We start from the raw sequence: 243,134 nt of genomic DNA, 5'->3' as shown, positions 1-243,134 counted from the left end.
TTTACTGAATTAATTAGAACTGAAGTAAAAAACAAAAAAAAAAAATGAAATTTAGTTGGAAATTTTTATCATTGGTCATTTGTATCCCCCAGGAGCCAGAAAGGAAGAGGAAACACATTTTAAGACAAATTGTCAGAAAGGACAGTTAGAATTCTAGAAAGTATGGCTTGCCTGCAGGAAGACCAAGTGCAAATGAGTTTATACTGTGTTGTGGTGTCTGTTGTCCAGACAGATATATGTGCTAACCATCATCCAGTTGTCAACATTTTTAAAAACGAGTACAATGATCTGAAATTGCATCTTTAACATGTTGAGATGAATTAGGGGTTTCCAAATGCTGTATTCGACCCTATAAGTGCAGGGCACTTATGAAAATAAGGGACGCTTGATAGAAACAAATTTGGACAAGCCTTTCATAAACTATTCTACAAAGATAGAAAGTAAGCCATAAATCAATTTGGAAAAAAAAAATCTGAAAGGAAACCAACACAGATTACATATTTTCAATATTTTTAGTCTGCATTTAATTGGAAGTAAGTGAAAAAGGAATGAAAGCGAATGGCTTATCCACACCATCACCCGATTGGATGATCAGGTGGTGTAGTGGTTAAGCCACTCGCCTTTCACCTAGCCAACTGGGATTTGATCCCTGGCACGAACGTGAAAAGATCAGGGTTCAGTTGGCAGATCACGTGGGTTTTCTTCCGGCACTTTGTTTTTCTCCCACACTAAGACTCCTCACGTTTTCACCCTGGCCATCAAAAATGATTTGTATAAGTTGTATAACTTGTTTCGCAATCAATTTAAAATAAATAAAGTTTAAATTTTAAGTTTAAATTTTAAGTAAGTAAAATTGAAGGGGGAGAGGCACTTATAGAGATGGGGCAGTTATTGGGTCGATACAGTATGTTCAAATGAATGACATTTACCTTCATTCAGGATCTCAGGTCAAAAGAGCTAAAATCCTTGAATGACTGGCATGCTAGAATGAAGTGCTACAAAGTTTGTTGAATGGTTGCTACCATGGTTGTTCAAATGAAATACTTTGATGTACTTCTCACCAAGTTTCAGATCCATTGGGCCCATGTTTTCAGAGATATCAGTGAGAAAATAGAAATATATATTGTGTAAATGTATTTTTGATTGACACTTGTGTATTAGAAAACTGTCAGGGTTTGGTTATTCAAAGGTGATTAGCACACTTTATAAGTGAAATTTTCATTTCTCATTTGCTACAAAACCTGAAATTATATATTCACTAAAATGAGTACATAGGTAAATATTGGAGTTTTTAAAAAGCATCTAAACTTGTGATGATTTTATTAGCTCACCTGGTCTGAAGGACCGAGGTGAGCTTATGGCATGGGATACCGCAGCGTCCGGCGTCCGTCAACAATCGACTTCTTCTCAATAACCGCTGGTCGGATTTCAACAAAATTTGACTGGTAGCATCCTTATGAACTACTAACTAAAAATTGTACAAATGATGGGGCTGATCCCCCGGGGGCCTGAGGGGCGGGGCCAAAAGGGGTCAATTTGGCTATTTCCATATAAACGACTTCTTCTCTGAAACCAAGCATGGGATAACACCCATAATGCAATGGTAGCATCCTTTTAGGGTGGGGATTCAAAATTGTACAAATGATGGGGCTGACCCCCCGGGGGCCTGAGGGGCGGGGTCAATTTGGCTATTTCCATAAAAACGACTTCTTCTCTGAAACTAAGCAAGAGATAGCACTCATAATGCAATGGTAGTATCGTTATAGGGTGGGGATTCAAAATTGTAAAAATGATGGGGCTGACCCCCGGGGGGCCTGAGGGGCGGGGTCAAAAGGGGCCAATTTGGCTATTTCCATATAAACGTCTTCTTCTCTGAAACCAAGCATGGGATAGCACCCATAATGCAACGGTAGCATCCTGATAGGTAGGGGATTCAAAATTGTACAAATGATGGGGCTGACCTCCCGGGAGCCTGAGGGGCGGGCTCAAAAGGGGCCAATTTGGCTATTTCCATATAAACGACTTCTTCTCTGAAACTAAGCATGGTATAGCACCCATAATGCAATGGTAGCATCCTTATAGGGTGGGGATTCAAAATTGTACAAATGATAGGGCTGACCCCCAGGGGGCTTGAGGGACGGGGTCAATTTGGCTATTTCCATATAAATGACTTCTCTGCAACTAAGCATGGTATAGCACCCATAATGCAATGGTAGCATCCTTATAGGGTGGGGATTCCAAATTGTGCAAATGATAGGGCTGACCCCCGGGGGCCTGAGGGGCGGGGTCAAAAGTGGTCAATTTCCATATAAATGACTTTTTCTCTGCAACTTAACATGGGATTACGCTCATAATGCAAAGGTTACATCCTTATAGGGTTTGGATTCAAAATTTTGCAAATGATGGGGCTGACCCCCCGGGGGCCTGAAGGGTGGGGTCAAAAGGGGTTAATTTAGCTATTTCCATATTAACGACTTCTTCTCTGCAACTAAGAACGGAAGAGCACTGATAATGCGATGGTAGCATCCTTATAGTGTTGGGATTTGAAATTGTACAAATGATAGGGCTGACCTCCGGGGCCTTAGACGGCAATAGATGCGAGGTCAAAAAAGGTCAATTAGGTTACTACTTTCATATAAATTACTTTGTGTCTGAACCTATGTATTGGATAGCATATTTGTATGGTATCAATAGCATCATTGTATGGTTGTGATTCAAAATTAAACTTTAGGAGTCAATTTTGCTTATTTTTCTAATTGTCAGAGTCTTGTGATAATTACTAACAAAAAACCAGGTGAGCGATACAGGCCCTCTGGGCCTCTTGTCTTGATTTGAAAATTGTTATTAAACTGTGATTAATTAAGCTATTCACCCCTTTAAACATCCGGAACCAGATTGCTTTGATTGTTAGATGCACTGCCAAGTCGGGCAGGTTGCTAATTTGTATTTGTTGTCAGAATAGATGGTTCTTGACCTGCCAAAACACGCTGCTAGCATTGGTTGACACCAGTGTGCCCTGCTGGTCATGATAGGCTTTCTAGGCAGGCAGACTACAAATGTGATTTGCTGATCAGAGCAGACATTCTGCTTAGGCTACTGCAAAACCAGACAAACGGCCAATGTGTCTTGTGGTCAATATAGCCCAGTTACGGCAGGCGAGTCCAGCGAAACAAACTTAAGTCAAAATGTTTTACATAAGTTTTACATAAGGAGAAAACCTTAAGTTCTGACTTAAGTCTGTACTTTTGTTTCGAGAAATCGGGGCCAGTATGCCTTGCTGTCTGGAGTAGACTTTCTACCAGCGCACTGTTATGCCAGAAGGGGTGCGAATATGCTTTGTTGATCATGGTAGTTCTGCTAAGCAACGTAGACTACAAGTGTGTCTTGGTGGTGAAAGTAGCCCTTCTAGGCCAGGCGCGTGGCCAGTTGCCTTGCTGGTGAGAGTAACCCTTGCAGTCCAGGCGGATGGCTAGTTGTCCTGCTGGCTAATGTATTCCAGTTGGACCAGATGGGCTACCACTACCAGTGTGTCTAGTTGATCGGAGTAATACTGTTAGGCCAAGCAGGTCATCTCACTGCAGCTCAGTGTTGTTTAGCTGCGCCAGGCGGGCTGAAAATAATATCTTGATGGTCGGAGTAGATGATGAGCAATCTGACGGTTACACAAAGCGAGCTTCTAGTGTGTTTTGCTGGGAAGAGTAGCTGCCAATAAGACCTGTTGGACAGAATACGTTTGCTACACTAGACATGGTTCAGTATTAAAGTGTTCCTCGCTGGTCTAGGTAGCCCTACTACGCCGGGCGCGGTGCTTGTGTATCATTGGCATAAATCAACATAGGTTTCATACTGCTTTATCAGTGAAGTCATTTATATACTAAACATTAACTGAACGAGATAAAGGCTTAGCCCAAGAATATACCCTACAATATGAACTATTCTATCTGTGATAATCATGCGATATCAGATGACTAATCATGCATCTCGGGCTAGGTCAGATGCGTGGATAAGTATGTGTCATTCATCACAAAGCTTAAAGCGATCGTACTAGTTTTATATCTCACCGATAATTGAAAAGGATAACCAAAGCATGCACGTACAATGGCGAATTTGACACCTTCGGAACAATGTATAGAGGATATACGGAAGGCTGCAGACAGGGTTTGTTCCGAAACGAACCAACTTCGAGACAGCATGATCGCCCGCGTGCAGCTCGAAGGAGCAAACGGTATATGCATTGGCGATGGCAAGATGGGAATCAAAGAAAGCGATGGTGGTGACCGCTTGGTTTTCCAGCCTGGAGACATTAACAGACAGAAAATCCGGGCCTTACTGGGTCGTCTGGAGGCTAATGGAGATATGGTCAAAAACGCACAGTTATGGAAAATATCCTCCTTCCAATTCGCTACCAGAGCAGTGGAAGTTCTCGAGGCCACATACAACGAACGGGCCTGGTTATGTAGCTCTCAAACTGGGCTCTGCTTAGTGGGCAGGAACGGTAATACTGTGACAAAGAGGAACATCAACCGCGTGCCAGAAGCAATCGCGATGTCCGACGGTGGGGAAATATACTTCACATCTTACAGGGATATGTCTGTTAAAAAGATAGACACATCTGGTAGAATAGGTCACGTGGTGAACACCTCACCACTACATCCTTTGGGGCTGTGTTTCACTAATGCAGAGGACCTTCTGATATGTGTCGTAGACAAGTTTGATTTTGTGACCGGCAAGGATAAACCCAAGGACATACTCAAGGTCAAGTTGGACAATGGAGTTGCAACGTCTGTTAAGTTTTTAGGTGGGGACGAAAAGTTGACCGGCCCTTACCGTGTCCTTGAGAATATAAACGGAGACATTGTCCTGATAGATGGATTATCGGAAACGTCTGGGCGGATCGTGGTGTTGTACGGTACAGGAGGAGTGAAATTCACCTACACTGGCGAGGATGCGGGTGATGTCTTCTGCCCGACACACGTCAGTATTGATTACAACGGAAACATTTTCGTTCTGGATGGTGAATCAAACTCCATCCACGTATTGAACAGCGCCGGGACATTACAAAGAAAGATCGTACTGGATGTGATGGGAAGAAGTGTACCAAACATTCTGAGTATCGGACGGGACGGGTATATGTGGGTAGGATACAGTTATGGAGAGGTAGTCGTGTACAGATATGGACGAACGAATAGAGTTATGTCGCGTAAAATCAATGAAAAAGAAACTTATTTCTGATTTGAGCTTACCTTCATTGAAGTTGATTTTGTACCATAGCTGTGCTAGTTCGCGTTGGGACCGATCGAAGAAACCATAAGTGTATGGCAGTTGCATTTTTGTATACTGATGGTTCTTTTAGTTCCGTCTCTGTGCCTGTTTGATTCAAACCGATAGAAAACCAAGCATAGCGACATCTAACAATTCTCGAGTGCTCCTATTTTCTAGGAAGTATTAAAGGAATCTCTCTGCGATGTACCAATTTCAGCATCATGTGCGTCACTGACCACCGACTGTCTTGGATTTAATATTTTGGTGTTCGTCACTCACAATTCCTACTTATTAATTATCTAGTAATTTAATGTAATTTGTGGTATCAAAGTAGGAATTCTCATCAATTATTGAAAAGAAATTCCTTACATTTCACGTGTAATGTTTTTTATTGAATTAAAGCAAAATTTAATTTATAGGTCGAACTTGGCAATTTTTAGAAATGTTTTCGGTACATTAATTTGTATATGTTTCTACTGTTTTGAAGAAGAAGCTATAAAGGTTAATAGAGACCGTCCGACGGCGGTTCGCTATCAGCTAGGGATCGCTTGAGTACACACGTGCTTACCTCGGCCTTTTTCGGTCATCTGGCCCGAAGGGTCCAGAAGACTTATAGTCATCATGTTTCGTCCGTCCATCCGTCGTCGTTCGCCGTGCTTCAAATTTTGAACTTCTCCAGTTCTACCAGTGCGATTAGGCTGACATTTGGCTAAAATAATCCTGTAATGGTCCACAGTCGCCATCATGAAAACACATTTTGAACGTCTTCGCAAGTCCACCAGTGCAGTTTGGCGGAGTCTTGCTTGAAATGATTCTGATATGGTCGACTAACTGTTTTGGGTTGATCCCAAATCAAAGATGGCTACCATGACACCATTTCTAATTCATTTCATATACGACTTTTACCAAAGTAGTCGGGTGACTTTTAAAGTCTTTGTGCCTACTGATACTAATGCTACAGCTGTAACACCCTCAATCGTAATACTTTAAATAATTGAAATATTTAGTTATTGCCGGAATAGGTTTCCATATATGATGTGTCTGCTGCGTCAAGTAGATATCAACCAACCCCAGTACTTTGTTTGTCAATAATAAATAGATGTCTACATGTCCACTTTTATCAATGATATACCATATCTAGGTCCATTACACATATTGTAATTTACGCTACGAGTCAGGGGATTATCACTGGGCAAAATAGAGGGTAAGCTTAAGTGGTTACTTTTGGTTTGAAGAAGTAAAACTACATCAAAGGGACATGACAATTACAGGATACAAAAACAAAAAATGTCACAATTTAATTTAATTTTATTCAAATATAAACAACAAAAAGCGCTAAAACATTTACAATGAAGAACAAAATGAAAGAAGGGATTAACAGATTATAATTGACTTATTTCATGGATTCACTACAATGTATGTTCGCAAACACACAATTTCTATCATGCCACGATGAAATTAGAAATAATGACATCAATGCTTAAATGAAATCCTACATGAATTACTATGACAATATTATGGAAGACAAACTCTAAAATACATATATTTTGTTGTTTAACACGAGAGTAAATCGTCTAGCCTGTCGATAACGGACACCGTGTTAATCAAGGCAAGTTGTGTTACATAACTTCTTGAATCCATGTTATCTAAAGAGTCGAATGTATCCACTATCAGCCCGAGACGTGGCTGCAGATCATCTGTACAGGTTTACTACACGTAACGATTACAACTTATTCCGGATTGTTTTGTTTACTATCCTTCTTCTTTGGGTATACGCCATCCGACAATACTGACGATTAAAGGCGAGGCGATTCGGCTCAGTGGCGTGGGGGAGGGGGTTATACACAGTGCAATTTTTCTGTTGCTGGAAAAGATAATAATGGATGGGTTGGGGCTTCAAGGGCTACGTATACACATGTATATACGTTGTTTATGTTTGCCCTGAAGCCCTCCAGTGTAGCGTTTTGTACTGTTGCCACAGGGAGGAGATTCCAGTGTGTGATGATATCTAATTTGGAATACTACATTTTCCTTACTTTAATACATGTATATGGAATTCCCCCCCACCCCCATACCTTTTGTCATATGTGCAGTGAAGTATTTAGGTGATTTTCATTTTGACTGCGTGTGAACGAAGTTGATAACTGTAACGAGAGCGCTCCATGAATTCAGATATATCATGTCTTTCTTCTTTTGTTCATTAGTGCTGAATCTGTCGATGGATCTGCCTTAAAGAAAGTCTACATATGTTCTATCTTCGATGATTCGATCTGAAAAAATCTACTACCATTTCATTCCCTTTATGAAGAAAACACAGATTTTTTTCTCCTCTGAATATCAAGATAATCATGTTGCGATGAATACATCATGTCTTATACATCTGTAGGCTTATCCTGGTGTTTCATGGTCACTGAAGCATCGCGATCCAGTACGCATGCTCACGAGGAAAAAGTTAAGAGATGAACTTAATAAGACAGAAATATTTTGAAATCACAATACCTAGAAATGAGGCGCATTACACCGGCGTCCGAGTAACTTCTTGTCTTCGTGAACTCAGTAGAGCCATGTTGGTGTGGTGATTACTACGTGGTAATATCTAGGTTAGGGAGTTTTTCTTCTGTTTCAATGGTATGGTGGAACTCTTTTATATGATTGCAGAATCCCAGACTTTTCCTATGTTATCAATCTTATGTAACATTTTCTACAGGGAAACTAACAAAAATGGTGGGCCGTTGTTTTGATATTCTGAAAAACAACTGTCCATTAAATTCTGTTGGAAAATAGGGACTATATGTAACAACGACCATTTTATTGAGACTCTGATGTTTGCATTATGACGAGAAATTGTGTTCGATGGTCATTAAAACTAACTGCCTTCGGTATCTTGTGAGATGACAGAGGCTTAATATGTTCTATTATCTCTAAATAGCCGGTGCTATCTTTTGTGAGGACGAGTGTTTTGTCTTGATGATCTTGAACATGCTTAACATGTTTTGGAATATCTGCGATCAAGAGACAAGCTGCCATGGTTACGAGAACGATTCCCGCTACATACCCGATCGCCGTAGAGGATGTTCTTAGGTCTGTAGCGCATGACGTCATCAAGATGGTCAAATGAGGTATCAAAATGACCACAATAGAACAACAAATACATGTCGTGACCCAAATAAGACAATATATGTAGTGATTTGAACGCAGGAAATGAAAAAAATAATATTATTTTAAGCTCAAAAATGCAACAAATTGTTATTTCACAATTCTGTTAAAAACAAACAACAACAAAAATCAAAAGGTCACCTGATGCGGCATATGTATTGTTTGTTTTTTCCAAACCGCTAACACTACAGTTTCCAATATAACATTGGCTATTGACGATTTATATCTTAACAAATTTGAAATTAAAAGTTGGCTGAATATCAAATTTTGTAGACTAGTAGCCTCTCAAACTGAATTATTACTTAATAGTTATAGGGTATCAAAATTAAAGTTCCGTAAATACCATGACATGAGCACATCCATTGTTTATTTCCCGTGTATAACGCAAGATATAAGGATTTACGTGGTTCTAACTTGTCAACTGTCCATGGTCTTCACCATCATAGTGATTTCTTGTGAACTATAGGTCAGTGAGGCGAGAAGAGCACGATCACAATGATAATGGATATCATTGAGAACCAGTGAAAACCAGAAGACATATTAGTGACATTGTAGTAACCATATGACATTTTTGCTTATGCTATGGATAAGAAATAAACAATGAATGTGCTCATTTTCAAAGACACAAACGCTTTGGGAACTGTTAATGATATTAACGGAAACACAGCCTTAGCTTAGGTTACATTTGTTTCGCTATCAGTAGGTGTTGTGTTATTTTTGAGACGCTGCTAATCTACAAAAATTGAGGGTATAACAATAATTCTTTTTTTGCATTTCTATATATTTTTGTTGTTGTTGTTTTAACAGACTGATAAGAGGTCAAATAACTGATTGTGAATAACAATTTGTTGTTGGGAAACAATTTTGCTGCGTCAAGCCAAATATGAAAAAAACGCTGAAAAATTACCATTTTTGAGCTTAAAATATTATTTTTTTTCATTTCCTGCGTTCAAATCACTACATATATTGTCTTATTTGGTCACGACATGTATTTGTTGTTCTATTGTGGTCATTTTGATACCTCATTTGTCTACTTCAGTTGAAAAATGTCAATGTTATGACTATTTTCATTTTTCAGTGAAATTCGAGATGGTGGCCATCTTGATGACGTCATAACCGGAACTTATACGATGTTAACATTGGTTTTGGTTGTTTTTGTTGCTTAAACTGATTGACAAGTGGTCAAAAAACTTATTAGAAATAATAGATTGCTGTTGGGAAACATTTTTGCTGCGTCAAACAAAATATGAAAAATTTGCTAAAAAATCACCATTTTTGAGCTTTAAATCCGATTTTTTCATTTCCCTGCGTAGAAATCACTACATATATTGGATTTTTTGGTCCTGATATGTATTTGTTGTTCTATTGTGGTCATTTTGATACCTCATTTGTCTACTTCGGTTGAAAAATGTTAATGTTATGACTATTTTTCAATTTTTAGTGAAATTCGAGATGGCGGCCATCTTGATGACGTCATAACCGGAAGTTCATCCCAACTTATGCAATGTTAACATTTGGATTTGTGATCAGTGGGTCATAAGGGTTCAGAAAAATATTGGTTCGGAGGTTTGGGGGGGGGGGTGCATGTGGGACCCTCCTAGCCCATGGCCTAATGAGTCGTTACTGAAGATGAAGAAGAACAGCTGAACATAATCAAGAAAGATAAAATAATAAAAACATTTCATGTTTTGAAGTATGGTGACTCGTAGTCTGTTAATAACGTTTGATGTTCGGTGCAGGATTTAATTGAGGATTCCAAAAAATGCGTCATTGAAGACTTACCTGATACAGCTTTAATTTCTGCTTGTTCGGCTGTAGCTGTTGATTCTACTTGTTCGGCTGTAGCTGTTGATTCTACTTGTTCGGCTGTAGCTGTTCTTTCTGCTTGCTCGACTGAAGTTGTTGTTTCTGCTTGCTGTAGTAGTTGCTCGGCTGCTTGCTTTGTAGTTGTTGCTGTTTCTGCTTGCTCTGTAGTTGTTGTTTTTGCTTGCTCGGCTGTAGTTGCTGTTTCTGCTTGCTCGGCTGTAGTTGCTGTTTCTGCTTGCTTGGCTGTAGTTGCTGTTTCTGCTTGCTCGGCTGTAGTTGCTGTTTCTGCTTGCTCGGCTGTAGTTGTTGTTTCTGCTTGCTCGGCTGTAGTTGCTGTTTCTGCTTGCTCGACTGTAGTTGCTGTTTCTGCTTGCTTGGCTGTAGTTGCTGTTTCTGCTTGCTTGGCTGTAGTTGCTGTTTCTGCTTGCTCGTCTGTAGTTGCTGTTTCTGCTTGCTCGGCTGTAGTTGTTGTTTCTGCTTGCTCGGCTGTAGTTGCTGTTTCTGCTTGCTCGACTGTAGTTGCTGTTGCTTTTGTTTGCATTGATATATTTTCTGTTGTTTCTCTTTGGTCGTCAGTATAAACTGTTGTGCGAGAACGTCTTGGAGGTTCTTTTGAAAAAGACATGGTAGGCGGTGTGGGTTTGTCAGTAACAGCCAATGACTTTGTTTGAGCTTTTGTGGTTGTCTTACCCGCATGCCCGTCAGACTTCTGAAAAAAAAAATACAAATTTGAATTTCACTATAGATTTAGGTAACTGAAACCGCATTGCTATAGTTCCGAAATTAAAACAAAAACCGTGAAGACAATCGAAGAACATCAAAGCCAAATATGAAAAACGTTCCAATCTGGTCAGAGTGTAATAAAGAAAGTACTTACAGTTTGTTTGGGAATTATAGGGTATCCCAATACTTCTGTAAGCCCAAAACCATATATGTAGGCTGACAGTTGGCACGTGGAGTCACAGCTGATGACGTGGTAGCCAGAAGACACGGGTAATCGAATGAATGAGAAAGAAGAACCATGAAGAGGTGATAAGAACTCAAAGCTGTTGTCCATGTTGATTCCGTTGGCGTTGCTAACAAGTATCAATTCCGTAGAAGGTATTTCGTTAGTAGCGAAGAACTCTACCTCGTTCACTGGCTGAAGAGGCTGTATTCTGACAGGGTCAATATGTCTATACGCAACATTAGGATTGTTATTTATCACGATCATCGTCACCGAGACCGGGTGGTTCGATTCCCATAGACATGTCTCTACTCCCATGTCTGAGTACACTGAAGAACCCGCGAAAGCCAAGTCGAAGGTCTGACCACATGATGATCTCACAACGGTATCTGTGAAAGCGGCTACAATGATAATGTTATATTGGGTGTGGTAAGGTGGTACCGTGATGTGCGCGATCCCCCAAACTTCCAACGGAGCTAGCTGCTGTTCAAGATGGTTTAAATACGGTGATATCTTATCGTAAATTCTATTTCCACTGTATACACTAATCACCTTGTCCGACCTGATCAGAGTTCCACTCAACTGGCCGAGAGCTTGTACTTGAATCGTTTCATACATGTTCATGGTCGTTGTTAAAACGCCCGTGGTTGTATGGTTGTTGTATGAGAATGGATTGCTACTGCTAATCTTAACCTGAGTGAAATCGTGTATCCCGATAATCAAAATCTGCGATGTCCGATCTTCTGTTGCTGCCAGGTATGACATTCCAAGCCCTGAAACAGGAATTGCCAAAAAGCTATCGGTGTAATAGCGATACGTATCATCGCTGGGTGCCAATCTGTTGATCCCGACAACAAATATATCGTTGTCTGACTCAATGGATAGTCCTTGGACGCTCTTGTCTGTTCCTTTGACTTCAAAACTCCCGGGAATCGCGACAGACACCGTCTTTTTTGGTTGTATGTATTGTTGCGAGACAAGACCGACGACTGACTTCACTTTGACAGTGGCCCCACTTCCCGCGGCACCGATGTAAATGACTGATGCCTTAGGATAGTCTCCGCTCTCCATAAATCCTACCATATAGTAGTTACTGCAGTTGCAACCTGAAAAATAAATAAAATTTTACACGCGTATTCTTCATTTACAAAATAAACTCTTACACTGATAAAAAAAACATTGATATATAATGAACGGTAACCATTAAATATATATCATGTAAACTTGTCAATTTGAGTACAGTCGTTTTCACATCAAAAGGCATATGTAATGAGCCTGGTATTTTTCTTCATCAACCAAATCATGCCAATTGCTTTGTAAATATAGCATCAAAGGTTTAGTATGCAGTTCATGTTCTTTGTAATGGCGAATGGAAGCTGAATTGCTTGGAACATCCGGCAAAAATCAAGTGGGAGCCGAACTCGCCATCCAGTGGTAGGATAAAGAAAAAGGTTCCACAAGAAAGAATTATCAACCCGAAATCAAGATAAGTTATTCACTAAGGGACAACCGCATCTACAACGAGCCATGACAATCAAGAGGCATCTATATCAGCCAATACAGGCTTCCTTTTGATGAAGATTTCAGCCAAAGTTCTGAGATTGTCTAAGTCAATTCACATTCCTTCGCCGAAAACGTGATCATAATTCGGAGAGCAGTACGAAGGTAAAGGAAAGTCTGAATTCTGGTTATGGAACGTACCACCTTCCTTAACTTACGTAGCATCATGCTTGTCTATGAAGAAATTTAAGTTAAGATTCATCAAATGCCAAATTTTCAAATTCATAAAATCATGAAGTCTTACTTTTGGATTCAATCATCCTCGATACTCCAGGGGTTCCGATCACTTTCGATCTCTACACCCCTGGACTATCTCATAGTAAAACTGGAGGCAACAGAATAGAACAGGTAATTTAGTCATTTGATGTACATCAAAAGAGCCGTATAACGGTACACTGTGGTTGACTGTGTGGCTTAGATGTTAGGCGTCGCTCTCTCTGTATGTAGTCTTCAAAGGAAATCTTTGCTAGCCTGTGATTTGTCAAATGTTTTCCGTTGAGCTGCCTTCAATTTCACTATGAGATAGTCCAGGGGTGTAGAGATCGTAAGTGATCGGAAGCCCTGGAGTATCGAGGATGGGATTCAATAAAATTAAGTATTGTCTTTCATACCCCTATGAAGTTAAAAATAGTAACATCATTGCTTAAATGAATTTGAAAAATCATAATTGGATGCGAATTTTGGCATTTATGTGTGTGATTTATGGAAGTTTTTATATGCATGAGCATGAATTAAAGCACAAAGGGTATTTATGAATCGTTTGAATACTGCATGTACATATAGTGATTGTCTACGATGAAATAAGATGCTCGTCTGTGTATTAGTAAAGTGTACCACTGTTTAACAACAACTAAGGAGGGTTACCAATTCAATAAATATTACTTCTATTGTATGCACAATTAATATAAAGATTCTTAAATACATACCGTAAACTAGGAAGGAAAATAGCATATGTCGCACAGCCCATCTGGCGATGCTGGCTGCTGTTACGGGTTCCACTGGCGATCTGCGTTACTATAGATACACAAGCGTCCAATGAAAATGATCCGTAGCGGCACACACACTTCATTATTCAATGATGAACATTAACCCGGGTAATGATCATATATAGCATGTCGTATCCATAATGGATTATAACCAGTGAATATATATCATGTCAACCTGTCAATTTGAGCACAGTCGCTTCCACATCAAAATACATATGTAATTAGTCTCTGTGTGGGATCTTCATCACCTAAATCACGCAGATACTTTAAGTCATTGTCACTGTAACTGTATGAAAAAAAGTTGATAGTTTTCAACACCGTAGTCCAAAGTTCTCTTCTTCTGTCTTCATAAAATTATTTTCCTCTTTGAAATGTAATTTTAATTTATCTTGGTAACACCAAAGCTAATGGAACGCTACACAAAATGGAACGTTAAAAAATTGGAGCAATGTTACACTAGAAATGAACGCTACCCAGAATGGAACGTTGTGCAAAATGGAACGCTTCACAAAATGGAACGCTACACAAAATGAAACGCTGCAAAAAAAGAGCGCTACACAAAATGAAACGCTACACAAAATGGAACGCTTCACAAAATGGAACGCGACACGGAATGGAATTCTACAGAAAATGGAATGCTACACAAAATGAGACGCTACACTACAGAAAATGGAATGCTTCACAAATGGAATGCTACACAAAATGGAACGCTAAAATAAAGGCTTGTTCAGATATTCGATAAAAAAAGGTTTTTATTTATTTTGCCAATAAATTTAATAGTAATTGTCCTGAACAAAAATAAAGGTGTTGGATTGTTTTTGTGACAATGATGCCCTTTTGTTCCTTATTGTTTAATTTCTCCATTTACAATAAAAATGATAAAGTCCAGGAACTGACTTCGTGCCACAACCCTAAAACACAGTAAAATAAGAACAAATATCAGTATTTAAGGATTAACTTGAATAGATTTTTTAACACAGCGCTAGCGCTTGTGTTTATACCGTCTGGTTTGGCCTAATTTGTAAAATATAGTAGGACTTGCCCCACAACGACATCTAGTGGTGATTTCGTGAACCATTTCATTCATAAACTTCCATTCATAAATTTCCATTCATTGCCATTCAACCAATCAAAATGCTGCCTTCCTATTACTGCTTTACTAATCATTTTATTGAATGTGTTAATTAAGTAAGTAAAATTACTTTAACAACAAAAAGTGTTTGCTGTATTTTATTGCACGCAGATTCACATCGTAATGTGAAAAATGCGTATTTAATATAATATTCAACAGAAACGTAACATTAGTTCGACCGTATTACAGTCATATCGTTACTTGAAATATAGTTCTGTGCTCTGCACATGCAACATTATTATTGTGCACGTAGAAGAATTGTGGAGAAGTCAGATTACATAATTAAGAGCAAAATTGTTAATCGGGTAGTCTAATGTGTATAATAATAATTCGTACATGACAGTAACTAATTTGCCATCGCGTATTAATTTTAATCGGTCTTCGCTGCAAGATTCGTCCACCTTCGACCCGGAAGAGATATCCACTGACATCACATTTTATTTGCATCATCGACTGCTAAAAATGTAAGTAATGTATTAGAAAACATTTTGCGTGTCATAATTTACATGCCAGGATATTGTATTTCATTAATTATACTTTTGCGAGATCCATTTTTATCGCACATTTTTGCCATCCAAAGTTATCGCCATGACAGTTGACTGATGCTGTTTATCAACATTCAGCTCATAGCTATGCGCCTATTTCACATTATATGTAAATTAATGACGATATTTTTTGTTATTGGCCCAGTTATGATAGGATTCGGCTGGAAAATGAATGATAATTAATAGGCCTATGAATTTTCCAATTTAGTTTGTGCAGGTGCTCGCTTTGACGACATTTGTTATCTAAACGCTGATTGGTCTACATTGAAAACTGTCGACTAATCAACGTGCATGTTACAATATCAATCAATATTTACACTGATGCTGAATCCAAGAGAACGATAGTTTTTCTCCCTTATTGGTGACAGACTGACAGTAACTTCCGTAGACGTAAGCTGTACTTTTCGTATATCTCATTTCCTATCTTAGCATTGGTCTGTAGATCGTTGTCAAGTCACAAAAGCAGAGTATTGTCAGTCGTAGTCGTAACGGTACAGTATATATACGTAGACTGGCCTACTCTATTTTTTAGCTAGAAGTAGAATTTAAATCGTGTTTCGGTTGTTAGGATGTCGAGCGTTACACATGCATGTATTCGACAATGTAAATATGCGTCCATGCAGATGCTCAATTTCTACGTTTTCAGTGCCATTTTACTCCATCTCGTTTCTAGAGACAAATTAATTGTTGATTTTAACCACCTCACTGGCATATTATTGTTTTATTTATGCGTAATTTTCAGTCCTATACTAGAATTTACAAACGTTAAACCGTATTTATTTTTTGAGAAATGTAAACTGCATTTTATGAATGTGAAATTGAATACATCATTCATTCATTGTAGATTATTGCACATGACATGAGATTTTTTTTTGTCTGAATAATAATCTGGCTTGGAGCAGAACTCAGAATTATAGTTTATAATAGTAGACCGTCAAATTTTCAATTGACATTTAATTTGTGGTTTACTTTCATGTTTAAAACGTCTTCAGGCTACTACCGCATGTCTTTATGTTTTTCAGATTCAATTTTCTTCAAATTTTAATTGATGATTATACCTGAGCAAGAAGGCATGTCATTTGGCTAACAAAATACAAAACGGATTAAAAACACAAAAAAAACAGTCAAATCTTATACAATTAATTCTTATGATTATCACTATCTTGTCAAATTTGAATTATGATTCTAAACACTGATCAGTGATACTGATTGGCACTAAAATGATAGTTGAAAGCTGTTTATTCTAAGATTGATCTAATGTTCCGTACATCTGAATTGACTGATCATGATATATATTAGGGCTGAAACGATTCATCGCAATACACATTGAATCATGATATTTGTATGTCAATACGATTTTAACGATACAGCCTTCACGTTTCGGTTCGATACGATGCAGTCTTTAGACTACTTGCTTGGTGTCTTCGGCGGCATGTTTCAGTGATATAGCACTATGAAAAGGGCAACAGTTCCACTATACAAGAAGACACAACATGAATATACCAGTCTCCCAAAACACGCACCTCACACAACATATACGCAACACACCGCATACATGGGAGGCTGTATTTACATGACCATAGCTGTTAATAGGACGTTAATTAATCAAACAAACAAACTACCACTTGTAGCAATAAATCTTAACCATATCAAGATAATCAGACACTGGGATCACACTCAAAAGAGGTGTCAACACTCTCTGATCATCTCCCAACCTGTTTTGATTAACATTCTGAGCCTGTAGCTATTAAGTCTTGTAGTGAGCTTGTGTCACTATTCAAATGTGTCGCAGAAGTCGGCCAGCCTTGGAAACAATCTACCAACTTTTAAAGCCTTTATAATAAATCTTATGACTACAGCTAGTAAGAACCACATAAAAAGCAAACACTTTTAACAATTGTTGATGATTTACTCACAGTTTCAGTGTAAAATAGGCCTACACTGTCTGAAGGTAGTCATAAATTTTGCAGTCGTAATGGCCGCCATTTTGGCATTGGTAATTATGATAAAGGAGTCGGATAGGTATAACAAATCCGGATTTAATTAGATTTAATTTTATTAATCATATACTAATGATAGCAAATGTCAATAAATTGTACAAGTATGAAAAAATTGTATAGAAATTTTATGAACACAGAGATTTTTTTTTCTCTAAACATATAACAAAATGTAATAATTTAATGAGTAGGTCAAAAAATATTGTATGGCTACTTCAGGCCAAAAGCTAGTTGTTATGAGAACAAGTCCATAATAGAATTATAATTATGTACAATTTTGAACCATGTTCAATCAATTTAAGTAAGTACAATAATTGGTATACAAATATATGAACCTAGTTTTATTTTATTTTTTGTTTTTTGTTTAATACAGTTACATTCGCTACAGATACTTATACTCAAGTCATTAATTGTTATTCATCTCTCTTTTATTAATTGATTATTTATGTTATGTTTTTTTTTCACCTTTTTGTAATTTGAGTTAACATTATTGATGTTTGTTTATATTACATCAAACATAAAAATGCTCTTCTTTTATTTTTTCTCTTTTAGGTATGATATATTAATGCATTAGTTGTACATTTTAAAATCCAGATGTAAAAAAACAACTGTAAAAACACAAGATTGCACAAAACAGAAGTATCGTATCGAAAATAATCGAATCGAGAGGCATGTGTCATGATACATATCGTAACCGAGTACTGGTGTATCGTTGCAGCCCTAATATATATGTCATGAACAATATTGACCAACAGCTAGAAAGCTGATCACCATATATAATAATACATTCTTTATGCTTATATATATATATGGATAAAGAGTAATAAGCCCTCCACCTCTGAATACCATTTGGGGCAGTTGCCATGTACTGACTGCTGGTCAGTGGTTTTAAAAATTTTCTACGGGTACTCCAGTTTAAGCCTTTCATCCACAAACAAACCTGGCACATCCTTATAATTACATGACCCTGCAGACTGTTAATAGGACGTTAAACTAATAAAACCCACATGGATTCATGCATGAATTGTTATAATATATGAAATAGGTTGTGGTTGTTAATGTTACTCTAATGTTAATTAGACGATCATGATCATAACCTTGATTTAATTAAAGTGCTTTCTTTTCCATTTCAGAATTGTTCACAATTGCACTTTACCTTCTTTTAGGAGCTCTAACTGATTTACAGCAGCCTACAAAGTAGTATAAGTAACCCGTATGTATATTTATTGTTGTAATTAGTAATAAGATAAATTAATGGATCATACATATACTCACTCTGAAGAGTAATAATAACCAAAAGGAAAAAACACTTACGTATGTGCTTTATTATAAGAAAAAGTTTAATGATAATTGTCAATTAATTCATTTTCCTTCTTTTAATTGGGTATTGTGAACAGGATCATCTTGTATACATGGTATATATTTGTACTTTAGCCTTTAATTTATTTCACATGGAATGAAATTGTAAGTTATTACAATTTCTTCTTATAAATAACATATTTATGACTTTATTATAAAGAGTTTATTTTTGCCTTGTTTACTACGTATTGTAACACATTTATTTAATATTTTTTTTTTCTCATTTTCAGCATTATTCCTGGCAATGCTTGGCAAAGATACAAGAATGGTACAGTGAGAATATCATTGCGTCATTAAAGGTATATATTACACATGCTTTGGAGACTATATACACTAGTACTGATTTCATTGAGAAAACTTGTATTTAACTTTATTTGAGGTCAACGTATTTCTGAAAGTTGAAAATTTTCACATATATTCTTATTGTGTTGATTTCAAAATTATCCCTCTTGAATATTACATATTTCTAGAAAAATACTTTTTGGACGATGACAAATTCAGATATATATACATTCTGTAAGCAAGAACATACATAGAGTTTCCATGAAATACAACTATAAGTATTGTTACATTGCACATTATGGGACCTGAGAACATATTGCTTGAGAATATGATAATACAATGAGACCAATGAGATAATGAGAACATTGCTTGAGAATATTATAGACTATGAGAACATTGCTTGAGAATATTATGAGACTATGAGAAAATTGCTTGAGAAAATTATGAGACTATGAGAACATTGCTTGAGAATATTATGAGATGATTAGAACATTGTTTAATTGAGAATATTATGATCACAAGAACACTGCTTGAGAATATTATGAGAACACTGCTTGAGAATATTATGAGAACATTGCTTGAGAATATTATGAGACTGAGAAAAATTCTTGAGAAAATCATTAGACTATGAGATTATTTGCTTGAGAATATTATGATACTATCTATGAGAACATTGCTTGAGAACATTATGAGATAATGAGAACATTGCTTCAGAAAATTATGAGACTATGAGAATATTATGAGACTATATATATATGAGAACATTGCTTGAGAATATCATGAGAGTATGATCATGAGAACATTTGAGAATATCATGAGACTATGAGAATATGTGCACTGCCTTACAAGATCATAATATCCCAGCATTAATTGGAAAAATTGAGAATTTTAGAACATTTATTATTAGAGTATTATGGTGAAGTCATGAGAGCATCAAAATGAAATATCAGAATTTTGTGTACTTGTGATAAGAATATATATTTAGAATAATTTAGCTAGAAAAAAACATGGTCTGCTTGAGAATATGAGAATTGGAGACAATACTTTGGAATACCATGTACCTGTCAAAAGAACTGAATATAACACCAACAATATGATATATGCATACACATAACAGAGAACATTTTCTGCAGTCAGTGTTTTTGAACAATTTCAATGATGTGCATAATTCCTTATTGATTACAACTTTTAATTCTGGGACTATCAAACAAAAATATGTAGAACATTGAAAAAATTATAAGAGACCATAAAAATCGGTAAGAGAAAATATTTTGAATGATACTACTTTATGAATTTCAAGAGTGGATCTTGTCACTTTCTGGAAATGTCTGAACTTTTTAAATGTTTTTATAATTTTTAAACGGTTATCAATTTCTTATCATTGTCTCCTTCTACAACAATCTTAATCTTATATTATGGAACAATGAAATGTCCATATCTTGAACACATGTTACTGTTCTGTTTTGCAACAATTATGAACAAAAGAATCAAAACATTGGTATTGATTGAACACATATAGATAAAGCAATGGTCATATACTGTTTGTATATACCTGATAAATCACATTTTCAATATTTTCTGGGTACACATCCAACACATTGAAAAACTTTCACCCAGGGTGTACTGCCAATGAACTACGATGTATGTATTACCACAATATGGCATCTATTACATCATATACTAGTTGTCCAAGTTCTGTAATAAGGGCAGATTATTGTCAAGGGTCTGGCAAATACTCTGACACAACACGCGGTAAACAATGCATGGCAAACGGGCTGATGTTTTTAGTACACACATTCACAAAGCAGGTGAAATCTTTAGAAAAGAATGATTTACATACTATTTTGGATTCAGGAGACCATCTTTACAGCTCTATACATGATAAGTGTGATCATGATTTATTGTTGATCTCTGATCTACCAAAATGTGTATACTTCAACAACCAATATTTCTCTGTGGGTATAAAAAAATCACACATAGGATGTATGATTCCAGGGTATACTTCACCCGTTGGTGTTTCACTGGAAAATGCTTTGAATATAACATTTGTAACATCTAAATCTGCTTTGTTAGTTTTTCATGCATCTGCTGTTGCCATTCGGTATGAAAATGGAGTTTACTATGTGTTTGATCCCCATAGTAGAGGTTTGAATTCTTTATGTGAACCTGATGGCAAATGTGTTCTTTCAATTATCCCTTCATTTTATGCCCTTGTTGGATTTTTGAGATCTCTTTGTTGCTCACTGTCAAGTTCTTTGTTACAAAATGTGCAGTTTGAACTTCATCCTTTGCAACTTAATCTTCTTAAAGATAGACCAAAGAGATGTTGTATACATGTGCCTGATCTTGCTGCAAATGTGTTTAAAATAAACTCTGTCAAAAATCATTTGCAAATAGCAACAAAAAAGAAAAACAGAATTGTATGCTCGCAGGTAAAAGACATCCCGATTCCGTTCTTTGCACAATCTAATCAAAGGGAGACAATTGTGAATGCCACATCAACTTCGACATTTGTTGCAACATCTCGCAAAAGGCCTGGAGATACTAGTTCTGCAGATGTTGAAATGACAACTGGTAGCAAAAGACGTAAATTAGCACGTGCACAGTACAAGCAAGATTTAGGTACAGATAACAAAAAGAGACATGCAAAAAGTTGTAAATCAACAATGGTAGCTACAGGAAAGAAACCAACATCTGCTAGTACATGTACTGATAAATCAGCATTACGAAGCTCAAATGTTCGCACAAAACATTCTGCAAAAACACAGAATAAGATAGCTTCATGTTCTTCAAATATGCCTACAGACATTGCAGCAGTTTCTAACAGAAAATCTAAGAAAAATAAATCAATTGCAACTGATCTATCATTACCCTTAAGCTTGCACCGGCAGAAAAACAACCACACTCAAAAAGTGCCGGTTCCAATGTTAAAATGCAATCATGATAAAACCAGCATTAGGAAGTTGGTGATTGACCGATTCAAAAGGGATGTATCTGAAGGTCCAATATTTACTTGTTCATGTTGTACACAAACATGGTTTAGAAATTCTGTTACGAAAGTAGAAAGCTGCCAAGAACTTCAGTCAAGTTTTGCTAAATCATGTTTAATTGGTATCAAAAGTGCAAGAAGTTGTGAATGGATATGTAACACATGTTTAAATAATATAAAGAAGGGCAAGGTCCCTGCATGTGCTATTGTTAATGGAATGGGATTTCCAGAAAAGCCAGAAGAACTGAACTTAACAGAAATGGAGGAGAGGCTTATTAGCCCAAGAATACCATTCATGCAACTCTATGAAAAGCCCCGTGGGGGTCAAAGAAGTTTGCGTGGCAATGTTGTTAATGTACCAACAGATGTAACAAATACTGCAAAGTCATTACCAAGAACTCTGGCAAATACTGAAACAATACAGGTGAAGCTGAAGAGAAAACTTAGCAATAAGCATTCAGTATTGTATGAAAGCATACGTCCTAATAGATGTATAAGAGGACTGGAATGGCTTCTTGCAAATAGTGTTTTATTTCAAAACGAAGGTATCACTTTAAATGAAAGTTGGAATCTCCATGATATAGATAAGTGGTATGGATTTGGAGATGAATATATTACTAACAAGAGTAGTTCTGGAAATCTCGATATACAGATGGATAAGCAAACAAACAGCACAACTCATGTGAATTGTGATCATGACAGCCAAAGCATAAATGATCATGACAAAGCAAAGGAATCAAAAGAACAAACAAACGTTTGTAGTGAAAGTCCAGATTCAGGTGTCAGTAGTATGGAACGTGAAAAGGGTAGAATTGAAACAGCAGAATCAAATGAGCAAGTTGATTCAGGTGTCAGTAGTATGGAATGTGGAAAGGGTAGAATTGAAACAGCAGAATCAAATGAGCAAGTTGATTCAGGTGTCAGTAGTATGGAATGTGAAAAGGGTAGAATTGAAACAGCAGAATCAAATGAGCAAGTTGATTCAGGTGTCAGTAGTATGGAATGTGGAAAGGGTAGAATTGAAACAGCAGAATCAAATGAGCAAGTTGATTCAGGTGTCAGTAGTATGGAATGTGGAAAGGGTAGAATTGAAACAGCAGAATCAAATGAGCAAGTTGATTCAGGTGTCAGTAGTATGGAACGTGAAAAGGGTAGAATTGAAACAGCAGAATCAAATGAGCAAGTTGATTCAGGTGTCAGTAGTATGGAATGTGGAAAGGGTAGAATTGAAACAGCAGAATCAAATGAGCAAGTTGATTCAGGTGTCAGTAGTATGGAATGTGGAAAAGGGTAGAATTGAAACAGCAGAATCAAATGAGCAAGTTGATTCAGGTGTCAGTAGTATGGAATGTGGAAAGGGTAGAATTGAAACAGCAGAATCAAATGAGCAAGTTGATTCAGGTGTCAGTAGTATGGAATGTGGAAAGGGTAGAATTGAAACAGCAGAATCAAATGAGCAAGTTGATTCAGGTGTCAGTAGTATGGAATGTGGAAAGGGTAGAATTGAAACAGCGGAATCAAATGAGCAAGTTGATTCAGATGTACATAACAGAAGTATGCATTGTAAAAGAGATAGCAGTGATGTTACGTCTGAAGAACAACATTTTTTACACCAGAAACCACACTGTAAAGAACTTGTTGATAAAAGTGACTTGCAAAAGAATGCTCCTGAAAGCTACTCTAATAGTGATGAGGACTCTGATGGCTGGACTGAAGTTGCACATTTTGAAGATCGACTAACAGGTAACACAGATACTCTTCTTCATCCAATTGATGTTCGTGGCTTAAGTAAAACATTGTCATTTGCTCCTGGTGAAGGTCAAACACCCCTAGGATTGTATCAAGACAAAGATGCTGAATATCTCTCATTTCCTACCATTTATTGTGGACAAAAGCGACCTGATAACAAAGAACGTAAAACACCTGTATACTATAGTACAATTAGTAAATGGGAACTACGTTGTCATGATAGAAGAGCTGCATGCTCTATTCCAAATATCTTCTTTAAGTTAAAGAAGTTACAAATTAAGCAAATACAAGACAAAGTTTCATTGGCTATGAGGAAATGTAAAGAAGGCAAGAAAAAACTCACTGTTGGAGAAATACTAGCACCATCATCTTTTGATAAGATTGTGAGACTAGACGAAGGTTATCGTGTATTGAAGACATTAAGAGGGTCACCTGCATATTGGGAACAAGCTAAAAAAGACATATTTGCCTTAATTCGTCAGTTAGGTATCCCAACATGGTTTTGTTCCTTCTCGGCTGCAGAAACCAGATGGCTTAACCTTTTGAGAGACTTGGCAAAACTGAATAAAAACAGGACTTGCACAAATGAAGAAATAGAAGCAATGACTTGGATCGAAAAATGTGAACTCATCAAATCTGACCCTGTCACATGTGCCAGATATTTCAATAACAGAGTACAGGTGTTCATCAACACTGTTCTGAAAGGAGATCTGGAGCCCTTGGGTAAAGTTAAAGACTTCTTTTACCGGGTAGAGTTTCAGCAAAGAGGGTCACCACACATACACATGTTACTATGGATTATGAACGCTCCTGTTTATGGGAAGTCTTCCATTGATGAAGTAACAGAATTCATCGATATGCATTCTACATGTTCCAAAAGTAGTGACAGACCTGATCTGATCAATTATCAAACCCACAGACATGCTCGTACGTGTAGGAAAAAAGGCAAAGCCATATGCCGGTTCGGCTTCCCACTACCACCAATGCATCAGACAATTATTCTGGAACCGTTAAGTGAGGAGGATCAGATAAATGACCCAAATGCTCCTGCAAATTTCATCAATATTTGTCAGATGCTGAACTCTATGACTAAAGGTGAATCTATTTCCTTTGAGGAATTTCTCAACAAGCTTGAAATGACACAATCACAGTACATAAATGCTCTAAGGTCTTCTTTGACTGCACCAAAGATTTTTCTCAAAAGAAATCCAGCAGAAATAAGAATAAATTCCTACAACATAGACCTTCTTGAAGCTTGGGAAGCAAATATCGATGTTCAATTCATCCTTGATGCATATGCATGTGCTTCATATATCGTCTCCTACATTTCTAAAGGACAAAGAGGCATGTCTAATCTGCTATATCAAGCCTGTAAAGATGTCCATAAAGGGAATTTTGATCTGAAACAACAAGTGAGACATATTGGAAACAAGTTCCTTACTCATGTAGAGGTTTCTGCCCAAGAAGCTGCATACCTGATCCTTCAAATGCCTCTGAGAATGTGTAGCAGGAATGTTGTTTTCATCAACACCGGTGAGACAAAAGACAGAACTTTCTTGTTGAAACCTTTGCGAGTACTTGAAGACATGCCCAAGCACTCTTCTAATATAGAAAGCGACAACTGTCTGAAGCGCTACATAAGACGACCTAAGGAGCTTGAAAGCTGTTGCCTTGCAGACTTTGTTTCAAAGTTTGACACTGTACTGCCAAAAAAGAAAAAACAGACTAACAAATATTTGCAGCTTCCTGAATTACCAGAAGATGAACAAGAGGTTGATGAAGAAATAATCATGCCAGAAAATGATTCTTTACAAAATAGTACAGATGTTATCAACACGGAATCATCAAATGAACTGTCATGCACCATGGATAGAAAAGAGTATTGCCTGAAGGATGGATCAGTATTGAAGAGGAGAAAAATCATGAAAGTAATTCGCTATGTACGGTTCAACAAAGTTCATGATTCAGACAACTACTTCAGGGAGCAGTTGATGTTATTTAAACCATGGCGTGATGAAGCTACAGACTTGCTTGATGGTTGTGATTCATATGAAGCAAGCCATTCGCTACATATTAGCATAATCAACACAAACAAGCAGGATTATGAGGCAGATGGTTCTGAAGTTGTAGAACAAGTAGAAAACAACATAGAATTGCTTGCAAATTCTCAGGTAGTTGCTCCAGAAACGCAACATAACGATGAAATAGATGCAGAAAAAGAATCTGTTCCAAGTGTGCTTCATGGGTGTTTCAACCCTGGAGAAAATAATAGTCAGGTTTATGACTTAGCTCTTGATCTTGGCATTACTCGAAAGCAAATAGACCATGAGGAAATCTTGGTGAATGACATGAACAATGAAGATTACATGCAGTTAGCAAGGTCTCTTAATCCAAAGCAAGCATTGTTCTTTTATCATGTCTTACACTGGTTTAAAACCAACGAGGATCCATTATACTGCTTTTTGACAGGAGGGGCTGGTGTTGGCAAGAGCATTGTGACCACTGCATTGTATCAGGCTGTTACCAGATATTTTCAGAAAGGTGTTGGAAAACGTCCAGATGACATCAAAGCAGTTCTTTGTGCACCTACAGGCAAAGCTGCTCATAACATTGGTGGGTCAACTATACATTCACTCTTTTGTATACCAGCAAATCAGAGCTTCAAATACAAACCTCTTGATTCACAGCAACTAGACTCCTTCAGAGTTAAATTCCATGCCTTAGAGGTAGTTTTCATTGATGAAATATCCATGGTTGGTAACAGAATGTTTAACTACATCAATTTCAGACTCCAAGAAATCTTTGCTAATGGTCAACCTTTTGGTGGCATCAGTATCATTGCAATAGGTGACCTCTTTCAGTTAAAACCAGTTATGGATGGTTGGATATTTGATGATTTGAAAGAAGGTTATGGGCCACTTGCCACAAATCTCTGGATGGAACACTTTAGAATGTTTGAGTTAACACAGATTATGAGACAGAAGGATGACAAGTTTTTCTCAGAGTTACTCAACAGGTTACGGGAGGGTCAACACAGTGAGTCAGATTTGAAGACACTCAATGATCGTATTGTTCCAAAAGAATTGCTTTCCAGCGTTAGTCAGATGCCACATTTGTTCACAACAAATGCCGAGGTGAATACTCACAACAGAACTGCATATGAAAATGAAAAAACCGGAAACAAATGTGTCATTCAAGCAATAGACACCGTAAGTGGTGACCTGTCAGAAGATGTCAAAGCCAAAGTCATGAACCAAATACCAGATGATCCATCAAGAACAATGGGTCTGCTTAGAGATCTACATGTAGCAGAAAATTTACCAACAGAAGTGTGTGTAAACATTGATGTTGAGGATGGATTAACTAATGGCACTCCCGGAGTTATCAAAAAATTAGACTTGCGAGTACCAGATTCCTCTAGATGTAGCATTGTTTGGGTTCAATTTGATGACATTTGCATAGGAGCTAATACAAGAAAGAAGTACAGCCATTTATATGCACCCAACATTTGCAAGTCATGGACTCCAATCTTGGAAATAACCCGAAAATTTTCAGTTGGAAGAAGTTGTTCAAACTTTGTAACACGACGCCAGTTTCCAATAAGATTAGCAGCTGCAAAAACTGTGCACAAATCGCAAGGATCTACAATGTCATCTGCTGTGTTACATTTTGGCAATCGGAAACTGGAACACATGCACTATGTTGGGTTGAGCCGCATTCGCAAATTACAAGATGTTCATATTCTCAAATTGAATGAACAAAAGATTTCAATCTCTCAAGATGTTGTGCAGGAAATGAACAGATTGAGAGAGTATGCATATTTGCAGTCATGTGTTCCTATTCTAGCAGACATTGATACAGACATGAAACTTGTTTATCATAACAGTAGGTCTCTGCATTTGCATATGCCAGACTTATCTGCTCAGAATGACTTGTACACTGCTGATATCATAGTTATCACAGAAACAAGGTTGCAACAAACAGATCTTGATGATCATTACCAACTAGATGGTTTCAGGATGTATCGTGCTGACGATAAATGTGTTGGCAATGTGCGACCATATGGAGGTATTGTTATTTATTCAAAGAAACCCTTGCAGGTATTCCAACCTTGTAATATATTGGGGATTGAAACCGCTTTTATCACATTTTACCAGGGCGAGGTACTCATTCAGGCTCTTTTCTTATATTGTTCTCCTAAGTTGGCAACTCTTTCCAATTTTAATTCCTTCATGGAATGTATTGCACAAAGGTATGACAGTTCCAACCCCATGCTAGTAATGGGAGACACCAACCTTGATTTCATGACTCATTCAACTGCCATTGGAACAATTTCGCAAAGATATGGTATGACTCAAATCATGCACAGCATTACGACTGATCATGGTAGCTGCTTGGACCATATCTACATTCGCAATTTTTCTTCTGGCCAAATTTCTTGTGCAGCTTTGGAATCATATTACTCTGACCACAAGCCCATAGTTGCATATTTGCCATACTAGGTAACAAGCTTATAATCAGAAGTACTAGTTCTATAGTGCTTGTACATGTTGACTTGTTTAGGTCAACATTTTATACTAGATACTGTAAATATAATACAAATAGTTCCTGTAAATAAGAATGTGTATTAGTGTTAATATATGGTCTTGACTCGTGTTTAATCTAGAATTTTATAATTACTCCACCTGTGTGTGGTAAGCTTTCAACAATACTAATAGCATATAACTTAACCTGAAAGCTTGCAGATATCTGTAGCCAATATACTGACAGTATGAGTAATAAAATGCATCAGGATACTTTACATATGTAAAATATATGCTTAATATGCATGTTAGGATGTCTGGTATTGAAGATACTGATATAATGTAAATAGAAATATGTTCATTTGTCTCATGTATGTTCTAAGCTTTGTATCATGATTTCATGGGTTTGTATTGTGTTGAAATATATCCATCCAGAGTGTTTTTCAAATGGTATTACAAAAAGAATTTTTAAGCTTTAATATAGATTCCTTTGGATTCTAATTCAATAATTTGCAAAAAGTCTAGGTTATTATAGTTTAGTGTGAAATACAAACATATCGTACATGTCAAATGTAATTTACAAAACAGCAGAAGTAATTTTACCATCGAAAACAAAATAACTAGTTGAAAATAATAAAAAAAAATATGTTATAACTTCATCTAGTATTCATTTATATGTAGTCTGTTTCAAAATATTGTTCTGCCTATAGATAAGCTATCTGTAGTTATTTATTCACTTTAAGATTTTGCTCAGATTAGAAGTGTATATTTTAAATGTACCAAAGTGAACATGTGTTTCTCTTGCATTCTGTCAACCCTCTGTCTTAGTGTTTCATTATAACTGAAGTGCTAGCTACCTTTGGAAATATTTATTATCCTATCAGTGCAGTTTTTTCATATTTTAACAGATCCAGAAACCTGAGAGCATGATGCATGAACTGTTCGACAGATCAATATACAAAGGTGGCAAACAACCACCTTCACAGGATCAGATAACCTGGTCCATAATTCAACTACTGGTGATGCCACCCGGCATTACTGAAGGAAAGGACCATGGAACTATGGAGTCCTTTCACCATTGAGAAAATTATCCTTGGAAAGATTACAGCTCAAGAGGTGTCTAGATATTTTAGCCGCCAGATGCCGCCAGATATCATCATATCTTGCCATATCAACAAGTGATATATTGCTAGACAGAAACAAGTTCTCAAGGTAGGTATAGTCCATGTAAGCTAATATTAATTTGCATGCGAGGGAAACATCTGTTTTACAATGTCATTTAGGATACTTTTTATCATGGATAGTAGTTGATAATGAAAGATATGTTTAAGTGTACTACAAATTGATAATTATTTTAGCACTGCATATCACTTGTGTTAAGGTATGTTAACAATTCATTAAAGATATCATAATAAATGATACTAACAGTCATTTCATTCTAACAATTCATCTTCTTTCATTTCAGCACGAATACTTGGTTTGGAGAATGGTACATGACTATACAACAACATGAATAGATAAAAACCCTTTTGAATTCATAAGGAAAATGCTATATCGGTAAGTATTACAAAACTTTTTTTTCTGAACTTACATGTTAATTTTGTTGTATAAATAAAGTGTTGCTAAAAGTATTATATCTGAGCAATTGTTTTATGCATTTGCAAGACATTCCCAGACTTTCACAAAGTGATAGCAACAATAGGAAACAAATGTGTTTAATAATGATGCATTTTTGACTCATTGAAAACTATTTCTTTTCTTCCAGATTAGAAAGATTAATGAGCTGGAACAACAAACTTGACAAGTCAACAATTCTACCCTTGTGATGCTGAAACAATGACCTAAACATAAATAATAGAAAATTCTACGAGATAATTTAACCAGCAGTAAAAGGAGTTCAATTTATCATGGATAAAATTGATTCTTGGTCTGAGTGAAAATCATTGTTAATTGCTTGAAGAGAATCTACGTGATTATTGATTTCCAATTAATGATATTGCAGCTATAATTCTGTAATACATTATGTAATTATTAAATATTACATACTGTGAATTGAACATTCTATTGAAAAGAAATGTGTACCAATATGCATGTATCTCTTTTTCTTAATTTCTGAATTGTATGTATTTAGGCCAATTTCCACAATTTCAATCGCAAATATCAAAATATGAATGGCATGTTAAGATCATGCTACAGGAATGATGTATCAATTTACCTTTTTATGTGTATAACTAAATAATGTTGTAGACCTTGACTTTTGTAACCAAAACAGGTACCGGCATATATATATGATTCAAGAAAAAAAGAAACAAAATCATGTCATGGTTATCATCAATTAATTTAGAAAATATTCCAACACAACACCAAAACCACTGAATCTTGTGAATTTAAGAGATTTATATATATTGAATGAAGATATTATTGCATTGTGTATGAATGTTTTCTACACAGTGATAAAATATTTGAATTATGTAGTTGTATACAGTTCAATATTCAATTAATACAACGCATGTAGTGTTTTGTATTATTGCTATCTGGTTTACTATTCATGTGTAGGACTTGCCCTACAATGACATCTAGTGGTGACCTCTTTAACCATTTCATTCATGTATAGAATACACAGAGTGGTTTATATAATACACAGGGCCATCTAGGTCAACTGTACCTTAAACCACCTTGCCTGTGTATAATACACACAATCTATGCACACTGGTAACTTCTCTGTCCAACTTGCATAATCTCTGGTTTTTTTTTAATGATTAGGTATTCAAATTGGACTTGCTATCTAAGGCTTAAAGACCTGAGAGTTATAACGTAAACTTATCAGATGTTCTTAAAATAATGTTTTTAATGATTGTTAAAAACAGATCTGAGGTAAAGGCAATATAACTTATAAGACTGCCCTCGTGTGTGCATGGTTTTACCAAAATAAGTGTATGTGCAAAAAAGAAACAAGAGAGCAACATAAGAAACAAGAGTATAGGTAAAAACTCATTTGTAATGAAGACTTCTGTTTTCTTTGTAATTTTAGAATCTTTTATTTCATGTAGGAACTATAATTAAGAAAAATGTCAAACAAAACATATGTATTTTTTGTGATCAGTTGAATGTTCTTGAAACAATTGATATCAAAGTCGTTTATATATTTTGATTTTGGAAATTCAATTGATTTCATTCTTTTCTTTCTGTTTCTGCTGCGTTGTATTTGCAGTACTTTGAGGACTTTGATTTTTATTGGTCATACATTTGCCTACTATAAGATGATGGTTTTGGTCAGTTTTACAGTTTGTATTAGATGGATGCTCAAGACTTGTAGGATTGATAATAAACACAGTTAGGTAAACAATATTTAACATGCTTGCAAACAAATTGACATGCCAAACAATACTCTGTGTTGTTTGTGTAAATGGGTATATGAAGCATAATCATCTCTGTAATATTTCCGGAGTGATATGCACATGGACTATAATACTAGCATCAATCGTACGTGATTATGTTTTAAATGTGTACTTAATGTTTCATTATTGCAACATATGTCATTGTTTATACTTAATGTGGAAATTATGGGTTGTAAGCAAGTAACATGTTATCATATTGTAAATGCAATATTTCTGACTGACTATTGTCTGTCTATTGTGTTGTATTACCTAACAAAAACAATGTATTTATGCCCCATGTATATATTGTTGCAAAGATTGTTGGATAATAGTTACTGTGCATTTCATTTTAAGGTTATGCTATGATTGCATCAACAACAGCTGATCAAAAACATAATGCTTAACAATAGCTAAAAATGTGAGAAAGCATAATTTTATTGTAGTACGTAAACTGTCTGAAACCTTTTTTTTACCAAAACTCATTTTGTGCAAAATCCAATGAGTTTTCATTTTATGATTTATATACACTGTACTTGTACACAAGTCGATGCCTCACAGGGCCCTATATTATTTGTCAACTTGGAGATATAGGGAACAAATTACTAAATACTGTAAAATATCTTGAGCTAAACAAAATATCCTATTCCTAACAGCAATATTATATAAGCAGAACAGCTCAAAATGCAAAATTTATACAGTTCAACAAAAAGAGAAATATTACATGGTAATACAATAATCCTTTAACTGCAAAACTGTGCATAACTTGTTATTTAACCGTTTTTGGTACAATTGTGAAGTTACCCTTGTCTCTGATTTCTATTTGTTCCAAATATTATGCAGGATAGCTACAGTAATGCTTATCATTAATAATTCATATTAATTAATCCATATTGATGATGTTTACAATTAACAAGTATTTAAAGACTGTCTTGATGGCAAGTTAATTTAAGCACTCGTAAAGGTATTGCTTAAAAATAGGTCTTATGTAAATGCATTATCATTGCATACATATAATTTGATGAGGTTTACATAATTTGATGAGGTTTTACATTGCCTGATATTTTCAAGCATTATTTGCAAGAATTTGAAAATTGGTTGCAAAGTCTGCAGCATTTTCTGTATCCTAAAACGGGAAATATATTCATGTGTTGCTTTAATATCAGTGTAAAAATAAATATGCAATATATGAACAGATTAAATTTCTTTGTTTTTTACTATTATCATTTCAAATTTTCTTCACACACATCACATCACATATTAACCAAATAGGATACTTGCAGGAAGGTTACAGTGATTTCAACTTCCATTCAAGCAACAAATACATGTACTTCAGATTTCATTGTTGAAAATAGAAGTCAACAATGAAATGTAATGTATTAGTAGCTTTAAAAACTGTTTATTACCTCCATTTATATAAATCAATATTTCAAAGATTTCTTTGAACAAAATGTATTTTAAATTAACTACATTAGACTACAGGGGCAAGTAAATTGTTCATTATATATAATAGTCAAAGTGCATCATATCCTAATATTAGGATATGTCATAAGGTTCTGATACAACTTACAGGATCAACAATATTACAACTGTATTTACGTGCCCCTGTGATTTCAAAATGGAAGTCAGTTTCTTTCTGGCTGATCATAACTATGTTCTTAATTTTTACTAATAAGTCCAGTATAACAAACTCATATCAAAGTAATTTCTCCTTTGTAGTTCTACAATAAAAAAAAATGTGTTTCATATATTTATAGCACTACAATATAATGCATAGTTGTAGATATCAAAATGGAAAATGTTGACTGCTTTTCCTGTTGTTTCCTATCACTTTCAAAATTGAGTCCAATTTCACTGTCCTGACCTATAACTACAAGGACATCGCATAATTCTCGTTCCCCTTGTAATCAGTTTAACAGGCATATTAATTTCTATAATGGCTGCCTCCACATAATTGAATTTTAAACCTTAAAAAGTGCTCCACCGGGGACAGAGAAAATTGGTGTTTAATAATTATGAATATGTCTAATTAACACAAAAATTAATATAAGATAATTATTTTTGCTTCTGGAGCATGTGCAATAATGACTATTTTAAATCAGTATAGGACATAGTGGATCTTTTACGGGATGCAATTCAATTGATTGTTTTTAACATTTTTATCTTTAGTAGAATTAGAAGCTCAAACTTTCCTATTGTGATTTATCTTTAGTATAATTAGAAGCTCAAACTTTCCAGTGGCGGTAATATTTATGTAAAAAGTAAGTAATTGATGAAGAATACTCATTTGTTGTCTCCTGATTTTGATAGAGAACACATACCATTTTCAGCGACAGAGCATCTTTAAACCATAATGATAATCTCTATGCTTGGATCAGTTCTACTACTAAGTATATGATACAGGTTGTATGTCATACACAGCTGTCAAGGATCCATTGAAACATTTAAATTTGAAAGGAAGTTAAAAGGGACAATCCAGTCTTAAGAGTACATTAAAATTTGCTGGTCCTTGCCAACGTAGTAAAAATATTTTTGTCTAGAATTTCTTAAATCGCTCTTACAGTAGCGTGTTTAGATGCATGTTCTTACCTAAATATAATTTTACCAAATCATCAGTGGTTATGTATTACATTTGTTTAAAGATGCTCCACCACTGACAAATGGTATTTTTTCACTATCAAAAACAGGAGCAGACGATTTAGTATTTTTCTTGAGTTACAAAAGTTACGTACTTTACACCATTACCACCATTGAAAAGTTTGAGCTTCTAATTTTACTTCAAAGTTAAAAATATTAAAAATAATTAATTGCATCCTGAAAAAATTCCGTGTCACAATATCCTGTATGGAAGGAAGTACTGATTGCGCATGCACCAAAGGCAAAATAAATTATTTTATATTATTTTTTTGTGTTAATTAGACATATATATACATGATCAAACACATATTATTGTTCAACTGATGAATATCATTCATGCTTTGTCGGCGGTGGAACATCTTTAACGTACGTGACTTTGGCTCGGGTATGGGTACAGCATACATGTTATACTTGCTTACTTCATCGGTATCAATCGAAATACTTAACAATGTCATGGAATTTGTCAATATTTTTTGTTATATGTTTCATAAGGAATGTAGAACAATATATTTATGTCATATTTTGCTTCGTGGTTATGTAACAGAATTACCCTCATTGTATTGTCCTTGTAGTCACTCCTATAAAACATTATTATATAGATATGGTTAAACAAGTGTATACATATATGAATGTATATACAGAACATCTAATAAAACAATTGAAATTTATATGGGTAAAATTGTTTAAAAATTTGCTAAAATTAAAATATAGATATACATATTTCATTACTTCAAAACAAATTTCAGGCGTTGTCACTTCAGTAAATAATACATGTACTCATCTATGACAGTTCACTATTCAGGAAAATAGGAAGATGATGAATGATAATCGCTCATGTATTCAAATTATGAACATACATTTTATTTCATTAAAATGTTTCTGTTTCTGTTGCGCTGTGTTTTCAGTACTTTCAGTACTTTGATTATGTTATGGAGATATAACACAAAAATCTGAGTGTAAAAGCGGTTTATGATGAAAGTACACTCAGATTTTTGTGTTATATCTCCATAACATAAAAAATCTATTCGAATTAATCCTTATAATTCAATTTACTAAAGAGAATCTCTTCAATATTCGTAACAAGCAAAATTGAATTATACGTGTATAACTTGGTACATTATTTGTTAATTTATGACTAATATCATTTTTAGCTCACCTGGCCCGAAGGGCCGGAGAGCTTATGTCATGGCGCGGCGTCCGTCGTCCGTCGTCTGTCGTCCGTCGTCCGTCCGTCCGTCAACATTTCCTATAAATCGCTACTTGTCCTAGAGTTCTGCATGGATTGTAACCAAATTTGGCCACAAACATCCTTGGGGGAGGGGGAACAGAACTTGTATAAATTTTGGCTCTGACCCCCCGGGGGCATGAGGGGCGGGGCCCAATAGGGGAAATAGAGGTAAATCCTTTAAATCGCTACTTGTCCTAGAGTTTGGCATGGATTGTAACCAAAATCAGCCACAAACATCCTTGGGTGAAGGGGAACAGAACTTGTATAAATTTTGGCTCTGATCCCCCAGGGGCAGGAGGGGCGGGGCCCAATTGGGGAAATAGAGGTAAATCCTTTAAATCGCTACTAGTCATAGAGTTCTGCATGGATTGGAACCAAATTTGGCCACAAACATCTTTGGGGGAAGGGGAACAGAACTTGTATAAATTTTGGCTCTGACCCCCGGGGGCAGGAGGGGCGGGGCCCAATAGGGGAAATAGAGGTAAATCCTTTAAATCGCTACTAGTCATAGAGTTCTGCATGAAATGTAACCAAATTTGGCCACAAACATCCTTGGGGGAAGGGAAACAGAACTTGTATAAATTTTGGCTCTGACCCCCCGGGGGCAGGAGGGGCGGGGCCCAATAGGGGAAATAGAGGTAAATCCTATAAATCGCTACTAGTCATAGAGTTCTGCATGGATTGGAACCAAATTTGGCCACAAACATCCTTGGGGGAAGGGGAACAGAACTTGTATAAATTGTGGCTCTGACCCCCCCGGGGGCAGGAGGGGCGGGGCCCAATAGGGGAAATAGAGGTAAATCCTTTAAATCGCTACTTGTCACAGAGTTCCGCATGGAATGTAACCAAATTTGGCCAGAAATATCCTTGGGAGAATAAGAACTGAGTTTGTATAAATTTTGGCTCTGGTCCCGGGGGGCAGGAGGGGCGGGGCCCAATAGGGGAAATAGAGGTAAATCCTATAAATTGCTACTAGTCATAGAGTTCTGTATGGATTGTAACCAAATTTGGCCACAAACATCCTTGGGGGAAGGGGAACAGAACTTGTATAAGTTTTGGCTCTGGCCCCCCAGGGGCAGGACGGGTGGGGCCCAATAGGGGAAATAGAGGTAAATCCTATAAATCGCTACTTGTCCTAGAGTTTTGCTTTGATTGTGACCAAATTTGGCCACAAACATCCATGGGGGAAGGGGAACAGAACTTGTATAAATTTTGGCTCTGACCCCCTGGGGGCAGGAGGGGTGGGGCCTAATAGGGGATTTAGAGGTTAATATTAAAATTCCTTCAGAAAAGAAACAATGAACCTGTATTCAGAACATTTCTTGGCATTACAAACCAGGTGAGCGATACAGGCCCTCTGGGCCTCTTGTTTTTTTAAATGTGTCTGGATATTTTTGAAAACAAATTCATTTAGGAGGTGTTCCATGTTTGGTGCTCGGACCTGCTGATTTTCTTTAGTTCGTAACGTGCCCCTACTTCTCTAGTAGTCAAATTATGACGCTAGTACAGAATATCGTCAAATTTCGTTTTTTTTTTCATAATAATTCTAGTATTTTCCACCTAAAATATTTTATGTTTTTTTTCGTCAAAGGTTGCTTATCACGAACCTTGTTTGTTTGTTTGTTTGTTTGTTTGTTTGATTAATTAACGTCCTATTAACAGCTATGGTCATGTAAGGACGGCCTCCCATGTATGCGGTGTGTTGCGTGTATGTTGTGCGAGGTGCCTGTTTTGGGAGACTGCGGTATATTCGTGTTGTGTCTTCTTGTATAGTGGAACTGTTGCCCTTTTTATAGTGCTATATCACTGAAGCATGCCACCGAAGACACCAAGCAACACACCCCACCCGGTCACATTATACTGACAACGGGCAAACCAGTCGTCCCACTCCCGTTATGCTGAGCGCTAAGCAGGAGCAGAAACTACCACTTTTACAGACTTTGGTGTGTCTCGGCCAGGGGACAGAACCCAGAACCTTCCTCACAGGGGCGAGCGCTCAACCAAAGGCCAAAAGTGAGGCGGTGTCAAGGGAGACTCTAGGAAGAACAAAGTAATTTAGGGAGAAAGAAAAGATAAGATCCTAAATTTAGTCGCCTTTTACGATCATGCAATAGGGGCAGCTGGTACAATTCTTACGCCCTACCTGCAGGGCATCACGAACCTAACTTGTCGTTGTCGTGTAATATTTAATCTATTTCCATTAATTCTGTACTGTTTGTTTTAGTTTCACTATTACATTTTGTCAAAGATGTTTCCTGTGTCGCATAAGATTAGCTTTCTCGTAATAGTACCATGCAGAGTATTATTATTATCGTTTTTTATCTAGACCTCTAAAACGTCTAAAAATGGTCTTAGGGCACTGGTGGGTCCATCATTATTTAATCTGTAACTAATTCTCAGATACCTGTGTTATACACCCACAATACATGTAGGTTATTCTAATACAGCCAGGTGCACATGTATTTCTTGGTAATAACCTAACTATTAGAATATTTCTAAGACACCTAACATCATGACTATCTTTATTAAAACAAAATGTGCGCACCTGTGTACATTAAAAGATTTATACATACAAATAAATTCCAATATACTTTGTACGAAAAACAAATATGATAGACTATTTTATCGATATATCTCAGAATGAATTCATTTCGTTAACATACAGTAAATACATGATACACTCGTTGTGGAATGCAAAGTGGGTGATGTCATTTGGGCGCTTACCTTGGCGCATGCGCAGTTAGCATTTACCTGGAAGGTAATCAAGCCGTAGCGGAAGTTGGAGTAGTGTTGTGACTGTTTTTGAATTCGTTTGATATGTAAACTGGTACGTATACTATATTTGTCTCAAGGTTAAAGTTGTTAATTTTCAGATCTAGTTAACAATATACCAAAAAACACCTGTACTAGCTAATACAAGCTTATACCGTGGGAGACATTTTTACTTTAGCAGGTGTTTGAATACCGGAAGTGATTGGTGTTTGTATCGTTCGATGTATTTACCTATATTTTTTGGTTTACTCGACGTCGTGTCTTTAAAATGAACAATGTGATATTTATCAAATTGTACGGTGTCTCCAGGACTACATTGTACTTCAGATTGAAGTCTATCACAAGTAAACCAGCTTGAGCAGACTCTGCCATTAGCTGTATATCGTAGGACTTACCATTGTTCTAACTATAAACACCTATGGCAATAGATCAGGCTTGGTAGTCTACCTGAACATGATTCGAATCACCTATCTGTATCTACCTCACATACCCCTCCCCTACTCACTACATGATGGGCAAGTCCAACCCTACAATTGCCCCTCCCCTGATCACGATTTCAACCACCCCAATCCTACCCATATCCTCGGTTATACTATATGGACCAACCCTACCTCCCCTCCCTATGATTTCTACATCAAGTTGACCTAATTACCAACCCTACCTCCCCTCACTATGATTTCTATATCAAGTTGACCTAATTACCAACCCTACCTCCCCTACCTATGATTTCTATATCAAGTTGACCTAATTACCAACCCTACTTGTCCCCATAATTTCTATATCATATGGACTACCCCAATCGTACATCTCCCCCTGATTTCTATACCAGATTGACAGGGCCATATACCAACCGCACCTGTACCCCACGATTTCTGTACAAGATGGACCAGTCCACCCCAACCCTACCTGTCCCCCTGATTTCTATACCAGATGGACCAAACCTACCTGTCCCCCTTGATTTTATCAGGGATATTATCACTGTCATTATATCAACCTCTGGACTATGTCATCGTAAAACTGAAGGCATTTCAGGAGAAACAAACTGACCAATCACAGCCCTACAAAGTCTAGTATATGATATCAGTGATAGTAATCCCTGGGATATTGACGATGCAGGTACTCGGGTTTTCCTCCAGCTACCTGGCACATCCTTAAATGTCCCTGACCCTAACCAACCAAAACAACTCATGGTAGTTGTAATACTTCAATAATTAATTATTCACATTAATTATTTCTATGTTAATTTTTTAAAGCCTTTGAGGAGTCACTATGGCGAATGTACCACCCCCTCAGGCCTACACTGGCTCGACACCTAACGACAGTCATTACTACTACAGCGACAGTTCCTCATGGACAAAGGACTTCCTCGTCACACGAGATCCGGTGTTTGTAAATAAAGCCGTTGTGAATGGCGAGTACATCGGAAGGCAGCCACACACCTATATCTACCTCGCGATAGCTGTCACTGTCCTCAACCCTCTCCTTGGACCCTTCGCAATCATGTTTTCAGGTCTGTATTGATGTCCTTTTCTCTCTCTCTCTTTTTTAGAAGAAAAAAGTTGTAATCCAAATTACCTTCAACACCTCATTACCTTTTAGTTAAAGAGTATTAAATTACGGCTAATACAGTATAGTAAATATTCACACTCCGATGTTGATTTCATGTGTACAGTTAATGTACAGTAAAGCCTGCCTTAGCAACCACCTCTGTATAAAGACACCTCTGTATAAAGACCACTTAATTAAGACCACTGTCTTAGGGTCACCTGAATGGCTATTTATTACATCATTTGACCTGTGTATAAAGATCACCTGACTTTAGTGACCACTTTTCCCTTCTCCTTTGGGTGGTCTTTTTAGACAGGTTTGACTGTATATCATGGATGAAGAATTTCAATGTAACGATGTCTCAACAAATTGTTAGTTATAGCTATAAAAAGTGTGTTGTCAGAGAACATTCATACACAAGTTTCTAAATGAATCATTTATTTTCTTTCCAGTGATGTCTTCACGGTCGTATGACGATGGCGATATCAAGTCAGCAAACAAGTGGGCGAATTATGCATTCATGATGGCCATGATGACGATAGGGATTTCTGTCATTGTGTATATTGCTATAGGATTCTCATTAAGTGGTTTAGGGACAAAGGGAGGTCACACCCCTTGAACCCTGCGACCCCTCGACCTTGTATATATGTATATAGATCATACAACTACAACGCATTGATTTGTCAACACTTAACACCATCAGGAGTTCAATGGTAAATTGACTGTAAATATTTTATCATTATTGCCTAATAAATGTTTTCGGTTCTCGGTAATGACTGTTAATGGTCGTTATGTAAATTGGGAGAATGTGCTATCATAGAGATTGGTAGTGATTTGTTAATAGTTAATTGTGAGAAAAGTAACTAATTAACCTAAAATATTGCTAAACTAATTGGTTTTTACATTAAAGAAAACAGATTTTACTCAGATTTAGAATAAGGAAGAAATAATGTACCTTTGATTTAAGTATTGAAAACTTTAAACATTTATTGTAATTATCTCAAGAATATTAGTGTCAATATTTGTTGTGGAATTATTCAGTCATTATAATTTGACCTTTAATACATATTGGTACTTATCTAGAAATGTATCCAGAGTATAACACATAAAAAGAAAATACACCTGTGTCACTTTTCATCTGACTTGTACGAGTCACTTCATCATCCCTGTCAGCTCCATGACTTAACACCATACAGATTTTCATTTCTTTGTATCAAGTCCAATATAAATATCAGAATCTCGAATATGTTTTAAGGAAAATTTGAATTAGGGTTTATATAAAAGTATTGGTTACAGCTTATTGATTTAAAGAGGTACTTATTACCGTTTTACTTTTAAGACTCCATTGTAAATGTTCCATACATGAACATTGTCCTTCCATCAACTGTATCACAAATCTTCTCTTTAAGGGACATATTTGGATCTTCATGTGTTGGTGTTAGAACAAAAAATTGATGCACATTTCAAATTAATTCCATTCAATAACTTTCATATAATTTTTCATAGTCATCTTTTGCTGTATTCTATAATTAAATTGATTTTCCAATCAAAGAACCTTGGGTTGTGAATGGCCGTCAATGAATCATCATTTTTGTATATAATTAAATATCATCTTTACATAAACAACACATTCCTGCCATAATGGTTAATTTCTGGTGCGTTTTAAGTATGTCGTGTAACAAAAAGTAGCTTTTAATATACCATAGTTCAATCTTTATATATAGCCATCAAATATATTATTTGCTAATGGTTGTGTGTAATTTATTTTTTATTTCCTATTTTTTTTATCAGTTTTCTGCAAAGAAGAAAATATTTTGACAGAATTTCTTTATTATGTAATTAGTTATAAGTAATTATGTATATGTAATGCTTATCTGGGTCCAGTTTCATGAACATTCCTTAATTGAAAACTTCCCATGGTAAAACATTACAGATTTAGATAAAAGTTTCTTTAGATATTTTTCCATAACTTCTGTCACGATGCTGTCTTCTGGAGGATTTAAAGTTAAGGAATGTACCAATACATAGAAAATGGATTGTATGATAAAAAATGTGAAGGTCAATATTGTATACAGGCTTTGGAAATCTCCATATTATTTTACTATTACCGCTACTCCTTGCCTTGCTAACTATGCATAGATGAGCAGAAATGTTAATTGGGTGTTGGTACATATATCAACCATCACAGTTAATCCTACTTTAGGAGTTGAACTAGTTTTTGTTTTACAAATTACATGTACTACCATTCTCACAAAATCACAAAACTTATCACTATAGTAAACAGTTTTTAGTTTGAAGAATAATTTAATCGCTCTAACAGGAATTAAACTATTAGTTTGGTTTTCTTTCTTGTGCTTCGTTTTATTGGTAGAAAATGACAACATGTTGATTTTAACATTGGTTTAAATTGAAATTATTTCAAAAGCAATGTACAGTGACAAATTTAGCATTTGACCTATACATATATCTGTGCTAGTATCATAGTACAGTATACTGTTTTGGGTTTGATTAAAACAAAAAAGTTAATTTTATTTCCTAAGTATGTTTTTAGACATTTCATTGAAAATTATTAACATGTAAAGTTTCATTTTAATAATCAAATGTATTACAGTAATTGTTTGAAACATTTTTTAAATCAAGTTTATATGACATATACTAGCGAGATCAGATTTGAAAATAAATTTTTAAGATACTATCTAAATTGTGTTTGTTTTTTGTCTACAGGTTTTACGGGTAAACTGATATATAGTTACTGGTAATGAGTCAATTACGAAAAAAACAAATATCAAATGGTGTCGCGGTGTGTGATTCTGTATGTTTGGGAGGTTTAACGTCAAGGCAGATATGTTTTGATATTTGTTTTTTTTTCATTTTTTTTTTGTGTGTTAACGTTTCACGGGGGATCTTAAATTGGGCTCCACCGTCCGAGATTCTTTTCGGGGCTATAACTCCAAACTGTTCAACGCAGCTCCTTGAAACTTTCTGTATACATCAGACAAGTGCCCTAGTTTTGCCTTGCTGCTGTGGACCTCCAATTTTAGGAATTTTTAGCCCATCATCATCAGATGGTGGGCTATTCAAATCGCCTTTCGTCCGTACACCATGATCCGTCGTCAGTCCGTAAATAATGTTTTTACCGCTATTTCTGAGTAAACACTGAAGGGATCCGTCTCAAATTTCATATGCAGGTTCCCCTAGGGCCCTAGGAGTGTCATGCAGATTTTGAGACTGATCGCAAAAACAATATGGCCACCAGGCAGCCATCTTTGATTTTGGCAGTTGATGTTTGTTACCGTTATTTCTCAGAAAGTGCTGAAGGGATCTGTCTCAAATTTCATATTTAGGTTCTCCTAAGGCACGCCAAGTGTCATGCTGATTTCACGACTGATCAAAAAACAATATGGCCACATGACAGCCATCTTGCATTTTGGCAGTTGATGTTTGTTACCCATATTTCTCAGAAGGTACTGAAGGGATCTGTCTCAAATTTCACATGTAGGTTTCCCTAGGGCCCTAGGAGTGTCATACAGATTTTGAGACTGATCGCAAAAAAAAATATGGCCACCAGGCAGCCATCTTGAATTTTGGCAGTTGATGTTTGTTACCGCTATTTTTCAGAAAGTACTGAAGGGATCCGTCTCAAATTTCACATGTAGGTTTCCCTAGGCCCCTAGGAGTGTCATGATGATATTGAGTCTTATCTGTAAAAAAATATGGCCACCAGGCAGCCATCTTGGATGTAGACAATTGATGCTTGTTACCGCTATATTTCAGAAAGTACTGAAGGGATCTGTCTTAAATTTCAAGTTTTTAAAGCAGAGAAAAGATCCCTCTTTCATTTGTCAGACATTTATCAATCTTTGGTGGGCGCCAAGTTTACATAATTCTATCACTAGTTGTTTTATTATTCGGGTACCTATGGTCAAGTTTACATAATTCTATCACTTATTGTTGTATTATTAGGATACCTATGGTAAAGTTTACATAATTCTATCACTAATTGTTGTATTATTAGGATACCTATGGTAAAGTTTACATAATTCTATCACTAATTGTTGTATTATTAGGATACCTATGGTCAAGTTTACATAATTCTATCACTAATTGTTGCATTATTAGGGTACCTATGGTAAAGTTTACATAATTCTATCACTAGTTGTTTTATTATTCGGGTACCTATGATCAAGTTTACATAATTTTATCACTAATTGTTTTATTATTAGGGTACCTATGGTAAAGTTTACATAATTCTATCACTTATTCTTGTATTATTAGGATACCTATGGTAAAGTTTACATAATTCTATCACTTATTGTTGTATTATTAGGGTACCTATGGTAAAGTTTACATAATTCTATCACTAATTGTTGTATTATTAGGATAACTATGGTAAAGTTTACATAATTCTATCACTAATTGTTGTATTATTAGGATAACTATGGTAAAGTTTACATAATTCTATCACTAGTTGTTTTATTATTAGGATACCTATGGTAAAGTTAATACATAATTCTATCACTAATTGTTGTATTATTAGGTTACCTATGGTAAAGTTTACATAGTTCCATCACTAATTGTTGTATTATTCGGATAACTATGGTAAAGTTTACATAATTCTATCACTAATTGTTGTATTATTAGAATACCTATGGTAAAGTTTACATAATTCTATCACTAATTGTTGTATTATTAGGGTACCTATGGTAAAGTTTACATAATTCTATCACTAATTGTTGTATTATTAGAATACCTATGGTAAAGTTTACATAATTCTATCACTAATTGTTGTATTATTAGGGTACCTATGGTAAAGTTAATACATAATTCTATCACTAATTGTTGTATTATTAGGTTACCTATGGTCAAAATCAGTTTGTAGTCAAACTAATTAGCAAATATATTTTTAATTGATATAAATAGAGAATGAATCCTTTTTTATTACCAAAAAATAATTTAAAAAATCAAAAATTTGTTCAAAAGTTGGATACATGGGGTCCCCATAACACATAATCAAGCTATTGTTAGAAATTCATTTTAGACACTTTCTTCCTTTTTTAATAAGGCAAAAAAGAGGAAAATTGCACATTAAGTAGAAATATACCTAGACCTTTAACACTGCAAAATTTGAAAGAAAGTAAATACATAGTCGGGCAAAGAAAACCAGTCTAAATGCATTCATTGGTTTTCCAAAAGTCCTTGTACACGTATATCAAAACAATAATCAAGTTCTGTTTATGATGTCTAGTGTTCCAGACCATATGAATTATTGTAAAAGCCCCGCGTAAATAAAGCACAGTTATAAAAACAAATTTGGCTAATTCTTAAAGTGAGGCTACATGGATATGTTAACACGGACATGGGAATGATGTTTTAGGACTCCTATTATGTAAATTTACGTGCAGATCAATTTTGACGGAAGATTTTATTTTTATTTTTCATTTAAGCATTGATGTCACTGTTTTTTAATTTTATCGGGGTATGAAAAAAAAAATTGTTTGCAAACTGTGTGAATCCGCGTAGCGGATTCTCACAAAAGTTTGCAAACAATTTTTTTTTCATAACCCGATGAAATTAAAAAACAGTGACATCAATACTTATAATTAATTTTACTCTGTTTGATAAAAAGAAGTATGTTTTAATGTAACATTATAGTGGTTTTTCAAGGGATTCTTTTTTCCGAATCAATACGCAACGTCAATGTCTCTATTGTGAAGTCACGATAACGTCGGGGTTTCGCGCCATTCCCGGATTTTTTTTCCATAGTGGTATGCAAAAAAATATTGGCCAATCAGAAAGCCAGATTTGGTATGAAAACAAAGAAAAATTAATTATAAGAAATTGTACTAGATATATTAACACTATTTCTACCGACTTTAGTTTTCTTTTGCCAGACAATTCACTTTAAAATTGACGTGGCAAATTTTGTCTCGAAGTCAAAATAAATGTTGATTTTTGTAACCTGAGTCATCAAATAATGTTTGTCGCCGCCGTCATAATTATAGCGTGTTAGTTTACTCTCAATTCACCAGACGGCAAAACAGGGAGATGAACTGTTAACATGGATTACACACGGCATTCGTTTATAAGGATCAAGATTACACTGGATACTTAAAAACAAATGTCTTTAAGATCTAAATTAACTTTGGCCACAGAAGTTACTCCAACAGTATAGACAAGATATACGGTATGTATGCATGTTCTGCTTCGTATCTTATCCAAACATAATTATTTCACTTCTAAATATTTCAATTAAAATAAAAACACAAGACTGACATTCTGTTGAACGCTGTATTAGGCAGCTGGATTGGTATTAGTGGACGTGTATAATGTACATATCTGAGTCCCAATTCCTTTTGTGAAACCAAGCGAGCCACCCAACCTGAAAAATCCTGCAGTGCAGGTTAGCAGGAGGTGCACCAGCACTCAATGCTTAAGATTTCAATTACTGGATTTAAGATGGCCGCGAAAACAAAAATATGACCGAATAATCATCTTTATTAAACAGTCTTTACACAAGAAACATCCAGTGGACATTTAAGAAACATCTGTAGATGCTGTATAAACACTGTAACCTCCAAAATGGGACATCTCCGTAAAGTTAGGTCAAATGTATGCTGGTCCTCTAGGATCCTACACCAAGTCTAGAATATTGCAACTTATATATACACAGAAATCATTCCGAATTCTACAACAGAGAAAACATCATTAGTTCCTGCACAAATATAGGCAATGCCTGCATGCTGTCTAATCACTTTGATATTTAAATCTCTGATATTTGTCAATAAAATTGTTTGAAATTGGACCCGAACACATACATCTGGAATTTATAGAAATCAAGAATTTTGCCATTTGTCCGAAAGTCAATAAACAAGCCATATTTCTCAAAGACTTCAGTCAACTGTCATTCTAATCTTACCATGATCTGATAATTAGGTACATTGTATTGAAATATTTTAAAGCTTCAAAGGATGCTCTGGTGAAAAGTTTTTTTCTGATGACCTAACTGTTTCCTAATATAGATTTCTGGAAAAAGGAGTTCATATCAAAGTCGACAATGGAATAAAAAGAATATGTTAGTGTACTTGATTTTTTTAGCTTTTACATTGTATGAATCGGATACTTATTTGATGCGAATTGTGGCGGTGGCATAAAGTTCATTCTATACAAAATATTATTATAAGAGACTAAGCATGTTAAATTTTTGCAGAAATTATACAATCCGAAAACAGGAAAAGAATATAGAATTTGAACTTGTGTATATATTGCCTCTATATCTGCTAAATTTTAAAGATGAAAATGCTTTTTTTTTTCTTTTTCTTTTTCCCCCCACAGATTCAGCGCTTTACAGAAAAAAGCTCAGTTCAAAAGAAAAGAAGTTGCAGTTTCTAAAATAATCATGAAAATAGAGGGTCAGTGTGCTTGATTGTTTTATACTGATACAAAAGTTGTTATTTTTTTCAGCTATTTTTGCTAAAAATTAAAATTATTTTTAGCTTCATTAAAATGTAAAAATGAAAACCCAATAGTTTTGAAACAAAATAATAAGCTTTATAGATTGTGGGACAGTACTTTGACAAAAAAATCTAATTTAGAACGTTTAGAATTTGTATAATAATATTGTGGAGACAGTACCAATTGTACAAAATAGTTAAAGTGTCAAGAGACCCGGTGAATATGTACCACTGAAATTCGTATTTCAGACACTGTTCTAGTACTGTATGGAACCTACCTCAAAATGAACACTCATTGCACATTATAACTACCATGATATGGTCTCGATCTAAAGAATATTGAATACAAATAAAGTTGATTCCTGAAGATGGCAGGTTCATGATAAGGGAGACAACTTATGGTTTGTTTTGTGTAGACAGTTGATTATTGACAGATGCCTCAATGCAAGCTCTGCAAACTCTTAAACGACATATACATGTAATTATGCTGAACAGGATGCATCTTTTGAAATTATTCATAAATTAAATATACTTATTTCAAAATAACAGTTATAACCTCCATAATCTAATTTTGCGATTTTTTAGTTCACTATATATTGATTAAAGGCCCACTACCTTTCCGAAACGGCTTTTAATTTTTAACATGGGAACGTAAAACAAGATCGATAATTTTGTAGAGTCCTAAAAATTATTAACTTACTGTTAATACTACATTTATCATCACCTTCTGAACGATTTGATTAAAATAAATAAAATGTTTATTTTCATAACACGGGTCGTATTATGTTTCCAGCCGTCGTCCTAAATACCGTGCGGTAGTTGACTATCACTGCGCCAGACGGCAAAACAGCGAATTGACTCTCCACTGTTTTCATATATTACGCAGGCAATCTTGCATATGTTTGGTGTCGTAACCTTATTTTAGATCATCAGTATGCATTTTCTGGTGTTATTAATGTTTTTTAAGAAACCTTTATATTTTGCTCCGGAAGGGTAATGGGCCTTTAAATGCTGATTGAAAATATTGACATCTAGGTGATATTTAACAGGAAGATAACTACAGTGGAACTCGGTTAATACGAACTCGAAGGGACCGAGATAAAACTTTGAGTTATCCGAGTGTTCGAATTAAGCGAGTTCTCATGTCTACTGACGATCTCTTTACTTGGTATATATAGACCAGTTCCATGGCTTAAAATGATGTGAACAAGAGAGATGTCAAAATCGCCGATTGTAGTTGCAAAATTATAACAATAAAACGATATATATATTTTGAAATGCTGTTCTACAGCAGATTTATGGAGAAAAAAATCGGCATTTTCGGCGAACATGTTGTCCAAAAAATCTCATTTCGAGTTACAAGAACATTTTATGTATGATTTTTGTCATTCGGACCCAAAATTTACTTCGTATTATCCGAGTTCTTCGAGTTTTCCGAATTCGAATTATCCGAGTTCTTTAAACAGAGATAAAGAGGGAATTCGGCCGGGACCGGCAAAGTACTTCGTATTAAGCCGGGTTGTCGAATTATCCGAGTTCGTATCAACCAAGTTCCACTGTACTTAATTGAAAATTGTTACCAATGACATAATGTTATAACTCTTGCTACATCTTGGTCTGATAATGATAATTCAATGATTATTGTATTAACACGATTTTCTTGGAAAAAAAATATTTTAGCATAAAAAAGCTATATTCTGGTCTACAAGACAGATGGTCATAATAGCTCAAACCAGTATTTGTAGGAAAATAAAATTTGAAATTAACACTTCTTTCCAATTAGATATTTTCAATTTATTTGTTTTCAATTAACTTACTTTATTTCATTAAACTAACAAATTAATCACTAAACAATAATATATACAATTTTGAAATCTATGGTTATATTATTAACTATAGAATATAGGAAAGAAGTCCTTTGTAGTGAGAATGTGAATTAGTAGTTTTAATGATAGGGTCAGTTTGTACGCGCCTCCCATGTCGGTCCAGTCTAGTCGTTTGTGTCCAGTCAGTTGGGAGGTTTTTCGTCAATGTCTTGTAGAGTTAGTATAAGGATTAAAGAACTTCACTTTTCTATATTCTTTAATTGAGTACTATAAAACAAAATTTGGAAAACAAGTTACGGGTACTCAAAAAACAAGACATGATATCAGATAGTATGTTTACTAGCTACAATGGCTATCTTCAAACTTTACATAAGATAGATTATGCAGGACATTTGGAAGATTATTCATTATAAGAATGTTTTTCAAAAATATACTGGTTCATGCAAGAGCTAAAGATGATCCTACTGGCTCTTATAGACTTAAACATCACATTTACAAACATATCTTTATTGTTAAAATCCAAAATTCTCATTATTTGGAAAATACTACTACATGTAATTGTATAATTGGAAAATAAAAGCAGAGAAAAGAATTTAGAATTTTATCTTCTGCAATATAAATATTATTATATTATAAAACTAAACATTATTTTTAAATTATAGAGGTTTCTGTTTTGATGAAAAAGTAGGTTTTCTTCTTTTGTATAAATAAATGTACTACATTTATGCTTCTTCTGAGTCTCCCTTGACACAAGCCCTTTTTTGACCCCTGGCCAAGACATCATATAGTCTATAAAGTGGTAAATAGAGTGGGAGGACTGGTTTGACGTTGTCAGTATAATATATAATGTAAATGGTTGGGTGTTCTTGTTTGTTATCTTTATTGAGATGCTCCAGTGAAATAGCACTATAAAAAGTTACTAAATGGCACAACGCTTAACATACTGCAGCCTCCCAAAATTTTGTCTGTGTAATCAATATTTACAACATGTTCTTTGTCTACAACAGCTAATCTATTAACTTGTGATTGTATATTATTAACAAAGCTATCTATTCACCATTTACTTGAATGTTCATTTGTCAATACCTTTATAATCTGACTGAATATAACATAAAACAGATGTACTTACTACTACATGTTTAATAACAAATTGTTTCGCAAAACATTTTTCTCATAATTTTAATATAGTATATTATGCCTTTCTTTACATAAACATTATCATAATGTGATGTTGCTATCTTCAGTTTTGGAAAATAAAGTCTATTATTATTACCTGAATGGAGCTCTGTTCATCACTAATGGTCACTATCAAGGAACATCTGCCATCGGATATCACTATCCTGCTGGTTGTCACTAGCCTAGTGGTGGTCTCAATCCTGGTTGTTGTCTCTATCCTGCTTATTACGATGAAAAAAATATGGTATGATAAATAAAACAAATTAATGAAAAAATAAAAAAGCTCACCTCTGGAGGCTTGTTAATTTGATTCAGGCTCCATTTATACAATTATAATTCAAAATCATTGTAGAAATCATTATAGAAGTGTACAAGACTTGCACCAAAGCCTTAGCCTTGCTATTTCAGCCCATTGGGCCTCTTGAAATTCTCAAAATCCAGCAGTTTGCTCCTTTAAATGATTGTCCATAGCCATCACAGTGATTATAATTCAAAATCAATAAAACCAGTCAATCCATTCTTATTATGTAGTTAACCTCGTCAAAGTTGTGTTTTTCCAAATACTTCACTGAAACCAATTCTTCCTCTTTATAAATATTCTATTTATTTGATAATGGATATTTATCTTATAAAAAGACATTTTCGATTCTACAACATCTCTTCTGTCGTCCTGGATTAAGATGTCACTGGTTGGGATTGGGAATGGGGGTAGGGGTGTTGGAAGGGCAAATGAAAAATATTTAAAATTATTTAACATGATACTTTATTTGGTCAGGATAACCTATATCGATCGTGTTTTCCCCGATAGAACTTAACAATTCATATACAACAAATGGTCCCTATCGAGGAATGCTTACCATCGGTTGTTGCTATCCAGATGATGTCATTGACTCACTATGCTGATGGTTGTCATTATTCTGATGGTTGTCATTATTCTCAAAGTTGTCACTAATCTGATGGAGACATCCTTTTGAGTTATTTACCATTTTGGATTGCCAGCAAAACTCACCAAACTAAATCTTAGTAAAGAACCTCACAGGTCACCAAAAGAGGTCCATGTGCTGGAGCTGCCATTGGGGAGAAATAGTGAAAACAATCAGCATGGTGGAAAACATATATATGCTTTAGAAAGAAAGCAGAGACTGAAGACAGTAACAGATTTTGTTCACCAAATCTTACTGTATATAAACAGAAAATGATAATTCAGTTTATTTACCTGTCAGAAGTAAAGTACACTACATGGAAATGGATATATCCTACCTGTAATTATGGACTTGATCTGTTAACCAAATTCTTCAGGACTCGATATCAAACTATGAAAAAAGAAAATAGTGAATCAGTAATGTAATGGACTTACTGCAATTATCATATATAAATTATTGAAATGGTATTGATCAGTTGTTTTTTATTAATATTGAGTATATATTTGATAATCTCTGTGACAAGAAACAGGGAATATTGATATTAATCAAGGGGGAGGCAATCCCAGACAATTTAACATGAAGCCTTATTTTCAAAGTTGTCACTAATCTGATGGAGTCATCCTTTTGAGTTATTTACCATTTTGGATTGCCAGCAAAACTCACCAAACTAAATCTTAGTCAAGATCCTCACAGGTCACCAAAAGAGGTCCATGTGCTGGAGCTGCCATTGGGGAGAAATAGTGAAAACAATCAGCATGGTCGAAAACATATATATGCTGATTTAAACCAGCCAATACATTGTTTTATGTTATAGTTTCTATCAAATTTCACAGTTACCATTAAATTCATTGTCTTCTTTTTGAGAAATAACATGAACAATAATGGACAAAAAGATGGATGAACCTAGACCACAGATAAAAAGTATAAAGCATGTAATTATAGCAACATTCTACATAAGAAATAGAATCATGTTTTAAATGACCACATTACAAGTGATGATTAGAAAGAAAGCAGAGACTGAAGAAAACAACAGATTTTACCAGAAGGGATGTGTTCACCAAATCTTACTGTAATTAGCAGAAAACGATAATTCAGTTTTTACCTCAGAAACTCAAATATCAGCCTCAAACATCAAGCCGCGGACAAACTGGAAAAAAGGATAAACTGTGAATTGAAAACGAAATTGATTTTTAGCAATTATCATATATTAATTACTGAAATGGTATTGATCAGTTTTTGTTTTATATTGAGTATATATTAATAATCTCTCTGATCAGAAAGAAACAGAGGATATTAATATTAATCAAGGGGAGACAACTCCAGACAGAAACAGATTCAACCTTGAAGACATATTTAGTGATGTATGGAGGGAACATAGACGAAGTCTAAAGAAAAAGTGCATCATGTGACCATAACATCAAAACACAATATTTGTCACACCTACCTATCACACCTATCATAGAAGATATATAGGACGATGACAACCTGAACACTGGTTTCTGGCCTGGTTTGTCTCGTGGTTCTGGATAGCTATATGTTGAGTGTTAAAACATAATTATAATTCTTGTGGCTGTGATGACTGACCTCTCAAATGTTGCTGTCAATGACCTTTTGCGTGAAATTGTCTTTAAACCATCTGTACGTGACCATCATGAGCCACACGATGCACTTGCTTGGTCATCCTATGTCCATTTGTAACCACTTTGGTCCAAAGCTCCTCTCCACAGTCTACACCGGTGTCTGTTTCCCATACCTAATACCTCCATGAAATGCTTTCTTGTAGTTAAGATCCACACTGATCCAATAATGAAATTGTCATATCCGGTTGTCATCCTAAAGAGACTGCAGAACCAAATGATTTCCTACCGTCTACCATGTTAACGTTTGCCACTTCCCAGGTTCAATGAAGTTTTCAAGTCTGGTCAACCATCACTGATTTTTAAGAAGGTCATCTCACATACCTGTGAATAAATTTTTTTAAGATGTATCATCTTGCTAAACTTTTAAGTAGGGGGTTCCAACTTGTGGTGTAGAATTCCCCACCAAAAATTGACCAAAATTATCATAAACTTCCAACCTTGATTACCTCCCCATGACAGAAACAAATTTTCAAATTTCTTTACATAATTTACATCATCGTGTATTGCCCAACATACACAATAAACATATGAAATGGATAGACCTTGAATATCCAATCAGCAGGCTCTGAAACAGGTTTAACCTGAAACAGGTTTTACAGAGCCTGTCTGTTACAATAAACTAATTAAAGATGAAACAGTAAGTACACATGCACTAAGAAACATTAAGTGCACAGGTACTGAGGAAAGGGAATGCTGATAAAGATTATGGCCAATGGTCAGCTTGGAGAGAAACACATGTCCTATGTTAAAATCTTGAAATTATAGTAACATATTCTATATAATGAGAAATAGATTAATATCTTAAATGACCACATTACAAGTGATGATTAGAAAGAAAGCAGAGACTGAAGACAGTAACAGATTTTGTTCACCAAATCTTACTGTATATAAACAGAAAATGATAATTCAGTTTATTTACCTGTCAGAAGTAAAGTACACTACATGGAAATGGATATATCCTACCTGTAATTATGGACTTGATCTGTTAACCAAATTCTTCAGGACTCGATATCAAACTATGAAAAAAGAAAATAGTGAATCAGTAATGTAATGGATTTACTGCAATTATCATATATTAATTATTGAAATGGTATTGATCAGTTGTTTTTTATTAATATTGAGTATATATTTGATAATCACTGTGACCAGAAACAGGGGAATATTGATATTAATTAAGGGGAGGCAATCCCAGACAATTTAACATGAAGCCTTATTCAAGTAATAATGCTCTTCACGGAATTTGATTCTGTCCTGAAATTTAGTCGGCATTCGTACTTGCTATGAATGCCAACAATAACTTAAAGATCTTCAATACTTTTATTCAGATATTCATTATAATGATTCCAACATCAATGACTTCTGTCACATTATTTTTAACCGATAATTGAACCAAACCTTTATTTCAAACATGTTCATTTTAACAAGTTTCATTTTCCCACCATTTTCACCTGTGCTTTGTTCATTGACATTTCTTCGTTAATGTAATTTTCACATTTCCTAACCCATTTCTCCTCATTGACAAGATCTGACCTACCTCATCGTTATTTTTCCTTCCCTCAAGTTTTCATGTGTTCTCCATTGTTACAGACTACAGGCTTGTCTATTTTGCAATCCGATAACCATCTTCTTGTTCAGTAGATACTTAATGAGTAAATATTGTGTTGCAATTTTTGTATCTGAATTTTCCGCTTGTTTTGGCACTGGAAGCCAACTTTCAAGCCTTGACTTGTGGATTTTGGTCACAGGTGCCCAAATGGTAATTCAGGCGGGCTTTCTGTGATGACAGATCCATTTTCTGATTGAAGGACAAAGGTTCTACAGCAATCGCACAGTCAATTTAATGCAGTTGTCCCCAACAGCACAGCACTACCCTTTAAAGTGTCTACGATAACTATAAGTCGGAAAGGTTGCCGATAATTACGGGGACAAATTACCTATTTTCTGTCTTTCCGTCTAGAAAAGTAATCCCGCCCTATATCAGAACACTCTAGTTTTGTTCGTTTATCCTTTTGGAGCGAGCGCCGCTTTTAAAGACAAAAACAATGAAATTGATTGTGATTGTCATAGAACCATTCTTCAATCAAATCCTAATGGTTGTCACTATCCTGATGGATCAAAGGGTCCAGATGCTGGAGCTGTTATTTGGGTCAAAATAGTGATATCATTAGTATGGTTGTAAACATAGGATATAATAAATAAGACCAGACAATGCATTGTGAAAATGTGAAGTTTTTGTTTTATTTTTCTTCTTAAATACTTCACTTTAACCTATCTTTCCTCTTCCGAATGTTCTAGACTAAAATGCCAATTTAAATATTTGATGTATTTTGAAGATGAATATTTTTTTCTTGTAAAAGGAATTAGATTTCACCACTTCTCTTCCAATCATCATAGTATAGAGTGGAATCCAGGATTTGGTTGGGATTAAAGAGGGTAAGGGAGGGGGACAATTAGACATTGCAATAACACTGAAGTTTAATTTCACTATTCAAATACAACTTTTCATTTGAATTTTAATAGTAAATTTACCTGAATGGAGCTCTGTTCGTCACTAATGGTCATAAGGAACATCTGCCATAATTTGTCATAATCCTGATGGTTGTTACTATCCTGTTTATTATGATGAAAAAAATAAAGTATGATAAATAAAACAAATTGATTAAAAAAAAAAAATTATTTTAATAATTATCATAACAATATCATAAAAAGCTCGCCTCTGGAGCCTTAGCCTTGCTATTTCAGCCCATTGCGCCTCTTGAAATTCTCAAAATCCAGCAGTTTGCTCCTTTAAATGATTGTCCATAGCCATCACAGTAATTATAATTCAAAATCAATAAAACCAGTCAATCCATTCTTATTATGTAGTTAACTTCGTCAAAGTTGTTTTTTTCCAAATACTTCACTGAAACCAATTCTTCCTCTTTATAAATATTCTATTTATTTGATAATGGATATTTATCTTATAAAAAGACATTTTCGATTCAAAAACATCTCTTCCTGTCGTCCTGGATTAAGATGTCACTGGGTGGGATTGGGAATGGGGGTAGGGGTGTTGGAAGGGCAAATGAAAAATATTTAAAATTATTTAACATGATACTTTATTTGGTCAGGATAACCTATATCGATCGTGTTTTCCCCGATAGAACTTTACAATTCATATACAACAAATGGTCCCTATCGAGGAATGCTTACCATCGGTTGTTGCTATCCAGATGATGTCATTGACTCACTATGCTGATGGTTGTCATTATTCTCAAAGTTGTCACTAATCTGATGGAGACATCCTTTTGAGTTATTTACCATTTTGGATTGCCAGCAAAACTCACCAAACTAAATCTTAGTCAAGATCATCACAGGTCACCAAAAGAGGTCCATGTGCTGGAGCTGCCATTGGGGAGAAATAGTGAAAACAATTAGTACGGTGGAAAACATATATATGCTGATTTAAACCAGCCAATACATTGTTTTATGTTATAGTTTCTATCAAATTTCACAGTTACTATTAAATTCATTGTCTTCTTTTTGAGAAATAACATGAACAATAATGGACAAAAGGACAGATGAACCTGAACCACAGATAAAAAGAATAAAGCTTGTAATTATAGCAACATTCTACATAATAAGAAATAGAATCATGTTTTAAATGACCACATTACAAGTGATGATTAGAAAGAAAGCAGAGACTGAAGAAAACAACAAATTTTACCAGAAAGGATATGTTCACCAAATCTTACTGTAATTAGCAGAAAATGATAATTCAGTTTTTACCTCAGAAGTAAAGTACACTAGATAGATATATCCTTCCTGTAATTATGAACTTTATCTGTTTACCAAATTCTTCTGAACTCAAATATCAGCCTCAAACATCAAGCCGCAGTCAAACTGAAAAAAAAGATAAACAGTGAATTGAAAACGAAATTGATTTTTAGCAATTATCGTATATTAATTACTGAAATGGTATTGATCAGTTTTTGTTTTATATTGAGTATATATTTGATCTCTCTGATCAGAAAGAAACAGAGGATATTGATATTAATCAAGGGGAGACAACTCCAGACAGAAACAGATTCAACCTTGAAGACATATTTAGTGTTGCATGGAGGGAACCTCCACAGCCTTTTTTGTTTATAAATAAACAAAGGTGTTTGCATCTCAAGAAAAACATAGATAAAGTCTAAAGAAAAGTGCATCATGTGACCATAACATCAAAACACAATATTTGTCACACCTACCTATCACACCTATCATAGAAGATATATAGGACGATGACAACCTGAACACTAGTTTCTGGCCTGGTTTGCAGTTAATTACTATTAAAATCCTTGTCTTCTTCTTTTTGAGATTAATCTGATGATGGTTTGCACATTTGCAATAGAGCTGAAATTAATTTTACAATTTTGGTAAAGGTAGTTTTATAGGGAATATACCTTAATGAAGCTCTGCTAATTACTAATGGTCGCTATCATGGAACGTCTGCTATCGGGTGTCACTGTCACTATCTTCATGGTATCGCTATCCTGAAAATATGAAAATATTTGAAACAATTATTATATAATAACATGCTATTTTTTTATTTACATTATTTTTTTTGTATTTTTTTTTTTTTTTTTTTTTGGTTTTTTTTTCTTTTTTTCATAAAATTTTTTTAATACCCCAGAACATTTGAAGACTGCCAAGGTTGGGGCCTTGGGGTCAGCCTTTTAAATATAAACAGATGTCCCCTCGCAGGGGGGCTTTCATTCATCACACTAGAGACTTTCTTTCTCTTTCTTTCTTTCTTTCTTTCCTACTTTCTTTCTTGTTTCTTTCTTCTTTCTTTCTTGTTTCTTTCTATCTTTCTTTCTATCTTTCTTTCTATCTTTCTTTCCTACTTTCTTTCCGTTTTCTTTCTTTCTTGTTTCTTTCTTCTTTCTTTCTCTTTCTCTCTTTCTTACTGTCTTTCTTTCATCATGTATTTAAATACATGCTACACTTTTATACTTCCTTTTACTCCTATTTTACATAGAATTTAATTCTACAAATTCTGTCTCTACCTGCCGTCCTGGATTTAGATGGCACGTGGTGGAATTGCGGGGCGGGGCGGGGGGGCGGGGCGGGGGGGGCGGGGCGGGGCGGGGCGGGGCGGGGCGGGGCGGGGCGGGGCGGGGCGGGGGCGGGGCGGGGGGGGGCGGGGGGCGGGGGGCGGGCGGGGCGGGGCGGGCGGGGCGGGGGGGCGGGGCGGGGCGGGGCGGGGGGGGTGGGGTTAGGTGGGGTAATTATTTAAGGATATCACATTTCCTTAAGTGGGGTGGGGCGGGTCAGGTAATTATTTAAGGATATCACATTTCCTTAAGTGGGGCGGGGCGAGTAATTATTAAGGATATCACATTTCCTTAAGTGGGGCGGGGCGGGTAATTATTTAAGGATATCACATTTCCTTAAGTGGGGTGGGCGGGGCGGATAATTAAGGATATCACATTTCCTTAAGTGGGGTGGGTCGGGTAATTATTTAAGGATATCACATTTCCTTAAGTGGGGCAGGGCGGGGCGGAGCAGGGCAGGGAATTATCTAAGGATATCACATTTCCTTAAGTGGGGTGGGGCGGGGCGGGGCGAGGCGAGGCGAGGCAGGGGGTTGGAAGGGCAAATGGAACATATTTTAAATGACCACCATTTTATAAGCAATCTCTGAACTTCTTCTCAAGTTCTATCAATACAATTAAGCTAAAATATGTCTGAAATAATCCTGATATGTTCCCAACCAAGTGTTCTTAAAAACACATTTTGAATTTCAAGGATGGGCGCAAAAGTCACCAATTTGAAAAACTTTTTATTTATGTCTTTCCCATTTCACTGGTGCCAAGATTGTCCAATGACCATTAATTAGGTTCCAATCAATTTTGGGGCAGATGCCAGGTTCTGACCTCTGGTCAGCGATTTCTTTCCACCTTTGATCCTGGCATGTACATAAATGACCTTGGCTGTTAATAAGACATAAAACTAAACAAATCAATTCTTTACAATGTTTTTGAACACGTCAACTGTGAATGTACATGTAGAAAGTAGTGGTTAGAATGTTAACGATAAGTGCATGCTGTGTTTGTGCTAGGGTATATGGGCAGGGTAATGTGAGTATTGTTAGGGACAGGGACAAAAAAAAAAAAAAAACCTATTGACTACTTTCTGTACACTTCAGTTGAGTCAAACTTATAGCATTGAACACAAGTTGTAATGGGAACCATTGCATACACAATGTATGTACCTCAAATAACACCACAGTTGTATTACTGCATGTGTTCATTGTCCCTCAAAACCTTAAGTACCAATTTTCGTCTTTTTTCAGCAATGTACACGTATAAATTTCAACCAATCAGAGGCCTCCGTATATCACCGTGGTGACCAATCTATCCGAAAATATGGGCATGCTGATCGGCATCCCTTTAAACCCCATTTACCAATTTATAAAAGTGGACCTTGGCAGCCATCTTGAAATTTCTATCTCGAAAACCCTTTATGCACACTCCAACGAGTATGCCTGTCAAGTTTCAAGTTTCTGGATAATCGCTCAAAACCTTACAGATATAATGTATACCTTAAACAACCTCATAGTTGTATCACTGCATGTGTTTCAGTCAAAGAGAGTACATTTTTGGGTGAGGGATCGGGGTTGGGACGATTATTGAAGGGTTACCACATCCTCAAGCAACAACAGTCCATGGACTTTACAAGGATATTACAGTACATTTGATATTGACATCACATGACGTAATCCTTGTGCCAGGCTGGTGCCCTCCTCACACGGCCAGATCTTCGGACAGACACAGGGGCGGGAGCGGGTGGTACAGCTGGCTCATCGTCTGCAAGGCTAGGGCTATCCTCTCCTCTGCAGTCAAACGAAGCGGTGAAGTACACAACCTGCAAGAACACAAGCTGCATTTCAGTAAACAAATAAAGGTGCATAATACACAATATTCGATAGATATTCAAGTGAGAATCTGGCCTAAGGAATGATCAGATATGTTTATGTACACATGGTTACTGAAATCACTATTTGATTATGTAGACATGAAGGATAGGGAAGGCAAAAAATGTAATTTTTATTTATTTGCATATCCCATTGTATAACAATACAGATATTTTGTGTCATGTATCCATACAGTAGTGGTAGTGTATATGAAAGGGTATCATTTCTATCGTATCTCGATTGGCGTTATTTTTACAGTACATATATATTATGACAATTTCTGAGAAAACCTGACTCCAAATAAATTCACCAAACATGAAAATTGCGTTATATTTTAAACATGAATCCAACTGATTGCTTACTTTACAACAATATCAGATTGGTGTCAAATAAATCTAATTAAAATACAGATCCTTATAATCACTCCATTACATAGCAAGAGAAAATTCACTTCCCAGATTCTTGAAGCAGCAATTTGACTAGACAATTCGAATGGTTACCAGAACGTGACCCCTAATGAAATGTTGCCAGATCCTTATAAAATGGAGTGATACATGTAATAAAGACATGCATGTATTTTAATTGTATTGGTCTTCCAATTGCACTACTGGAAAACTGTATATGGTAATGTACATGTATGTATACCAAGCCTGACCACATATATGCTTTAAGATGACACCATTATCTGTCTAGAAGTCTTTCGAGCTACAATATTACAGCTCAGAGAGAACTTTTTTCACAGTAGAGAATAACGTATTCTACACTTGAAGCGTTAAAATGTAACATCTTACCACGGCCTCCGACAGAGACAGACGTTGGCTAACCGCAACAGCAAGCGATGTTGCTGCTCGGCTCACCAGGCTAAAGCCATGGAAGGACACAGCCTACAAGAACAAGAGCAACAGAAGTTCAGTAAACAAATAAACAACACACAATATTCTGCAATTATTTAAGCAAGAATCTGATCGAACAAATTGATCAGGTATGTTCATGTGGATAAGATTGATTGATATCAGTTAAAGAAGACTAAGTGAATGGAGAAGTTGGGGATAATCTACCCTAGGGTCATATTTTACATGTTTACATTATAATGCATTATATTTTGTGATCCAGAGGGTAGAATATCACTATCAATCATATACATAGTAGCCCGAGATACTCTTGCCCTGACACCTGAGACTTAGACATTATGACAGATAGATGTCTGGTGTAGCCCGAGATACTCTGGCCCTGAACCAGACTTAGACATTATGACAGATAGATGTCTGGTTTAGGGCCAGAGCGCACTGCTATATCACAACGTGGAATAAGCCGAAACTGTTTGGCAATTAATTAAAAAAAACCAATGAATTCTTTTTTTCAAAAATTACTTCTGAGACATTCCCCCAGTTATGACAGTGTCGTATCCAAGGAAGTGGATAGTTGTTGACATGTTTCGACTCTAGGCGAGTCGTCTTCAGAACAACAATCAATCAGTTGTGACGTCATGGATACGCGCGTAAACAACAGAAATTGTTGACGTCATAGAGAGTACACAAAATCTAGGCAATGATCTAGATGTACTGGTAAACAGTTATATATAATAGAATAGTACAATTAGATAAATTCTAAATATTAGTCCATAATCATTTTATAAAAATACCCCTAAGTACTGAAAAAGACCAGAAGGTTTATCTAAGAGATATAAGCTAACTAATGTGATTAATTTTGTGTAGAAACATAGAAAAAAATAATACAATAGTGAAGAGATAAACAAAGTGGCTATGCGAAGGAGCCACTAAAGATGACATTCTAATAAAATTGTCAGTTCATATCAATATGAAATAAAGGACGAATCCTGTTGTGCGTGTAGGCACGGATATTATGTCCTATCGATAAAACCTTGTACATGGAAGACAAGTTACATATTAGCGTATATTGTTAATTTCAAATGTTTAGACCAGAAGGTTCTGTGGTGTCTAAAAAAGCAATGTAAAATTCCTCGGTACGGAGCCTGATGTTGATGTTGGTTTCCGTTTGTGTTAGACCCTTAATGGTGATGTCATTTGGGCTGTGATCTCCAGTGGTAAAGTGACGTGATACTGGTTTGAATTTGTTTCCCTGTCTGATATCTGCAAAATGTGCGTTGAAACGTTCCCTGATGCTGTTGGAAGTTTGGCCCACGTATTGCATTCTGCATCTACGGCACTGTATTAAATAGATGGCACATTTAGTGTTGCAATTGATGCTGCCGCGTATTTTAATTTTCTTCCCGTTGGTGTTACTGGTAGCTTCCTTACACGTTAGCATATGGGGACATAGTCGGCATGGTTTATGACAAGGTTGACTGCCTAGGACCGGTTTAGTAGTCGCCACATCTGCTCTAACAAGGATGTCCTAGAGACTTTGCGGTCTTTTGTACGTGACCAGTTGTGAGATGTTTGTTTGGGTTTGGCGATCCGCTTCTGTTTTTCTGGAGAATCCCTTCATGGTCTCGTAGTACTTGTTTCAAATGTACGAGGCCTGGTTCATATTTGGTTATGAATGGAACAAACTTCTGTGTCAAGGTTGTGGATTAGGCTAAAAGTTGGTCTCGTTCTGTTTCTCTGGCTTTTTGAAAGGCTGTGTCCAATAGTGCACGAGGGTAACCTCGGTCACGGAAAAATGCAAAAATTGACTTTCCATGTTTTTCAAAGTCCTCTTTAAGAGTGCAGATACGACGTACTCTTTGAAATTGTCCGAAAGGTATGTTCTTAATCTGGTGTTTCGGGTGGGCTGATGTGAAGTGTAAATACAGATGTACATCTGTGGGTTTGGTGTAGAGAGTTGTGCGTAGGGTGCCATCCTCCTCCTTAATAACGGTCGTGTCCAAAAAGTGGATTTGGTGTGTATCCATCTCGTATGTGAACTTAATTGTTGGATGGAAATGGTTTAGACTTTCCATGAAATCGGCAAGCGCCTCGCGAGAGAAAGTCCATATCAGAAAAACATCGTCGATGTACCGCCACCATAGGAGATGTTTGAAGATTTTTTGTTGCAAGAATCTCTTTTCAAGATGATCCATGAAGAGGATGGCATAATTAGGAGCACATATGGTTCCCATGCTGGTGCCTTGTTTTTGTAGGTAAAATTTTTCGTTAAATTTGAAGCAATTCTTGCTGAGAATGAAGTGTAGAAAGCGTAAAAGAATCCAGGTTGGGGGATTCCTTTGATTGTTGTTGTTAAGTGCTTCTTTGACCGCTAGTATGCCATCGCAGTGTGGGATGGAAGTGTATAGTGATGAAACGTCAGCCGTGACTAGGTAACTGTTTGGTGGTATCTTGCCCAGTTCGCGAATCCTGTTGAGAAAATCCTTGGTATCCTTGATAGGAGGAGCAATTGTAGTACAAAACCGGGATGACTACATCTTGGAAGCCAATCGCCAATTGAACAACTTAGACCAAAGTACAAAACCGGTCATAAGTCCTAAAAAAGTTTCAAATTATTGAAAGAAAAAAATAAAATCTTAAAAAAATTGTTTAAGAATCATTTTATACAATAAGTACCTGTATGCTATAAAAGTACAGTATGTTGACTGGTGAGATATATTATTGGTCAACTGATTAGAGAGTATGCATATTAAAGGAATATGATTAAACATGAACTATTACTTTGACTTAGTTTAAAATGTAATGATTTTAAAACAGGATATTATGGTATTTAAGTATGGTAACACCATGGACATTTGACCTTGACATGTGATCTAAATATATGTTTCTGTCTTAGTAACTAATTAGGAGCTTATCAATAATTACCAATATTCTTTTAAAGATGCTCCATCGCCGACAGAGCATAAATTATATTCATCATTTGAACAATAATTGGTGTTTAATCATGTATATATTTGTCTAATTAACATGAAAAATAATATAAAATAATTTATTTTGCCTTTGGTGCATGGGCAATCAGTACTTCATTCAGTAGAGGATATAGTGCCACGGATTTTTTTCGGGATGCAATCAATTATTTTTTTATACAATTGTATTTTTAATTTAAAATAAAATTAGAAACTCAAACATTTCAATGGTGGTGATGGTGTAAAGTTAGTAACTTTTGTAACTGAAGAAAAATACTAAATTGTCTTCTCCTGTTTTTGATAGTGAAAAAATACCATATGTCAGCGGTGGAGCATATCTTTAAATATTTTTGATATCTACAATGATCATTCCCTAAGTTTCTGAATTAAAGTTATCCATTTATGGAGGTGAGTTTTTCAGTTTTCTTTATATTGGATTTGGAACATTTCTGATAATGACTCATTTTCACATGCTCTGTGCGAAGATTAATATTGAAACACAATTCAACAAGATCTAATTGTGACGGGTGATATGTCACAAAAAGTTCCTCCTATCTCCACAGAGCCTAATTTGACAAGGAGTGACCTCCCCTGAATGATGACATAAAATTGTTTTACCGATAAATACATTTTATTTTGCAGAACAATATCATTTATATCAGAAAAAAAAACACAACAAAAAAAGTGGACCTAAAATGGTTCCCTGCTGAACTCAAAGAACAAGGTAGTATTTTTTTTTTTTTATATTCATAATTTGTGGCCTTTTTCACTTTAAAAATTGAGAATCTGATTAAACTACATGTTGAAACTGATTCCAGGCAAATCGGACCAGTGGTCAAATATCTATAAGCAGTTCAAATCTGAACAATGATAGGCTGTGGCGGCCACCTTGGATTCTAGTCGGAAAAAATGAAACTAGTCGACAGATCTGCAGGTCACCAGATATAACCTCGTAAAATGTCATGGTAATCCGACTTATAGTTTTCGATAAAATGGTCGGACAAATTTGCGAAGGAAAAAGAAGAACCAGAAGAAGAAGAAGAATTTAAAAGAATAATAATAACAAGATCTAATTGTGACGGGTGCTGTCACATAAAGTTCACCCAATCTCCACAGAGCCTCATTTGACAAGAGTAACCTCCCCTGAATAATGATGTGACATTGTATTTTATTTCTCAGAAGAAAAATGCTTTTTGAAAAGTCGCATCATTTAAAGTTAATATATTAGGCACAATAATGTCTATTATTGTATTAGGTTTGTGTTCTCAGGCAAGTTCCTTTTTGTTCAATTTTGACCAACTGCATGCCTTGGCAGCCATCTTGACTCTTGTTCTGCAAAAGTTGCCTAAAAATTGACCTCAAATTAGTTTTATGTCACTAGTAACAGTATGATCTACAACTTAAAAAATACAACAAAAATGAACTTGGACCAATAACGGATCCCTGCTGACCAGTGAATAAAGGGAGATAACTCTTAATGATTTTTAGAAAATTTGAAAGTCACAAAATTTGGTTTTTACTCATCATTATGGTATTTTTCACTTTAAAAATTTGGAATCTGATTTGAACTACATATTGAAACCGATTCCAGGCAAATCGGACTTAAGTGCAAACATTAGAGATATGATGACAAAATGATTGAGTTTCTAAAAATGCAACATATAATTATTGTCCTAACTTAAACAAAAATCTATTGAAGAAATCACGCTAAAAATCATAACTTAAATGCAAGTGAACATTTGAATTCCCCGCTTAGCCATTTAACCTCAACAGCCAAGTCCAATGTGATAAAAAATAGTCCCTATAAAAAATTGAAAAGATAACAAAATTTCAGTGTTTTTCAATAGCTATTCAGTTTACTTTCAATTATCCAGACATTTTAAAGATTTTTTATAAGTTTTTTAACCAAATTGGTTCATTCAACTACAATGTCAATTTTCCCGCTAACGAATCTACATACCCGGCCTACTATATCAGTTAAAGACGACACAATTTTCCTGCTCCACCTCGGACATTTCTATTTTCACACTGAACGGATGTACAGGTCTAAGTGCGCATATTTAAATAATAATGATAAAAAAAAAAAAAGTTTTTTTTTAATTGAAATATTTAATTCAGTTTCGGTGATGATGTGAACGGAAAATCATAATTTATGGTGTTGCAGTTGGCAAAGAACATATCTGTTTTTTTGTTTTGTTTGTTTGTTTGAGTTGGGTTTTTGGGGTTTTGTTTTTTGCGTTTCGAGCAATTTTACCTTTTATTATGGATTTTTCTTGAGAATACCCGACAAAAAGGGCTCACTAATAAATTTGATATTTAGCCCATTATAGAATTTTTGTCACAAAAACATTGTTGCACACTCTAAAATATCTACATCACATATATATATATATTATATCACATATGGAATTTAATTTAAGCAGATTATCTGGGTGCTACCTATCCTATACCACTTTCCAAATATATTTTTTCCACACTTGTTCAACATTTGGTGATGTGCCATACGCATGCAACTTCGACTGGGACACGCAAGGTTTCTTCATTTGCAAGACATTTGTTCAATCCAATGATTGCGTACACCGAAATAAAACGCTCGTACTGTGAATTCAGTCATTTCTCACAGTGGAAACAGGGTAAACATTGTTTGATAGGTTATTTTACATGATTCTGTCTATCATACGGCTGTTCTAACTAACTAAAATTTCACATTCAGCCAAACAAAGTCCTGTGCCATGTCCAGGCACTGTTTGCTTTGAATTAGAAAATAAAATGTAAATATCAAAATTAAAGGATGGTTATATTGCATTTATTGGAGATATGAATGCAATCTGGGTGGCAGATAAATATCCATAATGAGCGCTATTCTATTTTTATGCCACCCAGATTGCATTTATATCTCCAATAAATGCAATCTATATAACAATCCTTTAATTGTGTAAATAACCCCAATCAAACAAAGGAGCTATGCTGTAAGTTCAAGTTATCGGGACCCTTGTGTAAGTGAAACCAACAAAAAACTATTCAATCTCGGTCGAGACACAGGGCCTCGTAACATTTTATATGTAATGTTATGTAAATAGACGCCACCTATCTCATATATATGTCCTCAATAAGGAACGAGGCCCTGTGGTCGGGGGTATGCACTCAAGCATGACACAGGTATATAAGTCAGCCTTCACGTGCACAGAGACGGGATAGTGCTGTAGCAGACAATTCCAAACAGCTAGGTTCATTGTTTATTGGACAAAAACTAGTTTATCTTACCCATTTGCATCTGTTATAATAACAGAATTAGTTCTTGGTAAATAACATGTGAGTAAAATAATAGGAAATACGAGTTTAGTAGTCAAACACTAAAATTCATCATACCAAAACTGGTGGTGTCCACGACTAGGCATACCAATGATAACGTACACCGAAATAAAATGATCAGTACTGTAAATTCAGCCATTTTTCACAGTGGAAACAGGGTAAACGTTGTTTGATATGTTAATTTACAGGATTCTGTCTATCATACGGCTGTTCTAACGGACTACAATTTCACATTCAGCCAAAGTCCTGTGCCATGCCCAGGTGCTGTTTCTTCGATAGATTTTTGTTAAAGTGATGACAGTAATTATACATTTTGTATGTTACATTTTTAGAAACTGCAATCATTTTGTCACCGAAACGCAACATACAACGTATATATATATAAGAGTGTTGCATGAAGCATAAAAGAGGCACGAGTGATTTCCCAGTCACTGTTGACACTCGAAGCGGAGATTTCGACGCCATATTTGCTTCGCATATGTACCAAATTACACTTTCACGGGCGGAGCTGGGAAATGTCCATAGGTTTGGCAAATTCATCAGAGGGAAACATCGACACATAGAGGTCTAGTGGCCAGGTTTTGTATGTACTGGGAAACTCGTGGAAACTTAGTGGTACCACCTTCTATATTAACGAGCAATTCCCAACAGAAATCGAGGAAAAGCTGAGGGTGTTGTATCCCAAACTCAAAGAACTACGGCGCGGAGGCCACCGAGTGAAACTAGTTCGAGATAAACTTATTGTAGACGGTCATTTATACACGGAGGATGTTGTAACGGAAGATAAACCTAGAGAAGCACCGAATGGACATATAACTGTCAACGAAGTTAACTCTACTGGTGCTAGACCAAAGGACGACACTAGCAGAAGATATAGTAGTGCCGTTAGATCCTTTGATAGGCCTCATGATAACGGGACTCCAGAACGTGCGGATTCACGATCAGTGGGACAGGGATTTGGTAAATCCAGAGTCACTCCCCCTGCTAAGTGCGGTAGATTTTCCTCGGGTAGTAACAGATTTAACACTCGGACGTCATGCAATCCTCGAAGAGGAGGGAGCTCCTCTACAGTCCCGACTGACGAGGAAACTTAGTTAAAACCGTCTAGGATCCCGCGGAGGAAGAACCGTCCTTAAATGTCTCGTTTAAAATTATTTGTGTAAATGTAAATGGTCTTGTAGGTAAACTTAAATGTCCAGAGTTTATTGATTACATACTGAAGTACGATATGATTTGTATCACTGAGTCAAAAACTGATGAGGCAGACTCTATAGATATTGATGGGTACACGGTATATTGTAAGCACAGAAAGTCATTATCTACTAAAAAATCTGGTGGAATAATTATTTATGTAAAAAATGAATATGCTAAACACATTACTTACCTGAAAACAGATTCTAAACATACTTTATGGATTAAAATGAATAGTTCTGTACTTAATTGCCAAGGCAGCGTATTATTTGCTTTCCCCCAGCTAATTCTAATTATTCTTCAATCGATTGTTTTGAGGAAATTGAGAATGAATTTTTGAATCTAAGTTGAGATTTTAAGTATATATGTCTGCTTGGTGATTTTAATAGTAGAACTGCAGAACAACCTGATTTTGTTGAAGTATCGGATGTACTTTTTAACCACTCTGATATTCACAAATTTGAAGAAATTCAAGTATCTCAGATGAGAAGCTCTGAGGATAAAGTGTGTAATAATTATGGTAAACATTTGCTAACATGTGTAATAATTGCAATGTTTTTATTTTGAACGGTCGAATGGGAGACGATGGTGGAGTCGGTAAGTTAACTTGTAAAAACAAAAGTGTTGTGGAATATTGTATAAGTAATTTTGACTTTTTAAAGTTAGTAAATGAGTTCTTGATTAACGAATTCTCTACATTGTTGTCAGATGTACACTGTCCGATTTACTTATGTTTATTAAAAAATGTAATATTTCTGATACAAGCGAGATCGGGGAGAGACACCATTCTTCATTGTTGAAACCTAAAAAGTGGAATGATGCTGGTAAAGGATTATTTGTTGATTATGTTTCCGAAAGGTTTCCCTATACCGATAATATCGTAGACGCTATGTGTAATAGCGAAACTGATAATTTAAATTCACGTGATGAAACTGTAAATATAATGTGTGAAATCTTCGTCGATGCTGCCAAACATGCATTTGGTATAAACCAACCTGTTAAGAAGTATCAGAAGTTTCAAAAACCTTGGTTTACAACTGAATGTAAATCTGTTAGACAGAACTACAGAAAAGCCAAGAGATTAAACAAAAGATATGGTGATATTGCGCTCAAAGAAAATTTATATGATAAGGAACGAAGTTATCGTAATACACTGAAATCTGCTGTGACTTCACATAAGAAGAATATAAAAACCAAGTTAAATAATCTAAGATCTAGAAACCCAAAAGAATATTGGAAAATATTAAATCAAGGTAATTCCACAAATAAATCGTGTAAGGCAAGCATCAATGAATTATTCAACTTTTTTGGTACATATTTTAATAATAATGTTGAAGGTGATATTGACCATGTACTATCAATTGTTGTCGAACCTAGGTGCTCATGATATCTTGAATCAACAAATATCAGCATCTGAAATACTTAATTGTGTCAGCAAATTAAGAAGCAATAAAGCTGTTGGTGAGGACTTAGTTTGTAATGAATATATTAAATGTACAATTGATATTATGATTCCCGTATATGTAAAAGTTTTTAACTACATATTTGACACTGGTATCATTCCAAAGTCGTGGCTTATGGGAAATATTATACCTGTATATAAAAATAAAGGGGATAGGTTTGACACAATTTACTACTATCATTAATGAAAGACTAAATAACTATGCCAATAGCATTGAATTTATACTTGAAAACCAAGCAGATTTCGAAAGCAATACTCTACCTTAGATCACATATTTTCCTTATATTCTTTAATTGAGCTGTCAAAGCAATTTAAACAACGTATGTATTGTGCTTTTATAGATTTCGAAAAAGCTTTTGACAGTGTCTGGAGATTAGGATTATGGAACAAATTAATATCAATTGGTATAAATGGAAAGTGTTTTAATGTAATATTAAATATGTATAATGACATTAAAGCTAATGTCGTTAAAGGTGAATCAGTTTCTAACATATTTAATTGTAACTCTGGAGTGAGACAAGGAGAAAACTTATCCCAATTTTGATTTTCAATATTTTTAAACGATTTAGAAGACTTTTGAAAATCACATGATTGTAAAGGCTTGTCAGCTTTTATCTGGGAAACTTGAGAATGAATTACAAGTTTACCTTAAATTGTATATCTTACTGTATGCTGACGATACTATATTACTAGCAGACTCTGCTGAAGATTTACAAAAGCAACTTAAATGTATTTTATAATTATTCCAAGCTATGGCACCTTAAAGTTAACATCGATAAGACGAAAGTTATGGTTTTTGGTAGCGGGAATCTATCTCGGGATATAAGGTTCACTTTTAATGGTAACAACGTGGAAATTGTGAAAGATTCCAAATATCTTGGTGTTTATTTCACCAAAAATGGCTTCACGCAGTTTAATGTTAAGAAATTATATGAAAAGGGTATAAAAGCGATGTATGGTGCCATTGCTAAATGTAGGAGTCATAATCTATCTATTGATTGTAATTTAGATATTTTTGATAAAGCTATAAAACCTGTTATATTATACGGTTGTGAGGTTTGGGGATTTTGTGATTATAAACTTTTAGAACGTCTCCACCTTAAATTTTGTAAACATATTATTAAGTTGAAAACATCAACACCCAACTTCATGGTATACGGGGAACTTGGTAGATTCCCATTATCTATCAGTATTAAAGTTCGCATGATTGGCTATTGGGCAAGGATGATAGAATCATCACATAACAAGCTTAATGATAAACTGTTCCAGATTACTAATAATTATAATACACAGTGGTTAAAGTGTATTAAAAGTATTTTTGAAGAATGTAATCTTGTTAATGTTTTCGAGAGAAGGGAATTCACTAGTTCACATTGTTTGAAAAAAGTTATTTTCCATGCCCTCAAAAGTAATTTTATATATTGTTGAAAAAAAGTTGAATGTGGCAGATGGATTAATATACCAAGACAACAACGATTTTGTAGCATGTGTAACTTAAACGAAATTGGAGATGAGTTCCATTATTTATTCAACTGTACTGACGATCACTTAAAATCCAATAGAAAGAAATTTATGTCTAGATACTATTATGAAAGACCAAATACTTTTAAATTTGATACTCTATTTAATTAATTAGTTAACAATGAACTTATTTCACTTACAAAATTTATAATTATTATACAAGACAGACTTAATTCAGTTCATTAATATAACCAGTATATTCTATATGTATATTCTAGTAGATGTGTAATATGTACTGCACTATTTCATTGTTAATGCTGTTTACATGTATATGTCCTGTTTATATATTCTCTACACTACTGTTTGTATGTTTACGAGAATAAAATCTTTGTCATTGTCACCTTCCCATACCAAGACACGTTCGAAACCCCGATTTACGGTATTTAACCAAGACACGTTCGAAACCCTGATTTACGGTATTTAACCAAGACACGTTCGAAACCCTGATTTACGGTATTTAACCAAGACACGTTCGAAACCCTGATTTACGGTATTTAACCAAGACACCTTCGAAACCCTGATTTACGGTATTTAACCAATGTGGAATGATATACAGTACCAAACATTTGCTGAATAAATGTATCAAAGCTAAATTAATGAAATCATACTGATAAGAAAACTTTATTAAAGAAATGAAAAGTTTAAAAATACGACTTAATTGTTCATTTATTTATTTCATTAATTGAATTTATTTTTGAGAACTTTCCCTAGATATAATTATTCATTTCACAGATAGAGTCTTCAGTATATGATAACAGTAGGTAGCTTCTTAATAGAGGTAATTATCAACACTCTCTCTGGTTTTGTCCTGAGCAATTAACCAAATACAATCTAGACTCTAGACTTCATGTAACTACCAGAAATTCAAAGGTGAGAATCACAGGTAGCCGACCATTACCTGTATGTTTTTTGTGTCCACTAGTAAGTTTACCTGTAGTTTAAATATTGTGCACTACTAGTGCACTAAGGGATAATTATGTAGATATAAAGGTTAGCTTACATTCATATACACTGTAGTTTATTGTCTTCAGATAGTAAAAATGGATTCGGCACAAGTCATTTTAACTCATGAAGCCTTCTTCAGTCAACATTACACAAGTGATGGCATACAAAATGTACATGTATACACTGTAAGTACATTGTACAAGTTGAATTTAACATATTAGGAAATTAAAGAGATATCGTTAAAAAGAAGAAACCGGTAGTGATTTAACATTAAGTCGAGGAAAGGAGGAATTTGGAATTCAAAAGTTGTCCTTATTTTAATAGTGTAAGGATTATCAGCTGGTCGACTAAATTACCATATATGGAAGAGAAAAATCCTGTGCGAGTTACCCCCCCCCCCCTTAATTGTAGTCAGATCTAAGAAAAGTGTGATTTATGAATGGGATTCGTTTACTACCCATATAGTAAGTTACTAACGTGTAGTAATTTCAGGAGGTTCCCCTGCGAACCACAATTTTGAAAAACAGTTTGTAGATCTAATTGAAATCCACCGTGTGTTTTATTTTTTACATAAAAGTACCGAAACGACTTTTCTATGTGTCCCAAAACGACCGTACAACGTACCGAAACAACTTCAGGCTATGTGACCGAAACGACTTAAGCTTGTTACCGAAACGAACTGATACCATTTTCACCGCACGTCGTTTTCAGAAATGTGGCGTCTATAGAGGTACTATTGCTGACAGGGAAATTACTAAAAGATGATTTGTCTGTTTTACTGTTGTGACCTTCGATGAAGGTGAAGGTTAGTCCGCTAAACCTGTCTATATATTATTAAGCCTTTTTAATTTGTTTTGCCTAATTAATAAATAAGGCAAAAAAAAATTAAGAAAAAAAGGCCTAATAACATAGGCAGGTTTAAGCCCTTCATCCAAACATGCTACCAATTAATCTGATTAAATCGTCTGTCCATGTTTACTAAGTATTGTTTCGACTGGAGCAAAGAGTTACCTCAAATTCAACTTATTTAGACCCCAAAATGGCCCCGTATCCCTAATGAACGTCTTAATATAGTTTAAGGACACTCGTTTTTACTTTAAAATATAACTATGTCATGTTATTGGAGAAAGCTATATCAGTAGTAAGAACTGGCTAATTCCATGATTTTCTTGTTCAGAAAATAAAAACTTAGGTTACATACCTTACCACGGACAATAGCATTGCGTAAGCAATGGAAAATCAATTCCATGGCGATGAAAACAGCGGTGAAAGACTCCATATCTCGGATCGATGCAAAATGCGTGCGTATGGGCAAGAGTATCTCTGAGAAATGGGCAGAGATTTGAATTGAAATTGGAAATATGAACCAATGATCTTCTTCCTTTCTGTCATGTGACCAGCATAATCGTGCAAGTGCACATATCGACTACTGAACAGTGATCATCCCACTACTTTACGCTCGTAGTTTGTAAGTCTACTTACATATATTTCACAGGGATCTGAGAATTAGTTACAGATTATAAAATCATGGCCCCACCAGAGTGCCCTAAGACCATTTTTAGACATTTTAGAGGTCGTATATAGTACCATGTAGAATATGAATTGTATCGTTTTTTTATCTAGACCCCTAAAACGATTATGTAGCCACCATAGACTCTGGTACTCCCGTGTATCCACATAATGTTCATGCTCATTTTAGAATTAATACTTAGGTAACTCCATGTCATACAGCATATCTGTATATCTATCCATATAACCCAGAATGAAGTATACCCTCGCCCCCTATAAATCTTACTGACCCTCTATGCCTTTATAGGGGGTCGGTAACTGAAGAAACTGGTTTGAATTATATATGGGACTTCCAGAATGTATGTACATATAATAGAGAATATTTGAAATCTATCGTAAAACAAAGATTACAAGATCAATTTGTACAAAAATGGTTTAATGATATAGAGAATTCACCAAGAGGTCGTACTTATTCTATTTTTAAAAGCAATTTTGAATTTGAAAAGTATCTTGTGAAACTAAAGCCAATAGATAGACAAATCATCATAAAATTCAGAACCTCGAACATGCACTTACCTATAGAAACTGGAAGATGGACTGGGACCCCTGAAGTAAATAGAACTTGTAATCTATGTTTTACTGATATTGGAAACGAATATCATTATTTGTTTCAATGCAGTAATGAAATGGTGAAACGTTTACGAGAAATGTATATACCAAGTTACTATTATAGAAACCATAGTGTTATCAAAATGAAAGGCCTGTTTACTATATGTAACATTACTGTTCTGACAAATATATGTAAGTTTTTGAAGAAAATTGAAAAACTATTGATTGAGCATGTACATCACTAATACATATTGTAATGCACTGTTGCGCTATGGGCCCAATATAGTTGTATGTTTATATTATGTATAGTGACCTCCTGTTACATACTTGTATGTCTGAGAGTGAAATAAAATCTGAAATCTGAAATCTGACTATATAACGAATTTATCGCATCGAGGACCTTTACATGAAAATATAAAATTAAATATATAGTCAAACAAAGTACTAAAGAATACCCGAGATTGTTCCAACAACTTTATTGCATAACACTAAGTGAAATGACATATAACTTGTTTGGTACCTTGACCTTAACACAAATATGTCTACATGTTTATTTGTATATCATCATTTCAGACTCACTTCGTCCATTTGAAATCTATTATTAATGATATGCAGTTAAATCCAGTTTAGGCTGCACTACAGAGTGGTTTTTTTTTTCGATTTCTGTGTCTACTTTTACTTGTTAATTGTAAGATGCTGAATAATTGTGACTTGGCAATTATTAAACATTTGAGGACGGTCGGTGCGTTGCAGCTGCAGAGAGTTGTTTGTCATAGGTCCAAAGTCTTTAAAGAGGTCTTGAATATCGATGCCTTCTAGATAGGGTACCGAAGCCTCATTTTGCCGAGGGGTATCAACTTCCATACCTACAGGTGGTATATAGGCGGTAGCGCAGCTGTAGATGGCAGTACCCACTGTAGTGCAACTAGTACGGCAACGATGTTTTGATCAGTTTCCGGTATCGCTTCGATATACGAGTACCGAGCAGGTAGGTTCCAACTTGTAGAGTTTAAATACATTGCACACGGTGTTACAGACCGATATTCAGCTCAAGTGTTAATTAAATATCCTACCTTGTATTAAGATCGTGATTTCACGCAAAGTACTCCTATTTATCATACAATTGTGACACTAACATACAGCTTGATGCGAGTTTCTAGCAAAAAATTCAAGTTTTCATCTGAATCTTGCTTATTATCCAAGATATTCACAAAATATGACTGAGAAACAAATTATTAGATTCATATGTATCAATCTGATATGCGCTTTGCTATATTTGATGAAGAATAAAGAGTGTTTGACCCATTGTTTACATCGTTGTGTCAGTCTTTGCGCAACGGTTTTGATCGATGATATTGCGAAAAAGTGTACGGTTTGGAGTTTGAGATTGCAACGGTTTGGTATTATTTATATGATGGCATTTCCATGCGTAATAGGATCCAACCGTAACGTATTAAGCACATGGATCTGAGAATTAGTTACAGTTTATATAAATATGGACCCGCCAGAGTGCCCATAGACTTTTTTAGACGTTTTAGGGACGTAGATAAAAAAATCAGTAAAAATCCTATTCTACATTAAACACACATAGTACAATGTAGAATAGGATGTTTACCGATTTTTTTTATTTAGACCCCTAAAACGTCTAAAATAGTCTTTGGGTACTCTTGTGGGTCCACGATTACATTATAATTAATGTACATAAATATATAAACAGTAAATAATTTTCAGATCCCTAGCTGTGGCATTAATTACATTTGTCCAGTTCACCTTTAAAATAATAGTTTGCCGCTGTCCACTCGGTCACACTGACCAATGCATATATACTATTAGTAATTTACCGTGTTTATGCCCATCATTACAATGCCTATAGGTCTCTCAAATCCTTTGATGTGGGATTAAAGAGTTTTTACTTTTGAACACTTTTGAATTATGAAACTTGTTATCAGATTGAATTTCGTGCCCGTTAATAGCCGATATTCATATTGTCACTGTACACATGTACAGTACCTATGTATGGCTATGAAACCCAATGTATGATAATTCTCAATATTAACATTGGCAATTACATTGACTTAAACTCAGTGTTTTTGTGACCTCTTGAACTCTGAAGAAATAATTAGCACACCAAAATCTACATGTGAGAATTCATTGAATAATATCAATGTACAAAAATGTATTCTTAAAATTGAAGAAGTATATATATCTTTGTATATTTGGTTTATCGGTAGTCAGATACTGTCATTGTTTAATCGGTTGTTCATGACAACACACAAGAAGAAATCGAACCAAGTATTTCCCCCAAAATCATTAACTGTTTATCAAATAGTATTCTTACTCTATACAGACATATACGAACGCGTTTTATTATAACTGGAACGAGCTAGTGATTTTGCCCGTGTAGTGTTTTTGCATGTATCACTAGTGTAATAAAGCATTCGTTGTCATATTTTGACATGCATTGGTGTGTGACATAAATTGGTTGTTCTCGCATATCTATCATGGTGCGGATATAAGTTGAAACACAGTCATATGCTGTATATATTTCTATTATGCTGTGCTAATTCGCACCAAGTATTTAAAAGTATATTTAAGTCCTTGTGCGTGCTATTTGATATGCTTTTTTTTTTTAAAGCCACACTATACGTAACTATCAACAAAATTTCAAGTTAAATTCGACTCCGATATTGTTAGTATTTGTAGATGTAGTTGAAATTAAGATATATTAAAGAATATTTGTAATGATTTTTTAATAACTTTAGTACAGCAGTTGCTGAAAGTCGATACATGTAAACATGCCTTCATTTTAAACTGGTCGCTATAGAAGTTACGATTATTACCGAACGGAAGTCGGAAAGTTCATGACCCGTTTTCGGAAGAGTTCGGACAGACGTTACGTAGTAACGGTAGTCACATGACGTTCTCGGCAACGACGTTACAATGTCGGCTAACTTCGGCTTGTTTGACTAAGTGGGACCCACCTAGCGATGTTTAAGATTTTTATCAAAGTATTCCGAATCATAATCGCTCATCTTGACTTTGATTTAGTCCTCTCTCTGCATGATTTACAACAGGATTTTTTTTCAACATTCTCCTAAATCATGAAAAAAATAAGAAAGATGCGGATATTGGGCCTTTAAATTACAATAACCGATGTATGCAAAAATATGACATGAACAAGGTTACTGTATGAATACCCATTTCTAGTCTACTACAAAATTAAGATAGCATTACTTACTTTACTTGAAGCTTTCCTAAGTCGTCTAACCGCGTACACGTTAAATATTATGTTTAATGAATTTAGTTCTAATTATAGTACACAAATTGGTCCATTTTCATGTCATTATCTGAAAGAAAGAAATCCAAACCGTACACTCACTTTTGATTTTAACTTGTGTCTCAACCGTACACTATTGAAATTCGAAACCGTAACTTGCGACATTAGTTTGATATCGAACACAAATTGTTGAATTTCATAAGTATTTTTAACATTATTGTAGACAAATTATATACCAATGGAAACGGGAAAGTCTAAAGATTTCCCATATTGAATCACAGTAAATCTATACCTCAAAATAAGACTGCAAATCGAAACTGAACGAAAAATCTAGCTGTGTTTTCTGTCATGTGTGATATTCAAATGCATTTTTTGAAATATAAAAAAAACAGAAAATAACATATTTTTTGGTTTGGTTGAAACTTATCATACTCTTCAGCAATCACTACATACCACGAATCATCCGTAACGCCAGCAAATTAGTGATACAAAGCACAGTACCGTGGTCTTCATGTCGCCGAAGCGATACCGGAAACGGATCAAAACATCGTGCCGTACTAGTTGTACTACAGTGGTACCGGTTGCATTGGGACAGATCTACGTAGTTGGGAGCACACTCTGTCTAGGGACAGGGGGCAGAGCAAGTTGTCCGGCTGGTTGAACAGAAGCAGATATTGACTGACCCATTTGAACTTTTTCTTCTTTATCAACCCTTTGATACACAGACAAGGAATGCACTGATTTGTGTCCGGTAACTGACATTATCTGTGCTGCCCCAAACTTGGATTTGGATAAAATCGTTGCTCCCGTGGCACGGATCGAGTGATTTGTATATACTTGACTAAGTCTGCAGGAAACACTCAGATCGCTCATGAACGATTTCAGCTTTTTCTCTCCTACACCTTTGTTGTAAAACCAAGTGGTGTCATTGTCTGAGAATGATTCTCTTGGACGCTGCCATAATCTATAACATATAAAAATCATAATGTCTTATTTTTTGTAATGTTTAAATGTTTTTTTTTTTTTTTTTTTCATTTTGAGCAAAATAACGAAAACAGATATCAAAATAATATTTTTTTGGAGTTGGAGGGGGTGTAAGTTAACAGATTTCCCATGAACTTACCTGTCACAATCTGGATGAAGTTTAGTGATATACTTCTCAAAGGATGCAACTGGACAGTAGAGGGATCCTTGAAAAATAAAATCAAAATGAATCAGTACAGTAGATCTGCGGACATCCTCGATACTCCAGGGGTTCCGATCACTTTCGATCTCTACACCCCTGGACTATCTCATAGTAAAACTGGAGGCAACAGAATAGAACAGGTAATTTAGTCATTTGATGTACATCAAAAGAGCCGTATAACGGTACACTGTGATTGACTGTGTGGCTTAGATGTTAGGCGTCGCTCTCTCTGTAGTCTTCAAAGGAAATCTTTGCTAGCCTGTGATTGGTCAAATGTTTTCCACTGAGCTGCCTCCAATTTCACTATGAGGATGATCTGCGGATAAAGTGTTCCTAAATTATATCTGTAATTGAGACTTTACGTGCAACAATGCTATTTAGTTGAGTTAGTATTGTGTAGGTAGTACAATTATAGATATTTCTAATCATAAAAAGCTGCCAGTAATTAACAAATCAGACATTTACAAAAATATGCAAACGTACCTGGAGATTCTGGCATTAGTCCCGAAGTTATTTCTTTATCATTTTCCCGATGGTTTTTTGATAATTCGTCTATAGACTTCTCTACGTATTTAAGTCCACTTTCAGAGTCACATTTCACAGTGAATGTGTCTTTAGTCATCCCGTGCATATTCTCTGCACCTCTTCGACAAAAATACAGTCTGATGTCAAATTGAACTTCATCGTATAATCCTGAGGGGGTAGATGGATTCATTTGCATAGACTGTACGTACAATGCACGTCGATCGTCAGCCGAAATGGCGTTGTAATGCTGAATACTTCCCTTCCCCATTTGTTTGATCTCGGACTTGGCTGCCTTTAAACAGGACATAGACATTCTGAAATTTGCATCCTTTGTTATGTCGAAGGATTTGTTGAATGGCGGCGATTTTAAATACCTATTGATTCCATGTCGCTTCCAAAGTTGTTCCTTTGTAATGTGTACCGTCCGCTTTTCGAGCATCGACATAAAAATGCGAAAGACATTCATCCAGTCTTTGTTCACTAAATTCCTCGAAATTGATGTCTTGTTTTTTTCCCTGAAGATAATCTTTTAGAATTTTGGCTGAAGCCTTGTTTGCACACAGCGTTTTTGTTGCCTGAGACTCTAGTCTTTTCTTGTTTAAGTCGTCATTAGACGTCCGTCCAAATCGCTCCATGCTTCCTTAGACAGTCAGCGTCAAAAACACTTCGCACTTTCATTACAAATACGCATACATGACGTCATCGCGTGTCAACACAACGTCATTTTTTTTACATTTACGTAAGACTGACGTCATCGCCGGCTACTACAGTTCGTTGAATATATTGACGATTTACTGGGGTAAGGGAGACAACTGTTACACAAAAATTAAAACCCCGTCTACCATTGGGCGATCGCGGCAGTCAGAGAGTATTAGAATTGCATAATTATACTGAGGAGACGGGTTATGTTTTTGAAGCGGCAAGCATTGGCCGCCATATTGCACAATAACAAAATATACTGACCCCCTATAAAGTGTTAGGGGGTCACCACGTGACGGCTCTCCGCCAATCATTTGGGCACATTTCTGTCCGAGGTGCGATAATGTACATTTATGGATATCGAACCAAAACAGGCATGCCTATTTAAGGGCGCCATGAATATTTATCTTTCGGACGGATGGGCTTCATATCAACTGTATGTCCAATCTGGTAACAGTTTATTACTTATATTTCCACTACAATTATTAAAATTCAACACTATACATGTATATCCTTTGAATTTTCCCGCTTTCGCTAGTGTTGACGTCACCAAGTTTAATAAACAGAACAGCCATATCATCAGCTTCTGAATATAGTTCAACAAAAAACGGTTTGAAACAAGCGAACAAATGAAAATTATGCGATGATATTTTTTAATACATGCTATTTTGTAAACATGATAACACTATTAGATTTCATAGACCACACAACTTTAAAACCACTTTTTAAATTATTTGACCGTTATGTTTAGGCGTAAGTATATATTGTCAATCGGAACTCCTCGGGCATTCTATAATTTTCTCCTTTACGGAAAGTGCCCGATTGTATATATTGTATACACTGTCCGTGACGCGGCGGAAACGTTAAATATTCATACGCTTGACCAGATTGGAGTTCATAGCGTGATATTGCCCATCTGGTTTAACATAGATCAAACGGGAACTAAAAGTAGAATGGAAATATATACATGCAAACAATCCCATACATATACCCCTCTCTCTCTCTCTCTCTCACACATACACACACTCTCACGCATACACACACTTACACACATAGTGTAACTTTACTCAGATTCATGGATTAATGATATAAGATTAAAATTATATCAAGAAGATTAGCATACTATATTCATAAATAAGTATATTTATAGTAAGTATATAACTAAATAACAAGTTTAACAGGATAGCTAGGATTAATTGAATCTGTTAGTGGCAGAGATGTAATTATTCACATTAGAAAGGATGAATTGATTTTCGTCAACAGTTAATTGGATATCACCAGATGTCAATAGTTTAGAAGAGATACAGTGTATGATAGTTTAGATTGCTCGCATTATTACGTAATTGACATAGTATCATATTAAGTTTCCTTGGATTACAGGAGGTGAAGATAACAGTATTACTATTAGAGTGTGTTTAGTTTTATCTAAATTCTTTTTAAAAGTACTAAGAGAAGGGGAAGAGGTAATAGAGTGGTCAAGATTATTCCATAGGCGCTTTGTATCGGGAAAGAAACTACGGTCACAGGTGCATGTTCTGGATGGAGGAATATTAATGAATCTATTAGCGCGAAGTCGGTGATTAACATTAATATTAATGTAGGGTTCAATAATGTGATATAGATACATTGTAGTCACCTGTTAGGTGATTAATTATTTTGTACATTAAAATGAGTTTATGTCTGTTACGTCTATCTTTTAATTTTTCAAACCCAGATTCATAATATAAAATTTGATGAGACGTTCCACTTCTGAGGCCAGTAATAATTTTTATTGCTTCAATTTGGACAGATTCAAGAAGTTTTTCGTCACCAATATTACAGTTATCCCATACGGAAGAGGCATATTCTAAGATGGGACGGATGAAAGAGAGATACAAAGATTCCAACGATTTCCTGTCAATTTTGTGTTTAAGCATGCGCAGGATATTTAGTCTTTTACAAGAAGTATCATATATATATTTAATGTGATCACCCCAGCTTCCATTTGAATTAAAAATAACACAAGATGTTTGTGGAAAACATGTTCATTAATTATTTGGTTATTAAAAATAAGTGGTGGATGTATCTCTTTTTCCTTGAAACAGATAAAGCAACAGTTTTTTTGTGGATTAAAATGAATTTTCCAGAGTTTTGCCGAATTATAAATGGATTCTAAGTCATCGTTGAGATCATTAGCTGGGATAATAACATCTTCATTAACTATAACATAAAGTGATGTATCGTCAGCAAAAAGTTTTACATTAGTATTAATTTCATGAGTGATGTCATTAATAAAAAGAAGAAAAAGGAAAGGACCAAGAACAGAGCCTTGGGGAACATCAGCAGAAATGGATTTAAAATTGGACACATAACCTTCAAAGATAACTCGTTGTTTCCTGTCAGATAAATAGCTCTCAAACCATTTATAAAGATTGCCAGAAATATCATATTTTTTCAAGTTTATAAAGAAGTCCTTTGTGCCATACCCTATCAAAAGCCTTACTAATATCGCAAAAGACTAATCTAATAAAATTACATCATTAATAGAAATAAGTTGATTGACAGTAGAGTCCCTACGTTGAAACCCATACTGATTCTCACTTATGATATGATGTTTCGTTACAAAGTTAAATACATATTAAAAAACTTTTTTTTCTAATAGTTTACTTAGACAGGAAGTAATAGCAATAGGTCTGTAGTTACTGGGATCATCAACAGAACCTTTACCTTTATAAATATCGAACCAATGATCAATACGACTTACGGTTTGACTCTATCAACAAATTAAATGTACATAAACATGTAAAGAATAATATCTCCAAATCCACATACCTGTGTGCATGTACATCAACACTTGATCCCAGCCACCACTTTAGTACCAAATGAAGCTACATGTAACAATCTATTATCGTATGTATACAGCGTAGCTCCTTTGTTTGATTGGAATTGTTACTGAAGATATTACCATTTTAATACAACACTCGACGAGCACGACTTCTACCTGTTTGGAGCACGTGCGCGAGTCCGTGCATAGCTAATGATATAGTACGTGACCGAGACCACAGGGGCTTGTTATATCCAAAGACTGTGTCACAACTGACACGTCAATAGAAGCGAAAATAATGCATCTATGAAAATGAAGAAAAAAAAAACCTAGAAGCGATATCTTGCGTTTTTATCTATACAAAAACAAATCTTTGAATCTAAGATAATGATCTCGGGCAAAAGCTGTACCACTGGGCTTAGCACAAATAAGAATTTAAAGTTATACATTGTATTTCCTGTAATTTTCACTCTACCCACCATCAGTTATCCACGTTAATCAGCCTATGAGCGGATCTTATATAATTAATTATAAACTTATATAATACCTCTTTGCATCTTTCTCTTACTTATTTTTTATACATTCTTTTCTCATATGTGGAATGACTACGACATCAGCAACCTTTAAAAAATGTATACACGACGTAATTCTGAGGAAAAATATCCAGCCTATTACAATTTTGGCGACGGAAATACAAACATTGTACATACAAAGTTAAGACATCGATGTAGAAATGTCATTTTTTCATTAATATTGTCTAGGTCTATTGTGTCTTATTTCGTCACTACGTGTTAGGAGAAGGCTTTCATAAGTTGTGATAACCTTTGCCTGATCTCTTTTCTTTTTGAATTGATCATAAAATATGTTAAAAGTAAAAGTGGGATTTAAAATCATACAAATGGTGGGGCTGACGCCCAGAGGTCTGAAGGGTGGGACCAAAAGGATTCAGTCTGGCTATTTCAATATGAAAGGCTTCATCTCAGAAACTGAGCATTATATATTATGTAGCATTCACATTGCACCCACAACATTCTTATGGGACGGATATTCAAAATTGTTGAAATGGAGGAGCAGACCTTCCTTTGCCATTTCCAAGAGATTTGTGATATTTATTGAAGAAACAATGTGAGTGATACAGGCCCTCTGAACCTCTTGTTAATTAATTCGATTGTGGTAATCATAAGAAAGCCAACAAACATTTCGTTAATGGTGATATCGTATGTGACTAATCAGTTGAAAATCGGGATATTCAAAGTTAATAATATATATATATGTTATCCTGTTGAGGTAATAGAGCATGGTATTAGAAAGGCAATTGAAAAGGGACCTTTTACATCCCGCATACACGAACATAAAGTTAATACGGCTTTGATTCCTTTTGTTTCTACTTTCAATCCAAGAAATTTCAATATTTTTCCTGTGATTAAAAATAAATGTAATGAGTTAATGCAAAGTAGTGATCGTATGAGAAAGATTTTTGAAAACCATACAATTTTGCAAAGTAGAAGACAACCTAAAAATTTAAAACAAATGTTGACAAGTTCCAGGTTCAATAAATCTATTGCTGACCCCGTGGTGTCGAAATGTAAGATACCTAGATGTGGTACATGTCCAATTATTATTGAATGTAGTACATATGTTTTTAAAAATGGCTTGCATTTTACTGTAAAAGCAAACATGAACTGCAAATCGAAGTGTGTGATATATGCTATAATTTGTTCTCGTTGTGGTGATTTTTACATCGGCCAAACTAGTAATGAACTTAGAACACGTATGACTGTTCATAGGCAACAAACAAGAACGGATTCTCTACGTAATTTGAATGTCAATAAGCATGTTCATGATTGTGCAGGTGATCAATTCAATGTTATACCTTTATATCAATTGCATTCTTCAGACTCTGTTTTGTTGGAAAACAAAGAAAATCAACTTATAAAAATATTAAAACCAACTCTCAATAGGCCATAATAGAAAATGGCGCAACTTCATATTATTGTTATGTAAACGTGTGTACCTTGTGACGTCACGCTATTTGTGACGTCATTAATTTGTTCTTTGAAAAATAAACATTTCTACTCCTGAAGAGCCATCATGAAATGGTGAATGTACAAGAGGAAAGTCGTTGACTTTTATTATATATATATATATATATATATATATATATATATATCGTATCTATCCAATTATTTTGTGGGGCTATGTCCTGTAAAAATCTACTGCTCTATTGCGAGTTCCCTCCCCTTCAACTTGCAGTTAATGGAGTTGATGTAGCCAGTGAATGGTGGATTGATGGATCTCCCTATCCTACCGATATCATAAGGCTATTTTTGTTTTATGTAAGCTTTGCCTGTTATTCGATCCTTTTGACTTAACATCTTGCCAATAGTTGAAATGAACACAACAAGTACATCAGTTGTTATAGACCTTACCCAGAATGCAATTATCGAATGTATAAGTTTTTATCATATTTATTGAACACCTATATATATGTTTTATCGCATATACATGCTTACATACACCAATATCACAAATATTCTGTTGAGCGCTCGCCCCAGTGAGGAAAGCTTTGGGATCTGTCCCCTTGCCGAGACATAGGTATTAAACTAGTCTGACAATATATATGTCAATATATAATCATATATTTACAAATATTGTCAGACGAGTTTAACCCTATGGGCCGAGACACACCACAGTCAATCAAAGTGGTAGTTTCTATATCCCTGCTTAGCGCTCAGGATAAAGGAGTTGGACGACTGGTTCGCACGTTGTCAGTATAATTGTCAGTTGCCCGTTGTCAGTTGTCAGTATAGTGTGTTACTTGGTGACTTCGGCGGCATGCTTCAGTGAAATAGCATTATAAAAAGGGCAAGGGTTCCACTATACAAGAAGACATTAGCACATAAGACAAGAACACAATTATACCAAAGTCTCCCAAAACACACACCTGCACTTCATTCACCCAACACGCCGCATATATGGGAGGACGTCCACATACAAAGTTTTTAGTTTTTAATTTTGAAATTTAAAAAATACATATACATGTATGTATTAGGATTAATGGCAATGTTTTACTTTACTGTAGTTAAACGAAAAAAAAATGCAACCTTTGCAAAACTACTCTTCAATGGGTTATAAATATCTGCGGATTAATATCTACCTAAGCGTTGTACACTAATTACGTCATCACTCATGATAAAAGCATCATTAAAGTGTTACAGTCGATATATTCGCGTCACATAGAAATAATTCGGTGACACATGCCAGAAAACGATAAATAAAAACCTGGCAAGGGGAATTTTCTATTACGCGACGGCAGATCAATAGAGGTTACACAACGAGTGGTTGGATATGGAATTTACTCCACACGATAGTTATTTTTAAAGTTACAAAAGATACGAGCTTTAGCGAGTGTCTTTTGTAACTTTTACAAAATAACTTACGAATGTGGAATACATTCCATATCCAACAACCACGACTCGCGTGACCTGTTTCTACCACAATTATATCCGCTGTTAGCTGACAGAAATCCGACGAAGATAAAGTAACGTGTATTTGCCGAGATATGCAAATAAGATGTAGTTATATTTTCATCAGCAAAAAGGCACTAATTCCAACATTCAAAAGTAATTTTTTGATACAAAATGCGTTCATATATATTTTTTTTCTATTTGGAAACAACTTTAGGTTGAAATACTTTTCATTTGATGTATTATTAAATACAATTAATTTTCAATTTTTCAAAGTTCCTCCACCATATAACACTCATTGGCGGACTATATTTTATTTTTAATTTTTCGTAACATAGGCTTATTTGCTTAATATGATAAATTTTAAGAAAAAGTTAAATATTTGATATGTTATTTTTTACAAGTTTTTTGTCTAGGTTAGCGTTTTTGAAAGCCAAATATCAATTTCTCATAGGGAGTGAACGAAAGGATTAATAAAGACAGTTTATTTTTATAAAAACTTATATATCCTGTTTAAGTATTGGAAATTGATAAAAGGTGATGAGAATAAACGAAAATTTGTACACAATGGTATTTTGTTTCAATTTTTATTGTCATTCATTTTAACATGCATTTTTCATGTGATACAGTTTTGAAAGAGTGATGCACTACATGTCATTTTCAAAGAGCTGTAGTGGAAACAAACGAGCACAGCGACATACTGTTTTCTTTACAGAAATAAATTCGGCATTATTTCTTCTTTTAAAATGATCATGTTTGAACAAATGTTCTGAAAAATTGACCTCTGACTTTCATACATCCTTAATACCACGTGAGGTTTACACAAATTGTTAATCAACAGCTGCATTGTTTTTTGATACCTTGAGAGTTGAATAACACCGCCTTTTGTGGTAGAATATTTGATACACTGAGAGTTGAATAACAACGCCTATTGTGATAGAATATTTGATAACCTGAGAGTTGAATAACACCGCCTATTGTGGTAGAATATTTGATACACTGAGAGTTGAATAACACCGCCTATTGTGGTAGAATATTTGATACACTGAGAGTTGAATAACACCGCCTTTTATGATAGAACATTTGATACCCTGAGAGTTGAATAACACCGCCTATTGTGGTAGAATATTTGATACCCTGAGAGTTGAATAACACCGCCTATTGTGGTAGAATATTTGATACCCTGAGAGTTGAATAACACCGCCTATTGTGGTAGAATATTTGATACCCTGAGAGTTGAGTAACACCGCCTATGTGGTATGATATTTTATACACTGAGAGTTGAATAACACCAACTATTGTGGTAAAATATTTGATACCCTGAGAGTTAAATGATACCCTGAGAGTTGAATAACACCGCCTATTGTGGTAGAATATTTGATACCCTGAGAGTTGAACAACACCGCCTTTTGTGGTAGAACATTTGATACCCTGAGAGTTGAATAACACCGCCTATTGTGGTAGAATATTTGATACACTGAGAGTTGAATAACACCGCCTATTGTGGTAGAATATTTGATACCCTGAGAGTTGAATAACACCGCCTATTGTGGTAGAATATTTGATACCCTGAGAGTTGAATAACACCGCCTATTATGGTTGAATATTTGATACACTGAGAATTGAATAACACCGCCTTTTATGGTAGAACATTTGATACCCTGAGAGTTGAATAACACCGCCTATTGTGGTAAAATATTTGATACCCTGAGAGTTGAGTAACACCGCCTATTGTGGTAAAATATTTGATACCCTGAGAGTTGAATGATACCCTGAGAGTTGAATAACACCGCCTATTGTGGTAGAATATTTGATACCCTGAGAGTTGAACAACATCGCCTTTTGTGGTAGAATATTTGATACCCTGAGAGTTGAATAACACCGCCTATTGTGGTAAAATATTTGATACCCTGAGAGTTGAACAACATCGCCTTTTGTGGTAGAATATTTGATACCCTGAGAGTTGAATAACACCGCCTATTGTGGTAAAATATTTGATACCCTGAGAGTTGAATGATACCCTGAGAGTTGAATAACACCGCCTATTGTGGTAGAATATTTGTTACCCTGAGAGTTGAATAACACCGCCTATTGTGGTTGAACATTTGATACACTGAGAATTGAATAACACCGCCTTTTGTGGTAGAATATTTGATACCCTGAGAGTTGAATGATACCCTGAGAGTTGAATAACACCGCCTGAGAGTTGAATGATACCCTGAGAGTTGAATAACACCGCCTATTGTGGTAGAATATTTGATACCCTGAGAGTTGAATAACACCGCCTATTGTGGTTGAACATTTGATACACTGAGAGTTGAATAACACCGCCTTTTGTGGTAGAATATTTGATACCCTGAGAGTTGAATAACACCGCCTATTGTGGTAGAATATTTGATACCCTGAGAGTTGAATAACACCGCCTATTGTGGTTGAACATTTGATACACCGAGAGTTGAATAACACCGCCTTTTGTGGTAGAACATTTGATACCCTGAGAGTTGAATAACACCGCCTATTGTGGTAGAATATTTGATACCCTGAAGTTGAATAACACCGCCTATTGTGGTAGAATATTTGATACCCTGAGAGTTGAATAACACCGCCTATTGTGGTAGAATATATGATACCCTGAGAGTTGAGTAACACCGCCTATGTGGTAGAATATTTGATACCCTGAGAGTTGAATAACACCAACTATTGTGGTAGAATATTTGATACCCTGAGAGTTGAATAACACCGCCTATTGTGGTAGAATATTTGATACCCTGAGAGTTGAACAACACCGCCTTTTGTGGTAGAACATTTGATACCCTGAGAGTTGAATAACACCGCCTATTGTGGTAGAACATTTGATACACTGAGAGTTGAATAACACCACCTATTGTGGTTGAACATTTGATACACTGAAAGTTGAATAACACCGCCTTTTGTGGTAGAATATTTGATACACTGAGAGTTGAATAACACCGCCTATTGTGGTAAAATATTTGATACCCTGAGAGTTGAGTAACACCGCCTATGTGGTAGAATATTTGATACCCTGAGAGTTGAATAACACCAACTATTGTGGTAGAATATTGGATACCCTGAGAGTTGAATAACACCGCCTATTGTGGTAAAATATTTGATACCCTGAGAGTTGAATGATACCCTGAGAGTTGAATAACACCGCCTATTGTGGTAGAATATTTGATACCCTGAGAGTTGAACAACATCGCCTTTTGTGGTAGAATATTTGATACCCTGAGAGTTGAATAACACCGCCTATTGTGGTAAAATATTTGATACCCTGAGAGTTGAATGATACCCTGAGAGTTGAATAACACCGCCTATTGTGGTAGAATATTTGATACCTTGAGAGTTGAACAACACCGCCTATTGTGGTAAAATATTTGATACCCTGAGAGTTGAATGATACCCTGAGAGTTAAATAACACCGCCTATTGTGGTAAAATATTTGATACCCTGAGAGTTGAATAACACCGCCTATTGTGGTAGAATATTTGATACACTGAGAGTTGAATAACACCGCCTATTGTGGTAGAATATTTGATACCCTGAGAGTTGAATAACACCGCCTATTGTGGTAGAATATTTGATACCCTGAGAGTTGAATAACACCGCCTTTTGTGGTAAAATAACGTTTAATATAGACCAGGCGCGTATAGCTAAACCATCATCAAAGCTCATTCTAAAATTAATACCTTTTACGATAATACACTTAATTCATACTACAATTGGGAAATCGTAAATAAACAAATTTATTACATCCTCTAAAAGCATATGACATACCCAGAGTTCAATTGAATTTTTCATTAAGAATGATCCAATTGTAGTACATTTTTTAAAATATCTGAGAGCACCAGAACATTTCTACAGCTACATATTCATTATTTGGCATGGAATACCATATTTGTGTCATTACATCCACATTATTTTTACCCTAGTTATGCCCCTGCAGTCAGTTAATACAGAAATAAACCTTTTGCCACCACAAATAAACACCCAAGTGGGATGATCTTGACGTGTGCTTCACAAAATACAAGACTAGAATTTATTACTGTATTGGAGAGTAATCATTTTATTGATTTATAACTATTGGTTGTGGTCAGAAACAAACATATATCATGTGTTTTATAATAGTTCCTTAGAAATGTTGACAGATATTAATTGCGCGACATTTCGTCGTTTCTGGGTCAGCTCCGTAAGAACATGTGTACTGTAGTATAGTCATCAGTCATTCATTTTTTATGATCCTAGTGTCAGTGGCATAGACTTACACCATTGAGAATCCCATTCCCTTGTAGGTTACCTTATTTTACGTGTCGCGTACGTAAATCTACATGCACATTTTATGTTATACATATTGGTTAAAAATCTTAAGGATATTTTAGGGGTTTTACAAAATTTTGTTAGTACATTCTCTGTTTGGACATTTTGAAAGAGTACTGGCAAAATGGCCTAAATTTAGCCCCAATCACTGTTAATTTGTATTTCAAAACATGATAAATTTAGAATAAAGTCGGTTAAACTTTCTTGTACAATATCCAACAGAAGCCATGTGTACCTCAGCTGTCGTTGTCCGATGTGTTACCTTTAGAAGTCAATTATTTACCTGTAGCTGTGCACTAAGTTCGAAATTATTGGACAACTACAGATATATATTGGACAGCACTAGGTGAGGGTTTCAGTAGACAAGTAATTTAAATAAACAATGAATACAGAAATTCAAATCCATGTTTTTTCTCGAAAATATTGCTACAAATGGACATTAACTTGTAAATTCCAATGACAGTACGCTGTTGTGCTAGGTTTCATACTGTCTACTTCATTAAAAAAAAGTCATTTGTCAACTCCATTTTAACGGTTTCTTAAAGCTCTGGAAATAAGATACCTGCTTATAAAACAAACACCCTGCGCGCATTAATCCGACCTAAGTTGTGTGGGTATCAGAGCTGTTGTTTAAATTGATTACGTATGTTCCAATGTTGGAACAGCAACAAAACAATAGCCAGTGATTTCATTATGTTTTGTTCAGGGAGGAAAATTCATCTGCCATTTCTTATCTTAAACAGCACGGATATTTGGCATATTTTTGACAGATACAAGTAAATAAAAAGTGAACCTTTTGCTTTATCTTCAATATTCATGAACTTTCCACAACGTTAGATAGCATTGAGTGTAATAAATAACTTTGAAATCACTAAAGAGACGGAGACTATCTCCAGCAGCGCCCTGATTTCGTTAAAGGATTTCGTTGAAGGTAGCGAAAGTCATTTTTCCTCAAACGATCGCTATGCCGATATTCAAACATTGCCTAAAGGCATTCCTGACTGAAAATGACTGTTAAAGTATTAGTATATTTTTAGCTTAAAATTGGTGGCGGAAAAACATTAAAATATGATCTCGGTAACCTTATATGTCCCTAAAATATGTACAATTCAATTCCTTAGAATTCTATGCTTTGTACAGATAGTTTAGATGAGAATGCTAATGAAGCAATGAATTGTGTTTGACAATGGCTATTTCCATGTAAACAGCTTTGCTGAAACTCAGCATTGGGTATATTTAAGGATTAACTTGAATAGATTTTTTATGTTATGGAGATATAACACAAAAATCTGAGTGTACTCTAAATAATTATGACGAGAGTACACTCAGATTTTTGTGTTATATCTCCATAACATAAAAAATCTATTCAAATTAATCCTTATAATTCAATTTACTAAAGATAATCTCTTCAACATTTAAAATTCATTTTGGGACTCTTTTGTCTATGAAATTATTACGCCGTCATCTCAGCCAATCAGAAGCGACGTTACAAACGGCGACGCCATTTTTCCCTTTATCGGCTGATAAAGTAAATTTTTAAGCCAATGAAAATGCTCGTAACAAGCAAAATTGAATTATAACACTCATATTGCATTGATACCATTCTCACAGGACGGAGATTCATTTTTTTTTCATAATGTTTTCAATTGAGTTTTTGTGATAATTACTAAATAAACCAAGTGAGTGATACGGGACATCTGGGCATCTTGTTTATTAATTCGTTCGTGCTAATAAGAAAAAAAAAAAACCAAACATTTTGTCAATGGTGATATCATATTAGACTGATCAGTTGATCTTGATATTCAAAGTTAATGTATCCACTTATTTTGGGGCCGTGTCCTGCAAAGCTACAAAAACCTCCTGTTGTACTGCGAGTTACCTCCCCTTTAGTTTGCAATTATCACCGGTGAGTGTTGGTTTGTGGATCTCCCAACCAAAACTCCGTTGTTGAAGTCCCAAACTTTAACACCTTAAAATGCTCACCGGAAAAATTTAAAATCTTGCCCTTTTTATTATGCTATTTCACTGAAGCATGCCGCCGAAGTCACCAAGTAACACACTATACTGACAACTGACAACGGGCAACTGGTCTGTTCATCGAATGTACGGATAATTAGCACATTAAATTATTCACAAATAGATACCCAAGTTCGTTCGAGTTTACGATATATTCCATTTACATCTCTAGGTTAGTATGACCTCTAAAAGTCACACTGCGGACTTTCTCTTGTTTCGATAGCCGTCCCTTTCTTTGAAGAAATACCTATTTCCTATATTCCATAGTGATCCTGCAAGTGTACCATTTGTAGTGAACATACATATGTTTTTAATTCTCTCTACGTTTACAATTCCATACTCCAGATAAATCGTGCATCGATGTATGTAGATTTTTTTTATAAACATGAGGTGAACATTTATAGTCTATAAAGGACTCATATCCGATGTTGGTTAGAGTAGCATGCCTGCTTCCCTTGTATATACTTATACTGTTCGCTCTAGTTTCCACATACAAAAGACTGTTCTTCATCTGCAGAGTTCGAATATATACCTTTCCTAAAATCTTATTTCACATTTACTCTTATTTTATAACTAGTATTTGATATTGAATCACTTAGTTTGGTGTTCCGATATAAAGTGAACTCATTTGTATTATTATCATGTTGTTTTTGTATGCATGTCATTGTGATTGTCCCAATGAACCCTCACAAAGAAAAAATAAGAAATAATTTATAGGCTTTGCCTGTTCTTCTGTCCTTTTGACAATACAATTTGTTGAAATGAACCTTTAAACATCTTCTAATGTGAAATCATCCATCGACAATTGTCGTGTTATACATGCTTGTATTATGTTATTTATATGTATTTTTGCTTTATTTGTAGCAACAATAGCTCTACAGTGCTAATGTTTGTTACTCAATATGCAACATTAACTAAAAACGATTGTATTTTGTACAAAAACAATACCGTTTCAAAAACATAAAACATAAAATAGGTTTTAACATCACGAATAGTTTTTTGGCCAGGTGCCAATACCTCAGTAAAGCGTGTATTCAATGTTCTAACTGTTTTGTGTTTATAACTGGTATGAGGTGTACCCCGATCGGTTTGCTGACAAGGAAGTGATACACATTCACGGGTAGAGCTCTGTTTACAATTACAACGATCCTTCGTCTATCACTTCTAAAAGAAACTGTAAGTATCTTCACAAAAACAGAACATTTCACTTTTTCTAATATGTGTAAGTGCTTTTGGTTTTGTAATAGGGTTTAGTGCAACCGGAAACCTGAACGAATACTGGTTTTCTTGTTTGTAATACATGTAATGTGAAACATGCTCTAACCCTGTGTAATGTTGCTGTGTCGTACGGCAGAAAGTGTGGGCAACTTTCCAATGGTTATTTCCCTTTTACTGATCATGACGATTGCCAATCAAAAAGCAAAATGAGCCGATTTGAATTTGCGTACCCTAATATGCTCACTTCATATATACATAACGGATTTCTTTATAAATTCAGTAAAGTAAAATATTTGCCTGTGTCCAAGAAAATTATTTAGAATTAAGCGAAAGAAAGGTCCCAACCAGGATAATTAAGTTTTTTGCTTCTGCTATTTATAAAGCAGGTCCAATCTGTCTCTAAAATGAATATGTCCGAAGGGTCAGGATGATTTGTTGTCATCGTATATCGTCCGTTGTCGTGCGACGTCCGCCGAATAACCGAAAAAATCCAAGCTACTGATATTTGGTCTGTGCTGGGATGAAGAGCTACCAAGTTTGTTTAAAAGAATGACATTGAACTTCATTCAAGGCCGCACCGGTCGAGTAGGCTAAAATCTTTAAACGGTGTCTTGTGAATAACTATGAGGCCTGGAGACCTGATATTAGGCCTGCAGCATGCTGGTATGACAGACTACCGTTTTTGTTAAAATGAATGACATTAATTTTCATTCTAGGTCACAAGGATCAAATACGCTAGAATCTTTATGCAAAAAACTTAGAGGTCTAGATACCTGATATTGGGCCTATGTCATGCTTTGATTAAGGACTACCAAGTTTTGTGCAAATGACCTTCATTCAAGATCACTGGGATCAAATAGGTTAAAATCTTTAAACGACTTCTTGTCATTAAATTTAAATCTGGTCGTACTTACTGCCGCCAGAGGCCCAGCCGTCAATATTTGCGCTTCATGATCCACTCATGAGGGGAAAATGCGAGGAACCCCCTCGACCTCCCCACCCTCAACCCACTAACAACAGAAAATAAATATTAAGTATTAAAACTTCTTATTGTTTCCTGAAATTTCTGTTTATCAAAATTGTAATCGTACAGTTTTGACGAGTCTTGTCTCCTTCATCATTACTCTCTCTCTTATAATATAATTGATTGACAGTGTCAATTAACTCTCATTACATCATGCTATTGTTTTGCGATTAAACAATCAATATCTGACAGGGTTTCTATGTTGCACTTTCAAACATGTACACGGAATTACATTAACGTATTAATATTCATTTTATTCTAATTATAGGGCCAATGCTTTTTGTTGTTCTATACATTGTAGCCCTTCATCGCGTGAGCCAGCTGACAAAATGGGCGGTCGCCATAGTACCACACAGGATACAACACTGCCTAAAACGTTTATGGCAAGTCTTCTTTCCCTCTTCTTCTCTTGGGCTATTTATAGGAGATTGTTTACATGAGTGGCTATGTCATATGAAATTTATCAAACGAGGTCAATTAATTTGATATGTCGCGAGCCTATATTTAACGAGTTTGATAAATTTCATATTACATAGTCACGAGTGTAAGATTCTGTTAATCACAGATTTTTTTTTTTTTTGATTTTTTGATACATTGTACATAAAAAATCGTATCTATATATAAAACAGTAGAAATCCGCCTCGGATGTGACGTTTCCGTCTACTGAGATAATCAAGGGACGTCATATATAGATTATGACGTCAGAACGAATTGTGACGTCATAATACAATGTACATGTAAACTTTGTGTTATTACACCTTTGCTTTACGATATATTTATGACATACATGTAGATGGACGGGCCTTTTCATAATAGGGAAATCCAAACAAACAGGATTCGAAAAAATTAAGACGTAAAAACATGTCATTGACGTTTTATCGAATTTATTAATTTATCAAAAATTGTTTTTAGTGTTTAATGTTAAAAGGAGTAGATATGGTAGGACCAGTATTTGGCCTTAATTTTTCAGGCCGAAAAATATTAACTCTGATCCACATCAATTTCACATCAATAAATACTTTCATACTTGCCATTCATCAAAACATAACTTTTTATAACCATGCACACGATGTGCTCCACCTATGACGTCATCAAATTGATGATTTTCCTCTTCTCGGCAAATTGTGCTAGAAATTCATCATCTTTAGGTTAGAAAAGGCTTGAAATGGATTTGGCCGCCACCTTGGAGCAACTTTATAATTTGCATGGATATGCGTAAATACACGATACACAACATGTGAAAATTTCTTTCTGCTCCACGAAGGCGGCCACATACATTTTTAGAGTACACCACTCAAAAAGTATGATTTTTCAAGGGTTTTTGTGAAAAATGGCGGGAAACTGCATGTTGATGACGTCATAGTGAACATAATTGGCACATGCGGGATATTTTCGGGATGTAACGTGTTAGGAAATGTGTTCAACTGTTATATGGCAAAATATGTTGTTCTTTACTGGAGATTTAATTTTGCGGCAATATTCGAGTCTTAACGTACCTTCTGCTTTGAAAAAAATACATGTCATTTAATTTAAACATTTTACTTTGCAGGAGCAAAAGGAAATAAACTATAACTAATAATAATTAAAAGCGTTATATATGCAGATTTATATGAAAAGAAATACATGTAATATGAATCCGTAAGCTATTTATATACATGAAAAAGCGCATGCTTGAACGGCGCGTTGAATCGTATAGTAAGCATGGTACGCTACTTACGTAACTGTACAGTTGATATGGAGACCGATACATGCATATAGGTCACTTATAAATAACCCGTGACACGTGTCAACACACAATAAATCACATTTGCGAAAAAGGTCAACAAGAAATCGAAATGCCCGACGGCTGAACAGCGTTATCTTTTATACGGACATTTAATGCTGAGAGAAACACAAACGTGGACGACTGATCATGCATGACGCGTGCGTCATTCTCAGTGCTTCACAAAATACAAGAATGCACATAAATTATAAATAGAATGTATTACTATATTGGAGACATCGTGTGATTGATAATGTTTTCTTTAAAAGTAAATATATTCTGGAATTGACAGATGTGCGAACTTTGGTCGTTTCTCGGTCAGACCAGTAAAGGACAGACTTACTGTCTAACCACCACCAATCATTTACCAATGGGGACAACCTACGTCATCGGAAGGGATATCGGGCACACAAAAACAATGACAAAACGCCCGCTTCAAGATGAAAAGCGGCTGAAATTATCACATAAAAGCAATGCATCTTCTAAATCTATCGTGCGTCAAAGACAGTGTGTTGTTAGAGACTCTGTGAAACTATTAGAAATCGTCAAACTAGCTCAAATAATGCAAACACCTCGACACAATATTTTTCGACAGCAGGGATATCGGTCACATTTTTTCACAGACACGTTATAAGTAGTAAATAAACAAATTTTGCTGTCACAAAACTGTCCCGTTTACTAAAGTGTAATATATGAATGTTGAAAGAAAATATTTCAATCGTTATATCTGCTAGTGGAGAAACATAGACGGTGCTTAATTATAAATTATGAAAGTGATATTGGTCACACTTAGAACTTTAGGGGTAACGGTCACATCCAAAGTAACTAAAACTGAATATAACAGCACAGCATTGTACATGTAGTCTTTATTTAAGCAGCATGCGACTCCAGTGGATACGCCGCAAAAAATACCTTTATTGAATTTATCTGATCTTGAAAGACGACTTTTAACCCACTATCAGCAAATAGTTGGCGAGCTATTGAAATCGCCTTTCGTCCATTGCTCGTCATCCGTCCGTTTTTTGTTTTGACAGCGTGGCTATCGGTCACAATTTATTCACTGAAAATATGTCAAGTGTAAATTTCGTAACTTTATTGTTATTTACTGATATAAATTACCTTATATTTCAAGTAGTAACTATAGTTCATTTTTATCCGCTTCAAAAGTGACGTACCTGTATAATTGGCGTTTTGTTGTTTTTGAAAAGAATGTCGTTCACATGGTAACGGTCAAATCCAAAGTTTTTGAAATGGTTTGTCGCTTCGTAAAGATTGCTGAAATATTGCAGCTTGGTTTTCCTTATCTAATCATTCAAGGTGAAATACTACCGAGATACATGAAACATCATTAACTATTATCGTAACTATTTTTTTGCTGAATACTTTGGTTATTCGTACACTGTATATTGTTTTGTTTTTGTCTATACATGTATTTGTACATACCCATTTGTTCTTGCATTGTCTTTTTGTGGAATGCTTTCTGAAGCAAAGTGGAACTGGGACAACCCTTACCAAGACAAATTACATCTCCATGTAGTACCATTGTACTATTTTGAAGTACGTTTCTGTGTTAAAGTAATTATAATTTAAAAACTTCGCAGTGACAATATATAAGAAACTACATAAAACTTAAAGATGTAAAGGCATCCGATGTAAACAAAAGGAAAATCACACTGATCTATAAGCAACGGAAATACGTGAATACATGATAGACAGGATCACTGAGGGTTTTTAGCTGATAGCGTTTGTACAGTTCTTCATGACAGTTCACTGAGAGTTTCTCCAAAGATTTTCAACTCAATAATTTGCTTTATACAAATAAACACACTATAACGGTTGAAATGTAAATAGAATATATCTTAACAACAATATCACAAATGATCATACGCAAACAAATTATAAAAGCAAATCAGTCGATAACAAGAGGCCCAGGAAACATCGTGACGTCTACCATTGGATTTGCAAATTAGTCAATTTGATATGTGGGTCCAATATCTTTAGCGCTTCATGTTGAATTAGCCGATGTCCAGTTGGCATTCATGCTCCCCTAATTGTCAACTGGACGCATTTTCATTTGATAACAATTGTATGATAACATTTAAAGATATCTAAGGAAAAAAAGCAATATCATCAAGGACGAAACAACTATAGTTTATGTGATCGATGGCACAAAAATTATGACGTTACATGAAAATAGGCGGATAGCAGATCATGCACCCCTGAATGTCAAATGCACTTGGTAAGTATAAATAGTGGGGTTGCAGTGAAAAAGTAAATATATCTACATGTATATGAATGCTATTAAGCACCGTGGTAGTCAAAAATTTCCAAGATAGCCAAATATTCATTATTTTGTAATATTATCTGTCCCAAAAATGAGCATTAATAAATACAACCCTATGACATAAATGAATATCAAAATATCTATATCAAACAAGATATTTGATAATTGTATGTCTACATGGCAACGAACTTCAAGTTGTCGACTACCGTGCTTTAATTTGTGCATTATGCACAACAATGGTAAAGAGAAAGATAGTACTTATAAAATTCCAGAAAGGTCCATTAAGTACATAAATATGGGTAATAACTCCTATATGAAAACCAAAGATGACTACCAGTTGGCCATTGTGTCAATGGATCGGTCCCCAATATGAAATATGCATAACTATGCTCACATGTGGAATTTGAACCATAGCAGCAAGTTCAACTATTAGAATCAAGAAAGATGACTTTCTAAACATGGAATTTAAAATAGATCCTTAATACTCTCTGGCAAATACATGTATTTGTATCGAAACAAATGATGTTTTCTTGTTTCCCATCTCGATTTCTGATTGATCCCGAAATATTTTATACATAACTGGATCTACATATGAAACCCCTCCAGTACTTTCAGAGAAATAACAGAAACAAAAGACGGATGGATGACAATGGGGGAAAGGTTTTTTATAGCTCGCCAACCATTTGCTGATAATCGGTTAAAAAGTCATCTTTCAAGATCAGATAAATTCAATAAAAGTGTATTGGCGCTTTTCCACTGGAGTTGCATGAATGCGTAAATAACGACTACATGTACAATGCTGTAATATTCAGTTTTCGTAATTTTGGATGTGACCGTTACCCCTAAAGTTCTAAGTGTGACCGATATCACTTTCATAATTTATAATTAAGCACCGTCTATGTTTCTCCACTAGAAGATATAATGAATGAAATATTTTCTTTCAATAGTCATATATTACATATTAGTAAATGGGACGGTTTTGTGGCAGCAAAATTTATTTTTTTACAACTTGTTACGTTTTATTGAATAAAATGTGACCGATATCCCTGCTGTCGAAAAATATTGTGTCGAGGTGTTTGCATTATCTGAGCTAGTTTGACGATATCTTATAGTTTCACAGAGTCTCTAACAATACACTGTCTTTGACGCGCGATAGGTTTAGAAAATGCATTGCTTTTATGTCATAATTTCAGCCGATTTTCATCTTGAAGCGGGCGTTTTTTCATTGTTTTTGTGTGCCCGATATCCCTTCCGATGACGTAGGTTGTCCCCATTGTTTACGTGACGTGTTATTTATGGCTATCATAAACCGTATTCTGTCACATAGACCTACAATACTATTAGTGACACAGTTTGTTAGTGACCTAATACGGAAAAATATTGGTTCTAAAATAAAATTGTATTACAATGAAGTAACTGCAAAATGCATTATGTATGGAAACCAAAACGACTCAAACTTAAACAATATCCACCTCATTGAAGACTCGAATGCGTTGTCATGTACATTTCAGTTAAATAATCCTAAATAATGTTGCCGATTTCAGTTTGCTTTGAAATTGGTCATCAGCGCCATCATTCAAACATTTTGTACCATATCATTTTTTGATTGCCGTCGTCGCGAAGCTTTACTTGACCGCCATCTTGTTGCTAATGACGTTAGGGGCAAAGAACGATAACTCTATCGTCCAAACCTAATACGATGTCTACTAACCTAATACGACTATATATTATATCCACCCCTGAATTATTTCATAGTTAAACTGGAGGCAAGATGCACATCAAAAGTATCGTATAACGGTACAATGTCGTTGACAGTGTGGCTTTGACCTCCACAGGAAGTCTTTGCAGCCTGTGATTGGTCAGATTTTTTCTTTAACTGCCTTCAAGTTCACTGTGAATTAGTTCAGGGATGAATATAAGGACAGTAACAGTAACCCCTGGAGTATCGAAGATTTATTTGAAATAAAGTAAGATATTGGGTTTTCAGATTTCTGTGTTAGTTAAATACAACCCTTTTAGTGATGGTGAAAGCCATGCTGCATGGATGTGCCTTTGACGAAAAAATTCATGAACTCAAAATTAGTGCATTTTACTGTTGATTTTTTATTAGATCCCATGGACAGATGGATCATATGAGAATATTTTAGCTGAAGGTTTGTGGCGAAAAAAACCCCAATAACGATGCTCCACCGCCGACAGACTATAAATGATACTCATCATTTGAACAACAATTGGTGTTTAAACGTGTAAATATATGTCTAGTTAACACAGAAAATAATATAAGATAATTTATTTTGCTTTTGATGCATGCTCAGTCAGAACTTCATTCGATTTAGAACATAGTGGCACAGAATTTTTTCGGGATGCATTAATTATTTCTAATATTTTTATCTTGAATTAAAATTAGAAGCTCAAACTTTCTAATTGTAGCAATGGTGTAAAGTAAGTAACTTTTGCAACTGAAGAAAAAAACAAAATCATCTGATCCTGTTTTTGATAGTGAAAAAATACCATTTGTCAGCGGTGGAGCATCTTTAAATATGATCTCGGTAACCTTACGATATGTCCCTAAAATGTGTACACCATAATTTCTTAGAAAGCCTATGATTTGCACAAATCAATTTAGGTAAGAAATGAAGCAATGAATTGGTATTATAATTTTATAATATTATAATTGCTATTACAATGTCATAATATTTTAATTGGTATTATAATTTTATAATATTATAATTGGTATTATAATTTTATGATATTTTAATTGGTATTATAATTTTATAATATTATAATTGGTATTATAATTTTATAATATTTTAATTGGTATTATAATTTTATATATATTATAATTGGTATTATAATTTTATAATATTTTAATTGGTATTATAATTTTATAATATTTTAATTGGTATTATAATTTTATAATATTATAATTGGTATTATAATTTTATAATATTATAATTGGTATTATAATTTTAGAATATTATAATTAGTATTATAATTTCATTTCAAAATATTTTATTGTCGATAAACATGATAAATGCATTCGGTTATGTAAAATAATGTAGTTATCAGCAACTGGATCAGACAATAGTTTAGACCCATCCCACCATTATAATCAATATACGAAATTGCTTCAATAAACTACATTATTTGTTCGTCTCTCCAGAACTTCGGTATTAACACATGCGAAAAGAAAACCATAGCGAATTGAGCTATTTTAAAGCATTAAAAAATTGTCGGGTTTGATATTCCAATAAAGAGTGGAGCGAGATTTATTATCCATTTTGATTTATTATTTCCCATTCAGGCAGCATGGAAGGATATTGGCTATATAGCAGTGTTACCGGCTGTCGGAGGTAAGGTATTACATGATAAAATGTGGTCTTGAAGTATTACACATAAATACAAATAACTGTTTTAGCTTACGACTATTTCTGAAGTGAGTGATGTTGGCGAGGGTTTCATAAATAATAGGGTGTGCTCTAGGAAGTGTTGTGTCTATCAATTATGCTTTTCAGATAATAGGTTACATGTTTTTCACCTTCAAGATATATTTCTACATGTACAAAATTAACAATGTTATTTATATGGTAAACTAAAAAAAAGAAAAATCACATAAACTCATGTAAACTTAATTTTCTTCTTATAATAATAAACTTACAAACTTAGTCAAAAGAAAATCGATTTGAAAACGAAAGTATGTACACAGAACAAAAATATCATGGAAAGATATCCAATGGACCCTAGTAAGTAGACTGGCCACCAGGCCCTAAGTTGTTGATAGGACTTTCACTGCAGAGTTCTATACTAGATTATCTTCCCCTAGTTTGAAACTTAGAATCAGACAAAATAATCAAGCCAGATTCTAGATATGTTTTCATTATTCTAGATATTGGTGGCTAGTCTGCCTCAAAAGTTTAAGTTTTCTTTTCATCAAATAACAATGATAATCTTTTAATGATTTCTGGTTAAACGTCCTGATTTAAAATAGCCATAGTCATTTAATGACGTGCCATATGTTTATATATAGAGGTAGTGAAAAGCCGCAGTACCTGAAAAAAAATCCGTCTATGTAGCAATTGTACCGAACAAATATAATTTTACAGTTTATCTCTTTTTATATGTTAATTGTTAATACTGTTGAAGATGCTCCACTGCTGACGAATGGTATTTTCTCTCTACTAAAATATTTTAATAAATCAGTCAGCAATTAATTAGTTTTAATAGTTTTGTCTTGAATTAAAATACGAAGCTCAAACTTTTCAATGGTTGTAATGCTGTAGAGTAAGTAATTTTTGTAACTGCAGAAAAATACTAATTCATCTGCTCCTGTTTTATAGAGAAAAATACCATTACCTATATTGATTGATCTATTTTAAGACCTTGTAACCAATGTGCATGCATTGAGGGAAGCCATAGCATCCATACGTGGTGACAAGATAACAAAGTTCCCAATCCAAGTGGACAGACCGGAGTTGTTTAAAACCGCAATGGGGCACTACAAGAAGAAATTCGCCAAGCCAGAACAACTCCATGAAACGCCAATGGTCATTTTTAAAGGGGAGGATGATCTGGATGCCAATGCACCAAGAAGAGAATTCTACTCCATGTTTTTTCAGTGTTGCCTGACGGAGGAGACGATGTGGATTGGTCAGGGGAGGAGACTGGTGCCAACGAACGACATTACCAAAACAAAGGATAAACAGTTCTCAGCTCTCGGGGTCGCCATAGTGGAAGCCATTGTAAATGGAGACTGCGGTTTCCCATACCTGCACGAAGCTCTTTATCACTTCATCATTGGAGACGACAATTTTGAAGACTACCTGAGGGTTGATGACATTCCAGACCCAGACATTCTTAACTTTACTCAGAAGGTGAGAGATAAAGATATGACTCGAGACATGATCATGACTGTTGTGATATGTGTTTAAAACGGATTTAAAAAGCCACAGTCTATGAAAGGCATGTATGGCAAGCCAATTTAACATTTATTGAAGGAGCAAGGTATACCCCGTATTTAATCGAATTATGTATGATTTGTTGTATAATTATACAATATCTAATAAAATATATGAGATATCTTATATATGTATATGAGATATATCATATCGTATATAAGATATCTCACATCGTATATAAAATATCTCATATCGTATATAAGATATCTTAATTAATATGTAAGATATCTTATATAATTGAAATCTCGTTGCTATATAAGATATCTTATATAGAATGAGATTTCATGGCATTAAAAACCAAAAACTAATTTCTCCCTCGAGCATCATTCGGAGCACTTCGGAACACATCTTAAAATCGTCCGCAATGACAGAGATGTCACTCAAAGGTAGAATCAACCGCTGTTTGGTTGCATTCAACGAAGTATTGAAAATACCGAAGCAGTTAATTCCCATCACTCTAGTTATCAATTGTAAAAATATATTGGCTGTAATAGTAACCTATCTATACATGCATACTTTTGTCTCGTTCAACCAAACGCTTGATACTGGCGTATAGCATGCGAAGCCAACAAGAGTCTGACTGAACGAGTAGTAGTTTACTGTACAGCTCTGTATGATTTCCGGGTAGGGAGACTTCATTTCTGGGCCTTTGTTGAAATCTCGTTCCTTTATAAGATATCTAATATATATCAACAAGATTTCAATTATATAAGATATCATATATATTATATAAGATATCTTATATATTATATAAGATATCTTATATAGATAACTTAAATGAGATATCTTATATATCTTATATAGAATTAATTAAAAAATATAAGAGATATATCATATACTATAGAAGATATCTTATATAATATATAATTTATCTATATAGTATAGACGATATCTTATATAATAAATAAGATATCTTATAGATTATATGATATATCTTATATCTCAATCAAGATATCTTATAAATATGCAGTGAAATTAAGGATCGACATTGCTTTTTGAATAAACATCATGTTTGAATAAATGTCAAGAGTTCCATTATTACAAAGAGGCACAACGCGCACATACTGCAGTCTCCCAAAACACTCACCTCGCACTTCACACACGCAACACACAGCATACATGGGAGGCCGTTCATAAATGATACTGGTTGTTAATAGGATATCTATTTATTCAAACAAAATACCATTATATGAATATGTAACATTCTATTTTGTAGCTAATGAACGCAAAAACTGACGATGAGATCACAAAGGTCGTGACCTCGGACGAAGGAAGTTGTATTGATGGCACAGGATGGCCTTCAGGTCCAATGATCAAGGTACCCTGCATAGCATTTTGTCAAAGCTGTGGTCTTATAACAGACGTTACTATGACCGTCTAGGTTTCACGTAAGCTTGAGAATTATAAAATACGTGTTATTGGATTTTACACCTTATGCTGATATTCCATAAATGTTAAAATGAACAGTCGGGGAAGGATGGCTAAAGTCGGTAAAAATGGTGTGAATGTATCCAGTATAATTTCTTATGAAATGGAAAAATAAAATCTCTCGTCAAAATCTGTCTGCGTACAAAGAAATTAATTTAAAGTATGGAAATTCTAAAACGTCCTCCCGGCTCACTATGTGCGTGGTTACATTTCCACGCAGACTCGCTTTCAATGCTTTCAACTTTTCTTTACTTTAATGGTCAGAACTGGGAAACTAAGCAGAACTTGACCGTCGTATTAATATGTGAGAACTTTTGGAAGGCCAATGAACGCATTTAGACTGTTTTTTTTGCCCGACTATTCACTTTAATATTTTTAATATATTTTGATAGATTTTGCAAAGACTTTGTACAAACGTTATTTCGTAATTTCAAATCCATTTATCTAGTTGTTGTGCTACTGACATTGATGACATAAGATTTTAGTTTATCAAGACGGTACAATGTGACCGGATGATGTGTTCTCTTCAGGTCTTTGGCGTTGTAAGATAACACTATACAATAGGGAAATGATCTCATTTCCTATAGGAGCACAAATCACATATATACCGCAGGCTCCTTAATCACACATAAACTTAAATACCACACGCAACACATCATTTAAAGAGGTCATCTTTTAATAGTATCAGCTATTGAGTAGACGTTTAGCACTTTAAAAATGAGATCTAAATTAGTGCTTGTATCCCTTTAACTTATAGAATATTACAATAAGCCGTTAACATTTCAGTTCTCCCAAAGAGATGCATTGGTTCGACACTTGGCCAAATGGAGCGTGATCGAAAGACGAAGGACCGCCATTGACCAGTTAAAAGAAGGCCTCAATTACAAAAAGTTTCTGAATTCTCTCAAGACCAATAAGCTGCTGAAATGTCTGTTAGTATACTCGGGAGAGTACTGTGTGACGGCAAACTACCTCCGTAGGATGCTGTCCCCCGCTCTGACCACTCTGAAAGTCAACGACAAACAGGAGAGCGATACAAAGAAACACTTTAACACACTCTTGGAGAACATCACAGGTAAGTAGATCTACCGATATTACCATGGCAACAAATATACTGTAACAGGTACACAGGCAATATGTCTTCAGGTAAATTCAGGTCAATTTCAGGTCAATTTCAGGTGAAATTTTTCAGGTCAAATTGACCTGAAAAGAGCAAAAAAGTCATTTCAGGTCAAAATCTTGACCTGAAATTGACCTGAAATTCATATGAAATTGACCTGAAATTGACCTGAATTTCACATGAAGAAATTTTCAGGTCAAATTCAGGTCAATTTCACCTGAAATTTAACCTAAATTTGACCTGAATTCAGGTGAAGAATTTAACCTGAATTCACATGAAGATTTTTTCAGGTCAATTTCACATGAAATTGACTTGAATTTTACATGGAGAATTTTTCAGGTGAAATTGACCTGAAATTGACCTGAAATTCATATGGAGAATTTTTCAGGTGAAATTGACCTGAAGCATTTTTCAGGTGAAATTGACCTGAAATTGACCTGAATTTCACATGGAAAAAATTTCAGGTGAAATTGACCTGAAATTGACCTGAATTCACATGAAGATTTTGACCTGAATTCACATGAAGATTTTTTCAGGTCAATTTCAGGTGAAATTGACCTGAAATTGACCTGAAAAAATCTTCATGTGAAATTGACCTTAATTTCAGGTGAATTTCATGTGAATTTCAGGTCAATTTCAGGTCAAGATTTTTTCAGGTCAAATTTACCTGAAGACATATTGCCTGTGTATATACAGGTAACAAATGTCGTGACATAAAATGAAATGGGAAAACACTATCCGTAAAAAGTTTAAGTGACGTTTTTCTGTCCGCTGTCCGCTGTCCATCAAAAAGGTACCCAATGGTAACAAACAGTTTTTTGCATTTAGAGTGAAAATCCCGCGGGAAGATACGTGATAAGTATTTTTTGAGTTTTATTGGAAACAAATAGTTTCAATGGTATCAATTAGTTTCAATTTTCAATTTTTCTATACATTGATATGAGAAAGAGTTTCACGGGGAGGTAATTGTCTGATGGCGAAACGGATGGAATTCCCCTTAATGCTTTATTTGCATTATATTAAGCTCTGTTGGGATATATTGATGATATCCATAGAAAACTAAATGCAATAGAATCTTAAAAAAATACCCCAGACATGTTATAAATCTGAAGGCTGCCACGGTTGAGGCCTTGAGGTCAGCCTTCAAAAACATAAACAAATATCCCAACACAGGAGGGCTCTCATTCACCACACCACTTACATACATGTATTATATGACTCATCACATCCGCCCCATAACTTAGACATTTATAAAAAAAAAAAAAAAAAAACATCACTTTCACTCAATCTTTTATAGTCTATTTTTGTGATATAGTCTATGTAAGAAACTTTGATGTATTTTATTGCATTTCAAATTGGTATGTTTCCAATGCGGTTATGTTTAAGTTTGTCTTCTTTCTTGACATCCAAATTACATAGTATTTGTTAGTAGAGTACAATAAAATTGATTGGAATTAACTTTCATTTCAACACCTGCAATACCATATTATACGCTCTTTATGTCTAAATTCAAAGTTGTATGTGATATATCAATGGCACATTGTGTAATATTATCCCATATTGGTTTAACTTTTAGGCAATTCCAAAACATATGTTAAATTGTCTCTATCTCTTTATTACAAAGGTTGCGTGTGTCATTTGGTAGTTTGTTTATCATCATAAGTATGACTTTGTTGAAAGTATTCTTTTTTTTGTAATCTGTATTTGAATATTTGTGTTTTTGTAACTTGAAACGGAATCTTGTCTTGGTGTTGCCAAACTTTCTGTGTCTATAATCTGTAGAATTAATGATGGTATCTTGTACACTTAATTCGACATAAAATGTAAATATTACAGTTTCCAGATCACTTCTTTGTATAACAACCACTTAACGTTTTATATCATGTTGAAAGATATGTCACACTTTTTGAGCAGTTGAATACGGAAAAATTGTTTTTATGAAATTAAAAAATAGTGACACTAATGCTTAGTGAAATTTGATTTAAAAATTCAATGAGAGAGGAAGCAATTTTAAGGTCGATAATTGCATTCATGCAGCGACGGAATCAGTTGGAGCCATGTGAATATTGACGCGGTTTTGCTCAAATTTTTTCAAAGTCTTTATCCTTATGCTGATAAAATCTGTCCATCGAATACACTATTTGTTGTCTGCATTTCATGCTTAAATGTTACCAACATTCGCTATATATCCTAATATTCGTAAAAAAACAAGAGTTTGCGTGAAAACAATATTGGATACGTTTGGATTAAACGTTTTTCCTTGCGATGGTGTAATGAAAAACCAATTAAAACCAGTATTAATTGATATTGTTGATACTGACAACGGCTAGCTACAAAAACTGTCCTACTTGACGCAGACAAATGATGAAACTATCAGAATGGACACATACACATCGGTCCAGTGTCTTGCAGACGAACCTATCTGTATCTGTAGTACTGACCACCATACAGTTACCCCTAACCACTGACTCTAACAGTAAAACCTGCCATAAATCATTTTCCTTCCCCGACATCTGAACCCTGTGACACTGGCAACTGATGTAACTGACTTCTAGATGTGTCGAAATTCTGACAAATTGATGAAGACATACATTATAAATGTTCGTCTAGACTGTCCAACTGTCATTGGTATGTAGACATTAATAACAATAATAATGTTTTTCAGGTAAAGTAACAAATGGACATACATGTGGCGATTGTGTTGGGCATAAAGATATCAATACATGGATACATCACATATATAATTAGTTCACCGTAAAGTTACAAATAGACACACATGTGGCGATTGTGTTGGGCATAAAGATACCAATACATAGATACATCACATATATAATTAGTTCACCGTAAAGTTACAAATAGACATACATGTGGCGATTGTGTTGGGCATAAAGATATCAATACATAGATACATCACATATATAATTAGTTCACCGTAAAGTTACAAATAAACAAACATTATACATGTAAATCTTTTCCTAAGATAACCCATCAAAGCCACGAAGGCTTTTTTCCAATGGAGTCCCCATATAATAAGTTTATGAACAACTATAAAATTAACTTGTCTCTTACTTATAACATAGTAAATAATATGTTTTATATGACAATGAACAATATTAAAAAAACATGCTTAGCCTTTACACTTGTCTATAGGACATTGGATAAATTAAAAATACACATATTCACTCCTATACTGATCTTTAGAAACGTCATGAAAATGATTTGACAAGATCTTAAAAACGATGTTTGTTATTTACTCGTTTTATGTTGCCAGGGAGATTATTCCAGTCTTTTGCAGCACTGCACAAAGAAAGTGAGGGACTCTGGTCCCATAGAACTTGATCTTGTGTTATATTCTTTGTCTATGGGTGTAAAGGATTTTTTTAGATAAAAAGGACATTTATTTTGTTCAATATTGAAATTTTACCCATGGTGAAGGGATAATTTATTGTCCACGTGCCAATCCTGACATGATTCTTATGCTTTAGATAATATTTGAGATATAACTAGAGGATCTCTGTGTGAAAATAATATTGCACTCTCATCGGCATACAAAAATCTATACTAACTGGCATATCATAAACATAGATAAGGAATAATAGAGGTCCCAGTAAACCCCCTTGGGGTATCCCACAAGTAACATGGTTAGCCTCAGAGTTTGTTCCATTTAAGTTGACTATTTGCTTTCTGTTTTTTTTAAAATAAGAACTCAACCACCCAACCGAATCAGTCCCTATTATTTTGAGTTTTTCACATAAGATATCATGGTCAACAGTGTCAAATGTCTTCTGAAGATCCAGTAGTACCATTCAAGTGAACTTACCATTAGCTGTTTGCTACCTTATGTGGTCGACTAGGTGAATGAGACACGAATCGGTAGAGAACGAGTTTCGGAAGCCTGATTGAAGCTCATATAAAATATTATTTGATTTCAAATATGTTTCCAGTTGCTTATATACAGATTTCTCTAAAATTTTGGAAACTATATGTAGACTGCTAACTGGTCGGTAGTTCTCTGCCTTCAACCTATCTCTCTTGTTGGAAAGTTGTTTAACTTTCGCAAGTTTCATATCATTTATTTTTTGCTATTTTAACTTTTTTTGAATACTGTTTCGGAGTTTACAAAACTTTTTATAATATGAAGAATCTCCACTTTTTCGAAATCGATTCAAAAGATGGTCTCTTAGGTATATATTTTCAAGAAGTTTAGGAGTTACCCAAGGCTCTGTTCTTTGCTTAACTATAATATTAACTGGCTATATTTAACTGGCGGCTCACTATCTAAGACACCAATAAAGATTTCCTGAAACACCGACTTGTTTATATCTTTAGCGAAGAAGCATTTTTCCCATGGTGCTTCAGTTAGCTTTGAAATACAATTCTCCTTATTGTAATGTTTAGTTGATCTTATCCTGACGTTATTGTGTTAATTATAAGATATACGAGTTATCATTCTTGTACAAAAGGTTAAAAAATGGTCACTCAGACCAACCGGTATAACTCCCGATTGACTTAGGTTTTCTATAGTGTTACATAGAATATGATCAATAAGGGACCTAGATGTATCTGTGACACGTGTGGGTGAGGAAATAATTTGTTCAAAGATAAATAGTTTTAAAATGTTCTTATATGATTTACCCATAAGAGTATTTCTGTCTAGGTAACAGATAATAAAGTCACCTAATAAGATTATCTCATATTCTTTTTTTAAGTTATGTAAGAAACTCTCGAAAATTGTTATTAAATTTGATTGCTTTGTTGGCCTTAAGCAAGTCCCGACAATAATGAGTTTTGACTTTGGTAGATAAAGTTCAATGACGAGGCATTCGTCATTTTCTCCAGTACTATGTAAATGCTAGATCCTCCCTAATGTAGGTGCAGACCTCACAGCCAAAACGGTTCCTATCTCTTCTGACAACAGAATACTCTTCTAAACTTATTTCTGAGTTGGTGACAGAGTCGTCCAACCAAGTTTCCGTGATAGAAATTACACAGCGAAAAGTGAACGCATTTTTTACATACGTTTAAAAAACATGCGTTTTACGTTTGGGCCACCAAGCGTAAAACGCATGTTTGAACAAAACATGCGTTAAACGTATGTTTAACATATGTTTTACGTACGTTTGTTTTCCATCACATGTAAAACGGACATCTGTTAAAATAACAATACTAATTACATGTAAAACATTAGTTTTATTTTTATTGAAGACCTGAAGTATTTTTTTTTTCAAAAATGTTATTCCTTTCACAAGGAAAAAGTGCTTATTAGAACATCTTATGTGGATTTGATCTATTATATCATTCGAGACTTTTGAATTCAACTATTAATAAGGTTAAAATTCATTTTTGTATATATTTACTTAAAATAAAACAACAGTGTTTTTTACACTGTGACACTTCCTCCTGTCACAAGGAAAAAGTGCTTATTAGAACATCTTATGTGGATTTGATCTATTATATCATTCGAGACTTTTGAATTACAAACCCTCGCCAAATCATTTGAATATTGTGTAATAAGTTGTACTGAAATACTATGATCAATTCATTTTACTTTTAATATTGTTATTGGTAATTCTTTGATTTATTGTTGTCGGCCTAACTCTGTAGTAATTATATCTTTTTACCGTATAGTGTCAATTGAGTAGTATTAGGGAGACCGGTCCGACCAGGCTGACACGTATCCCTAGGACATTGGACAATTAATTCATCACTGACACTTGAATTCTAAATGCCATCTGTTTATCTTCCGTGTTTTTGTTATTGTCATATAATCCTATGTGTTATGCTTTGTGATGAGTTACATGTAGTTAGGGTCTAGAGCTCGGACGGCACGGGTCGATTTTCGGATACTCCGGGAATCGCCTACCGACGTCTAGGAAGTTATATTAAATAAATTCATATTTGGGAAATTATTTTGCATCTTTGGATTTCGTCCTTTTAATCGAAATATATCACAAAGACGTCATCTCCGTTGTGAAATTCCCATATGCAAATACATGTTTAATAGCCTCTAAGTTTTGGTTTCATGTTATCTATATATGTCTTCTACCGACTTAAAGTGAACCTTTTACTAGACTCATGATAGAATAAAGCAGCTTCAATATCATATGATGATACATGTAGGTCTACAATTGTATGTACATCTACTGATTGTGAACAGAAGCAAAATCGCTAATGTTGATTCCGTCTTTTTAGATTTTATTTTAAACAGTTTTGAAGACTAATGCTCTGAATACATATGATCAATATCAGCTGAGCTGACCAGTGCTTCATGATGTGCAATGTAGTAGGTCTACAACTGCTGTTTGATCATTTTCGATACTCCAGGGGTTCCGATATCTTACGATCTCTACACGTGTAGAGATAGTAAATGATTGGAACCCCTGGAGTATCGAGGATGCTGTTTGATCTACGAGATCATGAGTATACATCCTAAAATTGTCATTATACATGTAGCTAAGGATTATACGTGTAGCTACATTATGCATATGTAAAGGAAAAATGCATTAAGATGTATTTAGTTTGTAAACTAGAAAATAGATTACTGACTTTTACTTCGGATCTTCATTAGAATTCCACTTGAAATGTTCAAGTCATTTGAGGCATTTGGGGACTTGTGCAAGGCTACATTGATGACATCGCTATTACCATTGGCGTTACTCCAACAATGTTAGAGGTATAGCACGACGAGACACTTTTTGAACATTACGTCGTGTAGCGAAATAACGTCCGATAAAAAAACAACACGGCTGACCATGGCCAGTCGACTCTCATGTTATGGGAGTACATAGGCGTCTGCTTCTGGTTTAAAAAATAGCCTTTCCTACTATATAGTAGGGGTAGGTTATATTTTTTTCAAAACCAGAAGCAGACGCCTGTGCTATTACATGTCAGATTCTAACATTAACAGTTAACTAATTCTCAGATCCCTGTGGTTTTGCTGACCGCTCCGCTTGACAGATCTTTCCTTTTTCCAATCGTTGGATATTCAACAAGGTCATTTTCGTTCATATGTTTGAAAACAAATTTAACATTATTAACATCGAGCCAGAATTTGAAAACAATTGAACATTGGGCACGACTTTTGTAAAGATTTTAGCCTATAGGAGATTTCAGAAAAGATGGCGATGACGTCACACAAAGGTACATCCGGGCGCTCAAAGGTACAACTCCGTATATCTGTACACATTAACATGGTGGGAACACAGCCGCTTCGATGTTTGTTTACATTTTGTTGTAATAAATAGTACAGCAATCCGAGAATTGTTGCTTTATCTTAATTTCAAAAGGTGTAAATACAAATATGTAACAACAATATATAGAAATAAACATATGGTATTCATATATTTTACGATGTTTATACTCTATTTTCGACCGACACGAGAAAAAACACGGTCGCCATTATGTATAACATTGACAGAATATTGCAAATATCAGCTTGAAATTACAAAGTATATTCCATGTTCCGCAAATATCGTACTGAAATTTTAATAAGTGATTACTGTTTTCTTAGTCTTACTTGGTAAAACACCTTACAATGTGTGATTATCACCAAATTAAAGTTTGCTTTCGTAGATTACCCCAAGCGCACGGCAGCCATTACGTACAGTGCTGCTGAGATCTCGAATTTCGTCCTTTTTCAGAGTCACAAAATTACGTATTCTGGATAACGTTTTCGTCAGACATTTTGGAATTTAGTTTATGACATACAAATGAGTCAGTCTATAGTTACTTTTTATCATATTTTCAAACAAAACTTTTAGTATTTCAGGATTTTCGAAGCCGTGCGCAATGTGTCGTGGTCGGCATTTACATTATTACGATCTGTATTCATAAATCTAAATGTAGTCTATCTAACATGTATTCGAATTATTTTAAAGTAATATCACTTCAATTTGAGACTTCACTTAACAGCCCCTGGAATAAAAGCGACTGAAATTAAAAAATAAACTCTACAGCATTAAAACTGAACAATTTCACCATTTTATTTTTCGAGATATCGCGATCGGCAGCCATACGTATACGTAAACAAGTACATTGCGTAGATCTGCATATAAGTGTAACACAGTGGTTTATAGCATTCCTTTAAAACAAGATATACATGGTAAAGAACGAAACATATATCTTTTACAAGTACTTATTGAGATATGTGTTGGTAATTACGTATTTATATTATTAAATTCCCAACTATGGGCTGTTGCCTGAGGTGATCCGCCAGCGAAGCCATGCACGAGCGGCCGTGGTCTGGCAAGGTGGTTCACATTTCGTTATATTTAATAGTGCATTGTGAACAGCTTTTTCATGTATAACAGAAACATTACACAATAAAATCAATTATCTATTCATAACTTTTTCACAACATGGATTTCTACCTGTGAAGAAAAAACAGGTACTGTGACGGCCCGACATCGCTTCGTAAGCTGGCTTCAACACTATCACAAATATATTTAGCAATAAACAATTGTAAATATAAAAATATAAATGTCTGTAACCTCTGAAACAATAAGAAACAATTTTAAAATCTGAATTTGCATGTATGAATGTGTATACTTTTGTCAAAGTATCGATTGTGTAGCAGGGATGTACGTATCTTTTGTTGTTTTTATTAGTCGCCATACTGTGTTTGTACCTTTGAGGACCCGGATGTAAACTTTCTGTGACGTCACGCCATCTTTTCTGAAATCTCCTATATTAAAAATGTAAGTGATGAAGTGACGTTAAGGACAAATCGATGTAGGAAAAATAAAATCATCCCAAGAGTATGAAAGTCATCCAAATGTAGTCACTCGTTTGTAAATACAACATACTTAGTGTATGAAAAAATATCAGTCATTGGACAGGAACCGAAAGTACAAATAAAATGGAATTAAACTTTAATTTTCAAAATGACAAATATATGGTGCAACTTCAAAGACCATGTAAACGTACATAAAAATAAAAAAGGTGGATTTTGTAATAGGATGAAACGTATGTATAACACATGTTTTGAAACGTCCGTCTTACATTCGTTTACGTTTTACGTCTGTTTACCATGCGTATTACGCATGTTTAACACACGTATTACATACGTTTCGTACGTACGTTTTACATGCGTGGTCCTCAACACGCGTTTTACATGTGTTTTATAACGTACGTAAAACGTGTATGCACTTTTTCCTGTGTATACCTGCATTTGATTAGTTCGCTATTACTTTTGGTTCATGAATTTTAGGAAGCAAAGTTCGGACGTTCAAATTTAGAAAATGGAGACCTTTTTGTTTGAAACATTTAAAGTTGTCCTGGCTAGTTTGGATAAAAGTATTGTTGTCGACATTAGATGAATCAAGATGTTGACTTAAACTTGTGTTGAACAATCCTACTGTTTCTGTGCTTTTTCTCAACCCGAGTTTTTGCTCCGGGCTTTCGCCTCTGTTTGTTTTTCTTTAAGGGATTTTCTTTCTTCTTTTGTCATGTCGTGCGCGACATCTGTTTCTTTCGCCAGATTCTTCAAATTACCCATGCAATGAGTTTTAGCTTCCAAATTGTTAAATGATATTTTCATTGGCTTTTTCTTGGTGCTTCCTTGCTCATTGTTTGACTTTCTGCCGACTCATAAAACCTTCACGACACTTTCTTTACTTGTTTCCATTATATTACACAGACGTTGCGTTAATTCACTGTCTTCCCTTTTCCTTGTATCTTCGTTATCGGATTCGGCCTCATTTACGTTGAAAATAATTATATAATTTTCCCACGATTTGCGCTGATTGATTCCGGTCAAAACTTCTGTGGGTTTTGACTCCGAAGACGGCTGCGCAATTTTCATATCATTACTGGACCCCTGAATGAAATGTCTTACCTGAGTTTCATCGTATTCCTTCTCGATATTTTTCTCCAACATCTGTATTATCTTTTTAAACAAAGCCATAAATTCCCTACATCTGGTCTCGATTTCCATGTCAGTTTGAAATACCTTTCCACGGTCCCTCTACATTCGAAACGGAACCAGAGACAGTCAGAGTTCTTTAACATATCGAATTCAACCGTTGAAATGGGAATTACTACACTTTGTGTGGAGTCTTCATTTTCAGTCGAAGTGAAATTCCCATTCATATACTCGAATAAGGTATGACCCTATCATACATAAGGTTGTATATCATATTTGTATACCAAAGATTGGGTTATGTTAAAAAAATTGTGTGCATCTTTGTTTTTGATCAAATTAGATATAAAATAAGATCACCAGACCACATAGATTCCACAAAATTCAATTCATTAAGCGACTAATATTGCCTTTGTTTATTCTCATTTGGAGTTTTCTGCCATATCAATAAAACGATCAGTTGAGATTCGGACCGTATCACTATAAAATATAAGTCTGTAAAGTACGAATGCGCCGTAATAAATAGTCATTTTATATTCAAGGTATTTATCATGTGCTTCATTATCAACCCTTTACATGTAAATTACATATAAAAGAAGCAACTAATTCAATGCATCGAAAAATGTTAAAATCTATCAATTTTGTAGAGCATAATCGACGACACAAGCGACATTTTTATATTGTGGGGTTTTAGTGACGTCGCAGATTGACATTTGGTGCGAAAACACATTCCCCAACAATCATATACGGATGTCGTCATACATGGTGTTTTCACAGCTTTGAATTTCTGCTGTTTGATTTAGGAGATTTTAAAGATGTTTTCAACTATTATGTTCAAATCGATACGAGACGACGAGAATTCATATTGATTTTACGCACCGATAAAAATCTACAGATTAGTGTAGTGCCGTCATTCAATTCATCGTTTCTTAGTAAAAAAAGAAGGCCGTTTCCCACTCGCAGAAATACGTACCATTCATCGGAATCAACCAATGCAAATAAGTAATATAACACGCGTGTAAGTTATATAACACTAGTGAAATAAATTCAATTTTTGAAATGGCTTTATCAAATGAAAAACACGGAAGTTATATGATAAATCAAGTTATGACGAGTTTTGTTTACTTTTTAGATGAGGAAGCAGGGTATTTGTTTTTCTTCATCACTGGTGTCCTTGACCCTCCAATCAACGAAATGGTGTTGACGGTGACCTTTAACCCGAACCGAAAAAGGACATTACCTGAAGCCGCAGCATGTTGTAATAGCATCAGTTTACCACAAGGAAACCGCTCATTTGAAGAATTCAAGAAAAGCTTTGTCACTGCAATCCAGTATGCTCATGTAGGATTTGGTAAAAGATCATCTGAGTAGTAAACTGGTTTAATTCAGGTACCACTTTGAATTATCTTAGTGCTAAATATATTGTCACCTAACGGACTTGATGGTTTGCCAGGAACTATTGCGAAAATAACTCTTATGTAAGGACAAACTGGCCAATTGAGCATTGAATCAACTACCTTTTCTCCAAATGTAAATTATTCCGCTCTTTTGATAATACGCATAATACATTGGGGTTAAAACCTAAAAGTCATTCTATATTTTGTTTTGTTTTGTTTTTTTCTTGCAGAATATGATTTAAAACAAATAATAATAATAAATCTTGTATTTGTAGGTATGACGAAAAAAACTTGTTGTTGTACATAATTTTATTATCACTAGTACATATGAATAGCAAACAATGTGGAAGTATTCTTCATAATTAATTCAAATGGTTAATTTATTCATAAGTATTGAAATTAAGAGTAAACATTAAAAACGAATTATTGTTAAATAAATTTGAATTATGACATAAAATATACCGCTTTAATATTACAGGTGTCAGATAGGATATTACATTCAATATATCAAATAATAAAAGCGATATAAGTACAATGTATATTTGCAACTACATGTTTGTATCGATTTCAAAATTGTGATTTCAAATGCATGTTATCATCGCGTAGAACGGAATACATATTGAGATGGCATCTGCTGGTAAAGCGGCCAAATTGTATCGATTTACGGCCCCATACTAGGAGGTTGTAGCTTAAAATCAAATTAAATTTTGATGACAAAACACATTTAAACTGTGTATAAGATATACACACATCTTCAGATCTTAGACAACGCAATTCTAACACAACATAACATATTCCCAGTCACCTATGAGCTTAATGTGTGTCATTTATCGATGATATATTGATCACCATTATGATGATCGATAGCCCCCATACCAGGTTTTAAATACCGTGTAGGACCATTAATGGTACAGATACATGAGAAAGTGCAACTGATCCTTATTAAAGACCCCCCCCCCCACAAATGTGAAAAACGGGCCACCTTTCATTTCGTAACATAACGGAACTATTAATCACTGTACATAACTATTAGGGGCTGTCTTGGTCATTAAATCTGACAATAATAACGTACTTTAGTAGCAAGTGATTTGCTTCATTAGGAGATATAGTTATTTTTCATGTTTTAGCTGTGCATGGCACGTGCAAACCTTTTATCTAATGCGGTAATATTGTTTTACAAGACCGCCAACACGATAAGCCGTAGGATTATGACTACTGTAGTTAAAATGTTGTAATGCGAAACCTATATTAGAAGTTCGTAAAAAGACATGTAGCATCTGTCAATTGTATCATATATCAGAACCATGTATATGTTATAGATAACTGTCCATCCCGGCATGAATGACTGTAGGCTATACAATTGTCAGGTTACCAGTACAAACACGAACGAGGACACGTGTTATACAATGATAATAAACAAATTACCTGAACAAATTGTATATAATGGCGTTATCCTTTCCAGGAAGATGACAGCAGGCCTTGTTTAATTGTTTTTGGACAAATCGTCCTTGCTGTCAAGAAATGCTTTCTTGAAGTGTTTACAACTAATATCCTTTCTTTGAGAACTTCGCTTATGTCTTTTATTAAGTTTTCAACTGCACGTTTTATTAGTACTAAGAAACGCGTCTTATTCATGGAAAGCATGCACACATGTCACGAGAATTTTTTTATATCAGTCGTAATGTGTTTCACAAATAATCACTTTATAAAACCATTAATTTAGTAAATTAAGAACGAATAAATAATATAGAGGTACAAAGATACACTATTTTCCTTTGTTTCTTGGAATGATGACACCAAATCTGTAAGAGCTTATCAATAATTAATTGATTACTTAATCTTTTGTAGTTAGGTTTTGGTTGTAATCATTTGCAAATAAAGATATTTTTAAGGAGTCTATAGGAATTTGCCAATTTTTACAAATATATTATCAATTCAATGACCTTTAATGGTTTTTAAAATCGTAATATACATTATGTAATTTTCTTAATACTCATAAGAATGTTAACGTTGTACACCCTATATAACCCATATGATGAACAAATAGCGTTAATTTATATAAATACTTATTAAACTTATATGAGAAAATGCATGTTTTTATTATATTATTCTTACGGTTCTTGAGAAATGCTATGTTCAAATATTATGTTATTTATTCTTGTATCAATTAATGCGATCTCCCATGCTACCGAGAGAAACTACTATAATATTAGTCTAAGATATTTCCAACGACCCATTTCTTTTGGTCTGTAGCAAGGACAACATGGAGTACTTATATGATGTTTATTCTGATTTGGTTTTTATTGAAATAAAGGGTCTTTTCAGAACGTTCTAGACTTAAAAAGTGGAAGGAGGTGGAGCACCAAGAACACAAAAAGCGCTCTATGGAATTTTAGCAACATTTACACGAACTAGCAGCTCGTAGATTAATGGTAATATGCCAAGGCGCTGATGAATCACGCGTTTACTATACGTGTTTGATAGGATAGATTATTCATGATTCTTATCATAATATGTGGGCGTGAAATGTTCCATCCCTTGGGGACAGGGCTTTGATGACAGAGTACACCTGGGCCTTGTTTCACTAACGTTCCTTAATTCAACAGGCATCGTTACGGCGGTTAAGGAGCCCACCTTCAAATATGTCTATGGAGAATTTTAAGTAAAGGAATCCCCTTTAATTTAAACAACAATTGTGAAACTGGGCCGGACACCCATTTTTTTCCATTAGTAATAACATTGCTATTAAGCTATTAATAGATAACAGATTTAGCTCGATGTACTATTGGTATTAATTGTAATACAAGTACATTTTCTATATGGTGCCAGTTTATTCATTGAGATAGTTATGAATACAATAATGTATCTCAACTTCAACAAAATTTGGTCTTAAGAAATTGAAAAAAGGACGAACAATAGGCAATGTCGATGTAAGTTCTTTCCCACAATGTATCTCATAATATACTAATATAGTATGAGGTTAAGTCATAAATTCGTATGTTTTACACAATACTCTACGGTTGCTTAGAAGGGTAATCATGAACGTGCATATATGTTGGATTTTATTACACCTATGTATTTCTCATCGGAAAAAATATCGACATATAATAACTATACATTCACAACAAAGTTAAGGGTGAATACTGAAATTGGGTTGTCCGTCTGTCTGTCAGCGGACATAACTTTATCCTGCGAACTTCTGCTTAACTACTTGACAAATTTTGATAAAATTTTGTTCACAGAACATGAGTTGAGTAAACGGAATAAGTTTCTACAATGTCCTGTATTAATGGTGATGTTACAAACTTTGGACAGCAGGGGGTACTGCCCTTTTCTAATAATCTGGGTCAATTACAAAAGTGTACGACTCACAAATGATTATCCTGTTCTATAACCATGCACTCTAAGCTAAATGACCTATTGACCCAATAATGACTGTGTATAGGTGTTTAGCGTTACCTTTTATAGATGTTGGGATACCAGAAATAGCCTTTTATTTTTTGTGTTTTATTACTAACAAGCTTTTCTCTATGATGTATGACCTTTTGAGCACCACATGTACTTTTGTGTGACGTCATTGTCCTCATTTCTGCATTTTCCTTAACAGACATGCTATACAAAATATCAGCCTTAATGTATACACATATGTACAGTGGGTGAAAGGAATGTAGGTGAATCCACAACAGCTAAATAAACAACGCCAATATACAATTGTGTGTCATTATGAGCAAACGATAAGAGATACATGGAAATAGCAATCACGAATATGATATAAGCATGTCACAGTTGTTATTTAAGGACTGATCTACATTTTCACTGCGTATACGCCTTAGCGCTCCATAAGTAATATGCTCGTTTCAGACTGAGTTTATAATACCTTTTACGCAGTGAAGATGAAGATCAATCCTTATATTAACATCTCTTTTAGATTTAGTCAGAATAAAGCTGGTAACCAAGGCCAATGTAGTTGCTATTCCTAATCTGACTTAACAAAGCCGACTGAGAAGAAGATACTCAGTAAATTCAAATAGGATGTGTAATGAACACTATCCCATCGACTTGGAGAAATAATGGAATACAGAATCAAATCAAACAATTTAAATTGTCAAGAATGACATTAAATGAAACTGACAAAAACTAAATTGGTTACGAGCATTCTTTTTGCTTAAAATTACAATTTACACTGTATATTGTTATGTGGCTAATGTTCGAAGTTAATATTTTGGCCATTTTATTGATACCAGTTAGATCAGTCACCAGGAAAAAACTTTTGGATGTGGTTCAATGATCGGGGAACTTTGTATTTATTTGACTGGTCATCATTCCACCCACAGCAACGAATGCGGAACAACTCACGATCAATTTCTGCATACATAAAGGTTTCCAAATATTTTCAAACTGTTATTGTAAACCACCTTTTTCAAGCCTATTAAAATTTCGCGGTTTCCATTTCAAAACAAGTTCGGGAAATTAATATTCGAGGTTTTAACAATTGAATGATAATTCCTATCAATATAGAGGATGTAGATATTAATTCGCGGAGATGAACTTTCGCGAATTTTCTTGGATCGCGAAATTTGCGAAATTAAATAGCACGCGAATGAAAGGTGGTTTATAGTAATGAGAATATTCCTAAATGACAAACTTTTATCCAAAGAAAGTTAATCTGGCACACGAGAGACGTTCTCAGCAGAGTCAAATACAAATGTTTCTCAGAGAAATTCTTCAAGCCGAGACAAACCTTATTCAGGAATAACCACTGTTTTTGGTGGCAAATACAGTATTTTCGGTTTAGGAAAATTGTTATTCAGAAAAGCCTATTTTCCCGAGCGTAAGTGCCTTGTTGAAAGAAGAATACAGTTCCATTTTGCTTTTGTTGCCGAGGGGCAGGTGTAGGTATTGTAGACAAGTGGTGGCCTGGGGGAGCTGTGCTGTGGGGTCGGACCTGTTGAATCCTACACCCATGGAAAAGTCATGCACAGGGAGGTCATCCAGACCAGTAATGAACTGAAACAGTTTGGCTGCCTCGTCGTCTGCAACAAATGGGAGAGGCGTAATGAAGCTACATGTACAAAAGGACGAAAACCATGTATCACTAGTAGTTCTTCTATAGAAAGGCTATAACGACCAATAAAACGTTTTTGTGACGTTTGTTTCTAGTTAGTGAAAATGGCTGTTTCACATTGTATCATTTGGAATCGCTAGCAATTGGTAATCTAGATGAAATCAAATTGCTTTATTTACTGTTTTAATCATTGAGTAAATATTGCGTAAGAATTATATTCATGGTATATAAGCCAATAAACGTACCATTTAAATCCCGTAACAACTCCTCTGTTGAAGATTTGGTCTTTTTCTCTGCGTCATTTCTGGTCATCAGTTGTTCAACTTGCGGAAGCAATTTTTCTTTTATGTATTGAGCTGTGGTCAATCTTTTATCCCGTGCCAAAAAGAATCGATCAAATTCCTCGCATTCTTTTGTCTTATCGAGGAACGCCAAGGTTCTTAGTCCATGTTTAATTTCGTCTAATGATTCCTTTCTCCTGTCGATTAGGTGCCATTGTAGCAGCGTTTGTATGTATCCCATTCTGTTAGACATCTAGAAAGACATTAAAGAAGCCAAATGAAACAGTTTATACAGGAAACTACATCTGATCTAAGTATACACACCAACTACCCTGTTCCTGAATTTCCATGGCAATACTAATAGGTCATAAAGCTTAATTAATCAGCCAAACAACAACCACTAGTCTTTTGTGAATATTTTTGATGCATTGTATTTGTAATTGAATGATTTTTTTAAATAAATGCATGAGCTTTACAGACGAAACATTAACCTTAGTATTTATTAAAACAATAATGCGACATTTTAGGGATTTACATAATATTTCCAATTTCGTTTAAACATTTTTATTGCCATAACTGCATCTTCTCCATTATTATTTACCACACATTTAAACATACACATAGAGTTTAACATGTTATTTCTAATGTCACTGTATTAACTGGTTTACAATATCTTTGCTGTATGACGTCAGGTAATGCACCACACCTTGTTCATATAGAAATTCATCTTTACGTCACATCCTTTTCCAGGTCACACAGCCCTGCAGGTAGGGCGTTAGAATTGTACCTGCTGTCCCTATTGCATGATCGTAATATGCGACTAAATTTAGGATTCTATCTTTTCTCTTCTTCCTAACTGACTTTATCATTCCTAATGCCTCCCTTGGCACCGCCTCACTTTTGGCCTTGAGTTGAGCGTTCGCCTCTGTGAGGAAGGCTCTGTGTTCTGTCCCCTGGCCGAGACACACCAAAGTCTATAAAAGTAGTAGTTTCTGCTCCTGCTTAGCGCTCAGCATACAGGGAGTGGGACGACTGGTTCGCCCGTTGTCAGTATAATGACACCGGGTGGGGTGTGTTGCTTGGTGTCTTTTGGCGGTATGCTACAGTGATATAGCACTATAAAAAGGGCAACAGTTCCACTATACAAGAAGACACAACATGAATATACCGCAGTCTCCAAAACACGCATCTCGCACAGCATACACGCAACACTCCGCATACATGGGAGGCAGTCCTTACATGACCATAGCTGTTAATAGGACGTTAATTAATCAAATTAATCAAACAAACAAACTTCCGGGTCACACACAGGCCATCACTACTACTACATCACGCGGTTTATTTAGTAACATATTGTGCTCGGAACATGGTTATAGAAATAGGAGGAGTATTGTTCTGTTCAAGTTCCGGGAGTGCATTGTACATAAGCCTAACGTAGTATAGTATGTTATATCGCCATTGGTGTTATGTCTAGACGCTTTTACAGTGTAAATTCATTTTTCATGTAATACGTTCTACATTAGACCAACCAGAGTTATAGAATAAATTTAAATACTTACTGTAATGTGTTCTACATTAGACCAGTCACAGTTACAGAATAAATGTAAATACTTACTGTAATACATTCTACATTAGACCAGCCAGAGTTATAGAATAAATGTGAATACCTATTATAATACATTCTACATTAGACCAGTCACAGTTATAGAATAAATATGAATACTTACTTCAATACGTTCTACATTAGACTAGTCGCAGTTATAGAATAAATGTAAATACTTACTGTAATACGTTCTACATTAGACCAGCCAGAGTTATAGAATTAATGTGAATACTTACTGTAATACGTTCTACATTAGACCAGCCAGAGTTATAGAATAAATGTGAATACCTATTATAATACATTCTACATTAGACCAGCCACAGTTATAGAATAAATGTAAATACTAACTGTAATACGTTCTACATTAGACCAGCCACAGTTATAGAATAAATGTAAATACTTACTGTATTTACGTTCTACATTAGACCAGCCAGAGTTATAGAATAAATGTGAATACTTACTGTAATACGTTCTACATTAGACCAGTCACAGTTACAGAATAAATGTGAATACTTACTGTAATACATTCTACATTAGACCAGCCAGAGTTATAGAATAAATGTAAATACTAACTGTAATACGTTCTACATTAGACCAGTCACAGTTATAGAATAAATGTAAATACTTACTTTAATACATTCTACATTAGACCAGCCACAGTTATAGAATAAATGTGAATACTTACTTTAATACATTCTACATTAGACCAGCCACAGTTATAGAATAAATGTAAATACTTACTTTAATACATTCTACATTAGACCAGTCACAGTTATAGAATAAATGTGAATACTTACTGTAATACGTTCTACATTAGACCAGCCAGAGTTATAGAATAAATGTGAATACCTATTATAATACATTCTACATTAGACCAGTCACAGTTATAGAATAAATATGAATACTTACTTCAATACGTTCTACATTAGACTAGTCGCAGTTATAGAATAAATGTAAATACTTACTGTAATACGTTCTACATTAGACCAGCCAGAGTTATAGAATTAATGTGAATACTTACTGTAATACGTTCTACATTAGACCAGCCAGAGTTATAGAATAAATGTGAATACCTATTATAATACATTCTACATTAGACCAGCCACAGTTATAGAATAAATGTAAATACTAACTGTAATACGTTCTACATTAGACCAGCCACAGTTATAGAATAAATGTAAATACTTACTGTATTTACGTTCTACATTAGACCAGCCAGAGTTATAGAATAAATGTGAATACTTACTGTAATACGTTCTACATTAGACCAGTCACAGTTACAGAATAAATGTGAATACTTACTGTAATACATTCTACATTAGACCAGCCAGAGTTATAGAATAAATGTAAATACTAACTGTAATACGTTCTACATTAGACCAGTCACAGTTATAGAATAAATGTAAATACTTACTTTAATACATTCTACATTAGACCAGCCACAGTTATAGAATAAATGTGAATACTTACTTTAATACATTCTACATTAGACCAGCCACAGTTATAGAATAAATGTAAATACTTACTTTAATACATTCTACATTAGACCAGTCACAGTTATAGAATAAATGTGAATACTTACTGTAATACGTTCTACATTAGACCAGTCACAGTTATAGAATAAATGTAAATACTTACTTTAATACGTTCTACATTAGACCAGCCACAGTTATAGAATTAATGTAAATACTTACTTTAATACATTCTACATTAGACCAGCCACAGTTATAGAATAAATGTGAATACTTACTGTAATACGTTCTACATTAGACCAGTCACAGTTATAGAATAAATGTGAATACTTACTGTAATACGTTCTACATTAGACCAACCAGAGTTATAGAATAAATGTAAATACTTACTGTAATACATTCTACATTAGACCAGTCACAGTTATAGAATAAATGTGAATACTTACTGTAATACGTTCTACATTAGACCAACCAGAGTTATAGAATAAATGTGAATACTTACTGTAATACATTCTACATTAGACCAGCCAGAGTTATAGAATAAATGTGAATACTTACTGTAATACGTTCTACATTAGACCAACCAGAGTTATAGAATAAATGTGAATACTTACTGTAATACATTCTACATTAGACCAGTCACAGTTATAGAATAAATGTAAATACTTACTGTAATACGTTCTACATTAGACCAGCCACAGTTATAGAATAAATGTGAATACTTACTGTAATACATTCTACATTAGACCAGCCAGAGTTATAGAATAAATGTAAATACTTACTGTAATACGTTCTACATTAGACCAGCCACAGTTATAGAATAAATGTGAATACTTACTGTAATACGTTCTACATTAGACCAGCCAGAGTTATAGAATAAATGTAAATACTTACTGTAATACGTTCTACATTAGACCAGCCACAGTTATAGAATAAATGTGAATACTTACTGTAATACGTTCTACATTAGACCAACCAGAGTTATAGAATAAATGTAAATACTTACTGTAATACGTTCTACATTAGATCAGCCAGAGTTATAGAATAAATGTGAATACTTACTGTAATACGTTCTACATTAGACTAGCCAGAGTTATAGAATAAATGTGAATACTTACTGTAATACATTCTACATTAGACCAACCAGAGTTATAGAATAAATGTGAATACTTACTGTAATACATTCTACATTAGACCAGCCACAGTTATAGAATAAATGTGAATACTTACTGTAATACATTCTACATTAGACCAGCCACAGTTATAGAATAAATGTAAATACTTACTGTAATACGTTCTACATTAGACCAGCCACAGTTATAGAATAAATGTAAATACTTACTGTAATACGTTCTACATTAGACCAGTCACAGTTATAGAATAAATGTAAATACTTACTGTAATACGTTCTACATTAGACCAGCCACAGTTATAGAATAAATGTGAATACTTACTGTAATACGTTCTACATTAGACCAGTCACAGTTATAGAATAAATGTAAATACTTACTGTAATACATTCTACATTAGACCAGCCACAGTTATAGAATAAATGTAAATACTTACTGTAATACGTTCTACATTAGACCAGCCACAGTTATAGAATAAATGTGAATACTTACTGTAATGTGTTCTACACTAGACCAGTCACAGTTATAGAATAAATGTAAATACTTACTGTAATACGTTCTACATTAGACCAGTCACAGTTACAGAATTAATGTGAATACTTACTGTAATACGTTCTACATTAGACCAGTCACAGTTACAGAATTAATGTGAATACTTACTGTAATACGTTCTACATTAGACCAGTCACAGTTACAGAATTAATGTGAATACTTACTGTAATACGTTCTACATTAGACCAGTCACAGTTATAGAATAAATGTAAATACTTACTGTAATACATTCTACATTAGACCAGCCACAGTTATAGAATAAATGTAAATACTTACTTTAATACGTTCTACATTAGACCAATCACAGTTATAGAATAAATATGAATACTTACTGTAATACGTTCTACATTAGACCAGCCACAGTTATAGAATAAATGTGAATACTTACTGTAATACGTTCTACATTAGACCAGCCAGAGTTATAGAATAAATGTGAATACTTACTGTAATACGTTCTACATTAGACCAGCCAGAGTTATAGAATAAATGTGAATACTTACTGTAATACGTTCTACATTAGACCAGCCAGAGTTATAGAATAAATGTAAATACTTACTGTAATACGTTCTACATTAGACCAGCCAGAGTTATAGAATAAATGTAAATACTTACTGTAATACGTTCTACATTAGACCAGCCAGAGTTATAGAATAAATGTAAATACTTACTGTAATACGTTCTACATTAGACCAGCCAGAGTTATAGAATTAATGTAAATACTTACTGTAATACGTTCTACATTAGACCAGCCAGAGTTATAGAATAAATGTAAATACTTACTGTAATACGTTCTACATTAGACCAGCCAGAGTTATAGAATAAATGTGAATACTTACTGTAATACGTTCTACATTAGACCAGCCAGAGTTATAGAATAAATGTGAATACTTACTGTAATACGTTCTACATTAGACCAGCCAGAGTTATAGAATAAATGTGAATACTTACTGTAATACGTTCTACATTAGACCAGCCAGAGTTATAGAATACATGTAAATACTTACTGTAATACGTTCTACATTAGACCAGCCAGAGTTATAGAATTAATGTAAATACTTACTGTAATACGTTCTACATTAGACCAGCCAGAGTTATAGAATAAATGTAAATACTTACTGTAATACGTTCTACATTAGACCAGCCACAGTTATAGAATAAATGTAAATACTTACTGTAATACATTCTACAATAGACCAGTCACAGTTACAGAATAAATGTGAATACTTACTGTAATACGTTCTACATTAGACCAGCCAGAGTTATAGAATAAATGTGAATACTTACTGTAATACGTTCTACATTAGACCAGCCAGAGTTATAGAATACATGTAAATACTTACTGTAATACGTTCTACATTAGACCAGCCAGAGTTATAGAATTAATGTAAATACTTACTGTAATACGTTCTACATTAGACCAGCCAGAGTTATAGAATAAATGTAAATACTAACTGTAATACGTTCTACATTAGACCAGCCAGAGTTATAGAATAAATGTGAATACTTACTGTAATACGTTCTACATTAGACCAGCCAGAGTTATAGAATAATGTGAATACTTACTGTAATACGTTCTACATTAGACCAGTCACAGTTACAGAATAAATGTGAATACTTACTGTAATACGTTCTACATTAGACCAGCCACAGTTATAGAATAAATGTAAATACTTACTTTAATACATTCTACATTAGACCAGCCACAGTTATAGAATAAATGTAAATACTTACTTTAATACGTTCTACATTAGACCAGCCACATTTATAGAATAAATGTAAATACTTACTGTAATACGTTCTACATTAGACCAGCCAGAGTTATAGAATAAATGTGAATACTTACTTTAATACGTTCTTCATTACACTAGTCGCAGTTATAGAATAAATGTAAATACTTACTGTAATACGTTCTACATTAGACCAACCAGAGTTATCGAATTAATGTGAATACTTACTGTAATACGTTCTACATTAGACCAACCAGAGTTATAGAATAAATGTAAATACTTACTGTAATACGTTCTACATTAGACCAGCCAGAGTTATAGAATAAATGTAAATACTTACTGTAATACGTTCTACATTAGACCAGCCAGAGTTATAGAATACATGTAAATACTTACTGTAATACATTCTACATTAGACCAGCCAGAGTTATAGAATAAATGTGAATACCTATTATAATACGTTCTACATTAAACCAGTCACGGTTATAGAATAAATGTAAATACTTACTGTATTTACGTTCTAGATTAGACCAACCAGAGTTATCGAATTAATGTGAATACTTACTGTAATACGTTCTATATTAAACCAGCCAGAGTTATAGAATTAATGTAATTACTTACTGTAATACGTTCTATATTAGACCAGCCAGAGTTATAGAATTAATGTGAATACTTACTGTAATACGTTCTACATTAGACCAGCCACAGTTATAGAATTAATGTAAATACTTACTGTAATACGTTCTACATTAGACCAGCCAGAGTTATAGAATTAATGTAAATACTTACTGTAATACGTTCTACATACCAGTCACAGTTATAGAATAAATGTTAATACTTTCTGTAATACGTTCTACATTAGACCAGCCAGAGTTATAGAATAAATGTAAATACTTACTGTAATACGTTCTACATTAGACCAGTCGCAGTTATAGAATAAATGTGAATACTTACTGTAATACGTTCATTGGGCCAGCCACAGTAGTCAGTAAAACGTTCCGTGTCCTCTCCTATCACCTTGTCAATCTCCTCCTGACTCCCGGCAGTGTTCACCTACATGTATCGGAAAGGATTTTTAATGCCAAAAACAAAACTATATCCTTATTCGTGTATGTATCCTTTAGCATACTTTAGAACAAATTACACGTTTTGAACCAAATATCACGAACATGTAATTGTTTGATGTTTGACACAAAAAAATCCAAAGAAAAAACAACTGAAACTTTAACAAACTAATTACATGCGTATTTAAACATGGCTGAAGGGCCGTTATATTTTGTTCGTTGATATTGTATCATTAGTTGTACGTGAACTCAGCTTCTTATATTTTTAATGAGAAAGTTACATGAATCATACATACACTTAGGTATACCTACTTATATCAAATAAAAGAAATGTATCAACAGAATATATTACGGATATAGATGTCAAATTGAAATTTAAAAAAACCCGATTACACAATGAAATATATCAACAGATTATAGTACGGAAATATATGTCGTATTGAAATAAGAAATTCAATCACAAGAAGATCGATATCAACAGATTTTAGTATGGCAATAGTTTATTATCAGTTTAACGTCCTATTAACAGCAGACGTGCCAGGTTTGATGGTGGTCAGGAAAACCAGAGTACCCGGAAAAAACCACCGACCAAGGTCAGTACCTGGCAACTGCCCCATATGGGATTGGAGCTCACATGGCAATAGATGTCAAGAAATGAAAATCATACTTTTGTCTATAATGAACATGTTGTACATGTGAATGCCTGGATTGGTATGAGGTTATGACGTCATAATTTAGTATCAGACTGGGTTAAAGTCATGTCATTCGAGTCTTAGTGTTGACGTAGCTATTCAATTTTCGGTGCAGACGATAATCTGTCCTAAGTTCTTAGGGAATACACTTTTCAATTTCAAAGTAGCTCGTACAACCCAAAGATATAAAAATAATGTAAAATGGATAACAAAAATAAGAAATAGTCGATTGTTGATGTTGATTTGACGGGGGGATTCTCTCTCAAAGGTAGTATTTGCTCAAATCGCCGAAAACGAAGCATCGCTATTAATGTCAGCACGAAAAGAAATCAACAAACCAGTTTAGTGTAAATTAAAAAGAGACAGAGGAACAAAATGATTAACATACCAGTTTCCTCGTAAAATGTAATTTTTGTCCGTATTATACTGACTATTTTTAAAACGAATCCGTTTTGCAAGAAAATATTGATATCTATTTTTCAAAAAAATAACATGAATACTACTGTAGGACCTAATGTTTTTTAAATAAACATTTAATGTTTCCCTATTAACTATTTCAACATTATATTTAGAGGAATCACATTTTGTTGCGAAATACAGTCTGCTCAATATTAGGTTTTAAATTGGTAATTTAGTGCTTTTCTTTTCTCCAAAGTGTGTGATAAAAAAGTCATGATATGGCAATTTTTATACCACACCTTTATCAACCCTTGACCTGACCAGTCTCGGACCGATAAAGGGATATCAAAATTGTCCTATAATAACCTCCAAACACCAAACCATATATTTAAGATTTATCGAGGATACACAGTCATGTTGATCATGGTCACATACGGATCAGGACAGCCTCCGTAACTCGAACGTCAGCACAGAACAAGTGGCCATATTACGTAATCATCACTTGCCATTTATATTTAGGCATTGATAATATACTAGACACTTACCATCTCGATATGTTTGACGAGCAACGTGTTGACAACATAAAGTGTGCTTAGCTCGTGCATAAACTCCGCACCTCGTAGGTAGCTGACAAGGAATGTTGGGAAATAAGGAAAGCCTGGTCCTCCACACAGTAATGAGAGTACGATTGCCTTTCCCAGATAGTAAAACCAATCAGCTCGAGCTTTGTTGTGAGTCGGTAAAAGAAATCCTCCTTTTCCTTAACAAAGAAATAGGAAAAAAAACATGTTTGTATTTCTAGATCATACATGAAGAGTTTTAGAACATGGCATGTGAAACGCCGAAAAAATTATAAGATGTATTGCAAAAATGTACATTGTATATATATATTTCACTATTTGATAGTTGATCATTGATGTATTTACATAAATGTTACATTCAAAACCGCGCAGTGTTTATTTTAAGAAATAAATTTGTGGTGAGTATTTGTGAAATAATGTGAAACACTTGTTCAAAACTAAAAGTATTTTGTTTGTTGTTTGAAATATTTATTCAATTCTATAAAATATTTTTTAAGGGAATATGTTTCCCTTATGCGAGATACACTTCCAGGCACAGATTGCACAGATTGATGAGAGGCAAATTCTGGACAATGATGTATTATTAATTGTTAAGTTAAATTATGTTTATCAAATATATTGAACAGATACATATACGCACTATGTATCTACATTGAAAATGTAAAAGACTATATTCGATATTGTTTCAGCCTTTTACAAAAACAGATTTATTTGCTTCAGTCATTGACATCATTCTCCAGAAAAAGTTGGTGTTTGTATGAAAAATAAAATAAAATTACAAACATATCCGTACCTTCAAACATATCCAATTTCTGATTGCGGAATTCATTGAGAAATAGCGTAAAAAATTCCTTATTTGGTCCCCCTAGGTTAATGTTTTTTTCTTCATGGTCGTCGGTTAGGAATGTCACCTCTATCGGGTGAAACTCTGAATCTTTCAGTTTCATTTGTGATGTTCCCATGACAAATAAACAATCACGATTCACATTCAGACACACGACTTTTCCAGTCTGTTCTTTTCTGATAAGACTCATAATCTCCTCAAACTTTCCATGACTTACTGTAAAATGATCAAAATGAAAAACAAGATTTGGCACAATGTTAAAGGATGCATGTATAGATGCAGCACAAAAACTGACATATTACGGCTATTAAGATCAATATCATGTGAACCTGTGTGTTCTTATAAACAGGCTCATTCTCGACTCTCCGGGAGTTATATATGTCGTAACATCCACCCATGGAGTATATTATAGTAAGACTGAACAGAATCTGTGTTAGACACCTGATAAGCACGAAGTTTGGTCCTTTGATGATCATCAAAATAATCGAAATACTGTCCACTGTGGTTGACTATGTTGCTTTGCAATTGGGCGTCGCTTTCCGAGTAATTCAGGTCTGTGATAGGGCAGTTTTTTCTCTCCAGAACTGCCTCCAGTTTAACTATAAGATAGCCCAAGGGTGGAAAGCACGGCAGTGAACGTAACTCCCGGAGTACTGAGGATAAGACATGTTTGGCTGTATGATTCTTTATTAATTATTGTAGCATTTCAAACCAATATTTGAAAAAAAAGAGAAAATAATACGTCAATCATCTCAAGATTCAGTGTTTATCAAGCCTTTAAACTCACACTATAAAAATATGTTTTTGCCTGGGCCATAAACTCACCAGAATCATGTTTCTTTTCTTTCTAGAAAACATGTCAATTATTTTTTGCATATTCCAGAACTACGTAGCCTGGTATTAAAACAAATGTTTAGGTTACCTTTTCTTTTGTCTTGTTCTTGCTTGGCAGCTGTCTTAAGCTCCATTACAGACTGGTCATTCCCCATAGCTGTTGCGTGAGTCTACTCAACAAATCTGGAATATTTGTTGCAAGACCTGTAAAGTCATGTGAAATGAGTATAAACTGTGTCAGCGTGATATCGGAATGTATCAAAGTTGGCCTGAATCTACCTTTAAGGTTTACCTCAATATACTGCTATGGAAGAAGAATGTAAAATCAACAGAGAACACTTAGCTTGATGTCTGCCTAATAGATTCATTCACTTGTAGATTTGTCAGAAAAAAAATCATATCGCAATAAAATTACCATTTTAGTCTGTTTTGAAAAAGACATATTGACAACTGATTCAATTCAAAAGAGAACATAGGTATAGTATTTCAACCTTAATTATTGAAGTTATAGCTGTTCATACAATATCTCTTTGATTTTAACTTATTCTATTCTTAAAAGTTTGAGCCTTAACGCGAAATAAATAGGTGGTGATCCAGTATAGAGGATGCAAAATCGTTTTTTTTTAAAGTCACAAAGTCAAATTAAACCGATTGAAATACTCTGCCATACTGACCTGTAACAGTTACCCGACAATATCTGCCCTGTCGATGCTATTGTATAAAATATAGCGCATTATTTATTTTCAGGCGTATTGTTTGTCTGTGTATTTCCCAATATATCGACCAAAGTATTTACAAACACCTATTTAAGATAATCAGGTCCATTGTTTACACGAATCAGTTTACCTGTACAGGTACACCTGTACAACATACTCTAATGTGAAACGTGCATGTACGTACCTCCCGGGGTGTAGTTCTGTGTAGAAAGAAGGCAAAGGGTATCCTATATATCACGTATTACATCATTCACGTCAATACATGAAGACTTTTATCATTACACCTAACACTTATGCTACGGGTTTCCATTACCTTAATTACAAACCTATACAATTCTCGGTAATTTTACTTCCTTGATCCGCGTTCAATCATGTAGGAAAATTTCATGTAATACGAAATTAAAACGAGAATATATTATCTATTTAGACTTTATTTTGTTCAACCAGTTTATAAAGTTAACACGCTACTTTAGCAGTATATATGCAGGCAAACTATGCTATTGGTTGTATTTATTGGCGATCTAAATAGATTCTGTATTTTAAATTTCTTATAAAGATATGATAATGAATTCATTATGTTATGCAGTAAGCCAGAAATTATTTGAATTCCATCAAGGATTGATTGCTAAAATTGGGTCTATATAGTTATATTGTTATTAAAATGCCCGGGAATATTGCCGTTTAAATAATGTATTTAAAGGTCACCTCGACAAATGCTGCCAACTTCTATAGACAGGAGAAAAGGTTTACACCTGTTAGTAGATTCAAAACAAGGTGTCTGAATAGCACGTCTGGATAGCCAAAAATGGCCTGTTCTACATAACTCGAGGCTTTACCTGTGAAACAATACGGTATTCTAGTTGTAGTCTGTGTATAATGTGCTGTTAGTAAACACTGCGGGAGATGTACATGTTATCTTTGATCAATATATGGTATGCTGCCATTATTGAAAAATGATTTAAATGATGAACCTGTGTGTTTATGTCAAAGTCACACATTGACATCGAAATGAACTGTAGTTAAAAGTTTCCACACAGAGCCTAGTTTGTTGGCTCCATTTTCCTGCTCCTTCAGGTAAAACATATCGGTGTTGAAAGAATATATTTTTCCACAATTTGTTTTGTTCAAAACTGCATGTAAATAACGATATAATCTTAGTGTACAGAAGCAAGATTAGGATGAAAATGTGCTGTTGAAATATTTACATTTACATATATTTATATAATGCTTTGTTCAGATGTGCGTGTTGAATCTAAATCTACGATAGGTTTTACTTGAAATATTTTCGATATCGTAGAATATATGTGGTTTTCATCGCGAATATGCTTGTTCAGTAATTCATATATACATGTAGATAGGGTTTTCTTCCTCACATAGTTCAAATCCATATGTTGTATTGTTTGATTGACAAGTTGTATTGTTAATTGACAAGTTGTATTGTTTGATTGACAAGTTATTATCGCTGAGATATTCGCCATCGATTTACAGTTCATTCCACAACGAATTGTAAAGATTACAAAGCGTGTCATCATAATTTTGAATTTTAACTAACTTCATGTTGACTTTTAATACTTAAACATATACCTGAATGCGTGCGTATAATGAACATAGACATTTAGAAACTAAATTAAATCAAACTTTATTAACATTTTGTTGAAGTATACTTGTCAACATGTATGGTTTATGTATCAGCTGCCCATATAAAAGTGTATAATTCTTAAATATAAACTAGTCAAAGTTTAAACCTGGTATCTGTGTGAACAGCATCTGTATACACAAAACTGGTCAAAGTTAAAACCTGGTATCTATGTGTTCACAAAACCAGTCAAAGTTTAAACCTGATATCTGTGTGTATGGCATCTGTAATCACAAAACTAGTCAAAGTTTAAACCTGGTATCTATGTGTTCACAAAACCAGTCAAAGTTTAAACCTGATATCTGTGTGTATGGCATCTGTAATCACAAAACTAGTCAAAGTTTAAACCTGGTATCTGTGTGAACAGCATATGTATACACAAAACTAGTCAAAATTTAAACCTGATATCTATATGTGTGCGGCATCTGTAATCACAAAACTAGTCAAAGTTTAAACCTGATATCTATATGTGTGCGGCATCTGTAATCACAAAACTAGTCAAAGTTTAAACCTGATATCTATGTGTACGGCATCTGTAATCACAAAACTAGTCAAAGTTTAAACCTGGTATCTATGTGTACGGCATCTGTAATCACAAAACTAGTCAAAGTTTAAACCTGGTATCTATGTGTACGGCATCTGTAATCACAAAACTGGTCAAAGTTTAAACCTGGTATCTATGTGTACGGCATCTGTAATCACAAAACTAGTCAAAGTTTAAACCTGATATCTATATGTGTGCGGCATCTGTAATCACAAAACTAGTCAAAGTTAAAACCTGATATCTATGTGTACGGCATCTGTAATCACAAAACTAGTCAAAGTTTAAACCTGATATCTATGTGTACGGCATCTGTAATCACAAAACTAGTCAAAGTTTAAACCTGGTATTTGTGTGAACAGCATATGTATACACAAAACTAGTCAAAGTTTAAACCTGGTACATCTGTGTGTACGGCATCTGTAATCACAAAACTAGTCAAAGTTTAAACCTGCTATCTATGTGTACGGCATCTGTAATCACAAAACTAGCCAAAGTTAAAACCTGATATCTATGTGTACGGCATCTGTAATCACAAAACTAGTCAAAGTTAAAACCTGGTATCTTTGTGTACGGCATCTGTAATCACAAAACTAGTCAAAGTTAAAACCTGGTATCTATGTGTACGGCATCTGTAATCACAAAACTAGTCAAAGTTTAAACCTGCTATCTATGTGTACGGCATCTGTAATCACAAAACTAGTCAAAGTTAAAACCTGGTATCTATGTGTACGGCATCTGTAATCACAAAACTAGTCAAAGTTAAAACCTGGTATCTATGTGTACGGCATCTGTAATCACAAAACTAGTCAAAGTTTAAACCTGCTATCTATGTGTACGGCATCTGTAATCACAAAACTAGTCAAAGTTAAAACCTGGTATCTATGTGTACGGCATCTGTAATCACAAAACTAGTCAAAGTTAAAACCTGGTATCTATGTGTACGGCATCTGTAATCACATAGTGTACACAGTCTGGAGACCTACATGACTTGACTTTTAGACCGGGGTGATATCACAGTGGGATATAACAAAACAGTTATCGACTGAGCTTTCGGAAAACAGCCGATTTGTTGGACCCTCACACAAACTTTGGCCTCGGGCAACAGTTTCGGGTCCAACAAATCATCTGTTTCCCTCAACCCCAGTCAACAACTGTATATTAAGATCTATATAGATTTAGTGCTATTATGATATACTACGAAAGGGCATGCGGTATACATTGAGTTATAGTATGACACATTCAAGGACAACTATCGGTCAAAATCGACATAAATCTATCATTATAACAAAATGTATGGTGTGAAATAGGAACAAACGTTAGGATTTGTAGATATCCAGAATAGTACATACAAAATCTGACCTAAATGACAGCAAATTTTACTTGGTGCGTTTCATTCATTTCTACAGTTATTTATTGTTGTGAAAATAGAAGCTACGATAATATGATTTTCAAAATATTTGATAATTTGATAAAATGAAATATTATTTTTCATTGCGATGATCTTTGTTATTTTAAAACATCCAAGGAAATTCGCATACAATTGATCAAGGTAATCTTGTTTACAGGAGCAGGTACTTTGTAAAGGAGTAAACTAGGTGTAATTTAAAAATCATAATTATTCGTTATTCGAGTGTCACATTGTAGGTATCTTTGTCGGACAGATGAAATCATAAAAAGTCGAAGAATTGATGCTATATCGTAAAAAGGGTTAATACTTGAGCTGACACAGCATGACCAATTCAAGCTTGGTTATTATAGTTACAACTTGTAAGCGTTTTAATTTCAGCTTATCAATACAAACCTAAACAGTCAGTTACATTTAAAATCATTTTATAATGAACTGTAACGATTCCTTACGAGCATATGTGTGCATTTGCATCGTTAAAAATGTGTTATACTTGTACTATTGCCATTTCTGTGGATTTTATTTATATTTGTTTTATTTCTATATTTTTTCTATATAACAGTATAAAAGAATGAAAATATAAAAAATAATTTTATTAGCTTATAATTCTAAGTATGATATATTTAAAATCACATGTGCCGTATTTTTCATACTCACAAATCAATACATGATTTTTATGTTATTCGTCACCAATAGTTACTAATATTTTGAAAATTACAGTACTTTAAAAACATTGGTTTTGATTGTACTAAAACAAATAAGAGCAGAAATGATTTTAAGTAGTACTGCTAAAATCATTATATATATACATCTATTGCGAAGCTAAATGAGTTCAAATGTACCTACGGTCAGACTATGAAGCCAAATTGCGGTCTTCAATTTTATTTCACATTTTCACTGTGTTATAAGTAATTGCAAAGTGATTTCTGCAAGAAAATTTCCATCTTAACATACATAAGGCATACAAACAATAATTGTACAGTACACAATTTCTGTGTTGTAACTAACGTTTAAAATGGGCATTTGAAGCCATTTGAATGATTTTCACAGATTAATTCAACAAACCACATGGTTTTCAATAGATTAATGAAGAAAACTTAGCATGCCAAAATTTTCGCCCAGTAACGGCACATATAACTTTGCACTGGTTTATTTGGTTCGATTAAAATTAACCTTTTGGCGATCTTAGACAATATTTGAAAATATCAGAGAACTACATATAATTTAACATAGCCAAACGTAAAGGCCGTCAGCGTAATTTTGAATGATGGAATAAAAAATGTCGTTTTACAGAAACGATGGTTGTATGGTCAACCTATCAAACTTAATAGTGTTTTGGTAAATGGATAGTAGTCACGCCATATAAGCCTGGGGCCGACCTAAGAGGAAGGCACGAAGGCCATGTTCAAAGGCATAGTGTGGTGTCAGGAAACAACGTCATTAATGGGTGATAGTAATTGTTTAACCCTAGCGAGTAAGGTCAATATGGGGAGGAGCATTATCATCCGTAAGACACGATGACACTAGTGTTCAGGTCAAGTCTAGCTTTGGTGCTTGTCCTACATTAATTAATGTCACCTACTAGTTGTCTTGTTCTCGTGGATGGGGAACTTTTATAAGTGTTGGTCATCTATGGCAATTCATCGTCGGAAACCCATGGGTGATCGCACTACACCTATAAGCGTAGTGTAGTGCGATCACCCGTGGGTCTCCGACGATGATGGCAATTGTACATTGATTTGTACACTGTAAATATACTAACATGTAACACGCTGACATGGACTCAATAGCCATGCTTTCTAGAATTATCATTATCAGTGTATAATGATAGTACAACACGTGCGGCAATTCTAGTCGCTGGCTTAGCAACGTGGGTCTTGACCCCACTTTTGGTGGGAACATATAAATGAATCAATTACAATCAGCTGTTCAATCGAATTCGTTGACGATGACAGGAGAGAACAAATATGGCTATTTTAATAAAAAAAATATGCAGCTGTAGCGAGAATAGATAATATTAATTGGCTTGAAAAACTGTAAATATAAGGAAAAGATTTTTATTTTGTTGAGGTTATAGCAATGATGTAGCCCGTAAAATGTATAATTTACACGAGCTCCATTATCATTGTAACAGGATTGAGACGGGCCTAGTTTGTATAGCGACATACAACACCCGGCACCCTAGCTACCTGTGTGTTTCAACCCAGGTTCGTAGGGTTTACGCATTACTTTTGTCTTTGAAGGAAGACGCTGGACAAAGACAATATTTTAATTTATATCGACAGATTTTACGATGTACTACACAAGACATAGGGCCCAACAACCACAAGACTAACACATATATTTACAAAATATCCCCCGTCTGTCTCTCCACAGCCCACCTAAAACCCTACCATACTATAACTAGGAACATGCCCCCTGCTTACACTTACCCACCTTAAAAAACTATTTGGCTAAGGAACTTAATACTTCAACAAACCGCACTAAAATGGACAGAACATCTCTCTATATACCCGACTGTAACAATACATGCACGATCGACCAATAGAAAGACGGAACACAACACAGGCGCTCGATACAATGACATATTATACACGATAGCAATTTACAGCTAGCACAGGACTATGATACCAGATATATATTCCTATAAACACAAACTATTTACAAGCCCTGCTACATCATTATACCCTTATAACCCAAACAAAATAAAAATCTTTTCCTTAAATGAATAAAGTGGAAGAAAGACAGTTGAAGAAAGATGATTTTAATATGTGATAATTCATTGGCTTAAAAATTTACTTTATCAGCCCATAAAGGAAAAAATGGCGTCGCCGTTTGTAACGTCGCTTCTGATTGGCTGAGATGACGGCGTAATAATTTCATAGACAAAAGAGTCCCAAAATGAATTTTAAATGTTGAAGAGAATATCTTTAGTAAATTGAATTATAAGGATTAATTTGAATAGATTTTTTATGTTATGGAGATATAACACAAAAATCTGAGTGTACTCTCATCATAAACCGCTTCGCGATTTATTTAGAGTACACTCAGATTTTTGTGTTATATCTCCATAACATAAAAAATCTATTAAAGTTAATCCTTAAATAAACACATGGTTAAAGCTAACTATCACGAAATTAACATGTTTGCGATTTATCAATTGTTCTTTGGAATACATGATTTTCAATATCACAGTGACCATAGTTTTCACAGATTTGAAATATTCTAAATTCGAATTGAACGTTATCCAGAAATGAAATAGAGGTTACACAACGAGTGGTTGTTGGATATGGAATTTATTCCAAACGAGTGAGTTATTTTTCAAAAGTTACAAAAGACATGAGCTTTAGCGAGTGTCTTTTGTAACTTTAAAAAATAACTTACGAGTGTAGAATAAATTCGATATCCAACAACCACGAGTCGTGCGACCTGTTTCTACCACAATTATATCCGATTTTAGCCGATAGAAATACGACGAGGATAAGTACGCAATCCAACAGCAGTTTTGGTGTCAAGCGGCGATCACAGCATAGCATGACGTCACTCGATTATTGATGACGTTGACAAAAGATGATACGACACTGAGAAAACGTAGTTCGGTCAAAGTTCATCGTACCAGCCAATCAGAATGCGTACAGAGTTTAAACCACGTGTGGTATAAACAAATTGTTAATCAACAGCTGCATCGTTTAATCGATACCCTGAGAGTTGAATAACAGCGCCTATTGTGGTATAAATGATATTATATCCTTCCGAACTCAGTCCGATTATCGAGCGCTGTTCTAAATGATCTGACGAACTCCTTGTCCGAGTCATTGCCAAGAGGCAACAGTAATAGCCATGCGCACGTAATTGCGCGTGGAAGTTTGTCTGATGTATTCTGGACATTAAATTCTATCATTATGTCACAGTCTCCTGGGGGAAGGGACCGCATACCCGTGATGAACTCATACAAGTTTAATGCCTGGTCGTCTGGAAAAAAATATAATGATAAACATTAGCGCTAAGTATAAACTTTAAACTTGTAATCTTACAAGGCATGGGGTGTATCACCTTATTTACATCTCATTAATCTCCGCAAATATGCCTATATAGTTATAAAAAATATAACTATAGTAAACGTGTCAAACTTGTTGTAATTATCAATTTTATAATATTAATACACACACTACGCAACACAAAAATGTCACAGTTTGAACAGTCAGTCGAAAACATCCATTTTCTTAATTTAATTACTATTTACATTTAATAAAGATATAAAGATCCCAGGTCTGCATTTTTGTTTATATGTTAATATTTGGTTGCTTGTTTTATCAAAGCTTTGATGAATAGAAGACAAATCTGTTTTGGGATCTGGCGAATGACTCGAGTGAAAATTATTGATAACGATAAAATTGTTCACATGGATGAAACAGAGGGGAAATTATTATAAGATGTGTTTACACTTGTATAAATAGACAACCTAAGCGACATAATGCCTTTACATTTGTCACCTGACGTTTTTTGCCTTCATTATATACATATATAATTGACATGGTCTATATATAGGTGATAACCTTGTACACGTGTTTCACCCCAGTTTATACAACGATTGTGCGACACATGATGATCACCTTATCAGTGGGTCGGTCGAACATCCTTTATGAAATGCACAAAACATATATTTGACACAAAGATAAGATAAAATGTGATTGACAGACATGGCATGATTTACCGAACAGAAGATAAAAAAGAAGAATACCAAATAGGGAGTAATATGGCAATCAACGAACCGTTCATGCTGGTCAGACACATGGCTGCCCACTCTTTGACATTAACTTGGCCATCAGATAAAGCTTTTAAGTTCATCAAAGGATCAAACAACTGCTTTCGCATAAACACACTATCAATAAAATAGCCTTCTGTTAGGACTAGAAATCTCTCGAACTCATCTTCGTATCCCCTGATGTTATCTAGAAATCCGAGGGTATCCAGACCTTCGGTCAGTTGTTTGATGGCATTGGGACAATTTTGTAGTCTCACTATGTTCTTTAACCGAGTCTTCATACTCTGAATCAAAACAAGAAACTTTACAGGAAAATAATACGAAAAGAAATTTCATATAATAAAAAAAATAGGTACAAAAGTAATATTGGTTTCACATATATACTATAGATGTCTGCTAGGGTTAAGGCCCTGTATTCAGCATCCGAATATATATAATTGTCCTCGAGCAAGAGTGTTTACTTTCAAGTCATTCACTCATTCCAGCTTAATTTCATTCAATGGAGATTTGTGATATTTTTAACGTGGATACTTGCATGACTAGGTTGTTATATTGTTTTAAGTATGGACAGTTTGATACCATTATCCAAGGAATGCACCGTTAATGACGAATATTCGTAAGTCATAAAAAATCAGTATTTCCCCCATTAAAGCATAAAAGATATTATCATCAGGTGAGTGTGTTAGCCTACCATCTCATCATCCACAACTCGCATTCCCTTCAGAAGGAGCTGGATGTCATTGTCGCCGAGGAGCTGTTTTAACTCCTCTTCTGATTTGGCCTGAACCTGTCATAACACAAAATTAGACAAGAAAATAATAGTGATTTAAGTTAAAAACGTTAGGAGAGGGTTGAAAATGACGTTCACTTTTCAGTTAATAGCATACGTGACATACATTCTTAACACTGTTTGCATGATTGACAGTGACCTTTGACCAAGATTGAGTTGTGTGTCATCACGTGATTCTATATATAATACGCTTGATTGAATGTCACAGGGCGCCGGAATGAGAACACAACATTAATAGGTACACAATTATTTTAGTGTATCTTTACATACGTAAGTTCTGCAAAGCCAGTATTGTTATTAGTAATGTACGTTTCAACATGTCAAATGAAAATAAGTTATTCTCTTCACGTAAATTTCAGAGAATAATTTTCACGTAAATTACACACGGAAATATATTCAGTAAACAAATCCTCAAATATTGCTCCTTAAATCATTAACATCTAGAGTAATGACTTTCATTCTCGCACAATTAAACTTTTAATAATTCTAAAAAAAAAAAAAAAAAATCAGATATCAGCTTCATGCGAATTCCAAACGATATCGCACTTCTATACCAGAAAAAAATAAATTAGTTTTGAAATAATGTTTTTTTTTTTTTTTTTTTTTTAATTTTATTTGATACAAGCAGGTCAGACAAATCTGATGGATGTTGCTTATAATAATATTTTTACTCTCATTTCCAAAAATTAAAAGAACCGTTGCAAAATACGAAATTGAAATTTTAATTCAATATGTGCAAGTAGTAAAAGAAAGATGACATTCTAAATGTATTGTTGTACGACACGTAATATACTCGCACCAATCAAGATATTTGAATTCATCTAACTCCATTGCATCCTCGATATTTCAGGGGTTACTATCATTGACGTTATGTCCTCCCCTGGACTACGTCATAGTAAAGCTGCAGACATTCCAGTAGAAAAATCTGACCAATTACATGCCTACCGAAACTCTTTGAAGGTTAATGTACTTAACGCCACCAGTTTTGCTATTATAACATACAGGAGTGGATATGACGCCAGTGATAGTAACTCCTGATGTATCGAGGATGAATTACTCTTAAGCTACAAAAGTATTTAAAAGTACAAACTAACAATACTTATAAAAGCCAGAGTAGATGTCTTAAATGTGATTAAGCCATATGAAAGTACGTATGTATACATGTATATACATTGTATAGGTTTCGTGAAGTGATAATAGACCTAAATAATACCTGAGCCATGGTGATCTTTTGAAATAACTTTGTCAGATTTTCATCCTCTGCACATTGTCTATTAACAATTTTATTGGCACAACATTTAGCCATGTAAGGGAAGCCTGCTCCTTGTTGGACGAGAGAGAGCACGATTGCCCTTCCAAGGCAGAAGAACCATCGACCATCCAAAGCTTCCGCATTGTCAACAGGAAACAATGCATTGTCGTTACTTTCAAACATACATCGTTCAGACTGCATACATTCCTGAAAGAAAAGTGTGAACAACTGATTCCTAGGGCCACCTGTGTCACTCGCTGGCTCTGTCCATCCGTCGGTTACAAACTTCACCTCAAACTTACAGTTGTCAGAGACGGGCTTTTTGAGAAACTCAACAAAATCCGCGAATACTGCATCTCTTCTTATTTTTATTTGGTGTCTTTTTGTCAGACAGGTTGAAAGATCTGCTAGTGTCTCCTCCAAACTCGATGCCCGTTGAGCACCGGCCATTCTTTCATATATTAAAACCTGGTGCATCAAATTGTTTATAACAAACGTGCTCGGCGATTTCTCAATGACACGTCATGTCTGTTGTTGATGTGATATTTTTAAAGTGAATATATATCACAACAACCTGGCACAATACCAAAATATAAACCACTTCCTGCTTTGAGACACAGAGAGCATTGATACCGTTTAATCTAGGTAAGAGTGTAAAGTGTTTAAAAGCGAGGCAATCGAGAGTAAATTTAAGAACACGAAATAGTTGTCTTACATCATTAAATGTCCCGGTAAGTAAATGTGTGTTAGTCATCCCGGATAATGATATATGATATAATAGAATAGCTCAGCTTTGTTATGTGTATTGCTATTGGCAGGTATATCCGTATAAAGAATGACTATTTTTTTTAACTGTTCCCTGGTCTGGAATGTAAGCTAAATTGATGCCGAAAAAATGTAGAAATCTTTCTTTCTTCGTTTCTGTCTTTCGATACTTCGTCTTTAAATGAGTGTGTGTAAAAGTGATATAGCCAAATTATATTCACTTAAAACTTATGTTATATTTATTCTACATTTTAGTGGAAACTAATTTGTATCCATTAATTTTTAACTAAAAACTATTTTGAACACATTATTTTTTCAAAGTAAATTACCCTGTCAAAGTAAAATTGCCAATTAAATTTGCGACCAGCATTTTGGTCTTATTCTTACTGCAAATTTTACTGGATATTTTTCTCATTATGCATAACGAAAAATTAATCAGCACAATTTACAGCAAGAATAGTACTAAAATTCGGGTCGCAAATTCACTCAGCAATTTTACTTTGACAGGATACTTTAGTTTGACACTTTGTGGCACTTTTTCATCAAAACAGATGAATTTACATCATGGTTCTTTGCCATTTATAGCATGGCTTTACATAAAAACATAGAGCGGATCAATTATATTACAGTATTGTGACTCCCAAGATGGACTACGATGTAAGGCATTAAAGTTTGACTAACATCGTGTTGGCATTTATTATTACAATTTGCACGAAGAATAAACAATACCAGATTAATGAGCCATGTACTCAAAAAGAGTTAGTGAAATTTTACAAAATACATATACGCACATAGCAACAGGATAATGATACAATTAGCCCGAGATACTCTGACCTTGACACAAGACTTAGACATTATGACAGATAGATGGCCAGATCGCACTGCTATATAAAAATATGTAATTCGCCGACTCTATTTAGAATCAACCAGACCAGACTGCTTACAAAACATTACCATCGAGAAACGCCACTTACCGTGGTCTTTTCAAGAAATAAATAATTCATCTACCCATACCAATCCATTTTATTACGAATGCACGTTCTATTATGTCAATATAGTAGTTTCTTTTAATTTCCCTCCTCGTCGTCGCAAAATTTAATCAACGTTCATATTCTGAAATTTATTTTACGTAAATAATATTGTACTTAGTTTTTCTCTGTGATGTCTTTAAATATGCCTCTTTTGACATTAGTTCGGATCGTTACGGTGTGTGATACGTCAGTGCACCACTAGTGAAAGGACATGGTCAAGACAATCGTCGATCAGTCGCATAGAAGTAAACATAACTTTATACAAGTGGCGTGCAATATGGAATTCGATTTTTTTTGTCTAAAGCCTCATAGTGCTCAATGAAGTATTTGCGTTCGTTTCACCACTTTTCATAAATGTACAGTTATTGAGTTCAATAATTTCCCCCATTATACAGCGAAAACAATTAGTAGTCGTTTCATGATTTCCATATCACATAGCCACCTGTGGACGATTCTTCATTTAAAGCATCATCAATAAATCACGAAACAAAGGAAACAAAGGACATTTCAATATACAATTCTTTTTTATTCACTTGAAATAAATTGTCGCAGGTAAAAAAGGTTGCACTTTTCATATATTAAATTTCGAATGCGGATATCTTATGTAGAGTTAAGATAAACAAATACATGTCATTTCGTATGTAATTTGAATCATTGTCATATTTATTATCTAAAAGGACTGTTATGGAAAACTTAGATTTAATGTTTCTAATTTTGATGTTAATCTAATATTAAAATGATGTACATTGTATGCATAGAATATCAGACTAAGATAGCAATATAAGATGTGCAAAACAAAATCATAAACTTAAAAAAAAAATTAATACGAGTTGCGCCCCCTCTATTGAGACTTTTTCAGTTTAATATTTCGTTTGTGACGTCGCTCGAGTTTGTTTTTATTTTAAACTGATTGAAGTTCGAAATGCTATAAAAAAATTAAAATATCAAATCGAAAAAAATCTATGGACAATTTTTGACCATGATGGAAAATCGTTGAAAGCTTTTTTAATCATATGCACTCAATGTCCTAGAAACATACCATCTGGTCAAGTAATGCTATTTAATGTCCAAATGGTGAATGTATATGTCCAAAAACATACATCTGGTCAAGTATGCTATTTAATGTCATTGAATGTATATCTAAAAACATACCATGTCAGTAATGCTATTTAATGTCCAAATGGTGAATGTATATGTCCTAAAAAACATACCATCTGGTCAAGTATGCTTATTTAATGGTCCAAATGGTGAATGTATATGTCCTAGAAAACATACCATCTGGTCAAGTAATGCTATTTAATGTCCAAATGGTGAATGTATATGTCCTAGAAAACATACCATCTGGTCAAGTAATGCTATTTAATGTCCAAATGGTAAATGTATATGTCCTAGAAAACATACCATCTGGTCAAGCAATAGTGAATGGACAGCAATTTATATTTAAACAAGGAAATATTAAAAAGACATGTTTACTAAATCATCCCAATAACCAATCAATACGATTTTTTCTTCAATTACCCAATTTATGTACATAGTCAAACATTGAGACATGTGCGTTAGTTTTTGTAACCTTATTTATTGATGGATAAACGAATGGATGTTTTAAGGTGTTAGGGGTTTAGTGTTTTGGTGTTTTTGTGGTAAACCTATGTTATAGCATATATTTACTACAAACAGTATTGCGCTGTTTTCGAGAATATCTATTTCGAAAGCGTTTTTGCTAATTCTTATTTCGAGTCTACAGCATTGTTACTAGCGCAATCATAATTCTTAGCGAGGCAGCTGGCGTGGGCTTAATTATTTTGATGACACCGAGTACTCCTACAAATGTATACATGCATATATATATGTGTCTACCAGTACCTACCATCGATAATAAATGCGTACTTTATCTTTCTATTCAAAGAATTATAGGTACATATATATATATCCCTGTTATGTGATTAACGGGTTATATTTTCCCATTCATTTTACTTACAGGTGTATACTACCTACTCATGTAATTATTGTGTACTTACCCCCCCCCCCCCCCCACACACACACACCCGATACCCACAAACATATACTTTCCCAGGGGTTTTCGTCATCTGCATCTGCCCCTTATGCATGTTACACACGTTTATTTGCTCTACACACACGCTAGTCACACGTATCTACTTTCATGTTATTTACGTGTATCTCCCAATCAGGTATATTATTCACCTTCAAATGATGTAAATGACGTAAACTACTACAAATTGATGTTGTTGAAATATATTCAATTTCAACTGGTATAATTAACATCATCTACCTCCAACTCATTGTATTAACTTATACCACTAACTGATATTGTTAAACTTATCTATTATTAAATGATGTTAATATTATATATCTTACTATCAATTGATGTTAATAATAAAAAAATCTACTTCCTCATGATATTATTATCTTGTATCTACCTCCAACTGATGTTAACTGATGTTATTATCTTGTATCTACCTCCAACTGATGTTATTATCTTGTATCTACCTCCAACTGATGTTATTAACTTGTATCTACCTCCAACTGATGTTATTAACTTGTATCTACCTCCAACTGATGTTATTAACTTGTATCTACCTCCAACTGATGTTATTAACTTGTATCTACCTCCAACTGATGTTATTATCTTGTATCTACCTCCAACTGATGTTATTAACTTGTATCTACCTCCAACTGATGTTATTAACTTGTATCTACCTCCAACTGATGTTATTAACTTGTATCTACCTCCAACTGATGTTATTAACTTGTATCTACCTCCAACTGATGTTATTAACTTGTATCTATCTCCAACTGATGTTAAAGTGAATAGTCGGGAAAAGAAATTCAGTCTAAATGCGTTCATTGGCCTTCCAAAAGTTCTTACATATTAAAACGACGGTCAAGTTCTGCTTACGTTTCCCAGTTCTGACCATTGAAATAAAGAAAAGTTGAAAGCATTGAAAGCGAGGCTGCGTGGAAATGTAATAACGGACATAGTGAGCCGGGAGGACGTTTTAGAATTCCTGTACTTTAAATTAATTTCTTCGTACGCAGACAGATTTTGACGAGATATTTTATTTTTCCATTTCATAAGAAATTATACTGGATACATTCACACCATTTTTACCGACTTTAGCCATCCTTGCCCGACAGTTTACTTTAATAACTGGTATCTACCTCCATCTGATGTTATTAACTTGTATCTACCTCCAACTGATGTTCATAACTTGTATCTATTTTCAATTGGCGAGTGTTAGGTCATATTACAATATAAATAATTCAGTATTTTAAATGTACATAAATAATGAACATCTTATCTAATTGCTGAATGCACTAACCTGAGTTTAAATATGATTGTCCTCGTTGCATTTTATATGTCGTTGATGGAGTAATTATTCACCTATTTATAAACGATCCTACAGTGCAAACAGATATTGGCGCCTTTTTGGTATTTTATTTCATGTATGTGGATTTTAAAACTTGATACCTATTCTAAATCTTATAGACATTGAGACTATACAAGCGTATATAATTTGTACATATTTGCCATTTGTCCGCTCAGAGATACGTCTGTGGAATGTCGGATGATTCATTTGAGGGTAGGAAGTCTTGTTGTGAGGACACGCTGCTTCCCTCCTCATCAAGGGTTTCATATGCGCTGTCCAAAGATCGTGCACGATTCAAAACGACGTCATTTTTGGACTCGTTGGAGGTGGAATAGGCAGGTGTATTTTCAATCATCAGTGGCACGTTGTAAGACACTTGGGACATTCTCCGCTTGATTGATTTCACCCAATCATCTAGGACATATGGATCCCTAGTTTTGAATACATAGTCACGGGAGCAATTCTCCACAATCAAGACTTGCATCTCTGAAAAACAAATAGTACCTAATTGTGAATGTGTATGCATGAGAATATTAAAACAAGAAACATTTGACATATTGATAAAAGTTTATCATAAGTATCAAAGACCAGGGCAATTGACCAGATTGTGATGATAATAAGATATTCAACCATTTGAATTATTGTAATATATACGTGTAACAAAAACTTCAAAACATCAACATTAAAAAAAAAAATTAAAAAAAATCATTGATCCAGTAAACTTTCATTGCAATAAAAATAATTACCTCCTACAGATGTTTTGCGTATTTGTGAAACTTGTGAGAAATCGACTTTCTTCTCATCATCGTCTCCCCATCTCAACACGCTTAGTGACTTCCCGCCCAAATCAACATCTAATAGAGAAAGCTCCACCTCATGGTCCCAACCACTCTTTGTCTGCTTGTAAAATGCGCCTGTAAAATATAAATTTGTCAGTAAGCAAAATATACGTTATATTTGCAATGAGATCACAATTATTTAAGTAAATATGAATACCATATTAAAAAGCATATTAAATACAGGTCAAGCGCCTCGCTAGCAATTATTTAAAATCATAATCAATAAAGCGCAATAGAAAAATCTAGAAGACATTTCCAGTGTTAAGCCTACAAAAATAGCTTGATATAGCATACATAGGAATAATATGATTGTAATTGTGATGTAATTCTATATACCTTGATGAATCATTTGCTGAGGTGCCTTTCCGTACTTCGAGTGACCTAGTTTTCGCTGCCTTTTTCGTAGCTTTTCTGAGAAACTTCTTCCTTTCTTTAAGAATTTTCGGCTTAGTTGATCTTTGATATCTCCCAGGGAGCTTTGCGGCTTTTTGACTATTTTCTCCAGCATTTTTACGTAGGCAGTTAGGAAGTCCTTTCCCGCCTTTCTGTCAATAAAACCAGAGTTATATTCCAGTTCGAGGTCGATCTCATGTGTCGTCCTATCGTGCCAGACACGTATCACACTTTCTTTGCTGTAGCTACCGGTCAGTGTGTTGACCATCTGTATCATCGGTTTCCGTGAATCCCGTCTGCTTAACATCGAGTCAGGCAAAACCTCCTCCATATGCGTATCCTCAAGTTTCATTTCCTTTGATACGGTAGATTCTTCAAAAATGATCTGATGTCTGAGCACAGCTAGGGGCTCTAGTTGTTCTGACACAATATTCTCGATTTCATGCAAAGGAAGTAAACTGTTTTCCAGGCACTTTCGTGTCTTGTTGGCATTTTCTGTGATCATATCAATCAGTATCAAAGCGTCATTGCTGAATTCCTGAAAGAGTGGAACGGTATTCACCAGGGTGGCGATATCCTTAGTCAGGGCAGGGAAATGCAGTCTGAGGTCAATTATGGTCAGTAATGGAATACATTCAACGCCCAAAAGCAAGTGAAGAAACAGTTGGTAAGTTGTTTGCATGACCTGAAACAATGTCCAGTTGTGTTTTTCGATAAGTTGAAAGATCTTGCCTATCAACTTCCTGGGTAGTTGTATCCTTGAAAATGCGACTCTGGATGGATCACATTTATGGTCAGAGGAAGGTAAGAATGAGACGGGCTTGAGGTTGTTAGGAATTCTGTTCCTCCAAAAGGTTTCCATTGGATTTGCATCTTTTTTGAGACGTTTGTATATCATTTTCGGAATGTCATTCGATGTTGTTGGCATGCTGATTTTCGTTTCCGGATAAGTGCGGCCAAACTCCTGTATCTCTCCCAGAAACAACATTACCGAAGTGTTGTCAAAACACAAATGATTGAACACAAAACGCATGCGACAGTTTTTGCCATCATTTGCATACAAAATGCGAAGTGGTAGGTCCTTTGCTGGATTGAACATATACCGTTCACGTGGGTAAGGAATGCGCTCTTTTGACGTTATTTCACGCATGGGCACCTCTTGGAAATCGACTTCCACATCCTCTGGTGAAATTACAATTTTCTTTACTTCATCAGGTGTCTCACTGTCTTCATCAGGCACAAATAATGTCCTCATCAAAGGATATTTGCCGTGAATCTGATACAAAAAGCCTTTCCACACTTCTGGAACGGAAATTGAATGCATGACTTCGATGTCAAGGCATATAAACAGTCCGGGAGACATTGGATCCTTTAGATACTTGTCATAATATCTCTTCTCCGAAAAGGTCAATTTGTGCTCCATACTTTCATCTTCTTCTTCCTCTCCAGACATGTTCTCCAATAGGTACTCTGCAATACTGCCAATAGTCGTATCTTCAGACATCAAAGTGATTATTGGAATCTGGCAATTCGTGACCTCTGAGATTTGATTAGCAAAGGTCATAGCAAGCATGGAATCCACTCCGAGTTCGTTGAAGGCAGTGGCTGGTGTGAGCATATCAGCATCGATGCCAAGAACTTCGCTAGCTACGGCGATGACGAACTTTGTGATGTTTTCAATGGAGTCCAGTTCATAGTCCAGCTGTATTGCCGTTTGGTTTTTCCGAGCTTTTCCAGCGTTAACAAATGTCTTGAATCTTTGTCTCACTCTAATCATGGTTGGATTGAGCAGTTCTCTGCCGACGATATTCCAGTCGAATATTCCATATGTTATTTGTGGGACCTCCATCATCATTGCGTTCTGAAGACAGGTAAGAATTTTTGGCACATCAAGTGAAAGATACCCACGGTTGGCAAGGTCATCCTCTGTTTTGTTGTCTTTGAGCATACCTACAGACAGTGGACCCCAGTTAATGCTCTGTCCACACATTCCTTTAGCTTTCCTGAGATGTGCAAGGGAGTCCATAAATGAATTCCCAGCCCCATAATTGCTTTGACCAATATTACCCATTACAGATGTCATAGAGGAGTGCATGACAAAGAAGTCAAGGTTATGATTTTTCGACGCCTTATGTAGATTCCAGCTGCCAACGACTTTTGGCAAAAGCACCTTTTGAAGATGTTCTTCTGTCATCTTAAAGAACATAGAATCAGCAAGAACACCAGCTCCATGGAAGATTCCTTTTATTTTGAACTGTGGAAAGGTTGATTCGATGGTTCGGAAGGCCTCCTCCACAGACGCACTGTTTGATACATCAGCGGACAGAGAAGTGATTTTGGATTTGGTGTTGTCTTCCAGCTGTCTGATTTCCGCTTTTTTCGCTTCATCTGGCTGCCGTCTTGACAGCGTAACAATTTGACCCGCCCCATTCCTCGATAGGTGTTGGACTATTTCCCAGCCAAGACCTGTCAGTCCTCCTGTCACTATGTAACACCCATCCCGTCGAAGCGCTTGGTCTTTAGAAATTTTGAGCTTCATGCTTTCGCTACTGTTGTCGTCGTTTTGACGGATCAAACTCAATGATTTTCCAAGCACAGCTGAATCTACTTTCACTTTGTCAGCGTTTTTCGTAAGCCATCGAATTGCTTTCGGTACAGACTTTTCAAGCTGTTTTTGTGCCAGCATTTCTTCGTTATCCAAAGTAGCATACTCAATATCCGGATATAGTCGTTCCGCGGCACGGGCCACTGATTTAGGAAGGTACATTTGCAAGGATAGCACTCTTTTGATATTTGTACAAGCCTCAATCATCCGTGTCAACCCCTGTCCATTTACGCTGGATAAAACGACAAGAGTATCTGAAGAATTCCCAGATGCATTGTTGCAAAGGTCTTCATAGGTGACACATGAAGATTCTAATCCTTCGGTAGTGCTAAGCATTGCTTTCAACATCATTGGGGAAACATTCGAATCGTTTTTGCGGAAAACAATCGTAGTTGATACTTTTTTAACATTCTCTTTCAGTTGCCACATGATCGCTGCAAGCTGGATCAAACCTGGTTTGTATCCAGAAATGTCGCCAACTTTGCAAGTACAATCCTTAGGAACAACTACTTTACTTTGTACGCTCATTGGATAACAAGCCACAACAAGATCTTGCTTTTTGTCGTTAGGATAACCAAGAGCTTCAAAAGTTAGAACATCAAAGCCATCTTCGTTGTCTTCTATCCACAATGGGACGTTGCTCTCGGCTGACTGAAGAGTGAGAGGATACACATCAGGATCATGTAGAACAACTGACGCCAGAGTTAAACTCAGATCATTGCTATCATTATTCTTTGCTTCCTGAATAATGTAAAACGTGTCACGAACATCATCAGGGTGTTTGCTTTTCAGTTGAAGTTCGAATCCCTCATCAATATCCATCCACCTTGAGTCGCATCCCTCTTCCTCGTCTTCCGCAAACTCGTTTGCAAATATTCCTTCTTCCAACAGCAATAGCTCTGGTAGATCATTGAGCATCTGGTTGTCGCCAGTCATGAGGGTGCGGACAAGGGGAGCAGTTTCTTCTAAGGAAATATGCGTATCCAGAAGTGTGACGTTGAGAGGATGCTCACGTATAATACATCTCACCATTCCCCATAGTTCCGATCCTAGTACACTAAAGACAGTCGCATCACTATTTCGAGTCTCCTGTGTTCCTGAGGTGATAACATATGATCGTGTGTTGGCATTGACTTTCGCCAAAGTCTGTGCAATAGTCAGCATAGTACTGCAGTTTTTCAAGACAGCCTGGTACACCTCATCTGTGCCATTATCACTGATGTCATCTTGGGATCTTGCAATAAACACCAAAGAATGTGGTCGTTGCTTAGGGTCGCTCAAAATTGAAGTAAGATCATCAGCAAACGAGCTATCCTCGGCAATAATAACTTTCACATCGGTATTCGACAAGCTATCTGCAAGTTTATCTGCTTTGCCTTTCACCTGCGAGACAACCAGAGTCGATACTCTTTCAGCTTCTTTACCAGCGGAGATAGGTGTCTTTTTTCGCTGCCACTGTAATCTGTATGCCATCTTTTTCTTGCTCTCTTGTTGTGGTCCAATTATTACAACCATGAAATCCTTGACTTCAACGATAACACTGCCATCTTTGGATAACAGTAGAGCATTGTACATCATGTTTTCCTCCGTTCTTTCTACCATTTGTACATACGCATACATGTTTCTCTCAAGCGGCCTGTTGATTCTCAGACGTCCTATTCCACCTGGAAGAACGGTCATTGATTTGTCCGCCTCTATATCTAGTACCCCGGACGTTTGAAGAAGTCCATCCAATACTGCCGGATGGACATTTGTATTGTGAAGTTCTCTCATGATAGCGTCGGTTAGGTTGATGTCAACTAAACATTCGGTTTCGTTTTTAATTGCATTACCTATTATCTTTAAGTCATCTCCATATGCAAATCCAAGGCTTTCAAGTTTGCTGTAAGTTTCTGCTGCGCTCTGACTTGATTTGCAACGTTTTCTGATGGATAGCAAATTTAGGTGTTTCGGACTAGTATCATTGATATCAGTCGATATCGTGCAGTGAGCAACTTTGTCATCATTGTTGAAAACTCCAAATGTTGCTTTAGATTTTGTTTCCTCTGTCACCATCGCCTCTGGAACGCTAGCTTTGCCTTGCACCAGCCTTAAAGGACGCAGGAACCTTGACGACACCTGCAGGTTTTGCATGGATGTTTCGAAAACCTGTTTTCCAATCTCCAATGCTACGTCAGAATAGAAGGCTCCTGGCAGTAGAATATTGCCACCCACCACATGTTCATAAACAAATGGTGTTTTTGATGGATTGATATCTATCTTGAACTGTATTCCTTCTCCTGGGACTCGTTCGACGCAGATGTGGTTTGTGTTTGCGTTTCCTATGCCCTGAACCATCAAACGTCGTGTGTCCGGTTCAAATAGGGATTTGACTTCATTGAAAGCATAGGTCGGGACTTCAGTAAGCTCTCCATGTGTAACTAGATTATCCCATTTTGGATTGCATCCTTGTTTGTACAGCTCAAGGAGAGATGTGGATATTGTTGAATATTCCTTGTCCGTCGTCATCGAAGCAAATGCACCAGATTCCTTGGGGTCCATTATGTCAGGCAAGTGAGCACGTAGAACTGGTCGAGGACCAATCTCAACATAGATGTTAAATGGCCCACTTTTGCTGGCCGTTTCGATACCTTGTTGTAGTAATACTGGCATCCTCACATTATCTTTCCAGTACTTTGCGGTGGTGAAATCTCCTTCTTTAATCACTTCACCAGTGACAGTAGAGATAAGGGAACACATCGGTTGCTGTCCAGATAGACCGTCGAGATGTGTTTCTAGTTCTGCACTCGCTTGTTCTGTGTGATGACTGTGGTAGGCACATTTGACGTCAAGTTGTTTGATGAAAGGCTTTTCTGTCAAATCTTCGTCTTCCTTGAGTAAATTTTCAACCTTGTCAATGATGTCGCTATCACCAGAAAGTGTACAGCTTACCGAGCTATTCTGCACTGCAATATTAATTTGTCCAGGAAACTTGTCACATACTGCCTGGACATGCTGAATGGGGCATTTTCCAACAACCATCATCTTTCCACCTGTAGCATTTGCGAGAATCCTTGACCGATGGTAGATAACCTCGACCGCATCCGAAAGGGAAAGAGCACCGCTTATGTACGCCGCCGCTACTTCTCCAACAGACTGGCCCAGGACCGCATCAGGAGTAATGCCGTAGAAATGCCATAGCTTTGCATGTGCTATTTGGCATGTAAATATCGCTAAATGGCTCGTGAGTGGATCTTGCACGTCAATGCCGTCATGAAATCGTTCTGCGATAGACCAGCCGCATAGGGGTCGGAGGAGACTGTCTACTCTTTCAACTTCAGCGCGGAAGACAGGTTCTTTTGCCATCATTTCCTTGCACATTCCGTTCCAGGAGGTTCCAACACCACAGCACAAGAAAACAATATTTGGTTTGCTGAATCCAGGAGCTTTGACGGTTTTCATTGAATTTGCCTGTTTTTCACATTTTTCAGCAAGTTCAATACAATCTTTCGCTGTGAAAGCCACACGATAACTGAAGTGATCCCTTCTCATTATTGACGTATATGATACGTCACAGATGTTATAGCTGCCATTCCTGAGCTTTGCAGCAAATCTCTCCAGGCCTGCTTTGATAGAAGAAATGTCCACAGCTGATAGAGTTACAAAATGGTCTACTGGTTTTTCAGAATCATGGCAAACACTGGGTTTGACTTCTGCTTCAGGGAGCTGTTTGATTATAGCATGGCTATTGGTACCACCAAATCCAAACGAGTTCACACATGACATTCTGGTGCCATCCGGAAGCCTGTCCCAGTCAGTGATGCTAGTAGCAACTTCAAAATTGTAACTGCCGAAATCTATTTTTGGATTAGAGTTCCGGAAATGAAGAGTAGGCACGACTTTACCATGATGCATCATCAGCATGACTTTGATGAGACCTGCAATTCCAGCTGCAGATTCCAGATGACCAATATTTGTTTTCACTGATCCTATCCTAACATCCGTTTCGCCTTCCGGGATGTTTTTGCCTTTAGAGAAGAAAGATCCAAGACTGTTTGCTTCGATAGGATCACCGACAGGTGTACCGGTACCTTTTTAAAAAAAACAACAAAGCAATTTAAGTACTAGCTTTTTCCTCAAATTTCGTCAATATTTCAAACGAAGAAACAAATACGGAAATAACAGAATATAAAATATTATTGCGTCATGAAAAAGAAAATAAGTAGCTGGGAATTAATGTGTCATATCAAAATTGCTATTTGCGAGTTGTAAGTGACACCACATAAGGCAACATGATGTAATGTAATAACTTTTGAGTTTTAAACAAAAACAAATACAAAACACGCTATCATTATCCGCATCTTTATCAGAATCGTACCAAATATGATTTTCTTATTTCAAATTTCGATTAATACATTAGCTAAATGAAGGATTACCATGTGCTTCAATATATTGTACAATCTTAGGGTCAACATCGTAGTCACGGTATACACGCTCCAGGAGTGCTGATTGTTGTCTTCCAGATGGCGCTGTGATCGGAGTGGCGGTGTGACCGTCCTGGTTACACCCTGTTACCATTACAGACCATATTTTGTTCCCATCCAGTTTTGCCTGTAAAACACAAAAGCCAACACCTGCTATTTCCACAAAGGAATGAAATGTATAAATGATATAAATGTGCTTTTACTCAATGTGCAGTTCAAGGCAGTGTCATATTGCAGTTAAACTCCATGTATGTTAAAAGTAATTTGTGTTTAAAACAACGTGTATCGTATTGATAAACTGTATTGGACAAAGAATGATTGATTTGACAGGTTGATCGTTTTTATGACCGCTCTATTCATATCATAGGAGGTCTTTAGCTGAAATGTTTGCCACTTCTTTGTAACGATGGCTGGAAGATAACTTCATGATAGGAGGAAATCCAAATTTTCTCAAAACTGACCATTTTCTATACCAACACGAAGTGTTTTTGAAGTGATGTCAATTTTATTTAAAGATAAATGTATTCAATTTTGTAAGCTTTAATAGCTACCAATCCGCCATGATTTTTCATTTCCAACAGTTATGTCAAAGAGTGCACCTGTCTGAGACTCTTGATGATGACCATGCCACAACCCTCTCCTCTAGCGTATCCATCAGCTGTGTCCGAGAAGGCCTGACACTGCCCAGTGGCGGACACCATACGGGCTTTACTCAGCGGGACAAAGATATGCGGGTACAAAATACTGTTGACACCGCCACATATTGCAGCCTTACAGTCACCTGAAATATTAGACTAACTGTGAAGTACTGATATGATTGTAATTGAATATATATTATTATACAATCTCCACAGCGTAATAAATTCTCAAGAAGAATATTTATCTATTGTCTGCTCTGGTGTTTACATTTGAAAGCACTGCAGCAATAAACCTATGTTGTAAATGACTAATTAGAAAATTCCTTTTTAGTTGATTATAGAACTAACCTGATTTGATAGCTTGAATTGCAAGATGGATGGCGACGAGAGATGAGGAACACGCGGTGTCGATGCACATGGAAGGCCCAAGTAGGTTATAGATGTACGATACGCGCGCGGCTATGATACTGAGGCTGGAACCAGTCAATGTATAGTTGGTCATGGCCGTCAACTCGTCATTAGCGGACTCCCTGTAGTCATCGTTCATGGCGCCTGAATTAAACAAGAAACAAACATTATACAAAGTTAAGAGAAAGTAAGTACATAAACCAATCTCGTACTATAAAATAGCGCGAATTTCACTGGTAATTATTAACACGAATTTCAATTAGCGCGGAAATGATCCAAGTGCTGGTACTATAGAGCCTATATAAAATATCACGATAGTAAATTATCGTGAAAAAGTTGTTATGGAAAACAAACAAAACCAAGAAAAAAACCTAAAAAAACTAAAAAAAAAACAAAAACAAAAAACAAACACTGTAAAATTAAATCGCCACGAATAATCAGTGCCGTAACTGGGCAAAAAGATTCACGTTATTTTACTTCATTAATCTATTGAAAATCATCAGGTTTGATGAATTAAGCCGTAAAAATCATTCAGATAGCTTCAGATGCTTAATAAACGTTAGTTACAACACAGAAATTATGAACTGTAAAATTGTTGTCTTTTATGACTTTTGTATGTTTAGATGGAAACATTACAGCAGAAATCGAAGTGAAGAGTTTTACGTACCGTGACGCTATATATAACGTTTCGGGGCACGAGACAGGAGAAATCACTTCGCAATTACTTACAACACTGCGAAAATGTGAAATGAAATTGCACAGCTTAGCTTGACTGTAGGTATTCATTTCACTTCGTTATGTAAATATGATGATGTTTCGCAATACTATATACCTATATAGACCCCAGTGTCGGTCTCGTTCAGGTCCTCCCTCGTTATGCCGCCGTCCTCCATCGCCATATGAACGCAGTCCAATACGTATCGTTGCTGGGGGTCAATCCTGGCCGTCTCCACCTGGCTAACTCCAAACAACTTATTGTCCCACATGTCGTATCTACAGATAAATTTATCCATGGTATAATATTTACCGTCATCTCACGATATAATCTACATCAGCCCAGGGGAGAATGACATCAAAATCCGCGACAATTAGGATAAATATGACGTAACTAATGTCGATATGGAAACTTTAATTGTCTATATAGAGATTCCCCAACAAGTGGCTTTTGTTTTTCATGTTTATCAAACTCGAGTTGGTTAATTTTCAGATTTTGAAAAAAACACGAGCTTTAGCGTTGAATACTTTGTACATGCCTGTTATACAGTAAATGCAATGTTATTTAAAAGAAAATGCGCTATGAAAGTACTGTAGTTCGAAGTTGAAAGCCAATCGAAATCAAGAGAGATCTTGGAGTTGACCAATGAGAGGCGCCATAGGTGTTTACACACTGGGGTGTCTAAACGTAATCAATAACCATCTGCTGTGAAATTTATCACATAGTTTTTCCACTGTGAAACATGCATAGTTATGAGATGAATACAAAATATCCGTTCCAGTTTATGGGTTAGATCATCGTTATTTGCTTTTAATATCAACATCTAATCATCAGTTACACCAAAAGAATGAAAATAATGCAAATATAAGCATACAAATATATTGATTAAGAACATTGCAGAAAAATATATCATAATACACCAATCATTATCGTTTTCAATAGATATACCAGTGTATCGTAAGGTGTTAAGAAAATGGATCTATATATGTATTTGTTTTAATGCACCACATTTAAAATTTTAGTCATAGCATAACCCAACTATTCCCGAGTAGAGACTTGTCCTTAAAATGGTCGTATGTGAAATGATAAATTGAGAATGAGTGTGGCTTTAGACTAGGATACCAAACGCCTTACACGGGAATTCTATCTACATTATATGGCAATATCCAAAAGGTTGCAATTAAAAAGTCGTACGAACAGACACGAATTTTGCGAAATGTTATATCTCGTTTTTAAAATGCTTAACTAAAATATTGATCATTATTATTATTAATTTTCTTTCCTCTAGGTCCTCATAAGGAAAACTCACTGACACTGAAAAGTTTAATGAAAAGCAATGTCAATGAAATCTTAGGGCTGATATCATTTTTGTTTTGTGTTTGTGTGTGTATGTGAAGGGGGAGTACTGTTCGGGGAGGGGTATGGAAGTTATAAAGTCTCTAGTCACATCTAACAGGTAGGTTGTAATACTAAATCTTAGAGAAACACATGCATGAGGAAGATATGTTACAGGAAGTAATTCCTGAATTGTTATGGCTTCAATAGAACGGTAATGATTTTACGAAATCAAAAGAAATTTTATTTTCATGCCGGACTAATTTATTTTAACAAGATAATATAGAAAAATAGTGTCATGATTGATATCGAAAAAACAGGAAACTAACGATTTTTGCGAAGAAAGATTCAATTTCAGATAAGCATAATTACGCTTTGAAATATCCTAGTAAAGGTTTTTTAATGCAAATCGTTAACTAACGTTATCGTGACATAATTCACAAAAGTTTCCTGATTTCGTAAACATCAACCTTTAAAATCCAAGATTTGACCTGTCGGCCATTTTGTAATCAAATGATGAGTCAAAATGCAGTCTGCACAATAAGAACCGTAGGGGAGGTTAAGAAAATAATAATTAACGTCTTTCTGAGACAAAGGTGTAAAAATCTTCAAATAGTTAAATAAGGGAACATATATTTCAAATTTGAGAAGGATACCTTCAGTAATTTCTGAGAAATATTGGTAACAAAAATGGTTAACGGACGGAAGGATATATTGAAAGACGGAGGAAGATGTACCGACAGAATGACTGACCACGGACTACAGACTACAGGCGTTTGCCATCATCAGATGGTGCGCTAAAAATATAAGAATATAATGTTACATGTAGATACCATGTAAACGAGTATTGATGTCCCGGTTTCTATTTTTTTAAATATTTCTCGCGTTTTTTGGTTTCTAATTGTATTGATTAAGCAATACCTTTGAGAAATGTTTTCTGGGCTATCCTGTATACAGTGTATTGAGTGTATCATAGTACGCTTCCTATCCTGGCTCTCCCGGAACTTTTACAATATTCACATTTGTGTTTATTCTCAGAACATGTTTTTATTAGAACCGATATTAATGAATCGCTAGCTGTCAATCAAACCGCCTGGCTACCGCACCTGACATCGCATTTTGCATTGTGTATGCTATGACGTTTGCTCCGACATTGAATCGGTACACGTGCGTGTACGAGCACGAGGCATGAATAGATACGGTCGGGTAATTCGTTATTGATTTGTGAAATGAAAGCAGTCATGCACTACTTACTTGCGGATGAATCCGGCCCGTCTGACATTCGTTTTCCCTGGTTCCATAGGGTCCTCATTATAGAAGGCGTCCACGTTCCAGCGTTCTGGCGGAATCTCAATCACGTGATTTTCCCCATTAAGCAGGACCCGCCAGAACTCGTCCAGGTTATCCGCTCCAGGGAACTTACATCCCACGCCAACAATGGCGAAAGCATTGTCCTCGTCTTCCATCGGGCCCTGCAATCAACAAAATAAACATCTCTCAGATTAAAGCATTGTTTCGCTTATACTGTGCATTAAAAAAAACTAATTCTGAAGTATGTCTTCATACATTGAAATTGAACTGATTTTTATCATCTTTATAAATTTTCTGATATTTCTCTCAATTTTAAAAGACATCTTAATTCATCAAGTTCTGATATTTTACCTTCAGAGATTTAAGCGCTTGAGTTCATTAGCCTTATTAATTTATGTTGTAATGCTACTTCTTCAAACATAGTTTTGGTAAAATTATTATGTAATGCTACTTCTTCAAACATAGTTTTGGTAAAATTATTATTACAGTGCTTTGTGAACATTACAAATCTAAGCTATAACTTCAACGACGTCTTTTGTACAATAGGATATAAATAATATTGTATTTAATAATATATAATTCGATCTGTATATCATTTAAATTTTTTATTGTATTACGTCAAGTTTTGTTTTATCATAGATATGTTAACATCTTAACATTAGCAGTGACAAAAACCTAAACACATACATTGTTGTGGTGTATTTTAATACTTTATAGCAGTCGTAATTCTGGATAATTTGGCCATATCAAAACTCTAATTTTGCTATGTTGCGGTTGCGATATTTCGAGGTAACTGTTCTATAGTGCAATGCACTACTTATTGACATGACCTGGCATTACAATGTGCTGTAGTTGTCTTGTCTGACACAGATGACGTGCAGTTGAAGTACTAGCATTAGAGACTATGACTGATATATGTCCCTGGGGTGAACACTGTCTGAGACTTGGCTGTTATAGCTACTTGGTGTAGCAGTTTTTAATGGTTACTTTATATAGTTCTAATGATATAGTATAAATTGTATATTTAATACTTTTGCTGGGATTTTAATTTCCCTAAATTCACTAATGTACCCAAATATGCAAAATATATTACCTCGCGATTTTTTTAAATTTTTTATTCAAAAAGAAAAGTTTACATACCAAACGTACATAACTATATCACTTTAAAAGGCTACAAAGAAGATTCATGAAAATAAACCCCCGCGAATGAGATCCAAACAGCAAATTGCGATTTTTTTCCGGCGTAAATGATTTTGATAAGATTCGTTTCTAATACAGCAGATGATAAGTTAATATTTGAAACAAAAGACTATTTCATAGCGATACCTGCATTATAACTTATAAAATATGTTTTCAGTTAAGTTTTTGAAACGTATATGTACATGTATCATTCTGTAGTTTGTTCTACTTACCTTTACTAAATAATATGGACATGTACAAATTATTTCCCCATATATTATACAATATAAATGAAAATAAATTCCAGATAGCATTCAAAAACCAAAACATGGAAAATAAACACAATACAAATCCAATTAAAATGATAAAACACTCGACATTTCTTACAAAATATAAAAAACCGATACTTACTAAAGTCACTTTCATATCAGTAAGAAATATTTTGAACTGCGCTAAAATGATAGTGAAAACGGAAAAAAACTTACCAAAAGCCCAGAACCTGATTCAACAGACTTGCTGTTATGATCAGCAAACGACTATTCTATCTTTATATATATATGTTCTATCCGGACTCGGGTGGTTTTCTATAATATTTCTACATTGTCTATAAACATCAACTGTACGTCTGGTTACGCCTCCAATTGACGTTTCCGCCCTTTACCTCAGAGCTGCTCCTTATTTAGCAGTTACTACGCCCCCTGATGAATGTTGCCCCGCCCCCATGTTATGAAATCCTTTATTACACGAGTATGGTGATTGTTTGTGTCCCTAGGCAACCCTTCTGATACGTGCTCCACTTTTCTACTTTCCTATTCACCTTTCATAGGTGCTCTACTTTCATAACCAGTTCACGTGTACAGCAAAGAGAGCCGTGCTCCAGATACACGTGCAAGCATTTTCCAATTTAGATAATATCATTTGAATGTTTTTCATAATATAATGAACGCAGAATAAACTTGAATTGGCTGTTAACCCTATGTCCCCGTTTACCACGATTCCTGTATACTCGTAAATTTATCATTCTGAAAAATTCTAAAATAGCTGAAATATTACAAAAATGAATAAAACGTATCAATTTCTAATTAAGCTTAATGCATTGCTTGATTAACCTGTTTTTTACGTTTGCTTTTCATAGCCTGTCAATTAATAAGCTATTAAATAACCTCCATTTGTTTAGACTATTCGTTATATCGGATAACAATATTTCCGTGAATGTGATAGTTATAGGGGTTTGATGGATCAGCCCATGGATGCTTACTTCCTTGTCACACGTTTCTATATGTGCCAAGACAAAAATGCAGTGACCTGTGTATTGTTTTTCATTTCAGGGCATATCATTTAGCCAAAACTTACACTTTTATTCGTGTTTTAAAGTGGTTTTTGTCAGGTCATATTAATACCTTATTTTCATATCTTTGCATGACGTATATGAGGTTAAAAATATAATATCATAAAAATGTTAAGTGCATGTATAATACAATTAAAAATACCAAAATAATTTAACCCAAACAAAACCGAAGATAATATTGTCTCAAAAATAGATAAACTATGTCTAGAAGTAAGATGTTTAAACAATTAATCTTAATTTGTATTGATTGTCTTTATTAGAAGTGTTCATTAAAGTAGACGTTGCGTGAAACGAATTGATTCTAAGATTAATGTTCAATTTAACGTCAATGTTGTAATATAATCAACATACATTAGCTACACAAACCGTGATTTAGTTGTTATAGAAATAATCAAAAGTATTCTGTGGTGGCTGAAAATAAACGACAGTAAAACTTAACTGTATTGATACCTGTGGTTCGACGGCAGCAACGAAAGCTATTGAAGTTTCACATACAACACGATTTATCTATGTATTGGATTTATAAACCCAGTATAGACATGTTGAAATAAGAAAAGAATTAAATATCATTTATAGTTTTAGTCTAAACATGTATAACGCATGTCAACCCTCCATGGTTTAAAAGGTGAAAAATGTCTTTAAAAGACACAATCAGGTTGATTTGATTTACTGTGCTTTGCACGGATGTCGCCAGTAAATAAAAAACAAACAGTAGTAATGTTATATGTAGGCGATATATGTAAAATGGTGTGGTGGCCTGAGCCATTCACAACCTTGACATAGGACTTGATTACAAAACACGGTGTGGTTCGTGACCACCGAAACACATGTCTATCGTTAATCAATTAGCGTTGTATAAGTTATAGAGGATACTACCGAGTTTATTGTAATATTATTGCTATATCGACAACATGGTAAACTGGTCTCTATAGTGACCCAATCCTGACCCTGACATGTGCTATAATTTACGAATTCAGACATGTTTTAGAGACCAAAGCGGGATAGCATACTTGGTCAGGGTTATAGCAAAAAAGAGGTCAAAACAATCTGAATCGTATTAGAAACCAATTTCGTTCAAGCCAACACCATCGACTATTGCTTAATGTTATATACGTGTCATAACATAAAAAAATGAATATGTTATGTTTTCTTTAGTAACCTATTGACACCATTTGTTTTGACGAATTAAACTGCGAAAACCATTCAAAGGAACGGACCAACATGTACATTTGTATGATAAGCAGTAGTTACAACATTTACTGTATACGCATTATAATAGTTCGTGTTTTTAAGCTTTATGTATGTTTAGGTGAAAAGGTAGGAAGTCACTCTGTAATTACTAATAACACTGCTATAAGATGAAATAGTGGACCACAAATTGGTGTCTTGGTTTGATTGTGTATACCCATTTCGTGTCTTAGTTTGATTGTGTATACCCATTTCGTAACGCTGTAGATATAAATATGATGCCAAAACTTATTCCGAGATCTTGTTGCTATTTGACTTTGTAAAATTAAAACCATTGTTTTGTAAGGATTGTAATTCTCATACTTTTGGTAACATTTGGTGGTGAATATTACATTAAAAGGTTTTCTTGATTCGTGAGTATGAAAATTAATATGTTTTACCTATTAAAATTTATTTTTGATGTTTGTAATGATGTATAAAAAAATCCGTAACAGCCAACAACAAATGTGTATGCCGCTTTATAAATTTGGTGACAATACGGATAATTATACTTCCTTGCTTCTGATGTTCTATATACATTTGTATATGTGAAGAATATTTTACAATAACGGATAATACCGCACATGAGGCTGTAGACCATTGTTTGGCTCTAGTTGGACACTGTTTACTCACTATTCCGTCTTTCCATATTACAGAGTTTGCTCCCTTGCGGGTAGGTATCGATTGTTACGTCATTATTTTGTGAGCGCAATTCACGTCGTTTTCTCCGAAACGTATGACGTTACGCTCCCAATCACATGACATCACAATCAATACCTACCCGCAAGTGCAGTTAACTCTGTAATATGCAAATTCGGAATATTAACAGTTGTGATGATTGTTTTGAAGAAGACATAACAAACCTTGCCATAAATGAGCAAAAAAAAGGAAATATATTTGTATGTTTTTTCACTTCTGTATTTATACCAAATGTGCTTAAAAAAAATTACCGTATAGTAAAAATATTTGTTTTATTGTTTGAGTTTCCAATTTAGAACAAAAGGGAAATTCAGATTTATTTTAATCGTTTTTCAATACAATGCATACCACGTATAAAAGTCTAAGTATTGAAGTACAATGTCTGTTGGAATTTATTATAAATGGCGTTTTTTCGTCTAACGTATTTTTGTATTTCCATGATATTCTTAACAACTATAATTTGATATAATTGCCCCTATCCTTTCCTATCATCACAAAGGCTAGTCTGCATTGTTGGCTTAATAATCCAGCACCATTGTCCTACGATTCGGGTATTTTGGAATGCATAGCGTTTAAGGATGTTTAGACTTTTGACATAACTTATGGAAATAAGAAACTGATTCGACATTATGATGTAATCCAGCTTGTTTTCAAATGCGCCGCCGATTACATTTCGCGTTTTTTTCAGAACTACATTATTCTACATCTCAAAATTAAATTTTCGTGAAAAAGCCTTTAAACAATTGCACGCGAAATTAAGTTGACGGGAAACTACATTGGTTTACTGTACACAATATGAACACTAACAATGATGTTTTTCAAAGCAAACTGAGCCAGATGTAACGATAAGGTATATAATGATTACATGTAATGCAAAAATATGAAGTTCATTTACAGTCGTCTAGCAATCTTAAAGTTCTCACTTCTGTCACATCACATCACGCCTCTTCCCAAATTTTATTGACATGTTAAAACACCGTCTCTCTTATGGTGCCTATAAAAAGCTTCTATCCAGGGACTCTCGTTGATAAATGTCCGTACTTCAGAACAATGGGAACGACGGAACAAGAACACGACATTAAGATACTTGCCATATCTTGGATTGTTACAGCTGTAAATCTAACGTGTATGAAAGTGTTTTTTATAACCAGAGTAACATACAGTAAACAAGACTGCCTGTAATCCCATCAGACTGCTGTCAGAATATCTCAAAAGCTAGGTTTGCAGTCCTGTCATTCGCGCGTGATGCATTCTAACATCCGCAATTAAGCTGTCACTTTTTTACCTTAATGATACCTATCATTTTCGACATTTGGCAGTTGTATAGCACTCCCATCCAATGCACACTTTGATAGAAAACTTTTGACTCCAATCACTTGTCTTTTAACGAGCGTAATATATTTGCTATGACACAGTTTATTGGTTTGTTATGATGGATTTGACATCTGTCAGTCCGGCCATATCCACACTAGCACCATGATGTGATGGACAGGTCATTATGTATACGGAACTGGTCAGACTGAGAAGGTGGGCCGTATGTAGGGTAAATAGATAACAGGGACACTTACATGAGCTGTGGAAACATTCCCATACAGGTATGTATTTTTTGTAGTACATATGTGTTTAAATAAGTGTGAGATAATACATCATCAAAGTATCTGTAACAACGAACCGTACAGGTATGTGTTTTTACTGAAATTTATTTTGTTAAATACGTGTTAGACAATATATGATGAAAAAAACTTTAACATCGAAAGGTAAATGTTTTAACTGAAATACAGTTGGTTAAATGCGTGTTATTTCAACATATTTCAACTATATATGTTGAAAGAAACTTTACAAACGAAACATCTCCAACAGGTATGTTTTTATTGAAATATATTTGGCTAAATAAGTGTTTGACAATATATGCGGAAACATTCCCATTAGGTGTGCTTTTTATTTAAATTCATTTTGTTAAATAAGTGTTTGACAATATATGCGGAAACATTTCCATTAGGTATGCCTTTTATTTAAATATATTTTGCTAAATAAGTGTTTGACAATATATGCGGAATTATTTTCATTAGGTTTGCTTTTTATTTAAATATATTTTGCTAAATAAGTGTTTGACAATATATGCGGAAACATTTCCATAAGTTATGTTTTTACTGACATAATATTTGACTGAATAAGAGCTAGACAATATATGATGAAACCGCCTCTGTAGCAACGAAAACTTTGGCGAGTAGAACTGCTCATCGACATTGTATGGCATGTTCTTACAATGCTTTGCCCCTCATCCGTTTTTCCGTTTCATAATTCAGTTAGACATACATAAGCAGAGAGATATCATGGTACCGTTTCAAACTTATAGTTAAAAAAGGTAACAATATATGTGTAATACTATCTTCAAAGCAGCAGCAGATATATAAATTATATCGCTTATCGCGTCAGAAGTGTTGTGTTCATATATAAGCTATTGTTTATTTCTGTATTAGGTTTTTAATATTATATGTGCCAAAATGTATAAATCAAACAGATTTATATATAAATAAGCGTCAAACACGCGAATATATTACTGTTAATGAATACACAGCTTACTTCTTCAAAATTGGTGAACTTCAATTACTTCAGTGTTCAATCTACGATTATTTTTCGGGGGTCCTTTTCAATGTTTTTTTGTAAAAACAATGGGTCCCACAGTGTTATAGATACCCATTCCCAGAAATTTCATGGGTCCTTTTAAAATTATGTGAGTCCAGGACTCGGGATGCGCATGTAGATTGATCACTGTTACTTATGTGTTTCGTATAAAAAGATCACCATTTTCGACCAGTTATGGTATGATCTTGATTATCTTTATGGATAAATTTTTAGACGCTTGCTTTTCTTTATTAAATGTATTTGTGCTATTGCATATTGGTATCTGATATATGCACTAATTGACAGATTTACAAAATGCGGATTTATTGCAATATCAATACGATGATGTATCACTATCATTAGTCGCAACTTAATAAATATGTTTATTTTCACATTTTGTAAATATACACCGCCAATTAAACTCAATGAAGTGAATCTGAATCTGAACACGTTGGTACAGGTATAGGTGCATGTATACCATATAGAATGAATCTGAATAGTTTGCTTTAATGTTTTTTTTTTCAATTTTTATAATTTACCAATTATTGCGGATTCTATTCAGTCATACTGATCATTAGTTAGATGGCATTACTTATGTCTACACATTGAACGATTACCTCATGTAGAAAGGTAGCGATAGAATTCTAATCGGTTCAATAATAAATATCAAAACGACATCATCCGAATTATATAGGAATAATAGAACTACAGGTAAAGAGGTAACAGTTCAAAACAATGAATGCAAGCTATCATAAAAAGTATGGATTAAACTCAATAAAAGTATGATATTTTTTTTTATTTTACACTTTTGATTACAAAAAAAGTTTAACAACAAAATTTAAATATTTATATACTTTCCAAAAAGATTTTTTTTTACTTTTTTTTTTTTTTTTTTTGTTATTAGATTTATTTCCGAAATGATCTGAAATGAGTCTTTTTGGCATTTCACATGATATTCTATAGTTTCCATAAACGTTTTATCTAGATCATGTACGATAACCTGGGGGCGACACGATCAAACAGTCTATATAGAGCACTTGGCAACATGCACACAACACTGAATAGCTTTTTACTAAACGACTGTACAATATAGTTAGAAAGTATGGAACACAATGAACGATAATACATGTCAGCAATGGCGCTATGATAACTGGGACATGGGCGTACCGCTGAAGCTAGTGATCCTTATAATGACGTATGGAATGACAGCACCTTAGGTGACAGTTATCTAGTAGGAAGGACAGAGGAAACGTAGAGACAAAGAGACAACGCTGTCTATATTACAAGACTCTTTTATAGGTGAATATAAGGGATAGGAATATTCTACTTGAGGTATTTACAATATTTTGTGATCTCGAAGGTTGAATACTATTTCTTCATATCCACATATAAAATAGTATTTTTCTCTCATAGCTCGACGTTTTATTACAATTTTACTACTATGATTTTCCACCATTTTTAAATAAATTCTTATACTTTCAAAGCAAATTCCGTTATTTGTATATTTTAAAGTAAATCACTTTATAAAATATTGTGTTTAATCTAAAGTAAAATCAGCTTAGAAAAATAAAATATTGTGTTTAATCTAAAGTAAAATCAGCTTAGATTTTGAAAAAAAAAGGTGTTAAAATTGTACCAAGAAAAAAGTAACTTTGTTGACGTTGTGACGCATGCAATACAGCCTCAGGTAACATGAGTGTATTGCACTAGACCAGTCAGTATCACACCTGAAGGTATGAGTTAAAAAAAACCCACTAAATTACTATCTATCTCATCGAATTTTTTAACAAATAGATGCAAATGTCCGATTATTCTCGTATTATTTTGTTCAACACTTTACCTAGTGCTTAAACTTGTAGATCCTTTTAAAGATCCACAACTTTTCCAAAATGTCTTTAAGTTTTTAAAATTGGAAAAACATTGAATTGATCATTTCGTAGAGCTGTTAAGATAAAAACTTATCGTTAATATCACACTGATCATCGCTTTCTTCAGTGAAAATATATTTTGCTGTTTTGGCGTTTGGCGCAGTGATATTTAATTAACGTGTGGTAATTATGATGGGGCGGGGTACATAATACGATCCGCGATAAGAAAATTAGTATTTATTTTATTTTAATTTAATTGTTCACAAGGCGATGAATAGTGTAATATTAAGGTTAAGCTTAAAACTTTCGGAAAAATAGTGGGCCTTTAAACGGTTTCATATTTTCCTTCATTACACACATTTTCAAAAATAATTCAGTGAAGACGCAGTCCGCTGATTATAATTCATGGAAAGCATCCTAAACATCACGGTTGGAGAAAGGATTTTCACGTGTGTTTGATGTATTCACCTCATTTGAAAAGATGTGTGTGCCTTTGTTATGTATTTTAGTCATTATCGACACATTTGTTATGTATTTTAGTCATTGTTGACGCTGTGTAAGTTCATTTTTTTCATTATCTTGTTTTAACAACATTATAATTTTTCACAAAACTTTGTTACAGCCAACTGAATATATAACAAAGTGACAGCCATTGTCGTCGTTTTTTCGAAAATGAATATTGTATCCAAATATACATTTTGTATTTGTTTACTTACAAAAAACGGGTCATGATACGTGAAATGAAAAGAATAGCGTATGCGAATCTCCAGTATATGATAACATGACCTTTCCGTTTACTATTGCAGAGATGAATTTCTACAGACAAGTAGAGCATAGGGTTGCTAAAGCCTTCATCTGGTACGGGCGTTTGATATCACGTCGGCCATGGGTCGCCATCATCTTCAGTCTGCTGCTGAACGGAATTCTGGGAATAAACATATACTGGCTTTCGCACGACACGAATCTAGAACGACTTTACAATCCTTCAAACAGTGAAGCAGAGAGAAATCGCGACCAGACAAAACAAATATTTCCGGATGTAAGTGGGACGAATTTTGAGCACCACAGTCTGAATGACCTTGGGGTCTACGGGGAGGTCATTGTCAGACCGAAGATTGATGGCAATATACTTAACCAGACTTATATAGAAGATATAAGGAAGTTGTTTGCTACAATTGTAAATATTACCATAACAGCAGACGATGGCGACCTGTACAACTACGAGAGTCTGTGTGCAAGACGTAATGGGGAGTGCATTGTCGATGGTTTGTTTGTTATCACTGATGATTTTTGGAGGAGGCTGACATCTGGAGAAGTTAAGGAGGAAATCATGTTTGGAATCAGCACTTTAGGAGAGCCGACGTTTATAAACGGGTCACTTGTGTCAGCTACAGGAATCAAGATGCAGTATAACCTAAGACAAGACACTCCACGCTTTAGATCCTTATCAAAACGCTGGGAAACGCAGTACCTTCAGACGATGACATCAGTCACCCTAGAACGTCTTCAACTAGCATACGCAATGTCAGACTCACTAAGTCAGGAGTTAAATGACAATACCCGTGGAGATGTCGGACTATTCTCTGTCACATTTTCTCTCATGATCACCTACGCATCCATTGTTGCCGTCGGCGGAAACTGGGTTTCCCAGAGGGGTAACCTTGGAAGGGCTGGTGTACTTCCGGCAGGACTAGCCATCATGGGATCGTTTGGCTTCTGTTCCGCCATCGGTGTGGACTTTGTCAACATGATTGGGATAATGCCCTTCCTCGTCCTAGGTAAAACTTATAATCTCTGTATTGTCTTTTTAAAACATGAAGCAGATATCAAGGTGCCGTTAAATTGAAATAACAATAAATCTTTGCATGACTGAAAATCAGATTCATTTTCATTGCTGTTTTAGAAAGGTTTGCTAACATTTAAGCTTGTTTGCATAGGATGTGCTATTAAATTAAAGACAAATCTAAAACGGTGATTTTCAAAATATTGTGTATTGGTCAGCATATATACTTCTGTAAAATATGAAAATAAACTTTCAATAGATTTGTACATATTTGTCAACAGGTATCGGTGTGGACGACATGTATATCCTCATGTCCAGCTTGGCCGACGCACCATTTGGGGCTAGCGTGGAAGAAAGAATATCATTTACATTGCAAACCAGTGGTGTAGCCATTACTATTACCTCCCTGACAGATTTCATCGCCTTTATGGCCGGGACTTTGTCCGTTTTCAAAAGCGTCCGTAACTTCTGTCTCTACACAGGTAAATCTAGTAACTGCCATATAGGTCATTACGCTCTCCCATATACAAAAAATTTAAACAAAATTCAAATTATGCAAATGCTGAAATAAAGCAACACCTGTATGCCATCTCTATTTATTTACAAATCTCTTAAAGTAAACACTGAAGTAGAGATTCGGCCCCATTAATTTAATGAAATGCAACTGATAAAAAAGAATATAGCAAATGCGGAAATATAGAATTTACCTGTATGTTCCGATATAACACTTTATATTACTACAGGGTTAATAATAAGCTTTAATTGATATTTTACATTTTGTACCGACAGGTGTTGCCGTTGCTCTGTGCTATATTAACGTCATAACGTTCTTCCTCGCGTGCATGGTACTGCACGAGCGTCGCGTGGCCCAGAACCGTCATTGTCTCACCTGTGTTCCACTGATGACGGGAGAGGAGAGTAGGAAAGCCAACAAACCTACAGCACACACGTATTGTTGTACTGGCCGACCGCCAAAGTCGAGAGAAGAATACGAAAGTGTATTTGAAAAATTCCCGCGTCTCTTCCTTCCAAAAACCGTTCTTTTTAAACCGGCAAAAATTGGCATTTTGGTTACGTATATCATTTACATAGCAATATCCATCTGGGGAGCATGTAATTTAGAGGAGGGTCTAAAGTTAAAGAACTTAGTTTCGCCCGATTCCTACTATCATAGGTTTAGCCAATGGAAACATCATTATTTTGATCTGAAGATGTTGGTGACCTTCGTTGTTCCGCAGCATTACGATTATTCTGACCAACATACTTATGATTCAATACAATTACTCATGAACAATGTTAAGGGGGATTATAAAATCGATGGCAGATATGAAATTAACTGGCTCAAAACAATGCACGACACAGGTTTCTATGTGAGAAACACTAACGATACTGAAGCGGCATTTGTTAAAAAAGTGCATAGATTTGTAAATGCGTATAAGGCATTTCAGAATGATGTCGTTTTTGACGAAAACATCGAAAAGATTACTGCAGCAAAATTCCACCTTTTTACTAAAAACATAAAAACATCACAAGAACAGGGCGGACTGATGGTGCGCATGCGTGATTTTGCTTCCGAGTCTGAACTTAATGTTTTTGCATTTTCCCCCTGGTTTATTTACTTTGAACAGTTCGTGGCGGTCCTTCCTAACACTCTGCAGACGGTGGGCGTGGCGATCATAGCTGTCTTTGTCATCACGTGTCTATTTATGCCCAATCCTTTAATTATTCTATTCGTCACCCTGTCGATGGCCTCCATTATTCTGGGGTTAGTAGGCTTCATGCATCACTGGGGTCTTTCTTTAAGTTCTATTACCATGATCCATGTTATCATGAGTGTCGGCTTTTCTGTCGACTTCTCCGCTCATATTTGTCACTCTTTTATGACGGCGGAAGGTACCGATCGAAACGCGCGCGTTAACACTGCAATTATACGAGCAGGGGGACCTATTTTCAATGGCGCATTTACATCAATCCTCGGGGTGGTGATGTTGGTGTTCTCCAAATCCTACGTATTTGTGTCCTTCTTTAAAGTGATGACGTTGGTTATCGTGTTCGGTGCGTTCCATGCGGTTCTCGTTTTACCTGTTGTTTTATCTCTGTTCGGCCCGCAAAGATCACTTAGTGCTAGTGAGGAGGTGATTGCCGCCGATAAGCATAAGAATGGGAATGGTATTAAGATGAGAGATGGTGAGATCAACCATGCCTATCAACATCAGATATGATAACCTGAAAACATCGAACATATCTAACGCAGTACTCCAAATATTGTCTAAAATGATAGAGTAAGCTAAGAATATGTACTTATTTGTTATTTATTAATTTGTTTTTCTGAATTTTATATAATAAATAGATGTAAATATTGAAACAAAAGAGAAATATTTTTAAGAAAAAGATAGAAGTGAATTTTTACAGATTTAATGTATTATAGTAAGGTATTACGAACGTAGCATTTTGGGTTTGAAAATTGAAAAAAAATCAACCATATAGTGTGAAGTATTTGTTTAATATTTAATGAAAATAGACTACCTCTTGTTGTAAATAATTGAAGCGAGATATACCTTAATCCTGTAGATATAAATCAAATGATTAATATAAAATGTACAGTCATGATACGAATTGTACAGGTCCCATATGTTATCAGTTTTAAGTAAATATTTTTATATATAGTGTGATAATTGTTGTTGTTGTTTATGATCCGTTTATAAATTATCAACAAATATGTTGTACTGCCACGGACAGGTATGGAATGATATACCTGTCAGAGTGTAATGACGCCGGAATTATTGTCTATTTGGGTTTTCATCAGGTATCTGAGATAATTTTCACTAGGTATATCTGAGACAATATTCACTCTCTGCAAACATACCATTCCATTATATTTTGCATTTTTCCAAGTTATTAACTAATTTAGGAAAGCCTAGAAGAATCAATGTTTCATAACTCTTATAACGCAAAAAAAAACAATATTTATATAACTCCTTTTAAAAGATGTAATAATGCAAATTAATTCGTAAAAAATGCCTTTTAATAATTCGTTATAACGCTTTAAAACAGTCGTAAAAACACAAGGAAAAATACAAAAACAATGTTTGTGGAGAATGAAAATGAAGCTCAAATACACATGAATCCGTCTACAAAGGAACTGTTACATAGTGATGAAAAATACAAATCATAAAAGGGAGAGTACAAAGTACAGGTGATATAATGGATACCAGTAATAAGATCAATACCATATATGGTGTTATATGGTGTGGGATTGAGATGTAGCGTAAACTCATTATCAAATAGAAGACAAACCAAAAATTCGGAAGACAAAATTTTATTTTTGATAATGTTGTTGCTGCAAGTGAAACACCGCTTAACGCGAACAGCTAAAAATTAAAGTGGAAACAGCAAACCGTTAATTTTTAGAAACATTTAATGTCACATTACTAAAATTGGTCTAAATTGATTAATGTTCCTCTTGAAACTTCAACACAGAGGCAAACCTGTTGAAGCCATGATGACAAAACACAGCTTGGGAAACTGTGAACTGAAAGTAGAAATTGAAAAATGGACAGCAGCAAATGCAAGACAAAGTTTAACAATCTAGCAATAAAACAGCGGTGGGAAGGATAACGGCATAACAAAGCTTGGTCCTGTAAGCATATTCTACGCTAAATAGTAACTTAAATACACTCACGCTCGGATTTCCTCAGCGGCCAGGTGAGAATAACTCACTAAAAAATGTTTTCATATGATAGCTCTTATCAAGTAGAAGACAAACACAAAATTCAAGATCAATCCGCGAAGCGCAGTTTTAATGATCACCGTCGTTCATGCTGTATATATATCGACTAAAATTAAAGATCAGATATCGCGATAGTTCCGTATATATGATAACCGACTCTGTCGTAACTACAAAGGTAAATTGAGAAACAGTGACTACATGTAGGAATTTTATTTATTCTGTTATCTAAACTCAAAACAATTGCAAGCCGTGTAAAACAGCGTAGAACGTAAACAAAGAGATAGAGGAAATTTATTTTTTCTTGATAATTACCAGTTATATTTCTTCGAGTGAGGTGGAAACTTTGATCATTTTCACCCAGGGTGCATTACGGTCCCCGCAATTTCACCTCTGTAAACAGCCCAGCGAAATTTCAAGATACTTGAAAACCGTATTTCGGACAAATACTAATTCTACAGCACATATTCTAAGTTTCCTTTTGTATTATTTTTTCTGTAAACGACTTTCAATTCTGACATAATATAATTTGATCATTAAATATCAAACCAAACAATAATGGATTTTTTGTGGATATTGTACAGAGTTATTCGCCCTTGCGATTATTACGTCGTATTAAGTAAGCATAAGGTCATATCTACACGAAAATATAACAGGCATTCTTGTGCGCAAACTAATGACGTAACAATCAAAATGAAATTTTCACTGTCAATGCTGCATTTTCACCATAACACCTAACATTTCACTTCGAAAAATGTTATAAATTAAAGAAGTAGGCTAATTAACAGTAGACTAATTAATAGTAGGCTAATTAATAGTAGGCTAATTAACAGGCTAATTTACAGTAGGCTAATTAATAGGCTAATTTACAGTAGGCTAATTAATAGTAGGCTAATTAATAGTAGGCTAATTAACAGGCTAATTTACAGTAGGCTAATTAATAGGCTAATTTACAGTAGGCTAATTAATAGTAGGCTAATTAATAGTAGGCTAATTAACAGGCTAATTTACAGTAGGCTAATTAATAGGCTAATTTACAGTAGGCTAATTAATAGGCTAATTTACAGTAGGCTAATTAACAGTAGGCTAATTAACAGGCTCATAAACAGAAAGCTATTTAACAGTAGACTAATTAACAGTAGGCTAATTAACAGGCTAATTAACAATTGGCTAATTAACTTAAGGCTAATTAACAGTTTTCTGGTTAACAGGCTAATTAACAGTTGGCTAATAAACTTAAGGCTAATTAACAGTAGGCTTATTAATAGGCTCATTAACAGAAAGCTATTTAACAGTAGGTTAATTAACAGTAGGCTAATTAACAGGCTAATTAACAATTGGCTTATTAACTTTAGGCTAATTAACAGTTTCCTAATTAACAGGCTAATTAAATTAACAGGCTAATCAACAGTTGATTAATTAACTTAAGGCGAATTAACCGTATCCTAATTAACAGGCTAATGAACAGGCTAATTAACAGTAGGCTAATAACAGGCTTATTAACAGTAGGCTAATTAACAGTAGGCTATTTAACAGGCTAATTAACTAAGGCTAATTAACTTAAGGATTATAAAAAGTAGGTTTATTAACAGTTGGCTAATTAACAGTATCTAATTAACAGTATCTAATTAATAGGCTAATTAACAGTAGGCCAATTAACAGTCCTTCTGTATATCAATATAATTTTGCGTGTGATTAATTTCTCTTTTATTTCGCGGGTTATACAAAATCAAGCAGTTAGTCATTTAAAGTCGAAATTGAGTGGTCTCGAAAAGTAGTATCCCAAGTGCTAGTGTCAGTCGATTTCCGTAGTATTTCTACAAGCTTGTGTCGATTTCCCTACCATCTCCACACGATTATGTCGATTCCTATTGCTTCTTTATATGATTACATCATGTTTGGCGGTTTCGAATTCCTTACTGATAACAACACATGTAAAGCGGTCGTAAATCAACAGTTAATACGGTTCATTTACTACCACAGACAGGTGACATATTTATTTGTTTTACCGTATGTGCCAGCTCTAGGAAAGGATATATTTGTCTAGGAATCATATATCACCCTGTCAGTCACGTTATATAATTCTATAATAATGTCATACTATAATTTGTATAAAACATTATCAACCAAGATTAATCAAAAGTACTATTTACATTCCAGCAAGTGATCATTAGCATAAATACTAATTCAATATAAAATGTAATTTGTTGATCTAACCAGAGTTGATTTCAGCAAAATAAATTTTATATGTATTGCAGCTTGCTCGGACTATCAAGGTTTAAAACACTTTTCCGATGCCTCGTTCAATATGTGAACAAAATTAAAGTGAATTAAGAATATAGTTAAATAATTACACTATATATTTAATTTTTTTTCTTTCGTATTTACATACTGATGTTATTTATTTATAATTTAATTAACTTTTATTATTAGTAGAAGCTTTAAGTACTGGAATAATTGACGAACAAAGTGTTAGACTGACGACAGACAACTCAGCGTTAGACTGACGACAGACAACACAGTGTTAGACTGACGACAGACAACACAGTGTTAGACTGACGACAGACAACATAGCGTTAGACTGACGACAGACAACACAGCGTTAGACTGACGACAGACAACACAGCGTTAGACTGACGACAGACAACAAAGCGTTAGACTGCGACAGACACACAGACAGACACGACAACACAGTGTTAGACTGACGACAGACACAACTCAGCTGACGACAGACAACCAGTGTTAGACTACGACACGACAACAACACAGTGTTAGACTGACGACAGACAACAACACACGTGTTAGACTGACGACAGACAACATAGCGTTAGACTGACGACAGACACAAGCTTAGACTGACGACAGACAACACAGCGTTAGACTGACGACAGACAACACAGCGTTAGACTGACGACAGACAACACAGCGTTAGACTGACGACAGACAACACAGTGTTGGACTGACGACAGACAACACAGTGTTGGACTGACGACAGACAACACAGTGTTAGACTGACGACAGACAACACAGTGTTAGACTGACGACAGACAACACAGTGTTGGACTGACGACAGACAACACAGCGTTAGACTGACGACAGACAACACAGTGTTAGACTGACGACAGACAACATAGCGTTAGACTGACGACAGACAACACAGTGTTAGACTGACGACAGACAACACAGTGTTAGACTGACGACAGACAACACAGCGTTAGACTGACGACAGACAACACAGCGTTAGACTGACGACAGACAACACAGTGTTAGACTGACGACAGACAACATAGCGTTAGACTGACGACAGACAACACAGTGTTGGACTGACGACAGACAACACAGCGTTGGACTGACGACAGACAACACAGCGTTAGACTGACGACAGACAACACAGCGTTAGACTGACGACAGACAACACAGCGTTAGACGGACGACAGACAACTCAGCGTAAGACTGACGACAGACAACACAGCGTTAGACTGACGACAGACAACACAGTGTTGGACTGACGACAGACAACACAGCGTTAGACTGACGACAGACAACACAGTGTTAGACTGACGACAGACAACATAGCGTTAGACTGACGACAGACAACACAGTGTTAGACTGACGACAGACAACACAGTGTTAGACTGAAGACAGACAACACAGCGTTAGACTGACGACAGACAACATAGCGTTAGACTGACGACAGACAACACAGTGTTAGACTGACGACAGACAACATAGCGTTAGACTGACGACAGACAACACAGTGTTGGACTGACGACAGACAACACAGCGTTGGACTGACGACAGACAACACAGCGTTAGACTGACGACAGACAACACAGCGTTAGACTGACGACAGACAACACAGCGTTAGACGGACGACAGACAACTCAGCGTAAGACTGACGACAGACAACACAGCGTTAGACTGACGACAGACAACACAGTGTTGGACTGACGACAGACAACACAGTGTTAGACTGACGACAGACAACACAGTGTTGGACAGACGACAGACAACATAGCGTTAGACTGACGACAGACAACACAGTGTTAGACTGACAACAGACAACACAGCGTTAGACTGACGACAGACAACACAGCGTTAGACTGACGACAGACAACATAGTGAACAGCTGCAAAATAAAAAATATATCATCACGGTACTTAAGTGATACTGGGAGTAACGCATAGTTATATTACCAGTAAGTTTATCTTCTGATCAGTTATCTGTCGATTGTACAATTTCCTAGTAGTTTATCACCTAAATATGGATATGTATGCGGTAAACTAATGTTGTTTGTTTTATGTCAAGTAACATATCAATCTTACAACTCCTACGTGCATTTGTATCCAATCTCGTCACCGGACACGACCTTAGGCACAGATCTCGTTAGTCTGGTTCCCTGCTGCAAATGCTCCGATAGAATAGCGCAGAGCTATCGGAGCATTCGCAGCAGGGAACCAGACTAAGATCTCGTTGGGGTGTTCTCTGAACGCCAACATATTTATCAACGGTTTGTTCCTCTTTCTCCCACTTTTTGGAGATCAAAGGAATTATACAAACACTGGAGAACAATGGCACACCAATTATAGTCTGTTCTGATAAAGTACTGACTCACAGGAAGATTTTTACCTGTAATTTTACAAATAGTCACAATTCTATTTAACTGTTAGTATACCTATTCTGCATTTTATTCCCATTTCAAATGTTTTCATATTTTATCGCACTGTCTTAAAATGTTAAATGTAATAAAACATTGATAAAAACTAAAAATTGATAAGAGATAATTAATTAAAATCAAAACATATATATACAACATATGAAACTTAAAGCACTACACTTAAACATTAGTGAGAGCTAATTAATTAAAATGAAATCATATATATATATATATAATGCAGAAGATCGGATGCTGCGTCTGTGTTGAGGTGATCATGACTGGGTGCGTCTGGCGTTGTAGAGTAATGTCTTGCTAGATTGAAATGTTGAAAGTTGTTGGACAGTGGAGAGAGTATCGTTATTCTAGTCTTGAGTTCGCAGTTTGGTAAGCTCTTCATCGTAGATCATGGATAAAATCCATGTAGTGTAAGAGAACACAGGTAAAATCAAGGTAATGTGGGAGAACACATGTAAAACCCAGGTAGTGTAGGAGAACACATGTAAAATCCAGGTAATGTGGTACAACACAGGTAAAATCCAGGTATTGTAGGAGAACACAGGTAAAATCCAGGTAATATGGTACAACACAGGTAAAATCCAGGTACATATGTAGTGTAGGAGAACAAAGGTAAAATCAGGGTAATGTGGGGGAACACAGGTAAAATCCAGGTAATGTGGGAGAACACAGGTAAAATCCAGGTAGTGTACGAGAACACGGGTAAAATCAAAGTAATGTGAGAGAACACAGGTAAAATCCAGGTAGTGTAGGAGAACACAGGTAAAATCCAGGTAGTGTAGGAGAACACAGGTAAAATCCAGGTAATGTGGGAGAACACAGGTAAAATCCAGGTAATGTGGGAGAACACAGGTAAAATCCAGGTAGTGTACGAAAACACGGGTAAAATCAAAGTAATGTGAGAGAACACAGGTAAAATCCAGGTAGTGTAGAAGAACACAGGTAAAATCCAGGTAATATGGTACAACACAGGTAAAATCCAGGTACATATGTAGTGTAGGAGAACACAGGTAAAATCAAGGTAATGTGGGAGAACACAGGTAAAATCCAGGTAATGTGGTACAACACAGGTAAAATCCAGGTAGTGTACGAGAACACGGGTAAAATCAAAGTAATGTGAGAGAACACAGGTAAAATCCAGGTAGTGTAGGAGAACACAGGTAAAATCCAGGTAATATGGTACAACACAGGTAAAATCCAGGTACATATGTAGTGTAGGAGAACACAGGTAAAATCAAGGTTATGTTGGAGAACACAGGTAAAATCCAGGTAATGTGGGAGAACACAGGTAAAATCCAGGTAGTGTACAAGAACACGGGTAAAATCAAAGTAATGTGAGTGAACACAGGTAAAATCCAGGTAGTGTAGGAGAACACAGGTAAAATCCAGGTAATATGGTACAACACAGGTAAAATCCAGGTACATATGTAGTGTAGGAGAACACAGGTAAAATCAAGGTAATATTTTAGAACACATGTAAAATCCAGGTAATGTGGGAGAACACAGGTAAAATCCAGGTAGTGTACGAGAACACGGGTAAAATCAAAGTAATGTGAGAGAACACAGGTAAAATCCAGGTATTGTAGGAGAACACAGGTAAAATCCAGGTAATGTGGGAGAACACGGGTAAAATCCAGGTAATGTGGTACAACACAGGTAAAAGCCAGGTACATATGTAGTGTAGGAGAACCCAGGTAAAATCAAGGTAATGTGGGGGAACACAGGTTAAATCCAGGTAATGTGGGAGAACACATGTAAAATCCAGGTAGTGTACGAGAACACGGGTAAAATCAAAGTAATGTGAGAGAACACAGGTAAAATCCAGGTAGTGTAGAAGAACACAGGTAAAATCCAGGTAATATGGTACAACACAGGTAAAATCCAGGTACATATGTAGTGTAGGAGAACACAGGTAAAATCAAGGTAATGTGGGAGAACACAGGTAAAATCCAGGTAATGTGGTACAACACAGGTAAAATCCAGGTAGTGTAGGAGAACACGGGTAAAATCAAAGTAATGTGAGAGAACACAGGTAAAATCCAGGTAGTGTAGGAGAACACAGGTAAAATCCAGGTAATATGGTACAACACAGGTAAAATCCAGGTACATATGTAGTGTAGGAGAACACAGGTAAAATCAAGGTTATGTGGGAGAACACAGGTAAAATCCAGGTAATGTGGGAGAACACAGGTAAAATCCAGGTAATGTGGGAGAACACAGGTAAAATCCATGTATTGTAGGAGAACACAGGTAAAATCCAGGTAATGTGGGAGAACACGGGTAAACTCCAGGTAATATGGTACAACACAGGTAAAATCCAGGTACATATGTAGTGTAGGAGAACCCAGGTAAAATCAAGGTAATGTGGGAGAACACAGGTTAAATCCAGGTAATGTGGGAGAACACAGGTAAAATCCAGGTAGTGAACGAGAACACGGGTAAAATCAAAGTAATGTGAGAGAACACAGGTAAAATCCAGGTATTGTAGGAGAACACAGGTAAAATCCAGGTAATGTGGGAGAACACAGGTAAAATCCAGGTAGTGTACGAGAACACGGGTAAAATCAAAGTAATGTGAGAGAACACAGGTAAAATCCAGGTAGTGTAGGAGAACACAGGTAAAATCCAGGTAATGTAGGAGTACACAGGTGAAATCCAGGTAATGTGGGAGAACACAAGTAAAATCCAGGTAATGTGGGATAACACAGGTAAAATCCGGGTACATATGTAGTGTAGGAGAACAAAGGTAAAATCAAGGTAATGTGGGAGAACACAGGTAAAATCCAGGTAATGTGGGAGAACACAGGTAAAATCCAGGTAGTGTACAAGAACACGGGTAAAATCAAAGTAATGTGAGAGAACACAGGTAAAATCCAGGTAGTGTAGGAGAACACAGGTAAAATCCAGGTAATATGGTACAACACAGGTAAAATCCAGGTACATATGTAGTGTAGGAGAACACAGGTAAAATCAAGGTAATATTTTAGAACACATGTAAAATCCAGGTAATGTGGGAGAACACAGGTAAAATCCAGGTAGTGTGTACGAGAACACGGGTAAAATCAAAGTAATGTGAGAGAACACAGGTAAAATCCAGGTATTGTAGGAGAACACGGGTAAAATCCAGGTAATATGGTACAACACAGGTAAAATCCAGGTATATATGTAGTGTAGGAGAACCCAGGTAAAATCAAGGTAATGTGGGAGAACACAGGTTAAATCCAGGTAATGTGGGAGAACACAGGTAAAATCCAGGTAGTGTACGAGAACACGGGTAAAATCAAAGTAATGTGAGAGAACACAGGTTAAATCCAGGTATTGTAGGAGAACACAGGTAAAATCCAGGTAATGTGGGAGAACACAGGTAAAATCCAGGTAGTGTACGAGAACACGGGTAAAATCAAAGTAATGTGAGAGAACACAGGTAAAATCCAGGTAGTGTAGGAGAACACCGGTAAAATCCAGGTAATGTAGGAGTACACAGGTGAAATCCAGGTAATGTGGGAGAACACAAGTAAAATTCAGGTAATGTGGGATAACACAGGTAAAATCCGGGTACATATGTAGTGTAGGAGAACAAAGGTAAAATCAAGGTAATGTGGGAGAACACAGGTAAAATCCAGGTAATGTGGGAGAACACAGGTAAAATCCAGGTAGTGAACGAGAACACGGGTAAAATCAAAGTAATGTGAGAAAACAAAATCAACGCTTAAATTAATTTTGTCGGAAATTTTGACCTGTTGATATTAGTTTAAGTTGGTAATCTATTAAAGCAGACAAAAACACACATATATGATGTTTTCTAAACATTGATTAATATATCATTGGTTTTTAATGCTCTATATGTATTTTAGGTACAAAATATTTTTAGAAGTCACTTAATTATGTAAAAATACTAAATTAAATGAGATTTAAGACTGTTACTTTGGGTCTTGACCATATTCATTTTAACACACATTATACACTGCCCTCCAAAAGTTCTGTTACACATGCATTTTTTGTAAATTAATTTTAAAAAAAAAATAATTTCAATATTCTGTTAGTTATCACGTGAATATTTTATTGTCCAGACATTTTTACAATTTTTCATTATAATGTAATGGCCCTGAGTTCATTTGACTCCACGTGCTCTAAGTACTGCCTGTGTACGGTCTGGCATACTTCTGATCAATGTTCTACATCTTCTAGCAGGTATCTCATCCCATGCTAGCTGCAATGCAGCTTTGCAGTTCCCCAAGGTTTCTGCACTTGTGCTTGCGGACTTCCATACCCATATCTCTCCACAGGTTTTCAATTGGGTTCAGGTCAGGGGATTGTGGGGGCCATTCCAAAGACTGAAAATAGTTTTCATCCTTCCATTCAATTACTATACGGGCTCTGTGGAATGGAGCACCATCATCTTGGAAGAAAAAGTTAAGTTAGTTGTAGATGTTAACATAATGTTGCAATACTGGCGAAATTATACATATGTTGTAGGTCTTGTAATTCTCAAAACTTTTAGTGCTCAGAATATCAAATTAACAGTTTTCCTATTTTTTCTGTTTAAATATTATACAACGTAGTACATATACCAATTTGTATCTAGTAGCAATGTTTGACTTGAAATAAAATCACTTTGAATTTAATTAAATTTCATGCATAGATTTTATTGTTATAATTTCATAGATATTAACAGAAACATATCCTTTCGACGGCCGGCAGGATTCGAACCTGACTCAATTTTGATAGTACAGGTAGGTTATAACAAATACCACTTATGAAAGCAGTTTGCATCTAGATTTCGGTTTGATGCCATTTTCAGGATAAAAACAAACAGTACACACTGCAAACAAGCAAAAACAGTCACCCATTTTACTCATGGGTCATGGGAAGTAGAGACCTGAGCGTGGGACTTGTCTTCTTGTTTTTTTAATTTTAAATCAGCGCTTTTTTTCCCCTTCCTTTTCCCTTTCTCTCTATTTTCTCTTACTTTGATATCTCTTCTATCGTTTAAGACCATCTGCATATCTGTATCTTAATGATTAAGCTCACAGCGACAGATTTCTTGGCACACACTAAAATCCGAGTTTCAGACCTCAATTTTTTAACTTATTTGGGCATGTTCAAAGGTAATTTGTGACGTCGCTAATGCAATGACCGAATCGATATTGACATGTTATATAGTGATGAACATCTCCTTTTCAAAAAAAATAGTATTTAGTTTCCAAGTGTCTCCAGAAGGGTGCATGAAATGGGGCAAATGCATAATTACGCATAAATACGTTACGGCCGTCGAAAGGATATATTATGTATAATGTATCTGATATTAATTTTGAACACTTATTGAAATAAAAATTAATCAATATACATTTAGACAAGTATCAACACAGGTTACTTTTACAGGTAAATTTACCTGTTGGCATTGGGACTCCTTTTAGGAAAAAGACTATAACCACTGTCACAACAAACTACCCTACAGGTAAATCCAAAATGTTGGCGTCAGAGATACACCCATCTCGTTACCGGACAAGACCTTAGGCCCAGCTCTGGCACTGTGCTTACGGTACCAACATTAATATGACACAAATATTACCGAGAGACCCATTTACTGGAGATAAAAATCAAGATGATATATGTGTACGCACGTTGTATATGGTTAGTTATAAAGCCATACCTGTCATGTGCGAGTGTTGTTGTATAAAGGAAGCGGCATTAAATCTAACGGAAATAACAAGATTAATGGCGCTCGGTAAAGAAATGAGAAATAAATTTCGTCGCTTGTTTACAGAATGGCTAATTGGCGGTATCTTGTTCTTTGCGTATCTTGGTGATTAAAACAAAAGTATCCAAGTAATGGACGTCAACATGACCAAAATTGAAAAAATAAGTTACTACAAATACTTTTTATTTAGTATTTCAATATATTGCAAAGGATAGAAACTTTTAATAGCATGACGATTTTAAGGAAAAAAGATTCATTACATATGGCACCTACATCGAAAGAGGGCGAGAACGAGGCATGGTTCAAAATAGCGCAAATTATTGTACTTATATACTACTATTATCATGTTTAATAATAAAGCAATCAAACAGCGCAAATACAATATTGATCAAGTTGCGCAATCGATATGATTAATTTGCACTCTATCCAAAATGAAATATTATTAGCGAAATACTATTTTAGCGCACCATTACAAGCACGAAAAACGCTAAAATAGTATTACCGTTAATATATGTCGCTTACAGTATATATATAATGCTATGTGGGTAATATTGAAAAATCCCACATTATTACGGAATTTACCTTTCAAAAGGTTAGAACTTGATTGGTACATGTATACACCAGGTAAGATGATGCTACCATATAAATCTCTCGGTCTGTTTCTGACATAGATTGATATGCATGACGGGTCTCTCGATGAAGAAAATGATGTTTATTCTTCCGAAACAAATTGCGCTGTTATTATTTTCCTTGTCAAGGAGCATCGCACACATATATATATGTATTATTCTATCAGTCTTCATTATTTTCACATAATTTTTCGACAGACTCTTTTAAGAACTGTGAATTTACTTTTTTTCTGGACATTTAAAGATGCATAAACACTGACATTGGAATTTCATAAGATTTTGTCTATACATATATAATCATTGGCAAATATGTAACAAGGGAAATAACTCTTATTTTCATGATAAGTTAAATTAAACTGTTTCCTGAAAAATAACATCATATGTTACTCGAAAGAGCTTTTAACAAGACTGGTAGTTAAAATTACGGCTGGACTATTCACGTGGCAATACCATCAATACATCCAAACAAGTGACACTTTACTTTAAACGATGTAATTTGAGCGAATCTTGAGCGAATATAAATTGTTATAGCTTAGAAGTAAAAGAATAATGAATTTATTTTTAGTGGCATTAACCCTAGTCAGACCTCATCGGTCATATATCTGTACTGATCATGCAATAATCAGATGCAGGTGTCATCAAACAATCACGAGATGCAAAATAAAAATATCCCGTAATCACTGACACTGCGACTAGCGTGTGATTGTATTATCTCACAATAGTATATCAGTTCCTAGTAGCTTATCACCTAAATATGCGTACGTACATACAGTTCATTTGTTGCTGTTTGTTTATCATTTGTTTATAAACTATCGGTAGATATAGCAAACTTTCACCGACTGGTATGGCATGTTATATCAGTAAGTCAGATTGTAATTGCACAAGATATATTATCTAAAGATTTCCATCTGTTATCTGGCTAATATTTTACTCTCCGCAAACGTTTTTTTTTTCAACGAAAAAACATGATCTCAACGAATGTTTACGGAGAACGAAAATGAAGCGTTATTAGGTGCAAATACTGGTAAATGGTGTGAGAGGAGAAATTCTTTTGACGAGTGTCGAATTTCAAGTTAACATTTTCGAGTTTCTAGTCAACAGTTTCGAGTTATGAGTCAACGTTTTCGAGTTTCGAGTCAGTTTGGGAGAGAAACGTAGCGTTAACTCCTTATTATTGCCGTTCTCACGTTTATTTTTTTTGCGGGGTGGAAGGGAGGAGGGAGGTTGGCTCAGTAATCTGGGTGTTCAAAATAAGTTAAGATAATTTTTTGATATACATATATTTGGGGAAAACATTTATTTACCATTAAGTTTGAAGGTTTTAAATGGAACTCTGAAACATTTTCAAACGATGAAGAACAGTATCTTTGAAATAATAGAAGTATTAGAGATTAGAAGCAACAACTTACCTTAACTTATTCTAACGGTTCATTATTTTCACATACTTTTTCGATAGACTATATGATAAAAATCAAGATCAGGACGTGTAAAAACTGACTTTGAAAATTCATCAGATTCTTTTACATGTACGTCATATTTCTCGACTCCATAACGAAATCGATATAAACATTGAAAATATGTTACAAGGGAAATAACTCGTATTTTCACGAAATTTTACAGATAACACCAAACTGTTTCCTGAAAAATAACCTCGTATGTCACTCGAAATAGCTTTTATTTTGACTAGTGGAGCTATTCCGCAGTTAAAGGGGTCAATTCAGTCTAAGAGAACATTAAAATTTGTACATATATCGGAAAAACCCAGTTCTTATAGAAATTAGATCAGTCGGTTTTACTGTGTATCAGAAAAGCCCATGGTGGTGAAATGCGTGTGCAATGTTCAAACTCGCTCGCTGTTCTTGTATGCCGAACCCTGTCCTAGCTTGCTCGTAAAGTAATGCAACTTTTGTCTAGAACTGCTCAAATCGCTCTGACAGCAGTTTGTTTACCATATTAAGTGAATTGTCTTGCCTAAAAAATCATTTATCACCTCCTCAGTGGTTATGTAGTTAATTTGTTTAACTTGCGTGACTGTGGCTAGGGAATGGGTACAGATTACATATTGTACCTGCTTAATCGTATTGATCAACGATTTGGTATCAATTAAAATACTAATCAATGACGTGGAATTTGTCAATATTTTATGTTATATGTTTCATAAGAAATGTAGAACAATACATTTATTTTGCTTTTTGTTTATATAAAAAAAATAGCCTGAGTGAATTGTCCCTTTAATACTACGGTTGAAACTATTTTGGGTGACAAGACATTTTTAAAAATATTTAAAAAAACGTCAAATCAATTAACTAGGATTGATAAACTAATTTAAAGAGCGACCGTCACTACTCATTCAAACTACTTGAGAAAATGTAGCGACCAGACCGAGATTCAAACCTGGGACCCTCCGAACACTAGCCGAGTGCTCTAACGACTGAGCTACATGGTTATCGATGATCGACCCAGTCCGACCCCACTACACTCCTCCCTCCTTTCTCGGAGTCATCGCCCTCGAATATATACGAGACCCTTCCAAACACCACCACCGTGGGTTATTTAGTTATTTAGCGCCAATTCTGTAACAGGAGAATGTAGGGGCCGGACCGGGATTCGAACGCGGGACCCTCCGAACACTAGCTGAGTGTTCTACAGCTTAGTTACAGGGTAACCGATGATCGACCCAGTCCAATCCTGCTACAAAAATATCGTCAAACAATAACGACTTAGTTAAAGGGTCACCGATGATCGACCCAGTCCAATCCCGCTACAAAAATATCGTCAGACAATAACGACTTAGTTACGGGGTGACCGATGATCGACCCAGTCCAATCCCGCTACAAAAATATCGTCAGATAATAACGACTTAGTTACAGGGTCACCGATGATCGACCCAGTCCAATCCTGCTACAAAAATATCGTCAGGAAATAACGACTTAGTTACAGGGTCACCGATGATCGACCCAGTCCAATTCCGCTACAAAAATATCGTCAGACGATAACGACTTAGTGACAGGGTCACCGATGATCGACCAAGTCCAATCCCGCTACAAAAGCTACAAAAATATCGTCAGACAATAACGACTTAGTTACAGGGTCACCGATGATCGACCCAGTCCAATCCCGCTACAAAAATATCGTCAGACGATAACGACTTATTTACAGGGTCACCGATGATCGACCCAGTCCAATCCCGCTACAAAAATATCGTCAGATAATAACGACTTAGTTACAGGGTCACCGATGATCGACCCAGTCCAACCCCGCTATAAAAATATCGTCAGACGATAACGATTTAGTTACAGGGTCACCCATGATCGACCCAGTCCAATTGCGCTACAAAAATATCGTCAGACGATAACGACTTAGTGACAGGGTCACCGATGATCGACCCAGTCCAATCCCGCTACAAAAGCTACAAAAATATCGTCAGACAATAACGACTTAGTTAAAGGTTCACCGATGATCGACCCAGTCCAATCCCGCTACAAAAATATCGTCAGACAATAACGAGTTAGTTACAGGGTGACCGATGATCGACCCAGTCCAATCCCGCTACAAAAATATCGTCAGATAATAACGACTTAGTTACAGGGTCACCGAGGATCGACCCAGTCCAACCCCGCTACAAAAATATCGTCAGACGATAACGATTTAGTTACAGGGTCACCCATGATCGACCCAGTCCAATTCCGCTACAAAAATATCGTCAGACGATAACGACTTAGTGACAGGGTCACCGATGATCGACCCAGTCCAATCCCACTACAAAAGCTACAAAAATATCGTCAGACAATAACGACTTAGTTACAGGGTCACCGATGATCGACCCAGTCCAATCCCGCTACAAAAATATCGTCAGACGATAACGACTTATTTACAGGGTCACCGATGATCTACCAAGTCCAATCCCGCTACAACGCTACAAAAATATCGTCAGATAATAACGACTTAGTTACAGGGTCACCGATGATCGACCCAGTCCAACCCCGCTACAAAAATATGGTCAGACGATAACGATTTAGTTACAGGGTCACCCATGATCGACCCAATCCAATTCCGCTACAAAAATATCGTCAGATAATAACGACTTAGTTACAGGGTCACCGAGGATCGACCCAGTCCAACCCCGCTACAAAAATATCGTCAGACGATAACGATTTAGTTACAGGGTCACCGATGATCGACCCAGTCCAATCCCGCTACAAAAATATCGTCAGACGATAACAATTTAGTTACAGGGTCACCTATGATCGACCCAGTCCAATTCCGCTACAAAAATATCGTCAGACGATAACGACTTAGTGACAGGGTCACCGATGATCGACCCAGTCCAATCCCACTACAAAAGCTACAAAAATATCGTCAGACAATAACGACTTAGTTACAGGGTCACCGATGATCGACCCAGTCCAATCCCGCTACAAAAATATCGTCAGACGATAACGACTTATTTACAGGGTCACCGATGATCGACCCAGTCCAATCCCGCTACAAAAATATCGTCAGATAATAACGACTTAGTTACAGGGTCACCGATGATCGACCCAGTCCAACCCCGCTACAAAAATATCGTCAGACGATAACGATTTAGTTACAGGGTCACCCATGATCGACCCAGTCCAATTCCGCTACAAAAATATCGTCAGACGATAACGACTTAGTGACAGGGTCACCGATGATCGACCCAGTCCAATCCCGCTACAAAAGCTACAAAAATATCGTCAGACAATAACGACTTAGTTACAGGGTCACCGATGATCGACCCAGTCCAACCCGCTACAAAAATATCGTCAGATGATAACGACTTATTTACAGGGTCACCGATGATCGACCCAGTCCAATCCCGCTACAAAAATATCGTCAGATAACAATGACTTAGTTACAGGGTAACCGATGATCGACCCAGTCCAATCACGCTACAAAAATATCGTCAGATAATAACGACTTAGTTACAGGGTCACCGATGATCGACCCAGTCCAATCCCACTACAAAAGCTACAAAAATATCGTCAGACAATAACGACTTAGTTACAGGGTCACCGATGATCGACCCAGTCCAATCCCGCTACAAAAATATCGTCAGACGATAACGACTTATTTACAGGGTCACCGATGATCTACCAAGTCCAATCCCGCTACAACGCTACAAAAATATCGTCAGATAATAACGACTTAGTTACAGGGTCACCGATGATCGACCCAGTCCAACCCCGCTACAAAAATATGGTCAGACGATAACGATTTAGTTACAGGGTCACCCATGATCGACCCAGTCCAATTCCGCTACAAAAATATCGTCAGATAATAACGACTTAGTTACAGGGTCACCGATGATCGACCCAGTCCAATCCCACTACAAAAGCTACAAAAATATCGTCAGACAATAACGACTTAGTTACAGGGTCACCGATGATCGACCCAGTCCAATCCCGCTACAAAAATATCGTCAGACGATAACGACTTATTTACAGGGTGACCGATGATCGACCCAGTCCAATCCCGCTACAAAAATATCGTCAGATAATAACGACTTAGTTACAGGGTCACCGATGATCGACCCAGTCCAACCCCGCTACAAAAATATCGTCAGACGATAACGATTTAGTTACAGGGTCACCCATGATCGACCCAGTCCAATTCCGCTACAAAAATATCGTCAGACGATAACGACTTAGTGACAGGGTCACCGATGATCGACCCAGTCCAATCCCGCTACAAAAGCTACAAAAATATCGTCAGACAATAACGACTTAGTTACAGGGTCACCGATGATCGACCCAGTCCAACCCGCTACAAAAATATCGTCAAATGATAACGACTTATTTACAGGGTCACCGATGATCGACCCAGTCCAATCCCGCTACAAAAATATCGTCAGATAACAATGACTTAGTTACAGGGTCACCGATGATCGACCCAGTCCAATCCCGCTACAAAAATATCGTCAGATAATAACGACTTAGTAACAGGGTCACCGATGATTGACCCAGTCCAATCCCGCTACAAATATATCGTCAGGAAATAACGACTTAGTTACAGGGTCACCGATGATCGACCCAGTCCAACCCCGCTACAAAAATATCCTCAGACGATAACGATTTAGTTACAGGGTCACCCATGATCGACCCAGTCCAATTCCGCTACAAAAATATCGTCAGACGATAACGACTTAGTGACAGGGTCACCGATGATCGACCCAGTCCAATCCCGCTACAAAAGCTACAAAATATCGTCACACAATAACGACTTAGTTACAGGGTAACCGATGATCGACCCAGTCCAATCCTGCTACAAAAATATCTTCAGACAATAACGACTTAGTTACAGGGTCACCGATGATCGACCCAGTCCAATCCCGCTACAAAAATATCGTCAGACAATAACGACTTAGTTACAGGGTGACCGATGATCGACCCAGTCCAATCCCGCTACAAAAATATCGTCAGATAATAACGACTTAGTTACAGGGTCACCGATTATCGACCCAGTCCAATCCCGCTACAAAAATATCGTCAGGAAATAACGATTTAGTTACAGGGTCATCCATGATCGACCCAGTCCAATTCCGCTACAAAAATATCGTCAGACGATAACGACTTAGTGACAGGGTCACCGATGATCGACCCAGTCCAATCCCGCTACAAAAGCTACAAAAATATCGTCAGACAATAACGACTTAGTTACAGGGTCACCGATGATCGACCCAGTCCAACCCCGCTACAAAAATATCGTCAGACGATAACGATTTAGTTACAGGGTCACCCATGATCGACCCAGTCCAATTTCGCTACAAAAATATCGTCAGACGATAACGACTTAGTGACAGGGTCACCGATGATAAATCACAATTTATGTTTCAATTTCTGATCAATCAATATAGACAATAATATAAGACTCCTTCATTTAAGCATTGAAGTAACTATTTTTTTAATTTCATCGGGATATGAAATAAACTTTGTTTGGAAACTGTGTGAATCCGCGTAGCGGATTCTCACAAAAGTTTGCAAACACAATTTATTTCATACTCCGATGAAATTAAAAAATAGTGACTTCAATACTAAAATTAATTTCCCAGGCTACTTTATAAAATGAAATACATTTACACGTACGATTCCATTGATTTTTTCCCAGGGATTATTTTTTTCCAAATCAATACGCAACGTCAATATTTTATTGTGACGTCATGATAACGTCGGGAATTCCGCGCCATTCTCGGATTTTTTTTCCATCGAGGAATGAAAAAAATGAATAGACCAATCAGAAAGCCTGTAACAAAGAGAAAATTAATTATATATATATATGAAAGATAAGGATATTCTACCCGAGGGTTACAAAACGAGACTTGTCAACCCTGCACTACGTCTATCCCATAATACTTACAGTCAGTGGTGATTTGATAGTATAAACCCCGTTGAATTCAACCAAAGGCTACTAAACTTTATTTCTGTATAAATTGAATATGTCACGCGCAATTTGAAGCCACGCGGGTGGATAGATGATGGTTCGCACTAGGAACAGTTAGACACATACCGATGACGTCGCAATGTTTACATGTTCTGTTGTTCACTACAGGATATCTTAGAATGGACAAAGGTATTACAGGAAACTTTACGCTAACATTCTAAGAGTCGATAAATCTGTACATAACGTTTACAGTACACTACTGTCAGAAGGCTTACCTGTGTTTGCACATGTTCCTCGATCGACGTCCGTTTCATTTGAAAACCTTTAAAATCCGGAGAAAATATCATGTTTCATATAAACATCCGTGTGGTCAAGTAATTTTAAACGGGAATTGATCACTGTTGAACTCAAGTTGGGTCGTAAAGTTGATGACCCATAGCTGTTCGTCACACATCTCCTTAATGCAAGCTGTTTGAATCACAACTACACAACCAAGCAAAATAATTCAATTGGAACCTTATAAATGTCATAAACACTAAATTGGGTACATATTGAGCTATAGAAATAATAAGTACGACTGTAAATATAAGGATTAATTTTGAAATATATTTTTAATGGTTCTATCGAAGGATAAGGATAAAACCACCAGAAAGAGACTTTAATTCGTAATTGCAGGCAGACGATCAGAATAGGTTATGTAGTCCTTTGATGTTCATCATAAGAATCATATAATGGAACACTGTGGTTGATTGTGTGACGTCGCACTATCTGTAGTCTTTAAAGGAAGTGTCTTGAACTGCCTTTAATTTTACCATGAGATAGTCCAGTGATGGAAATAACGACATTTATAGTAATCCCTGGAGTATCGAGGATGCGTATATGTGTATTTTGGACAAATTTTGATCACAGTTTTTGTCATGATTTTGTTGTAGGACAATAAAAAGCAGATTGTTATCCAGCACACCCTCTTACCATATATGGGAGTTCTGCAATGGCTCGAGATCTGACGACAACGAGAAACACTCTACGGTGTCACGGGCTAGATCTCATAGATGAACACGGCTTCAACGGTTTTTCGTATTTCCAACTTATACGACAAATACCGAAACTTGGAAACGATGCTAGAAGAAAGATTCCAGATTTCCAAAGACAGCATGATTTCATGTTGTTCTTTTGTGCGTTTCGACCTGAATTCGAATTTGATCGACACACAATCGAATCATCAACATTAGAAAAGTTACTTCAAGATTGCCTTGATAGAAGTCGGAGAGATGGTCCATGTCGACGTGATATCTATGCCACAGCGGAGTATCTTCAATGCCCGGTCCACCTCTTCCATGTCGAAAACGACACTTTGAAATATGAAGTCTTCTTTCCACTTTTCTGCTCGACTGGCGAAAATGAAAAACCAATCAGACTGTTCATGTTTCAATTACGTGAAACAATAAGTTTTTATCAACTAAAGCTAGTCAACAATGAAGTCTACATGAGATCGCCACCGATCAGGAATACATATGATTGCAACAAATTCCATTCAGTACTCACTGAGCCTTCTATGGTGTATCGAAGAGGGCGGGATTCGACTGGGTGTTTGACAGACCAACAACATCAAACGATCATAGTTTATATAGGTGTCTGAGCAAAGCCATGTATGGAGACGAGAAGTGGTTTCCTCTGCTCCTAAAACTGTAAAATTAGAAAGCCATGGGGATTTTCTTCCAGTGTTTCAAACATTCATTTCTCAGACAGAGGATGACAACAATAGACATTTTACCCAGATTTTAAACGGATCCAAGAATCCAGGCATATGTGAATGGTATGCTGCCGCATCTCTATATTGTACAGATATATTTATCTTGAGTGTCAACAGAGAAGAATGGACTGTGTACCATCCACTAATATTACCGACAAAATCACGTCGCCATTTTGTCGCCATGGCAACACTAACGGACGGGGGGTTTGAGGTTCTTGTTCCAGCAGCTGTCTCCCCTGACTGTCAAGTACAGAGACCACCAACCAGATCACTTAATGATACACGGAGTGAGCTGGGAAAAGTTGCCTGGGAAATCACTGGTAATGTATAATTTATCCTCATTTGGGGGGTGGGGGATTCCCATTAAAAAAGGAACTGGATAGATATACTGATTTTCTAAAATGGCTTATATATCTTAATAGTACAACGCTTAAAAATGATTCCATATCTTCGCTATCAAGGGGAGATAAGCTCGAACACACCGCAGTCATACGTTGTTTCCTGGTGTTTGATAGTTGCAGATACAGTTTATAGTTTTTGTTATCATATCAGCATTAATTATCGGTCTTGCAGCATCATTATTAATACATGCATATAATGTTGTGAACATCCTCAAACATCATACACACATATTGATAGATGGAGACATATGGAAAAGTTTCCTGTGAATGTGCCTAAGACGTCAGTTAGATAAAATTATTTGTAAATAATTTAGAAACATGTTATAAGTATCATTTTCAAAATAAGCTTAGAACACGAATGTATTCAATATTACCGCTATTCCACTGCCATTTTGTCATTAAAATGTGTCTTTAAGCATATTCTGAATATCCTTTGGGTTTATGAAATCATAGGCAAAAACCGACTGGGCATTATTTATATACGCTGAAAAGAATGTCCGTTTGTGTTTCGTCTATGAATAATGCTTACGTATACATGTAATTTAATTTGAATAACACAGCGGAGTACCAGTTATATGTTTGGTGTCTTTACCTTCTTTTACCATAAAACAAAATGAGTTGTGGATCATTGAACCCTAGCCAGTAGTTTATTTGGCTAATTAACTAATAGAAATGAGTAAAACATTTGAAATTTAATTATATTACTGTAAGCTAAATGCACTGTCAAATCAAATGAATTTATAGAACATAATAGACTGAGTGGAACAAAAAACTATTGTTAAACGTATTCATTTTTTCTCTCTCGTTTGAAAGCTTCTAGATCATGCTGCCAAGTATCTAGACATGGGCCGCATGTCCATTTGCGGTTTCTTGCCACAGACAACAACCATTGTCACTCTGGATCATCGACTCGTCGTCCCACAAGACAACTATCTGCTGATGCCAATTATGCTCTGAACTTATTGAAATGTACGAGAAGACGGTTTGATCGAAACTATAGATTTGGGATTACATTTCGTCAGTGCATACTTAAAGAAATATACGGTACGGAGGACAGTACTGACATGGCAGATTTTCCAGTGCCAGGAGACATTGCAACTGACGAAGAAATCTTAAGAGTAGTCAACTGGTTGAAGCGGCCCGTCTACATATTCTGCAAGGACGGACTATCGACTGAACACGAATGGAAAGCCTTCTTGCCGACTCGTGCATCAATTGAGTGTCGTTACTATGTAACCCTTTACAGAGATCCTCAGACAAACCTTTACGTGAGAATCATACCCATCGAGGGTTGCAACTGTTCTCTGTCGCCTCTCCCAATCGAAGTGGCAACAGATGAAAGCAAAAGAGGTACCTATAATAAATAACGGCACGAATATCATATTTGGAATATGAATTTCGATACGAGGAACTAGATTTTGTCAAACTATTTTCAATTGATTGTAATTCCCAGTTTATTGAAAGAACACACCATTTGATAATACTTTAGTGATATTTTTTATGGAAAACAAAAATATTCACTTATCTTTCATATTGTTTATTTAAATGACATCTCCTGTATCATATATTCAATCAATCATTGCATATTTTAAATACCTTAAACGTATATATTGAAGCAGAACTTCACAAGTGTGTTTGCGCTTTTAGCACCAAACATTTTGCTTTTAAAGCTTCGCTAGCATTTTCTGTAAAACTTGTACTTGTTAATGCGATGGTTTGCCATTGTTTCACCCTATTCACAATAATGTTTCCATCCAAATTATATTCTTCTTACATATATACTTCTTTTATTAGACCACGTCGGCCTGCGAAGGATTGCAAGGGACAGTCGCCACAATCCAATGCTTGAATACTTCCTGGATAAAGTGGATCACAGTCGCCTAACTGACGAAGACATCTTCATGTATTCTCCCGTAGGAGGTGTTGGGTCCGATATCTTCCACGCGCTAGACATGGCTGACAGAATGATCGATACAATGCAAGGACAACACTCACTCTCTGCATGTCTGAGTAAAGAAATATTTGAAAATAGTGACCAGGTTGAGCTCATAAACAACACTCTTCAGTCCGAAATTCAGGAGAATACAGACAAGTATGATTTCTCAAAACCATTCGGCACAGTTCCTATACAAACAAAGGGTGAAATCGGTTTAACGGCCGCCGCTACGTTTTTCCAAAAAACCATTCTCGTTCTCCTGGTTGACGAAGATGGAACAAGCAGATGGAAAAAATTCACCCAAATTAGGAGAAAACGAAAGCCAACATCGATGCCACGATTGCAGAGTGAATGCTTGAGAGGACGAACTGCAGACAGATATGCTGTAACTCTTTTACGAAACTCGTACGGAGAGTTCTACCGGATCCTTCCCAAACGCCTGGTATGTAATTGCCAAATGGAAAAGGTAGAAGTTCCTGGTAGGAAGACAGGATCACTTGAGGACCGTGAACTTGGTGGAGCCGTGACAGGAATTCCAGACATATGGCTACGTAAGTAGTACACGATATATATTGCTAATTTGTCTAGCATCAAGCGTAACGTCATTTTATCTTATTTTATTTTCACCGGTTCACCGTGGTAGAAATGATTTATTAATCAAATAACTTCTTCTAACATGTATATAAGGTCAAAACGTTAAGTTGGACTTAAATGTCTTTCTATAGAACTAATGCATGGTTTAAAAATGTATTAATGACAGGTCAGGGACATACATGTATCTTGGTAATTTTATAAGTCTTTATGCACATCTTCTCTAATATCATATTTGAATTCTTATGGCTGAAGAAGGCATTTTGTGTAAAAAATAATTATGCATGAAAATGGATTGTTGAATACAACCTGTCTATTTTGCATTAATAGATAATAGCTTAAGTTCACCTGCCGTGTTCCGTTTTGATATCGAAGTAATATATTTATATTTACATTTTACTGCAACCCCAGAATGTATTTTTACCAAAGGCGGTTAGCGGTCACCAGTGCATTACCTGCCATTTGCTTATTTTCAAGTTATTATCATTGTGATGTCACAATTGTCGTGCCAGTGATCACGGAAAACGGCTGTTTAAATGGCTGATCCATCCTTGACAATAATAAATAGTTCCTTCATTAATTTAAATATGCAAAATATCTTCAGAATGTATCATTACGCTACTATAAAATGTAAATATAAGCACTGAACTGGCAATCATAGAAGTATAAATGCCAACTGGACAGCGGCAAATTTCAACTTGTAGAGCTAGCGCTTTATCAATTTGCCGATATCCAATTGCCATTCATATTGCCATACTTTTCAACTTCATGCAGTTCAATGTTTTTATGTCTTTCAGATATTTCTAGTTAATCAAAAATAAAAATATTTTCTATTCCAGAAAAAAGAGGAATTTTATCGAAAACATCGAATTATGAATTCCGCTTTTGGGCAAGTCTATAATGACATCAACAAACTTCACACACTCCTCAATGCCCAGCTAGCATTGTATGAAGAAATGATCGACTGTTTTGAAAGTCGACGCCGAAATACGAACAGGATAACTGTTTTTGGATCGGCGACATCAATGCTTGGGACAGTACTAATGGTAGGTGTCAACCCAGTACTAGGGATCGGCATGTCTTTGTTTGGTGTATTAGGTGTTGCCACACGCACATGGAAAGAAAAATCTCTTTCAGAAAAAGATATTCAAACACTGTTTGAGAATCAATACCTTCTGAAAGATCTTTCGCAGTATGTAAGCGATGGCATTAATCAGTTGCGCAAATTAACGGGAAGAATGCTTGCTGATGAGTTGAGAGACGGTAGAGAAGAGCTCCCAGGAAACGTACCAGAAGAGTATTTTGACAGGAAACTTAAAGTGATTCCTAGGTTTTGTATGCTAGATGAAATTTTCCAAGCTTTGTCTAAAAATTTAGCACGGCAGGCAGCTAAAACCTCAACGGTCTTACTCGGAAAGGTGCTGGCATGGGTTTCAATGCTGGTCGACACCGCTATGATAGGGATAGCTTTGAGAAGTTTAAACAATGGAAGCAAAACGGAAACTTCCGAAATGTTGCGCAAAAACAGGTACCAGCTCTAAGGTGTTAAAAACTCGATTCTAAAACCACTTCTTCGATAAGGACAATAACTGTATATAGCCTGATATATTAATTCGCCAGATGGAAACATGGAATCGTTTTCAACGGTTGCGTTGGCTGTTTTATAACATAAGTTACATTGTTGTCCACTCTCGCTCCTAAAAGTGTGGTACAAGACAATGATTTGTTTGATTCTTATTGCATGGTGTTACTCCATTACATGTCTTTACTATTTGGGCTAGTTGAAGGTATTAACGAGACATTCAATCATGGTTTCCCTTCTGCAAAGGCTAATCCTCTTGTGATGCAGATGCCTTGTTGTGAATTGCCACGCGTATAATTCAGTTTTATGAGTAAGTGATCCCATCAGTCCAGTCTCTTGTACGGATAGAAGAGTTAATCGTATGCTATCACAACTAGTAATCTGTTTTCTTTTTCCCTTTTGTTGATACATGTAATTATTATATCATTATATAGTTATCATTTTTCTTTCTATATTACTTTGTCTTTGCTGCAAAAAGGGGAAAAACAGACATATGCCTTCCAATTATTTTGCTATAGGGTAATGTTTCTGCTTAGCATGTTTTAAACAAATCGCTTTTTAACAAGTGTGCAAGGTTTACGAAGAATCGCGTTAGTTCTTCAACCACAACACCCATTTGCAGTGGGGTTTGTTTTTTTTAAATTTATTTACATATATTTACAGAAAAAGGCAATAGTCATCAAATTGATAACATAGATAATTAATGATGTCGGTCTCTTGAATTTGTTCGAAACTATCTTTTTTAGTCGAAACATACAATATTTCTTCTTGGTTCGTATTACCCCAAGAACCGACAATATATGCTTACGTTGCATAATTTGAACTTGATAAGGTTTTTAGAATAACGTTCATTTGGTTTGCATTAATGCTGATGGAGATTGAATGTGTTCATATATTTTTATCTGTTTTTTTCTCATAATACCATGAAAAATGGAAGCACTCTCTTGAAAATGAAATCCCTATATTTTGCTAAGAGTAAGTGCCAATTTAACAAAACTCACATTCAAAACCTACCCGCAAGGGTAGATAACTCTGTACCATATTTAAAAAGTGTCCTGATATGTCAATGATACCTCTTTTAAGCACTGATTGTACACGTACACGATTCATGTACAATGTATTGTCAAACTATCTTGATTGTTCTTATTTTGTGAACCAACGCAATCTCCAAGTCAAAACGGATATAATTGTCCTTAATCTGCCGGATAATGATCTTGAGGTCATGCCTATTACGGTCTCGTGAACTCAGTGGTTTATCACCATGTAAATACACTCCATCATAATCTTATATATGTAGCTACTAGGTTTTCATCTTACGAGCTTGTCGAATACCGGCCTCTTACACCTCCAGTATACGTCGAGAAATGTTTTATTAGCCTTCCGTATATGTACAATTTAATGATCTCGTGCACTGCCCGGGTAATGATCTTATAAGAAGTTTACCGTATAATTGTGCACTGGTCGAGTAATGATCTTATAAGTCTACCGTATAATTGTGCACTGGCCGAGTAATGATCTTATAAGTCTACCGTATAATTGTGTTCTGGCCGGGTAATGATCTTATAAGTCTATCGTATAATTGTGTGCTGGCCGGGTAATGATCTTTTAAGTCTACCGTATTAGTGTGCACTGGTCGGGTAATGATCTTATAAGTCTACCGTATAATTGTGTACTGGTCGGGTAATGATCTTATAAGTCTACCGTATAATTGTGCACTGGTCGGGTAATGATCTTATAAGTCTACCGTATAATCGTTCACTGGCCATGGTCTGGTAATGATCTTATAAGTCTACCGTATAATTGTGCACTGGCAGGGTAACGATCTTATAAGTCTACCGTATAATTGTGTACTGGTCGGGTAATGATCTAATAAGTCTACCGTATAATTGTGTACTGGTCGGGTAATGATCTTATAAGTCTACCGTATAATTGTGCACTGGCCGGGTAATGATCTTATAAGTCTACCGTATAATCGTGTACTGGCCATGGTCTGGTAATGATCTTATAAGTCTACCGTATAATTGTGCACTGGTCGAGTAATGATCTTATAAGTCTACCGTATAATTGTGTACTAGCCGGGTATTGATCTTATAAGTCTACCGTATAATTGTGTACTGGTCGGGTAATGATCTTATAAGTCTACCGTATAATCGTGTACTGGCCGGGTAATGATCTTATTAGTCTACCGTATAATTGTGTACTGGTCGGGTAATGATCTTATAAGTCTACCGTATAATTGTGTACTGGTCGGGTAATGATCTTATAAGTCTACCGTATAATTGTGTACTGGTCGGGTAATGATCTTATAAGTCTACCGTATAATTGTGTACTGGTCGGGTAATGATCTTATAAGTCTACCGTATAATTGTGTACTGGTCGAGTAATGATCTTTAAAGTCTACCGTATAATTGTGCACTGTCCGGATAACGATCTTATAAGTCTACCGTATAATTGTGTACTGGCCGGGTAATGATCTTTATAAGTCTACAGTATAATTGTGTACTGGTCGGGTAATGATCTTATAAGTCTACCGTATAATCGTGCACTGGCCGGGTAATGATCTTATAAGTCTACCGTAAACCTGTGTACTGGTCGGGTAATGATCTTATAAGTCTACCGTACACCTGTGTACTGGTCGGGTAATGATCTTATAAGTCTGCCGTATAATTGTGTACTGGTCGGGTAATGATCTTATAAGTCTACCGTATAATCGTGCACTGGCCGGGTATTGATCTTATAAGTCTACCGTAAACCTGTGTACTGGTCGGGTAATGATCTTATAAGTCTACCGTATAATTGTGTACTGGTCGGGTAATGATCTTATAAGTCTACCGTATAATTGTGTACTGGCCGGGTAATGATCTTATAAGTCTACCGTATAATTGTGTACTGGTCGGGTAACGATCTTAAACGTCTACCGTATAATTGTGTACTGGTCGAGTAATGATCTTATAAGTCTACCGTATAATTGTGTACTGGTCGGGTAATGATCTTATAAGTCTACCGTATAATTGTGTACTGGTCGGGTAATGATCTTATAAGTCTACCGTATAATTGTGTACTGGTCGGGTAATGATCTTATAAGTCTACCGTATAATTGTGTACTGGTCGGGTAATGATCTTATAAGTCTACCGTATAATTGTGCACTGGTCGGGTAATGATCTTATAAGTCTACCGTATAATTGTGTACTGGTCGGGTAATGATCTTATAAGTCTACCGTATAATTGTGTACTGGTCGGGTAATGATCTTATAAGTCTACCGTATAATTGTGTACTGGTCGGGTAATGATCTTATAAGTCTACCGTATAATTGTGCACTGGTCGGGTAATGATCTTATAAGTCTACCGTATAATTGTGCACTGGTCGGGTAATGATCTTATAAGTCTATCGTATAATCGTGCACTGGTTGGATAATGATCTTATAAGTCTACCGTATAATTGTGCACTGGTCGGGTAATGATCTTATAAGTCTACCGTATAATTGTGCACTGGTCTGGTAATGATCTAATAAGTCTACCGTATACCGTATAATTGTGCACTGGTCGGGTAATGATCTTATAAGTCTACCGTATAATTGTGTACTGGTCGGATAATGATCTTATAAGTCTACCGTATAATTGTGTACTGGTCGGGTAATGATCTTATAAGTCTACCGTATAATTGTGTACTGGTCGGGTAATGATCTTATAAGTCTACCGTATAATTGTGTACTGGTCGGGTAATGATCTTATAAGTCTACCGTATAATTGTGTACTGGTCGGGTAATGATCTTATAAGTCTACCGTATAATTGTGTACTGGTCGGGTAATGATCTTATAAGTCTACCGTATAATTGTGCACTGGTCGGGTAATGATCTTATAAGTCTACCGTATAATTGTGCACTGGTTGGATAATGATCTTATAAGTCTACCGTATAATTGTGCACTGGTTGGATAATGATCTTATAAGTCTACCGTATAATTGTGCACTGGTCGGTTAATGTAAAGTCTACCGTATAATTGTGCACTGGTCGGGTAATGATCTTATAAGTCTACCGTATAATTGTGCACTGGTCGGGTAATGATCTTATAAGTCTACCGTATAATTGTGCACTGGTCGGGTAATGATCTTATAAGTCTACCGTATAATTGTGTACTGGTCGGGTAATGATCTTATAAGTCTACCGTATAATTGTGTACTGGTCGGGTAATGATTCTTATTTCCTCCAAATATTGAAGAGTTTACAGAAAATAATACATAAATAAAGAAAGAAACATTCTAACATACACACGTTACACACATATATACATATCTAATCAATACAAGAAAATACTATTAGATATTCGACTACATTTCGCCATTATCTGATAGCGGAGAATGCTTATAATAATTAGCTAAAAACATATGTAGACGAGACATCGCAAATGATACATACAGTTTGTAATAACAGATATATATGTATCAAAAGTCTATATATAAGGCCAGCACAAAAACATACATAATACAAATACTCTGGAGTTCACAAGATTAAGCATACATATAACTTCAGTTGAAGTTAATACAATGAAATATTTGCCTAAAAAAAAAAAAAAAAAAAAAACGAAAAAGAAAAAAGGTCAGTTATGGATACCACTTTGTACGAACATTTTGTTAACAATGATAATTGAGTTTAGTCTAAAGTCTTCCATTTCATTTTGAGATAAATGGTAGTTAAATAGTCCACCAAGAAGAACATGCAGTAGATGATATTTTGACATTGAATTGAGATAAAAAACAAAATCTATATCTTTCACAGTACTGATAATACACCACAGTTGGTCTCGCAAGTTCTCAGTGTGGCTACATTCAAGTACACTGTGCAATATGAGATCATTATACATTAGACCACAAAAATGACACAAATATGAATTTTCATTATCGCGCATTTCTACGCATATTTTAACAATTCGTTTAATGCATGAACTATACTGTGGAAAACGTAAAGCAAGTTTCCATATTGCATATGGTTCTATTCTTTCATGTAAAAGAGAAAAACGAGAAAAATCTTTATCAGCTTTCATCCTTTCACAAAGTTGAAACTGTTCATATTTTTTAACACATGGGTATTTACTAAATGTTTCCATTTGCATTTGTTTGGAAATGTACCACATTTTAAAAATCCATCCAGTACAAAATACAAATCATATTTTTTTCAAAATTTGGATAATGTCAGGGATAAATCCTCTGTTAAAACTGCACAATTTAAAATCGAAAAGACGTTTTATGAAAATTTCGCGAGTTAAAACTCCTATATCCATGAAACATATTCTACCAAGGAACAACAATTTTTAATACTAATATACACTTCAATAGAAAACCAACCAATCAATGATGTGGACATATCTGTCCTCGTTCTTATATTAAAACCTTGTATAGATTTGACAATGAAATTTTGTGCTTTTTCTAGCATGTATACTTCATTTTTCTTTAATTACCACAACTCACATCCGTAGAGTGCAGATGGATAAACTTTGCATTTAATAATCTTAGCAGTGGTCAACGGATTCAGGGCACACTGGTGAGCACCAGAACGAATAAGAGACATTACACCACACTTTAATTTAGAACAAGCACGTTCTGTACGTTAAACATTGTTATTTTTACCATTCAATGTTATACCAACATGAACAATACTATCAACAATTGGTAGTTTATTTTCATAAACTGTAACATTACAAGAAACATTTGGCTTATTTTTGGAAGTAAATATGACAATTTTCGATTTACAAGCGGAAAATGTAAACCTCCATTTTCTACTGTAGTTCTCACAGATAGAAAGTAAGTATTGAAGGTTAGCTACATTATTGCTAATAACACATATGTCGTCGGCTTGGGTTGGTATATTTACCCGCGATGAATTAATTACCGAACCTTTCCCGCTGAATTCTACTTCATTAAGCAAGTCAGTCATTGATGAAAACTAGGTACATTTTTGCAGATAAAGAACCACCCTGTAAGATTCCTCTTTCCATTATTACTTTTTCCGACATAAAACCATTAAAGACAACATTACTGGAGAAGCGGGAATACATCTGTTTTAGAATGATCCATACCTTTCCATTGATACCCATTTGATAAAGTTTATAGAATAAGCCTTCTTGCCATACAGAATCGAAAGCCTTATTACTATCTAAAAAAGCAACGAGTTCATCTGATCCATTATCTAGGTTATAATTTATACTTTCCTGCAGGTTAAAAGAGGTGCATAAACTACACAGTTTTTTACGATATGCTGATTGATGTCTATTAGGAAATGTCCGTGATTCTACAACTGGACTCAAACGGGAAGACAAAAGTGACTCAAATATTTTGAAAAATATTGGAATTAATGTAATACCTCTATAACTGTTAGGGTCGTCTTTGGGTTTCCGATTACCTTTATATAAAGTGACTATTGTACCAACTTTCCACGATTGTGGAATATATTCGTACTTTACAATTAGGTTGAATAAAAACGTGGTATGTTTTAACATAAAATTGTTGCAGTATTTAACATGCTCATATACAAGGCCATCTGATCCACCAGACTTGTTTGTCTTAAATCACTTGCAAATATCTTATCTTATAAGTCTACCTATAATTGTGTACTGGTCGAGTAATGATCTTATAAGTCTACCGTATAATTGTGTACTGGTCGGGTAATGATCTTATAAGTCTACCGTATAATTGTGCACTGGTCGGGTAATGATCTTGTAAGTCTACGTATAATTGTGCACTGGTCGGGTAATGATCTTGTAAGTCTAACGTATAATTGTGTACTGGTCGGGTAACGATCTTATACGTCTACCGTATATTATAAGTTCTACCGTATAATTGTGTACTGGCAGGGTAACGATCTTATAAGTCTACCGTATAATTGTGTACTGGTCGGGTAATGATCTTATAAGTCTACCGTATAATCGTTCCCAGGCCATGGTCGGGTAATGATCTTGTAAGTCTACCGTATAATCTTGTACTGGTCGAGTAATGATCTTATAAGTCTACCGTATAATTGTGTACTGGTCGGGTAATGATCTTATAAGTCTACCGTATAATTGTGTACTGGTCGGGTAATGATCTTATAAGTCTACCGTATAATTGTGCACTGGCCGGGTAATGATCTTATAAGTCTATCGTATAATCGTGCACTGGTCGGGTAATGATCTTATAAGTCTACCGTATAATTGTGCACTGGTCGGGTAATGATCTTATAAGTCTACCGTATAATTGTGCACTGGCCGGGTAATGATCTTATAAGTCTACCGTATAATTGTGTACTGGTCGGGTAATGATCTTATAAGTCTACCGTATAATTGTGTACTGGTCGGGTAATGATCTTATAAGTCTACCGTATAATTGTGTACTGGTCGGGTAATGATCTTATAAGTCTACCGTATAATTGTGTATTAGTCGGGTAATGATCTTATAAGACTACCGTATAATTGTGCACTGGCAGGGTAACGATCTTATAAGTCTACCGTATAATTGTGTACTGGTCGGGTAATGATCTTATAAGTCTACCGTATAATTGTGTACTGGCCGGGTATTGATCTTATAATTCTACCGTATAATTGAGCACTGGCCGGGTAATCATCTTATACTGAATTGTTTTCCTATTCGACTCATGCGTATATTTCCGGTAAAATAATACTTGTAACATAAATTAATCTCGACATCAAAATGATTTACTGTATATACAAACTCTACAGGAGTTATCATTTGTTATACATATATGGTTCTGGTGGAAGGTATTGAACCTTATGTCACCTAATGGCGTGTACAAATTAAATCAGAATTCTGGAAAAAATGTCGCTTTTCTCAAAATAAAAAAGAAATATAGGTAATTTTACAAACGAACAAAAAAACAGTACAAAAAGAATGAATAAGTGATCCGTTTAGGAATCTGCAAGAAACATTTTTGTATTAATCAAGTAATAATATGTATAGATATAAGTTAACCATTATAACTATCACTACAGACAAGTCGTTTTAACATCAATGTTTTTCATTCCATTTGCAAATTTGTTTTCTGCTGAGATACTTGATAATTGCACGACACGAATCGATAGAACCTTTGACAAGTGACATCATATTAACAAAAATACACTGTAACAGTTAAAATGTACTTACTGTAATTTCCTGCTTCGCAAAACCATGATCTATGATATTTTTATTATAGGTTTTAATAAATTGCACTTTCCTAGAATCTATTTTCATAAAAATGATTCCATCGAAAAAGCGGATACAGATATGTTCAAAGACATGAAGTTTATTTTAATGAAAAGAGTCATCAAATGCAAGAACATGGCTTATCTAAAAATAACATAGCATTAAAAGAGAGTTTCCATCTAGAATTAGCTCACAACGTATATACGTGTAGTCCGCATATTTTGTAGTTTTCACAGAGAGACCCATCTTCTAATTTAAAGTTGATTAGCCCGCGGGCAATCCGCAGGGAATTACAGTAATATTTTGTGTCTTTGGCCTTTACGTTGTGAGACGGAATGACTGTTTCTATATCAATAAAACATGGTTTAGATTGAAGCTGGTCTTACCCTCAGTCATCCACTGTAAACAGTATGCAGTTTATATGAGCGTTAAAACTTCAGTGTAAATGTTTGGAAGCTGATGTCAACTTCAATCAGTTTGGTTGGATTCACAAGTGATGTGTCAACATCAAAAATTAATATAAAGATGAATAATATTACAATGTAACAGAGTGATCGAAGTTTGTCTTCTATTTTTTTTAATATTCCTGTCATGGAGATGTAACAAAAAAAAAGTTTTCTCTAAATAAACCGCGAACGGTCAATAATGAGAGTACAAGTTACGTTTTGTTTTAGCTCATAGCTCCATGGCATTATTCACTTTCATTCAACGTTTCGAAAGAATCTCATTAATTTATCGAGGATTTATTTTTAAGAAATCGTTACGTAATTGTTCGTCCAATAATAAACAACATTAGAAATGGCGATAATGTTTTCGTTCTGAGATGATTACAAGTAAGATTGAGTTAAAGGTTATTATAGAAACTGTTTTCTGTGACTAAACAAATATAACATCACTTACATGTAACATAAGTAAATTTATCGATAATAAAATGATTTGAAAGATATTTTTGATATTGTAGAATCGTTATAAAAATGTCGAGGAATGAGAGGAAAATGTCCTTTCATATGTGGATATGAATGATAGGGACATCCATACCTCAGTGACACTATATTGTAAAGTCCTCGGCAAGCCTCGTGTTTTACAACATTCTGTAACCCTCGGGTAAAATATTCTTATCCTTCATAATCACATATGAAAGAGTCCTAAGGTCATTTATTTACCACATGAAATGTGGGAAAACATTCGATGTTTTCGTTATTTTTGCAAGATCGTAAAAATAAAGAATTCTTGTTTCAATATATTACCGTCACTTTTGCTTTATCGACTAACCACGAATAGTTCTACCCACCAAATGATATCAAAGCTCCGTACCACGAGAGAAAGACCACAAGAATAGTTCTACCCACCAAATGATATCAAAGTTCTGTACCACGAGAGAAAGACCACAAGAATCGTTCTACCCACCAAATGATATCAAAGCTCCGTACCACGAGAGAAAGACCACAAGAATCGTTCTACCCACCAAATGATATCAAAGCTCCGTACCACGAGAGAAAGACCACAAGAATAGTTCTACCAACCAAATGATATCAAAGTTCTGTACCACGACAGAAAGACCACAAGAATCGTTCTACCCACCAAATGATATCAAAGCTCCGTACACGAACCACGAGAGAAAGACCACAAGAATCGTTCTACCCACCAAATGATATCAAAGCTCTGTACCACGAGAGAAAGACCACAAGAATCGTTCTACCCACCAAATGATATCAAAGCTCCGTACCACGAGAGAAAGACTTCAAGAATAGTTCTACCCACCAAATGATATCAAAGCTCCGTCCCACGAGAGAAAGACCACAAAAATAGTTCTACCCACCAAATGATATCAAAGCTCCGTACCACGAGAGAAAGACCACAAAAATAGTTCTACCCACCTGTTGTGCGTAATGAGAGACTTGACAAAGCCGTGTTAGTTCATGGTTTATTCGTTCTACAAGTAATAACGTTACAAACGTGACGTCACAAAGCTATGACGTCACAATGTACTATCATAGCGAAATTTCGTACGTTTATTGTTCTTACATAATTGTTTATAATTTACCTGTGAATGTTTTGATAGTTAATTATTCAGATCTTTATATCTACCTTATGTCCTTATCTTTGTGGAATTACCGCCAATTAATATGACGCTCAATTCTTCACGTGTCAATCAAAGCGTGTATACTGTCGATATCTCTACCTGAGGCGTTGGTGTCATTAAGGCTTGGAAAGTCTTTTTACTGTATATCAAAGCACACACTCTATTGTCAAGACTTTCAATTGTTATGTAATTAACCTTACATCCGGAGTTACCTGCCAAACTGGACAGTAGACTTCATAAAAACGCCTTTTGATATTTGGAGGCCAGTTGGATTGCCAACGATCAACCGGACAGGACGGTCCACCATCGGACATTTATTACATATTTTCAATGTTGGATTTCCAAATAGAGAACAAGTGTGAAACAGTGAACTTATTGATGGATTGCCATCTACGGACATAATATACAGTGTCTACATTGGATTACCAATATCAGTGAACTTTAATTTTACCTTCTAAGCAATGTGCCACTATTTTATTAAATTATGATATGAAAACCAATTCAAATTAACAATACAAGAAACTAGTACAAGCCAATCGAACTCTTTGTTTTGTGTCCTGCTAATTTAACCCAATATCAACGGTTCGAAAACAACCAACAATCAATCAACAATCATACACAGAACAAAAAAAATTCTTATGAAAGTACTATGGCGCGCAAAGGCATACACAATGTTAGTGAAATATCTGCGACATACTGGGGCCGCCAAAAGTGCATTGATGTAATAAAGTTACGAAACTAAAATTATTGTTCGCGTTGTGTATTTTTTTATGATTTGGTCAGTCTCTCACTTCTTCTTGGTTCATTTACATTTATTTCTAACGGAAACAGTTTTGTGATGGGTCTGTTAGTTCTTCCGCTACGTGTTCTCACTATAGCAGCTCTCGCGTGTCCGTCGCCTCCAATGATATGGTCCTCCACTACTCCCAATTTCCAATAGATCCGTTTTGTATCGTCGTGAATTTGTACCATATCACCAATCTTAATCGTTTCTTTGACGGTACCAGATGCGCGTTGGAATTCTCGTAGAGATGTGAGATATTCCTTCTTCCACCGTGTCCAGATATGTTGCAGTATTTCCGTTTTACGAGAATACTGGTTGTTTAAAGTTACATGTGAAACTGGCCCATGAGGAGTCTGTCTTTCATCGGGATACACGGGTGATGATATTCTGCGTCCGTAAAGTAAGTGTGACGGAGTGAGTGGTTCTGGATCTCTGTTGTCCACGGACACGTGTGTTATAGGACGGTCATTGATGATCATCTCGACTTCTGAGATGAGTGTGGATAACTCCTCAACAGTAATGTAGGCTGATCCAAGTACTTTGAATATAGTTGTTTTGACTATTCCTATTAAACGTTCCCAGAACCCGCCAAACCAAGGGGCTCTCTTTGGGATGAATTTCCACTCTGTTCCATGCTCTTGTAGTTTTTCCTTAACAACCCGTGAATTTGTAATGGATTTAACTGTCTCCGCCGCAGCCAAAAAAGTCGTTCCATTATCGGAAATCATTGTTTGTGGGGTAGACTTCTTGCTGACAAAACGACGAAAAGCCATAATGAATGAATCCTCGGTCAAATCTGACACAATTTCAAGATGTATGGCACGTGTACTAGCACAAGTAAATAGGCAAATGTACACCTTTTTGTCCCTCGAATTCTTCATTTTCACATGTAAAGCTCCGGTAAAATCTACTCCTGTAACTGTAAATGGTGTAGAGTCTTTCAATCTGTTTATAGGTAGTGGTGGCGGGTCTGGTGCAAGAAAACTTTTCCCTGTCACTTTCCTACACGGAACACATTTGCGTAGACAATTCCGTACTTCTTGTCGAATGCTTGGTATCCAAAACTTCTCCCTCAATGTCACGATCGTTGCCTCTGGTCCACAATGCAGATTCCGTCGATGTGTATCTTCTATAATGAGTTTAGTAAATGCATGTGACTTGGGTAAGAGGAGAGGAAACTTTGTGTCGTCCGGTAATGGTGCGTTATGTATCCTACCTTGACATCTTATCAATCCATTGGAATCCATGAACAACTTTAACTGTCTGATTAAGTGGTTCCGTTTAGTGTTGTTCAAACTTTCCTTTACATCTCCATAGCTTTCTTGTTGGACAACTTTGATCCAGTATTTTGACGCCTGGTTTAGTTCCTGCGAAATGATGTCGCCACAGATCCGATCATTTTTGCTCTGTCTACAGTTGTTTGCGAACCGAAGTATGTAAGCAGTGATCCGTAGCAGTTTCTGGTAAGAACTGTAGTTCGATAGGGTAAGGATATGAGGTACTGCTTGTTCACATTCCTCTTGTTGAATTTCCTCCTCTACCGCGTGCTCTTTGACCTGCGACATCATCAATTTTGTTGTGTTATTTGGGTCCCATACAGGCCATTCCGGCTGATTAATTATCCACTTAGGTCCATGAATCCAAAGTGGATTGTCCAACAACTCTTTGGCTGATATCCCCCTTGTTTGGAGATCCGCTGGATTACTGTTTGTGGGTACATATCTCCATGAATGTTTTCCCGTCAGTTCTTTTATCTGTGTCACTCGGTTTGAAATGAACTTTTTCAGCGGTTTATCCGATTTCAACCAGTGTAGCACTATCTGACTGTCACACCAAAGTGTTATTGAGTTTGTGTTTAACACTGATTCAAAGTATTCTGCCAACTGAGCACCAATGACTGCTCCCAAAAGTTCCATTCTTGGTAGGATAGTTTCTTTTAAAGGTGCAACGCGGTTCTTGGATAATAGAAGTGTTGAATTCTCGCCGTTCACCAAGTAAGCGCATGCTCCGTATGCATGAGGACTAGCATCTGTGAAGATGTGTAACTGACTAGCTCTAATATCCTGTTGTTGAGGAATATATCTCGCGACGTTCAGGCTAGTAGCAATTCTTAATTCATCGCTCACAATCTTCCATTTTTCTGTCACGTTTTCAGGCAATTCCTGATCCCATGTATAGTTATGTTTCCACAATTCCTGCATAAATATTTTTCCTCTTATGGTAACGGGGCTCAGGAAACCTAAGGGGTCAAAAATCTTTGACGACTGACTGAGTATCTCTCTCTTGGTCAATTTGTTAGGTGTTGTTAGTTGTAGACATGGATATCCTAATGTATTACTGTCAACGTTCCATCGCATCCCTAAGATTTTGACATCTTTTGTTGAGTCCTCAACTTTGTCCGATTGAGCTTGATCCTTAAGTTGAGTACTATCTGAATTCCAACTACGGAGATTAAAACCGCCTTTCTGTAGTAAGTTGCGAGACTCTTGGTAAAATGACAGCAAAGTATTCTCATCCGTGAAGCTAGTGAGTACGTTGTCTACATACAAGCTTTGCTTTAATGTAGTTGCTGTTGTAGATTCGTTGTCTTGGAATAATTTCAACAAGGTTGCGTTGAGAATAAAAGGTGAGCACGTTGCTCCAAACAAACCTACCTTGAACCGATATGTAACGATCTCACTGTTTGGATCTGTGTAATCCTTAAGCCAGAAAAAGCGGGTGTAGTCCCTGTCTTCCTCATCAAGCCCGACTTGTAGGAATGCCTTTTCAATATCCGCAGTAACTGCATACTTGTTCATCCGGAAGTTTGTCAGTTGTAAGGTTGTTTATCTGCGGAGCATTCGTTTCAAGACAATCGTTCAGACTTGGTGATCCTTTGGATTCCTTGCAGCTGCAGTCGAACACTATCCTTATAGGAGTGGTGAGTGAATCTTTCTTCACTGCGTGGTGAGGTATGTAATGAACATCGTTCTTTCCATCATCATCGTTGATCTCTTCTATAAAGCCTTTCTCTTTCTGATCTTTAATGATACTGTCGTATACCTGGATCATTCCTGGTTCTTTTTTGAGACGTTGTATAACACTCTTAAGTCTCAGCTTAGCAATAGTTCTATTTGTAGGAAGCTCAAAATGATCCTCTTTCCATGGTAGCCTTGCGATAAATCTGCCATCTTTGTGTATGATCTTGTTACATTTGTATCCTGATATTCCCGTAGTCTAGTGTTAGCTCCGATGTATTTCGTATCCGGAATGTCTTCAATTTCCCAGAATTTCGTCAGGTTGACTTCTTCGTCTTTATGCTCAGTCAGGACCTTGTATACCCCTATGTTTGTTGACTTGGAGTTTCCGTTACTAGGACCCGACAATAGATAGCCAAGCTTAGATTGTACAGCTGTAGGACCGTTACCGCGAACTACATGGTCCATGATGAAATTCCAGTAATAATCCGCTCCTATCAGAATTTGTATTTCAAAAGAGGTATTTCCTGGGCCTTTGTGAGCGAGTTGTAAATTGCGAAGATATTTTAATTCCTTTACCTCCGAAGAATGCGTCTGTAACGGTACGCCGATGTTAGGGACGACTAAAGCCTCTATGGGGATACGTTGGTTGTTTACGCCGATGACGAACAGACGAACTTTATCCAGGTTGCGAATTTCGCCGTTTGTCGAACCAAATCCAGATAAGTTGAGAACTTCTGTACCTATCGTTTTCACGGCAAGCTGGTCTGCCATTTGTCTAGTAACAAATGACCGTTGTGATCCTTCATCAAACATTATGTTCGCGTCACATCCTGTTCCGTTCGTGGATTGTACTTCAGCTACTGCCGTTTTCAATAAAATGTGAGACGCTGTAGGTGTCGCTGAATGCATAGTGATTACCTCTGATTTAATTGGTTCTGATGTCCGCGTTGTATGATTAATGTTGTCCTTTGGACATATACTAGTGTGGTGTCGACGCTGGCAATTTTTGCATGAAAACAAGCAAAGTTCGATATCAATTCAAGACCGTGTGCGTATTGCAAAGGAATGCATGCCCCTGTAAACTGTGATTTAAATCGCGAGGAAAAGATGAAAATTTTGAAAGAACACAAACTGTGTTACAATTGCCTGGGATCATGAATGTAAATCCCAGTGGTCACTTCCGTTCTGACGCGTAATATCCCTGAGAAAATCACGAGGTAGTTTCCTAAGAATAATGGGTACTAGTAGGGCCGAATAAGATTCCGCGTGGGTACCAAGAGATTCGAGATTTCGAATATAGGTTTCCATCTTGTCTAAATAACTCCGTAAATCTACAATGTCTCGTGGAGCCGGTAATTCTACTAAGTTTTGCATATATGCGTTCACGATTTTGTGATTCTGTCCATACCTCTCAACTAAAACGTCGATTGCCTGTCCGTAATTAGTGTTCGTCAGTGTAAAACCGGACACTGCCTGAAGTGTCATCGCATTCAGTATCTGATCATCTAGTTTCTTAAGTAGATTTCTCTTTTCCGTTAGAGTCCTCACGTATTCTTCCAGCGTAGCTTCATCAAAATTGCAACCTTCCGAAATCTTCCTCAATATTTTAGTTGCAGCACCCCGATGTCCCGTACGAATCAATTTTAACTTTCCGAGTTCCATTTCGTTGACCCGATGATCACAGCACCAAAATGTTGTGCGTAATGAGAGACTTGACAAAGCCGTGTTAGTTCATGATTTATTCGTTCTACAAGTAATAACGTTACAAACGTGACGTCACAAAGCTATGACGTCACAATGTACTATGGCGCGCAAAGGCATACACAATGTTAGTGAAATATCTGCGACACCACCAAATGATATCAAAGCTCCGTACCACGAGAGAAAGACCACAAAAATAGTTCTACCCACCAAATGACATCAAAGCTCTGTACCACGAGAGAAAGACCACAAGAATAGTTCTACCCACCAAATGATATCAAAGCTCCGTATCACGAGAGAAAGACCGCAAAAATAGTTCTACCCACCAAATGATATCAAAGCTCTGTACCACGAGAGAAAGACCACAAGAATAGTTCTACCCACCAAATGATATCAAAGCTCCGTACCACGAGAGAAAGACCACAAAAATAGTTCTACCCACCAAATGATATCAAAGCTCTGTACCACGAGAGAAAGACCACAAGAATAGTTCTACCCACCAAATGATATCAAAGCTCTGTACCACGAGAGAAAGACCACAAGAATAGTTCTACCCACCAAATGATATCAAAGCTCCGTACCACGAGAGAAAGACCACAAGAATAGTTCTACCCACCAAATGATATCAAAGCTCCGTACCACGAGAGAAAGACCACAAGAATAGTTCTACCCACCAAATGATATCAAAGCTCCGTACCACGAGAGAAAGACCGCAAAAATAGTTCTACCCACCAAATGTGTCATGTTATACAGTATACAGCAATACATATAATTTACTAGTATACACCTTAAAGCATTACATATATATTTTGAAAACATTGTCAAGCAGCACGACAAATCTCATTATATCATTTGAAATAAGTAATCCTAAACTTTAAGTCGTTTGATAAATTATGTAACGTGTTTATTTTAGTGTTAGCTTTACTTTACTTTAAAGGCCCACTACCTTTCCGGAGCAAAAAAATGTTTCTTGTATGACACTAAATACATGTAGTTATGAGATAAGGGAGATAACTCCTATAGCTTTTTTTATCAATACATCCTATAAAGGTCATATCATTAATCTAGGTTATAGAACTTTCTAGAATATAATCATGTATAAACAAATATGTTTGTAAACATGTTGATTTTAAGTAGAGATCTAGAATGATCTATTTCCAGAAAGTTATGTGTGTTTATTTGTTTACTGCTTTTAGTTAGATATTTCTAGAAGTAGAAGGTTCTCCAATATTCTTGAATTAGGGTTTAGCTATATATACTCCAGCTGTCCAAGGCTATTCAGAACTGTAATGAGACATATCAAGAATTGTGCAGTGCCATATAAGATTCTATTGGGAAAGCTATTGTGACTTTATCTGTGGATTATTACAACACTTTGTGTGGATTTATTCATATTGCCTGGAACTTTACAAATCATCTGTGGACATTCATTTTCCTCGTGGATTTTTGATTATTGTTAATTTGAAACCTGGAGGGATCAAGGATTATACCAGGACATTCGCATACAGATAAGTAACACTTTAAATCATCGTATTACTCTTGTACCACCACCAATTACTTTAGACATTGTAAACCATCTCTGTATAATATTGTATATATAATTAAATTGTGTTTTGAATTTAGCTGCTGGTTTCTCATTTCTGTTATTCGTTCATGTAACAGAAATTGGGGGCTCTTGTCCGAGATCGATATTTAATTTGTGAAATCTAACTTTGAAAAATTAATTAAGAAATTTTCAAAATTTGTGTAAAAACTTGGAGTTTACATTTGAAACCAACAGCTAGATTAACATGACTACTATGCAGGTAGAACAGTTTGTTAAAGCGCCATCCCTGGAAGTTCTTTTGCAAGTTAATAAGAAGGATTTACTGTTATTGAGTAAACATTTAGGCCTAGCTATCAAAACTAATTTGAGGAAAGCTGAAATTCGGAATGTAATTATAAGATATTTTGTTGACAATGGCAAATTTGACTCTAGTGCATTAGATAGTATAGAGGAAACAATCAGTTCAGAAATTCAAATTAGACAAATGGAACTTAAACATGAAATGAAAATGAAACAAATTGAAAAAGAAATGAGAGAAAGAGAAATAGAAAAGGAGTTAAGAGAAAAAGAAATTGAAAGAAAATTAAAAGAAAAAGAGATCGAGAGAGATCAGATGTTAGAACTAGAGAAGCAGAAAATTCAAGCTGAAACAGAACTTAGAATTAAAGAATTAGAGCTAGCTTCTCAAGACGGTTCAAGTAATCCAACTTTTAGGGGTTTACAAGGAAACAGAGGTTTTGATGTCAGTAGAAATATTAGGTTAGTTCCTCCTTTTCAAGAGAAAGAAGTTGACAAGTATTTTCTGCATTTTGAGAAAATAGCTGATAGTATGAAATGGCCTGAAGATAAGTTTACAATGCTTCTTCAAAGTGTCTTGATTGGTAAAGCTAGAGACATTTATTCTTCTTTATCTGTAGATGACATTTCAAATTACCATGTAGTCAAGAAAGCTATTTTGAAAGCTTATGAGTTAGTTCCTGAGGCTTACCGCCAGAAATTTCGAAACTCGAGAAAGAGAGATGAACAAACTCATGTAGAATTTGCCAGAGAAAAGGAACAATTATTTAATAGGTGGTGTGATTCTAAAGAAATTGATGAGAATTTCGGTAAATTGAGGCAATTATTGTTGATAGAGGAGTTTAAACGTTGTGTCCACACAAACATAAAAACTCATTTCGATGAGAGAAAAGTTGAAACACTTAGTGAAGCAGCTACAATGGCTGATGATTACGCTCTCACCCACAAAGGCTCATTTGTTAAAAACAGTTCTCAAGACAAAAACAGTACCACAGGTACTAGTAAATTTGGTCAGCCTAGGAACCCAACCTTTAGTGGCCCTTCTAACGACAAACCTAAATTAGGTGATAAGACTAAGTCTGATTCTAAAACAGATCACAGGGCAGGTGTGGGGTCTCCTTCTGGTCCTGTTTGTAATTACTGCAAGAAAGTAGGGCATACTATGTCTGAATGTTATTCTCTCCAGCGTAAGGAGCAAAGGCGTAAACAGTCAGTTCCTTCTGTGTTAGCTATGTCAAAGCCTAGTCAGAAACTTTGTAATATTGTGGAAGATTCTAAAGTGTCTGTTGAGATTAAGAGCTCAGAGTCTGATAGTGTCTTGGAGAAGTACTCTCCCTTCATTTCTGAAGGTTTTGTTTCACTTACTAGTGATATCACCAACTTGAAACCTGTGAAGATTTTGAGAGATACTGGGGCTTCTCATTCTTTAATATTAGATGGTGTAGTGCCTTTGTCTGAGGAGACCTCATCTGGTAGTAGTGTTTTGCTTCAAGGTGTAGAGTTAGGTTTTGTTAATGTGCCTCTCCATTGTGTGTATTTAAAGTCAGACTTGGTTACTGGGCCTGTCACCATTGGTGTTAGACCGGAACTTCCCATAGAGGGCGTGTCGCTCATTTTAGACAATGACTTGGCTGGAGAGAAAGTTAGGGTAGATCCCTTAGTGTCCAGTATTCCAGATAAAACAGGTGATGCTGAGACTATTAAACAGGAATTTCCTGGTATTTTCCCTTCTTGAGCTGTAACTCGTTCAATGAGTAAGAAGGTTTCTGATGTTGCAGTAGTTGAGGATCATTATAGTCCAGGGTTAGGTGACACTTTCTTGGCTCATGATATAGAGGATGTCGGGAGCAAGTGTGATCTTTTGAGCAATCCTGTAGACTTTGATAGTGATGGAGTTGTTCCTAACAAGGGTACTTATTTGTCTGACATGATGAGCAAATCATCTTTGTCTAGAGAGGAGCTTATAGTAGAACAGGAAAAAGATCCTGAAATCTCCTTACTGTGTAATCGGGCTTTGAGTGAGGAAGAGGCGGAGAAAGTCCCGGTTTGTTACTTCCGTAGGTCAAGTGTGTTGATGCGCAAGTGGCGCCCCCCTGATGTGTCTCCCGAGGAAGACTGGAAGGTTGTCAATCAAATAGTTGTCCCACCGATATATAGGCAGGTAGAGTTTGTCTCATGACGTACCTATGGCAGGGCATTTAGGTGTGACCAAGACTTATAACAGGATCTTAGATCACTTCTTTTGGCCCAAGTTGAAACGGGATGTGGCTGATTTTTGTAGGTCTTGTCATACTTGTCAGTTGGTAGGGAAACCTAATCAGAAAATCCCTGTTGCACCTTTGCACCCCATTCCAGCATTTGAGGAACCATTTAGTAGAGTCATTATAGACTGTGTACGTCCTCTACCCAAAGCTAAGTCTGGGAATGAGTATCTTTTAACTATTATGTGTGCTTCCACACGCTTTCCTGAAGCCATTCCACTCAGAAATATCAAGGCCCCTAACATAGTCAAGGCTTTGGTTAAATTCTTTACATTGGTTGGTCTTCCAAAAGCTGTCCAATCGGACCAAGGTTCGAATTTCATGTCTGGTATTTTTCAACAAGTCATGTACCAGCTCCAGATCAAGCAGTATAAGTCTAGTGCTTATCATCCAGAGTCTCAGGGTGCGTTAGAACGTTTTCATCAGACATTGAAGCATATGATGAGATCTTTTTGTTTTGAAAACAAAAGAGATTGGGACGAAGGCATACACATGTTGTTGTTTGGCGTTAGAGAATCTGTACAAGAATCTCTTGGTTTCAGTCCCCTCGAACTTGTGTTTGGACACACTGTACGTAGACAAAATTTTGGACGAAGATTCTAAAGTGAATCTCTTAGATTATGTGTGTAACTTTAAGCAAAGGTTGACAAGGGCATGTGAATTGGCAAAAGAAAATTTGGCCCTTACTCAAACCAAAATGAAAACATGGTATGATAAAGATGCCCGTGCAAGAAGTTTTGATCCAGGTGACAAAATTTTGGCTTTATTACCAATACCGAGTCAGCCTTTGCAAGCTAGATATTTTGGACCTTATGTTGTTGAGAAAAAGGTCGATGATGTTAACTACATTGTACAAACTCCAGGGAGGCGCAAGAAAACTCAATTATGTCATCACAAAGTGAAAGTACAGCTGATATTTGTAAATTAGACTTAGATGGTGGTGTACAAGATGTAGGTTTAGACTGTGGTGTTAAGTTACGGAATTCAGATGTGCTCGCGAACTTGGACAAAAAACTGTGTCATCTATCAGAAAAGGAACGCAATGAACTGAAAAATTTGATACTTGAGTTTAAACATTTGTTTCCGGATACACCAGGCAAAACAGATGCTATCTATCACGACGTGGATGTAGGCGATGCGCCACCTGTCAAGCAACATCCTTACCGTGTCAATCCTTTGAAAGAAGAACACTTAAAGAAAGAAATTCAATACATGTTGGACAATGATATTATTGAACCAAGCAAAAGTGAATGGAGCTCTCCATGTGTTCTGGTACCAAAGCCAGACAAGACATACCGGTTCTGTACTGACTTCAGAAAAGTAAACTCTGTCAGTAAAACAGACTCTTATCCAATTCCAAGGATTGACTCGTGTATTGACAAAGTTGGCAAAGCCAAGTACGTAAGCAAGTTTGACCTGTTGAAAGGATATTGGCAGGTGCCATTAACAGAAAGAGCTAAAGAAGTGTCGGCATTTATAACTTCACAAGGTTTGTACCAGTACAAAGTTATGCCGTTTGGTATGAAGAATGCCCCGGCAACATTTCAACGTCTTCTTAACAGCGTGATATCAGACCTGGAAGGCTGTAATGGATACATTGATGACGTCATCAACTACCACGACACGTGGGAAGACCATCTACGCGGGATTCGTGAATTCTTCGAAAGACTCACTACCATGAAATTGACTGTAAATTTATTGAAATGTGAATTTTGTCATGCAACTGTTGAATTTTTAGGCCATGTTGTAGGATAGGGGCAGGTTAAACCTGTTCAGGCCAAAGTAGAATCAATTATAGATTTTCCATCTCCTGGAAGCAAGAGAGAGCTGATGAGATTTCTTGGTATGGCTGGATACTACAGAAAATTTTGTCAAAATTTCTCTGTTATAGCAGCTCCACTTACTGCTTTGGTCAGACGAATGTAAGTCTGCCTTTGAGAAATTGAAAGCCATACTATCAAACTCACCAGTTCTGACTGCTCCAGATTTTATGAACAGTTTAAACTGTTTGTTGACGCCAGTGATGTAGGTGTTGGTGATGTTTTGATGCAAGAAGGTACTGAACAAATTGACCATCCAATTTGTTACTTCTTGAAAAAATTTGACAAACACCAGAGAAATTATTCCACCATTGAGAAAGAATGTTTAGCATTGATTTTGGCCTTGAACCAATTTGATGTGTATCTCCGCACTACAGTTGTGCCTGTGTTGGTCTTCACCGACCACAACCCTTTAACATTCATTGGAAAAATGAAAAACAAAAATCAAAGAATTCTCAGGTGGAGTTTGACTTTGTAAGAGTACAATCTTGACATCAAACATATCAAAGGGAAAGACAATATTCTAGCTGATGCTTTATCAAGGATTTAAATATGACTCAATATGTCAAGAAAGTTTCCTTTTCAAGAAAACTTTCTTTTCTTTAAGGAGGGGTGTGTTATGTATGACACTAAATACATGTAGTTATGAGATAAGGGAGATAACTCCTATAGCTTTTTATCAATACATCCTATAAAGGTCATATCATTAATCCAGGTTATAGAACTTTCTAGAATATAATCATGTATAAACAAATATGTTTGTAAACATGTTGATTTTAAGTAGAGATCTAGAATGATCTATTTCCAGAAAGTTATGTGTGTTTATTTGTTTACTGCTTTTAGTTAGATATTTCTAGAAGTAGAAGGTTCTCCAATATTCTTGAATTAGGGTTTAGCTATATATACTCCAGCTGTCCAAGGCTAATCAGAACTGTAATGAGACATATCAAGAATTGTGCAGCGCCATATAAGATTCTATTGGGAGAGCTATTGTGACTTTATCTGTGGATTATTACAACACTTTGTGTGGATTTATTCATATTGCCTGGAACTTTACAAATCATCTGTGGACATTCATTTTCCTCGTGGATTTTTGATTATTGTTAATTTGAAACCTGGAGGGATCAAGGATTATACCAGGACATTCGCATACAGATAAGTAACACTTTAAATCATCGTATTACTCTTGTACCACCACCAATTACTTTAGACATTGTAAACCATCTCTGTATAATATTGTATATATAATTAAATTGTGTTTTGAATTTAGCTGCTGGTTTCTCATTTCTGTTATTCGTTCATGTAACATTAATAACAGCAGAAAATATATCAGATGGCCTAAGCTGAGGTTACAATACCAAACATATGCAAGATTTCCTGCGTAATATATGATAACAGTGGAAAGACATTCCGCTGTTTTGCCGTCTGGCGCAGTGATAGTCCACTACCGCCCGGTATTTAGCATGACGGCGGGAAACATAAGACGACCCGCGTTATGAAAATTAGCGTTTTATTTATATCAATCAAATTGTTTCAGAAGGTGATGATAAACGTAGTATTAACGGTAAGTTAATAACTTTTGCGACTCTACAAAATTATCGATCTCGTTTTACCTTCCCATTTTAAAAATTAAAAGCCTTTCCGGAAAGGTAGTGGCCCTTTAACGCTTATCGCGCTGTCTTCGATGTGCTAGTTCACCGAATTACGCTAATTTATATTCGCGCTAAAATATCATAATTTACATTTTTTCGCATTTCCGCTAAAATTTGACTGTGCTAAAATTAGTACAGTATTCAATAGCTACTACGACCACCCACATAAATACTAAATAATGATTTATAACTTCTGATAGAAATCATCAACACCTATGAACGATTGAAGCTGACATATTGTCGACATGTGTTTTAGATGTCACTATATTAGCGACATTACAAGTACTTAAATCTTGATTGGATGTCATGATTTGATATTAGTGTCTATCTTTATTGGAATATACTCCAGGATCGGGGGAACCGTTTCTAGAAATAATTATGTATATCAACATATTCGTGACAATTTTTTGGGTGTTATGAATAATCGATTCCTTTGAAAGAATTTTTTTCTATAGCACTGATAACCTTCACTTAATAATAATAATTATTATACTTCAAGTGAGAATCCTGCATTCTGATTGGTCTGATAGTACAATAGGAAACAATAGACACGTTCGTAGCAACCCCCTAGCAACGGGTAAAATATTAACCGACCGAAAAAGATGCGCACCCGTTTCTTTTTTTGGCGCCATCTTTGTTTTTTGAAGCGACGCTTCAAAAATTTATCTGGAGCTATTTCGTAATAGTTTTGCCAAATTAGTATGTTTATCAACAAGGCCCATTACCTTTCCGGAGCAAAATAAAAAGGTTTCTTAAAAACCCATTAATAACATCAGAAAATGCGTACTGATGACCTAAAATAAGGTTACGACACCAAACATATGCAAGATTTCCTGCGTAATATATGAAAACAATGGGGAGTCAATTCGCTGTTTTGCCGTCTGGCGCAGTGATAGTCAACTACCGCCCGGTATTTAGGACGACGGCGGGAAACATAATACGACCCGCGTTATGAAAACAAACATTTTATTTATTTTAATCAAATCGTTCAGAAGGTGATGATAAATATAGTATTAACGGTAAGTTAATAATTTTTGCGGCTCTACAAAATTATCTATCTTGTTTTACATTCCCGTTTTAGAAATTTAAAGCCGTTTCGGAACTGTAGTGGGCCTTTAAGGACGGAGCTTTCCATTCACGCCTTTTCGCTTAGGTAGCAAACCAGAGAAGAACAGCCTGGCCACGGTCTATATTTTTATTAAGTGGGGAGCCCCTGTTTTGAGCCATGCATAAACAATTAAAAATAAAATATATTCTGAAATTGGTACATCCAATATGGAGGGTTTGATATAAGTTTCATTTTTTTCAAAAATAAACATAACAAAAATGGGTTAGAGATTACAATTCTGGGCTCCTCCGGAAGTGCGTCTTGACCGGAAATGCTAGCTTTACTTGAAGGAAAATCCATGGCGCGGGTTTAGGCAAAAATATTGAAAAATCCACCTAATCGACCTATGAAATAAATTGGCTTATTTTGCCATTGTGATAGAAGTGCTCAATTTAAGGTAGGTCTTAAGAAAAAAATTGAGTACAATTTTCTGCAATTTTGGGCTAAAAATCATGATATTTTGCAATTTTTCAGGTATTTTTTTGTTGTTACCATGGTATTCACATGCATGAATAAGTGCAGAATATGGCCAAATATGTATCAAAATATCAAATTGTAATTGCAAAGGTTGTGCTGATTAATTATATATATATATACTTTTGTACAGGTATTTTTTACAGTTAAATGACTATATCTATATTTCTAAGGCATGCGCCTTAATTTCATAGATTGTCCAAATCTACTGTTTTCTGCTACCTTACCGTCAAAGCGCTATATGTTGTTTTTTTATGAACACGTCGGTGATTAGGTGAACGGAAGTCATGCGATTTCAAGCGTCTTCGTGACGTTGCTAATGTTGTAAACAGACGACGGGACGAAACAAAAATTCATTGAGACTTATAAAAACGTTAAGATTTTAACAAACGCAGGAGACAAGACAACAAGAATTTTCACCAAATGCTTATTGTGAGTATTCTTTTTTTATAATGCAATGGTAGTTAGTGCTACTGAGTAGAACCTGATACATGTATGCTATTCTACTGTCGACGGTGACTGTTCGACTTTTGCTAAAATCAGTTAAAATGTTTCAATAGATTGCAAATACTTGAAGACTAGTTTTGTTTCTAGACTTTTGGTATAATAAAATAAATACTACCTGCATTAGAGGTTGACAGTGCCTAGTGTCGCCCCTCGGAATATCACTGTCACCCTCGGCTTCGCCTCGGGTGACAGTGATCTCGGGGGGACACTAGGCACTGTCACCCTCTAATGCAGGTAGTATTTATATATTATCTACGTACAAACAGACAACGCTGCTATAAATCCTCTGCAGAGTCATTTTCTCCACGTGAAAAATAAACATATATAAATATTATAAGAAGTATTATATGATATTTGTACTATTTCTGATTTTAAGTTTTTTTCTTTTTGTGATACATTTGGTGGTGACCTTTTTATCTTTAAAGAGTATTTGATTCTATCATATCTGAAATAAGAAGTTTTTAAATTTTATTTTGTCCACTTTTGGCTTCATCTCGGACGCTTCCTGGAGTCAGTCATGGCCATAATGTTCAACTACATTCTCATATTTATAATTCTAACCAGATATGTCTAATGAACAAATAAAGCTCAAAATTGTGTTGTCTCTACATAAATCATACATGTAGTAATAATTAGTGGGCCATGGAATTCACGTGTTTGTGAAGCGATTTATATGCAGTGTATTACAGGCCCTTTGTGCCTCTTGTCTCTGTTAACAGGTGGTGAGGTGGTGTGAACTGTTTACTGTCCTCAGTGTTATACTGACCATAGATGTAGCTGTATTACAGGCCCTTTGTGTCTCTTGTCTCTGTTAACAGGTGGTGAGGTGGTGTGAACTGTTTACTGTCCTCAATGTTATACTAACCATAGATGTAACTGTATTACAGGCTCTTTGAACCTCTTGTCTCTGTTAACACTGAGGTGGTGAGGCGGTGTGAACTGTTTACTGTCCTCAATGTTATACTAACCATAGATGTAGCTGTATTACAGGCCCTTTGTGCCTCTTGTCTCTGTTAACAGGTGGTGAGGTGGTGTGAACTGTTTACTGTCCTCAGTGTTATACTGACCATAGATGTAGCTGTATTACAGGCCCTTTGTACCTCTTGTCTCTGTTAACAGGTGGTGAGGTGGTGTGAACTGTTTACTGTCCTCAGTGTTATACTGACCATAGATATAGCTGTATTACAGGCCCTTTGTGCCTCTTGTCTCTGTTTAACAGGTGGTGAGGTGGTGTGAAACTGTTTACTGTCCTCAGTGTTATACTGACCATAGATATAGCTGTATTACAGGCCCTTTGTGCCTCTTGTCTCTGTTAACAGGTGGTGAGGTGGTGTGAACTGTTTACTGTCCTCAGTGTTATACTGACCATAGATATAGCTGTATTACAGGCCCTTTGTGCCTCTTGTCTCTGTTAACAGGTGGTGAGGGTGTGACTGTTTACTGTCCTCAGTGTTATACTGACCATAGATATAGCTGTATTACAGGCCCTTTGTGCCTCTTGTCTCTGTTAACAGGTGGTGAGGGTGTGAACTGTTTACTGTCCTCAGTGTTATACTGACCATAGATATAGCTGTATTACAGGCCCTTTGTGCCTCTTGTCTCTGTTAACAGGTGGTGAGGTGGTGTGAACTGTTTACTGTCCTCAGTGTTATACTGACCATAGATATAGCTTGTATTACAGGCCCTTTATGCCTCTTGTCTCTGTTAACAGATGGTGAGGTGGTGTGAACTGTTTACTGTCCTCAGTGTTATACTGACCATAGATGTAGCTGTATTACAGGCCCTTTGTGCCTCTTGTCTCTGTTTACAGGTGGTGAGGCGATGTGAACTGTTTACTGTCCTCAGTTTTATACTGACCAAAGATATAGCTGTATTACAGCCCCTTTGTGCCTCTTGTCTCTGTTAACAGGTGGTGAGGTGGTGTGAACTGTTTACTGTCCTCAGTGTTATACTGACCATAGATGTAGCTGTATTACAGGCCCTTTGTGCCTCTTGTCTCTGTTAACAGGTGGTGAGGTGGTGTGAACTGTTTACTGTCCTCAGTGTTATACTGACCATAGATATAGCTGTATTACAGGCCCTTTGTGCCTCTTGTCTCTGTTAACAGGTGGTGAGGTGGTGTGAACTGTTTACTGTCCTCAGTGTTATACTGACCATAGATATAGCTGTATTACAGGCCCTTTGTGCCTCTTGTCTCTGTTAACAGGTGGTGAGGTGGTGTGAACTGTTTACTGTCCTCAGTGTTATACTGACCATAGATATAGCTGTATTACAGGCCCTTTGTGCCTCTTGTCTCTGTTAACAGGTGGTGTGGGGGTGTGAACTGTTTACTGTCCTCAGTGTTATACTGACCATAGATATAGCTGTATTACAGGCCCTTTGTGCCTCTTGTCTCTGTTAACAGGTGGTGAGGCGGTGTGAACTGTTTACTGTCCTCAGTGTTATACTGACCATAGATATAGCTGTATTACAGGCCCTTTGTGCCTCTTGTTCTGTTAACAGGTGGTGAGGTGGTGTGAACTGTTTACTGTCCTCAGTGTTATACTGACCATAGATATAGCTGTATTACAGGCCCTTTGTGCCTCTTGTCTCTGTTAACAGGTGGTGAGGGGTGTGAACTGTTTACTGTCCTCAGTGTTATACTGACCATAGATATAGCTGTATTACAGGCCCTTTGTGCCTCTTGTCTCTGTTAACAGGTGGTGAGGCGGTGTGAACTGTTTACTGTCCTCAGTGTTATACTGACCATAGATATAGCTGTATTACAGGCCCTTTGTGCCTCTTGTCTCTGTTAACAGGTGGTGAGGTGGTGTGAACTGTTTACTGTCCTCAGTGTTATACTGACCATAGATATATAGCTGTTTAACAGGCCCTTTGTGCCTCTGTCTCTGTTAACGGTGTAAGCTGGTGGTGGTGGGTGTGAACTGTCTGTCCTCAGTTTTATACTGACCATAGATATAGCTGTATTACAGCCCCTTTGTGCCTCTTGTCTCTGTTAACAGGTGGTGAGGCGGTGTGAACTGTTTACTGTCCTCAGTGTTATACTGACCATAGATATAGCTGTATTACAGGCCCTTTGTGCCTCTTGTCTCTCTGTTAACAGGTGGTGAGGCGGTGTGAACTGTTTACTGTCCTCAGTGTTATACTGACCATAGATATAGCTGTATTACAGGCCCTTTGTGCCTCTTGTCTCTGTTAACAGGTGGTGAGGTGGTGTGAACTGTTTACTGTCCTCAGTGTTATACTGACCAAAGATATAGCTGTATTACAGGCCCTTTGTACCTCTTGTCTCTGTTAACAGGTGGTGAGGCGGTGTGAACTGTTTACTGTCCTCAGTGTTATACTGACCATAGATGTAGCTGTATTACAGGCCCTTTGTGCCTCTTGTCTCTGTTAACAGGTGGTGAGGTGATGTGAACTGTTTACTGTCCTCAGTGTTATACTGACCATAGATATAGCTGTATTACAGGCCCTTTGTGCCTCTTGTCTCTGTTAACAGGTGGTGAGGCGGTGTGAACTGTTTACTGTCCTCAGTGTTATACTGACCATAGATATAGCTGTATTACAGGCCCTTTGTGCCTCTTGTCTCTGTTAACAGGTGGTGAGGTGGTGTGAACTGTTTACTGTCCTCAGTGTTATACTGACCATAGATATAGCTGTATTACAGGCCCTTTGTGCCTCTTGTCTCTGTTAACAGGTGGTGAGGTGGTGTGAACTGTTTACTGTCCTGTTATACTGACCATAGATATAGCTGTATTACAGCCCCTTTGTGCCTCTTGTCTCTGTTAACAGGTGGTGAGGCGATGTGAACTGTTTACTGTCCTCAGTGTTATACTGACCATAGATATAGCTGTATTACAGGCCCTTTGTGCCTCTTGTCTCTGTTAACAGGTGGTGAGGTGGTGTGAACTGTTTACTGTCCTCAGTGTTATACTGACCATAGATATAGCTGTATTACAGGCCCTTTGTGCCTCTTGTCTCTGTTAACAGGTGGTGAGGCGGTGTGAACTGTTTACTGTCCTCAGTGTTATACTGACCATAGATATAGCTGTATTACAGGCCCTTTGTGCCTCTTGTCTCTGTTAACAGGTGGTGAGGTGGTGTGAACTGTTTACTGTCCTCAGTGTTATACTGACCATAGATGTAGCTGTATTACAGCCCCTTTGTGCCTCTTGTCTCTGTTAACAGGTGGTGAGGCGGTGTGAACTGTTTACTGTCCTCAGTGTTATACTGACCATAGATATAGCTGTATTACAGGCCCTTTGTGCCTCTTGTCTCTGTTAACAGGTGGTGAGGTGGTGAGGAGATGTGAACTGTTTACTGTCCTCAGTGTTATACTGACCATAGATATAGCTGTATTACAGGCCCTTTGTGCCTCTTGTCTCTGTTAACAGGTGGTGAGGCGGTGTGAACTGTTTACTGTCCTCAGTGTTATACTGACCATAGATATAGCTGTATTACAGGCCCTTTGTGCCTCTTGTCTCTGTTAACAGGTGGTGAGGCGGTGTGAACTGTTTACTGTCCTCAGTGTTATACTGACCATAGATATAGCTGTATTACAGGCCCTTTGTGCCTCTTGTCTCTGTTAACAGGTGGTGAGGTGGTGTGAACTGTTTACTGTCCTCAGTGTTATACTGACCATAGATGTAGCTGTATTACAGGCCCTTTGTGCCTCTTGTCTCTGTTTACAGGTGGTGAGGCGTTGTGAACTGTTTACTGTCCTCAGTTTTATACTGACCAAAGATGTAGCTGTATTACAGCCCCTTTGTACCTCTTGTCTCTGTTAACAGGTGGTGAGGCGGTGTGAACTGTTTACTGTCCTCAGTTTTATACTGACCATAGATATAGCTGTATTACAGCCCCTTTGTGCCTCTTGTCTCTGTTAACAGGTGGTGAGTTGGTATGAACTGTTTACTGTCCTCAGTGTTATACTGACCATAGATATAGCTGTATTACAGGCCCTTTGTGCCTCTTGTCTCTGTTAACAGGTGGTGAGGTGGTGTGAACTGTTTACTGTCCTCAGTGTTATACTGACCATAGATGTAGCTGTATTACAGGCCCTTTGTGCCTCTTGTCTCTGTTTATAGGTGGTGAGGCGGTGTGAACTGTTTACTGTCCTCAGTGTTTATACTGACCATAGATATAGCTGTATTACAGGCCCTTTGTGCCTCTTGTCTCTGTTAACAGGTGGTGAGGGGTGTGAACTGTTTACTGTCCTCAGTGTTATACTGACCATAGATATAGCTGTATTACAGGCCCTTTGTGCCTCTTGTCTCTGTTACAGGTGGTGAGGCGGTGTGAACTGTTTACTGTCCTCAGTTTTATACTGACCATAGATATAGCTGTATTACAGCCCCTTTGTGCCTCTTGTCTCTGTTAACAGGTGGTGAGGTGGTGTGAACTGTTTACTGTCCTCAGTGTTATACTGACCATAGATATAGCTGTATTACAGGCCCTTTGTGCCTCTTGTCTCTGTTAACAGGTGGTGAGGTGGTGTGAACTGTTTACTGTCCTCAGTGTTATACTGACCATAGATATAGCTGTATTACAGGCCCTTTGTGCCTCTTGTCTCTGTTAACAGGTGGTGAGGTGGTGTGAACTGTTTACTGTCCTCAGTGTTATACTGACCATAGATATAGCTGTATTACAGGCCCTTTGTGCCTCTTGTCTCTGTTAACAGGTGGTGAGGCGATGTGAACTGTTTACTGTCCTCAGTGTTATACTGACCATAGATATAGCTGTATTACAGCCCCTTTGTGCCTCTTGTCTCTGTTAACAGGTGGTGAGGCGGTGTGAACTGTTTACTGTCCTCAGTGTTATACTGACCATAGATATAGCTGTATTACAGGCCCTTTGTGCCTCTTGTCTCTGTTTACAGGTGGTGAGGCGGTGTGAACTGTTTACTGTCCTCAGTGTTATACTGACCATAGATATAGCTGTATTACAGGCCCTTTGTGCCTCTTGTCTCTGTTAACAGGTGGTGAGGCGGTGTGAACTGTTTACTGTCCTCAGTGTTATACTGACCATAGATGTAGCTGTATTACAGGCCCTTTGTGCCTCTTGTCTCTGTTAACAGGTGGTGAGGTGGTGTGAACTGTTTACTGTCCTCAGTTTATACTGACCATAGATATAGCTGTATTACAGGCCCTTTGTGCCTCTTGTCTCTGTTAACAGGTGGTGAGGTGGTGTGAACTGTTTACTGTCCTCAGTGTTATATACTGACCATAGATATAGCTGTATTACAGGCCCTTTGTGCCTCTTGTCTCTGTTAACGGTGGTGAGGTGGTGTGAACTGTTTACTGTCCTCAGTGTTATACTGACCATAGATATAGCTGTATTACAGGCCCTTTGTGCCTCTTGTCTCTGTTAACAGGTGGTGAGGTGGTGTGAACTGTTTACTGTCCTCAGTGTTATACTGACCATAGATATAGCTGTATTACAGGCCCTTTGTGCCTCTTGTCTCTGTTAACAGGTGGTGAGGTGGTGTGAACTGTTTACTGTCCTCAGTGTTATACTGACCATAGATATATAGCTGTATTACAGGCCCTTTGTGCCTCTTGTCTCTGTTAACAGGTGGTGAGGGGTGTGAACTGTTTACTGTCCTCAGTGTTATACTGACCATAGATATAGCTGTATTACAGGCCCTTTGTGCCTCTTGTCTCTGTTAACAGGTGGTGAGGCGGTGTGAACTGTTTACTGTCCTCAGTGTTATACTGACCATAGATATAGCTGTATTACAGGCCCTTTGTGCCTCTTGTCTCTGTTAAAGGTGGTGAGGTGGTGTGAACTGTTTACTGTCCTCAGTGTTATACTGACCATAGATATAGCTGTATTACAGGCCCTTTGTGCCTCTTGTCTCTGTTAACAGGTGGTGAGGCGGTGTGAACTGTTTACTGTCCTCAGTGTTATACTGACCATAGATATAGCTGTATTACAGGCCCTTTGTGCCTCTTGTCTCTGTTAACAGGTGGTGAGGTGGTGTGTGAACTGTTTACTGTCCTCATGTTATACTGACCATAGATATAGCTGTATTACAGGCCCTTTGTGCCTCTTGTCTCTGTTAACAGGTGGTGAGGTGGTGTGAACTGTTTACTGTCCTCAGTGTTATACTGACCATAGATATAGCTGTATTACAGGCCCTTTGTGCCTCTTGTCTCTGTTAACAGGTGGTGAGGTGGTGTGAACTGTTTACTGTCCTCAGTGTTATACTGACCATAGATATAGCTGTATTACAGGCCCTTTGTGCCTCTTGTCTCTGTTAACAGGTGGTGAGGCGGTGTGAACTGTTTACTGTCCTCAGTGTTATACTGACCATAGATATAGCTGTATTACAGGCCCTTTGTGCCTCTTGTCTCTGTTAACAGGTGGTGAGGTGGTGTGAACTGTTTACTGTCCTCAGTGTTATACTGACCATAGATGTAGCTGTATTACAGGCCCTTTGTGCCTCTTGTCTCTGTTAACAGGTGGTGAGGTGGTGTGAACTGTTTTACTGTCCTCAGTGTTTATACTGACCATAGATGTAGCTGTATTACAGGCCCTTTGTGCCTCTTGTCTCTGTTAACAGGTGGTGAGGCGGTGTGAACTGTTTACTGTCCTCAGTTTTATACTGACCAAAGATATAGCTGTATTACAGGCCCTTTGTGCCTCTTGTCTCTGTTAACAGGTGGTGAGGCGATGTGAACTGTTTACTGTCCTCAGTGTTATACTGACCATAGATATAGCTGTATTACAGGCCCTTTGTGCCTCTTGTCTCTGTTAACAGGTGGTGAGGTGGTGTGAACTGTTTACTGTCCTCAGTGTTATACTGACCATAGATATAGCTGTATTACAGGCCCTTTGTGCCTCTTGTCTCTGTTAACAGGTGGTGAGGTGGTGTGAACTGTTTACTGTCCTCAGTGTTATACTGACCATAGATGTAGCTGTATATTACAGGCCCTTTGTGCCTCTTGTCTCTGTTAACAGGTGGTGAGGTGTGTGACTGTTTACTGTCCTCAGTGTTATACTGACCATAGATATAGCTGTATTACAGGCCCTTTGTGCCTCTTGTCTCTGTTAACAGGTGGTGAGGGGTGTGAACTGTTTACTGTCCTCAGTGTTATACTGACCATAGATATAGCTGTATTACAGGCCCTTTGTGCCTCTTGTCTCTGTTAACAGGTGGTGAGGGGTGTGAACTGTTTACTGTCCTCAGTGTTATACTGACCATAGATATAGCTGTATTACAGGCCCTTTGTGCCTCTTGTCTCTGTTAACAGGTGGTGAGGCGATGTGAACTGTTTACTGTCCTCAGTTTTATACTGACCATAGATATAGCTGTATTACAGGCCCTTTGTGCCTCTTGTCTCTGTTAACAGGTGGTGAGGTGGTGTGAACTGTTTACTGTCCTCAGTGTTATACTGACCATAGATATAGCTGTATTACAGGCCCTTTGTGCCTCTTGTCTCTGTTAACAGGTGGTGAGGTGGTGTGAACTGTTTACTGTCCTCAGTGTTATACTGACCATAGATATAGCTGTATTACAGGCCCTTTGTGCCTCTTGTCTCTGTTAACAGGTGGTGAGGGGTGTGAACTGTTTACTGTCCTCAGTGTTATACTGACCATAGATATAGCTGTATTACAGGCCCTTTGTGCCTCTTGTCTCTGTTAACAGGTGGTGAGGTGGTGTGAACTGTTTACTGTCCTCAGTGTTATTGACCATAGATATAGCTGTATTACAGGCCCTTTGTGCCTCTTGTCTCTGTTAACAGGTGGTGAGGCGGTGTGAACTGTTTACTGTCCTCAGTGTTATACTGACCAAAGATGTAGCTGTATTACAGGCCCTTTGTGCCTCTTGTCTCTGTTAACAGGTGGTGAGGTGGTGTGAACTGTTTACTGTCCTCAGTGTTATACTGACCATAGATATAGCTGTATTACAGGCCCTTTGTGCCTCTCTTGTCTCTGTTTAACAGGTGGTGAGGTGGTGTGAACTGTTTACTGTCCTCAGTGTTATACTGACCATAGATATAGCTGTATTACAGGCCCTTTGTGCCTCTTGTCTCTGTTAACAGGTGGTGAGGTGGTGTGAACTGTTTACTGTCCTCAGTGTTATACTGACCATAGATATAGCTGTATTACAGGCCCTTTGTGCCTCTTGTCTCTGTTAACAGGTGGTGAGGTGGTGTGAACTGTTTACTGTCCTCAGTGTTATACTGACCATAGATGTAGCTGTATTACAGGCCCTTTGTGCCTCTTGTCTCTGTTAACAGGTGGTGAGGCGGTGTGAACTGTTTACTGTTCCTCAGTGTTATACTGACCATAGATATAGCTGTATTACAGGCCCTTTGTGCCTCTTGTCTCTGTTAACAGGTGGTGAGGTGGTGTGAACTGTTTACTGTCCTCAGTGTTATACTGACCATAGATATAGCTGTATTACAGGCCCTTTGTGCCTCTTGTCTCTGTTAACAGGTGGTGAGGCGGTGTGAACTGTTTACTGTCCTCAGTGTTATACTGACCATAGATATAGCTGATTACAGGCCCTTTGTGCCTCTTGTCTCTGTTAACAGGTGGTGAGGCGGTGTGAACTGTTTACTGTCCTCAGTTTTATACTGACCATAGATATAGCTGTATTACAGCCCCTTTGTGCCTCTTGTCTCTGTTAACAGGTGGTGAGGTGGTGTGAACTGTTTACTGTCCTCAGTGTTATACTGACCAAAGATATAGCTGTATTACAGCCCCTTTGTGCCTCTTGTCTCTGTTAACAGGTGGTGAGGGTTGAACTGTTTACTGTCCTCAGTGTTATACTGACCATAGATATAGCTGTATTACAGGCCCTTTGTGCCTCTTGTCTCTGTTAACAGGTGGTGAGGTGGTGTGAACTGTTTACTGTCCTCAGTGTTATACTGACCATAGATATAGCTGTATTACAGGCCCTTTGTGCCTCTTGTCTCTGTTAACAGGTGGTGAGGCGGTGTGAACTGTTTACTGTTTACTGACACCATAGATATAGCTGTATTACAGGCCCTTTGTGCCTCTTGTCTCTGTTAACAGGTGGTGAGGCGGTGTGAACTGTTTACTGTCCTCAGTTTTATACTGACCAAAGATATAGCTGTATTACAGCCCCTTTGTGCCTCTTGTCTCTGTTAACAGGTGGTGAGGCGGTGTGAACTGTTTACTGTCCTCAGTGTTATACTGACCATAGATATAGCTGTATTACAGCCCCTTTGTGCCTCTTGTCTCTGTTAACAGGTGGTGAGGCGGTGTGAACTGTTTACTGTCCTCAGTGTTATACTGACCATAGATATAGCTGTATTACAGCCCCTTTGTGCCTCTTGTCTCTGTTAACAGGTGGTGAGGCGGTGTGAACTGTTTACTGTCCTCAGTTTTATACTGACCATAGATATAGCTGTATTACAGCCCCTTTGTGCCTCTTGTCTCTGTTAACAGGTGGTGAGGCGGTGTGAACTGTTTACTGTCCTCAGTTTTTATACTGACCATAGATATAGCTGTATTACAGCCCCTTTGTGCCTCTTGTCTCTGTTTACAGGTGGTGAGGCGGTGTGAACTGTTTACTGTCCTCAGTGTTATACTGACCATAGATATAGCTGTATTACAGCCCCTTTGTGCCTCTTGTCTCTGTTAACGTGGTGAGGGTGTGTGAACTGTTTACTGTCCTCAGTGTTATACTGACCATAGATATAGCTGTATTACAGGCCCTTTGTGCCTCTTGTCTCTGTTAACAGGTGGTGAGGCGGTGTGAACTGTTTACTGTCCTCAGTGTTATACTGACCATAGATATAGCTGTATTACAGGCCCTTTGTGCCTCTTGTCTCTGTTAACAGGTGGTGAGGCGGTGTGAACTGTTTACTGTCCTCAGTGTTATACTGACCATAGATATAGCTGTATTACAGGCCCTTTGTGCCTCTTGTCTCTGTTAACAGGTGGTGAGGGTGTGTGTAACTGTTTACTGTCCTCAGTGTTATACTGACCATAGATATAGCTGTATTACAGGCCCTTTGTACCTCTTGTCTCTGTTAACAGGTGGTGAGGGTGTGTGAACTGTTTACTGTCCTCAGTGTTATACTGACCATAGATATAGCTGTATTACAGGCCCTTTGTGCCTCTTGTCTCTGTTAACAGGTGGTGAGGCGTGTGAACTGTTTACTGTCCTCAGTGTTATACTGACCATAGATATAGCTGTATTACAGGCCCTTTGTGCCTCTTGTCTCTGTTAACAGGTGGTGAGGGGTGTGAACTGTTTACTGTCCTCAGTCGTTATACTGACCATAGATATAGCTGTATTACAGGCCCTTTGTGCCTCTTGTCTCTAACTGTTAACAGGTGGTGAGGCGGTGTGAACTGTTTACTGTCCTCAGTGTTATACTGACCATAGATATAGTATATAGTGTATTACAGGCCCTTTGCCTCTTGTCTCTGTTAACAGGTGGTGAGGGGTGTGAACTGTTTACTGTCCTCAGTGTTTACTTAGGACAGTAAACAGTTCACACCGCCTCACCACCTATAAACAGAGACAAGAGGCACAAAGGGCCTGTAATACAGCTACATCTATGGTCAGTATAACACTGAGGACAGTAAACAGTTCACACCACCTCACCACCTGTTAACAGAGACAAGAGGCACAAAGGGCCTGTAATACAGCTACATCTATGGTCAGTATAACACTGAGGACAGTAAACAGTTCACACCACCTCACCACCTGTTAACAGAGACAAGAGGCACAAAGGGCCTGTAATACAGCTACATCTATGGTCAGTATAACACTGAGGACAGTAAACAGTTCACACCACCTCACCACCTGTTAACAGAGACAAGAGGCACAAAGGGCCTGTAATACAGCTATATCTATGGTCAGTATAACACTGAGGACAGTAAACAGTTCACACCGCCTCACCACCTGTTAACAGAGACAAGAGGCACAAAGGGCCTGTAATACAGCTATATCTATGGTCAGTATAACACTGAGGACAGTAAACAGTTCACACCACCTCACCACCTGTTAACAGAGACAAGAGGCACAAAGGGCCTGTAATACAGCTACATCTATGGTCAGTATAACACTGAGGACAGTAAACAGTTCACACCTCCTCACCACCTGTTAACAGAGACAAGAGGCACAAAGGGCCTGTAATACAGCTATATCTATGGTCAGTATAACACTGAGGACAGTAAACAGTTCACACCGCCTCACCACCTGTTAACAGAGACAAGAGGCACAAAGGGCCTGTAATACAGCTATATCTATGGTCAGTATAACACTGAGGACAGTAAACAGTTCACACCACCTCACCACCTGTTAACAGAGACAAGAGGCACAAAGGGCCTGTAATACAGCTATATCTATGGTCAGTATAACACTGAGGACAGTAAACAGTTCACACCACCTCACCACCTGTTAACAGAGACAAGAGGCACAAAGGGCCTGTAATACAGCTATATCTATGGTCAGTATAACACTGAGGACAGTAAACAGTTCACACCACCTCACCACCTGTTAACAGAGACAAGAGGCACAAAGGGCCTGTAATACAGCTACATCTATGGTCAGTATAACACTGAGGACAGTAAACAGTTCACACCACCTCACCACCTGTTAACAGAGACAAGAGGCACAAAGGGCCTGTAATACAGCTATATCTATGGTCAGTATAAAACTGAGGACAGTAAACAGTTCACACCGCCTCACCACCTGTTAACAGAGACAAGAGGCACAAAGGGCCTGTAATACAGCTACATCTATGGTCAGTATAACACTGAGGACAGTAAACAGTTCACACCACCTCACCACCTGTTAACAGAGACAAGAGGCACAAAGGGCCTGTAATACAGCTATATCTATGGTCAGTATAAAACTGAGGACAGTAAACAGTTCACACCACCTCACCACCTGTTAACAGAGACAAGAGGCACAAAGGGCCTGTAATACAGCTACATCTATGGTCAGTATAACACTGAGGACAGTAAACAGTTCACACCACCTCACCACCTGTTAACAGAGACAAGAGGCACAAAGGGCCTGTAATACAGCTATATCTATGGTCAGTATAACACTGAGGACAGTAAACAGTTCACACCACCTCACCACCTGTTAACAGAGACAAGAGGCACAAAGGGCCTGTAATACAGCTATATCTATGGTCAGTATAACACTGAGGACAGTAAACAGTTCACACCACCTCACCACCTGTTAACAGAGACAAGAGGCACAAAGGGCCTGTAATACAGCTATATCTATGGTCAGTATAACACTGAGGACAGTAAACAGTTCACACCACCTCACCACCTGTTAACAGAGACAAGAGGCACAAAGGGCCTGTAATACAGCTATATCTATGGTCAGTATAACACTGAGGACAGTAAAAAGTTCACACCACCTCACCACCTGTTAACAGAGACAAGAGGCACAAAGGGCCTGTAATACAGCTATATCTATGGTCAGTATAACACTGAGGACAGTAAACAGTTCACACCACCTCACCACCTGTTAACAGAGACAAGAGGCACAAAGGGGCTGTAATACAGCTATATCTATGGTCAGTATAACACTGAGGACAGTAAACAGTTCACACCGCCTCACCACCTGTTAACAGAGACAAGAGGCACAAAGGGCCTGTAATACAGCTATATCTATGGTCAGTATAACACTGAGGACAGTAAACAGTTCACACCGCCTCACCACCTGTTAACAGAGACAAGAGGCACAAAGGGCCTGTAATACAGCTATATCTATGGTCAGTATAACACTGAGGACAGTAAACAGTTCACACCGCCTCACCACCTGTTAACAGAGACAAGAGGCACAAAGGGCCTGTAATACAGCTACATCTATGGTCAGTATAACACTGAGGACAGTAAACAGTTCACACCACCTCACCACCTGTTAACAGAGACAAGAGGCACAAAGGGCCTGTAATACAGCTACATCTATGGTCAGTATAACACTGAGGACAGTAAACAGTTCACACCACCTCACCACCTGTTAACAGAGACAAGAGGCACAAAGGGCCTGTAATACAGCTATATCTATGGTCAGTATAACACTGAGGACAGTAAACAGTTCACACCACCTCACCACCTGTTAACAGAGACAAGAGGCACAAAGGGCCTGTAATACAGCTATATCTATGGTCAGTATAACACTGAGGACAGTAAACAGTTCACACCACCTCACCACCTGTTAACAGAGACAAGAGGCACAAAGGGCCTGTAATACAGCTATATCTATGGTCAGTATAACACTGAGGACAGTAAACAGTTCACACCACCTCACCACCTGTTAACAGAGACAAGAGGCACAAAGGGCCTGTAATACAGCTACATCTATGGTCAGTATAACACTGAGGACAGTAAACAGTTCACACCACCTCACCACCTGTTAACAGAGACAAGAGGCACAAAGGGCCTGTAATACAGCTATATCTATGGTCAGTATAACACTGAGGACAGTAAACAGTTCACACCACCTCACCACCTGTTAACAGAGACAAGAGGCACAAAGGGCCTGTAATACAGCTATATCTATGGTCAGTATAACACTGAGGACAGTAAACAGTTCACACCGCCTCACCACCTGTTAACAGAGACAAGAGGCACAAAGGGCCTGTAATACAGCTATATCTATGGTCAGTATAACACTGAGGACAGTAAACAGTTCACACCACCTCACCACCTGTTAACAGAGACAAGAGGCACAAAGGGCCTGTAATACAGCTACATCTATGGTCAGTATAACACTGAGGACAGTAAACAGTTCACACCACCTCACCACCTGTTAACAGAGACAAGAGGCACAAAGGGCCTGTAATACAGCTATATCTATGGTCAGTATAACACTGAGGACAGTAAACAGTTCACACCACCTCACCACCTGTTAACAGAGAGGCAAGAGGCATAAAGGGCCTGTAATACAGCTATATCTATGGTCAGTATAACACTGAGGACAGTAAACAGTTCACACCGCCACACCACCTGTTAACAGAGACAAGAGGCACAAAGGGCCTGTAATACAGCTACATCTATGGTCAGTATAACACTGAGGACAGTAAACAGTTCACACCACCTCACCACCTGTTAACAGAGACAAGAGGCATAAAGGGCCTGTAATACAGCTATATCTATGGTCAGTATAACACTGAGGACAGTAAACAGTTCACCCCGCCCTCACCACCTGTTAACAGAGACAAGAGGCACAAAGGGCCTGTAATACAGCTACATCTATGGTCAGTATAACACTGAGGACAGTAAACAGTTCACACCGCCTCACCACCTGTTAACAGAGACAAGAGGCACAAAGGGCCTGTAATACAGCTATATCTATGGTCAGTATAACACTGAGGACAGTAAACAGTTCACACCACCTCACCACCTGTTAACAGAGACAAGAGGCACAAAGGGCCTGTAATACAGCTACATCTATGGTCAGTATAACACTGAGGACAGTAAACAGTTCACACCGCCTCACCACCTGTTAACAGAGACAAGAGGCACAAAGGGCCTGTAATACAGCTATATCTATGGTCAGTATAACACTGAGGACAGTAAACAGTTCACACCACCTCACCACCTGTTAACAGAGACAAGAGGCACAAAGGGCCTGTAATACAGCTATATCTATGGTCAGTATAACACTGAGGACAGTAAACAGTTCACACCACCTCACCACCTGTTAACAGAGACAAGAGGCACAAAGGGCCTGTAATACAGCTACATCTATGGTCAGTATAACACTGAGGACAGTAAACAGTTCACACCTCCTCACCACCTGTTAACAGAGACAAGAGGCACAAAGGGCCTGTAATACAGCTATATCTATGGTCAGTATAACACTGAGGACAGTAAACAGTTCACACCACCTCACCACCTGTTTACAGAGACAAGAGGCACA

General features: G+C 36.1%; 9 protein-coding genes, 3 long non-coding RNA genes and 1 pseudogene across 20 annotated transcripts; 5 read left to right on the top strand and 8 right to left on the bottom strand.

Moving 5' to 3' along the window:
• Positions 1–3,275: 3,275 nt before the first annotated feature.
• Positions 3,276–5,677, top strand: LOC138329133 (tripartite motif-containing protein 2-like). Its single transcript, XM_069275885.1, has one exon. It carries the CDS (start codon positions 4,099–4,101, stop codon positions 5,230–5,232), a length of 1,134 nt encoding a protein of 377 aa, XP_069131986.1. The 5' UTR covers positions 3,276–4,098; the 3' UTR covers positions 5,233–5,677.
• An 8,834-nt stretch (positions 5,678–14,511) lies between these two features.
• Positions 14,512–32,868, top strand: LOC138329132 (uncharacterized). 3 transcript variants are annotated; one of them, XR_011209413.1, is made up of 6 exons: positions 14,512–15,312; positions 18,524–18,603; positions 18,980–19,048; positions 29,201–29,504; positions 29,758–29,849; positions 30,058–32,868. It is a non-coding gene; the product is annotated as an uncharacterized lncRNA (long non-coding RNA). The 3 variants fall into 3 exon arrangements; XR_011209414.1 differs by lacking the exon at positions 14,512–15,312 and adding an exon at positions 15,330–15,783; XR_011209415.1 differs by lacking the exon at positions 14,512–15,312 and adding an exon at positions 15,786–15,884.
• Positions 32,869–38,231: 5,363 nt separating this feature from the next.
• Positions 38,232–42,546, top strand: LOC138329131 (uncharacterized). Its single transcript, XM_069275884.1, has 3 exons — positions 38,232–38,358; positions 39,557–39,813; positions 40,304–42,546. The coding sequence occupies exons 2-3, from the start codon at positions 39,573–39,575 to the stop codon at positions 40,468–40,470; spliced, it is 408 nt and encodes a 135-aa protein (XP_069131985.1). The 5' UTR covers positions 38,232–38,358; positions 39,557–39,572; the 3' UTR covers positions 40,471–42,546.
• A 3,579-nt stretch (positions 42,547–46,125) lies between these two features.
• On the bottom strand, positions 46,126–57,938 carry LOC138329129 (uncharacterized). 5 transcript variants are annotated; one of them, XR_011209411.1, is made up of 13 exons: positions 57,295–57,938; positions 56,636–56,749; positions 56,060–56,251; positions 55,397–55,477; positions 54,402–55,002; positions 53,831–53,883; positions 52,672–53,188; positions 52,330–52,374; positions 51,891–51,948; positions 51,565–51,617; positions 51,162–51,371; positions 50,402–50,525; positions 46,126–46,536 (listed from the first exon to the last, which is right to left on the bottom strand). It is a non-coding gene; the product is annotated as an uncharacterized lncRNA (long non-coding RNA). The 5 variants fall into 5 exon arrangements; XR_011209410.1 differs by having other exon boundaries at positions 50,402–50,522; XR_011209409.1 differs by having other exon boundaries at positions 46,126–50,525.
• A 1,043-nt stretch (positions 57,939–58,981) lies between these two features.
• LOC138329128 (uncharacterized) lies at positions 58,982–82,812 on the bottom strand. The gene is made up of 3 exons (XR_011209407.1): positions 82,672–82,812; positions 60,602–60,694; positions 58,982–59,761 (listed from the first exon to the last, which is right to left on the bottom strand). It is a non-coding gene; the product is annotated as an uncharacterized lncRNA (long non-coding RNA).
• LOC138329127 (uncharacterized protein KIAA1958-like) lies at positions 74,760–79,832 on the bottom strand (annotated as a pseudogene).
• A 10,718-nt stretch (positions 82,813–93,530) lies between the features above and the next one.
• LOC138329125 (uncharacterized) lies at positions 93,531–117,727 on the top strand. Of its 2 annotated transcripts, XM_069275880.1 has the most exons (7): positions 93,531–93,657; positions 95,025–95,110; positions 102,078–102,122; positions 103,147–103,640; positions 104,941–105,042; positions 105,939–106,227; positions 117,264–117,727. In XM_069275880.1, the coding sequence occupies exons 2-7, from the start codon at positions 95,053–95,055 to the stop codon at positions 117,500–117,502; spliced, it is 1,227 nt and encodes a 408-aa protein (XP_069131981.1). In that variant the 5' UTR covers positions 93,531–93,657; positions 95,025–95,052; the 3' UTR covers positions 117,503–117,727. The 2 variants fall into 2 exon arrangements, with proteins under 2 accessions (XP_069131981.1, XP_069131982.1); XM_069275881.1 differs by lacking the exon at positions 95,025–95,110 and having other exon boundaries at positions 93,551–93,657; positions 102,074–102,122.
• A 3,831-nt stretch (positions 117,728–121,558) lies between these two features.
• On the bottom strand, positions 121,559–134,611 carry LOC138329126 (G2/M phase-specific E3 ubiquitin-protein ligase-like). The gene is made up of 7 exons (XM_069275882.1): positions 134,447–134,611; positions 133,861–133,976; positions 132,888–133,154; positions 132,059–132,273; positions 130,313–130,411; positions 122,839–123,127; positions 121,559–122,561 (listed from the first exon to the last, which is right to left on the bottom strand). Exons 2-7 carry the CDS (start codon positions 133,925–133,927, stop codon positions 122,332–122,334), a joined length of 1,167 nt encoding a protein of 388 aa, XP_069131983.1. The 5' UTR covers positions 133,928–133,976; positions 134,447–134,611; the 3' UTR covers positions 121,559–122,331.
• A 6,854-nt stretch (positions 134,612–141,465) lies between these two features.
• LOC138329124 (uncharacterized) lies at positions 141,466–145,614 on the bottom strand. The gene is made up of 4 exons (XM_069275879.1): positions 144,842–145,614; positions 143,530–143,625; positions 142,846–143,122; positions 141,466–142,045 (listed from the first exon to the last, which is right to left on the bottom strand). The coding sequence occupies exons 1-4, from the start codon at positions 145,355–145,357 to the stop codon at positions 141,816–141,818; spliced, it is 1,119 nt and encodes a 372-aa protein (XP_069131980.1). The 5' UTR covers positions 145,358–145,614; the 3' UTR covers positions 141,466–141,815.
• A 2,618-nt stretch (positions 145,615–148,232) lies between these two features.
• LOC138329123 (phenolphthiocerol/phthiocerol polyketide synthase subunit C-like) lies at positions 148,233–164,517 on the bottom strand. Its single transcript, XM_069275877.1, has 9 exons — positions 164,437–164,517; positions 162,716–162,933; positions 160,244–160,404; positions 159,352–159,555; positions 158,965–159,146; positions 158,318–158,492; positions 151,241–157,972; positions 150,812–150,979; positions 148,233–150,551 (listed from the first exon to the last, which is right to left on the bottom strand). The coding sequence occupies exons 2-9, from the start codon at positions 162,925–162,927 to the stop codon at positions 150,238–150,240; spliced, it is 8,148 nt and encodes a 2,715-aa protein (XP_069131978.1). The 5' UTR covers positions 162,928–162,933; positions 164,437–164,517; the 3' UTR covers positions 148,233–150,237.
• Positions 164,518–168,735: 4,218 nt separating this feature from the next.
• Positions 168,736–176,170, top strand: LOC138329122 (patched domain-containing protein 3-like). 2 transcript variants are annotated; one of them, XM_069275875.1, is made up of 4 exons: positions 168,736–168,820; positions 172,525–173,496; positions 173,783–173,983; positions 174,291–176,170. In XM_069275875.1, the coding sequence occupies exons 2-4, from the start codon at positions 172,527–172,529 to the stop codon at positions 175,721–175,723; spliced, it is 2,604 nt and encodes an 867-aa protein (XP_069131976.1). In that variant the 5' UTR covers positions 168,736–168,820; positions 172,525–172,526; the 3' UTR covers positions 175,724–176,170. The 2 variants fall into 2 exon arrangements, with proteins under 2 accessions (XP_069131976.1, XP_069131977.1); XM_069275876.1 differs by lacking the exon at positions 168,736–168,820 and adding an exon at positions 168,827–168,904.
• A 36,745-nt stretch (positions 176,171–212,915) lies between these two features.
• LOC138328904 (uncharacterized) lies at positions 212,916–215,729 on the bottom strand. The gene has a single exon (XM_069275620.1). The coding sequence runs from the start codon at positions 215,727–215,729 to the stop codon at positions 212,916–212,918; it is 2,814 nt and encodes a 937-aa protein (XP_069131721.1).
• Positions 215,730–216,023: 294 nt separating this feature from the next.
• Positions 216,024–216,800, bottom strand: LOC138328903 (uncharacterized). The gene has a single exon (XM_069275619.1). It carries the CDS (start codon positions 216,798–216,800, stop codon positions 216,024–216,026), a length of 777 nt encoding a protein of 258 aa, XP_069131720.1.
• Positions 216,801–243,134: the final 26,334 nt, after the last annotated feature.

Source organism: Argopecten irradians, chromosome 8 (genome assembly GCF_041381155.1).
Source record: "Argopecten irradians isolate NY chromosome 8, Ai_NY, whole genome shotgun sequence".
Taxonomy (NCBI): domain Eukaryota; kingdom Metazoa; phylum Mollusca; class Bivalvia; order Pectinida; family Pectinidae; genus Argopecten; species Argopecten irradians.
This window is presented reverse-complemented; position numbering and strand designations above follow the sequence as displayed.

What these genes read in the sequence shown, in the direction of transcription:
- LOC138328904 (XM_069275620.1), bottom strand. Translation starts at nt 215,729, where the DNA reads ATGAACAAGTATGCAGTTACTGCGGATATTGAAAAGGCATTCCTACAA.
- LOC138329122 (XM_069275875.1), top strand. Translation starts at nt 172,527, where the DNA reads ATGAATTTCTACAGACAAGTAGAGCATAGGGTTGCTAAAGCCTTCATC. An exon ending in AATGCCCTTCCTCGTCCTAG is followed by an intron (nt 173,497 to 173,782) that starts GTAAAACTTATA and finishes ATTTGTCAACAG; the next exon opens with GTATCGGTGTGGACGACATG. An exon ending in TAACTTCTGTCTCTACACAG is followed by an intron (nt 173,984 to 174,290) that starts GTAAATCTAGTA and finishes TTGTACCGACAG; the next exon opens with GTGTTGCCGTTGCTCTGTGC.
- LOC138329123 (XM_069275877.1), bottom strand. Translation starts at nt 162,927, where the DNA reads ATGGAAGACGAGGACAATGCTTTCGCCATTGTTGGCGTGGGATGTAAG. An exon ending in AATTCAAGCTATCAAATCAG is followed by an intron (nt 159,147 to 159,351) that starts GTTAGTTCTATA and finishes CTAATATTTCAG; the next exon opens with GTGACTGTAAGGCTGCAATA. An exon ending in ACGCAAAACATCTGTAGGAG is followed by an intron (nt 150,552 to 150,811) that starts GTAATTATTTTT and finishes TTTGTTTTTCAG; the next exon opens with AGATGCAAGTCTTGATTGTG.
- LOC138329126 (XM_069275882.1), bottom strand. Translation starts at nt 133,927, where the DNA reads ATGGGGAATGACCAGTCTGTAATGGAGCTTAAGACAGCTGCCAAGCAA. An exon ending in AGAACAAGACAAAAGAAAAG is followed by an intron (nt 133,155 to 133,860) that starts GTAACCTAAACA and finishes ATCATTTTACAG; the next exon opens with TAAGTCATGGAAAGTTTGAG. An exon ending in GGCCCAATGAACGTATTACA is followed by an intron (nt 123,128 to 130,312) that starts GTAAGTATTCAC and finishes ATGTCTTTCTAG; the next exon opens with ATGTCTAACAGAATGGGATA.
- LOC138329131 (XM_069275884.1), top strand. Translation starts at nt 39,573, where the DNA reads ATGGCGAATGTACCACCCCCTCAGGCCTACACTGGCTCGACACCTAAC. An exon ending in CTTCGCAATCATGTTTTCAG is followed by an intron (nt 39,814 to 40,303) that starts GTCTGTATTGAT and finishes TTTTCTTTCCAG; the next exon opens with TGATGTCTTCACGGTCGTAT.
- LOC138329133 (XM_069275885.1), top strand. Translation starts at nt 4,099, where the DNA reads ATGGCGAATTTGACACCTTCGGAACAATGTATAGAGGATATACGGAAG.
- LOC138329125 (XM_069275880.1), top strand. Translation starts at nt 95,053, where the DNA reads ATGGGCGGTCGCCATAGTACCACACAGGATACAACACTGCCTAAAACG. An exon ending in CTTCAGGTCCAATGATCAAG is followed by an intron (nt 105,043 to 105,938) that starts GTACCCTGCATA and finishes TTAACATTTCAG; the next exon opens with TTCTCCCAAAGAGATGCATT. An exon ending in ACTCTTGGAGAACATCACAG is followed by an intron (nt 106,228 to 117,263) that starts GTAAGTAGATCT and finishes TTTACTTTTTAG; the next exon opens with ATGAGGAAGCAGGGTATTTG.
- LOC138329124 (XM_069275879.1), bottom strand. Translation starts at nt 145,357, where the DNA reads ATGCACCAGGTTTTAATATATGAAAGAATGGCCGGTGCTCAACGGGCA. An exon ending in GAGTTGTGGATGATGAGATG is followed by an intron (nt 143,123 to 143,529) that starts GTAGGCTAACAC and finishes GTTTTGATTCAG; the next exon opens with AGTATGAAGACTCGGTTAAA. An exon ending in GTGTCTGACCAGCATGAACG is followed by an intron (nt 142,046 to 142,845) that starts GTTCGTTGATTG and finishes ATTTTTTTCCAG; the next exon opens with ACGACCAGGCATTAAACTTG.
- LOC138328903 (XM_069275619.1), bottom strand. Translation starts at nt 216,800, where the DNA reads ATGCATTCAGCGACACCTACAGCGTCTCACATTTTATTGAAAACGGCA.